The following is a 288,358-nucleotide window of genomic DNA, read 5'->3' on the forward strand; positions in this document are numbered from 1 at the left end:
GGTTTATTTACGTCCGACTTTAAAATAAGAGAAGGATGAAACAAGTGAGGGAAGATGTGTTTAGGGACGGACCAGCACCAAATTTCCGCACAAATACTTTCTAGCTTTTAATCAAACTGATTGAAGAGCCACTCAGAAATGTCCATTTACTTTTGGGGAAGGAATAATTTTAAAGGATTTGCCCTTCATGTAAATAATTTTGATCTGTTTTTTGCCAAATACACATACGACATGATGCAACAGCCATTTTGATCTTATTAGCTATTTTTAGGATATATTTAGACATGAAATTAGAGGAAGGTTTGGAATCATCAGAGGAGTGAAGTTCTGGAATAGTCTTTCAAGGGAAGCAGTGGGGGCAAAAGACCTATCTGGCTTGAAGATTAAACTCGATAAGTTTATGGAGGAGAGGGTATGATGGGATAACATGATTTTGGCAATTAATTGATCTTTAAATATTCATAGTAAGTAGGCCCAATGGCCTTTGATGGGGTGGGATCTGAGTTACTACAGAGAATTCTTTTTTGGGTATGTGGCTGGTGAAACTTGCCCATATGCTCAGGGTTTAGCTGATTGCCATATTTGGGGTCGGGAAGGAATTTTGCTCCAGGGCAGATTGGAAGAAGCCCTGGAGGTTTTTCGCCTTCCTCTGTAGCATGCGGCACGGGTCACTTGCTGGAGGATTCTCTGCACCTTGAAGTCTTTAAACCACGATTTGAGGACTTCAGTAGCTCAGACATAGGTGAGGTTTTTCGCAGGAGTGGGTGCATGAGATTCTGTGAAGCTGTAGCTCACGAAAGCTTATGCTCTAATAAATTTGTTAGTCTCTAAGGTGCCACGGGTACTCCTTTTCTTTTTGTGGTCTGCATTGTGCAGGAGGTCAGACTAGAAGATCATAATGGTCCCTTCTGACCTTAGTATCTATGCATCTAGTTGGAAGATGGAATAAAACTGAAGTACATAGTATGAAATTAGCAATTTTTTTTGGACTAAGGAGCTGAAGCCTGTGTTAATCTGTCATATCAACAGGCTAAAGCCCCAATCCTGTACTGAGAATAACACATATGCAGAGGTCCACCCTTGTGGCTCTCTGCACAAGAGTGGGTCCTCAGATTTTGTGGGCCCTTCCTATACTCATATGGTCCTTACCATAGTAACTGAGGCCCAGACACACAAAGCTATTTAAGCTTCTAACATCCATTGATTTCAATGAACCTTTGGGGATCTGGGCCTGAGCACCTTAGGTTCTTTAATCCATTTCTCCTCATAACATCCCAGTAAGAGTAAAAACTACTGTTTAATCCCCATTTCATAGATGGGGAACCATGGACACTAAGCGACTTGTTTACGGTCACAAGCAACCTGGGTGTGCGCAGAGTCAAATGTGACTGCTATGTTTGGTCACTGAGGCACTCCTCTGGGCAGCTCCTGCCCAACTGGGGCACAGGGAGCCAGTGAGTTCCCAGCCCACCTTCCCAGCGGTCTCCAGCTGAAGAGGCCTGGAGGCAGGGACAGAGCGAGAGGTTTGTATAAGTTGCCACTGGCAAGAGTTGGTGGCCACACTGTGAGGCCACCAAAGAATTTGTTGTGAGAACCCAACTAGACACTATTACCAAACAAATTATTATTATTGCAGTAAAATTATTATGCTGATCTCTGGTTTATAAGAGCAAGCTTCCAGAATTTCGTGTATATTTTACTGTTGAGTATTAAAACACACTTCAAACAAGTCAATTTAGTAGTTTATGATTGCATTTATCTTTATGAATCACACTTTTCTATTACCTCTCATTTAGTGTCAATCGGATTTAGTCATAGTAACATAGAAAGCCAATTCAGCAGTACTATCAATGACTTTTCATTCTTCAAATCGTAGCCCTTAGAAACGTTTATCATATAGCTGTCCCTGATATCAGACCTTTGTAAGGTAACATTAATAATACCCAGAGGTGCATATTTAAAGGAGGCTAACAAGTACTGTAATGTAAGGTGAAATTGTGACAAAGTGGGAAATTTTTGTAAATTTTTTATGAAGTCTGTGTGTGCCTCAGTTTCCCCCATGTGTTGCAGTGTTACCTAGGGAGTGGAAAAGGGCTGTTTGCTCTCTGGGCAGGCAAAGAGACATAGATATGAGTGTTCCTAGCTGTCTGGATCTTGGTCCCCATATCAATGGAGCCTTTGAGAAGACAGTGGTAAATCCCATTGCCTGGCTGATACCTACCCACCGAGGACCCAGAGGAGTATGGATTTTCCTGCCTTTCCTTAGAAAAGCTGAGCAACAATCCCACAGCTCAAGATCAAAGGACGGGAGGTGTGAGGATAAGCCTTGGCTTTTGGAGGCAGTCAGGGCTCTGACCTGTGATTCTGACCAAGGCTGTCAGATGATCAGACAGAGCTTGAACAATGGAGTTCACTACAGCTTGGCTGGGCACTGTGCTACCCAGAATGGACTGTGCTTTAACCTTCATTCCTCTATGCCAGTGGCTCTAACCTTTCCAGACTACTGTATCCCTTTCAGGAGGCTGATTTGTCTTTCATACTCCCAAGTTTCACGTCACTTAAAAACTACTTGCTTACAAAATCAGACATAAAAATACAAAAGTGTCACAGCACATTATTACTGAAAAATTGCTTACTTTCTCATTTTTGCCATATAATTATAAAATAAACCAATTGGAATGTAACTATTGTACTTACATTTCAGTGTATAATATATAGAGCAGTATAAACAAGTTGTATGAAATTATAGTTTGTACTGACTTCCTTAGTGCTTTTTATGTAACTTCTTGTAAAACTAGGCAAATATCTAGATGAGTTGATATACCCGCTGGAAAATCTCTGCGTGCCCCCAGGGATACATGTACCCCTGGTTGAGAACCACTGCTAACCCAGTGACTTCCTAAGATGTGTCCAGATGACTAATAAACCCTGCGGTTTTACAGTGCTCTGTGAATGTCACTGCAAGTCCTGGTGAAGTGCACTAGTCCCTGAAGAGCGTACAAATGTTCAGTAGGGGGTCTTTCTCTGTTGGACTCGCTGAATGGAGCTCACAGTGTGAAGCAGAAGTGGTGCAGCACAGAGGTCTAGTCTAAGGAGGCAGAGACGCCACATGACTTACCCTGGAGAAAGTCAGACACACGGAAGGGATTCCTCCTAGTGACTGTTCTAAAGCTAGGGCCATAGCACTGATTCTATGTATCAGTGACAGAAATATATGCACATTATTTGTGCTTTGCCAACTGCAATCATCAATGATTTGTGTGGAGGTTTGCCATAGTGCAGATACCATAATATAGAATAATGTATTCTGTACCAGCTATCATGGTCTTTGTAAAATAGAGAGCAGTGTATATAGATGTGACAACAAGCTATTCCTGGCAGCAATGTGAAAGCAGATAATAAAGCTTATTAAGCACATTTTTTATGTTTTCAAATTATATAATACTATATCAATAAGCACTGCATCATTTATTGGAAAAATCTTTTTTAAATTATCAGGTTTGCTTTTCTTTGTGTTGTGCTCCACAGTAATTTTCAATGAGCACTTTACATTGCTCTGTACCTTCAGAGACAGAAACATTGCTCATTAACAGCTTTTTTCTTTAAAGTCCTCTTCCTTAATCTGCAGTGGTATTTTTGTTGTGGTTTCTAATGTTAGAGGAGAGTGCTACTGTTGTTTTTCAACCAGAACAGATCATTTATTCTGATTTTAGATCCTGATTATTTTTGTCAGAAACAGTTGCTTTAGATCAAATGAACCTTGTAGTAAAAACTAAATTCAACAGCCCATGTGTGCTTTTCTGTAACTTTTATTTTTTTCAAAGGAAATTGTGCATTTTATTTAATTATAAATAAAATCAGGCAAAATTACAAAACTATTGTGCTATTTTTAAAGTGGAACAAACTTTAAATCTAACAGGTAAAAGTCAGCCATGCCTAGTTTATCTTATAAGTTTCTTTTCATCCCATATCATTCTTTTCTTTCTTTCACCAAGGCTCACTGATTTGTATAGTTTATTTCAAGTGAATAAATGCATGGCACTATCAAAGTCCTTCCCTAGATCGGAAAAATGCAGAATGTCAGAAACTGTTAATTACAACAATGTTAAACTTGATTTTGTCCTAATTGTGTACAAGGACTTTCATGTTTAGGCATGTGTTTGCGGTTGTGGTAACTAGGGGTGGGGGCCAAAGGCCGAGGCTAGACAATTTAGGGCCATATTCTGGCCTGAGATTCCCATTTTTACACCAGGTCAGACAGCCCATCCCCCTCATCATATGGAAAACTTTCAAAAATGTATTTTAACGAACTGGTCAGCTTAACAGCTTTTCTCTTCTTTATTGTGTGTGACTGTGTAGTTATGAAGTGAGAATTTTCTAATGTTGAGAAGACCCATGCACAACAAGGGTAGATGACTTAAATTTCCCCTTACAGATCAGCACATTGGCTCACTTGCTAGTCCATTCCAGAGATTCTTCCTAATGAATATTGGATTGTGACAAAGTGTGTGGGAGTTATATGATATGAACCAGCAGCCACTAGGTACTATGCTGAGACCATTTTTCACTTGTGACTGAAGCAGGCAATTGACTCAGAGAGAACTTGGAGAAGAAGGGAGTTGTTTGCCTGCCCTTCTGATCACAGAGACCAAAACAATTGTAATCAAAATTGAAAGACTATTCCTCTGAACGCCTATTCTGAAGTTACATTTATTGAACAAGTTGCTGCTACATACATCATTTAGTTTCCGTATTTTGTTTATAAAGAATCTATTTTAATTTTAAAATAGATTTGAGAAGCTTCAAGAGGTTAATACCTCAATGAAAATTATGAGAATTATAATGGTATGTAAAGTCTAAGGCCTCAATCCTGCAGCCACTTAGACACATGGTAAATTTTAATCATGCGAGTAATCCCATGAACTTCAATGGGACTACTCAAGTGTGTAAAATTAAGCATATGCTTAAGTGCTTTGCTGGATCAAGGTCTTAAAGAAAATGGATTGTTTTTGAAAGTACTCAGTCCTGTGAGTACAATAGAACTACCAACATAAGCAGTGTAATTATTTACTCATGTAAATATTTACTCAATGTTACCAATATCATTATTTACTCATGTAAATATTTACAAGATGGGGACTTAGAGTAGCAGCCGTGTTAGTCTGTATTCGCAAAAAGAAAAGCAGTACTTGTGGCACCTTAGAGACTAACGAAGGTGCCACAAGTACTGCTTTTCTTTTTAAGATGGGGACTGTTTCTGAAAAAGATTAGCTTTATCCAAACGTACTTGAAATGATGGTTAAGATTTTCAAAGCTAATTAATTAATGACAGTTATGTGTCTAAATCCCCTAATCAGATTTGAATGTATTTTTTTTTTCATTTGAGATCATTTTCCTAGCACCTCAGATGCTGTATATTTTGTCAGGTTTCAGAGTAGCAGCCGTCTTTAGTCTGTATCTGCAAAAAGAACAGGAGTACGTGTGGCACCTTAGAGACTAACAAATTTATTAGAGCATAAGCTTTCGTGGGCTACAGCCCACTTCATCAGATACATAGAGTGGAACATATAGTAAGAAGATATATATATACATACAGATAAGTTGGAAGTTACCATACAAACTATGAGAGTTTTTCTCCCAGCAATAAGTGTGGGCAGGTGCCCTTCAGGAAAGAGACTTTTATCTTAACTAATTAGCCTCTCACAGTTCGTTAAATTGGTTAGTCTCTAAGGTGCCACGAGTACTCCTGTTCTTTTTGTATATTTTGTGTTCATCTTTTCTGTGTAACAAATTTTTTATGACAGTAAGTTACAAAACACATTTTTGTACATTTTTTAGACAATTACTTGCTTAGAGAACATTTATTTCAAATCTTGTAGCATAATTTTTAAAAATCATACTATATTTCAAATACTAATATCCAGCACGTTTTCACAGTTGTGTAAAAAAGCAGACATCCTTTTAAGAATAAAAGGAGCTCAAATTTGTTTGAAATAATTCTAAATGCACAACTGTATTTACAGTAATTTACTTTTATTATAGTGATCACAGCCATATCTCAAACGGTCACTTTATGACCTAATGTCTTTGCAACGTAGCTAAGTACTAAGGGACTGTACTTCCTTGGACTAATGGTTCTAGCTGGTCCAAGTTAACTGGAAGCCTGATGGTAAAGTTGCATATTCAGCATGGAATTTTATGAAGACTTGATGTGATGTAGCAGTAAATGAAGCAATGTTTGTATCCTAAAAAGAAAAAGAATATTAAAAAACCAATTCGCATCTTTAAACATTTCCCTATGACAATATAATTAGGTATAAGCCAAGACAGTCTGATATGTAGGCTGCACGTTTACCCGTTAAAAAAGCCACATGTGGTTTAAAAACTGTGGTCCCAATTTTCAGTTCATTCACTGCTGCACTTGGCACTTAAGCATAGCAGGTGGATTTTGCCCACAGGCCATTACCGGCATCTTTTGGAACGCAAACAAAGCAGATGAGTTCTGAGAAAAAGAAGTCTTGATGCAGCCCAGTAGATGTCACTATAATATCTCCATTTTAAAAGACTATCTTCCTAATAGAATGCAACAGAAGCCCAGTTAATTCAGCTTTTTTTATTGTCCATATATAATTGCTCTCAGAGTTAGGTAAGCAATTTTAAATATCAAATGAGTAATAATTACTTTTAAAGAACTACTACAACAAAATAAAGAATACACACCATCCCACAGTATGGTCCTGTCCGTGGATAGCTAGCATCTGACCCATTGTAAAGTATCAGGTAGTTCCTAGTACAGTCACCTGGGTCATCAATGCTGATGAAAACAAAGTTAACCGTAACAATACGTCCCTTGGGGGCAATAATGATCCATTCACAATCAGTATTGTTCTGGTAAGTTGCGGGATAGTCAGGGCTGGCAAATGAACCAGTGTTTCCATATAAGGTTCCTCCACATCCTGTAAACAGAGGGTATTCATTAGTTCTAAATGTTTATTTCTACAAAATACTGTATAACGCAGTTGCTTTATACCAATATTTTTATGGGTTTTTTTCCATGGGGTTAGCACTCAGGGATGGTGGGAGATAGCATGGTCTGGAAGAATGGCAAGAGACAAGATGTGTGAGGTAGTATTTTTTATTGGAGCAACTTCTATTGGAGACAAGCTTTCAAGCTTACGCAGAGCTCTTCTTCAGTTTGGGAAATGTTTTCAGACTGTCACAGCTAAACAAGGTGGAACAGATTGTTTAGCATAAGTAGTTAACAGATATTTCAAGGGACTATTCAAGGTGAAATGGCCTGTTAACACCTCTCCAATCATAGGGAAGAAAGTGCGGGGAAACAGCTCTAGTAGGGTTGTTAGTGAGTTATAGATTGTTATAATAACCCATAAATCGAGTGTCTCTATTCAATCCATGATTTTCAGTGTCTATCAGAGTTCTACATTTAAGCTCCTAGGCTTATCTTTTGAAAGAGTTGTACAGGTTTCCTTTGAGGATGAGGACTGATAAGTCAGATATAGAGTGATCACTTTGTGAAAAGTGTTCACCCACAGATGATGTGGTATTTTTACCTTTTATCATTTTCCTGTGTGAGTTTATTTGAGAGCAGAATGATTGTCTGGTTTCACTCCCATTGTAACCATACAGCAGTGGTGGGCAACCTGCAGCCAGCCTGTTCCACTTCCCGCAGATCCCATTGGCCAGGAACGGGGAACCGCAGCCACTGGGAGCTGTGGGTGGCCGTGCCCATGGACAGTCAAAGTATACAAACTGTCTCATGGCCTGCCAGCATATTACCCTGATGGGCCATGGGCGGCCCATCGGCCACAGGTTGCCCACCACTGCCATACAGGGTATCATCAAACAACTACAACCCATACTTGGTGGGGGCTCTATCCTGAAAGAAATCTTTCCTGAACCCCCTCCTCTGACCTTCAAACAACCCAGCAACCTCTCCAAGCTCATCATCGGAAGCAAGCTCCCCAAAAACCAGGACGCACTGACTCAAAACAGCACCAGACCCTGCCAGAACAATAGATGCAAAACCTGCAGCCATATCTCCACTGCTACAATGATCAGCACCCCTCCCACACCTTTCAAGATCCATGGGTCCTTCCCATGCCTATCACAACAAGTGGTGTTCCTCATCCAGTGCACTAAATGCCCCAGTAGCAACTATGTGGGTAAAACCAGACAATCACTACACCCTGGAATGAACTCACACAGGAAAACGATGAAAGGTCAGGAATGGAAGGGGCAGACCAGTTACTTCTCATGCCTGGCACTCTGGGTCGCTGCTCTGTGCAGCGAAATGGCCCGCCCTGCCCAGGCCTGTCTGCCAGGTACAGGAGCCAAGAGAGCTGTGCTGAGGGGAGGGGGGCTCTGACTCACTTGGCCCCTGTACCTGGCAGCTGGTCCTGGGCAGGGAGCAAAAGGGGTGGAGCGGGACACTGCCTCCCCAGACAGGCTCTCTCTCAGGTAGCCACCACGCTGCACAGAGGCAGTGACTGGGAGCGGCCAGCTTCAACTGCATGAGAAGTGGCTCCCTCCTGCTGCCAGGGAGAGTGGCCAAACATGCAAAGACAGAGCCCATGCCCCCACCCCCCTGCAGGTAACTCTGGTGGAACAGGGAGAGGGCAGCGGCCCCAGGTTGGGCACAGGGCAGGGAGGTCACTGGGCAGTCATGTGTCCTCCCCCTTAGATTGTGCCCCCCTCCAGTATTGGGAGATGCAAGTTGTCTATGGGCCATAATGTGGTCAATGGGGAGTTTTACTTAAAACTGATGGCATGAAATGACCTATTTATTTGGCTGATTTGACACAGAATAATCTAAAATGAAAAAGATGGTATTCAATTTTCCCATATTTGAAGTAATCTAAGGTTAGTCTAGATAATGTTTATTTTAACCTCTTGTTCACTGAATTAAAAATGCTGTGACTTTCAACCTTCAGATCTATTATTCTGTACAAGTGCTAGATGTGATTACCAAGTTATCACTGCCTTACCAGTTGGTGACGAAGTCCAAGTGATCTCAAATCCATCACGAGCAACTAAAATGTCACTCTTGAAACGCAGGTATACAACATGATTTTTAGGGAAGATTGGACTGGGCACAGTGTTTCCGCAATACCTGCCAAGTAGTGGGGAACCTGCATCACTACCATTTCTGACCTTTAAAGGAATACAAACCCATTGTTAACATTACATTCATTTTCATGGTGTACAAGGAAACAAGCCACAAGCAGGGCGCAAAGGATTTGATTCTTATGTATGGCACAACTGAAGTTTCATTGTGAATATTCACAATATGTATTTTTCTATCTTGCTGCAAGCTGCTGCTCAGAAAGGAGAGAAGGCAGTTAACCAGTCTCTATGGGCTTTCTAAATTATTGCACAGGACAAATATGGCCAAAAATTTTAAGCCAAACTTTATGGTATAGTACATTTTCCTTTTAATTAGAGTTGGTTGCTTAACGCCTAAGCTTTATATTTAAAATATACCCTTATACGTTTTGCTGCTGTTGAGAAATCTTAATATCCCAGATATGTGAATACTGCCTCTTCATCCTGCTAAACTGAAAGCAGAGATGGGGTTATACTACAGAGTTCAAACCCATCTCTAGAGGAGGGTGAAGTAAGGAGTGTAACAGAGGAGAAATGAAGACAATATCCTTCCACAGAATAAACTTCTGATTTCCAGCATCTGAACAATTTGCATTAGAAACTTAAGGATATATATGTAAAATCTTCACCACTCACAAAAAGAATGAGAAAATGGCTTTATGTGGCTGGTAGGAATCTTTCCCCTAAATCCAGAAATCACCTTTTCAGCTACCCTACATCTTTCACTACAGATCATATATCTACTATTTTCATACATTTTTGAAGAGATTTTAGCACTTATGTGTGGCTGATCAGCCTGTGAGTCTGTAGATCTGTTTTTCCACAGATGTTAACATCAAATGTAAATTACATCATCTTGAAGCTTTCTCAATGCCTAGCAGATAGCGACACCTGGATGAGGAGCAGCTAGTTGATGATGAAATTATCTAGCCATCTATTTTAGAATTTTATATTGCCATCCATCACTGTAGTATCTGATCACCTTCAGTGTCAAATTGATAGCAATAGTGAAGACTCTAATGTCCATTTAGATAGGGCTTGAGCCAAGCCCACTGAAGTAAAAGGAAAGACTCCTTCTGATTTCCATGGGCTGTGGATCAGGTGCATAACAGATAATTTCTCAATACCTCTAAGAAATCCAAAGAACATCGGCTGCTGTCCTCCAAATTGAAAGCATGGAAAAAGAGAGAAATAGTGTGATTCGGAGGAGCCTGTAGAATGATGGTACAATCCAAATTATTGGGATGGAGACCAGGCCAGCCAGGGCTCTTCAGATAACCAAATGACTGATTATATTCTCTGCTGCAACCTGTGTGGGACACGGGGGCGGAGGAAAAACAAAACGTTTGTAAACCTTACAAATTTCTGTGTCATTGCTTGTTTACTCTCCATAGTGAACAAAGAATCTGTAGGCATATGCCTCAAAAACTTCTTCAAGGCTTACCTGCAGTCTGATAGGTAAACCTGACTCTGTTATTAATCATGTATTCCTCTGATTTGAAAGTCACAATGGCAGTCCGACCATAAGAATAAAACTCAGGGACTGCAAAAGTTTCAGTGCCACAGAATCTATTGACTTGTCCATGGTTACCCTGGAATTAAATAAATATAAGTAACTTACAAATTGCAGTTAAATGGTAATTCCCTTTATCTACCTACCTTTGGGTGATCTTACTGCAATCTGATATGTTGCCATATTAAAATTTGATTAAAAATCTTGTCTTTCAGATCCACTCTTATGCAAAATAAACTCATCATTATGAACTCCCTGGATGAACAGCTTAAACTTTCACCACACACTTTTTTTGTGTGTATTTTACATTAAAAAAGGGGGAAAAGTCAACTAAACTAAAAAGTCAATTATAATGTAAACCAAGTTTATATTACAGAGTGTTTTGCTTCTGTCTTGCCAGGGCAGCATTTTATAAAGGCATTATGTATCAGAAGGGTAGCCTTGTTAAGTCTGTATCCACAAAAACAACGAGGAGTCTGGTGGCACCTTAAAGACTAAGATTTATTTGCACCTAAGCTTTCATGGGTAAAAAACCCACTTCTTCAGATGCATGGAGTGAAAATTACAGATACAGGCATAAATATATATTGGCACATGAAGAGAAGGGAGTAACCTTACAAATGGAAAACCAATGTTGAAGGCCAATTTAGTCAGAGTGGATGTGGTCCACTCCCAATAACTGATGAAGAGGTGTCCATACCAAGAGAGGGAAAATTGCTTTTGTAGAGAGCCAGCCACTCCCAGTCCCTATTCAAGCCCAAATTGATGGTGTTAAGTTTGCAAATGAATTGTAGTTCTGCAGTTTCTCTTTGAAGTCTGTTTTTGATTTTTTTTTTTTTTTGAAGAATGGCTACTTTTAAATCTGTTATTGAGTTTCCAGGGAGATTGAAGTGTTCTACTGGCTTTTGTATGTTATCATTCCTGATGTCTGATTTGTGTCCATTTATCCTTTTACGTAAAGACTGTCTGGTTTGGCCAATGTACATGGCAGAGGGGCATTGCTGGCACATGATGGCATATATCACGTTAGTAGATGTGCAGGTGAATGAGCCTCTGATGGTATGGCTGGTGTGGTTGGGTCCTATGATGGTGTCGCTAGAGTAGATATGAGGCAGAGAAGGCAAAAGGATTTGTTACAGGGATTGGTTCCTGGATTAGTGTTTCTGTGGTGTAGTGTGTAGTACCTGCTTCAGGTTGGGGGGGGCTGTATGTAAGGTATTTGCTTCAGGTTGGGGGGCTCTATGTAAGGTATTTGCTTCAGGTTGGGGGGGCTGTATGTAAGAGAGGACTGGCCTGCCTCCCAAGGCCTGTGAGAATGGGGGATTTTTTCCAGGATAGGTTATAGATAGTTGATGATGCTCTGGAGAGGTTTTAGCTGGGGACTGTACGTGATGGCCAGTGCTGTTCTGTTATTTTCCTTGTTGGGCCTGTCCTGTAGTAGGTGACTACGCAATAACAGATTTAAAAGTAGCCATTCTTCCAAAAAAAAAAAAAAAAAAACCACTTCAAAAACAGACTTTAAAGAGAAACTGTAGAACTACAATTCATTTGCAAACTTAACACCATCAATTTGGTCTTGAATAGGGACTGGGAGTGGCTGGCTCACTACAAAAACAATTTTCCCTCTCTTGGTATTGACACTTCCTCATCAATTATTGGGAGTGGACCACATCCATTCTGACTAAATTGGCCTTCAACGTTGGTTCTCCACTTGTAAGGTTACTCCCTTCTCTTCATGTGCCAATATATATTTATGCCTGTACCTGTAATTTTCACTCCATGCGTCGAAGAAGTGGGTTTTTTACCCACGAAAGCTTAGCCACAAATAAATCTGTTAATCTTTAAGGTGCCACCAGACTCCTTGTTTTTATAAAGGCATTATCTTTGTCATCAGCAGCTAGTTGCAATAGTCCATGTTCTATGTTCTTATGTATCAAAATTGCATTTAAACATTCAAGAAAAAATCCTTTTTTACAATTAAATGTAATGTATCATTTTGCTACAATATTTTCACAGTGTAAAAATTTGAATTTTAACTGCATTTTGATTACTGATGGTAATAGGTAAACCAACGGAGATTGGGATCAAGGTTAAAGGCTTACTGCTATATCCCTGACATTATTTTATTTGTACTTTTTATACAGATCACACTCTAACATTTCCATAAAAGTAATGTAATATCTAAATATGTTAAAAATGACATTCAGGCACCACTAGAGGGCAACCAAAAGTTAACAGTGATTTTTATGACCAAATTGAAACAACTAGAGAAGGCTTAGTCAAATTTAATACAATGGAAACAAACTGTTTCTTTCTGTGCCTTTTCCACAAACACCAATTTTTGCAAGAACATTTGTTTTTATCGTGATTCTTGAATAATATGATATGAAGTCTGTTTATGAAAGCCTGCTATTGGGCAATATTTAATGAATGTTAAGTTTGGCGGAAATATGGCTTGATGTAATTATGAGAAGTAACATAGTACACAGTGAGTGAAATGTCCCATGTGCACAGGATTTGCATAAAGCCACTTATGAGACTTAAGTGATAGTGCATAATGACTTGTATGGGCCCACTGTATAGGAATGAATTTAATCCAGTATCATTAACACAATGACTTGCAGTACCCCCAAACAGTGATCCTTCTATTCTCTCTGGTCCAAACAAGGTGAGAACTAGATGTTTGTTACTAACATTGTTTGACCAGTGACATAAATTGTGCATGTCTTACCATTGTTGGGTCCTGCAACTCTAGGTAATTCTGAGAGCAGTCCTGTTTGGAGTGGAGATGGAATGCTTCTACCACCAGTTTGACTTGCTGCTGTGGCGGGGCGTCAATGATCCATGTGCAGACAGTAAATGGTGGATAGGCATTAGGAAAATTAGGTGACATTGTGGTTTGTGGGGTAGAAGTTGCATTATATGTTCCGCCACACAATCCTGGTGGAAGCAATAACAACTTAATTAATTGTGTCTCGATACCACAAGGCGTGTGAAAAAGCTGTCCACCTCAGCAAAACTGCTTAATTGTTTATTGGAATTCGTTATGATTTCACATTGATCTTTTGATGATTCTTTAGAGGCAAAGTATAAATAAAAACACTCTGATCATGGTGTCAAGCTACATCTATCAACCTCTGTGCCTGCATATGTTCTACATGCAGATAAATGTTTGTTTTCCATATTCTCATGATTCAAATGAACCCTCTATGGTGAATTGTTCTCATTTTGCTCTTGAGACCGACAACCATCCTGCAATGAAAAGAGACTGGACTGCAGCTGGAGTCCAATGATGCTGCTTTTAATTTGATCATAAGACACTTCGCAGAGTTATGCAAAGTGCACCTACCCAGTACCTACACATTTCTCTTTGGGGTAAATAAATAAACAAACAGATAAAATACTTACGATCCACAATGGTGTAGGTAGCATTGAAACCTGCCCTTTGCACAAAACTGTCTGTGACAAACTTCACCATCAAGAAGTTATTGGTAGAAAGAAATGGAGCTGGCATGGTGGACCCACAAAATGTGCCAGCTAAATTGGCATTTTCATTATCTCCATCATACAGCTAAAAGGGGAGAAAACACTGGATATCTCACTAATATTTTTGGCACTTGTGCTATTTTAATATAAAGATATTCGTAAATAGATTAACACAAGTCTAGTTCTCTGAACTCTTATTTGACTTTACAGTTTTAAGACCCTTTCCTCCCATTAATGAAAGGAAGATGCTCTTGGTCTTTCATAAAAATTGCTGATTATCATAGTTCACACCTTCATATAAGCTAATTATCTTAGAAAGTGTGATCTGATTATTTTAGATCCCCAACTCAAGAAAGCAGCCAAAAATTCAAACATTTTGGTTGGGGTGGGGGAGTTCATTTTTTGACGAAAACTCAAACATTTTCAGTGAAAATGTTTTCACAAAAGTGTCCATTTAATTGAAAAGCAATTTTCCATCAAAAATATTTTGGTGGAAGATTCTTGACTAGATCTACTGTATACCCATCTTGATGCTGGGAGCCAGCATTTCAGAATGTCCTGCTATGTGTCCTGCCTATTGTGTACTCATATACAGCAGAATGGGGTCAAGACGTGAGGATCCATTATTTGGATTTACCTTTTCATAAGTTTTAAAATAAGAAGTGCTTTCAAACAGTTTGGTAAGATAAAGTAATTCTTTAAGTGTTCTTTCAAAGTATTTGACTTTGTGTAAGTTCTATTTTGTTTGTGGCATTTTATATAGTAAGTAGGCCACACATTTATACTTACAATTCAGTTAAATCCTGAAAGTGAAACCTATCTCCATTGAAGTCAATGACAAAACTCCCCTGGACTTCCCAGTGCCTAGGATTTCACCTTGAGTCCCTCAATAATTTATCATACTGAAGAACTTTCATTTTCAAAAACAAGCAATTTAATTTCTCTGTGAAGATCTCCCTCTACTGATTAAATTTTAAATCTCTGATCCAACATATTAAACAAAGTAGTTTATATATGTCATGATTAGATTAGAATACGGATTCTCTTACATTGACATAATCATATCTGCATCTTTGAGAAGATGGTGCTTCAAGAACAAATGAGGTGAAGGTGAGGTTGATCAGCTTGTTTACAGATGCAGCTATGATCCACACACATTCCAAGTTTTTGTCATATGTGCCATCCATGTCAGAGTCTGGAGAGCCAAAGCTGTAACTTGAATTTGTCAAATAACCACCACAGCCATGCTGAGGTCCTGTTAAACAAGCAGAAATAATTAAGTAAGGCCTGATAAGGTTTCAACTGTAAGTAACTATTTTAATTTCACATCCCATATTTTTCCATCATACACAATAAAATTGAATTGCCTTCCAAACAAAGCTATTGTGTGGACTATTTGAATGATTAAAGTGCTTGCTTTGAACACAAAGAACGCTATATAAATGTGAATCATGATCAGGTATAGCAGACTGATTTAAGAAGGGCAAGTGACTACACATACAGTACGTCTGGTTTATTCCATGCATATTTCTCTGATATGCTTTAGTAATAAAGGAGTATCTATAAAAATTCATATGAATGAAAAGAATCTAGGGAAGGTATAGAATAATGATGTCATGGGTCAAGTTGTCAAGAGTTCCTAAGTCATTTAGGTACTTCTGTACATATCACCCAATATGAATATAGTAAATAAAGACATATTTGAAGCCATCTGCTTAGCATGAGAGCATGTTATCTGACTGCTTGATAAGACAGTCTGACCTTCCCAGTCTCCAAAGAAGCTGCTAGAGAAATAAGAACAGGAATGGAGACCATGGTTTTCAAAAGAGACTAGTTATTCTTGGTGCCTCAGGTTTTGAGTTCTTAGTTAGAGACACCATAAAGGAGCTTCATTTTCAGAGGGTGGGTGCTCAGCACTTCCTGATGATCAGGCCCCATTAAGGTGCCTCTCACTGAGCATCCATTACTAATCACTTTTGAAAACGTTGTACTTTAAAAAGCTTTTTGAAAAGGAAGCAGAGGACAGAAAAACGGTATAAAGAAGCATAAAGAACAAGGAGTACTTGTGACACTTTAGAGACTAACACATTTATTTGGGCATAAGCTTTCATGGGCTAAAACCCACTTCATCGGACACATGCAGTGGAAAATACAATAGGAAGATATATATATCTATTGTGATGGGGCAAGGCCAGATGGCTATAGAAAAGTAGTGGGAGATAGATATATTAGCTCCAGGCTAAACAAATCCCTGGTACCAGGATAAGTGAAATGGCAGCTGCTCCAGGTCAATTAAGACACCTGGGATCAATTAAGAACTTTCCAGAAGGCAGGGAGAAGGCTATGTTGATTGGGATAATCAGGGGCCAGCTGAAACTAGTTAAAAGCCTCCCAGCCAGTCAGGTGGGACTGCATGTCAGGAGCTGTGGGAAGAAGTTGTGTGGTTGGAGAGGCTGAGTAGTACACACCATATCAGGCACAAGGAAGGAGGCTCTGAGTTAAGGGTGAAGTGGAGCTTGAGGAAGTGAGGGCTGCTGTGGGAGAAGTAGCCCAGGGAATTGTACACGTCATGTTTCTAAAAGGTCAGCTACCATAGCTGATACTATTAAGGTCCCTGGGCTGGAGCCTGGAGTAGAGGGTGGGCCTGGGCTCCCCCCCCCACCTTTGCCCCCTGATTAATCACTGAGACTGGGAGACAACAGAGACCATGCAAGGAAGGATAACTTTTCCTCACCTCCCTCGCTGGCTTATGATGAAAATGGTTCAGTAGACCATGACCCTTGTCTCTAGAGAAAGAAGGGTTATGTGGAGGGTCACAATGAGCCTCTGAGGCTAGCGAAATCCACCAGGAAATGTGGGACCCACGGAGGCAAGGACAGAGCTTTGTCACAATTCAGAGAACATGAAAAAACCAACTCTAACGAGACTAATCAACTAAGGTGGGCTATTACACTTCAATATAATTCTTAACAGCTGTTCAGTTTCTTACATAAAGCGTGGAAAAAGCAGTAGTTATTTCAAATGGACTTTTTATCCATCGTCTAGAAAGAATTATTTGGACAGTAGGGGGCACTTTGATGTTGAAAATCTAGTTAATGATACCCTTCCCCCATTTATGTGGAGGTAGTGCACTCTTTTCCAGATTTTCAGAGCTGGGTGCCTAAAGCGAATGATGAGATCCGTGCACAGGATTAGACACGGCCTGATTTTCAGAAATGCTGAATTTCAGGAGGACTTGCACCTGCACAGCACCTTTGAAAATCAGGCCACTTTTAATTAGATATTTGTATCTATGTCCTTAACTTTAGTTACCCAAATTTGAAAATTTGTCCCTATAATTCATAAAAAAAAATTGTGCTGAGTCAAGTGGCTTTTAGACATAGATGATTATCCAGTAGATTGGACACTCCTCTATTAACCTCTAATCCATTCCCAACCCACGTAAAAAGTACAGAATATTTGCAGAGACATTTGCTTCCATCTGTTCTATATTCTAGTTTCCTGGTGCTTGATCGGTTCACAAAGCACTTGTTAAAATAGACCAGCTTGTTAAAATCATGCATCTTTCTCTATCTCTTTGGGGATTCTTATTTGATTATCTAACTCACACACTGGAATATAGTAGGCATCGCTAACGCTTTTGCTAGTCTCATAAAGAATGCCTGAAAATTTTGGCAATAACAGTCTATCATCTCCCACAATGAATGCTTTTACAACAGTAAGATAAAGCAAAATAATTTACTTTTTATGGCAAAGCAACAAATGCACTTAGATCCAGAACCTCATTTGCATGTGTAAAATATGACTTTCTTCCGGACAGCAGATGTCTTAACCTTGACACACTGATACATTTCCAATCATATAACTCTAGACACTGCTTGAGCTAGTGTTGCAAAAAGATAGTTCTGGAGTAAAATCAGCCTCCAGTCATCAGTATTGCATCAGTATCCATGTGCTAGGGGCAAGAGTTCTGCAAGACTGTAATAATTAAACCAGTGTGACTAAGGATAAAAGTCATCCCGCTGTTCCAACTGAAGCTGGGAAAACTCCACACAAACAGAAGTTGATTTAAAAAAAAATCCATCCCACTGAAGCACTGTAGACTTCTTTATCACTAATAATGAATAGGGAACACTTATAATAGGAACAGAATGAAAAAGACAAGGATTAGTTGTATCTAATCCAGGTTTGTGTAGTAAAGAATCACACATTTGGATGAGTCCTAAAATAACTGCATTTCTAATGCAGAACTTTAGAACAAAGAGAGGGGAAATGGGACCAATTAATTATGAGCCAAAAAAGATACTTAGGAAGACTAAATCATCAAAGGTGAGAGTGCTTGTGGGATTGGGTGCTGCTTCGCTACATTCTTCTCACTGTTAGTACTTTTTCAGAATAAATATACTCTTTTGAAATAAAGTTTATTAGGGCTTGATCTTGCAAAAGGCTACCAAAGCACTTAAGGACATACTCAATTTTAAGCAAGTAGGTGTCCCACGGTAGCCAATGGGATTGTGTCCTGAGTGATCATAGAAGACAGACTAACTCACACAGCGCTTACAGTTGTCAGATTTGTTAGCACGCTAGTCCTCGGTAATAGAGCCATCTTTTCATATAGTTATTAGCTTCCATTTGTTTGTGCTACACTGGGAGCCAGGAACTTCGGGCCTTATGATGGTGCACTTCATTGAGCATGGTGCTGGTATCAAAAGAAGTCCCATGATAGCAAAATATGAATAATGGAAAAGCAACTAGCCATGGGTATACAGTATGAAATGCACTGACACAAAGGGGAAAACAGACCCTACACTCTTATTACAGTAAATTCATCATGGCTAGAATAGCTGATATGGTACTTGTGAGGGGATAAATTAAGAAAGATGTATTTTGCAGTTAATAAAACAGCTTTTTCATAAATGGTATTTATAATGCTTAGTCTGCTCAAACTGATTTGAGATAAATGGAGAAATGTACAGAATATTATAACAACTTACATGGATACCTAAAATGGAAACCAGCCAAGATGTCAAGTAGCCTGCATCAAGCAAAATGCAGAGCACTATTTGTTGAAAAGCTATTTATCTAAGGTAGGTTTTTCTTCAGTTCAATGGAGCAGTGACAAGTTTTATATCTGCTGAGGATCTGCCCCAGGTGTCTGAATTCTTTCTGTTTTGGGCCTCCCTCTTCTCCTCCCACTCTACCTCATCATTACAAAGTTGCTATTGATGACCAATCACATATGTCCATGAGAGATTTTTCAGCTGCCCATTCTTTCTGAAGAGCCAGTAATCTGTTCTTTAACTGTCTGCTTCTCCCTTTCTCATCTGCCCAGCATGGAACCATTTGTGCATGCTGAACATTTTGGGGTTTGTTTTGCTTTGGGAGAAGAAATGGTATAGATCTTAAATAGCTGGCATTTCTGAGAGGTGCATGTACTGTTGAGCTAAAGTACAACTATGTGTGCTTCAAACACATTTAAAGTATGTATTCTAACTGTGCAATGGAGTGCGCTGCTAAACTTATTCAGCTGTCTCACAAATGCTTGCTTGTGAATAGTTATTTCTTCACACATATCGGAGTAACAAGGGTATATTTATAAACAGAGCAGAAAGAGTTAATACACTGTGAATAGATATTATAAGCATGACATGATTTGTTTGTGTTATAAGCAGCTCAGGAGGTGTTATAAATCAGTGGTTCTCAACCTTTCCAGGTTACCGTACTCCTTTCAGGAGGCTGACTTGTCTTGTTTCACCTCACTTAAACTACTACTCACCCCTAGTTTCACCTCACTTAAACTACTTGCTTAAAAAATCAGACATAAAAATACAAAAGTGTCACAGCACACCATTACTGAAAAATTGCTTGCTTTCTCATTTTTACCATAGAATTATAAAATAAATCAATTGGAATATAACTATTGTACTTACATGTCAGTGTATAGTATATAGAGCAGTATAAACAAGTCATTGTCTGTATGAAATTTTAGTTTGTACTGACTTCACTAGTGCTTTTTATGTAGCCTGTTGTAAAACTTGACAAATATCTAGATGAGAAGATGTACCCCCTAGAAGACCTTTGCGTACCCCTATGGGCACACATACTCCTTTTATAAGCAAGATATTTACCTGCTGGACATTGCAACAATCTAGAACAATTGACTGACTAATTAGTAAAGCTTATATTAATGATGTTAACTCTTTATAAATGATTTGTAAGGGTATCCATAATATAAAGTATGACTGACATTGCAATGAACCATATTGAACATGGCATGGCATATTTCTGTATCCATATGAAGGTGTATTTCAAAACTGTAACTAGGATAATATCTAGACCAGCAGTAACATTGAACAAATAAACACAAAAGCAATGCCTCATTTGCAAGATCAGTTAGTATTAAAAGAGAATTAACAGGACTATAAAAACCAGGGGAGTCCAGATCTGTGTTTGGTTTTTCTATTGCACTTATCACTGTAATATCTAATGGCTCTGATCCTGCAATTGGATCTGTACACAGGCCCATGTGCGGAGTATCAGTGAAGTAGATGGGACTGTATCTTGACCCCAGGTACATGCACAAGAAATCAATGCTAGGATTGTGGCCTCAGTGATGAACAGGTACAGTTGTGGTAGCAGTAGTGGACTTCAGAACGAATCCAGGTCTATGAAGCTTTTTTTTTTTTTTTTTAAATTTAGTAACAAGGTCAGCCATGGTGAGAAATTTAGCAAATAGGTGAGTATTGGGATTACTCCACATTACTTCAGAGTAGCAGCCGTGTTAGTCTGTATCTGCAAAAAAACCCGCAGTACCTGTGGCATCTTAGAGACTAACAAATTTATTGTATTCTTGTGCATGTATGTGTGTGTAAAACTTCCTTTTTCATTTTGGCAAATATATTTGGTACTGAGAGGGGACTTAATGAGGACACTATATTAGAGACCAAGCTCATCCTTACACAAGATAGAAGATTGGATCTTGCTATCTTTGAAATCAATGGGATATTTGCCATTGAATTTGATAGGAACAGCATCAGACCCAAAGCCACCACTGCGTTTCTAAATGCTTCTAAGCTATGAAGTGTTCACACAATTAAACCCCAAACACACACAATGTGCATGATTTCAGGTTTTGTTACATATGCCTTGGAAGTTCTGTGACTCATTTGAGCCTGCCTAGGCAAAAGTATAACATTGTACTGAAGTGTTTGGCATGGTCTCAACACAGAACCTGGTGAAACTCAATGGTTTCATCAGAACTTCAGGTTGGGATTTGTTCAAATCCAACACACAAAATGATATTTGGTGCAAATGCTTGTGGATTCCCCCCACCCCAGAAAATGTTTTGTAAGAACCTCTGTGAAGCAAAACTGCTGTGTGAGTTATGGTTCAGCTTCTCCGCTCAGATCTCTACTCTTTTTTTCCTGAGTCTCTCCTGACAGAATCACACTGTATGTCCACCTTGATCTCTTGTGATAAAAGTCTAACTGAACCAAATGGATTGTGAAATCTGTGCCACGCACTGCAGTTTTATTGGAGCTATGGGAGCTATGAGAAGGTAGGCAAAAGTCAGCAAGAGAATTCACTTGCTATGGTCAAAGACACATGCTTATGAGATTTATTTGTTCAAGAGAGAAAATATTTTCCCTTAATTTTTCACTATAAATCTGAGACTCATTTTTGCTAATCTGTGACTAACAGGATTTAACTGTCACTGCAGATTAGCAATGCCAGTGGCAAGATGTTACTAAAATAATTTTATATAAGTTAGTGCAATAAATTATGATGTTAGTGTCAGAGGTAAGAAATGATTTATACAGAGTATAAATGACACCTAATGGCACAGTCCAGTAGCTATATTTTGCCTTCAGGTGCACATATGGGGCCCAATCTTCAGAGGTGCTGAGCAACCAAAACTCCAAGTGATGTCAACAGGAACTGCAGGTGCTCAGCACCTCTGAAAATCAGAGCCATGGTATTTACACATTGAAGCTAGTGGGAACCTAAGACACACACATCTCAAAGGTAGGGGTGCCAGTTTAGGTTGGACGTATTCCTGGAGGTTTCATCACATGGCATAATCTTCAATGAACGATTAATTTTTAATTCCTGGAGACTCCGGGGCAATCCTGGAGTTTTGGCAACCCTACTCAAAGAGCAGAATTTGGGCTTAAAACTGTATGTACCAAGGTTTTGTGTTGGTAATAAAAAAAAAAAGGGAGTAAAAAGGCTGGCACAAATTCTAGTGGGCCGATTTTCACTATATTGTTAAAATACATTTGCATTCAATTAAGGGAAATACATCCATAACCATATGCCTTTTAGCAAATACCTTGCTTATTTCAAATAAGAAAAAGTGATATAATACATAGTTAACAGAGTAAACATAAGGGAAACAAATAAAAAGGGACACTGAAGGGGAATACTGAGTTATGTTATGAAAGTGGGGCCACAGATTATTTCATCAGGAAGGAAAAGTTATATAGATTATTAGGATGCATAGAGTAAGGGACTGCATTTAGATCAAAGGAAAAGATTTCTTATTCTAACTGTGTTCCTTCTAAAGTCTTACTCCCCATCACTTTGTTTTTCAATGATTATCCATTCCTAAAAATATTTATTAGGATAAAAAAAGCTGTGTGGCCTTGAAGGAAAAAAGTTGAGCAGGGTGGAAGCAGCAGTGAATATAATGGACTCATGACAGAGATTGCTGGCAGAGAGTAAAGTTGTCTCTGGGAACTTGGGCTGGGTGCTAAAGGTGGTGAGGAGGAAAATGCATTCTGTTGTACATTGTGCTGGTCCTTTACAAGGAGGCCGTCTGTACTTCTACCAGCTGCTGTTGAAGATTCCATAAACAATGGGAAGACAGAGGCCTAGCCACGTCCCCAAGCCAAGTAAGACTACAGCCTCTTAGGGGTATAGAGAATGAACAGGAATTTTTGCTGCCTTCCTCCCTTCCCCATCCAAAACAGCACTAAGTTGCAGGGGAAGGAGAAGCTCCCTACATTGTCACATGCGTGTCCCAGCATATTCACACAGCCTTGGGCAGCACTGTGCCTTTAGAATGTTAATGCTGTTGCAAAACCCAGCGCTGAAGAGAATGGCACACCTTCAGAAAGCTGCTAAAATTCTCCTTTTGATCATTTAGAACATTGCATTTACTGTCATAACTAAGAAAGGCAGGGTGTGTAGAGGAGGACAGAGAACAAGAAAGATAAGCTGCTGGGCAGAGACCATTATAAGCTGTTAAACAGGGTTGCTTTTACACCCCATTGGATAGGGGTCAATTATTTTAAAGGAAAATAATACAGTTGACCCCTCGGAGGAATCACAAATAGGTGCCAGGGGGATCATATTCACCCCACTCTTCCAATATTGCTAAATGGGAGGTGCGGGAGAAGGAGGATTTTTTCCCTGCTAGATGGAAAGGAGGTGCCAGAGGAGAGTAGCATCCCGAAATGGAAAGGGGAGCCCCGGTATGGAAAAGATCAAGAACTGCTGCAATGGTGTCTTAAATAAACAACTTCCTTTCTCTACAGAGCAAGGAATGGTTTTCAGCGGTTCATTCCTTGCTATGCAAAAGCTACAGTTATCACTTAGAAAAGGAAATTAAACACAGATAGTCCCCACTGTCCCAGTATGCTACATAGTAAATGTGAAAAGTCCCCTTTACAGCAGGGTTCACCTGAACAGGTCAAGTCTTCCCCTTTTGCAGAAGGTGGATACATAAGGGATCATTGGTGCAATCACGGCTCCAGTGCACACAGTCCTTACTTGTCAATGTAGGAGAAACCCAAACTCTTCCTCCCAGAAACATCTCATCTGACCAAAACCCTTAGCCTCTGATTGACTTATCTCCCCCAACCACTGAAGAGAAAAGCACTCATTCTGTGACATAGGGAAATGTCGCTATCTTCGTTTTAAGGGCCAGAAACTAAGACAGAAAGGTAGAAGAACTTAACTAAGGCAACACAAGGAGCCAAGCTGTCCATTCCTTCCTATAGTTCTGGTACGCTGACAGTCCCTACAGGTTGGGCTCTTCCATTCAGCTCAATTCATACTTTTAACACGACAGCACGTCCAGCCCATCACAGTACAGATGAGCATGAACCACAACATCGAGATCTGAATCCAAATTATGAACCATCCCCAGAGTTAAGGGGCTTTTGATTCTGGGGTTTTGATTTGGTCCACCATAGTGATCAGACCCATCTTTGAAATTCAGATCTGCATCAAAGTTAAAATTCTGAAGACATTCCCCCTCCCCCTCTCCCCAACCCCCCCATCACCAGTACCAGCTATGTTTGGATCTAAGGGGTTTGGTTTGGGACCATCTCTAGTTATGATGAGTAACATAACCACCAAGGCAATCATAATGGTGGATTGCACACCAAATTAGTCATGAGCACACAGGGTTGTAATGACTGCTTTGTATTCTTCTTATCCAAATGTGTGAGATCACAAAAATCTTTTTGACAAAGATTGTAGTTTGTGATGTGGTTGTTTGACAATGTAGCATCAGACATACAGTTGCATATTTCTAAAGAATTACATTTTAAATAATAGACTGAGCATTGTTGTCCTGCCAAATTAATACTAATGAATGAGTTTTGTTGATTTGTTTTTCACAATAGATTGTGCCTGGTGAAAATAATTCAACCCTTGCAGAGGATGCCGCATCAATGATGTGAATTAAATTGCTTTAATTAAAACCGTGCCATTTTTCTCAATTTTCAGGATTTAGATCCTATGATGCCTAGTTTTCCTACATCCTGCAATGTTTTTGTGAGTTACACACTTACTTACTGATCCTCCCTTCATTGCTCTCCCCCCCAGTGAACAAATTGACCACCTTTCTACAAAATTCACAAAAGATGAACTACAAATAACCCTAGTTTTTTGGCACCATCCCTAAAAGAAGCCTAATCAGCAATGAAATTTGAAGAGTTTATGAAGAAAGGAAATAAGCTAAGTTTAGTTTTCTGCAACTGAGTTTATGGTTTCTACTCAACTCTTTCCATGACATAATCAGGGTCACTAACAACATTAAACAGAGCATAATAATTACATTATCCAGTTGTGCTTCTCTAATATAGCCACAGAATAATGTACTCATTGTAGAGTAATAGAGATTTATGTTTGCAGTTGCCCTAAAGATAGCACTCAGTAATTTGCAGTCATAAATTGCCCTCTGATTGCATTTGCTGTTGTAGAGATACTGTTTTTGTATTCCTACAAAACCATATATTTTTTTCCCAGACATGAGGGGGTTACTTTAAAGACTAATTTAAAATAAAAAGCTCTCTTGTGTTTGTGGCTTTACTGTCTCAATTTTTAAGCATAATTGTTTATGCTCAGATTACAAAGATGTGTTACAAAGTTTCCTGGAGTTATGCATCAGCCCAGCCAAGCTGTAATGGTTTATGGGATTGTGACTCTTTAAAATCTTTATATATTAGATTTTCTATTTCTTGGCCCCTTTCCACCAGCATGAGATCTTCAGAATCCTGTGTAAATACCCTATGGCTCATTCTCTGTAGCTTGCTTCCCACAGGTAAGGGGAAAACAAGACAGAGATATAAAATCAAGAGCCATTCTCCACATACACATTACATATTATGACAAAGTTATACCTGACAGATATAAAAGAGTTGTGGAAAGCAGATATAAAAGCCCCAGAATGTTTGAAGGCCTTTTTTCCTATAAACTGAAAAGGTTACCTCAGATTAATTCAAGACACCTGAGTCCAATTAAGGGCTGCCAATGACATTTAAAAAATCCTCTTCTTGTGAGAGAGAAGGAGGGATGAGAAGCCAATTACAGCAGAGAGAAAAGGCTTCCCCTGGGTGGGGTGGGAGGCTATTTCCCCTACTTATAGGGAAAAACCGCCAAGTTAACATATGTTTAGTAAAGGACTGGCCACAGAAGCCAGCCTAGTAAGGCAACACCCTGAAGAAGGGGCAGGGAAAGGTATTCCTTTTTGTGTTGTGCATTTTTATATAGTTGTTTTGCTTTTGAGAACTACTTGGCCCTACCTTAGGCCCAACTTGTAAACATTCAGAAAAATAAACAAGAGTGAAGAATAAAAACCCTACAGAGTAGGACTGATTTATTCCAGGCCCTCGCTGCCTGAGGGAGAAACTCTGAGGCTAACAAGGCAAAAGAGGTGCCTTGCCATAATATATGCACAGATGCGTGCGTCCACACACATATCTGCATGCACACACACACCCCTCCCCACATACATTATATGAAGATCTATTTCACTCCTATATAGCTCTATTCCTTTAGTTTCTGAATTAGTCCTGCAACACCACAACCATCCTCTCCCTGGGAGCTGGGTAGGTCTCCCTCCAGAAATACCTCAAAGATTCTTTTTTAAATTGATATAAGGCTCATCCTCCCCTGGGGAAACAATCAAGGTTTCTGAAGAATCTCTGAAAGTTTGTCCATCTTTCACTGTGTTTTTGAGCAGAATCTCATACAGGTAAATCTAGAGCACCAGTTTCCAACCTATGGTCTGCAGACTACTGGGGGTCCACAGACTATGTTGAAGGGTCCACAAAACTTTATCATTACATAGAACAGTGGTTTTCAACCTATGGTCCACAGATCCCTGGGGGTCTGCAGACTATGTCTAAGATTTCTAAAGGGTCTATACCTCCATTTGGAAATTTTGGGGAGGTCTGCAAATGAAAAAAGGGTTAAAACCACTGATCTACAGTCAATGCCTGAAGAAACTTCTGACCACCTGCTAGTCTGAGGACTGAGACAATCCTCAAAGGCTGACTGCTTTGGGAGTCTCTGCTAATCTCATCTTTGAAGCACAGATCCACAACAGTAGAGACGAATCATGCCTGGTACTTACTAGATTTTCACAGAGAGCACTATGTGAAACAACATTAGCAGAAGCACATTTGATGGAATACATGAGAGAACAGTCCACCAGGCAGATTTTAAAGTTTTCTGTAGCAATTACTAGACTAAAGCTAAAAGGAGTTAATAACAGTAATGGCCAAACCTGGAAATACTATGTTTGGCAAGGATATGGTGCCACTTATACTCCTTATCCCTAAATACTTAGACTGTAACAAATGAAAAACAGCTATTTGGGGGGGCTCAATGGCTCAGCTAAAGGCTATGTTTATCCTACCACAAGACCTTTCATGCTTTATAAACATGGCCATTATGTCTTTTTTTTGTCCAGAGAATGAATTAATTAGGCAACAAAGTATTGGATATTACATTAAAGCAGTTTAAAGATGATAATCATTTATAGATTATCACTACTAACAATTCAGATGTTACAGAAAGATCACCTTTCAGACTAGGCAGGGAGACGGACTTTAAAATTTAAGCATCTGGTCAAAGCAAGAATCAAGAACTACCCTGAGCACTGTCTAGGGTGCCCATAAAAACAGTACTTTGCTCACATAACCAATTTGTTCCATTATGATGATAGAGCTATGTGCTGGGCTGGCTGAAGGATTGGGGGAGGTCAGTGAAATGATTTGTTGGGGCACCTCAAGCTTCACTGACGTATTTTATTTTAAAAAGGTATGGGGGAGGGAGGCAGTGCTGCAAGGGGGGGAGGGGAGGGAGGGAGGGTGTCTATCTTCAGGCTATCACTAGCCTCCTGCTGCAGAATTAGAGCCCAGCTGCTGTGCCAGTGTCCGTCCATAAGGTCCTCCAAAAGAGGGGGATGTGGGTGCTGCTATGCCTTCTGCCGCTCAAGGGACAACTATGCATTTTATGAAATAGACAAGAGTTAAATTAAGGCTATGTCTATCCTTGTGGCAGCATGTGTAGCTACACACACAGTGAAAGGCAAGCTATGTCCACCCTTGTCTACTTGGACTACTAGAGAAACAAGGTGGGTGAGGAAATATCTTTTATGGGATTAACTTCTATTGGTGAGAGAGATAAGCTTTCGAGCTCCACAACGCTCTTCTTCAGGTCACCTCACCAACACTGTCCCTCTCATATCCTGGGACCAACATGTCTACAACACTTGTACTACTGAGAGCCCCATCTTGTTGCCAGAGGCTACAACAGCTGCTCACCAGAGGACATGGCTTGTCATCAGATAACAGGGAGTATTTGCTGGGATAGTATTCTTACCTATTGTCTCTCTGAAAGATGCTTTCCAGCCTCCAGCTACTTCAAAGAAATCAGTCTTAAACACCAGGAGCAAGTCATTGCTGGAGCTCTTAATAGTTGGAGGAGGTTCTGAGCCACAGAATTTGCCAAGGAGTGGAGCGTAGATGTCTGAGCCATCATATACAGCCACATAATCTTTGTAACAAGAGGAGGAAGCTTCAAGGTGAAAGTCATTGAATCTGTAAGATACAATGTAGGAAGTTACCTTATCGCAGTTTTGTTTTTTTTCAGACGCTGAGTTTTTGGTGTTTGTGGAAATAGTAATGGCCGGAGCCAAGCATAGAGTGGGTAGAGCTGGGCAAAATAGATTCAGTCAATGCAAAACTATTAGTGAATTTGACACTAATTGGTTTTACGGGGTATAGAATATGGTGCGGGGGACACACCTCCTCCTGGTTTGTGAATCTAGCCCTGTAAAAATGTTTGGAAACAAAACATTTGGGGCTCAACAAAGCATTTCTTTTGACCCCCAGTGGACTTGTTCGATTCACCAAAGATTCCAAAAAAATTCAGATGTGATTCAAACCCAAACTGATTTTTTTCCATGACTGCTATCAAACTGAAAAATCTGTTTTTCTCCCAGCAATAAGTGTGGGCAGGTGCCCCTCAGGAAAGAGAGTTTTATCTTAACTAATTAGCCTCTCACAGTTTGTATGGCAACTTCCAACTTAACTGTATATATATATAATCTTCTTACTATATGTTCCATTCTATGCATCCGATGAAGTGGGCTCTAGCCCACAAAAGCTTATGGTCTAATAAATTTGTTAGTCTCTAAGGTGCCACAAGTACTCCTGTTCTTTTTGCAGATACAGACTAACACGGCTGCTACTCTGAAACCTTTAGATATTAGTGACCCCATTTCTGTCCAGGCCAGTTATGCTCACAAGACAAGCTTGAAGTGAAACTTGATAACCAACATGCATCAACATGGGTGTCTTCATTTCCAGGAACTATGCAGATCTTGCATATTCTTTGAGAATCAGTATCCTCACGCATTTATTTAAAGAGCCAAACCATCAGCTTCTGTGGGCACTTTGGATGTACATGAAATGCAGAATCAGCCCCCAAGCCAGTATGCTACTTAGCTGGGCAAATGTATTCTATTCATATGCAGCCTTTTCATAATTCCTTCCTCTCCCAATGCTATAAACTAAGCTTTAATATTGTTATAACACAAGAATTATTTTGTTTCAGAATTTTAAAATGCAATATTTTGTGGCTGTTACATCTTTTTTAAATTATGCCATTTCTGTGAAGGGAATATTATCTGGGCTTTAAGAAAAAAAGGTTACTAGTTTCCAAGAGAGGATTTTAATTTAAATTATTCACAAGCTCATACCTACTCCAAAGCAGCCAATTGGTGAAGTTTAGCTCAGTGAGTGAATAGCATTTTATATGATGATTCAGGCCCTTTGCAAGACACAGTGGGAAGCAAAAATTACAGTGATATCTTGCTAATAATAACTAATTGACAGTTTGTAAGACAAAAAGTTTTCAACAAGTTTGGTTTTTATGGGGATAGTAAGGTCTGCTTCAGTGCTTTACATGGACATTTCCTAGTCTACTTCAAGTTCTCCATTGGAAAAGAGAATATATAAATGACTCTCTTTACCAAAATACTCTTTTTAAAAAATCAGAACCAGAGACCTTTCTGTCCCTCTTAATGAGATGCTGAACTTGGATTACATACTTGAGTGCCACGACTTTGTTGTTTCCAACTGTGATGTGGTATAAGCAGTTCATATTGTTGTGATAATCAGTAAATGAATGGGCAGGGCTGCTGACTGTGCCAGAGGAACCATTGAAAAGGCCACCACAAGCTGCAATGAAAGCAAAAAGAGGAAGCAGAGATCAATTAATATCTGAATATAAACCAGATGCCAAATGTGAGAGCATCATGAAGCAAGGGGGATAATTTTACTATCCAGATACAGGCAAGACAAGATTCTTGATAACTAAAAGGAGCATATCTCATTGCCATGCTAAGAGGAGTTGATTGTGGAAGTTTATACCACCTTGAAATGTAAAATGAACTGTTATGATTTTGGCAGTATCCTAGTAACCCAGTTGTTTTCTGCTACATTTCCCCCCACTGATACCATGCTTGTGCAATAACAGACAAGCAAAATCCTGATCCTGTCTTATAAGACATGAAGGAGGGAAGGGATAAGCACCACGAAGCTATATAAACTGGTTGTGAACCAGGTGCATTTTGAGGAGTGGGTCTGAACCTGCTCTACAGTAACTTTTGTGTTGCTACTTGGTGGTTAGAGAACTTGGGAAATGGGTGTATTCTTGGTTCCTTTGAACTCTATGGGAGTTTTACCATTAACTTAAATGGGGCCAGGATTTCACTCCATCTCTTTTCAGATTGCCCTGCCCCCTACTCATACCTTCATTCTCTCCTTCCTGCTGGAGCTGAGGGATTGTGCTGGCCTAGTGAATCCCACTCAGCTCTAGAAGGGTGGGGTTGGGAGAAACCATACCAGTCACTGTGGGGCTCTTTCCTTTCCCTCCTCTCCCCTTGGGATTCTTCAGCTGGTTGGGAGTGGCAGGGAAATCCTTAAACTACACATTTCATACAGTGTCTCCCCAGCTATCAGTCAGCTGGGCGGAATCTGCCCTGTCCCCTCTGCTGAGGCATCTGGAAGGCATTGCATTGACTCAGTACTACCTCTGACACTGGCTCCCTATCTGGCAGTGGGTAGAGTCACAGACTGTGCTGTTGGGGAGGGACTATGACTGCGTGGTTCTGTACATGGAACCAAGCTGCTTCAGAACAGGGTCAATTTAAGCATCTGCAACTGTGGGATGAAGGTGCTCCTGTGAATTTCACACCATAGGTGCTGCTAAGGTCTGGATGTGGCCTGACGTTCGTTCCCAACTTCACTGCTTGAGGGAACAAATCCTATGCAAAACCAGCTGAAACCCACACTGCCTACTCATGCTCTTTATTTCATAATCTTAACATGGCCCTGGCTTCCCTGTGCCCTGCCAACAAATAGCCCAAATCTACACACAGCTTCTCAAGTTCTAAAGACTAGCCATTGCCCCAGGCAGTCACCACCTTCACAAAGCAAAGCCCATGAAGGCTGTTGACTGCACAGCCCCTCATTCCACATTTGCAGCTCAGGTAGGGGGGCTGCTGAACACTGTACACTGGAACTTTGACAAATAAGAGACAAAAGCTAAGTGGATTAAAAAGCAGCATTCATGCTAGGCAAGCAGAGGAAAGCCTTTTCATTTCTCTTTCAGCAAACAATACAACTAAAAGGAAGAGGAATGTTAATTGCTAGAATCTGTGTTGTACAGAACAACAAGCTAATAAGGCCATAGTTATACTTCTCAAATGTCAGAAGTCACAAGTTACACAGCTGCAGCCAACTTGAGTGAGTTAGGAACGTCTTTTCATGAGTAAATGCCCATTGTCATCCTTCAGTGCCATTCTGTCTAGCCTGTGGCTACTGGGGCGATTTATTTTAAACAGAAGTACTTGACTTTATACATTTTGTTGTGGCTGTTGTTCAGAGGAGGAAGGTAATGAGGGAAATTTCACAGCTATTAACAGCACGCTCTTACACTTGCTTTGCTGGTGCAAATGAAATAGTTTTTCAAAAACCAAACGATAGTTCAATTTATCTTGAAAACAGAATCAGTTTGGATTTACTATATTGGTGCAGTAGAAATAACTTCCTATATTAATTTCACTTGCCTAATACCCACTTCCTCTTTAAAAGAAATGGACATCTGATGTGAATCGTGATATGTATTTGTGGAATATGTACATTGAAAGGAAAAACGTGTTTAGAGCTTGATTCTCACTGACACTAAGGCCCCTTTAGGCTGTCTTTAGCAAGTAGGTGTAAACATAACTGAGCCAATGTTAGGACCCCATTACACTGCTAGTGTGGTGTAAAGGGGTCTTGGTATAATTTCAGAATCTGGCTCAGAGTGTTATTTTTTTGCCATCCTCCTGCATGTAATAACAATTTTTCTTCAGGTAAATTAACTAGTGGCACATCTTTGGAGTATCATTTTAAAATAAAACTTCACTCAGACCCTATTGTTTTTGTGGAGCAGATGGCTATATAACATTCATGTGGTCTCTGATTCAGAGTTGGCCCCATTCAGAGGCCTTTAGGTAGATAATTCCTATAAAGGGGGAGAGTAGAGTGCCTGAGAGCTGGGACTGTCAGGTCACAGGCAGTACGTGATAAAATATGCTGCTCACTCCCAGGCCCCACTCCTAAAAACCCTCTTTGCAGAGAATATAGGGAGCGTGAATTCTGCCTATCTGAGGGAAACCCACAGCAGGGCACAATGACTCTTCTCCGGTGTTGCACTTGTTGTCCCCTCTACACATACAGAAGAGGCAGCTGACATTCACTCACTCAAATCTCACTGCTTTTACCCACCAAAGCGGATTGCTGCGGCTACTCACGGACTATTCTGTATGTTGCCAGGAATCCAAGGCCTACTATATGAGAGTCAGTGTAGAAGTTGAGGAGCATAGACCCAAAGGAACTGACAGGCCTTGGGATTTCAGTACCACACATTGTGATGACCGGGTATGGAGTTACCCTGATACCTCTGAAAATTTTCACTCCATCATAAGCACAAGTTCCAGTGGAGAGTGCCTGGGCTGCAAAGGATGTGAAATGCAGAAGTGTTAGCAGCATACATTCAATGGAACTTATTGAGTTTTACATATACATATACCTCACAGAGTAATATAATAAATAATAAATAATAATAATAATAAATGTATACTTTCCACCCAAGGATCTCAAAGCACTTCATACGGTGGCTTACTCATTAACTCCCTGTGAAATAAGTATAATTTTTAACATATGAGGAAACTGAGGCACTGAGAGGATAAGCAACTTCCCAAGGAGGTACAAATCAGTTGCAGCAAATTCAAACATCCCAAGTTTCCAGGGTGTACACAATGGGATTAACTCCTTGTGACACAGTGCTGGGCAAAGGATTGCAGACTCAGCCCTCTGTCACATGCAATCCTTGTTAGGGGAACAAATTAGAGCAGGCTGGAGATAATCTGGCCCTAACTGGGGAGCGGAGACATCTGCTATCTAATTAGCCTGGGGCTGCATAAAAGCCTCAGGGGAAGGAAGCCAGGAGAGAGCAGGAAGAAAAGAAAAAGGCAGCGAATGAAAGCAGGGTGGTAGTTTCCGCCTCCCCTTCCTCCTGCCTGCTGGTGGTGAAGGTAACTTCTTGCTTAACGTTGTAGTTATGTTTCTGAAAAATGCTACTTTAAGCGAAATGATGTTAAGCAAATCCAATTTCCCCATAAGAATTAATGTAAATGGGGGGGGTTAGGTTCCAGGGAAATTGTCTTTGCCAGACAAAAGACTATATATATTACATACACACACAGAATACGTTTTAAACAAACAATTTAATATTGTACATGGCAATGATGATTGTGAAGGTTGGTTGAGGTGGTGAAGTCAGAGGGTGAAAGAGGGTGGGATATTTCCCAGGGAATGCCTTACTGCTAAATGATGAACTAGCACTTGGCTGAGCCCTCAAGGGTTAACAAATTGTTGTTAATCTAGCCTCACACTCTACAAGGCAGCACGAATGGAGGGAGAGGAGACAGCATGGCAGAGAGAGACAGAGACATACACCGTGTGTGTGTGGCACTCATTGCCCCTTTAAGTATACTGACTCTACTCTAAGTACATTGCCTTTTTAAGTAGATCAGCAAGTTGCTACAGCAACTGCTGCAGCAAGCTCCCTCCGTCCTATGCCTTATGTCCCCACACTGCTCTGTGGAGATGGGATAAAGGAGCGGAACGGAGGGGGACACCCTGACATTAGCTCCCCTCTTCTCACCCCCGCCCCGGTACAGCAAGCAGGAGGTTCCCGGGAGCAGCTCCAAGGCAGAGGGCAGGAGCAGCACAAGGCAGTGGGAGGAGGGACAGCTGAACTGCCGGCAATTGATAGCCTGCTGGGCAACTACCACACAGAGAACTTGGGAGAGCGGGGACAGTGTTTTCCCAGGAATTGAAATTAGGGGGAGGTGTTCGAATTTACAGGGAGGGGGGGTTCAGCGCTAATGAGGGGTAAGACCGTGAGGGTGAAGGTGGGCTGTATGGCACCACATTAAAAACTGAAAAGTGTTTCATGACCATTTTATTAGATTTAACTCATGTTTTAAAATCATCACACAAATTAAAGTTGGCTCCTCAAACCTTCTATGAAGCACTATATCTACATCCTTCTTGGTTTCCAGTTATAGTTTTGCACAACTCTGTTAATGAACTTCTTGAATGCAATGCATTCATCTTTGGTGGCTTCTCGTGTGTCCAGTACTTCCATTCCTTCAATTGATATGCTCATTAGTTCATTCACATGATCAAGCAGTGTTAGGATATAGATATTCAGGCCTGTTTGGAAAGGCCTATACTCTAAGAATTTAGGTGTATTCTTATCACTTAGCTAGTTAGAGGTATAAAAGAAAGAATCAAAATCACTGTCTGTGGGTGTAAGGGCCTTCTCTTACTGTGACAGTCTGAGGCCCTGTGCTTAGGCTAAGGTCTTTGGCTAAGCAGAAGAGGCAGCCATAAGCTGGGAAGCGACTGGTCACCTCCTCACATTCCAAACTAGTCACATTGAAATAAGGTGCTATTGGGCTGTTAGGAATACAATCCTGTCCTGGTAGTGCCTATCGCCTCCAGAGAAAGGGAAGTGCCTAAAGATGTAAAAGGAAACTTTGTTTGATAGCATCCTGTCTGGCAAGAACTCACTTATCAATAGCTGGGATGTGAAATCCTCATTTCTGTGTTTGTTCTATGACTGTAGTCCCCATTTCCCCATTGTTTGTCTGTATAATCTCTGTCTGGTTCTGTGATTGTTTCTGTCTGCTGTATAATTAATTTTGCTGGGTGTAAACAAATTAAGGTGGTGGGATATAATTGGTTACATAATCATGTTACAATATGTTAGGATTGGTTAGTTAAATTTCAGGAAAATAATTGGTTAAGGTATAGCTAAGCAGAACTCAAGTTTTATTATAGAGTCTGCAGTCAATTAGGAAGTGGGTGGGTGTGTGGAAAATGGGAACAGGGAATGGGGGTGGGGAAATTGGAATCATGTTTGGCTAAGGGCAGGAATGGAAACAGGGACACAGGGGTAAGGCTCTGTGGTGTCAGAGCTGGGAAGGGGGGACAGTAAGGAAGGAAACTGGAATTATGCTTGCTGGAAGTTCACCCCAATAAACATCGTTTGCACCTTTGGACTTTGGGTATTATTGCTCTCTGTTCATACGAGAAGGACCCGGGAAGTAAGTGGGTGAAGGAATAAGCCCCCTAACAGGCAGAAGGCAACTTCTTTCAGAACACAAAATTCTATTCAATGATGAAAAAGAACGCTCAACCATAGCTGTTGTGACTGGGAGTAGCAAGAGATGAATTCCTACTTCTTTCATCCCAGGAAACATAGCATAAAGATCAGGTCGAGCCACTAGTGATGATAAAAAAGAAGTCAAATCTTCATTCATTCGTTGTATGATATTCCACTCCGTGTTCAAATTCTCTTTTTTGTCCTGAGCACATGGCAGCCCCATTGCTGGTAGTGCCTCACTCCACTCAACTGTCAGTGTTTTATAGGACAGGGATCTGTAAAAGCTATGTAGAGGTTGAGTAGACTCTAGAAGTCACTGTTGTAGATTTTTAAGAATCAAGTCTGTGTACTTTTTCAGTTGTCTTAGTTTCTTGTCCTCTTGACTTAAGGATTCAATATAAATGCCTTCATTAGTCAACTTCTGGACTGAAGTCTTTGCTTCTTCCAGTACTTTTTCAATGGATAGCTCTCTGATTGATCCAAATGTAGCTTCTATTGCTGGACAAAGATCTACTACTGTAGTAGCAGATGTCTGGATGGCATTGTTTAATGACCCAAGTGGTTTCAACAGTAGACTTACAAGAGAGAGAATGGCAATAGTCTTCTCTGAACATAGTAGCAAAAGTAATCCACCAGCCTCACTACTTAGATCCATCTCATCTTAGTAGATACTTTCCAAAGCCAGTGATAACAGAGTAATTTTAAAACAGCCGCCAAGGATCCTCATGAGAAAGCCAGAGGGTTTTGGACTAATTTGAACTTCAGTCCCAGTGTTTCTTCTATATTTTCCAAAATACTCAGTCTTTTTGGACTCTTGCTGAAAAAAGAATATAATGAAGACATTGAATTTATAGCTTTTTGAATGTCTTTTGAAGAGTCTGCAGCTCGTACTAGCGCTACTTGGAGAAGATGGCCTCTGCGGTGTTATAGGAGAGACTAGGGTTACACTTTTCTCTGAGCAAAGCTTGTACTCCACCATGTCTTCCAGAGAAGTTTGCAGCTCCATCAAATGCACAAGCAGCCATCTGTTTGGGATCCACTTGACAAGCATTTAACTCTTCTAAGATGTGGGTTGTCACAGATGCAGCTGATGTGTCTTCTAAAATTGAACATCTAGAAATGCATCTACTGGCCTACCACTGCAATCAAGATAACGTACACAATGACTTAATACTTGATGCCCATTTGCATCAGTGCATTCATCAGCCATGTATGCAAATTTTTGGAATATGGTGAGAGAGTTCTTCACTTTTTCAACTGTTGAGTCTTTTACTGTTGCACCACATGCTTCTAGCCAGTCAGTTGAGTTTCTTGCAGAAAGATAGTGAGCATCTGCTGGTCTTGTTTGGAACCATTGTTCAACTTCAGGATGAACAAGTGACAATGCACTTAACATTGGCCTCCAGTTTGTAGCATGTGGTATCGCTTGCTTAAATAGAAAGTATGATGCCACAGCCATGTTTGTTTGCATGAACTCTGTTGTGTCTCCAGCATTCTTAACAGCCTCATTAACACTCACTGGTGTTGTTCTTGGACTGTGGAGATTCAGAATTCAGAGGTGCTTTCACATGAGTTCACCTCCCAGGTGGGGGGCAAGAAGGCACCTTGCTCGTTCCTCCAGCTGCTCACTGTTCACTCTGGCCACTGTTGTTCGTTGTGCCACCGTTCACTCGATCGCTCTGTTGCCAATGGCCCTGCACTGTCACCTTCTACTGCCACCATGACATCTGCGAGTTGGTCTCTTGAGGTTCCACCAGCTCTCAGTGATTTCAGGTGAGCTCTCAGTGGGGGAACCTCGCTGCTAGTGCGGACTGGGCCATCTCTTCCACAGAAACACTGTTCCACAGCAGGTCTAAGCACTTAGACCAGATTATCAGTGATTTCAGCTGTAGTGATTACTTAACAAAACAAAAGACTATCTATGGAGCCTAATCAGCTCTGTCTTTAAACAGTGGAGAGGGGCAGGTCAAATAGTACTTGTGACTCAGGCAGCCCATCAAGCAAAACACCTATCCCCACCCTCTCTCTTGATACCCTCAATTAGCACAGGCTAAATACAATTCTACTGCCCTTTACTCATACAATAAGAACAACAACATTTCATTCTCCCTTCCCCCCCATTCAAGTGATTTGTAACCCAACCCCAGCCAAAATCTATCACTTGGGCAACACAGCTGTTTGATGGATACCTAGGTAGATTAGGTGTGAATGTAAATACAATCTGGTCCTGAAGCCTTTCCCCCCAGCCCCGAGCTCATCACTAGCTGTCAGGGAGAGCTCATTTAGATTTTGCTTACAAATCATAATTTGAAATTATTAGGTTGGCCAACATCACTGAAATGAATGCACTGATGTCATAAAAAAACAACAGCTGTATAAGGAAGCTAGTCTATGTTTATACTTTTAAAATCTATGATACTTTTTCAGGTACACGTATTTTATCATACACTGTATATGCTTTTAAAGTGTGTATTAATGTTTCAATTTCGATTCAAATTTCCAAACAATCACTAAATTGGCAACATAGCATGTAACTAGTTCACAAAACTGGGGTGGGGTTTGGGATTGTGGAAATTCGGGGCGGAGGTGTAGGGAAATCCCTGAGCGAGGAGCTGATGGGGGGCTGCCGGTCCACCCTGGTTCCAAGCCCCACCAGATGGCTCCAATGGGCTGCTCTTCCTGCAAGCAGTGGACACAGCAGGCAACTGCCAAACAATGTTATAAGGGAGCATTGCACAACTTTAAACGAGCATGTTCCCTAATTAATCAGCAACATAAACAATGAAACGTTAACCAGGATGATTTTAAGTGAGGAGTTACTGTACATGGTAAAATGGTGGTGGGAACAAGCCTGAGAATAAAGTACACCAGTGGTTACTAAACCCAGGGTCTCAGCATGACTTTGTGACCCTAGCAGAGGCAGAAGCGAAAGGGGCTCTGCTACATGTGGGAGCTTGCCCAGGATCTCCTGTGCCAGAAGCAAGTGTTTGGCACCTCAGAGATAGAGGAGACCCTGCAATGGCTGATCAAGCAGCAGGAGGAGGTGCAGAAGATAATGCAAAGATTTCAGCAAGCCTACCAGCTGGAGAGACAGGCCTTGCCTGTCCCGAGCCCCAACTCCCTGGGCTGAAGCCCTCAGGCTTCGGCTTCAGCCCTGGGCCCCAGTGAGTTTTAAGGCTGGCCCTGGCAGCTGAACCCATTGCTCTGAGGATGTCACCCCCCCCCCCCGCATCTGTCCACCAACTCCCTCTTCTCCATTACATCGAACATAAGCTACTTGTCTTCATTTTCACTGCCTATTCCCATCCTGCCCATCATCATTCATTGACTCCTGCCTCTGACTGACCCATGATGCTAGCCGCCATTGTCCGATTATTAAATGTTCAAACAAGCACCTGTAGGCTCTCTCCCATGATGCTCTTCATGCTTGGAAGGAGCTTCTCATAATTATGTGTAAAACTAAATCATTATCCTTTTTAAAACTTTCCTCTGTTGTGAAGCCTACAAAAAACTTGGTTAGACTGCTGGTGTGCTGAGACCCCTGCCTATTGTGCTGACCAGTATTGTTTCCTGGCATTCCCCATTGGTCTGTCTATATCTGTCTCTTGTCTTATACTTAGACAGTAAGTTCTTTGAGGTAGGGACCATCTTTGTGTTCTGTGTTTGTACAGCACCTAGCACAATGGGGTTCTGATCCATAATTGGGGCTCCTAGGCATTGTTGTTACCATTATTATAATAGAGAATTCTACTCCTTCATTACTTATAAACTAGCCAACTCAAACCAAATAGCAGAGGGGCTATTTCAAAAGTGAATAATTACAAAAGTCTTTTAAAGATCTCTTCTTTCAAAATAAGATATTACAACATTTATTTATTTTCTGAAGTGCCTTGTAATAATTGAGAAAGCAGATGTGGAAGATTCCAAAATGGATTAACAACCTTTTTACATATTGAAAAATTATAACCTCAGCATTTAAGATTAAAAAAAAGAAAGAAACAAGCCAATAAATAATTGTTTGGGATGACATGACAACATAGTGTGGTTGCTTTGTCTAGAAAGAGATGCACACAGTCTAACAAAATTAGAATAAATATTGGAGGAACTTTCTCCCACTAATTTTATAGGATTTCAACAAAGTATTCATGGTACTCAGAATTCCCTGGAACACTCCCTAATACCTGGAGAGAATTAAGGTGTTTTAGCACTCTAATACTATGCTATCAAATGCTACCGTTAAGAATATGCTTAAAAGGAGGTTCTATTTGTATAAGGATTGCAAACAAAAGATTGGACCCGAGTAACTACCTTTAGATAATTCCATTGTTTATGGAGAAGGATTCTGATCTATTTTCAATAATTTAAAGTAGCCCAGACCTACAAGCCCAGTTGCAGGAAAAGAGTAGAGAAAATATGCATTTTCTGTAGAATATAGTATCTGTGTGCCACTGGCACCAAGTAGACAAATGCATAAAAAACTTTGTGCTTGACATTAAATAAAGTAGAAAAGGGAAACAAGAATAAAAGAAGCTAACTGTAGACAATGCAATTTCACTAAACAGACTACAGTAAAAACGAGGCTCTGTAACCAGATATGATCTATCACAGAGATAGCGGAGAATAGCTCAGACTCCTAGCTACCACAAAAAAATCCCGGTTAACACTATCATGTTTTGATCATGAAATAGACAAAAATATTTCAATCCAATGCAATCCCATTTGGGTGTCCTTCCCCTTCTCTTTGATTGCTTTATTGCTTACAATGACAGGATGAAGGAATGTGGCATACATTCTTTATAGGAACTTTATTCAGACTCCAAGTCCGAACACTGATGATTGTTTCATTGCTATGGCCTGAATTAGTCATTTGGAAATTATTCTACCAAGGGATCCCTTGTAGTCAGTATTGTCTATTCACCTCCACAAAACACACTACTTCTGCAAAGAAATCTATGATTTTATCAGATGAAAAGATCTTATTTGTTGACAGCACATGTGTGTTATTCCACTCTACCCTATTGCCTCCAACTTTATGGTTCTCAGAAAAAAGATATTTCAACAGGTTAAAGTAAATGAGGTGTGCGCTTGTTTGAAAACTGTCTCCTTAGATTCAGTTCTCCAATAAAATATTTCACTATGTTAAAATCAAGTTTTGTTTCCAATGGTGAAATAGCTAGAAAATTATGATGATTAAAATATATTTAAACTTTAAGTACCCAAACAGGAACATCTGAACTATGTGTGTAAAATGGGTATAATGGGCAAAATTCAGCTATGGTCAAAGCAGGCAATACTCTGTTGACTCCAATATAATTGGGAACGCTTATGTCAGAACTGAATTTAACCTACATCTGTAAAAGAGAACCAAGGACCTGATCCTGCAAACCCTTAGGCACATGATTAACTTTACATGTGAGCAGTCCCATTGTTCAGTGAGAATACTTGTGCATAAATGTAAGCATGTGCTGAAGAGATTACAAAATCAGGGGCTACGATTTTTCTCTTTCATTTTAAATTTAAACACAGGCAATTTCACTCCGCTATTAGAAGGTGACCAAACTTACATTTTATTGTTAAGATCCTTGTGAAAACAACTTTATAAGCAGCTTCTGGTGGTTGACAAACTTCCTCTTTTACCACCAGATGTTCTCTTGCTCATATCCTAATTTCTTGCCTTCAAATTACTAAGGCAAGAAATTCTAGGTTATAAGGATTTTGTATTTGTGTACATTGATAAAGATAACAACAAAGCAAATCAGACCTGCAGTAAAGTGACCCAAATAAATATTTATGACGCATATAGTTTATCACAAGGTCTATATTGCTTATCTCTTTACCTCTATTTTTTAATCAATATCGATTGCAAGTATATTTTCTGAATGCCTTTTTATACAAAAAACTCAAAAAAATTGAATATATATTTTAATTTGATCTAAATGTTTCAATACCCTTAAAGACAAATTATAATTTAAGCCAATGCTGAAGCTGAATATTTCACTGGGGAAAAAAAACTAATATAATCAAAATGTGGAAATGGGCAGCATTTGGTTTTAATCTTTCAATTTTTTTCAGAAGGACCAAGATTTGTTTTTACTACAAGTTTCAGAGTAGCAGCCGTGTTGGTCTGTATTCGCAAAAAGAAAAGGAGTACTTGTGGCACCTTAGAGACTAACAAATTTATTAGAGCATAAGCTTTTGTGAGCTACAGCTCACTTCATCGGATGCATTTGGTGGAAAAAAAAAAACCAAATGCATCCGATGAAGTGAGCTGTAGCTCACGAAAGCTTATGCTCTAATAAATTTGTTAGTCTCTAAGGTGCCACAAGTACTCCTTTTCTTTTTACTACAAGTAATCCTTTAAATGTTTGTTTGCTTCTATTTTGATGAGCTCTTCCCCTAATTCACAAAGTATTAGGTTATATTTGAACTGGAGATGAGCAAACTATTTTAGACAAAGACCACAGCTGAACCAAATCTTTGCCCCAAGCTCAAATTTTAAAAAGAGCACAATTTTTTTTTGAGGTCCAAAATAACTCCAAAACATTTTTTACAAGCAAAATTTGTTCACCTCCTAACTTCACAGTTTCAACCAAAAGTAGAAGTTCAGTAAAAACCATCCTATATAACAGCTTGCTTGCATATCTCCTTGTTCAAATGACTCCCAATGATCCAAATTCCAGGTCATCTTGAAGTATGAGGTTTGAGCATGCCATTTGCACAATCAGGGTTCTACTGTACTGTGACAAGACTTCTGGGCTGAAATCCTGGGAGTCAATGGGAGTTTTGTCATTGAATTCAATAGGGCCAGGTATTTCTCACCTGGCTAAATTCTGAAGAGACAATATTGCTAATAAATAAATAATAGCATCACTTTCAACTTCCATAGCGCCTTTCACCTGAAGATCACAAAACATTTTACAAACATTAATTAGCTGTGACTATATCCTTGCACAATAAGTAAGTATAATTATATCCATTTTACAGATGTGGGAAATTGAGACCCAGAAAAATTAAGTTTCATGACTTGGCCAAGGTCACACAGTCAGTGGCAAAACTAGGAACAAAACCCAAAATTCCTGATTGCCATTTTCATATTCTAACCACTAATTCTTACCAGATTTCCAGCTTCAGATAAGCTTCCACTATTTTGGACATTTTTTCTTAACTGCACCAAACCTCCAAACCAATCAAGTTTGCCAGTAAATTGTTTGAAAAATGAGGTCCTGAATTTAAATAATTATTTTTCAATATGGGAGACTCATTATACCCTTCTCCGAATAGCATGACAGTCTGTATAACATACTGGAGATATTTAAAAAAGCAAGAACTTACATTGCAAATGGAACGTCTCAAACTGTAGGATGACAAATGACTGAGGTCCCCCATCTATGATATAATTGCAATTCAAGTTGTTGTCATACTGGCTGGGGTAGTTAGGGGAGACAACGCGACCTGCAGGGCCAGTGAAATTTACTCCACATCCTGCAAATAAGAATAACCATAGTTAAAATCTATGTAGCAACATAATGTTTAGTTTCTATTTTCTAAGACTGTGCCTTGCCCTAGTATGAATTGGGCAAGGAGCAGGTGTAAGGACTTTTCTCTCCCTCACCCCTTTTTGGTGCTGGTGGGATGGCCAGGTGCTACAGTAGTCCCTGTACAGGAATAATAATACTGTAGTCCCAATGGGAAGCACAGGAACTATTCCTGCCTAGTGCCCCTGGGATTACAAGATACCTGAAGCAGGACAGGAGTGAGACAGGATCATTGTTCTCAACCCATGACCCCCTCAACCTGCACTGAACAGCAAAGCTGATGAGGCATGGAGAGTGGAGCATGATGTACCATCCTGAGTGCCTGGGAGCACCCTAGCTCTTATATAATAGTTTTTATCAGTAGATTCCAAAGCTTTACCAAGGTCAGTATCATTAGCTCTATTTTATAGATGGGGAAACTGAGGCACATAGCAACAAAGTTGCTCAAAGTCATCCAGCAGGCTACAGGTGGAGCCAGTAATAGAATCCAGGTCCTGTGCTAATGGAGTGGGTACCAGTAATTTCTTCCAGCTCCAAAAGCCTTCCTAACCTGTTGCATCTCTTCTGGCTATAGGCATGTGAAAATTAACAGACTTAAAATTAAAGGGCTGTTTGCAGCCTACGGGTCGATGCAAATGAATATTCATATGCTGGTACCAAATTATGAACACTCGTTTACAAGATGGGAAAAGGTGGGCCATTGCCTTCATTCAGAGTTTTGCCACTGACTCTAATGGGAGCAGGATCTGGCCTGAAGTCAATTGTATGGCAATAACTGACACCATAAAATGTACCTGATGCAGATCAGTTCTGATGTTATAAGCACAAAAAATCTATTACAATTGTGGATTCTTTTACATTTTGGCTCAATGTAGTTATAATCGCTTTAACACACATTTTCCTGCTGAATTTAATCTGACTGAAGTGGAGGGAAACTTGTTTATAGAGGAAAGGAGTACTTGTGGCACCTTAGAAAGTAACAAATTTATTTGAGCATAAGCTTTCATGAGCTACAGCTCACTTAATCGGATGCATTCAGTGGAAAATACAGTGGGGAGATTTATATACACAGAGAACATGAAACAATGGGTATTATCATACACACTGTAAGGAGAGTGATCACTTAAGATGAGCTATTACCAGCAAGGGGGAGGGGGGGAGGAAGAAAACCTTTCGTAGTGATAATCAAGGTGGGCCATTTCCAGCAGTTGACAAAAACGTCTGAGGAACAGTGGGGGGTGGGGATAACATGGGGAAATAGTTTTACTTTGTGTAATGACCCATCCACTCCCAGTCTCTATTCAAGCCTAAGTTAATTGTATCCAGTTTGCAAATTAATTCCAATTCAGCAGTCTCTCGTTGGAGTCAGACGCTCTTGTCAACTGCTGGAAATGGCCCATTGTTTCATGTTCTCTGTGTATATAAATCTCCTCACTGTATTTTCCACTGAATGCATCCGATGAAGTGAGCTGTAGCTCATGAAAGCTTATGCTCAAATAAATTTGTTAGTCTCTAAGGTGCCACAAGTACTCCTTTTCTTTTTGCAAATACAGACTAACACGGCTGCTACTCTGAAACCTTGTTCATAGAGGGGTTGCTTTGGCAGCACACCTGAAAAATTAATCTGTTTTTATCAAGACAATACCTCCTACACTTCCAGTTGGTTTTACCCTACTGAAGATTCTGCTTTTCTAAAGAAAAAGGAGAGGATGGATCAATTAATGCCATTTAAGCCAGTGGGAAAAGCAACAGTAAAAACCAAGGAAGGAACTGAAAGAAGTTCCCTCCTGAGAGTAGTTCATATGCAGAGCATGGAATAAATTACTAAGGGTAGCAACATAAGCTGTTTTATACTTAGACAAAGGAGTTAAAAAATCTTGTGAAGAAAAGAAATACAAAGGGGTTCCCTCCCCAAGGATTCTAGAACCCTATCTTCCAAATAGCTTGTTTAAAGCTATGTTGACCCCCTCATTTAGGCCCTCATTCAGCGATTTTCTTAAGCATCTGCCTAACTTCAAGCATATGACTCCATTGACTCCAATAAGACTAATGACTTGCTTAGGCACATGTTTCAGTTCTTTGCTGAGCTAAGGCCTTGAAACAGTGTAGGTAACAATGTCTGCAGCTAATCCAAAGTGGACTCACTTATAGTGGCCTCCTGTCTTTAAATGTCACTTACTGCTTATGAAAGATGCAGAGAAGCCACGTCCAGGGGTATCCTGAGATTGGAACACTGTAGTTATCACATTGCTGGGAGCAACAACAGACCCAGGAGCTGTACTTCCACATCCTGTGGCCAGCAAAGCTACTGCTTCTTCTTCATCATTATTTCCTCTCAGTACCTAACACATCCAGGATGGGGATAGGTTAGTATTTTCAAACTCCATGCAGTTAGTGTGAATGTGTTACTGTGAATTACATTTTACCTGCCCCTCAAGGAAGTTACAAATATATAAGTATCTTCCACATTACCTAAAAAGCATTAGGATGTGATGCAGTGTTCCCTCTAATTTTTTACATCCATGTGTGGAATGAATTTTGTTGCATGCGCCAATATGGAAGTGATGTGTGGTGGGGGTGGGGCTGAGGGGTTTGGACTGTGGGATGGGGCTCAGGGCTGGGGCAGAGGGTTGGGATGTGGGGGTGAGGACTCTGGCTGGGGGTGAAGGCTCTGGGGTGGGGCTGAGGATGAGGGGTTTGGGGTTCAGGAGAGTGCTCAGGGCTGTGGGAGAGGGTTGAGGTGCAGGGGGCTGAAGGCTCTGGCTGGGGGTGCGGGCTTGGGGGTGGGGCCAGGGATGAGGGGCTTGGGGTGCAGGTATCCGAGGGGAGAGAGGACTCCCCCCCACCATAGCAGCTCGGGGCCAGGTGAGAGGTACCTATCCGTGTCCACGGCAGCTCCGGTGTGGCTGGGCTGGGGCCAGGGAGGGGCTCCTGTTCCCACCTGCACAGCCCTTGATAGCCTACTTTGCGGCCATGTAGCCATGCAGCTTAGAGGGAATTTAGGATGTGAGCCAATTTAGCGGAGACCCTGGATACAAAACATTTCACACGCAATAATTCTTACTTTTATTTTATCTTTGCTAATTGAAGTATAAATGTATACACTATTAACACACGTGTTTACAATAAATTACTGAATGCACTCTCTCTGCCAATAAGAGTAGACAAGTATTTAAAGTGAAGATGCTAGAGTAATATATATAGGCTCCAGTTCAGCAGCTTCAGATAATTAATATTCTGACCCTCCAATCCAAAATAAATTTGTTCTCCTATTATTTTGTATTCATTTGTTTAATGACATGTTCAAGTTATACAGGAAGTTAAAGTAATGTAATACATGGCATGCATGATATAAGAAAAAGAAATATTAAGGATTAGTATAGTATCTTCTATGAAATACCAAGTCATACCAGTAAACAATTATAAGTCATTCTTGATGGGGACCACATCCTGAAAGAAATCCTTCTCATACCCCCTCTTCTGGCCTTCACACAACCCCCAACCTCACCAAGTTCATCATCAAAAGCAAGCTCCCCACAGACCAAGACACACCAACTCAAAGTGGCACCAGGCCCTGCCAGAAAAAGAGATACAAAATCTGCAGACATATCTCCACTGCTACGATGATCAATGCCCTTCACCAATACAGCTTTCAAGATACGTGGGTCCTACACATGCCTATCATAAAATGTGGTGTATCTCAGCCTGTACACTAAATGCCTCAACAATAATTATGTGGGTGAAGTGAGACAATCACTACACTCGAATGAACTCGCACAGAAAAATGATAAGACAAAGACACCATATCACCTGTGGGCAAACACTGTTCACAAAACAATCACTCTATATCTGACTTCTTAGTCTTTGTCCTCAAAGGAAACTGCATAATACTTTCTAAGGATGACACTGGGAGCTTAAATTCAAACTTTGCTAGACACTAAAAATCATGAACTCAATAAAGACCCCAGATTTATGGCTCACTATAACAATGTATAACCCACTATCCTTCCTTTGTCCTAAGACTGCAGAGTTAACTGCCCAATTCACTCTGATCTCTTTGCCAAGTGTGTTAACTCCTTACACTTAACAATCTGTTCCACCTTGTAAAAAGAAAAGGAGTACTTGTGGCACCTTAGAGACTAACAAATTTATTAGAGCATAAGCTTTCGTGAGCTACAGCTCACTTCGCTTATGCTCTAATAAATTTGTTAGTCTCTAAGGTGCCACAAGTACTCCTTTTCTTTTTGCGAATACAGACTAACACAGCTGCTACTCTGAAACCTGTTCCACCTTGTGTTAACCTGTGGGAGTACCTTTCCCACACCTGAAGAAGAGCTCTGTGTAAACTCGAAAGCTTATCTCTCACCAACAGAAGTTGGTTCAATAAAAGATATTACCTAATCCACCTTGTCTCTCCAATATCCTGGGCCCAACATGGCTACAAGAACACTGCAAACAAGAATATGAGTAGCAATTTTAAGGCTAGTTAGGGCCTTAATTCAGGAAAATCATATGCATGCTTAATTTTAAGCAGGTAAATCCAACCCTAATCAGATAAGCACTTAAGCAATTACTTAACTTTAAGCACATGCTTAAATCCCATTTAAGTGAATGTGATTTAAGCATATTTGTAAAACCAGACACATGCTTAAAGCTTGAAGTTAAGCAAGTGCTTTAGTTCTTTGCTGAACCATAGAAGTGTAAAACTGGAAGGGACTTCAATAGGTCCTTTAGTCCAGTCCCCTGCACTCAAGGCAGCACTAAGTAAAAACTAGACCATTCCTGACAGGTGTTTGTCTAATCTGCTCTTAAAAACCTCCAGTGACAGAGATTCCACAGGTTTCAGGGTCATAGCCGTGTTAGTCTGTATCAGCAAAATAAACTATTTCTCCATGCTATTTTTCCCCCTATGTTACTCATACCTTCTTGTCAACTGAAATGGGCCATCCTGATTATCACTACAAAAGTTTTTTTTTCTCCTGCTGATAGTAGCCCACCTTAATTGATTGGTCTCATTACAGTTGGTATGGCAACACAATATATATTTTTTCATGTTCTCTGTGTATATGTATCTTCCTACTGTATTTTCCACTGCATGAAGTGGGTTTTAGCCCCCGAAAGCTTATGCCCAAATATATTTGTTAGAGATTTCTCAAGCTCCCTAGGCAATTTGTTCCAGTGCTTAACTACCCTGACTGTTAGGAATTTTTTCCTAATGTCCAATCTAAACCTCCCTTACTGCTATTTAAGCTCACTGCTCCTTGTACCTTCCTCAGAGGTTAAGGAGAACAATTTTTCACATTCCTCCACATAACAATCTTTTGTGTACTTGAAAACTGTTATCATGTTCCCCCTTAGTCTTCTCTTCTCCAGACTAAACAAATCCATTTTTCTCAATCTTTCCTCAAAGGTCATATTTTCTAGACCGTCAGTCATTTTTTGTTGCTATTTTCTGATCTTTCTCCAATTTATTTACATCTTTCCTGAAATGTGGTGCTCAGAACTGGACACAGTACTCTAGTTGAGACCTAACCAGAGCGGAGTAGAGCGGAAGAATTACTTCTCATGTCTTGCTTACAACACTCCTGCTAATACATCCCAGGGGTGAAAGTAAGTCTAGGGACTTACCGGAACGGGGCTGTGCTGGGGCCGGCTCTGGCCCCCGGAAGGGGTGGGGCCTCGGGCGGAAGGGACAGGGTTGGGGAAGGTCAGAGCCAGCCCCGGCCCACCCTGTACGAGCAAGTGCCTCCTTAGCCCTCCCCAGGGTAACAGCGGCAGCTGGAGGCTCTGGCAGCGGTTTAAAGGGCCCTGGGCAGTAGCAGCGTCTGGAGCCCTGGGCCCTTTAAATCATCCCCGGATCCTCACCACCGCTTCCCCAGGGCTCTGGCAGCAGGGCTCCGGCCGCCACTAACGCCCTGAGCCCTTTAAATTGTCCCTGGAGCCTGCCAGAGCCCTGGGGAAGTGGCAGCGGGGCTTCAGGGACAATTTAAAGGGCCCAGGGCTCGGCTGCTGCTACCGCCCCGGGCTCTTTAAATTGCCACCCCAGCCCCGCTGCCGCTACCCCAAGGCTCTGGCAGCGGGGCTCTGGCAGCAATTTAAAAGGCTGGGGGCTCCAGCCACTGCTGGGAGCCACAGGCCCTTTAAATTGCGCTTGGGGAAACTGATCCACCCGGTATCCACCCGGCTCTTGCTGGTACATCGTACCGGAGCGTACCGGCTTACTTTCACCTCTGATACATCCCCAAATGAGGTTTGTTTGTTTTTTTTGAAACAATGTTACACTATTCACTTATATTAAGCTTGTGATCCACTATAACCCCTATATCCTTTCCACAGTTTCCTTCCTAGGCAGTCATTTCCCATTTTGTATATGTGCAATTGATTGTTCCTTGCTAAGTGGAGTACTTTGCATTTGTGGTTACTGAATTTCACTCTATTTACTTCAGTACCTTCCCAAGGATATTAATCAAATGTTGTTTGCTTACACGAGAAAATATTAACTTCCTATTTCAAATGTAAGGTGTTGAAATCCCTTAAGGTTTCTGATTCAATAACATGCCTGATTTTTTTCCTATCAATGTGATTACAGGATTTTTCCTTACCACTCGTCTAGTAAAAAAATAAGGAAAATAAAGAATATGGATTAAGACTTTCATATGTTAGACATCAAGACAGAACAAGAAGAGATCAGTCACATACAACTCTGATGGCTACATAAACAGACATCCCACACAAATGCTTAGGCATATGAATAATGGTATTCATGTGCCTAGGTGTTTGCAACATTGAGCCCTTGAATGCATAGGTGACATGCAGGGTGGCAGGTGGGCTCAAGTGTCCCCCCTGACTGGCCTGCCAAGGGGAGTGAGAGAGGCTCTGTCCTTCTCCCGCTGTGCCTGCCCCTTGCATGCTTGGCCCCTTTCCGGGGCAGGGAGCGGAAGGGGCAGGACAAGCCACTTCTCATACCCGCCGCTTAGGGTTGCTGCTCTGTGCAGTGTGGCGGTTGCCTGAGAGAGAGCCTGGCTGGGAAGGCGATGGCGGGATGTCACCTGCCCAGGCCACCAGGGACAAGGACCGAGCAAGCTGGAGTCCCTTCTTCCCCATGGCATGTTTCCGGGTTGCTTGGCCCCCGTCCCCGACAGTTGGGCCCAGGCAGGGGGGGAGCCCACCACCTTCCCAGCCTGGCTCTTGCTGGCAGTCGCTGTGCTGCACAGAGCAGTGACCCAGAGCAGGCAGCTTCAGCTGTGTGAGAAGCAGATCACTTCGGTTCCCTGCCTGGGCCCAGCTGCCAGGGAGAGCGGCCAAACAGGCTGGGGGGAGGTACAGTGGGAGAAGGACAGAGTTCCCCTTCCCCCAGCAGGTAACATGGGACAGGGAGAGCATGGCGGCCCCGGGCTCCATGCACGGTGCAGAGGTCGCTGGGCAGAGGAGACATGTGGGGCAGTCATGTGTCCTCCTCTTTAGATTGTGCCCCCCCCAACACCCCTGCTATGGGGAGGCATGAATCGTCCATGCTTACATGATTAGTATAAACAGCGCACATTCAGGCCAAGGTTTTGAAAAGTGATTATAATTTGGAGTGCCTTGGTTTTTGGGTGCCCAATTTGGGATACATTGATTGTCAGAGGATGGGTGCTCAGCACTTTCTGATCACCAGGTCACGTGATGGGCTGGGCACCCGAAATCTTTGTTCACTTGGTCTCAGGGGCTAACTTGGCCATTCAAATAGTTTTGTCCATGCCATGAAAGCTTTTCATACAACAATACTCAGGATAGTCATCCAGATCAGATTGGCCATTTTTAATCAACAGACTCCTCCATTGGGCAGCAATAATACTTGCTGTTTATGAAACAAAACTTTATTAGTGGCATATTTACTGCTGTAGTTCAATGGGCCAGAATACAAAATTGAAATTTTGGCTTTAAAAAATTAATGTCTTTTAGGTCTCCTCATCCATTGGCTGTAGAGCTGCTCAAGTCATCCTACATGATGTCAAATTATGCTTGCCCTTTATTACAAGTGGGAGTATTGTGGCTCTGGAGAGAATGAGTACAAAAACATGGAACATCTGCCAAATGCCTGAGAAAAAAATTAAACAGTAAAGAATTCAAAGCATGTCCCACTCTGCTCTAATGCCTTCAAAACAAGTTGCTCTAAGCTGCCATTGAAAGAAATATAAGTGAGAATTAAGAAAACCTTGACATCTTACACAGGAGTTATATTTATAAATAAAGTATCAATTGTGATTCTCTACTAGTATGTTGTTGTGGGAACCATAACTTTGAATTGCCAGGGTTTTGTGCATTTAAAATGTCAATCATACCATTGTATAAATGTAGTTCTTAGTAATTAATACTAAACACTGAAAACTGTCAAACCACAGATCTCCTACCAGTGCTCTCTTACCTTCACATAACTGCTCTGGCACTCTCCGTTACTATCGGGGATCTGGAAGTTGTTATCAAAGGTCATCTCCAAGTGTTTGCTCTTGTGAGTAATGATTGTCCACGTGCATCTGATGTTCATGGGGAAATTTTGAGGCCAATGGGGAGATTTGATTGTATCATTATCTGAATGAATGATTCCACCACATCCTAGAAAAATAGAAATAGATAAGAGAGCTGGTCAAAATGTTTCAGGTGTTGATGGTCCCACAGCATTCAGCTGGGCCTGAAGATGGTGAGTGGCTGCTCCCATAGGTGCTTCCTGTGCCTATGGCTGCAGAAGCAAGAAAGAAAAGACCCATCATTCATTCACCCCCATTGCTATTCCTGCTACCAAAGAAGAAGTACTACTTGCAGGTGGGGATGGATATGCTCAGGAGAGGGCTCTTCTTTCACTGCATTGTTCCTTTCTCCTCCCCTCATGTCCTTTGCTTCCCTATTCATCTAACTCACCTCTGTTCCAGCTATAAGTAGCCGGGAAGTAAAACTGACCACTGCTCACACATGGAACACAGAAGTGAGAAGATCTAACCGGTACCGTAACAAGGCCTCTGCAAGCCTCCTCCAGTCCATCATCCTTTCACAGCCATTCAAACCAGTCCTAGAGGTGAAACCTCATCCCATTACCAGATCCCTCAGCCTTTTACTTTACAAAACTTAAACAGCACAGCTGTCCGTGTGAATCCTACTCAACTGCATCTGTTCACCTGCAGCAAAATTCTGATTTCCCTTCCCATCCACCCCACCCCATCCCTCTGATTTTAGTGGGATTGCAGGAGGAGTTAAATCAGCACAGAATTTTGCCCAGCGTGTTTACAAATAAATGCTAAGTGATTCATTTATAAAGAAGAATAGTCATGGTTCTAGGGAAGCTCACATTCTTATATGTGTTCATATAATTTGAAACATATTTTTTGCTTCCAATAATTTATTAAAGCTATAGGTTCAAAATAATTTCAGAAACTCTGTAGTAAAGAGAAGAGAAAGAGCAATCTAAAACTTTCACTGAATGCATCCGATGAAGTGAGCTGTAGCTCACGAAAGCTTATGCTTAAATAAATGTTAGTCTCTAAGGTGCCACAAGTACTCCTTTTCTTTTTGCGAATACAAACTAACACGGCTGCTACTCTGAAACCTAAAACTTTATAACATTCTATTTTTGTCTCCTTGAGTAGACTGAAGTGCACTAACAAATTGTTAGTGTGCATCAACAGTGTCTTCACAGACTGCACTAGTGGCAGCCTAGTGCAGGGTAAATTCACACCCAAATTTGCCACAACTTTAATGTTCATATAGACAAGCCCTAATTTTCATTGAAAATCAGTGGGGTTTAGGCTCGTATGTCTAGTTTGATCCTGATTTTATTCTGGGGTTCCATGACTGTAACTTTATTGTTTAATATTTAAACCAAAGATTGTGAAATGAATATTGTCACAGAAAGGAAATGTCTTGCAATCTCTGCCATTAGACACTACTACAGTGAGTAAAATGACAAGATCCCCTTTCATACAGGGTGTCAGCAATCAAAAAGTATGAATGAATGAATCCAAATTTGATATCAGTTTATAAGGTCAGAGTTAATGTTTTAACACTTAGCCATTTCAGTGCAGACTCATCTCAGTTAGGTGGCAACATTTTATATACTATTTTTTGTGTTCTCCAGCACAATTTTATTTAAAGAGGTTGAGATAGTAAATGCTTTGTATCTATGGATGAAGAGTGCTATGCAAGTGCTAAGTATTATTATATGTATACAAATGAGACAGTGATTATTTTCCTCTTACCTAAAGATTCTGCGGTCCATGTTGCATAAAATCCGCCTCCTTGCACTGAATGGTCTGAGTTAAAGATCACCACTAGCTTGTTGGAACCTGACTGAATGGTCCCAGGAGATGTAATTCCACAATACTGTCCGATTATAGGAGAACCAGGAGAGCCACCATTCAGAATAGTGATGGAGTCCCAGCGACAGTCTGAGTGCATTTCAACATCAAAGGCTGTAAAAGTAAGCTATAGACAAACAAGAATGACATAAGAACGGCCATACTGGGACAGACCAATAGTCCATCTAGCCCAGTATCCTGTCTTCTGACAGTGGCTAATGCCAGATGCTTCAGAGGGAATGAACAGAAAATAAACACTCAGAACCTGAAACCAGCTGTAGTTGCAAGATGCATCAGAACAGATCTATCCAGGTTCTCTAACAGTTCCAGCACAGTGATTTGACAGAGTGATAACATGCTAAACTGTTTGACAACTTGACTCTAGTACTCTGTTGTTGGTATTAAGCTGGAATTTCTATATCTTAATCATAGTAATCTTAATTAAGAGATAGGAGAAAAAGGACAGATCTGGAATTGAAGTCAATGGGACTTAAGAATGTGCTTAAAACATGCTTAAGTGTTTTCCTGAAAAGGGATGAACTTAAGCACATGCTGAATTGCTTTCCTGAATCAGGGTCTGAGACAATGAAATCTTAGTTTAGATTCAGCTGTGATAAAATATTAACCAGTTATTTAAAAAAATAGGAAAAAAGTCCATGCTCCCCATCTTTTTCTTTTTGGTCACAATAATAAACAATTAGTGAAAATGACTCTTTTCTTTTAAACCTGAGAGAAGCTGCTGCAAGACTATCAAATGAGAACAAACACCTATGAAACTGGATGTGTCACATAGAAAGAATGTGGGCTGTGAGCTGCTGATCCCACTGTGGGGTTCATGGGGTGATATGCACATAGGTGGGATTTTCAGCTCAAAGATTTCAAACAGCTGATCACACAGGCTCGCAGATTTATTAGAGCTGTTCTTCATTATTGATCTGCACTAATGAGTACCTGGCCGTCTTCCAATGTGGTATTATTGCCGGGGATCTGTATGGAAGAGTTTAGCAAAAGGCTATGTAATTATCCCTCTAGTTAATTTCCCCAAAAATTCAGCTTGAGACAAAGAGCAAGCATGGAAAATTTCAGTCCAAACAGTTAGTTTTGGAAAGTATAAGAATTGAAAATAGTGGTTTATAGTGGATAGTGCTGGGAAACCTTCATGACAAGTGTCATTACCAGCTCCTCTTATAATAAAACCTTATTTTCAGCTGATTAGGAATAGTACTAATTTAAATAAATGCATTGATTAAATATGGGTTTGTTGACCTCAGATGCCCACATATCCCCTAAAACACCGTAAATACCTGCACAGTGACAGATAGAATGCAGCTTAGATAGATTGAGTATAGGGTGAGTCTGCTGAGCCTGCAGTTAGAAGACATGTCTTTTTACATAAACTATGAAAGCTGGATCTGGGAATCACTGAATGACAATAAGTGCAGAACGTTGGTTCACAATGCTGTTTTCAGAGCAGCACTTTAAGGCTCAGGGAGGGACTCTGCCCCCTGACTGAACCCTACATGTCACTGGCTGGACCTGTTATCCCAGGGGTCAGGAGAATTCTACAGTGCAAGCACAACATAGGGTTGCAGTCTAAGGGACCCTTAGCTGGTCCCCTCACAAGCCTTGGTGCCGGGGCAAGAGGGTGAGGGTAATAATGTAGAGTACTATAGGGATTCTTGGCTGTTCCAAAGCAGTCCATTGGTAGCTCTTGGGAAGGAAGCTGCTGGAAAATTAGAGCAGAACCTGGCTGTTGTGGCCAGAGCTGGCCACAATCTTAGGGACACAAAAGTGACTGAAAGTCCCACTCTTCTACAGGGTTGCACCTTCAGTCCTGTGCCTCCTGGAGGTGGAGCATGGACTTTCAGCCTCAGACTTCTCCTCCTGAAGGCAGAGGCTTATCACTATACATCTGGTTAAAGCACCTACTCTAGTTGCTTATGTGTACACAGTAGATAATTTATATTATGGGAGGAAGAGTGAGTGATGTGTGATGTCTATCTGACAACAAGAACCATTAGATTATTTTTTAAAAAGTTGAGGAAGTTAGACTATGATCTACAGAAGCAGGTTGTTTCATCTCTATTGCATATATTCCTTAGATATTGTTGATGGTGACATTTTCATTCTTTAATATTTCCCATTTTTCAGACTTTTAAACCATTTAAAAATCTCTTTTCCTACAGACTCATGAAGTACATTAAGTGCATTCACTTTTTTCTATAGCATGCGTTTGGTATTACTCACAGTAATAGTTTGACCTTGCGGGGCTTCCAACAACCAAGAACAATGATTTAAATTGTTGTAAGGATGTGGGTAGTTAGGACTTGAGATAACCCCACTTTCAGCAGTCTGTATACCACCACAAGCTGCAATAAAAAATACAGTTTTAGGATATTTGAGAAACAGCATGCTCTAAATAAACAACTGCAATATCGGTAATATTTCAAGCTGAAAAACTATTTAAATTGAATTCAGATGGGTGATGATAATCAACCTGGTTTAGAAAATTCAAGCTTTAGAAACATTTTGGCAGTGTAGTACATAAGAAGCTTCAGTGAACTTGAAACTTCACATTTATTTCAATATTTAATAAACCCCTATAAAAGCTTTGGAAATTGATACTTAAAACCAGTTAATGTAGTGTGGGTCCAGATAAATATCCAGAGTCAAATTCAGCATTGACACAAAGAGTAGCATGCATTCGTCAGTAAACAGGTATAAGTGGTTGTCATAAACATACAGCTAAAGGTAGTATAAAATCCCTCCTTTACGTGTAAGGGGTTAAGAAGCTCAAATAACCTGGTTGGCACCTGACCAAAAGGACCAATAAGGAAAGAAGATCCTTTCAAATCTGTGGGGGGAAGTTTTTGTTTGTGCTCTCTTTGTTGTTCTCTCTCGCACAGAGAGGGACCAGGGCAGGAAAAAAAAACCATCTCCTAAACCTCTACCTGAAATAAGCATCTAAGATTACAAAAATTGTAAGTAAAAGCAAGGAAATGCATTAGATTACCTTTTGTTTTAGCGTGTGAATTTTCCCTATGCTAAGAGGGAGGTTTATTCCTGCTTTTTTGTAACTTTGAAGTTCAGCCTAGAGGGGAATCCTCTGTGTTTTAAATCTTATTACCCTGTAAAATTACCTTCCATCCTGATTTTACAGAGGTGCTTCTTTTACTTTTTACTTTATAATAAAGTTCTTCTTTTAAGAACCTAATTGGTTTTTAGTGACCTAAACCACCAAGGGTCTGGTCTGTGCTCACTTGGTTAACCTATTGGTTGGTATATTATTCTCAAGCCTCCTCAGGAAAGGGGTGAAGAGGCTTGGGGGGGATATTTGGGGGAAATAGGAACTCCAAGTGGTCCTTTTTCTGAATCTTTGTCTAACTCACTTGGTGGTGGCAGCAATACCGTTCAAGGACAAGAAAAGGATTTGTGCCTTGAGTAAGTTTTTAACCTAAGCTGGTAGAAATAAGCTTAGGGTGTCTTTCATGCGGGTCCCCACATCTGTACCCCAGAGTTCAGAGTGGGGAGGGAACCCCCACCATGTCATGTTGTTTGATGAATCTCCAACTTTGTGGCATTATCAGTTAAATCTCTATTTGCAAGAGTCTCCATGTATTCTGAGCGTTGTCCTGCCCCTCACTAGCATTGCAAAACACTCAAATGCAGTTCAAGGAACAGAGATAAGACAGAGGACAGTGTGTGTGAAAGCTCAGCTGATAATGTGTGTTCAGCTTGAATAGAAACTCAACGAGCACTCTGCTGTGGGCCTGTTCGAGGGCAGACCTCATTCTAATGTGATCAGCATGACTAGCAGCATTTACTGGCCTTGCCACAGTCAGGGAAAATAGTTTGTCATAGAACTTACCTTCAAATCTGTAACTGGCATAGAATCCTCTATCTTCCACATGCTCATCACTTCTAAAGTGCACCCAGATCTGAGGAGCTGCTATGACTAGTGGCACTGAAGGTGGTGCCTGGCCACAGAGTCTGGATATCAGCTCTCCATCAGCATCCCCTGAGTAAAAACACATGCCAATTTGACTATTTTATAGTTAACTCAATCAATTGTAAAATATCTGTAGTACATTAAATTAATTTGTGTGAAACAAATGGGAGAGAAGGGTGGAGAAACAGCATAAAGGGGATTTTTTTGTTTGTTTTGTTTTTGTATTTTAACACACACAAAAAGTATATAGTACACATTAAAGGAAGATTAATTTTTCTATATGTATAACTTTTTGTGGCACTTTAGAGTGGCATTTGGACCACTCAAGCCAGGGAACAATTATAGATGCTGTAGTATTTATTCTTTTGAATTGAATTGAACTGAACGAGCAGATTCTATGGCTTGCTCTGTTAGTCATTTTAGTCTTTTCCTCTACCCTTTTGATGCCTATGTCTAGTCTGACCAATAGAACCTGAGAGTGCTCACTCACAGACTGGTCCATAGCATTGCAAAGTCATATGGCTAGAAGGATGGCAAAGGATGGACTAGCTAACCTATTTACAGTTATGTCCCTTGATTCTTTTATTCATGGAATGCCTGTTAAATTCAATGGGAATTTTCAGTTTAGATGATAAGATCTGTCTAGTTTCAGAAACGTATGAGTGTCCCTCATTTATAAACAATCACTCCTAGATCAACACAAGGTACCACCAAAGATATCTGCAGCACTCCTCTTCAAAACACACACTGTGTAAAATTATGCAGCATTTGCTCTGTTAGCTGAAGACTTCTCCATAGAACAAAGAATGATATTGGTAGACATATTTGTTGTAACTGTTAATCATCTGCATATGTTTCTACAAACTTTTATTCCATCTTTGCTGCTTTGAGTTGTATTTTATTTTTAGTGTTATACAGATAAATGCTCTTAACGAGAAAGAGGGAGAAGAGTGAGGCACTTTATAGTGGTGTTTGTCAAAATATCCAAGCACTATCTTCCTAAATCTGCTTCTCTAACAATATTGGCCTATGGATTTATGGCTTTATTCATAAGCAACTCATGGACTACAAAAGGAGAGGCAGCATGGTCCAGCACTGATGGCACAGGAGTAGAAGTTGAAACATCTGGGTTCTATTCCAGGCCGTACCACTGGTATTTGGTATGACTTGGACCAAGTCACTCAATCTCTCTAAGTAATACAGGGATAATGACACTTAGCCAACTTTGTAAAGAGCCTTGAGATTTGTGGATGAAAAGTGATGTATAATAAACTGACATTTAATGTAAATTACTCAGAAAACCTGTGCAACCTGTCTTTTCCAGTATTATACATTCAAATATATATATGTTAATCTGCATAGCTTTCTTGACACCAGCCATCTATTTGTCTGAATTTGACTCAAACTGAAAAAAGGTATATATCGAATAATAAAGTCCTGGATCTGCCACAGAAAAGCAAAGAATGCCTATTCAAAAAATTGGATGTGAAATGAGACTTGTGAAATATTCTCATGTAGCTGATCATTTAAAACAATATTAAACTTCACCCAGGAAGCTTGAAATGAAATATTTGTTTTACTTATTTGTAGTAAACACATTTTCCTGCGAGTATCAAGTAACATATGCTTAATTTTTTACCTTTAAAAACAAACAAACATAAAAACATATGTACTATGGACAATTCCAGGAAAATAATCCCACACCGTCCTCTTGCGTCAATATCTCCCATCTTTCTGCTACCAAACAAGATCTTTTCCCAAATTCATGCCTGTTCTTGTGACTCTGTTCAAGGAAAATCCACTAGAATGTAGTGACTTTCTGCACCATTAGAATCTCACAGGTCACTAAATGCTAACTGTCAGCATATGCAGCCAAATTACAACAGCCTGTCTTTGTCATGAGGCCTGTCTTGTGTAAACTGAAAATCCATTAGTCTGGCCAAAGTGAGCAATATTGAATAACACCAGGCTGTGTTTGATTCTTTTTCTTTCCAGGGGAAATAGACTTTCTCTACTTAAGCACTTTGGTATCACAGCCTGAGGGCGTGAAGAGTGAGAATGGTGTCCCTAGTCTCTGTTTGTCAGAGGGTGGAGATGGATGGCAGGAGAGAGATCACTAGATCATTACCTGTTAGGTTCACTCACTCTGGGGCACCTGGCATTGGCCACTGTCAGTACACAGGATACTGGGCTGGATGGACCTTTGGTCTGACCCAGTATGGCCATTTTTATGTTCTTATGAGAAGAGGTGGGAGAATAGAGATTTACTTTAATATTTCTGTTTCTTTACTTTCTACTTTAAAGTCTATGTTTTGGACCAGAAATTCTTCGTTAGGATTAAGAAGAGAAGACAAGTTTACACCTACACATCCAGGTGCTTTTCTTTAAAACAATTAAGATGTAACAGATATCGACCCTCAAAGATACCCTCCCTCAAAATCAATTTTCTTGTAAATCAGAGTCCTTCTCTCTGGGGGTCACTGATATGGCCTGTGAAGGCAGAAGACATTTGGTGCTTTCATACTACAGTCAGCATTAGTTGAGCTATTTTTAATATTAAAAGGAAGAGGCACGGTGCTTTCCCAGTGCTTTACAATGCAAGATACCAGAGAATGCATGAAGAGAGAAACTTCCCAATACACAATGTGTTAATATATTAAAGAAATGCATATCAAGCTGTATTCCTCCAGTTTTACACCGGTTTAACTCCATTGATTTTGGTAGAGTTACATGAGCATAACTGAAGTAGGGCAGTGGTGAATCAGGTCCCATGTTTCCAAAGGAAGGCATATGTTCTAGTTCTAAAATATGTTCAAATATACATAGATGTAGCACATTAATCCAGTAAACATTTCTGCCTTTATATTGTCCAGACTATATTTTATCATAGAGTGCCATATCAAACACCTTTTAAATTTTGGACAATTGCCATACAGAGCACTTAACATGACACAGTTGCCACTAAAGCAACTGATGTATTAATATGCTTAATTCACTCTTCTGTTCCAATTGACTTTACGTACCTACTCGTAATTCTAGGTAGTCAAACTGACAGTCTTGGTGGTGTTCCAAGTGGAAGTCCTCAAAGGATATGTAAGTGGATGAAATGTAGTGGTATGGATTCTTGATGATCCATTCACAGTTCAGGTTGTTTGTGTAATTTCTGATACTGTCATAACCTGGAGAAGTGATATTCCCTCCTTCAGCTTCCATGCGGGTCCCACCACAAACTGCAGAACCAAGACACTGCTTACTTGAAAATAATAATAATTTTGGTGCACCAACACAAATCTTGCTTTCATTCACTCCTGCACATTGATATCAACAGTGGTGTTAATGAGAACAGAATTAGGTCCAGCTTCATTTTCTCCTTTATGTAGATGCTACTACTCTGCAACAAGAGAGTGCCTGCCCAACCTCCTGGGTACTCTTGACAACCATTTAAAAACACACATGTAAAGAAACAGACCCAGAAGTTACCCCAAGAGCAAATCAAATATTCCAGCAACAAAATAAATATAACAAAAATTAATTAATCTCCTGACAACATCCCTACGACAGCTCCATTCCACCACTACCCAGTCTTACCTATCACCTAACTCCTTATGGGCAAGGAAGAGAAGATGGGCCTTGCAGCATGCTCTGAAGATCAGTTCATTCATCCTGTTATGGATGTAAGGGGGAAGCATGTTCCAAAAGCCTGAGCCCTAACAGACAATGCTCTGCCAGCTGCCCCATCTGTGTGAAACAGTGGGTGGAACATTAACTCGATCCACACCTCGTTACATTAGCCAATGAAGCTGGCTTGCAAGAGGTGCACTAAATTACCATGCCTCCTGAGCAACAGGGGAGCACAGAAGGCATTCTGACTCTGTGATACAAAGCCTCCTGGGGAGGAGCAGCTGCACTCCCCTTATCCCAGGCTAAGTGCAAAAATCACAGCCTAGCCCATCCTCAGAAGCAAGAGATGTATATGCAGTTCTCATTGCAAAACACTGCGTGCTCCATAGGGAAAGCCTTCCTTTCCATTTTAGGCTTGATTTACATGTGTGCTCACATACCCACAACCCCAAAAATCAAAATAAAATGTTCCTTCTACTTATGTAAAATGGGTGATTGCCAAATTTGACCAAATTTGAGGTTTTTCAGTCCAGCCATTTTCAAGATATCGGACACAGAAAAAGAACATGTATTTGTTACAGGTGTCATATTTGTGCAATACTTTTTTTGCCATGCACTAGCTACAAAATGGCTTGCCAAAGGTACTTCATATGAGGTTAATTTAAAAATCTGCATTACCTGCATCTTCACTAGAAGAATAGGAAACACTGAAGCCTCTCGCTGAAACAGAGATATCAGTGACCAAAATTACTTTCATTGTGTTTCCTGAGGATTTCACTTGAGTGCCTGGATTTACATCACCACACAGTTTGGCTAGTCTAGGAGAATTCTGTCTGAGGCCATTGTAAACCTGTTGGTTAAAAATGCATTCTTAGAAGCTCAAACCAAACATCATCTTCAGAGTTTAAATGCGCTTCACATGCTTAGCACAAGACTCACTGAAATCCCTCCATAAAGGGCTGTTTCAAAATTTAGGGAAGTCTATGAAACAAAATCGCAATGACTCTAGTGGGTCAGGTCCTGAATTAAAATGTAAATATTAGGGTGATAGAATTTTTTGTTTTCTCTTAAACATTTCTATGAATGTTTTTGATGCCTTGCCAAAAAAACCAAAACAAAACAAAAAAACCACCAAGATTTTTTTTTTAAGAAAACTTTGGAAATTTTCAATGAAAGGGACTTTTTTGCGAAAAATATCAATTTTGTCAAGAAGCCACTTGAAGAAATTTTATGGAAAACTTTTGATCAGCTCTAACATTTAATTTTTGATCATACAGCTGGTTTTTTGGTATGGTTTCTTTCATGTAGAGTGCATCCCAAGACACTGGGAGTGAAATAATACAACTGCGGAGTTAATCTCCCTCTCCTTCTACTGTAATTTCAGAGGTACAGGAGAGGGAGAAAAGATGTTTTCAGTTGAGATTTGGAATGAGATGAAGAGTTATTGACACACAGGGATGCAGAAAGGATGTTCCTTTCAGAGTTCATTACTTCATTAGCTGATAAAGGGACAGTGTGTGTGACTTGTCTAAAGCAGGGAAGTAAGGGCATGGAAGATAGCCATGTGATGGATGGAGGCCAGCTGCTACTGGCCTCATCACACAGGTGGGCAGGGAGCAGGTGGGCAGCATCTTGGCTATGTCCCTCCTCAGCACACAGGGCAGTAGATGCTTCGCCAGCTGTAGGTAACTTTTCTTTAGGGACCATGTCTCTCTGTATTGTAAAGTACAAGTGTATTTGTGGGTGCTGTAAAATAATAAATGATAACTGGATTCTATTTCAGACTTAAATACTTTAGTGTGCTTTCTGAATTTACTCAGTCTCATCACATTCTGTTTAATTTAGTAAATAAGTCTCTGATCCTGCAAACACTTAAAAACATAAGTAACTGCATACATGAGTAGTTCCACTGGCTTCAGTGTCACAGGCTTAAAGTTGCACATGACCTTAAGTACCTTCCTGAATCTATACCTTAAAGAGTTAATTTCTTTCTTTCCCTGTTGCCACTCCCATTCTTTTGGGGTGGGTTATAATTTGTTTTAGAAACAGATGTACAAGTATACACACAATTTTAACAGTACCGCTCTGGTAATACCATGAGAGTAAATTAAAGAATGTAAATGTGCTTTCCCTGTATTCATTCACACTTACAGCCACATAATCTAAGCTGCACCACTGGTAGGCTTCTGTTTTCATATAATTAACAGTTAGAGTGATCCGTCTTCCTTCTGAGACTGTGATCCTCCATTCACACACTCGATTGTGTGGGTACATGTTGGGATAGTTGGGGGAAGTAAATGTCCCAACAGGTGCATTAAGATCTCCACCACACTCTGGAACAGAACAAATGTTAGGAAAGCTCTCATAGAAAATCAGTGGGTACAAAATACCTTCTGGAGGTAAAGGATTAAAGCAAAACCATGGAACTGATATAAGAAAAAAAGCAAGAAATTTTGATTTGCTATGCTATACCCTTCCATGTGTTGGTCACAATGGTTAGAGAAGTTTAATATGTCTGGTAGATCCGCCCAAATGAGCCATTAAATATTTGTTAAAATATGAATGATAATTGACCATAGTAACGAATCTGAATCAAGAATTATCATTTGCTTCCCTTAAATGCTCATGCCAGATGACTGCCTTCCTGAATGACCATGGGGCTACAACGTCAAGAGTTCTGAGTAGCTCACTGTGACCGGCTAAAGCAGCAGTCTGGAAAGGGATCACATGGCCAGGCAGGGTGCATGCAGAACAGGAAGCTGGGTCCAGGCAGGTCACACAAGGGAAGGGTGTGTTCTCCTGTCTCCTGGCTGCTTGAGGCAGAGAAAAGCCTCTGGGGATTGTGAGCAGCATTTTTCATTTGAGTTGTTTTATTTTGTGGTGTTTACGCCCTTTTTTATAAACAATAAATTGGGCCCTGAGGAAAGAGCCTTACAGAGGACTTGGGTGGGAAATTTGCTTTCCCGCCTGTGCTGGTGGAAGATAGCACAGGTTGTCTGTTGCTCTAACTTTCACCTGGGCAAGGCAGCCAAGGATCAGAGAGATACAACCATACAGAAGTCAGATTTAAAGGACAAATATACACTGCTGTAAGAACAAATGATTTGAAAACAAAACAAAACAATTCCACTCTGATGGAGATGGAAAATGTGATTAGCTGTGTATGCTCCCTTGCTTATGGTAAATTGCCACTTTACAAATCTAACCTCCAATACTAGCATCAAAGTGCAGTCTGAATCCTGGGGCGTTGATAGATCCATCAGTGATGAACTTGACATAAGCAAAACTGTCAGAAGTATCCACTGCATCAGGGATAGTAGTACCACAGTATCTGCCCAATAAATTCCCTAGGCAAGTCAAAGACAGAAAGATGAGTTTTATTATCAGGATGGTTTTTATTCAAATTTCTATTCAAGTAGCACCACCTAGTTTAGACTATTAGGTAGGTTTAGAGAAATAAAGCAATCTTGGTAAACAATTGGAAGGGTTTTTGTTCTCTTTGCTTTACTTCAGTAACTAATATAACTATGCTGGCAATAAGGAAGGCACCTGTACTGCATGTAGTTCTTTCAACAGCAAGTGCTTTTAGTAGTCTCCTTTGAGGCTTGCTGCTGGGATGAGGGCAGGGAGGAGAATAACTGAAACAGTCTACTGACCTGAAGCATTGTACTCGCGGATCTCCACAAAGTCATTTGCACACTCAGGGGAGTCCTGAACATCTAGTCCTTCTAGGCTAATGGTGAGGTAATGGCCGGTAGGTCCCCGGAGAAACCATTCACACAACAAATTGTCTTGATAGTGCAGCTCAGGAAATCCGACGCTTTCAATGACACCATTTTGTCCTGTCACCGTTCCACCACATGCAGCTGCAAAGAGAACAACATTTCTAGAGATCCTCTTACCCCAGAACAGCACCTTATGGAATTGAGCTGCTCTCCCACAAGACTTTTAACGGCACATTGCCAAGTAGTTCAGCACAACCATAGTGGGAATTGCTCTCCAGAATCAAGTATCCTAATCTCTCCTCATAATTCCACCAGTCCTGGTTTGTTTTCCTTCCACAAATAAACCTACTGTGGATATTGTTCGTCTTCTCTTTGTCTTACCTCTCACTGATCAAATCTCAGCAAAACATAAACTCAAGTTACAGATTTGGGACTTAGTTCTCATTTACATTGAAATCTCATTCCACTCTGGTAGTGTAAATGAGAATCAGGTCCTTTGGATCCAGATTTCAAACATCTCAAAGTCTAGATTTTGTGTTGGATCATTATAAAGATAAATGTCATTTGCTAAACTTGGATCCAGATTTTTAAGGTTTGGGTGATGGTTTGGACTTGGAGCCATGAGTCAGATTCCTCTCTAGATTTAACTAGGTATTAATATTCATAGTCTATTTGTTGGTTTTGTCTTCTGTGTTGCAGCATAAAAGCAGAATTACATGCTTCATGTTTGTTTCCTACTGTTTTTGATTCTCATTTCCATGCTTTTCTCTGTGCTGCTGCTATGCATGGCCCGACTTCCCATTTCACAGAGCCACCACCCTCTTTTCACTCGTGTCTCTTGAAATTTCACTTCTTCTGTTATAACCACAAAATATGAGATCATAATAATAATGTTAAGAACATATAATAAATTATTACCAGTGGAATATATTGTTTTTTCCAGTGCATCCTCTATGTCTGTGTAGTGGGGCGGCTTCCACACTCTGGCAGAATAGGGGTTAAAAGCAGCTCTGGAGAAGACTGCAGCTGGGAAAAGGAGTGAGAGTAGCTGAGGGAATAGCTGACCACAGGTGTGGCCAGCTCAGTCAGGGCCCAGCTGGCCCTGATAAGAGGGCTGGAGGGCCAGAAGCTAAAGGAGTCTCACTCTAGCCCTGGAGTGGGAAGGGCTAGCTGCCTGGGAGCAAGGTACTGAAGAGGAGCAGTGCTGGGGAAGTGCAAAGAGAGCTGGGGAGCTCCAGCCTGGTAAACCCCCAGGCTGCAGGTCTTGTTGAAGGCCTACAAAAGGTACTGGGGCAGCCTGGGGATAGGCAAGGGCAGCAGGTCCTACCCCCTTGCCAATGATGAGTGGCCATTATAGACTGCAGTCTGCCCCAGGGAAAAGGGGCTGGATGATGACTGGCAGTAGCCACTGAGGCAAGGTGGGCTTAGAGGGTTGGGGGTTCCCCTGGGAGGGGAGATCCAGAGCATGGGGGCACTGCAGTGGGGCAGCACCCTGAGGCAAAGGGCACTGGGGTCTGGGAAGGACATGGGGGGCCTGAGGCAGGCAAGGCACTGGCCAGCAGAGGGTGCTCTGAGGCTGGAAAAGAGCTAATTCCCAGACAACCAGCAGGAGGTGCCACACCGGTGAGTCCGTGGCTTGCTACAGTCTGCCAATTAGATAACAGATTTTTTGAGGCAGTTGCTATATTTCTCTTTATGTCCTGTGCAGTGGTGATAATACTGATGGCTCTTAACAAAACATGATTGATAACTACCTGTTAATCATGTTGGAATAAATCATTTGTTAAGAGCCATCAGCATTATCACCACTGCAAAGGACAGAGAAATATAGCAACTGCCTCAAAAAGTCTGTTATCTAATTGGCAGACATACAGGATGCACTGGAAAAACCAATATATTCCACTGGGATTCCATAGGGATTCTTTTTGACCAGATACAAATTCTCTCTTAGTATGTGCTGTCAATATTTTCATACATTGGGCCCAATCTCCACTCCCCTATATATATATATATATATATATATATATATATATATATATATATATATATATATATATATATATATAAAATTTGTTTTTTATATTTGAGATCAAAACATTATCAATAAAATCTTGCTTACAATAAATTCCAGTTCTTTGCTACCAAGAAATATGGAGAAGAAACAGCCCCCAGTCCTAGTTTTGAATGCTCCCAGATGAGACCAATATAATAAGCAAACACTTTTCTCTGCAGGTTAGTGGCATCATTGAAAATGGACATCATTTTACGTTGCTGTTGAATCTGACCCAAGGGCTTTATTTTACTATTAACTCTCTGTTGCTTGTTACTAACTCTGGCTTAGTAGCTAGAAAATAAAAAATGCTTTCTTAATGAATTATTTCATTTTCTGGCTCACAAATATTGACTCCCCATCCCATCCCCATTACACCACTCAACCCCATGCTGAGATTAGCAGCGCTCTGTTGCTTTTGCTACTTCTTTGTTTGCCTCCCGGCACCTTTAATGTAATCAGTTATGACACTGGCATCAGGGCACCCCTACTTTACCTCACAATTACCTGCTGTTAGCTGCTCTTCTTGCAATACATACTGATTCAACCCCCTTGTCATACAAATTACACTCAGAACTATCTGAACGCTGAATACCGAATCAGATTACCTGACTTTACACATCTAACCTCATTTGCAGCCATTTTCTGACCAAGGTGCACCTGGCATGTAATTTATCATACATCACTGTTTATATCATGGGTGCTACAGCCCTTACTGCTTGCTGCTTCTGGCCCTTTTGGTGTTGTCCCTTAGATTACTGCAGTTTGACTGTTAGGCTTATCAAACTGCCCAATCCCCGTTTCCACTGCAGCAATTCTACAAGGACTTTCATATTTTGCTATGATTCCTACCTATCGCTAGGGAAATAATATACTAGCATTAACTGATATGACGATTCGGATTACATGAATCTATGGTATAGAATAATGCAAAGAGACAAAAGCTTCGGTCAATCAATCTATTTTGAATAATTTAGAGCCCAATCCTTATTGAATTTAAAACTACAGGACCTGGGTCCTAAATCTTTTCTGCTCCTTTTATAGCCTCAGATCAGGGAAAATGCAATAAACTGAATAACTGCTAGCATTACCTCTTGAGTACTTGGCATTGAATCCAATATGTGTGGCACGGTTGTCGGATCTAAACCTCATATACATGACAGCTCCTGAAGACCTTTGAATGCCTGGCAAAGAACTTCCACACAGCTTGGCAAGCACTGGTGCACTGGAGTCAGCTCCATCACGTAATTCAAGGTAACTGAAGGCACAACTAAAATAGGAGGAACTTTTCTATTTAATTTGCAGCAACAATCCATTTGTGACATTTCAGCAAGTACCTGAAACTGTCGAGCAATGACATTTTAGATATGTCCAGATGCAGTGTGACTAGGAAAAAGGCACAGTGATAGAGCCAGACAATTCCACAGACAATGATAGGGCTTGAATCATTTATATTCCCAGAAATACTAACTTGGTCACAATACCACACAAAGCTCTGATAGTCGCTGATGTGAATTCTGTGACATGGCTATTAACAGTAATAAAAAGGCTTTAAATAATATTTAAAAAATATTTAACCTTTAAATGATTATTTAAAAACACATTCCCTATTAAACATCTTCAGTGACTACTGAAATAAATAATGGCAGTGGGACTGATCAAAGCTATCTATAGGGGTTCATCAATCCAAATAAGTGTGCACCCCATTATGTGGGTAGCCAACAATTTCTTCAAAATACAAGACAGCTTCACTTATGGGGTGCTATATAATCACCTAGCAGCCTCACACAGCTATCCTGGAAGGGGGGCATAGGTGGGTAGAGGCATTTGTGGAGTCCACCTACCTGTACCAACTTTTCTGAACCTGGCACTATTATGGGCTGGTGTTATGTGACAGATATGGCAGATTCCTGCAATATCCTGGACAAACCCTACTGAATTAAGTTAAGCCTGACTGAATTAAATTGAAGTATTTTAGGAGTTCACTGTATTTAAAATGCATTTTTTGTGGGCTTGTATGTCACATCTCTAGGGAGGAGACCTGACTGATATAAACCCAGGCTGCGAAGTCCAATGAGCTTCAAAGTACTATTTGAAACAAAATGAGCTTTTAAAATGAAGTGGGTTTCCTAGGAAATACCTAAGTGAAGGGAATCCAAATTCCCCACCTCTGGACCCAATCTTTTGAAGCTATTCCTTGAGGAGAAACCCACTGTCTGACTGATTGCCTATTCACAGTCTCTAAGGATCAAAATCCAAACCGTATTAAGAAGATCATATATTCATGGTGTGCTGGTTCTGAGCCCAAGTGCCTATGAACCTGTAACACAGGGAAACCCCTTGATGGGGTTTGAAGGACTGTTCGCCAACCAGAGCCTTGCTGGAGTCAGGATTGATCTCTGGTGAGCTAATTAGCATCAGTGTAAGTTCTTTTATTGTTTTTAATGTTTTTTTCTGTGATGCTTAAGAATAAATCTGCTTGCTTAGAAAGAGCTGTGTGATAACTGTGGACAATTATGCTGTTTATAGCCTCTGAGGAAGGAAGGCAAAGCAAGCCTGCTAAGACAGTCTGCCTGGTTGGGGAATTCATGGTGTAGGCATGGAATTTTGCAGCCTGGAAATACCCCACTGAGGAGGGAGGGATACACGTGTCTCTGCCCAAGAGAGGTGATGGCTGGGGAGTTGGAAGCCTGAGAATGAACCTTGTTGGAGGGAAAATACAGGTTAAATTGCCTGGAACTGTTACGGTGTCAACTGGTGTAACTCCACTGAAGTCCGTGGACTTCAACTGATTAGTAAATGAGGATCTGGCCCTATATGTCTTCTGCCTGCATGGCATGCAGAGAGCACAGACCAAATGAGTGGATATAGTGGTGCAAACCCCCAAGTGTGCTGTGGAAGCGGGGAATGTGGGCATTTTATGGCCATGGCCAATCAGTCTATGCCCATTGGCCACCAATCTGAATAGGAAGGAAGCACAGGGCATAGAATTTAGAGAAGAGATCCTCCTGCCATTTGAGCTTTCTCCATCCCTATTACTTTTTTGCTGTTTATCTTATTTTTGATTTCTGTCAAATCTTAAAAAGGCCAGGGATGTACACTGGCAATGTAGACGGTCCAGGCACCTCTCTCAAAAGTCTTCAGAACATCCTAATTGTAAATTTTGGAGTAAATTCTATTGGGGAATTAGGGAACATACTGATATGGTAATAGAGAAATACAAATTAAAATGGAGTGCCTCAGAAAATATATGCAAAATAAATGTAGCTATATACTTGGGTGAAGGTTCAATGTAAAACTGGTCTTCAAACTGCAGCTCCACTGCCCCTCCATTCGGAGCTGTTATGGTCCAGACACAGTCAGCATGCTGTGGATAGTTGTTAGGATAGTTGGGAGAAGATGCATATCCACTGGGATTGGAATCACTGATATAGATATTCCCTCCACAGGCTGATAAAGAGAAATTTAAGAACAACAGGTTAAAGAAATTGTGTGAGATGTTCAAAACAAACAAGGACCAACTTCTGCTGGTGAGAGAGACAAGCTTTCAAGCTACACAGAGCTCTTCTTCAGGTCTGCGCTGAAGAAGAAGAGCTCTGGGTAGCTCAAAAATTTGTGTCTCTTTCACCAATAGAAGTTGGTCCAATAAAAGGTATCATCACACCCATCTTGTCTCTCTAATATCCTGGGACCAACATGGCTACAGCAACCCTGCATACAAAACAAGTCAGTCATCCATATGCTTAGTCACAGGTTCTTTTCAATGGATTATATTCACCATGCAAACAAACATACTGTCATTTTTGCTGTTGAAAAATATTCTAGCACAGTTAAACCTAGATTTTCTGGCCTGCTTGTTAACCAAGCCCATTTATTCCATGAAAATTAATACAACAGTCCCCTGACAACAGCACTGACTGACACTCTACTCCCTCAGTGACCCTAGACTCAGATAAGCATGAAGAGAAAACCTTATATGCTTTATTTCTGAAGAATTCCTAACATCTGGAAAACTTAAGTTAAGGATTGGATCATTCGATGCTTTTTGTGAAGCATCCTCACTTTCACTTTCCAAAACAATTGAAATATAAAACTCAAGACAATATGAAATCCAGTGAAAAATGATATTCAAAGCAAACTCAAGAATTTGTTCAGGTTCTTTGCCACACTAAGATACTTTTATTTCGGAGCTAACGACTTGATGATTAAAATACATTTTAGTAATGCTAATGAATACAGTGATTCAATCCAGGTCTCTAAAGTGAAGCGCTAGAAATATATATGTATATGCATAGCTCCTACTACATGTAGCATTTCCAATGGAACGAGTAGAAAGAAAACGAGGAGTTACAAACTTGAGAGCGAGTGAGCACGCTAGTAGGTTACCTTAGCTGTGTTTAATCAGCATCATTTAAATGAGGGCTCCAAATGTCCTAAGAGACATGTGTTTGCCTGAAATACTTTGGGAACAGCTGAAGATGCCAGGCCCCTGATTTATACTAGCTGAGGATGTGGCCTGCCACCTCTTCATTCTTTCAAAAATGCCAGTTCCTTCAGGGGATGTTATTTTCTCAGCTGAAGAGGAAACTTTTATGGAATGTTATCATTTCTGCCAATGCATTGGGTCACACTCATTCCTGCTGTAACTCACTGTTTGCAGTGTGTAGGAGGCAGAAACAAGATTCTAATTGACCTTCCTTCCCTGTGTTAACTGTTGAAGTCTCCCGCTAACCTGTCCAACTTCCCCCATTTCCCAGATGCAGGTGAGAGATAGCTTGAACCCAACCGCCAGGGAAACTAGAGATATTACAAATTAAAAGTGTTCTATTAACAAAATGTCAGGATTAGAACCCAGGTCTACTGAGCCTGGGACAGCTGATGTTCCCACAGTGCAACCAGGAGGTCGTGCAGAGCTATAGTCAAGGAGCACTGTGGAGAATAGGGGCTAAAGGAGCCAGAGTGACAGTACTCTGCAGCTAGGGTTACCACCTTTGAAATGCAAAAAAACCCAGCACCCACCATCCCACAAGGCAAGGTCACTGCAACCCCAACCACAAGGCAACTCTGCAACTCTCCCCTCCCCCACTTCAACAGCCACTTATCTAGATCAGTGGTTCCCAAACTTGTTCTGCCGTTTGTGCAGGGAGAGCCCCTGGTGGGCCGGGCCGGTTTGTTTACCAGCAGCGTCCGCAGGTTCGGCCGATCGCGGCTCCCAGTGGCCGCAGTTCACTGCTCCAGGCCAATGGGAGCTGCTGGAAACAGTATGGGCCGGGCGCCACTTCCAGCAGCTCCCATTGGCCTGGAGCAGTGAACCGCGGCCACTGGGAGCCGCGATCGGCCGAACCTGCGGACGCGGTGGGTAAACAAACCGGCCCGGCCCACCAGGGACTTTCCCTGCACAAGCGGCGGAACAAGTTTGGGAACCACTGATCTAGACAGATAGCATATATGGATAAAATTTGAGCAGGGGGTTGGACTAGATTACCTCCCGAGGTCCGTTCCAACCCTGATATTCTATGATTCTATGAAAATTGACAACATCATTTTCATACTTAAACTGCGAAAGTGGTAACACTGCAGCATCTTTAGCTGGACACACAAACTTTTAACATTAGATATCCCAGTGCATTGTGATAACAATGCAAATCTTTAGACCCAGGTAAAAAAACTGGCAGATTAAATTATTTTTCTGGCAACTGGCAAATACATAAAATAACTGGCCAGGTCGATCAAATACTGGGTAGGTGATAACCCTAACTATGGCCCTCTGATTGGCCATCACCCTATTTAACCCTGGAAGGTGCCCCAAGAAGTTGTCTGGGCAACAACGAAGACTTTGGGCCTGTTGTGACTCCAGACCTCACCTTGTCTCCTGATCTCAGGACTCTGATCCCAGCCTGACTCTGACCCTGACTCTTGCTTCCTGACTCTAGCCTGGTTCTACCTCTGATCTCTGGTCTCCAACCCCAGCCTGACTTTGACACTGACTCTTGGTTATTGAATCCAGTTCTAGCGATTCCTCCAACCCCTGCTCACTGACTACTGTCCTTGACATGTGTACTCCAGCCCAGCTGTGATTGCTAGGCCAGACAGCCTACATCCTGGTCCCTTACAAATATGTGGAACACTTATGCAGTGGGCATTTCAAATAATTTACACAGAAGGCATTTTTGCCAACATTTGTTTTTTACTAGATGACAGTCTCTCCATGCTAAGTGCAGATGTTGGTCCCAAGATATTAGAAAGACGAGGTGGGTGAAGTAATATCTTTTATTGAACCAACTTCTGTTGGTGAGAAGACTAGATTTTGAGCCATACAGAACTCTTCTTCAGTTCTGGGAAAGGTGCTCCCAATGTCACAGCAAAATGCAAAGTTGAACAGATTGTATAACATAAGGAGCTTAAATTCATTGCTTGGCTAGATATTAAAAATCATGGACTGAACAGAGACACTGGATTTATGGCTTATTACAGCAATTGGAATTCAATAACCCCCTCTTCTTGTCCTATCACTGCAGAGGTTTTAGTGGGCCACTCTGCCTTAAATGCTCTCTTACACTATGTGCTAACTACTTATGCTAAACAATCTGTTTCACTTTGCATTTGCTGTGACACTGAAAGCACCTTCCCCAGACCTGAAGAGGAGCTGTGTGTGACTCGAAAGCTTGTCTCTCTCACCAACAGAAGTTGGTCCAATAAAAGATATTACGTCACCCACCTTGTCTCTTCACGTTAAGCCACGTATTATAAGAACCATGCTTCTGAAAGAACAAATTCTAAGTTTTTTTTTCTACTAATTTTCAGAACTTGTGTTGGATTTTGACACTCACCCAGACTCCTAGCCTCATACTTCAGTTTGAACCCTTGGCCCACATGACTGCTGTCAGAAATGAAGTGGACAAACAGCTGATTGTCTGTAGTGTACATCGTAGAAAAAGAGCTGCTACCACAAAACCGACCATTCCTTCCAATGGTCCCCAAAGGCGGGGCAGAGTGATCCAGTCCATTTTTAAGCTAGAAGGAAATTGTTACGGTTGTTCAAGCATACAGCTATAAACCTTAAGGAATCTCTAGCAGATATAAGAACAAACCCAAACAACAATCTTGAAAAAAGCATTTCTCCCTTTAATTTACTGTACCAGTAAAGCAGCATCTCTAAATAAAGCTTTGAAAGATAGCAAGACAATTCTAAACGACGTTTTCCCCCCCACTTTCCTGTTATTAATAATACCATAACATACAGGAGTCCTAGTCATGGGCCAGTATATCCTGTTTCTGGAAACCAAGTGACAACATCTACAGCTGATCAGCTCACCTCCACATAGTCCCCCTGGCTGCAAGAAGCATCCTCGCTCTGAACTTCGAAGGGTTGTTCAAAATGGACAACAACAACAAACCCACTGGTAACCAATACATGCCAGGAACAATTGAGATTAGGAGCATAGGCCTGAGGATAGTTGGGGGATGTGATCACTCCCATGTCTGCATGCAAATAGCCACCGCAACCTGAATGAAGGGAAATGAGATAAGGAAGAAAAAGTCATCTTAAATTATTCAAATTATTAAAAAAAAGTCTTCAAAATCAATGTGATTGTTAAGCCAAATGCTGAACAGCTGTGTGGGATGTGCATTAGCGAACATCCTGAATAATCTGCCCACTTTCAGGCCACACGCAAAAGTCTGCTAGTAGACTTTCCAGGTTGTATGGTAACACACAACAAATAAACCTGGCTTTTTAGTATGGCAGAAAAATGAGTAATGCACTGTGCTCGATGCATGTTGGGAAGGGAGGCATAAGTGTCTATGGCACCTTTCCTCATGCGTTCCTCTCACCACCAATCCTGGGGCCTGCTTTACGCTAAACTGGCCCCCCAGCACAGGTTGTAAGTTGGAGCAACCTCAAGGCTGCCCACTCAAGACCCTGACATGCCTCCTCCCTGTACGCTACACCATCTGAGTGTTTGGGAAGTGGGGCAGTCAGAACTGCTCACAAGCATCTGGCTGCAGCAGAGGATTCCCATATGAAAGGAGAATCCTCAACTGCTGCCATGAGGCATCTTTGTCCTTGTGGGGCCTTACAAGGGTCCAAGGATCTGGCCCTCTATCTATTTTGTGTGTGTGTGCTTGGATTCATTTATTTGCATCTCCAAGTTGGCAGTTCCCTTCCCTTTCATTCTCCACTTCCCCATCTCTCAACAATTGAAGTTTGTTTTTAGCTAGCACCAGCCTTCACATTTTCTGAGTATATTTTGCAATTCTTAACCACAACTCTTAACTGTTGTAATATTTCTTCATACACTTGTACCAGGCTACAATATTAGTATTTCAGGACAAGATTGATTTTCAGATCTGAGGAGTGCTTCGTAACAGTAGAACTCTGGACAAGGGACAAAGTTTACCTTAAGAACATGTGTTTTTGGAATATGTGAACAGATGCTTCATGCAATTACTTGGATAGATTGCTGACAGTTGTGGCAGGCAGCTATGCTAAAAATGTAGGCTATAACTACTTCCCTTCCTTATTCAGCTTTCAGCGGCAAGGCAGATGCAAGATAAATTTGAAAAAAAAACCCCACAACTTACGTTTGTGATAAGAAGCATTAAACCCAGCACCAGTGACACTTGCATCTGTAGTGAACTGAATGAACAAGGCCTCTCCAGTAGATCTTATTGGCCCAGGTGGGTCTCGACCACATATGGTGGCCAGCACTGGGGCAAGGCTATTGTCTCCTAAGGTTAAAAGAGGAAATATCAGTATTAAAAATACCAGAAGTCTTAATTTTCTAACAGTATTTCAGTCAAAGTTGTTCACACATTTTTCTGGACCATCACAATCTTGTGTTGCTTGGCTTGATATTAGCCTGTACATAGCTTCAGCACAGAAGAATATTCATTTTGGAACAGATTCCTGTGACTGATAAACTGAAGCAAAATTTGATCTTTTGGATGTATTTATTTATTTTAAGTACACACACAGTAGACAAGGATTTTTTTTTAAACTGGGGCTCTCTGTGTGTTTCACACTATCAGACGGTACCAAGATTTCTCACCATCTCTGATGACAAGTTTGTCGTAGTTGCATGAACTATGAGATTCTATATCTAAGGTCAGGATGTTGAACTCCACAGTGGATTCTGGAGCTCTGATAATCCAGGTACAGTCAGCAAAATTTCTGTAGTTCCTGGGCCAATCTGGTGAGAAGAGGAATGACGGGGTTTCTCTTGTCATGGCAACACCACCACATACACCTGCCGTGCAAAAAGAAATAAACATTAAAAATCTTCTTTTATAAAATTAAAAGCGTTTCTTTTTTATCATCTAATTTGACAGTCCCTCGCTGAACAAAGTATGAAAACTACAATGGTGCTATATGTCAATACTATGTTAAAATACTTCCGCAAGCACTCTCAGGTGTTGGTTTGAAAATAGGAACCGTATCCAGCGCCCAAGTCAATCTTAACTTTGTCCCGTTTCACTTGCTCAGCTACAATAAATAGATTCATGTTCTTATTTCTTACAATGGGTATATATCTCACACAAGAGATATATATATTTAATTGAACTTCTTTTCCTTTGCTTATAGGATATTTTGGATCAAGCATGTCCTGTATGCCCCTGAAGGTCTGTGCAGGGTTGAATCTCAGTGCTACTAAACAGCATCACATGAGCTTGTTAATCATCTTCCTTATGCAAGTGACAAATTCTCCAAGAATGTTATTTGACAGAGGATACTTTTCCATGTAGGCATGTGAAATATTTGTCCCTCCTCAAATGCAGAAAGGGCTTGAGAATCCTTAACCCCTCCAACAAAGACGGAGCTCCACTTTTAAAAAAAAGTAAAACACTGCATTTGAGAGAGGTACAACAATAGAAATCAACAAAAATAATAATGATCAGTAACAATGGCAACACAGGTCTCCCCCACATTACACCAGGCACCCTTTAATGGGAACAGGATTTAGTGCCTCGCCAATGTTATCACTCTTTACAAACTAACAGTATCATTTTCAGAGACAAACCTCTAGCAATGGTGTACATAGTGGCTGGAGAAGCTTCCATTGCATACCAGTCCAAAAGGAAACCCTTTCCATTCACAGAAGAATCAGACTGGAACTGGACTGTTATAGAACTGCCGGAGGAGATGAACGATGAAGGGACAATACCACAGTATGTGGTGATAAGACGGAAATGAGTGCTGGGCCCATCATAGATCTATAAGGAGAAAGAGAGAGCTGAGCAGCAATGGTATTTTTCTGTCCCTACCATGTCCAGCAAAGTAATGGCAAACCACTGTTACTGTTATTATGGTTTTAATTTTAAGTGTTTGGGGCCAGTTAAGGCTGACAGTAGTGAAAATGAAACCAGTGAAGTGTAGGCAATGTCACTGCAAAGTTCTTTGTGCTGCACCATTGTAAACTGGACTCCTGAGGAGGATCTTCCCATCTCCAAATAAATGAGATGGGACTGAAGCCCCCTAATTCCATTCTAGATAATAAAAAATACTGAAAACAGCCCGTCCGTTTCATCCCTACATATGGTACTTCCACACCAGAAGGATCAGTACTGAAGCCATCAAACTGAACTCATTGCCCCCTATAGACAGTTCTTCCAACACATTAGCTGGCTTTTCATCTGAAAAATGCCACTGGTGTATTGTTGTTCTTTGCTGAGGAAGAAATAATAAAATGCATTCTTCAGGAAATTTCTATAGATCCACATAAATATTTTAAGTAGCACTTTGTAAGCCAAAAATGTGTTCAAGATGCTTCTGTGTTACTAGTAGTCAGAACCAACTACGTAACTCCAAAGTAAACACAAGACAGAGAAAACTGAAAAGAAGATTCAAAATATTAAAGTATGGATCAGCTCCTCAGCTGGTGTAAATCATCATAGCTTGAAGCCAATGGAGTTATGCTGATTTATACCTTCTGAACATCTATCTCAGTGATTTGAGCATGAGGAACTTGTTAGGCTCAATGGACAGAAAGGAAAAAAAAATCCAGGTTGTTAAAATATGAGACAAGATTGAAGGAAGAGAAGTAAATATATGTGTTAGTAAACTGCTTGTAAATGTCTGGATATAAAAGGGGATTAAATCAAAGGCCAATCATAGGATCAACAATCGTAGGTAGAAAAACAAATTCTAAAAAAGAGTCATACTAATGTAAGTTGAGAAAGAGAATCAAAGCAGAGAAATGATAAACAGGATGCATGCTAGTATGTTACTGTTGTTACTAGGCTTTAGTTTGCACTGTGTTTCATAATGGTTTTAAATATGAAAGCTAAATGTATACCTCATTGGAATCACACCAGGGTCGCATTTGGCCCTGATAGCCTGAAAAAAGGCTAAAGTCCAGATTGTGACTTGGACCACAAAACCATGCAGAGGAGAAAGGTGGAGTACCAACTGGCCAATTCAGCTGAGCAGTTAGCGGGTGATGTCGTAACTTGCTACGGGTGTAGACCAGCAATAAATTATTAATCCTCCAGAGCAAAGAAGAAGCAGGAGCTTGTTCAAGGCTGTGCCAAAAGGCACAATCTAGCCCTATCATATGACCCTTCCCATTGACTGTGGCCAACATTTTTTTCAAACTGAGGCGAGGCTATTACAAACACTTACACACACGTAAAAATAAATACATGTGTACATGTTTCCAGGATTAGTGCCTTAAATTCAGAAAGTTAGGTATTTAAATCCACATTTAGGCATTTACATAAAGGTGTCTAGATTTTCGGAGGTGTTGAGTAGTGTGACTAAGTTCCTGCTCTACCTTGGTGGGTCTTGCGCTTATTGGCAGATTTGCTCACCTTGGAGTTTCACGGCAGCCCTCAGCTTGGCCGTTTTTCTGAACCCACAGTCCAGGTCAACGACTCCTGTGTCTGACCAGGAGTTGGGACGATTCGGGGGGGAACCCAGGCCTGCCCTCTACTCCGGGTTCCAGCCTAGGGCCCTGTGGAATGCAGCTATCTAGAGTGCCTCCTAGAACAGCTGTGCAACAGCTACAACTCCCTGGGCTACTTCCCCATAGCCTCCTCCCAACACGTTCTTTATCCTCAACACAGGACCTTCCTCCAGTGGCTGATAATGCTTGTACACCTCAGTCCTCCAACAGTCCACGTTCTCACTCTCAGCTCCTAGTGTCTCTTACTCCCAGCTCCTCACATGCACACCACAAACTGAAGTGAGCTCCTTTTTAAAACCCAGGTGCCCTGATTAGCCTGCCTTAATTGATTCTAGCAGCTTCTTGATTTGCTGCAGGTGTTCTAATCAGCCTGTCTTAATTGTCTCCAGAAGGTTCCTGATTGTTCTGGAACCTTCTCTGTTACCTTACTCTGGGAAAAGGGACCTACTTAGCCTGGGGCTAATATATCTGCCTTCTATTACTCTCCTATAGCCATCTGGCCCGACTATGTCACAGTAGATAAATACAACTCCTACTCTCTTCAGTTGGAACTGTAAATACTCAGCATTTGTGAAGCTCCTAAATTTGAAAATTTTAGGTTGTGCCTTTATTAACTTATTTTTGTCAGCCTATAAAATGTTTTAAATGCCCAGCTGGGCAATATCTGATATTTCCTACTAGTGAGCAAACATGTGTGTAACACTATCTAGAGCCAGTAATTATTCAAAGGAATGGGGGAAAGCAAATGGCCTAAACTGGACTTTTGAAAATACTTCCTACTCCTCACTAAGCCTGTTTTATTCATTATTTCTATCACAATTTATAAAAAGAATCTACCAAAGTGACCTCACCTTTAACTTGTCATAGCAATTGTAATAATCTTCAATGTCCATCTCCAGGATCCGACCGTGGATAACATGAGAAGCATTGACACTTATCTTCCACTGGTAATTGGAGTTGTGAGGGTAGTTTCTGGGCCACAGTGGGGAAGCAATTTGCCCACTATTTCCCACAATTTCATTCCCATATACTGAAAAACAACAGGGAGCCTACTAATGATAATGTTTCTCATAACAACTTACGGTATTTTTAAAGAGTAAACTCGGCAACTGGGTCAAGGTTTGAAAAAAGCTTTATTAGGCTGTATAATTGCATTTATTTAGGGCTAGACTGAGCCTTAAGGCACAGTCCTGAGTCACAAGCAACCCCAGAATACACAGCTCTGTCACAATGACTTTCTGGATCTGGAGGGATCATAACCTATAGAAAATTACTACACTCCCTACACCAGTGATTCTCAAACTTTTGTACTGGTGACTCCTTTCACATAGCAAGTCTTTGAGTGCGACCCCCCTTATAAATTACAAATACTTTTTTATATATTTAACACCATTATAAATGCTGGAGGCAAAGCAGGGTTTGGAGTGGACCCCCCCATAATAACCTCACAACCCCCTGAGGGGTCCCAATCCCCAGTTTGAGAACCCCTGCCCTACACCCACACATTAGCTGTGCTGGCGAGCCTGTAGGGGAGATGCAACCAAGGGTCTGTGCACCCCCTACCCCTCTCTGCTCACCTTCTCCTGGGAGGGAGTAAGCAGGAAAGAGTTTTTACTGAGGAAAAGTGCTGTTCTGGTCATAATGGTTTTAATTTAACTGGGCTAGGACCCCTTGGAAATCCCACTTTGCACCTCCACAGACCATTACAAATTATAAGAGCACTAATGCTGCAAAATCAGAAAAAATTGCACTGTGCATAGGTAAAGTGGCAGTGTACTGTAAAATGTAATAAAGGTAGGAAGTGAGGGACTTAGAGTACATACACTGTGCATGGGACATCCTTCTGCATAACAAGTAAAGTGTGTTGGAAATTCAAAAGTTTACCAAGGGATGTGGTAAATACTTCAACATTTAAGAGGTCTTTAAATCAAGATTGGATGTCTTTCTAAAAGACATGCCCTAGCTCAACAAGGTGTTATTGGGCTCAGTGCAGGAAGAGTTGGGTAAAATTCAATGGCTTGTCTTATGTAGCAGGTTAGACCAGATGATCAGAATGGTCCCTTCTGGCCTTTGTATCTATGAAGTGATAGCACCTACTTTTTTTCTGTCATAATTCTGTGGCACTGTTTATGTTGTTTAGCCCCCAAATCAGAGATTCCATGAGTAAAACAGGAGAACGACCACTTCTGTACAATTGTACCCTTTATGATATATTCTAAACCTAATGGAAAGTTGAGAATAAAGGGCTAATTTCCTATTATGGCTATTGACTAATACGAAAAGCTCAGCACTGGGAACACAAACACTACATACGCATTCATTTCTCAAGCTTTAATAGTGACTATGATATTGGGGTTTGATAGTTCTTACTCCAGGAGCTACTAATGCCTTGGATTTCCCTAAATTATTTCTGCATGTAGCCTGTGCCCAGCTCGTGACAGAACAATACTATTGTTTTGACAATCTGAGAACGATTTTATCAAGAGAGAACTGTATTTAGAAAATGGTGAATGAAAAAGAGGACATATTTACAGTTTGTATAATCTGAGGAGATTTCTGCCCACAGAAGGATAATGCAATCAAACTAGACTAGATAATAATCTCTATTCTGACTACTACATTTAAAAAAAAATAGTATAAATAAATAATAATAATAAATTAGCTCTTTTCATCAGTAGATCTCAAAGCACTTTACAAAGGAGATCATTATCCCCATTTTACAGATGGGGAAACTGAGGGCCATGAAAGAAAGATGACTTGGCCAGGGTCAGCCAGCAGACCAGTGGCAGAGCCAGGAATAGGGCCCAGGTATTGTGAGTCCCAGTGCTGTGCTCTATCTATCTACTAGGCAACACTGCCTCTCTATAATTTTATTTCTAATTCTGATATCCAAAATATACTTATGTAAAATGTTGTCAGGCATACAAGAGCTCTGTGCAGTCATGTTACAGATAGGCCAAGTATTCCATAACATTTTGTGTACATTCATTTTAAAATATTTTGGGTGAAATCCTGGCCCCATTAAAGTCAGTCAGAATTTTGCCAGGATATCATCCTTTATTTTTAAATATACCATTTCCCCCTTATTATTGGAAGTGCTCTGAAAAATGGTAATTTATTTTTCAGCCAAATAATATTTACTTACAGTGAGCAAAAGTGGCCCTAAAGCCAACATCACTGTCTGAGCCATCGGAGACAAATTTGATCCACAAGATGTGCTCAATGATGGATGTGTAATTCAAAGGTAAGGAGTCCCCACAGTATCGTCCCACTATCTCGCCTGTGTCATTCCCTTTGCGAATCTCCAGATAATCCTTGGTGCAGTCTTCACTATTTTCCAGCTGGAACATTCTGTTTGAGTTGCAGAAAGCAAAAACATTAAGATTATTGTATATGTATTATAGAAACACACTGCAGAATTTGCCATATTAGATCAGACCATTCATCCAACTATAATCTGATGTCCTTCCCTCCAGCAATGGACAATATTAACACTAAAAAAGAAGTAACCCCTTCGCCCCCCAAAACCAACCAAACAACAAAACCTTCCATAAACCATAATACATCTAGTCAATTTTGCAACATTGCACACAGTGGAAAAATTCCTTCCTCACCCCCATATATCTTTAGTTTGCATAGCTAAGGTTTCATCTCTTAAAGATTTTTTTGGTTCTCAAAAGAAGTGCATGGTATTTGACATGCCCATGTTACATATAATAGATTTTTTTGTATAATGTTGAGGTTATATTTAAAGTCATATTGGATGTATAGAATAGTGAAACATATCAGACTCAAAACTATACTTACATCACTGTGTATCAATTTGTGCCCACCTTCATCTACCTGCCGATTTCCAATGCACTCTCTGAGGATGAAGCAATTTCAAAAGGCCAAATACCTACTTGAAGTTTATCTAACATTATGAAATCTTATCTCCTCTTCTCCTTACCTTTTCTACTTTTTCTACCTTTATGGCTTTAAATATGCCAAACTCACTCCCTACTCCCTCCGTTTTCCGCAATCCATTTAACTTTGAATACTTTTATCACTTTCTGTCTTTTGTCTGCTGAGCATGAGGTCAGTTGAACTCTGAGGCTTTCCCATCATCAGTGTGCAGTGTATGTCAATGATAGGGATTATCTGGAGCAGTGGTTTGCAACCTGTGGTCCACAGATCCCTGGGGGTTGGCAGACAGTGTCTAAGGGGTCCACAAAAGGTTGTCATTACCATAGAAAAGTGGTTTCCAACCTGTGGTCTGCGGATCCCTAGGGGTCCACAGACCACGTCTAAGATTTCCAAAAGGGTCTGCACCTCTATTTGAAATTGTTGAGGGGTCCTCAAAGGAAAAAAAGGTTGAAACCCACTGGTCTGGAGGATGTAAGATTTAGAATCAAGTCACCAAGTACTTGCTCAGCTCTGTATGGAGAGGAAGACTCATTAGCAGAAGATCCATTGCAGTCTGCAAGGTCATGAGAGGCTGTGACCAAAAGCACCCCTGTATTCACACTCTACCACTACTGTAATAATCTTTCTACAAAATGTGCCTTGTGAGGTATAATTTTAAAACTAATAACTCGCTGGTCAATATCATGGTGAAATGGATGTAGCAACATTGTATGTAAAGTTATAAATCCCCCCTGTATGATGTTAGTAACACATGTTCAAAACCAGACAGTCCTGCCTAGGCAAAAGTTGTTAAATAGGCCTATCGTAAAAACAGGAATATGTGTTTACCTCAGTTTACATATAAGTAGTAAACAGTGCCAGCAAAACAGCAGGGGCAGCAGATGGTAGGAAACAGAACAATTTACATTTTAGCAAACAAGTGGGGGAAGGAAGAGCATGGAGCTTCCTTCATTACCAGACTCCATGTTGCCTTCTCACTTCAAAGTTTCACTGGACTACAAAAGAAAGGGGCACAAACCCCCAAGTTCTCTCTTTGTCATCTAAGAAGTCAAAGGCACCACTGGCCTATGGGAGAGATCCTGACCAAGGAAAGGGTCGGTCACCATCTTGCAGGAAGAATGTGGGTGACAAAGCGCAGCTTACACAAAGCCTTGAACCAAAACTTGCTAGATTAAGTTTTAGACTGTGAGATGCATGTTTTTACTTTTATTTGCTGGTAGCCATTTCTAACTTTATCTCTTATACCTGCATTCACTTCAAATCCTCTCTCTGCTTCTGTTAATAAACTTGTTTTCTTTTTAATCTAAACCAATGCAGTGCCGTATTTAAACTGGTAACTCCAGTTAAAGTAACAAACTGTTGAATATTTACCTGTTACAGGGGCAACAAACCTCAATATCTGAGCAGTCCAGGAGAGGGCTGGGCAGTGCAGAAAACACATTTTTTGGAAAATCTGGGACTGAGGTCACCCTGAAAGTAGTAACCAAGGCTCGGGGAAGGCAAAGCAGAGCTGTGGAACGGCAGACAGGCTGCGGGGATCAGAGCTGCTGAACGAGGCTGTCTAGCACACAGACACTCAGGGTGTGCCCTGAATGATGGTAAGATGGTTGTGAACAGCCCAGTTTGGGATCTACAACAGTAAAGCACTGTGAGGTACCCAAGGTTATGCGCAGGCCGTGACACAACCCCTCACTGGTCTGGATTGCTCCTCAGAATGTGACAGCAGCCTACTGGAAATGGCCAGGAGAACAGAGGAAGTCAAGTAGAGGTTGCATGAGCCAGAGGATCTTGGTGGAAGTTGTGAGGAGTTGCTTTTTAGAACTAGAGCTGTGGAACGTGTTTGTCCCCATACCAGGCAAAACTGGAATGAGAACAGGTGAACATTTCCCAAGAAAGCACAGCTAGCTCTCCTAATCAGTGCTTGGGCCTGCTGTGGGAATGGGGCCTATGGCAAGGGATGTGGGGAATCAGGGTGGATTCCTGACTAAGCCTACTGGGCTCATATAATTTTGCTTTCAGTTTCAATTTATGTCCCCAGGTTTGTGGGAATCACAACCTCAAATAAAGCCAAGGGTTGTGCTGCACAGCAGGGGAAAAAAAAAAGACGAGGAGGTTCAATCAAATTTACGTGATTGTTAGTAACTCAGATTAAAACTGAGCCAAACCCTTTGAAAGAGATTTTACATTAGTACAAAAAGGATGAGCAGGTTCAGTCTGTTTTTTTAAATTACTCTGTTCCTGGATCCCTAATTACTGCACCAACTGATCTGGATGCTAGATGGAAGCAAAAATATCACTGCATTTCTTACTGAGTTATGTTGAATCAACCCAATATCCTTTTCAAAAGCCAGTCATGAATATAACAGTAAGGATCCAAGAAGGTGCCTTCTATAGCCAATGCACAAATATCTCTGCTTTCAAATTCAGGTCACACATCCTCCCCTTCCTTCAGGCCTGAATATATCCATATGTTTCCAGTGTACAAACCCACTATGAAATAGTTCCAACTACCCATATGGATACACTTTGGATTAATTTAGAGCAAACCCTCAACTTGCAAGACAGGCAATTTAGTAAGACCAATATAAAGAAGATGAATACCTCCTGGCAAAGAAACTTTATAAAATCCCAGTATTCAACTAACTAAAATAAATATCTCATTGCTACAGACTGCCCAAAAATCTAGCATTTCTTGATTTGGCCTTTTGGTTACATGAAACTAATGAACAGGGTTTACATCCACTGAGGATTACATGTTATAATTGTATGTGTATTGCACTATGTGTATCTGCTTCACACTATACACTTGTGTTGGTTAACAAAGTTGCTATTTGTTATTATTTTTAGCAATTAACTTGAAAAATGTTTCTCAGATTACAGTGCTTTCACCCCATTTCTCAGAGGAAGAATTTATAACAGATGTCCATTTTTGTGTGCTAGCAAAGCGATGTTTCCATGGTAACTACATCATATACAATAAGTATATACAATAAGTGTATTTCTGGGTGTGTGTTACTTGTACACTAATTAACTACAAATACAAATTCTAGTGTTGCTTTTCTTTTCTAACTGACCTGCTCTGTCAAGGATCAGCGTTCTGTTTCTTGGCACTAAACAATGTTTAATGCCATGAAACAGACAAGCATAGAAATCAATATCATGGGCAAAGAGTGGCATAACTGCATCTTGTTAAAGTAATCTGGATTGTTCTCTGTGACATACATACATTTCTGGTCTGATATCTTCTAAGGAAAGTACTTTGACAGGAAGGAAGATATACTCCTAGCAAGACTCACTTTGTTCTTGCTTTATTTCCATCTTTGTGATTTGACATAGCAGCAGAAGTAAATCTGAGGCCTTTAATTCAACATGAAACCAATTATTGCAACCTATTAAGAATATGGACACTTTATACTATTGAGATATACAGTAGTATGAGATACCTGCCAATAACCAAAAAGGAATTGAAAAGGTTTTCATTTGCAAAAGGGTCTATAAAGACAAAAGATGCAGTGATGCTGAATTTCCTTTTGTTCATGACCTGCTGAGAGCTGATCTCTTTAGCACCCCATGATGCTCTCTGACAATACACCATCAAGTTATATAATATTGTATATGTTGCTAATATAAATGATGACTAATAAGGGAAAAAATGACAGTAAGCTCCCTGTGGCCACTGCTGTGTTCTCATTCTACGTTATTTTGGACACACTGCTACAGTTTTACATGCTAGTAATTACATTTCCTACTAAACACAGTGCTTCCTTCCTGCAGCTACATTAAAAGGCTGAACAATAACCCTTGGAATGTATTTACATGAAAGACAGCTGAAGCCGGTTGCCAGGAGAGCTGACAATGTTCCAGATACATTCAGCATTCAAAGGATAAGATTCAGGATAGTTAGGGCTGTTGAAGGCTCCTCTGTCCATGTGGAAGGTACCACCACAGGCTGAAATGAGAGAGACAGAACAGAGACTGAAGACTATATGAAAAAAATACCTTGGGCAGAAGTGGGCTAACTTGGAGGGAAAAAACTTGAAACAACAATGGATATCCCTTTCTCGCTGTTTGTTAACTTCTTGGCATCAGTGGACAGAGCACTGGTTTAAGATCCCCAAAAAGAAATCCCAGCTTCAGGAATCAAATCCTTAAACATGCCAAATCCAGCAAGGCACCGAGCTGGCTACAGACGACTTACAGATAAAAAGAAAGGGCCCAACTAGCAGAGGGAGTGAAAGGACTGGGAAATTTGAGTTTGGTCCAAGGTTTGATCCCTCTCTCCTTGGGATGGCAGGAGCTGGAAGCACATTCAGGCAGCAGCTTTCTCCATCTGTAGGTGGAAAAGGCGCTTTGTGGTTCACACTGGTCAGGTTCTGTAGATAGCTAGGTACCACCCTCTTTGGCCAAAAAAGAGGATCAAGGCAATATGGGATTTTGAGTGTGGTGTTGTTAGGGAACTGAGAACAGAAAGGGGAATCTGGGAGGGCTTCCTCAAAAAAATCTATTGTTTAGGTTACCAATTGCTTTTCTATCAGCTTCAGTACGGGGGCTTGCAAAATCAACTTACATGACAATGATGCAGCACAGGTAGCATGGAAGCCTCTGGCAGTTCTGGCATTATTGGATACAAAATTTACAACAAAAGCATTGCTGAAAGAAGTGACAGGTTGTGGCACAACAGTGCCACAGTAACGGCCTGAAAATCAACAGCAACACAAGGGAAGTGAAATGTTATTCAGGGAGTATAAACACTGGCCTAGTTATTAGTGCAAAACTAACACTCAGATGCTAACACTTATGTCATCTACTATTTAAACAGTCTTTTATTTGTCATTTACAATCCTTGGTGTAGGCTGAAAACTCCCCGATTATGTAACATTATGTCAACCTAATCATGGAGTAAAATAGGAAAATATTTGGAGATACCAGCAACCTAAAGACTCACTTACTCTGAGTGAATATATATGGTGAATACCAGCAACCTAAAGACTCACTTACTCTGAGTGAATATATATATGGTGATTGTGATTTACAGGGCTTCAGTGTGGGATGGGCACATGAACTGTGTTCAAAGAAAAATGGCCTCAGACAGCCAGAGGCTGGCAGTGTCCACAGTGGTCTGGTCTGAGGGAAGGAGCTATGTGAAGGTTAGGGGATAAGAGACAAAGGATCAAATTCTGCTCTCAGTAATGTCTCTGTAAATCAGGAGTAATCCCACTGCAGTCAAGGAAGTTGCATCAAGATAATACCAGTGTACATGGGAGGAGAATCAAGCCCAAAGGGACAAGTCTGTTCTCCGTTACTCTAATGTAAATCTAAGGCAACTTCATGGCTGCCAATGGAGTTACTCCACATTTACACCAATGTAACTGAGAGCAAAGGGCTAGATGTGGCCTTGCACAATAAAATCTTACTGGAGGGGAATCTTCTTGGTTTTACATCACGGATATCCCCCCACATTGTTCCACTGGGGGAGGGGGAAATGTTTGTCCCCTCTCTCTCTCAGTGAAATAGGCCCCAGGACCCTCTTCCAAAGACTGAGACTCACTGGCAATCCTGGAGGGCATTCCATTCACACCGAGGAGTTAGCATCCAGCAGCGACACTGTCAGAGACCATCCCTGCCACAGGGACCCCCTTACACGTAAGATCTCACCATGTAGAAGATCATTTGTATCATTCTATTGTTTGTATTGTATAAATTTCTATATGGCACCCTCATTGCAGGGGTTGTCTACTCTGTGTTTAGACAGCACCTAGCACAATGGGGCCCCATTTTCCAACCCCAATCTTCTATGATTCTATGATAATAAACATTAATCATTAATAATGAAATTATCTAACTATATAAATATTATTCAATCTTGAATCTCACTCAACTCATTGCAGCTTTGAGTTTGAACATAAAAAGTTGTTTTAAAACAATCTAGAGAGACAAGATAAAAGGCTACAGTACCTTGAAGAGGAGCCTCATAGTTATCCCCTTCCAAAATCTCGACAAAATCCATGGTACAGTTAAATCTGTTGCCTTCAATTTCAAAATCAGTGAACGATAGCATAATATGATTGACTGTTAACAGCAAAGAATAAAAACTTAAGGGAAGGTTTTGCATTTCACATATAAATAATTACCTCGGCGTAATTTTTATGTTTTATTTTCATTGGAGACAATGGACAGCAAAAACTTAAGTGTCAGTTTTCTCTCCCTATGTCAATCAGTGATCTAAACTGGTGTCTGTTTATTGATCATGAAGTATAAAATCATAGATATACTCACTCTATGTAACAATAAACAGGCTAATGTAGGTACTTATGCTTGTAAAAATAGTGTTAAATCTTTCAGGATTTCATGACACTATATTGGACAGTACTCTCTAGTGCAATCTGCTTCAGATTTAATTACTAAAGATTTAATATTTTCAAACAGAATTTTTTAACAACCTAACAACTTCGTAATTATATGTTGAATGATACCCAATAGACAATTCTGCAGATATTTTAAAATATCTCATTTGTGCTTTGATAAGCCCATGAAGTCCTGTCCCTTGTGATCTATAGGATAGAATGCTATGAAATTCAAACAGGCTTTGCCCAGCTCCAGGCTCACAATTAGCTGGATCTTGCATCACTTTTCAAAACATTCCATATGTATCAATCTGTCTGGTCAAAGAGTCATTCATTAGCACCATCCACTATGCTCATGTGAAATTGGATTTTCCATACTGTGATGCTTTAGGCTACATGATGAAAAGGAGGATTTGGCCCTCAGGATTTTTTGACTGTCATACTGCTTTTTGTTTGTTCATTATGGCCACTTCCTTCCATAATTGCTGGGGAAGATGAGAATAGCAACTTGCCTCACAGCTACTACCTGATAATAATTGTTCCTAATCTAGGAGTGTTCTCGTGTCTTGAACAGGTCAGAGAGAGAGAGAGAGAGAGAGAGAGAGAGAGGCCTGTGATTTTAATAATGGGAAGATATATGTGGGAGCACTATGAACTGCATTTGGAGTTCTAGTACAAGTGGGGTAACCCCATTAATTACAATGGTTCCACCCACACATACCGAATTTGGCGCACACATTTTTTTTTTCTAACCAGGCTAGGAACAGTAAGCTACAGGAAAGTGAAATCACAGACAGAAGGATTGCATTCAGCAGGGTATGACTGACTGGCACTCAGTGGTATAGTCTCTGCTGTTCTGTTCTCCCCTTTTGTGTACCAGTAGAATCAATCAATTACAGCTATCAATGCTGGTCCTCAGGGTATAAAATTAAAAGTAAATCACAGTGGGTGGTAAAAGTAGGGTGACTTATTGACCCTGTCGGTACAAATAGAACAAGAGGACCTTGCTGTTTCCTGCCAATGGCTAAATCCATTTTTTATGTCCATGTACTGTCAACATGACTGTAACACTATGTGAGCTGCATAATGAAGATATACCTGTAATATATGGAGGTATCTCCATGATACATGGAGAAATCCTCGGATTCTCATTTATACTAGTTATATACCAGTGCAATTTATTGGCTCAGAAGAGTTACTCCTGATGTGCACCAATGTATGTGGAAGAAGAATCAGGCCTACAGTCTCTCCGACTGGACAAATAACATCCTGGAGAAAGATGCCTTTGAAGATTTTGCACATTGTAGATCAGAAACAGTTTTGAATGACTTCTTTTTTCTTGGATTTCCATCAGAGTCTATGTTTTTATACCCTATCTCCTTTTATTTTTCTCTGTCTAATTTGCTAGTGTGTGCTTTGGCAGATAGATTTTCATTTTATAACCTCTCTGTCCAGATGACTCAGAACGTTTTCTAAAATTCTCCTTGTGGGCTGAAATGTTCCATGGTTTGTGATGATATCAGGTGAGCACCAGAGGTATATTAGCCACCATGAAAAATAAATATTTACAATTACTGCACAGTGCTATCTGGGATACCATAATATTTTCCTAGTCTCTATATATTAGGAAATGGCCCATTCTAACAAATAATATTGGGTGATTGTTGGAAAATTTTGTTTTGTTAATCACAACCATTGTAGACCTATGTCTACAATTAGGAAAATCTGAGAACATGCCTATGCGTATATGATTTATGTTCTCCTATTTCTGATTTTTGTTCTCCCATTTCTGCTTTAGTTTAAACTTCTTATTAAAATAGCTCCCTCCCTCTCCATGCCAAAAAAGACAGTGACCAGATACCAGCGCTTCTCATACGAGTCCATAGATTGTCTCACTAACAGCTCTGGCTGCACATCATATTCATCTGCACAGCCTACAATTCTGCCTTCAGGTCTCATAAATCTGCCAAGATAACGAAGTTGTAAATTGTTTTTTTCTTCTGTTTTTTCATTAAACCCTAAATCTTTTTTTTACAGCAAAATGTAGTTTCTGGCAGATTAAGAGATCCTCATTTTCTCCAACCTAGCAGGAGTCAGGATTTCCTAGAGAAGAAAGGGAGGAATTTTGTATTGTTACCACAGCAGAGATGAGGACATTAGTCATCCAGCAAGTTTCCCACAGAAATGTTTTTACTTACATGGCTCCTGGGCCCGAATAATCCAGCTGCAGTTCTGATTGTCTGGGTACTTGGCAGGATACAGAGGAGAGGAAATTGCTGTACCAACTGAATCTGTCTCAATGAGACTTCCGCATGCTTTAGAATAAAACACACATACAGCACATATATAATGCACATCTTTGACAACTCTAGCAAGCTGGGGAGTGATAAAATGGATGCATCAGAACCTAGCATGTTCTTGTCAACTCTTCCAGGGACTGAAAATTAAAATCTTTGAAGCATTTAATAAATAACTTGCCAAAAAAGGTCAATGGACCGGATCCTCAGCAGCAGCCACCCTTGTGCTCCGCTAATCATGGGGCCACGCTAATGTTAGTCAGAGCAACTAGGAGGGCTGCCCTTATCTAACAGTCCCTCAGGGCCATTCTGGGAGCCATGGATTGTCAGGGTTTAGAGGAAGACCCAGTCAGACCCCCATTTCCCTGTCTATATGCCTAGGTTGGCAGCTGGAAGGAAGAATGGTATAGGAACTACTCTAATAGCTCCGTGCTGCACAAGGATCTCCTTGCACTGGCAGGCCCCTCTCGTCTGGATCCTCTTGTGTGGCTGGATCAACTGGGCCTGTGCTGTAGGATTGAATCTTGTGCATGTGCATAAACATATGGACTGAGTTCTTTATGCTGCACCCTGCCCTAAAATGCCTTTCCAGACCTTGCTACTGAGAGCCTGCAGTATCGCCGATCTGTGGGTTTGGAACAGAGGCAGGATTGGGCCTGATAAATTCCATCCCTCGCTCCCTGTGGTGATGTCTATGAGCAGCACCATGCCAGAATGCACATTTTCAGGGGAGTTCCTATGAGCACTGAGAAATACTCCTGAGTTTGGCTCGCTTTCAGCGCTCTGTCTAGTACAGGAGCATTATTTGTTCTAAGGGTGAAAACCTCCCATTGAAGGCAATAGCAAAATTCCCATCGACTGCAGTGCAGCCAGGTTTTCCCCTGGAGTGTTATAAGTCCTAATCTCAAATATTCCTTGGAAGATTACTGAATTATCAGTCAGTGGACATATTTGTGTTTGTATGTCTAGTCCGCATCTTACTGCCAAAAAAGTTCTGTCCTTGTAAAAACAAAAAGTGTATGCATCACAATATGGCATTTTATTACATGTTCACAAAAGAGTGGGAAATGCAATGTTATTTGTCAAATACTTTCTCAGTAATATTGCTTAACAGTACAGAGACCTGGGAATATGGGACAAAATTTGGATGATATTGAAGAGCTGGTATGGTTATCAAGTGATGAACAATTTAATGTGCTAATAAATTGTTATGTTCTGCAAAAAAAAGTAACATCAGTTACAAACTGTATGTTATCACTAGAATGAACTGTATAATAAATCTTTTCTAAATAATTTTAGATGATGCATCTTATTTTTAACAGTATTTTTTTCTCTGCACTGCACGGAACAGTTTCCTCTGGGAGACGGATGCATTGAATGACTTAATAGGTCTTTTCCATCTCTAATTTCTAAGGAAGAAGTATAGATTGCAAAAGTTTATAAAGGTTTTCCTTAATGATAAAAAAGAGAAATGTTATCAATATGCTGAACAAATACAGGATGAGATTCTGTGCTACTCTAAGAGGTATAGCAGAGCACTTGCAGCTCAGGGGACTCTAAATCACCTTTGCCTGTATTGTTCTAGGGGCTGGAGAGGCCCCCCTCTGTATAATTCATACAGCCCTGGGGGCCTGTCTAAATTATGACAGCCTCCTTGCACTGCCCTATGAGCTGCAGCCCTACCCTTGACACATCATCTACACCAGAGCTTGCAATGGGGTCTTTGGAAACCAAACTTGCAGATGTCTCTCCAAATCCTATGCAAGGGAAATCCCCCTCCCTCCACAACCAGGACTTTTAGGGTCTCTTTATGCCGCTCTGGCCCTTGTACCTGGTGTAAAGGTGGCAGAGCAGGTGTGTGGATCTCACCCTAAGTCAAAATATTTTGGTTTGAACCATTCTCAAATGAAAAGTATCTAGTCAATGCCCTCTTAAAACCACATGGCATATGTAGAGACATCGACACTGGATATAAGTTGTCCTAAGAGATTACATCTAATAAAAGAGTAATTTGTGATCAGCAAAAAGGGTGTTTATGTCACTGAGGAACTTGCCTTCAGTAAAGTGAGCGCTGAAACCCCTGTGCTGGTTGCTGCTGTTGGAACATAACTGGATGAACATAACATTCTGGGTGGATGTGATGGGACTGGGATGCTGGGCACCACACAGTTTTTCAAGAAGTGGGGCTTCACTGTCTGGGCCATCAAACACCTGTATAAAGCAGCAGTGTGTGGAAGGAATAATTAGAACTTCAGATCAATACATGTGTCCATTTCCCACCCATTGTACACTGCATTAGCCTTTTTGGCAAATGTTCATTTATACACATACAGTTTTGGTCTTTTGGTATCCAGAACAGGGAAATTCATCTTAGTTTTAAAATCCTTCTATCAGCTACAGTACGGTAGGCTCTGTGCTCATGAAGAGAATCCTCTAGCACATTTACCTCTTAATAGGCTCAGTCAGGAAAAATATTAAGCTGCAAAAAGTGGGAATTTGCAATACCTATCCTAAATATCACTGAATTCTATCATTCAAGATTTGTTATGCAACTGAAGAAATTCACCAGCCTTATGGCATAACTCTCAAACCTATTATCCCCAAAGCAAAACTGTACTCATCAGAGCTAAGGCACCTGGCTTTACAGGCAGCAGAATATAAAAAATCGTCCCAATAGTCTTTAAAATGTTGTCTAACATTTTTATAAAATAGTTATTTTTCTGTACCATATGAATTATCTGCAAAATATATCACACTTACAAGTATGGTGGCCTTCCCCAAGGAGTGTTAATAAAACTTTCATATCATATCACACTATCTATCATGCGTTCCATATATTTCAATCTCTGTACAAAACTCATATTGTTATGGAAGCAACCCAGGAGTGTTGCAAACCCACTGGTGAACCCACTTCTAAGTAATGCAACCATTCCAGACTTCGGCAGAACCCTGGGTCCACAAAACGGTGGCAAATGACCCATATTTTACTGTATATATGTTTAATACCCTCCCACCTCCATTATTCTTTCCTCCTTATGGCTGAAATCCCAAGTAATTTTTACTCAATCAAAACCTAAGTTTTGCCTCAATAAGGACCTCAGGATTTGGTCTTAAATGTACATAACTTCCACTAGCATCAGTGAGAGCAATGAGCATATACGTAAGGATAAGAAATCTCAGCCAGACTTTTCAAACTTAGGTCCCTAAAGTAAGGCAACTAAATCCATGTTTTCATGCTTTATTGTGGATTTTGGTGCCTAGCTTAGACACTCCAGTTTGGAAATGTACTTAGAGAAGGGGAGAGACGAGAGGGACAGGGAATGTTCAAGACCTCAGCACCAATTGTGCAGGAGCTGCAATAACACATATTGAATATACAACAGATTTAGCTGAATCGACTAGGTGGACTATTTCAAAACAATTTGCAAAAGTGTAACTCTGCCCTTGGTGCTCATGCATGCAACACAGCATAAATCATCATTCACAAATAAAAAGGAAGTAAGCAAGCAGGAAGAAAGATGGATTTGCAAGACATCACGTTTAATTTCATCACAAGTTGCTTTTCTTCTTTTTTTAATGCAAGTTGGAAAAAGATTTTTTTTTCTTCCAATTTGCAGTCTGCCAAATCAGGAGGCAAGAGAGAACAGAGGCTTGACTTTAACTCTAGACTAATTGGTTTCTAGCTGACACTGAATCAGTATTTAAAAAATAACAATAAAAAAGACAAACCTCACAGGAAAAAACTGGCTACTGTTACTGTGTGTCCCACCCACAACAGCTCTTAGAGATCAAGCAAGCATGATTCGGAGAGGCAGTCCCACTGTGGCTGCTGGCATTGGCTACATCATTTAGAACCCTGTATGTATGGTGGGGGTGGTGCTGATATTTGAATTTATCAGCATAGTCTCATGACTTGAGGAGGAAGGATGATCTAATGGGTAGGATACTGGCTTGGGACCCAGGGGAGTTGGGTTCAATTCCTGGCTCAATCACAAACTTTCTATCTGGTCAAGTCATTTAATATAGCCTGCGCCTCAGCTCCCCATCTGTAAAATGGAGAAAATACTTCTCTAGCTCACAATTAGTGTTGTTAGGATAAAATCTATTAATGATTGTGAGATGTTCAGCTGTTATGATGATAAAGGCCAGATAAGTATGTAGAAAGAATCAAATGACACCACATGGTTAAAAGAGATTTCCCCATTTCAAATATATGCTATGCAATCTATGTGGTTCTTTAGAAATGCATAGCAACACTGTACTACAATTGAAAAATAAAACCTTTCTCCTGATACTATAGCACACGATTTAATTTTCCAGCCTCCAATGACAGAAGGTACCTTCCTAAAAAAATAACGAAAACCAGTATTTTCAAAAGGGCAACATGCCGAGATGAGCAACAGAGGACAAGCTCCCTATTTAATCCATCTACACACAGTACTTAGCTGATACTGTTTTCATGAATAAAACATTTGCCTCCTGGCTCATCACATTGGCCAGCTCTTTGGGGCTCTGGGAGAGAGTATTAAATGTACTATAATGTCTAGACAAATAAGTAGCTGGTAAAGAGGGCCATGATAACCTTCCATTAAACCTTTTCTTATTTTCTGGCTTCCAGACAGAGTCCGACCCTTAATATACAATATGAAATGTTGAATGATTCTGTCTCCGCACCTGTGTTCTGAACATTTCTCTACTTAAATCAAGCTGCACGGAGTTAAAAACTGTAGAATGTTAATAGAAACAATGACTAACCAAGTGACCTGGAGTAATTAAGTCACCTCCCATCTCTAGACAGTAGCAATTAGATTTTATCGACCACTAGAGTTGAGGCCAGCTATTACATTCCCAGACTGGAGAGAGAGGGCCAAAACTTCAGTTAGCTTAAATCAGCATAGTTTTTGGCTTCACTGGGGTTATACTGATTTATAATAGCTAATGATCTGGCCCCTAAAATGTAGACTATTACTAGGCTGCTGCAATTAAGCTCTCCCACAAGAGAAGATTTTTATAGATGAGTAAAGTAAGAGACTAATATTTTGTACCAGTGGCTCATTAGAATAAAAAGGACTCTCTGCTGATAATATCATGAGAGGAGTAGAGAGTTGTACATGTGCTTCCTAAATCAATTATATTTGCTGCTTGCAGAAGGCTTTCTTGAAGATAGTAATGTCCCCTTCTTCAGAAACCTAGCAATGAATTCTGTTCCTCACACCTTGTTAAAATTCTGATCCAAGTATTAACCCAACATAAATAATACTGAGATATATATTTCTATGAAGTGTGATACAGGAGGGCCAGGGAGCAGTGGGATAGTGCTAGAGGGGAAATATATAAACTCAAGGCTAATTAAGGCGTGGTTCCCTGTAGACTAGGGAAGGTGGCTGCAGGTTAATTGGAGCACCTGCAGCCAAACAAGGCCCTGTTAGGAACCTAATAAAACCCCCTGCTTCAGGCAGACAGAGGGGGAGGGGGCAAGGAGAGGGATGAGGATGTGTTGAGAGATTTGGAAGACTTGAGTACTGAAGTAAGGGAGACCTTGCCCCAGCAGGACAGGGAGACTCCCTTCCCCCCAGCATCTAAGGACCGAGGGTAACCCCACCTAAGGGGGATGAAGGTAAGAAACCCACAGCGGTTGAGAGGGGCTGGGACTCAGAGCGAGGAGCAAACCCAGACCCCTCCCTGGCTTTCCTCCTCTACCACCTTCCTGAGCTAGGAGCGGGGCCCTTGGCACCCAAGAGCAGAGACAGAGGGTGGCATCTTAGCTCCCCACCAAAGAAAAGCACAGGACCCACCAGACTAACATTGGCCATCTTGTCACAGAAGTTACAGGAACTAAAGATTCAGCAGCAGCAAATCTGTATTTTCTGACAACACTGTTATTTATTACCTATAACTGTTTTGTAAGGCACATTTGGATACTGAGGATGGAATGGAACTTAAACCACAGTTTTAAGACACTATGTCATGTAATGCTTGAGTTCCACCATCACTTTTGAAAGTTAACTGGTAAATATATGAGAACTGAGATCCCTAATGCATCTTGCTAGCTGCAGTAGTAAAGGAAGATTATTCATCTGTTCATGGGACTTTTAATCAAATCCAAATCTCCTTTCATGTTGCGCACAGTAGTGCTGTGCTTCTCTCTTCCTCTATACATAATAAGCATGACTAAATGACTCATTTCCTTCTTGTTGCAATTAGAGTGGCCATGACATTTGTAAAAGCACATGAGAGAGAGAGCGTGCATCTTCAGTCTTTGTAGCCACATATTTAACATCTCACTCTGGCTACTTTCCCTGTGAAAGTCCACTTTTCCACCACCTGGAATTGTTTGAAAATACATCACCATTGCATGTCTCTGAAGATGACATTTCTTTATTACTGTTTACTGCTTTTTACACTGGCACAGAAGAAAAAATCTAATTTATTTAATACAAATCTCTGCAGAGAAGAAACTATTTCTCCCTATCCTTTAAAGTTCTCTCATTTCAAGCATAGTTTTCTGAGCTATGCCTTACTATTCTCTTCAGATACTTGCAACAGTTTTTGGCTTATGATCATACTGTAGCTTCACATTTCATGCCTGTTAAACAAGAGGACATAATATGCAGGAATTAACACATCCTTTGTTTTATTTCTGTTTTCCTTTCAAAAAAACAAATAACTGAGTTAATTGCAAAACAGAGTCCCCAGATATAAACATGGGTGCAATGTGAAGAGAACTGAATTGCTTATTAAATATTTGCATTACACTAGCACCTAAAAGCCCTTAACCAAGGTAGGGGCCCCATTGTGCTAGGAGCTGTACATATACATAGTAAAATATAGTCTCCTGCCCCAGGATCTTACTGTCTAAGTTAAACAAGAAGGAGGAAAGGGTGGAGAAAGGAAGTACTATTATCCTCATTCTGCAGATGGGAAACTGAAGCACAAGCAGGGAAAGCAACTGGGCCAAGTACACACATTAAGTTTGTGGGAGACCAGAAAATGGCATGCGGCTCTCCTGAGTCACAGTGAGTCCTTAACAACCAGGCATCCCTCCTCCCTCGCAAAGCAATTGTGCAATTGAAAACCTTGCATGAAAAGATGCCTTGTGATGTGTTTACCATTGAAACATGCCTCTAGAAATCTAAAAGCATTAGGAAGAATCCCCCAAAGAATTGTTCTTGGTGTTACAAATGGTGCTTCAGTTACACATGCTGTCTCAGATCATGTGGCAGGGACTTCCGGTGGGTCTAGATGGGTGGGGATGAAGGAAAGATGTTAGTACGGTAAAGGGTGGAGGAGAGTCCCCAGAGGAATACACAAAGCAAATTAAACGCATAAAGATAAGTTCTAAAGGGTGGAAATCGGTGTATTACTCATACACAGCATTCTTTCCTATGGAAAGGAAAGGAAAAAAACAAAAAACCCAACCCCCCAGTTTCCTTAGCTGCCTATATTTTCCATCTATGCTGCTTTGAAATGTAATTACTAAATGAAATTCACAGTCACATATCCACATAGAGATCTCACAAGCAGCTTCTACTCCCTCTCCTTTGGCTTCCATTACCATACAGCACATGTAACTCCATGGGAGGAGGTGCATGCTAATCACTTCCAGTTGTTAAAGGCAAATGACTCCCAGTTTACTGGCATGGCAGACGGGAAAAGAAATCTAATCCCTTCGTTCCTTGTCTTGCCTACCTCGCCAAATTAGCACTGAAAAGCCATCCCCAAACTTGTCTCCGTCAAAATTCTTTTTCTTTTGGTTTCAAAATAACATCCCCCCTCTTCCATTCTAAAATAACTTTTGGTTTAACTCACAACAGGAAGCTACAGTTCACTAATGCTTCAGGATTTAAATATCTCTTCCTGAACAAAGAAAGGTGGATTTTTCATATTACTGTACAGAAGGCATATTTGTATGGACAGCAAAAATACAAAAACAGAATGGTGGATACTTTTATGGCAATAAAATAAAATAGCTTCCTCTGCAGGGCAAGGTCCTGCTACTCCATGTGAGGTGTCCTACTGAAGTCAGTGCAACCACTCATATAAATAAGAGCTGCTGAATTGGACTCTTGATTATATTTACATAAATAATTAAAGACCCAGTTTTTCCCTTAGACCCAGAGGGGCAAAGGGAGTCATGCTTGCATATCTAAGGGCAACACTGAGCCTTAAGGCCCTGATCCAACAGAGCATTTATGCACAAGTTGCTGCTGACATCAATGGAATTACTCATATGCATAAATCTAAATGTGTGCTTATATAATTTGCAGGATTTGGTCCTAAATTTGAATTATTTTGTTTAATCCATACGTTTTGGTTTTGTATTTTCTGGCAACATTACCATTTCAGATGTCCCATGGGCTGCCGTGTTATCTTACCTTCCACACCTTTGCAATATCACAAAAAAGCCAGATATTTCTCTAATACATTTTCTCCACCAAGACTATCACAGTTACATTGAAATGTCTTAACTAAAAACTATAACCATGTTTCATATTGCCTTGTCCAAGCCTACGCCATAGAGCTGTGAAAAGTGAACATCCATTGGACAAAGATGCTTTGTTAAAAAGAAATCTATGATTAAGTTCAACCGAAATCAGACTTTTCTTTTAACTGGTTTGGCACAAAAAGCCTTAGCAAGTAATGCTGTTAATAGTGATGCCCTGTTTTCAAAAGACCCTCTGTTCCTGCCTGCTTGAATTCACTGTAAATGAAGGTTTATCTAGGAGAGAGAGGCTGAATTTTCATTTAGGTGGTCCACTATGTTTTATCTGTACTGTACAGAGTCACACAGATCACACATTCCTTTCTACTGAGTGAAGTGGAATCTGACATCACAGGTCAGGATTCCATGTCTCTATTCTCATGAGGCTTATAGTACCAGACTTGCAGCGCTCTTCATTTTCACACACTGATTGAGCTGCAGCCTGAATTTCTGGGAGATTAAAAGAGCTCAAAAACCAGTAGCAATGTGAAGCTTTAAGAGGGCAGGCTATCTAATTAAGCAGTTAAACAGCCAGCCAAGGATCATTTGAATGTGGTGGACTGTGATGGGGTGTACCATGAGAAAGCAAATTAGGCCCAATTCACCTATAGGTTGCACTGGAAGGAAAGCCAGGGAGGACTGAAACCTAATTGCTGACAGCTCCCAGCTGAGAAGGAACAGGCAAGGCAAGTATAAAGCCAGGTAGCTGGCAACAGAAGGGGGCTGTAGTGGAGTAGTCTGCAGTCACTCCCTGTGACTTCCAGCTTTGGCTGGAAAACCCAGAGAGATGTGGGGAGCCAGGAGGTAGAACTGCCAAGTCGGAAGTAGTCCAGGGGAAGAGCAACATGGTCTGGGAGTGAGCAGGCCACTGTTGCTAGAGATAGGGTCCCTGAACTGGAACCTGGAGTAGAGAGCAGGCTTGGATTCCCCTCCCAGCCGTTGGAGGAGTGGTACGGTTAGAGCAGTGAAGGGAAGACTGCCATTTTGTACAATGGGACTTTGATACCCTGGAAGAGGGAATCGTGTATAGTGACCTGGCTGGAGGGCCAAGTCACGAAGAGGGAACATCCTGAATTGCAGATGGTGTGAGAGAACAACAGGAGAGATGCTGCCAGAGGAGGGTGCAATAGCTGGACAGAGCTAATCCCTAGAGTTCCCAGGAGGAGGTGTCCATTAGTGGTGAGTGAATCCCATGACATGGACACATAAAAATAATAATCAAGCCAGAATTATTTTTGCCCATGGAGACATCTCTCTACAACTCTGTAACAAATTCTATCTGGTCGTGCCATTATATGGGTGACCAAGGTGTCTCAGAGTATGCAATGAGCTTATGTCATAGCCTACCCCATGAAAGGGCAAATCATAGTCACATTCCTGTCTATGCAGGGAATGCTCATGCCATGCACTTGTGGGGCACACACAGCCCCTAAGGATGTGCGGGAGGATGCAGCACCATGATACAGGTGCATCATGTCTCTCTAAAGGTGCTTTGGATGCCAGGGAAGCATGTTCCATGTGTAATTAGTAGCTTATAGGAGAATGCCATCACTGGTGGAGCAAAGAGAGCTGTGTCACAGATTTAATATAGTTTTAAATTTGAGGGTTAGCTCTTAAATGAATAAATGCATAACATAATTACATGGCAAATATCCTGAAACCACCTGCAGCCTAGATTGTATAGTAAATTTCTTCTTTTGCAAACGTTTCCCCAAGACTTGTTAAGGAAACTTTTGAAACATCCATTGTTACTTACAGCGACATTGTTGTAGTCACATGATTGGCGAAGTCCAATGTCAAAATCCGTGAAGTTCAGTAAAACACGGTGGCCGTGGTCAACTTGGATAACCCAAGCACAATCAGGGTTGTCATTGTAAGGTTGAGGGTAGTTTGGAGAATGGATTTCACCACTGGAAGCTTGAAAAACTCCTCCACAACCTGGAAAGGGAGTAATCAACATTTATCAAAAAAACCCTCATTTATCCTTAGCTGGAATTTAGCTGACTTTTCACCTTAACAGTTAAATTCCTTGAATTTCTTATTTTTCTGTTAAGGATTCAGGAATCACTAAATTGCATCTGACCAATACTTCATCTGGCCCAGTATCCTGTCTCAGCCATCTGGCACTGGTCTGGTCAAAGTGGAAAGTGTAAAACTTTCATAATGGACAACTATACAACACCTGTACCTATGAGGGAAATTTCTTCCTACCCCAGGCAGCTAGTGTTGACTTATATGCCGAAGCTGAGGGTTGATGTTCCTTATGCCTTTTATTCTAGCTATTGTAAATGCAATTGTAAATAATTTTCCACACCAGTATCAGAATGGTTGGATTTGGATCAAAGATTAGAAGTAATTTAAGTAGGGGGTGAGAAAAGCATTTCTGAAAACATAAGAACAACCTTGAGTCTCATCTCCTCCATAGATAGGGTGACCAGATGTCCCGATTTTATAAGGACAGTCCCGATATTTGGGACATGTAAGGGGAGGTGGTGGTCTCGGGGAGAATAGGGGGTAGGTTGGAGGGTGAGGTGAGAAGAGAGGTTGGGGGAAATTTTGAACGTGCAGGGCTGCGGCAGCCAGAGAAAGAGGCGACTTCCCCAGCTCCAGGGCTACGGCTGCCGGGGAGAGACGGCCCTCTTTCCCAGCCCCAGCTCGGGGGCTACTGTGGTGGGGGAGAGAGGGCACATCCATCAATTTAGAAAAGTAAGACTACTGATATTAAAATATGAGTTCTGTGCTACGTGCATCCGACAAAGTGGGTATTCACCCACGAAAGCTTATGCTCCACTACGTCTGTTAGTCTACAAGGTGCCACTTTTACAGATCCAGACTAACACGGCTACCCCTCTGATGCTTATCTGTAGAACAAAAAAGTTAATTTTTTTTTATATTGTGCTTTTATCTAAAGTGCTTTCACTAGTTAGCTAATGGTACAAACAACATTAGGAAAGATTATTAAGTGGTCTGTTGAGACCCTCAGCAATTTTCGAGTGGTCACAAAAAAAAGGTTTAAGAACCACTGGTCTATACTATGGCGGCACAGCTCCGGTGGCTGTACTGCAGAAATGGCCTTAGACAGGATGAAAGTGGGACACAGGCCTTGCATTGACTCTCTGCATAGACGCAAATTTCGCCCAAACATTTTGATGACGTCTAAATAAACTTTCACTTTGATGGTATTTGTGCCCTCATGGGCAGACTTAGATGCAGTTTTCTTCATGTCAGCATTCATGGAAAGCAAATCTCAGACCCTTATCTCCCAAGCCAAGATTAATTTAAGGAAATTTGTTTTGGGTGGAGGCAGCAGTACTGTAGTTCATTCCAGTCTGGTTATCCAATCTAGTAACAGAAACAATCCTATATAACTTTGTGGGCAGTCACAGAGCTTGAACTGTGAATACAGAGTACTTGCAGGGAGTATTTGCCGGATGATCCATCTGCTGAAGTTTGTTTACCTAAATTATATTTACACAATACTGAAGAACTAATACATTTGTAAAAATGGTTCTCTAAATCTGAGAAGGAAAACAATCTAATAGAATCAAGTCAGCTCAGCTCCTGGGTCCCAATCCACAGAAAAGAACTGGAGGGTGCCATGCACATCCTTGAGGCAGTAGCCCCCTTGCAGTTATGTGGGTGCTCATGAATGCATTTTGATTTCTTCCTCTTCCAATAATTCACCGAGAGCGGGACACCACACAGAACCAGGGATATGCCAAGTCTAACAATGTGAATCTATGTAGGTGGATAGGGAAGGGAAATTTATATTTCACAGAAGAATGCAGATATATCTGAATAACAACTACAGGGCCCATTCTATGATGGACACATGGGAGATATATGAACTGAAACCTAAAACTTGGGTGTCTAAAGTTGGGTACTTAAATACCCATTTCAGCATCTAAATACTGCAAGCAAGCTGACTTTCAAAAGCCCTGTGCACCCACATGGACTTCACACTATTGGGGAAGCATCTCTGGATTTAGGTACCTAATTTTAGGCATCCAAGTTTGAAAATTTTGGTCTTCACTTTTATTACCGAGGCCAAGCACATTAGCCAGGGATTTTTCATTTCAAAAGGTACAGAATGTAGCTAAGCTTGTCATGACAGTGTGAGGGGAAGGGGCTCTGGAGCCCATACAATGGGTTGCGGAGGTTGGCATAGCAGGCCAAAAGTCATCAGTTTATTACTGAATAGTCAAGTAATTAGGTGCACAATAACCCCATGACTTATTGGATTGCCAGTCACTTCCATAACCTCCTTTCTGAAAGTAACTGTCAGTTGCAGCAAAGCCATATACAGAAATCATGTACTTTGTGAAAGGAAATACGCAAAAAGGAGAGATTTCTTTTTTTATGGTTTGGATTCTTTTTTTAGGGCTCTAGTCCCTTTCCAGTTTCCTTCATTTGTATGTTGCAGTCTAAAGGGCAATACACAGAGGAAAAACAAATGGAGAGGGACAAGCAGAGCTGCCAGTGACTTTTGCAAAATATAGGATTTAAGTTCAACAACAAAGACATTTTGAAACTGTTGTTGGTTTTTTATTTCCTGCAATTCAGCTGCAATTCAGTGTTCCCAAATACTTTCTGGTGAATCAGACGGTCCAACAATTTTTTGGAAAATTGGTGCTGGCAACCAGCATCTAAATATATGCCTGTAAATAATCATCCAACATGCTTTTCCAACATTCTGAATGTAGGACCTTTAAAAAAGATTTTCTTTACTGTTTGCAAAAGCTTTGTCGTGTATTTCAGTGTCCCCTATGCCATTTGCCTGCTGTCATTTGAAAACCTCTTGTTCCACTGATTACTGGTGAGGCTTTGAACAAATAATTGTATGACGGATGGGTGAACCCTACAGAGTTAAGGTTTTACTAATCACTTCAAATATTTTTGAAGTTTGCAAGGTTCTCAAAACTAGTTTGAGTTCTCAGATCTTTCTTCACTTTGTAATTTAAAACCAAAAGAGCCACTGAATTTAAAAATGACCCCAAATCATTTTTTCTAGCTCTATGGGAGCCTTTGAGATTAGTTATGGATAGAAGAATCCCACACAAGACCATGCTGCAGCAAGTGCTTATACTATATACAGCTTATTTACTGCATTTATTTTCCCATTAGAATTTGTTTTACTTCCCCTATCCACTTTTCACAGTTTCTCCTAAATGAAATGCAAATCCAGTAACATTTTGGTTCAAGTCAAACTTTCAAACCTGCAATATATGAAATGGTTAAAAATGAATGCAAAACAAGTTTTTTCTTTCATCCCCACTTCTTACTGGATTTCGTCAGTTTTCATCAGCAATGGTCCCCACAAACTCACCTCCTGGGGTTTCTTGCCAAGTGGCATTGAACCCCCTCCCATTCCTATTTCTATCTGTCTTGAATCGGATTGCCATGGCATTGCCAGTGCTAGAGACTCTGAGGGGGTTCTGTGCTGGTCTTGAAACACACAGTTGGGCCAACCTAGGAGACAGAAAATCAGGCCCACCATAGATCTGGAAACAGAAGAAAAATTGGAGGTAAAAGCCTTTTAAAGAGACAGTTCACCATAACTAAGTAAATCAACGGTGTAGATGGCTTTCCTTACTATGTGCAGTATTTGGGAAATATTATATTATGAATGTTCAAAATTAACTCAAAAAACCCAAGGCCCTAAAATTATTGACCATGATTTCAAATGTTAAAAAACACACTCACTGCTGCAGTATGCTCAAACCGATCAGCCATGAAAAAGATAACATTTCAGAACTACCCATATTCAGTGTGTTTATAATGTGAACAGAAGTTCTTCAAAGGACAGAAGGGCTACTAGGATGATCCGAGGAATGGAAAACTTGTCTTATGAAAGGAGACTTAAGGAGCTTGGCTTGTTTAGCCTAACTAAAAGAAGGTTATGGGGAGATATGATTGCTCTCTATAAATATATCAGAGGGATAAATACAGGAGAGGGAGAGGAATTATTTCAGCTCAGCACCAATGTGGACACAAGAACAAATGAGTATAAACTGGCCACCAGGAAGTTTAGACTTGTAATTAGATGAAGGTTTCTAACCATCAGAGGAGTGAAGTTTTGGAATAGCCTTCCAAGGGAAGCAGTGGGGGCAAAAGATCTATCTGGTTTTAAGATTCTACTTGATAAGTTTATGGAGGAGATGGTATGATGGGATAATGTGATTTTGGTAATTAATTGATCTTTAAATATTCATGGTAAATAGGCCTAATCCCCTGAGATGGGATATTAGATGGATGGGATTTGAGTTACCCAGGAAAGAATTTTCTGTAGTATCTGGCTGGTGAATCTTGCCCATATGCTCAGGGTTTAGCTGATCGCCATAATTGGGGTCGAGAAGGAATTTTCCTCCAGGGCAGATTGGAAGAGGCCCTGGAGGTTTTTCGCCTTCCTCTGTAGCATGGGGCACGGGTCACTTGAGGGAGGATTCTCTACTCCTTGAAGTCTTTAAACCACGATTTGAGGACTTCAATAGCTCAGATACAGGTGAGGTTTTTCGTAGGAGTGGGTGGGTGAGATTCTGTCGCCTGCGTTGTGCAGGAGGTCGGACTAAATGATCAGAATGGTCCCTTCTGACCTTAGTATCTATGATATTAAGGAGTGATAGCCAAAACCAACAAGGCTATTCACACATTGACCTCACAACTGGATTCTCTTCTCCTGCATGGTCAATGTACCATCCTCTGAAAGTGCATCCTCTGATGTCTGTCAGAAGCACTAAAACCTTGAGCCACCGTCTGTGAGTGAGTTCAAGATTTTAGATGAACTTTCACATGGTCCATGCATTAAGTAAGAGTCTTCTTCTGGAACTTAAGCCCTCTTTCCCCTCCACACCATCCCCTCCAAACTTTATCTATATACAATTAGAACATTGTTTTTGTGAGGACATAAACATGTGCTTTTCTTGTTCCTGTGGGCACAGCCTGTATCTCTTCCCTGAAGCATATGCTGATTAGTTGTCCTCATTCAGGGTGTTTGGACTGACTTCTTAGTTTTAGGCCAGATTCTGCCATCTTTGCTCAGGTTGATGGTAGCTCACTCTGTAATTCCATTGATTTAATTGGCTGAATCAAAGCTACTGGGCCTTAATCAAGGAAGTAAGATGAAGTCTTTCTAAAACTCTTTAGAGACAAAGGTATTCCTGGTACTGTTAAAAATTCTCATCTCCACAGAATGCAAAAAAACAGGCATTTGGGTGTTATTGCTTCTTATTTAACAGAGTTAATCTCACCAAAATCATCTGTCATGATTCTCAGATAGTATCGTACTGGAAGGCCATCAAGCCTACCACCATCACCATTCCACACTTTAACAAGTGATTCTTGAATTGTGTAGTCAGAACAGAGTGGAACTATCTAATTCTTCTTCGAATTCTCCAAAGTTTGGATCTGGGGTTTGGTTTGGGCCTATTTATAATTGGTGGGCCAGACTCGCCCTCCCTTTATTAGCATGGCCTCTTGCAGCTGCAGGAAGGGCAGATGCTGGGTAAAATTTTCTAAGTCTCACTGAACCAATGCCTCCACCCCCTAAACGCCAAGGCTAAATGCAAGGTTGCTCTACATATTTTGCTTCATTGTGCCCTGTCACAATGGGATGCCCCACCCAACCCTGCTCTTAGGGACATGGGGGGGGGGAGACAACTTGGCCTTTTGCCAATGAAAACATTCAGTAGAAAGGACAAAGCAGCACCTCCTACTCTGCACCTTCAGTCCTTTTAGGGAGTAACAAATAGGTTTTTAACTATTACAGACTCTACAGAACATCAAGAGGTTTCTGTCTTTGTTTTTAGTGGCTGATTTCACAAGCCTAATTGCTTGAATGTTTGCTTTCATTTTGGATGGGAGCACATTTTTGGCTTCTGGAGAGAAGCAGCATGACTTGAATCTATAATGGCTCCTCTGTCACCAATTATCTAAAGACATTCTTGAGAAATCAGAATGAATGAAATTGCTGTTCAAATGCGGGCTTCATAGTGAAGCAGCCACAGTCCTGGGAAGAAGCATGTGTCTGTGCGCTTGAAGCTCCTTTTCAACAGTGAAACCTCACTATGCGGAGGTCTGAGGGGGCTAACAACTCCTGCAACTGTCAGAACAAAGTCTGCTCACAATGTGATCCGTTTTTCTCTTGCTTGTGGTCCCGCCCCGGACTCAGAGCTCTAGCACAGCATGTAGCCACAAACGTATTCTAAATCAGTGGTTCTCAACCAGCGGTCTGGGGTTCCCTGGGGGTGCTGCAAGCAGGTTTCAGGGGGTCCGTCAAGCAGGGGCAACATCAGACTCACTGGGGCCCATGACAGAAAGCTGAAGCCGCATTGCATGGGTCTGAAGTCCGAGGCCCTGAGCTCCACCACCTGGGACTGAAGCCAAAGCCTGAGCAGCTTAGCTTCATGGGGCTCCCTGTAGCATGAGGCCCCAAGCAACTGCCCTGTTTGCTACCCTCTAATGCTAACCCTGGCTTGTATATGCAGAAAATCAGTTGTTGTGGCACAGGTGGACTGTGGATGTCTTATAACATGCAAGGGGTGGTGGTGGGGGCTCAGAAAGAAAAATGATTGAGAATCCCTGTTCTAAATCATCTAAACCTGTCTGATAACAATATTTGGCCAAAAAAAACCCCAACCCCTAAATCATTGAAATCTAATGAAAATAATGCATATGTCTCTAAGATATTCTCAGGGAGGTCTACACTACAGCCTAAGTCGATCTAACTTGCATTGCTCAGAGGTGTGAAAAAGCCCTCCCCCGAAAAGTGATGCAAGTTTCGCACTGTACACACTGGTGCTATGTCAGTGGGAGACGCTCTCCCCCCCACCAACACAGTTTACACTACTAACCAAGGTGGAGTAATTATGTGGACGGGAGAGCGCTCTCCCGTTGGCATAGTGCGTCTTCACCAGACATGCTACAGTGGCGCAGCTGCACAGATGTAAGGCTGTAATGTAGACTTGCCTCAATGTATTCCCACTTTCCTGAGGACACCTTCATGCAGTGGACCAAATTCAACCCTGACATAAAATCCCCTGATTTCTGTGGTGTTACACCCAGGTTGAAATGAATTTGGCCCATCTTGAAGAGTTATACTTATTGCTGAGACCATCAAATCAAAAAGGCAGAGGGAAGAAAAAGTTAGTGGAAATTGAATTTCTGTTGGTTTCTTTTATATTATTCGCCTGTTTTGCATTTGTCTTCTGTACAGTTTCAAAATCAAAAGGACTAGTCAAAGCCAAGCAATTGTTGCTTTATTACAGTTAGGAGTGGATTTTCTTTTCTCCTTTGTGCCAGTTCAACTAATCAGATACTTTCAAAAGGGCTGCAGCAAAAACAAGCCAGGGTGTTTCCATGACAAAAAGCAATAAAATGTTACTTTTGGCTACAGAGGAGAAAACCAATAGTTACCACATGAATGTCTAAAACAAAAGAGGGGAGAAAGGATGGAAAGAATTCTAGGGTGTGGTTCATGCAGAACTACAGTATGTCTGAGCTGCAAAAACATAAATACAAAATAAAGTAATCTGAATAGAGCACTTGATTTAGAGATAACGTGATTTTTTTAATTGGGGTGCTGGGCATCTCAATAAAGCCGGTGGTTTTAGTCTGTTTTTATCTTTTGCTTCTGCCCTGTTAGCTCCATTTATTGTTACAATCATGTCAGCATTCCCGAGTTATGAGCAACAGAAAGGCTGTTTTTATGTGGCCAGCTATCATCACGACACAGATTTCTGAGAATAAAACTGGTCCCTGTTTAGACTCTCTGCTTGGAAAGAGGGGAATAGGCTTTGATGGAGAGACAAAGTTATTTGTGACATTAAGATCTAATCAACCTGTCTCTTTATTTTTAAGTAAAAGGAAAGGATACATTGGCAAAGTCCTTTTATTTCCAATCCACAGTCCTATCTTGTTATGGCAGCACAAAATTCCCCTCTGAAGTTTACAAAATGCTAATGGGTGATAAATAGGACATTAAATAACTAACAATCGAAACATAACTTTTCTATGTATGTATTTTCAATAGAAACTGTTTTCAAGGTTAATTTTAAACTCTTCCATTATTGCCCCACAGGGATTTCTTCAATTATTTTAAAAAGTAAAAACACCCCCATCAAAAGCCAAGAAAATGCCCTGGCCAAGTGTCATTTTTGTTTTACTGTAGCACATGCCAAGGAAATGACTTCCTTTCAAGATATGGTACATGCAGCATTTTAAAAGGCAACTGGACTCTGTTTCTTGGACAGAAGCCCTCACATCATGAGAAGTCTGAAGAACGATCACAGTGGCCAGTGTTGACATGATGTGGGACCATTTCTGAAGCACTGGAAAGTGCAGTTTATTTTTTTCTAGAATGCATGTGTTGGAAATGCCTGATTTCAAAGGGGATTTCTAATAGCAAACACAATGTCATCTACAGTTTCTTGAACTCCGGAGAAGTGGCTTTTAAATGGCAGTGGGGAGCTTTACTCTGAGGCTTGGAGCTTTATATGCTGTCAAGGTTCCTTCCCCACGCTGAACTCTAGGGTACAGATGTGGGGACCTGCATGAAAGACCCCCTAAGCTTATTCTTACCAGCTTAGGTTAAAAACTTCCCCCAAGTACAAACTTTGCCTTGGCCTTGAACAGTATGCTGCCACCACCAAGCGTTTTAAACAAAAAAACAGGGAAAGAGACCACTTGGAGATGTCTTTCCCCAAAATATCCCCCAAGCCCTACACCCCCTTTCCTGGGGAAGGCTTGATAAGAATCCTCACCAATTGGTACAAGTGAATACAGACCCAAACCCTTGGATCTTAAGAACAATGAAAAATCAATCACATTCTTAAAAGAAGAATTTTAATTAAAGAAAAGGTAAAAGAATCACCTCTGTAAAATCAGGATGGTAAATACCTTACAGGGTAATCAGATTCAAAACATAGAGAATCCCTCTAGGGAAAACATTAAGTTACAAAAAGACACAAACAGGAATATACATTCCCTCCAGCACAGCTTATTTTACAAGCCATTAAATAAAAGAAAATCTAACGCATTTTCTAGCTAGATTACTTACTAACTTAACAGGAGTTGGAAAGCTTGCATTTCTGATCTGTTCCCGGCAAAAGCATCACATAGACAGACAGAACCCTTTATTCCACCCCCTCCTCCAGATTTGAAAGTATCTTGTCTCCTTATTGGTCATTTTGGGTCAGGTACCAGTGAGGTTACCTTAGCTTCTTAACCCTTTACAGGTGAAAGAGTTTTGCCTCTGGCCAGGAGGGATTTTATAGCACTGTATACAGAAAGGTGGTTACCCTTCCCTTTATATTTGTGACATATGCTTTGGCTAATATTTTGAAACTTGGGTGAACTACATTTAGGCTGTCTACACCATGAACTATGGGTGTGATTCCCCTGCTCGTGTACACATACTTGTGCTAGGTCTCATTGTGTTAGTGCAACTATAAATAGCAAATTCGTCGGCGACCCCGCGAGGTCGAGGATGATCTCTTTCACAAGTGTTTGTTTTTATGGGTCTTTTGGTGATGAGGCTTGTTGGCAAACATTGCAGGTGGTGTTGGAAGTCAAGTTGGGCCGTGATCACTACATGACAGTTGTCTGTCTTTTCTTTTCGGGCATTTTTCTAAAAAATGGATGTTCTCTTCTTTGACAAGTCTTTGCCAGTTATCCCTGTCCTGGGCTACATTCTCCCAGTGAGTGGTGTTGAGTGTGGTGCTCAGATACAGCAGGACCATTGTACCAGACCACAGCAGAGAATCCTGTCTTGTCAATTTACAACAGGCCCTGATCATAGTTAACCATTATCTTCTATTTCCACTGAACCATGGTAATAATTTGGTTTGAACATGTTTTCTAATCCGCAGCGAACTGCATGGGGCCATGCCTGTGGATGTTCAACGTGAACAACAGGTCTCGCGGCTCGCCAGCAGATTACCCTGATGGGCTGTGTGCCGAAGGTTGCCAACCCCTGATGTAAATGCTGCGTTCCTTACATATGCTGTCTTGTCAGTTTCACAGTGGAAGCCCTCACTGTCCTGGAGAGCTGTATGGCTGGACTCCACTCCCAGCCAGGATCTGGTCTGAGAAGCCCAGGGGTGCTTCCCCCTACTCTCATCTGGAAGCCAGGGTGAGAAGCCATAGTGGCCATCTGCCTGCTCCCTGAGGGGGACGAGAAGCTGGAGCAGCTGGACTCCATTCCCTGGGGGCAAGAAGCTTCCCGTTGGAGGGGGAGGAAAGGCAGCCCACCGTGAGCCCGTGAGGCAGCCAGGCTCCTGGCAAGGAACTACCAGCAGTCCTTACAGACTGGGCTATTAGCTTCCCACACGGTCCCTCTTAGGTAGGTGGAAGCACTCCTGGTGAGGACACCACCAACCCAAGGAGGGTAGTGCGGACATGCACTGCCAAAGTAATTACTGTGGTAACTGTAAGTCAACCTGATATAGGTCTACTGAGGTTTGTAGAGGAAACATACCCTTAGTGTAATCCACAAAACTCCACCCACTGTACACAATGTAAGTGATGAAGCTGTACGATGCTAAAGCTAATCTTTGGGTGTACAACAATCACGAGGGCATAAATCCTCCCCCCCACCAGTAACTTGACAAACACAGAGCTATGCTATGTTCATCTAATAACCATGAGTATGGCTTTTCTAGGCATTGTGATGAACTGATGTGTGCACCTGTGTGAATGTACCAGGGATCAGTGCCAGAATATGACACATCAGCTATAACACAGAAGAGCACTTGCCTTTGCTACTGAAGCTGAGTTAATGGAGCTACTCCCTTAAGCCCCAGTCCTGCAAAGACACTGAAGTCAATAGGACTAGTACCCACAATGCATCCGATGAAGTGAGCTGTAGCTCACAAAAGCTTATGCTCAAATAAATTTGTTAGTCTCTAAGGTGCCACAAGTACTCCTTTTCTTTTTGCGAATACAAACTAACACGGCTGCTACTCTGATACCCACAGTGCATAAAGTTAAGCATGTGCACAAATCTTTGCAGGATTGGGACCTTAGTTTTCTCTCCAAGCAGGGATGCATTGTTTTAGAATCAAGAATCCTGAGTTCAATTGTGTTACATCTCTGTGTATATGAATGTTAAACGACCTGGGTATTTGGCTATATGTAGCCAAGAGATGTTTCTTACTAGAGATTAACACACTCATTTGTTCCAGAACAGCGGTTCCCCTTCACTGCTGATTAGATGATCTATGAGAGTCATCATCTTACTGTAGGGCTCTACAAGGGGCCTTCACCTTAATTAGCTGCTTCCTTCCTATTACTCCATTATGTGGATTATCCTCTGGAATGAGGAATCTGTATACTTATGGTATAGTACTGCCCAGTTACATGCTTTATTTAAAGACTAAGAGGTCCTCAGGGCAGTGCTGCCTTTTACTATGTGCATGTACAGTGCTTTGCACAATAGGATCCTGTTCTTGACTGGGGCTTCTAGATCGACAGCCAAAGAAATAAACACCTTCTCTAGGATTTTTTTGCCCTCCTCTAAAAACTGACATTGGCATAATCAAAGACAGCATATTGGAGGATATGGTAGTGCAGGTCTTGTTTCTGTGCTCCAGACAGAAACATGCATAACCAGCACACTATAGAGTGCTGCAACCAAAGCTCTTACCTCCAAAACATCATAGTTGCAGTCTGAGTGATATTCCACGTCGAGTTCCTGAATGGTGAGTTGAATGCTGCTCCCAGGTGATGTATCAATGTACCAGACACATTCCTTATTGCTTGGGTACCTATTTGGGTAGCCAGGGCTATTGAAAGATCCTGATGCACCAGAGAGTTCTCCACCACAACCTGTTGGAGTAGCAAAGCATGCCATTCAATTAAGTACTATAGAAACAAAACCATCTGACAACTATGATTGGACTTAAAGATAGATATCAGCACATTTTTAACATGCAAATACCGTACAATCATTTGGGCTGTGATCTCATAATGGCAAAAGTTTGGGGAGAAATCACTGACTGACAATGACTAAAATGAAAATCCATTGGCAAGGACACCATTTGGTTGTGTAGTCACTGCCGTTTTGTCTTGGCTTTGTCTCTCTTATTTGAGAAAATGTGTGTGTTGTATGAGACCAACATGTTGGGGTCCGACTAACATGCTACCCCCACACAGCAATCCCCCTTCTTACTTACATACACATTTGAAAAAAGGTAGGTTTAGAGATCTTTAACCAGATACACACTTACAGAGAAGTTGAAGAGAATCAAAGTAGCAGCTACACGGTTGCTAGTCAGTAGAAATGGGGGCATTCTCACAATTACCTTAGCTGCACTGGGGAAACTTGGGGAAAAGATTTCCACCAGAATCAGTGGGAGCCTTAGTATTCTTGTGGTCAGGCCCAATTTTATCACAATTTTTGTTTTTCTTTAGAGATGTGCTGAAACAATTGACAGAATATTGAATCTGGGATGCTTCAAAATCTGGGACCAGGTTGCCAACCTCTGTCTAGCTGCTTGGTGCTGCTCAGGAAGTACATCAGCCAGAGAGCGATCTTAAGTAGAAAGCTGGGATTTACAGGTGGGTAGGGGAATTGCCACGTAGTGTAAAGCTAGTTCTATGCCACTCACTCTGGAAACTCTGGTGTAGGGGGCATTTCAAGATAGGACAGGGAAGGACATGGGCAAATCATGGTATATGCCAATGATCCTGGGTCCGCAAAATGGCCCTATGAAGGCTGTTCCAGCTAGTGCAATTTAGAGCAGCCCTTTGGTTAGAAAAGTGTAAAAGCAGCTTCGCACTGTACTCCTCAGCTGGTCCTGAGGTTCTAGCCCCTCAAGTTATCATTAAATGAATGGGAAATGTCCTCCTCCCAGCTAGTGTCAACCATGTAACGTATCCCAGCAACAGAACTTCTCTAGTTTAAAATAACATTCTCTTTAATGCACGTAAACTGATCGCACTGCGGTACTTTTCTTTTTCACAAAGCTGATTTCTCCCCAGGTTTCTAGCTGGTGTGATTTGGGTCCCAGTTTTAAGTGAGTCATTTCCACCCATCCTCAAGCATGAGCGGCTCACATGTTGGGCAACACTGCAGAGAGGCGGTGGAGCATGGGATAGAGGGGCAGAGTTACAGAAGACATGAGTGGGGATAAGAGGAGGGGAGTGGCAGGAAGTGGGGAAGGTGCCAACTCCCCCATCCTAAACTACTTCTGCTACAGAAGCCTTCCTTGCTGCATTCATGCTAGGGATGGAGAAAGGAGTAGGGGGCTTTTTGAAAATAAGGGCCAAATTTTTAAACAGTGGCTTCTGTTTTCGCAGGTGTGATTTTGCACCTGCAACTATATGTAGGAACAAATTAGGTGATTCAGATCTTTTAAAATACCTTATCTGTGGGTACGAGCAGAGGCAGACATTTAAATAGCTGTACAGTGCCTGCAATGATTTGTGCTCACAAATTTGTAGGTGTAAAAATAGATTCCCAAGTCAGGCCAGGCTGACAATCTCACCCTCAGTATTTCAGTCTAGCTCTTTATAATTTCACCCATTCCCACATTATTAAAGATACAGCCTCCCTCCACTCCCTGCATGTATTAAGAAAGGATACAAGTTTGATGATAGAAAATCCTAAAGGATTAAAGCTAGGATTTCTTAGATGCTATATCTAAACATTATCCCAGAAAGATGATAAAGCAAATAATCAAGCAATCAATTTGCAAACACCTCAAAGACAATAAGATAAGTATCTATCAACACAGATTTGTCAAAAACACATCATGTCAGAGCAACCTAGTAGCTTTCTTTGACAAGGTAACAAGCCTTGTAGATGGGTGGAAGCCGTAGATGCGGTATATATTCACTTCAGTAAGGCTTTTGATACTGTCTCGCAAGACCTTCTCATAAACAAACTAGGGAAATATAGTCTAGATGGAGCTGCTATAAGGTGGGTGCATAACTGGGTGGCAAACCATTCCCAGAGAATAGTTTTCAGTGGTTCACAGTCAATCTAGAAGGGCATATTGAGTAAGGTCCCGCAAGGACTGGTCCTAAATCCAGTTCTGTTCAATATCTTCTTCAATGATTTAGATAATGGCATACAGAGTACACTTATAAAGTTTGTAGACCATAACAAGCTGGGAGGGCTTCCAAGTGCTTTGGAAGACCGAATTAAAATTCAAAATGATCTGGGCCAACTGGAGAAATCATCTGAAGTAAACAGCATGAACTTCAATAAGAACAAATGCAAAGTATTCCAGTTAGCTATGAATAATCAATTGCACACATACAAAATGGGAAATGACTGCCTAGGAAAGAGTACTGCGGAAGAGGATCTGGGGGTCATAGTGGATCACAAGCTAAATATGAGTCAACAGTGTAACACTGTTTCTAAAAAAGCAAACATCATTCTGGGATGTATTACCAGGAGTGTTGTAAGCAAGACTCGAAGTACTTCTTCCCCTTTACTCTGCACTGATTAGACCTCAACTGGAGTACTGTGTTCAGTTCTGGGTGCCACCTTTCAGGAAAGATGTGGACAAATTGGAGAGAGTCCAGAGAAGAGCAACAAAAATGATTAAAGGTCTAGAAAATATGATCTATACGGGAAGATTTTTTTTAAAAAATGGGGTTGTTTGTCTGGAGAAAAGAAGACTGAAGGGGACATAACAGTTTTCAAGTCCATAAAAAATTGTTACAAGGAAGAGGGTGAAAATTTTTTCTCCTTAATCTCTGAGGCTAGGACAAGAAGCAATGGGCTTAAATTGCAGGCAGGGTGGTTTAGGTTGGAAATTAGGAAAAACTTCCTGTCAGAATCATTAAGCACTGGAATAAATTGCCTAGGGAGGTTGTGAAATCTCTGTCATTGAATGTTTTTAAGAACAGGTTAGACAAACACCTGTCAGGATGGTCTAGTTTTACTTAGTCCTGCCTTTAAATGCAGGGGACTGGACTAGATGACTTACTGAGGTCCCTTCCAGGCCTACACTTCTATGATTCGATGAAATATGTCATAATAGCATTACCATTTTAGCCACAGTAGCACTATTTTCTTTTCCATTTCAATCTCTGCTTTTGCTATCATTACCGGCCATACAAAGTGGAATTGGTCATACTCCATAGTATCTGTTATAACAACAATAATAATGCTTAGCAATTAAATTTTCATCTGAGGAGCTCAAAACGGTTTACAAAGGTGCGTAAGCATCACTAGCTTTAATTTTGACTTTCTTCTCGCTGTGCCTCAGTTTTTCCATTTTTACAGGTGCAGAAACTGAGGCAAAAAGAAAGGGTCAAAATGTTCACCAGGGCCTTGAATTTTGTTTGGCTAATTCTAGAAACCTACAGTCCAATTTTCAGAGGTGTAGTGCTCCCACTGCTCCCAATGACTTCAACTGACTCAGACACATTTTTGTTATGGGGCTTCCTATTGTTGTAATCATATTATTTCCCATGACTTTTGAAATCACAAAATACAAGACAATGCAATTCCCAACAGCTTAATAAGCATGACTGCAAGCTGCCAAGCCACAACAGATGAATTAACTTCTTGGCATTTGGTAGTTTCATATTAATCTTTCTTTATTCAATTGCAAGTGTGCAATTGTAAAACACTCCACATTAGAAACATACAATGCATTTCCCCTGCATATAAGAAATTGTCCCTCTCCCATGGTTCTTAAATTGATCAGTTATAATGGGGATAAAAAAACCCAACACCACAGTGGACCAGATGCAGACCCCCTTATCTGATGGCACAAAGCAACTAAAAAGCCAGTAGATCTGCTCCTTAGATTTCCCTCTGTCTGGGTAAATCTTATGTGGCTTATAGCTGTTGTAGCAGCTGCTAAACCACTCCCATTCCCAGCCTCCTGCTCAGGGGAACACACTTTGGAGAAAGGAGAGAGGCATAGCCAGGGTATCCCTATATCCAGACCTGACAAGACAGGGGGGAAAGTGGGACAATTGCACCAAGACCTGGAGGTATCTAATGTATAAATAAAGTGAAATAGAAGGGGGTGGGGCCCCAGCAATCACATTATACCAAGGCTCCAAATTTCCCTTTATGTCCTGCCTATATCCCATATCCCAGCAATCACTGACTACCAGAAAGGCCTTTGCACAGAGGGGGTAAGTTAGAGGAGCCCCAGGACTGCTCTTATATATGTCAGGAGCCAGACCAGCTACTGGTCAAACCTAGGATCTGGGGCCAACAAAAGTAGCTTAAAGCCCCGGGCCTCTCCACCTCCATTACTGCAGTTTGGCAGGACACGAGAATCTAGCCTTGTGTCTTGTGACATGAAATCCCTGTATTAAAATATCTAGTTCACATCCAGAAAGGCAGATATTAACAGTGCAGGCAAAAATCATCAGTGGCCCAAAATTTGAGAATTTCCAGAATTCAGCCCTCCCTGCAATGTCATTTGGTTTGCCCCCCGCCCCACTCTGCATTTACATGGAGTCATTAGGAGGACAGAGATCATTTACAGATATTGCTCACTACTATTGCAGCTGTGACTATCTCCCCTTTAAGCCCCCAAAGAACAAATCATTTCCTTTATTACACTATTATTCTTCTGTGTTTATCTCCGCTGGGGCATTTTGGAAGTCAAGGTCTGAAAGGTGTGCGCTGTTCTACTACTGCCATTTCCTCATCTTTGCAAAATTTAGTACTTGAACTTTGGTTTTGAGCCACACTCCAAGGAAGAAGAGCACCACGGCGATTCACTGTAAAAACTATGAAACTGTGCCTACAGCTGGGGAAAAGCTGGAGAAGCCAGTGACAGATTCAACTAGGAGGATGTAGCCTCTCCTCTAACCATAACTGGCAGCAGGTGAGGAGACCAAGAGCTTGCTTGATCCCCAAGCCTTTATTTCTCTGCTTCTGTCACCTGTATGCAACAGCACATTGGTTCTGCAAGTGTTAATTTAGGAGTCCATAAATTTTTAATTCAGCCTCCATTAATCTTCTACCAACACAGCTTTTGTGGGGTCATTTGAGTCATCATTAAAAATAAGGTCCAAACCCGATTCTGTCTTTTTTGGCTTTGACACCTAAGGGGGACACAGTGATGCAGCATCTACCTTCTAGGTTAGCAAAAGACACAAGTGACAATTGCCTCAGGGAAGCTTGAGAGGCATAAGAGCTGTTGCTCTTCTTGTATTCTCTCAGTTCACCAAGGTCATCTGTCTCTTCTAGCAGAATTACAAAATATCTTGGTAATTGTTCCACACCACAGGAGAGCAAAGAGGACTGATTTTGCAATCATGAGGCAAGAGTTGAGCCTGCTCTTCTTCAGCTGTAGCTTTTGCAGCCCCTCTTTGTTTTTCAATACCTTATGTTCTCTTTGCTATAGACACTCTGACCAATACCGTTTGCTCAGATTAGCCCAGTATTAAGTCTGCTTCATGTCATGCATGCAGGGTCTGTCTGAATGCTGGCCCAGAGTTTGCAATCATGGAATGCATCACTAGCTACACTCAATGTCCCTGTGTCATTCAATTTCACAGTGAAGTGTTTGCAAAATGTAGGAGAGTTTCTAAAACTTGATTTTCCTCTCAATTCCTATTGGTCGGGGAAACGACAGTCATTCCCTCATCAACAGGAAACACACTGATTCACTGAACATGCTTACAGAGATAATGGCTGTTTATTAACCTTGCCCTTCTCATAAAAATAATTGCAAAAGCTTTTATAAACTGCATTCTACAAATATGTTTTGTCATATTTGGAAAAAAAATTAAACAAAGCCACCAATCGAACCCAGAATAGCAAAATTCCAGAGCCAAAGTGCTGTAATGTGCCCAAAATGCTATCTTATCTTAAGCTGAATCCTTAGTTCAAGGAAATATCTTTGTAAAATAATAACAACAAATTCCCAATATCATTCCCTCTTACTTAACTGCCATAGAAAAGTTAGATGTTCTAATACATATTAAAGCTACGCACAATACATACCCTGAACTCTGTATCTTTGTCTAGATGCCATACCGTCTGTTAAATTTAATTCCTTCCTCATGCATTTTTAAATCAATGGTTTGAGAAAGATAATTATTAAATGCAACTGCTTTCCTCAGCATCTTGGCTGAAAGGGTTGGCTACTAAATGAAAGCAGCTACGAAGCCAGGGCAGTGTAACTTGCAATCTATACAATCAACATATAAGTATGTTTGCTAATAGAAGGCAGGCAGCTTGTAAATGAAAATATATGGTCAGCTCCTCCATAGTCAGCTCAATTTGATGATTTGTATCAGAGGAAATAGCAGCAGTTCTGAATGGGAACAAGACAAGAAGTAAGCTTTAAACTGGAAAAGAGAACAATGAAGCTAGGGTATTGGGAAGTAGGTGACCATCTGATGAAACCACAGTATAATACTTTATGCAGGAATGTTGTTGAGGCTCCACCACTATGTATTTAAGAGAAAACCGCATTTGATAAGCAAGGCAGAGAAATCCCTACATTTGTAGGGTGGTGGGAAATATAAGATGGAAATGACACAGGAAGGCCTTTTCAGACCTGAGATCTATGAATTAATGTTGGCTTTGAGTCTGTTCTCTGTCTTCCTTGGGATTAAGTATACTTTGCTCTATATGCTGTCAAGGATAACATAGTAGTAGGTTGTATGAGCCAATCATGCAGCTACTTTCACATAAACCTTTGCATCAAAGATATACTCTGTTAGCCTACAGATATCTTGATTTAAGGTTAAAAGTAATCTTTAAAAGTGTGTGAAATCTCTCCTCTCTCTCATGTCGAAACAGCTGCTTTCAAAAGACTTATGCAGTATAAGAGTGTTGCATTTGATTGACACATTACCACAGCAGGAGTGGATCCCTGGCAATTTACTATAATATTCAGAAATCAAAACCAGAGGCACAAGAGGGGAGAAAGGCTCCTTGTGTCCTCTCTTCCTTTCCCTTTTGCACCTCTGGAAAAGCAAGGCACAATCTGGCCAAAGCTACTTAAAAAAGAAACTAGCCCATTTGGAGAAAATAAACAGTGTGTCAAATCACTCAGCATAAAGCTGACTCTGTGTATGTGTGTGTGTGTGTGTGTGTGTGTGTGTGTGTGTGTGTCTGTCTGTCTGTCTTACTCTCTTTCTCTCTCATGTGGAGAAAGTACATGGGCACTTTAGAGAAAAAATTCATTATGGAAAAACCAGTTGAATTGACTTTGGAAACTGATAACGATTTCTCAACAAACCTACTTGCACAACCAGAGTCCTAGGGGACCCTGCAACAGAGTACAGATGCAACTTGCTACCTATCTGAGCCTAGAGAAACTGGGAACATTTCAAATTAAACAGGCAACTATGACTAAGCTCGGTTTCCTGCAGTCACAAAGACATGTCTTTATTTAAACCCAAAATGGGTCAGACGAATGGAAAACTTACACTGAGCAGTAGACCTTTCCCTTTCTGCAACTCCTACATCTAGCATTCAGATTCACACTCAGATTACTCACTAACATTCTTTCAAGAATGGGTGATATTTTCTGTGACTTCAATCACGAATCCTTGGATGAGCTATCCAAACCACACATTGAACATCAAACTCTTATGTGCCATTAATTTTCTTCCATTGCACATTGCTCCCAAAGCAGCATTTGAAGAATTTTTTCTTGACATGCTATGGCAAAAAGCTGGTCAATATTAGACCTGGCTGAATAATTTATAATATATAATTTATTTGATTGATTTTGCCACTCTTTGTTAGTTGCCTGCAAACAGACCATGATTTTTTTTACATATATTCATTTTTGAAGGTATTTGCTGAATAATCTCAGCAAATAACATTTGAATACTTTTTTACAAGAAGCTCTTTGCACCTATTTGCTATGTGATATTTCAACTGGGAAATTGACACAAAGGCTGCCTATTGTGGTTCTATTCCCCAAATGGAGGAGTTTAGAAATAGTTTCTGGGGTGAATAATTGATATTATAAATTACAAATTCTCTTCCTGTAAATATGTTGCTTGAAGTCAGCTGTTTTGGCAAACATTCCTGCCAATAAACTTATTTTTTAGAATATTTGTGGAAAGTAACCACAAAAGGGGCTCGATATAGTTGCAGCAAATTCATAATAAAATGTGAACACATATTTGGGAATGTTTATTTAAAGTATTTGCCCAGCTCTAGGCTCTACAGCTGAGAGGAGAAAAACGTTACAGGCACATCAAATTCAAAAGCAAATTTTGATTCAGCCATGTTCACAACACATTCCTATTTCACTTACTGGAACAATAGAGCATTTATCTGTACTAACCTTTACAATAATTTTTATCTTGACTATTTACTGAAAAATAATTTTGAATTGTATGTTTGATCAGTTCACAATTTACACTGTGTTGATTAGCTACATAAATCACATAGCATTGTTCTGTTCCCTGATCGTAAACTACAAATATTATTTGTATTTATTTGTATTGTAAATCCCACTGTACTAGGCCCCCACTGTACTAAGTGTTATAATAATACATACAAAAACAGAGTCCCTGGCCCAAGGAGCCTTCAATCAATTATAGGATTTGAAATTCAGGCAGCGTCAGCTAATTAGGATTGTTACAGGACACATAACATGCATTATATTTGGAATTCAAATGATCTACAGACCAGAATAATTGGAAAATTGGAATGAACTGGAATTATGAATAATTTTGGAAGAATTCCATGACCCATTTTTTGGAATCTAGTAATAACTTCAGTCAGAAATTAAGAAAGCCAGCTACAAATAATGGAATATCCTAGCCTCTTCCCCCTTCCTCCATGCAGAATTAGAAACTTATTTTTAATTTAACCCAGAATGTAATTTCTCTCCTAAATAGAAAGACGTATTGCCTGTTTTATTGAGACAATGGAAGAGAATAAGCTGTAAGTGATGCTGCATCTATCTCTGCTAATCAAATATTTTCCAGTCTCTGGCTGGTGCAAAACTTTCCCATTAAATCAGCACAAAACATTCAACAGTGCTTACATCTATCTACAAACATAGGGTCGATTCTGCTTTAATTGAACTAAATGGGAATTTTGCCATTTACTGCATTAGAAGGAGGATCCAGTCTTTAGAGGGCAAACAAAAATTCAGAGACAGACCCTGTAATGTGTTGAGCACCCCAGTGCTTAATTTGTGCTAGTGCTTGCCAGGGCTAAGCCCTGGCACCTCTGGTCTTGTAGTGTCAGTTATGAAAGTAAAAAAAAAAATTGTTTGAGCCCCAGCACTTCTTTTATTACCAATTAAACACTGGAGCATCCTGAACTCCTTCTTAAGTTCAAGTGAATTTGAGAGGATTCAGTACCTAGCAAAAATGCTTAAAACCTTTTCTACAGCACAGAACTATTTGGGCATGCAGTACTTGGGCAGCTGCACAAACAGGCAGCTGCACAATGGAAAAATGTCCAGAGGCTGAATTGTGTACACTATGTACTCAGTTTGGGCAAAGCGCCCCAGAGTCATTTTTGGAAATTTCTCCTATGTATTTTAAAACCATGGAAAAAAAAGAGGGATTTCTTTTAGTAGCATAAAGGTCTCAGGGTTCCTTGGAAAATACATACAACAGCTACCTACCCTATCCAAAACCACTATTACACTAAGGATCATTTGGATTTGATCCTGAAACTTTTACTCACACAAGCATATTTTAATCACAGAAGTTCCACTGAAGAAAACTGGACAACTCATGTGAGTAGAGGCCACTTTTATTTAGGTACCAAATGAGATTTTAGTTATCTAATGTTAATGTTTAGTTATCTTATGTGAGAAAATGTTGGCCTTCACTTGCATATATCACTTTATGCTGTATTTTCAAAGTGCTGTATGGACATCAAACATGCCTCTCTATGCCCCAGCCAGTCATCAGGGCTTCCCTGTGAAATCCAGCAGAGGGAAGAGGATACAGAGGCACAATCCTTTCTAACTCTATTACTCTGTTCTCAACAGTATGTGGTGCCTATATTTAAAGGAGAAAGGAATACAAATGTCAGGCAGAATTAAAAGGCAGAACAGATGAAGTCTGGCTATGCTGTAGGGGCCAAATCAATTTCACTTGTCAGGTTTGTTCAAAACCCTGCAGTCTAATTACTAATTCTTTTAAGAAAATGCAATAATGCACATTGCAAAGCAGCTGACTGTTTTACGAATATTGCTTAATAACGTAGCTGGAGTGCATAGGGAACGTGTGTCTTCTCACAAAGACAGTTGCCCTTGGTGTAATTTAGCACTGACAGACCTTTGGCCTCCCAACTCTTTTTTCTTTGTAGAGAAGTAATTCAATCAGCGTACCCTCCCAACAACACCCACGGAGTTACCAAGTGTTGTCTCTTTCTTCAAGAGCGCACTGCAGGAGCAAAAATGAACTTTGCATGTGTCGAGCTTTCTAGAAAACAGCAGAATTGGAATCAACGGTTTGCAGCATCAAACCTTCTCGTTGGGAATAAGCCCCTCTAAGATTCTAAGTGCTTGTTTACAGGAGTAAACTGTACCAATGTAACTAAATTTACATTACATCAATTAAATCCATTGGGTGGACACTTATTTTAGTTTAAGATTGGTATATCAATTTTGCTGCAGTTGAATCCTTTGTACTAAAGCTTACTGCTTAAGCTAAATTGTTATAAGGCACTTTTAAGATGAAATAATAAACCACACGCAAGGGAGCTGCACTGATTTAACCAAATCAGTTTCTAAAACAATGTAATTAAATTGGTACACATTTCTGGTATGGAGGAGGCGTTAAGACTGCTCAGTTTCCATTTGGCAATTTATATTCTGCTCTGAAGAGGGAAGACGCAAAAAATGAGTATAAATTTTTTGTGCCCCTCGGTTGTAGAAGTGTGCTCATTGAGTCAGTCAGCAACAGGGAAAGTGTCTGGCTATTTGCGGCCATTGCACAGCTTCAAACAAAGATGCTGGGAAGGGAGGGTTGAGAGGAGTGTCAGTGTGAAGTTGTACAAACACCTGGCTGCAAATCTAAGTACATCCCTCTCAGCAACATGGTACATGAGTCTCAGAGATATATAGCATGCACACACCATAGCCACCAGTTAAGATGGTTGGGGAACAGAACACAGGACTTTGCACTCCAAAACACAGGTCTCTACCACAAAAAGAGACACATAGGCCCAGTCTCTCTCCTACACTGAGATCTACTCAGCATAGTGTGGGCTTAGGTTACTGATACCTGACTCAAAATCCACCAGTCCCACCCCTGGAATAGATTAGGCTATGCTCCTTCCCATCCTTGAAATACCCTTACACTGGGGTGGAGGGTAAGGGAGCAGTTGACACAGGAGCCATCTATATTGGCTACATGTTGGCTGACAGCTCCCTGGTCCCTTTGCCACACCCAAAGGGTCTGGAACAGGGAGAGAACTAGCCCATAATCTCAGACCCTAAAGCAGGTTTGAGTCTATACAGCAGAGGGCAGCGGTACATGCACATGTTACTAACCACTGCTAATACATTTATATTACAATATATGATGGAGCGATGGCTAAATGGGGAACCTTTATTGTGTCTATATGATAATTGTGGCAAGCAAGAATAGGGGCCAGGGGTTACAAAAGACAGGAGAAAAGGGGTTGAAAATCAGTGCAAGAGGCATTTGCTCCAGTATCAGCAAGTTGGCATCAACTCCACATTGTGAAGTCAAGCTCCTGATGTGAATTTCCCCAGGGTTCGAGGACATTCAGATTCAGTGTTCTGGTTCAGCTGATTCTTACCCAGCTGCACTCAGGCCAGGAAGTTCAGCTCCAAACCTCCCCAAAGTTTGTGGGGCTTCAGGCCCAGGACTAGAGATCCTCAAAGAATCAATCCTGAAGCACTTAGAGGAGAGGAAAGTGATCAGGAACAGTCAGCATGGATTCACCAAGGGAAGGTCATGCCTGACTAATCTAATCGCCTTTTATGATGAGATTACTGGTTCTGTGGATGAAGGGAAAGCAGTGGATGTATTGTTTCTTGACTTTAGCAAAGCTTTTGACACGGTCTCCCACAGCATTCTTGTCAGCAAGTTAAGGAAGTATGGGCTGGATGAATGCACTATAAGGTGGGTAGAAAGCTGGCTAGATTGTCGGGCTCAACGGGTAGTGATCAATGGCTCCATGTCTAGTTGGCAGCCGGTGTCAAGTGGAGTGCCCCAGGGGTCGGTCCTGGGGCCCGTTTTGTTCAATATCTTCATAAATGATCTGGAGGATGGTGTGGATTGCACTCTCAGCAAATTTGCGGATGATACTAAACTGGGAGGAGTGGTAGATACGCTGGAGGGGAGGGATAGGATACAGAAGGACCTAGACAAATTGGAGGATTGGGCCAAAAGAAATCTAATGAGGTTCAATAAGGATAAGTGCAGGGTCCTGCACTTAGGATGGAAGAATCCAATGCACCGCTACAGACTAGGGACCGAATGGCTCGGCAGCAGTTCTGCGGAAAAGGACCTAGGGGTGACAGTGGACGAGAAGCTGGATATGAGTCAGCAGTGTGCCCTTGTTGCCAAGAAGGCCAATGGCATTTTGGGATGTATAAGTAGGGGCATAGCGAGCAGATCGAGGGACGTGATCGTTCCCCTCTATTCGACACTGGTGAGGCCTCATCTGGAGTACTGTGTCCAGTTTTGGGCCCCACACTACAGGAAGGATGTGGATAAATTGGAAAGAGTACAACGAAGGGCAACGAAAATGATTAGGGGTCTAGAGCACATGACTTATGAGGAGAGGCTGAGGGAGCTGGGATTGTTTAGTCTGCAGAAGAGAAGAATGAGGGGGGATTTGATAGCTGCTTTCAACTACCTGAAAGGGGGTTTCAAAGAGGATGGCTCTAGACTGTTCTCAATGGTAGCAGATGACAGAACGAGGAGTAATGGTCTCAAGTTGCAATGGGGGAGGTTTAGATTGGATATTAGGAAAAACTTTTTCACTAAGAGGGTGGTGAAACACTGGAATGCGTTACCTAGGGAGGTGGTAGAATCTCCTTCCTTAGAGGTTTTTAAGGTCAGGCTTGACAAAGCCCTGGCTGGGATGATTTAACTGGGACTTGGTCCTGCTTTGAGCAGGGGGTTGGACTAGATGACCTTCTGGGGTCCCTTCCAACCCTGATATTCTATGATTCTATGACTAATGCAGAGGAGTTGCTGCTGACACAGAAATTAATGTACAATAGAGGAGGAATGTGGAGGCGGTGGGGGAGAGCTAGTTCTGAGTTTGGAGAGTTCAGGGATGCGGGGAGGGAGAAAGAGGAAACTATGCACCAGGCAGGTTTTTCAGAGTTTTAGCAAAGAAAGTTAAACAAAAACCATGGCTACTGTATGGGAGCTGATGTCATCTCTCTTTGCACACAAAAGGCTCCACTTTTTCTTCCTTTGTGTAGCTCCAGGATGACCTCACCTCCCAATCATAAGAACATACCCTTGTGCTGTAGCAATTCCCCTGCTGTGTCCAGCCGAAGGTCTCACTCCTTTCGCATATGTCACCCTTTTCCCAAAAACACTCCTTGACCTCCTTTGAATTCTTAACTCGACTGTCTAGTCAAAGAGAGCCCTCTGGGAGCCAACAAATGACAGCAGTCTGTGGCTGTGCTGGGGCCTCCGCAGCCGATTTCAGCTGCTTTACAATGCTGTCAAAGCTGAATAGTGTGAACTGATTAGGCAGACAGGGCAACTGTGGCTATTTAATTCTTTCCAAGGTCGGATCCTCTTTGATGGGATGTACAAAGGCGTAAGATTCAATCTGGTTATAGTGAATATTGCTGTTAAATGGGCACAATGATAAAGTTGCAGTTGTAGCCTCACTTCCTAAGAAAATGCAAACATAGCTTGCGTGAACATAGTGATTAACAGATTGGTTTATTAACGGGTATGCATGTTTGGCGAGTTAACAAGCGTTTGGCAGCCTCTGCTGCATGTGGGTACACGGCAAAAGCACCCTGAGCACAGCCCAGCCAATGCCATTTTGTAGCGAGAAAGGGGTTGGGGGAGGACTGAAGTGAATTTACTACTCATAGAAGGAACTAAATGTCAGCAAAGGAAACTAGAGAGCTGCTGGAATTGAACTCCCAAGTGCATACACCCCAAACTTGGGGGTTTGAAATCCAGGCCAGATCCAGGCCTGAAAGTTGTAGCACTGGGCTCATCTCTAATGAAATATTAAGTCCTCCCTTCACAGAAGATTTTCAGCACAGGGGAAGCCATGCATACTTTTCCACACTGCCCTGCAAATGCAGCTCACCTTTGTTCCAAAGGAATTACCTCTAGCTCAGACAGGCCAGTTCACTTACCGTGTACACTCAATCCATGGCCCCTATAATTAATTAGTTTGCCAGTAAGGCAGATCCCTTCATATGTGTGTGCTTCTGCGTGTGCATGAAAACATTAAGTATTAAATCCATTATAAAGTTGGAGGGAAAAGTGTTGTTTTCATACCTATATCTGGTTTATTTCTAGTAACATGCAATTAGCTGAAGTAACCTTGGAGCATATTATACTGTAGAGAAGAAGGAATTATTCATTATAAAGTGACAGAGAAATTCTGGATAGCTTACCATTTACATGCCACAGCATCTGGAACCCCTGTTTAGAGGCTATTCCATCAGAGTAAAACACCACATGAAGGCTGGTGCCTGTGGTATTCCCTCCAATGGGAACAGTACTTCCACAGAAAGTGTTTATCAGGTTGGATTGGGCATTGGGTCCATCATAGAGCTGAAATGAAACAAGAAGAATCCCCGTGTAGTAAAAGCAGCTTCCTGATTCCGAGGAATTATAATAGACTTCTAAAGAAAGAACAATGAGACACAGTGTACATGCTACTTTACGCTATCACAACGTCCCAGGAGGAGCACAGCTAGAGTCGGATGAAATGCTAACCCGTATTTAGCTCTGCTAAACTCAAATGGTGGTCATGTATTGTAGGAACCTTTTTCCTTTTCAATGTGTGTTGGGGGAATGGCTCTTTATATTCTTCACCTCCAACAATTCCTTCCCCTCCCCCCCCAGGAAATGCACCCACACACATTTTTAAATCATTCCCTCTCCAAACTCCCCCCCCCTCAAAAAAAAAATACTCCTAGGTTGAGATTTTTAAAATTGGGAGCCTAAAATTAGGCTTCTAAATCCATATTTAAACAAAAACCTAAATAAATGACTCTATTGAGAGCTACTGGGTGCTCAGCACTTTTGAAAACTCAGCCATTTATTTAGGTCCCTCAGTTTGTGACAACATAGATTGCCAATTATTGTCATGTTATGTTTGTTTGTTTCTCAGGCCTACAGTTGTTACTATCACTCTCAAAGTTTGGAGCAACAATCTTGTACTTTATCACTTTGCCCTGGTTTAGTAATCATCTGATTTTCTGACTCATAGGACATATCTTTTAAGACAGTTCAGTAAATAGTTGGCATAGAAATCTTATTTGGACATCCTCATCACTGAGTCTCTGGCATGTTCCTTTTTAGAATTTCAACATAAATCTCTCTCTGTTTTGAGCTGACTACTGTAATATTCTCTTTCCGCAGACTGCAAAGATCCAAAGGGACGATCTCTAGGGAGCCAGCGAAAATTGATCTTTGTTCTAATTTCAGAAGCTCTTCTCTGAACACCCGAAAGTCCATTGGGTGGAGCTGTGCTACACTGTACACTCACATGGTAAAATGAAAGGCGCTAATAAACCGTGCTGGTTGTAAGCTTTTGCAGAGTCCCATATGATAAAATATTTCAATTAAGTCCTCTGCTCATGCTGTGCAAACACTAGGCTTTTCAGAAAACCCTATAGTGATTTAACACATTTACAGGCTTGAGGGCAAGTAGTCCACTCAGATACACTCTCAAACCCTTAAGGAATGAATCAAGAGCAGCTCTCTTCTCTAAAAGATATGCTGTACTTCAATCAGAAGCTATGGGCCTGTTGCAAGAACTACTGTGTGTAATTCTATGGCCTGTATTACACAAGACGTCACGCTAGATGATCACAGTGATCATTCCTGGCCTTAAAGTCTGTGAACCTATGAATCCCCAAAACATTACAAGTGAATTAAACAGGAGGCCCAACTGTCCTGATTGTCCTTTTCTCCAAAACTTCCAAGGTGAGGACAGACAAGGCGGAGAACTTCTTACTTCCAAACAGAAAAACCTCTCCTAGTTCTTGCAAAAAACTTTATTTGTGTTTGGTGCCAAGACACAGAAGTTTGGTTAACGTCATCTTCCTTGGATGTTGACAAGTTTAACATCTGTCGATATTTTCTGCAACAACTGTGTAACTGACCTACAGGTAGATGAAATGAAGATGAGATGCACTGTGCACCAAATCACCTTCGACACATTCCTTGCCTCTAGTTCAGCAAAGTCAAATGAAGTCAGTTAGAAGTCAATTAGATTTCTCATATGAATTAGACTGGTTGTTTTTTTTTTTTTTTTAAAAAAAACATTACTTCCTAGAACAACCTCTTAGAATACACATCACCCTACCCCATCCCACCTAGGTTCCTGGGTCTGAAAACTCTGAACAGAAAAATCTGAATAGGGAAATGTGGATCAGTGCAGAAACTTAAGTATTCTGTACCTTTAAATGGACAGCAAAAATGCACTAAAAATGCATATTAAATGATTAAACACTAGGCACAATGTTTAAAAATAAAAGCCTATAAAAGTTATTGACTGAATCATTCAATAGCAACACTCAAATTGAAATGAAAAACAAGTCTCATGGATCTTTTCTAAGTTTGATTTCATCAAGTGGGTGTTAGTTTTACCCAAAAAGACAGCTAACATCACATACCTATGTAATTCCCCTGAAAACAAACAGTCAGTTTTTCAGTACACAAATAAAAGTTACTATGGAGACCATCAGTGCTGTCTCTTGATCCTGTTTTCAGAGCAGAATATTATTCACAGGAAATTCAAATGACCAGCCAGCTGTAACTCATTGAGAGTGAGGCAGGCACACTACAGCTAGAATTACAGACTTTTTTTTAGGCTCTCTTACCCTTACAATGAAGGGAACAGCTGTGTATTTTTCAAGAAGCATTTTGAACATCTAAGAGCAAATTTTGCCCTTTGATATACACAAGCAATTGCCACTAAAGTTGTGTGTAAATACCCCAGGCCACGATTTGTCTCTATGTCTTAAATCTGCTTTTTGTTTACGAAGCCTCTGTTTTATCATATGAGCTACTCTCTGAACTGTTGAAAGAGGAGAGACAATTCTTGCCTAAGCCATATCAGGCAGGGTATTTCCATTGTCTGGACAGGACAACTGAAGTTTGGGGTAACTTGTTAGAGACTCCTCCATCATAATGGCACTAGGAACTGATGACTGGACTCCTTCCCAAGTATTCATACAAGAACATGCATACTCCCTTTCTGAGAAGGTATTTGTTTTCTGTTTTATTTGCTCAGAATTTTTTAGCGCTCATCCCAAATTCTGGATGCTTCACAACAATTAAAGCAGATAATACAACATGCAAAAAATGGGACCCTCTAATGACACTGAGTTCTAATAACCAAAAAGCCAGTCTCCTAATAACAATAATTTACTAAAAGATTCTCCATGTTCCAGCTCATCACCATGTCTCCCACCCTAGTGCGCCAGGGGAAAAAGATGATGAGGTTTGCAGAGTGCCCAGACAATTAACAGATCTAGGCTCTAGAAAACTGATTGGGGAACAAGTTCGAAAACCAAGGCCCCTCATGGAAAATGCCTTTTTAGCATCCCTAGAAATGGATGTATATGCCCCACTGTTAACTCTCTAAGAAAGGAACCAGGCAGAGGACCTGTGCTTCCCTGAAGTTGCTAAACCTGCCTGCTGGAAAGAGAGACTCAATGTGGCATGGATATAAAGGGGAAGGTGTGATATACTGGAGACAGACTCCTGAGAGAAAGCCAAAGTGCTCTTTCTCTCCTCATAGCCTGGGGAAGACACTGGCTCAGGGTACTCCTTGACCAAATCCATTCCAGGAAGATGTGACAGCATGGTCCAGTGAATAAGGCACTGAATGAGGACACAGGAGGTTTATTCGAGCTCTGCCACTGACCTGCTAGGTGACCTTGGGCAAGTCTTTGTGCCTGTTTCTTGTCTATTTAGATTGTAAGCTCTTTCAGGAAGGAACTATTTCAGCCTATGTGTCTATACAATACCTAGTAGAATGGGGCCTTGAACTTGCTCGGGGCCTCTAGATGCTACAACTTGCTACTACTAATATTAATAATAAGCAAGGAGAAGCTGGTAAACTGACTGCCTTGTTTATGCAGAAGAGCAAGATGATTCCCCAGAAGCTTTACATTAAAGACTGTGTTTTTTTCCTCTTTTCCTTCTTCCCCAGCTTTAGGGAACCCTGGCTGAAGCAAACCTTCCTTGGTTTGACTCTTGTTTGATCAGGCTGAGGAAGATCTCAGTCCCGACTCTGCATAGATTGGCCACGACAGAGAAATGCTCCATCTGGAGAGGTCCATGCCTTAAAAGGGCAGGAGACTTATTTTGTTTCTCTTTATTTTCCTTGTTTTTCTTTTTTGCCAGTACCCAAGGCTATGGTTTCATGTAACATGCATCTTCTGTATCAGGAGGGCTCCCTCTGAAGTTACCTCAACTGCCTATAACTGTGCAGAGCAGAACCAATCTCTCAGAGACCAAGATCAAAAATTTCAGAGTAGCAGCCGTGTTAGTCTGTATTCGCAAAAAGAAAAGGAGTACTTGTGGCACCTTAGAGACTAACAAATTTATTAGAGCATAAGCTTTCGTGAGCTACAGCTCACTTCATCGGATGCATTTGCAAATGCATCCGATGAAGTGAGCTGTAGCTCACGAAAGCTTATGCTCTAATAAATTTGTTAGTCTCTAAGGTGCCACAAGTACTCCTTTTCTTTTTTCAAGATCAAAAAAACATTTAAGGCTTTACCAGTCAAAAGCAAGTACTTGAATTCCACCTGGAGGGTTATTAGCGCCCAATGAGGACTCTGACTGGAGTTCTGGTTCAGCCTGCTTCTTGTGTGAACCTCTAATGCTATGGCCACCAATATTAGCTTTGCACTTTTTATACTTTTCATCTTCGCAGCACCTCACAAGAATTAATGAATTCCCATAATGCACCTTTGAGATAAGGGAAGTAGTAGTACCCCTCTTTCAGGTAGGGTGAAACATAAGGAGAGAAGTTATGTGATATGGCTAAGGTCTCAAAGGGAGTCAGGACTGACATTAAATTTGGGAGTCTCTTCCTGTCACATCTGCAGTCAAAGATTTGTTAAACAGAAGAAGCAGTCTGACAGGTAACACCTTGCTTGGGCATTCTGGGATCTTGTCATGGAAACCCTTTAGGATCCATTAGAAGGTTACTCGATCCAATGAAGGGGAAAACCAAACACTCCATAAATACAATTTTGATTGTTGATATGAATTTGGTTGAACCCTCAGAGAATCTTTAGAGATTCTTCAGAGATTCAGAGATCTTCCACAACAGCTTGGAGCTGAACTTACAAAATGAGATGCTTCATGGCAGAACAGTAAAGACCTGTTGTGTTCCACTCATCTTCTGAGGGCTCCAGAGCAACCCTAAAGCAATAGATGTAGCATGCACAGCCGTGATGCTCCCAGAAGTGATATTTTCCATGGTGATATTTTCATTTGACAAAGATAAGTATGAGGAGCAATGATTAAAGGCCATGTGGCAACCCTTCCAACTTGGATAGTTCTCTGAAAAGAAAAAACGGATAGCCCCACAAACAAAGCCCGTTAGCAGAAAACAAAAGGTAAGCCAAAGAAGACAAAATAAACAACTGAACAGTAAAGAACTCCTAAGAGGACACAAGAAATGTAAAATTGCCCTTTAAAAACTTTTTACTGATACGATCAGGAATTAAACAGGGAAAATACATTTCCAAGAGACAAATTTTCCTACAGAAGAAATAGCTCATAAGGTGTAGGTTCAGGAACCCTCACATCTGTCAGACAAAAAAAAAAGGAAACTTAACTAATGGTTCAGGATGTGGGTCACTACAATAGCTCACTGCTACACAGACATTCATCATCTAGTGCTGGGGCAGTTGAAGGGTTTCAGTGATTTACCCTGTGTGGACCACTCTGATCTCTGCCACATATAGGAGCACAAAATTAAGACTAAAGGTGTGTGTTTATGATGGGAAGGGATTACAATTACCTGTAGAGAAAAATCTCTGAGAGCTATTAATTCTATATAGTTGTAGACTGCAGATTTTGCCTGCATTTACCAACTGCTGCAGCTAGAAATATTTTTGTTTTAAATCTAGGTGTCTGTTATTTATCTTACAATTTCTTGGAAAGTATTTTAATGTGATTTATTTAATGGTTTGACACCAGAGATGAAACCACCCCAAAACCCTTGCTCCACCAGATTTTCCAGATGAGGAGAAGGGATTTCAGAAGCTGAATTTTGGAACTGAACAAAACCCCCAGCTCTGAACACAACCAGAGATTGAGGTATTTGAAATCTGATTTAAAATTTAGTAGCTTAAGCCCAAATATCAAATGTACCTACATTACTTAGCATCTCCCACTTACCTCTTTGCAGCCATCTTCTCCTATTCCCCTCCGCTTCCTCTTCCCTCCCTCCAGGATGTTAAGTTAGTCCTCCTCTCCACTTCATCTCCATCTCCATCCTTTCTTCCATGCTAAATGCTCCTGTTCCTGGATTCTCTTACCTGCACCTCCACACTCTCCTCCTTCAAACTTCTCCCCAAAGCTCTTTTCTTATGGGATTTATAAAACATATAGTATCTGTGCATGTTCATGGATTCTTCTATGCAGAGGTATTATCAGCTGGGGAGTGACTGGCAGTCTCCATTCACTTTGTGCTACTTGAGCACCAAAAAGAGAGCAGAGCAGGCCAGAGAATATGGTCCAAAATGGGGACAGGATTTGGGTATATGGCTCACCTTCTTTCTGTGTGCTTTGCATGCCACAACTGTGGGAAGCCTTCCTCTATGTCTCTGTACCTTCATTGCATCTGTTTTATTAGTTAGCCATGTTCTTCTGTAGTACAGAACAATGTGAACTCATGCAACACAAGACATGTGCAAAGATAATCTCTTTGGGATTTACATAACCTACGGAATGTGCAAATGTTTAGTTTTTAATAACAGAAGTGGTATCTGATAAAGAGAGTCTATGTTTTGTCTCGTTATCTGAGCCTGCAATACTTAACCTTGTTAAAAGTGTCAAGTTGGATTAAATTCCACGTTTTACTGTAGTAAGAATTAAAAAAAAAAAAAAAAGGAAAAGGAGGAAGAAGAGGAAAAGAAAAAAGAGGAGGAGCAGGAATTTTCATTTCTTATCCTGCCAGCATTATCATCAATTCAAAGCAAATAAGGGTGAAAAACTGGCTACACAAGAGTTCGGTGAAACCTCATTTCTTCGGTATTCCTCCAGCTTTACACTTGATGCGAGAAATTAACTGGTTCCGTTTGCAAGGTTGTATTCTTTACAGTACATTAAAAAAGTATAAAGAAATGTAAGCTGTATCTATGAATGAACCAATGGAGAAGCTGTTTAACAAAACACTGAGTATGAAGAGAGCATATCTACACAAGAGTATGCCAAGCTTGCAGTTCCAAGCTAGATAGGGAAATGTTTGCATTGTTAGATCATCTGTTTTCCTGGTACAAGGCACTAGGGATTTCAGAGTGACCTGCTTCCCCTCTCTGGTAAAATGAAGAGCACCTTAGGCTATTAGGGCTCTTACAATCACACAGCAAATTCCTGAGAAGATGGGGTTTAGGTGAAGAAACCTCCCTTGTCTTTCTGCTTGAAAAGGAAAAGAAACAGAGTGCTTGTGATGAAGCAGAAAAACTGCTCACCAGCATGGAAAGGGTTAAAAAGAGCCTTTGGGCTCAGCCAGCCCTGCTTCATTATAGCTGCAGCCAAACCCAGGCCTGGAGGGGAGAAAAAAGGAAAGAATTTGGCTCAGTACGGGACTGACTGGTGAAGAAGCAGGAGCTAACTGCCTCCTACCTGAGGGAAGGATCATTAGCCTGCCAGCCAAGGCAATCACCAGGGAACAAGCACCGTCCCTCTGGCCAGAGACTGAGAATAAGACCTAGGAGCACCCAGCCTGAGACAGAACTGGGTGACCAAATCATGGAGACATTGTGGGGTTCTGACACCACCAAACGTACGGCTGCCCTGCCTGGAGGAACCTCGGGCTGCAACTGGATGCTACTCAGGATCCACAAGGGGACTCTACTAGAGACAAGCTGCCACTACAACTTGGATTATAGGGGCCATGCCCCAAACTGATGGGACAGCAGTAGGAAGTAGTCCAGGACAGTGGATGTAGGCTCCCTTACTCAGGATCTGTGATAAATGAGAGGGGGGATAGCTCCCTTTTGTGGACACCCAGCCAGCCAGTTGGCTATGGAATCCCTCTTGGTGATTGTTCTCTTTTTGCTTTACCTGTAAAGGGTTAATAAGCCCACAGGTAAAAGGAAAGGAGTGGACACCTGACCAAAAGAGCCAATGGGAGGGCTAGAACTTTTTTAAATTGAGAAAAAACTTCCCCTCTTTCCCGGAGAACACACAGACAGAGGGAACAGGGAGCAGTTATGCTGTGAGAAGCTTAAGTCAGATATGAAAAACTATCAGATCATACCTAGAGATTGCTTATCTGAACCCCCCAGATATGTAAATAAATTAGGAAATGTCTAGAAAGACACAATCAGGTTTATTTCTTATTGGCTTGTGGACTCCTCTGTGCTAAACCCAAATGATTTTTTTTTTTTTGCTTGGAACCTTTAAGCTGGACCTCAAGAAGGTTATTCTTGATGTTTAAATTTTATAAGTGGGTTTTTTAAATCTAGCAAAAGCCTAAGTTCCAGATGTATTTTCTTTCTTTTTGTTTTTAACAAAATTTACCTTTTTTAAGAACAGGATTGGATTTTTGGTGCCCTAAGATGTTTGTGCATATGTTGTTAAATTAGCTGGTGGCAACAGTTGATTTCCTGTGTTTTCTTTCTCAGCTCTTCCCTAGAGGGGGTGTGTGAAAGGGCTTGAGGGTACCCCACAGGAAGGAATTCCCAAATGCGCCTTTCTGGTTTCAAAGGGGTTTTTGCATTTGGGTGGTGGCAGCTTCTACCCATCCAAGGTCAGAGAGAAACTGTAACCTTGGGAGTTTAATAAAAGCCTGGAGTGGCCAGTATTAATTTTTAGAATCCTTGCGGGCCCCTACCTTCTGCACTCCAAGTGCCAGAGTGGGGAATCAGCCTTGACAGGGTCCTAGGTTGGGACTTGGTGGAGTGGAAGGGCCCAGGTCCCTTTACCTCTCTCCCCCAGCCTTAAAGACTGAGGCAACTTGACCAAGCAAGGAGGCCGAAAATCAAATGCTCCAACCACTTGGCCGCCCAGCCCTCCAAGCCCCCTATAATAGTGCTCTTGTGAAGAGAACAAAATTTATGAGCCTAAGGCGGAACTTCTTGCCTTTTGCAGTACCTTGGGAATCAGAAAGACAAAGGAGTTCTGTCTCACTTTGAAGTAGTAAAGCGTTGATGGACAAGGAAGCAGGATCCCTTCTACACCTGTGAGAATTATATCCCTGAAATTATCCTCTGGCAAGAAAATCATACTCTGGAAGAATCCAGGGCTGACCTTGAGAAACCCACTATGAAGACATGGGAATCCTCTTGTGGATGATGCAACCAAATGAATGAAAGAGGGAAAAGCCCAAATTAACTGTGTAGAGTTTGGAGCCAGTTGTCCTAGTACAGACAATGACAGACCACAGATTAACTTGACTACAAGATGAGTTAATTCCTAATACTCTCTGACTGAGGTTAGACTCTGAACTGAAAAGAGCCCTGTGGTATCAAAATATTTCTGGCAGGATGGATCACTTTGGGATATCCCTAAAGACGGAGTGCCAAATCAGTTTTGATGAAGGTAGAGGGAAAATTTTGCCTCAGGAACCAGTTAACTTACTGAGGTGTCCAGTAAGACAAAATCCTCCAGCAATGGGAACAGAATCCTAAAGCCATCTGAGAGGGAGGTTGCCCTATGAATCCTACTCAAAGGAATGACAGAACTTACAGAAGTGGGCTGTGAGGAGGGATTTTGCCATTTTAGATTCCTTCCTCTGATAAGGGAATTTTAGTGGACCCACTTGAAACTTTAAAAACATCATCTGGGCTTTCTAATGTCACTGAGTCCCTCCATTCAATGGTGGTAAAATCACAAAAAGAACAAGACAAGCTCCATCATTCCTTGGAAGGTCTCACTTGTGTATCAAAGCAGGCCAGGCTCTACATTGCCATTTCCCAAGTGAATTTGGGAGGACAGAGGCGGGACATTAGAGGAGAGAAAAATTACAAACAAAGATGGATCAGTGCTGAATTTCCTCTCACTGCCAGGAGGCTTACACATTATCATGCATTAGACATGCTCACACTTCACAGTTGCCCCATTGTATTTAGTTGCTTTCCTGGAGGCAGAGGAAAAGTCACATTACTCTGAGCTGGCAGGGTGCAGCAGCTGAAGAAAATGTGCAACTAAAAATAAAGCTTTCAGAGTAGCAGCCGTGTTAGTCTGTATTCTCAAAAAGAAAAGGAGTACCGGTGGCACCTTAGAGACTAACAAATTTATTAGAGCATAAGCTTTCGTGAGCTACAGCTCACTTCATCTGATGCATTTGGTGGAAAAAACAGAGGAGAGATATATATACACACACACAGAGAACAAGAAACAATGGGTTTATCATACACACTGTAAGGAGAGTGATCACTTAAGATAAGCCATCACCAGCAGCAGGGGGGGGAAAGGAGGAAAACCTTTCATGGTGACAAGCAAGGTAGGCTAATTCCAGCAGTTAACAAGAATATCAGAGGAACAGTGGGGGGTGGGGTGGGAGGGAGAAATACCAGGGGGAAATAAGAAAAGGAGTACCGGTGGCACCTTAGAGACTAACAAATTTATTAGAGCATAAGCTTTCGTGAGCTACAGCTCACTTCATCGGATGCATCCGATGAAGTGAGCTGTAGCTCACGAAAGCTTATGCTCTAATAAATTTGTTAGTCTCTAAGGTGCCACCGGTACTCCTTTTCTTTTTGCGAATACAGACTAACACGGCTGCTACTCTGAAACAGGGGGAAATAGTTTTACTTTGTGTAATGACTCATCCATTCCCAGTCTCTATTCAAGCCTAAGTTAATTGTATCCAGTTTGCAAATTAATTACAATTCAGCAGTCTCTCGTTGGAGTCTGTTTTTGAAGGTTTTTTGTTGAAGTATAGCCACTCTAAGGTCTGTAATCGAGTGACCAGAGAGATTGAAGTGTTCTCCAACTGGTTTTTGAATGTTATAATTCTTGACGTCTGATTTATGTCCATTCATTCTTTTACGTAGAGACTGTCCAGTTTGGCCAATGTACATGGCAGAGGGGCATTGCTGGCACATGATGGCATATATCACATTGGTAGATGCGCAGGTGAACGAGCCTCTGATAGTGTGGCTGATGTGATTAGGCCCTATGATGGTATCCCCTGAATAGATATGTGGACAGAGTTGGCAACGGGCTTTGTTGCAAGGATAGGTTCCTGGGTTAGTGGTTCTGTTGTGTGGTGTGTGGTTGCTGGTGAGTATTTGCTTCAGATTGGGGGGCTGTCTGTAAGCAAGGACTGGTCTGTCTCCCAAGATCTGTGAGAGTGATAAAGCATTACTCATTCATGCTGGGCTTTGCATGTCTTCAAGTAAACCGCCATTTGGTTGGTTGCATCCTGAGTCACTTGGTGTCATTTACCATCTGAGGTTTATTTCAATTAGAGATAAGGTAGCCCCTTAACCATTAAAAACTTACCACAGTACTGAGTTTTCTCCTCACTAGTGTGGTTTCTGTTCTGCTTTCCAACAGTGGTTCTAAATATACCCAACCATCTGAGGAGCTGAAGATTAAGGCTATTTGGAAAAACTATTTGAGCACAAATCTCCTCTTGGATCGTCAAAGCAGATCTTAACTGATATTCTGCTCTCTCTAATTGTTCAGCTCTGCCACTGAAAACCTGTTCATGCAGTGAAAGCAGGATACCACCGGTAAGAACTGCCATGGAGAGCTGAGAAGAGAATTTGCCTTTATCCTTAGAATGCCATACGGAGGAACTTCTACTGATGAATTGTAAATCCCTGTAGGTATATTATATGTAGATAAGTTTGATTACTGCCAGCTTGTGTGCTAATGGCTTTCCAGATGCCACTGCAGTCCAGCCAGAAAGCTGTAATTTAATGCCTGACTAAAGAACCCGGATGAATATATTTCATCTATCATCTGTTTCCACAGGGTGATGTGCTGCTGGTGATACTTTGCAATCTGTGTGACCACAAACTGAGCCACCTTCTGGGTTTGGAGAATTCCTGGTGCCTTTTAAAAAGACAGATATATCACATGATAACTCATATGTCTTGGGCAACTCCCCCCAGCTCCAATATGGTGTTAGCTTATTTACTGGTTCAAATTAGGGAAGCAAGTAAAACTAGGGCCAGGGGAAAAAAAGTGTTACCTCTTTTCTTCTGTGTGTACCTTCATTAGAAAAAGAGGATTACTAGTTTAGTTCAGGCAACCATTATCAAATCATTATTCCCACATGGAGAGAGAGGATATTATGGTGTATTCCTGGAATGTTGCTGTGGTAAAAACATCCTGTTACCAAAAAAGGAAATGAAAGAGTACTCAAGAACAGCTTTCCTGTGAATGAATGTACTCATTTGCTGGAGCCTACATATTCAGGTCCAACAACTGGTTGTGAGCAAGGTACCTCTACAGGATTTGTTGATGTGGTGAGGAATTCTGCACACACACCCCCACCTGGTTCTGGAGCAGCAGGAGGACTACTCTGTGCTTGCTACTGCAGACTCATGTCTTCAATAGCCTTCATGGCATGGGGGAGGGCGCGCCAACTGTCGACTGGGGAGGCTAGCCTCCAGCCCCACCCCTTCCGTGCCCCCCCCACCGGAGCCCAGAGCCCCATCCCCTGTGGCCCCCCCCAGGCTAGTGCCACCAGCACTGGAGCACCGGGAGGGTGTCCGGCTTGGCCCCAGCCCGAGCTGTGGCCACAGCACAGGGGGAGCCACAGAGCAGGAAGCGGGCAGTCTGAGGGTAGTGTGAAAGCGGAGCCACACCTGGCTGTTTGGGGAGGCACAGCCTCTCCGAGCCTATGATACCTGTTGCCCATGCTCCATGGAACATATGCATCACCACTACACATGCAGGTTAGCCAATGGATATGCAGAGATATAGATCTACTATCCTTTCCCATTGTGCTATTGCAGACATCAACTAGTGCTCTACAGTGCACAGAGACTTGCCTTCATATATGAACAGCCTGAATCCTGTCCCCTGCACATCATAACTACACTGGTTCTGGTGCTCATCAAGTATTTTTGTGCCTTTGGGAAGAGGTGGGCAGGCTTTTCCCCCAGGATCATTACAAGCATATGCTAAACATGTTGGACTTTAAAGCGAGGGGTAAGTGCTGTGAGTACAAGAAAATAGAGGTAGTTTGCCTCTGAAGGACAGGAAGACTAGAGGTTTTCAAATCATATTTTTCTTGGATAAGAAGGAAGTGAATTTCATTCCTATTGCTAGACTCAAATCTCTAATGCAGTAAAATTAAATTCTCTTTATTTATAAAAGAGTTTTGCCACTTTTGAGCCTATAATCTGTCACACTAAATAAAGTGTAAGTCAATAAGTAAAGATAGAAGAGTAAACTATTTCTTTCCTAGGTTAATGTCCCTAACCTCACTGGTACAGCATTCTGGCTATTTTTCCCCTTGAAAAGATTAATGCTAGGTTTTAAATCCAAGTCACAGCAGGAAATATAATTACAATCTAATTCAACTAGTATTAGTGTCACATCAGAAAAAATAAAGCAGGTCTGCTACAAGGTACATGCTTATAGGTGCTGGAACTAGGGGTGCTGGGCACCCCCTGGCTTGAAGTGGTTTCCAACATATACAGGGTGTATAGTTTGGTTCAATGGCTCTCAGCACCCCCATTATACAAATTGTTCCAGCACCCCGTATATGCTGTATCCACACTGTCACCACTTTGGTACATATAGCTGCTCTGATTTCTCAACAACTAAGCTGTAAACCCTCTGAAAAATGTCAGGCAACCTCTGAGAGTTACTAAGAGAGAGCCAATTTCCACTGCCAGACCATGAAACAGAACATGCTGCTCATTTGTTCAGGAAGTGCTCACCCAACATTAATGTTAGAAAATGCCTGGATAAAGTCCATCAGTCTGATTCTCTCCTGCTTTGTACGCACTTACACTATGCAGAGTACTTACAGTGCTTAATTTGTGCCAGGGCTGAGCCCCAGGACGACCTCTAGGCTTGACAGTTCATAGCCCCAGCACCTCTGGGGGTCAGTTATGAAGGTAAAAAAATTGTGAGAGCCCCAGTACCTAATTGCTTGAGCCCCAGCACATCTTTCATTACAAATTAAGCTCTGACTAGGTCTAAAATGCCACAAAATCAGAAGGGTGGCATTTTACCCCCACTTAGTACAGATGTGAATGCCTATGCAAGGTGCAAAGCTGTGGAGAATCAGGCCCCATGCAATCCAAACTCTGAGTCATGCTCCTTCACAGAGCTCTGTTGGGGATGAGGTGGGTTGGCTCGACCCCAACGCTGGCCAGTGCCTTCAAGGCACAACCTGACTCAAAAAACATTAGCATCCAGTGATCAAAGGAGAGAAAGAAAAGGGAAAAGCAATGCACTAATGATTTCTCATTATCTCCATGTGATTTCATTTCAGCTTGGCTCAGTCATGCATTTAATTTGCACTGGTTGATCCCTGATCACCTGGGCACTGTGTTAGTGCATTCTCAGCTATACACTTAGGGTTTTGTTTTTTTCATCTAGTTGATGACAGTACTCTAAGGAACCCACAGCCACTAGAAAGCAAGTGCAAGAGTTTTCTTTCTTTGCAGGCCAAGAAGCAACTAGTGAAGCTGAAAGTCCTCATTATATCTAGTTACCAAACAAAATACAGCTCCTATCCCAAGTCTTTGAATCATGATTTAAATATTTTAGCCACATTCAAATGTGGAATTGAAAAACAGGCTCTTCTATAGTTTGGGATCTGACCTGGGTCCAAAAGTACAAAGGTGTGATAGGATTCAGAGATCTGTATCTATACACATCCCCCACCTCCCCAATACCTCCCACATCTCCTCACACACATATACTCTTCCTCCCCAGAATTCAAAGGTCTGGTTTTGGTCCATTTATACATATTATGAATAAATTCCTAATCTAAAACACATATTGTAAGTCACTCTTTCCTTACACTGACTCTTTAGAGTGACTCTATTCTTTTATTTCCTTCTGCAGTTACATGGTTTCTGGAGTGCATTCTCTATACAGATGAGTAAGGTTTTTGCTAGTGTACACCTATATATGTTAACACAAAGCCTATTTCAAATAATAATAATAATAATAATAATAATAAATAATGAAATATCTCTGCTTCTTCAATCATCTGGAATATACACCTGCTTTTTAACCAGTGTTATTCCTGGTTGGTCCCTCTGGAGCTTTCCTTTTTAAATGTAATAATAACATTAGCATTTTGCAAAACTGCAACATCTGTTCCACCCTAATAATTATGAGGCTTTATTCTGATTTAATTCTTTCTCCCCTGACAAAAAGAAGTCAGATTCAGCATGGATTTCAGCACAGGAATACCATATATACACAGTCTGCTCAGAAAATCAGTGACACACACATTCCAAAGCATTCTCCCCTTTCCCCTGTATCTCATAGATCTCTGTAATAATGTCAAAATATTCCCCTTTTCACAATTCAAAGGGTGACACAAACATTACTTGATTTCCTAACTCATTCATCCTTGTTCTCATTTTACATATTGGCACATATTTGTATGCCGCACAGCAGAATGAAGACATCTTTTCCATATCCAGGAATCGTAATTTTAAATGACATTTAAAGACAGACATATTTGTATTATGACAAAAAATAATTCTTTTGATTTCCCTCAAAATGATCCTTTCCTCTAAAGTGTCTAACTGAACTTTGAATTTTTATGTTTCTGTTTTTTGCCTCTGCAACTTGGCCACCTCTTTTGTAAATTAAAGTCTCTTTAATACAGTTCTATGACTATTTTCTCCTTTATTTTACCCTTTTTAGTAAATTCATTCAATTTTTCTTTCATCAGAAACAAACTAGAAATTATTAAAACAAAGGACACAGTTCCCCACATCCACACCACCCCCTCTTCCTCCCACCAACGTGTTCTATTTCTATTTCTTAAAATAGAACATGTTGGTGCCCATCAAGCCCTCTCAAGTCTGGCACTATCAAGCCATGGCTCCTGGAATACTGTCTTCTAGCAGCCACCTTTCTCCTTGAGGGCTTTCTACTGTGCTCATGGCCCCTGCCCTTCACTGATCAATGGCTTAGACATCTTGGGATTTGGCAGTGTGATTTCTCAGCTTGGCTCTGATGTTTCCTTTTTGACTTGGCCACAAAACTTTTCAGGTCTTAACTGACTCCTGATAGTTCTCAGTATCTTTTGTGGTCAGCAACACTTCCTTGCTTACCTTCTTTCTGCTCCTGTCTCCTACAGGAAGACGTTGGAATCAGAGTTTTCACCAGTTTATTACCAGTTTTTCAACTATGAAAACTGGCACACCAAATTGACAAGGATGTAGGATATTAAGATGGAATGGACCAACATGCCTAGCAGAGCTGTCACCTGACTTTCAGGAAGACCAGCCTCCAAATCACTAGGTATGCCCAAAAGAATACTATGAACCTTTAGATATCCACCACTCCATTGTCAGCTTCCTGGCTCCAAATAGCTATAATACCATTAGAAACTTTGGGATATAGTCCCTTAGAGTGAAATTCTTCCCTATGCAAAGCATAAGTGGTGAATAAGTGCTTTGTGTTAGCTCCCTGTAAAGGGCTGAATTGCACTTTTAGAAAGGCAAAAAGCCTTAACACATGCTGAATTTGAGTTTAAGACAACCCCTACGCAGCAAAACACTTTAGCATGTGTTTAATGTCAAGTCAACAATACTTAAGCATGTGCTTACAGCCTTTGCTGAATAGGGATACACAAACATGTACATAAATGCTTTGTTGAATTGGTACCATATGTTATATTGCCCATGTTAAAATAATGTTAAGATGTACAACTAATTTTTGCAGTGAGTATATCTCTAGCTCATACAGTATCTTGACCAGGCAGAAAAAAGCCATGTCATTCCAATAGCATTCAAATACCATAAGGACACGTTCCCTTTGGAAACTGATAAACCGCCAGGTTCACTTAAAGGTTCAGATTCCATCTTCTGATGTTGGATGTTCACTAGAGTTCAAAGTACTACAAGACTAAAACTGATAGACATACAGGTAACAATTACAGTTTCTTCACGTGTTCTTCTAACAAAATATTTCTAATTTGAAAAAAATGAGGGCATACTGTATTTCCAGTGACTATTCTCCATGAAAGGAACTGATTTACATGTGGTCTGGAATTTGGATTCATACCTTCAAATAGTCCAGATCACAGTTTGGTCCTTCTTCTACATCAAAGGATGTAAAGCTGTAGTTAAGTGTATTGCCAGTTGTAGTTTGGATGGTCCAGCTGCAGTGTTCATTTAGAGGGTAATTGTTTGGATAATTTAAACTTTCCAAGATGCCATGGCTACGGTTGGCAATCACTATTCCTTGGCAAACTGGAAAAAAAATACAGTAATAAATTATACTTTGTATACTGCTTTCCATCCCAGGATCTCAAATTATCTACAAATACTACCGAATAAAGCCTAATAATACTGGCACGAAGTAGGTATTATTATGCCTGTTTTACAGAGAAGGAAATTGAGAGAGAGAAGTGATTTTCCCAAGGACAAGTAGGCACCAGGAACAAAATCCAGATATCCCGACTACAAGTCATTCTTTACAAGCATATCCTTCCTCCGAAAGGTTTCAGAGTAGCAGCCATGTTAGTCTGTATTCGCAAAAAGAAAAGGAGTACTTGTGGCACCTTAGAGACTAACAAATTTATTAGAGCATAAGCTTTCGTGAACTACAGCTCAATGCATCCGATGAAGTGAGCTGTAGCTCACGAAAGCTTATGCTCTAATAAATTTGTTAGTCTCTAAGGTGCCACAAGTACTCCTTTTCTTCTTTCATGGGGAAATAGTTTTACTTTGTGTAATGACTCATCCATTCCCAGTCTCTATTCAAGCCTAAGTTAATTGTATCCAGTTTGCAAATTAATTACAATTCAGCAGTCTCTCGTTGGAGTCTGTTTTTGAAGCTTTTTTGTTGAAGGATAGCCACTCTTAGGTCTGTGATCGAGTGACCAGAGAGATTGAAGTGTTCTCCAACTGGTTTTTGAATGTTATAATTCTTGACGTCTGATTTGTGTCCATTCATTCTTTTACGTAGAGACTGTCCAGTTTGGCCAATGTACATGGCAGAGGGGCATTGCTGGCACATGATGGCATATATCACATTGGTAGATGCGCAGGTGAAGGAGCCTCTGATAGTGTGGCTGATGTGATTAGGCCCTATGATGGTATCCCCTGAATAGATATGTGGACAGAGTTGGCAACGGGCTTTGTTGCAGGGATAGGTTCCTGGGTTAGTGGTTCTCTTGTGTGGTTGCTGGTGAGTATTTGCTTCAGATTGGGGGGCTGTCTGTAAGCAAGGACTGGCCTGTCTCCCAAGATCTGTGAGAGTGATGGGTCGTCCTTCAGGATAGGTTGTAGATACTTGATGATGCGTTGGAGAGGTTTTAGTTGGGGGCTGAAGGTGATGGCTAGTGGTGTTCTGTTATTTTCTTTGTTGGGCCTGTCCTGTAGTAGGTGACTTCTGGGTACTCTTCTGGCTCTGTCAATCTGTTTCTTCACTTCAGCAGGTGGGTATTGTAGTTGTAGGAATGCATGATAGAGATCTTGTAGGTGTTTGTCTCTAACTACAGTCCATTGGTGATCTTCCTAAAAACACCATCCTAGTCACTATGGATGTAGAAGCCCTCTACACCAACATTCCACACAAAGATGGACTACAAGCCGTCAGGAACAGTATCCCCGATACTGTCACGGCTAACCTGGTGGCTGAACTTTGTGACTTTGTCCTCACCCATAACTATTTCACATTTGGTGACAATGTGTACCTTCAAATCAGCGGCACTGCGATGGGTACCCGCATGGCCCCACAGTATGCCAACATTTTTATGGCTGACTTAGAACAACGCTTCCTCAGCTCTCGTCCCCTAATGCCCCTACTCTACTTGCGCTACACTGATGACATCTTCATCATCTGGACCCATGGAAAAGAAGCTCTTGAGGAATTCCACCATGATTTCAACAATTTCCATCCCACCATCAACCTCAGCCTGGACCAGTCCACAAAAGAGATCCACTTCCTGGACACTACGGTGCTAATAAGTGATGGTCACATAAACACCACCCTATATCGGAAACCTACTGACCGCTATTCCTACCTACATGCCTCTAGCTTTCATCCAGATCATACCACTCGATCCATTGTCTACAGCCAAGCGCTACGATATAACCGCATTTGCTCCAACCCCTCAGACAGAGACAAACACCTACAAGATCTCTATCATGCATTCCTACAACTACAATACCCACCTGCTGAAGTGAAGAAACAGATTGACAGAGCCAGAAGAGTACCCAGAAGTCACCTACTACAGGACAGGCCCAACAAAGAAAACAACAGAACGCCACTAGCCATCACCTTCAGCCCCCAACAAAAACCTCTCCAACGCATCATCAAGGATCTACAACCTATCTTGAAGGACGACCCATCACTCTCACAGATCTTGGGAGACGGACCAGTCCTTGCTTACAGACAGCCCCCCAATCTGAAGCAAATACTCACCAGCAACCACACACCACACAACAGAACCACTAACCCAGGAACCTATCCTTGCAACAAAGCCCGTTGCCAACTCTGTCCACATATCTATTCAGGGGATACCATCATAGGGCCTAATCACATCAGCCACACTATCAGAGGCTCCTTCACCTGCGCATCTACCAATGTGATATATGCCATCATGTGCCAGCGATGCCCCTCTGCCATGTACATTGGCCAAACTGGACAGTCTCTACGTAAAAGAATGAATGGACACAAATCAGACGTCAAGAATTATAACATTCAAAAACCAGTTGGAGAACACTTCAATCTCTCTGGTCACTCCATCACAGACCTAAGAGTGGCTATACTTCAACAAAAAAGCTTCAAAAACAGACTCCAACGAGAGACTGCAGAATTGGAATTAATTTGCAAACTGGATACAATTAACTTAGGCTTGAATAGAGACTGGGAATGGATGAGTCATTACACAAAGTAAAACTATTTCCCCATGAAGAAAAGGAGTACTTGTGGCACCTTAGAGACTAACAAATTTGTTAGTCTCTAAGGTGCCACAAGTACTCCTTTTCTTTTGAACAAAATTTGTTAGTCTCTAAGGTGCCACAAGTACCCCTTTTCTTTTGAACAAAATTTGTTAGTCTCTAAGGTGCCACAAGTACTCCTTTTCTTTTTGCGAATACAGACTAACACGGCTGCTACTCTGAAACCTGTCATTATTTCCCCATGGTATTTCTCCCTCCCACCCCACCCCCCACTGTTCCTCTGATATTCTTGTTAACTGCTGGAATTAGCCTACCTTGCTTATCACCATGAAAGGTTTTCCTCCTTCCCCCCCTTCCCCCCCCCCCCGCTGCTGGTGATGGCTTATCTTAAGTGATCACTCTCCTTACAGTGTGTATGATAAATCCATTGTTTCATGTTCTCTGTGTGTGTGTATATAAATCTCTCCTCTGTTTTTTCCACCAAATGCATCCGATGAAGTGAGCTGTAGCTCACGAAAGCTTATGCTCTAATAAATTTGTTAGTCTCTAAGGTGCCACAAGTACTCCTTTTCTTCCTCCGAAAGTAAGACTAGAATCATGAGCTGATCTCCCCCATTATCCTACATAGTCGTTTGGCCTATTTTTATTTTTTTCAAATGCAAAATTATTCTCTAAAACATCTGTTTATATTATTTTAAAAAACTCAAAATAAAAATGCAATGTACCATCAGCTAAACAAGTCACTTTGAACCAATTTACAGTAGCTGGGGATGTTTTTAGACACAATACTGCAAACTCACATACCATTTCAGGGAACTAGGAAAAAAAAAAAGATCACACATGGCTAGAAAGATGAATGAAACATGATTGGCTTGTGTTGGACATCCTAACTGGTTTAACATGCTGGAAGTCAGCGGGAAGTTCTTAATAATACTTTCCCTGGTTAGTCATCAAGCCGAGATCTAGTAGAGGATTTGGATATTGACTGGGATAAAGAGAGTTTTCCCTTTCCCGGGGTGGGGTGGGGTGGGGTGGGGGGAGAAATGATTGAAAGAGAAAAGAAAGTAGAGAAAGGGTATAGAACAGCCATGCTGTTGGATCAGTGATTCTCATTTTCCTGAGTCTAGATTCCACTGGACTCAAAGACTATCGATATGAGTAAATGCTGTGCTGCAGAACATATTGTATTTGGTTACCCCATATAAATGTGTACATGGGAGCAGAATAAGATGAGGGGGGTGGTAGAGGACAGGGAGTTAACAGGGGAGTCTCTAGTCTGATCACTCTGACACTAAGTAGTTCCCCAAGAGGGCTGACCAAGGAATGAAATGTGATTAGCTACTCAGGGTAGCAGGCTGGGTGAGCTAAAGGATTAATTGACCCATCAGCTGAGGACTGATAAAAAGGCACAGGAAGGATGTGCAAGGGAAACAGGGCTGGCTGAGTCCAGTCTCACAGAGCTCTCAGTTCAAGGAGACATCTGCTCTTCTTGGGCCCTAGGGAAAGGGCTGAAGATACAAGGAACATTGTACATAGTATTGCCGTTTAAAACTGTAAAGGCATTGGAGAGATCTGAAATAAACAGCACGGTGTGGATATCCATCTAGTGCAGTCTGAGCAGGTGTCTGTGGTGCAAGAAGGCAGGAGTGGACCACGGCCTGCTACAGGGGGGAAATAGAAAAGTAGGAAGTTCTTCTTTCTGGAACAGGAAATATACAGAGAGTTTGAAGAACACGTTAGCAAAGCAATTCTATTCCATAGAGGTTTTTAGACTGTGTTCATCACAGTAGTGTCTGAGGTCCTTCCAGTAATGCTTTAAGAACATGATACTCATCTGTCACGTGTAGTTTGTTCTCTCATCCTCTCCCCAGAGGGAGATACACATGCAGTGTGGTGTTGTGTTTGGTTGGGATGTGTGGTTTTTTTTAATACAAATATACTTGTTGCCATGCATTTATGGAAGAAAAGGCCAGGCCAACAAAATGTACCTTGCCCTTAAAACAAAAAGTGGTGAGATTTGTGACAGTCCTCAGCTCCTGGGGAAGTTCAGTCCACAGTCTCAGACTGCCCCCAGAGGAAGTTCTGTCTCCCGCACAGCCAAGCTTTTACTCGGATTGTTGAGAGTTCCATTTTGCCAGAGAAGCATAGCTGTCAGCCACCATCTTTGTCCTGGAGCTTTAGATGATTTTTCAGATACCCTTGGCCCAGGCCATGGAGTGCTTTGAAAATAAGTAGTGAGACCTAGAACTTGATTCAAAATTCTATGGGAAGTCAGTGTAGAGAGCAGAGGACAGGTCTAATAGATTCGCAGGAGCCTTTGTTCCTGAGGAGGTGTGCTGCAGCATTCTTAAGTAGTTGAAGTCTCTTAAGTGCTGAAGGCTTCATGCCCAGACATATTGCACTGCTGTACTCTTGCTTAAAATTGACAAAGGCATGAATAACTAAGGCCAGGTCTTCATCCTCCAGGATGGGATGGAGTTTCCAAGCCATGCAGAGAGGGTAGAACGCATTACTAACAGATGCTATGTGAGAACTCAGCATTAGCAAGGAATCCAAGGGTACACCTGGACTGATGACTGAATTGACCAACTATGGGTATCTGAAAGTCACTTGAACAACTCTTCCATTATCAGTTATCAGAAATAATGCACATACCTCCTTTCCAGGTCTTGGAGTTTTTTCAGAATGATTTACAGAACAGTGAGCTCAGGTACTTACGTGTTCTAAAGTACCCAGAGTGCAACTGAGGCTCAGGGTCAGGTGAATTGGGACATGTCTGCAGATTCACACTCAAGCACCATTGGGAAAGACTACATGAAAACTCCAAAATGGATTTAGAAGAATATGAGTTAGACTAAGCAGCTGCCTTCTGGTCCTATTTTTGTATCAGAGATACATCTGGCACGTAAGTGCCTCTGTATGTTAGTCTTACATCAATAAGCACATTTTCCTTTAGAATGCATCTTGTTTCACTGTACACTATCATTCAAACTAGAAGACATGCATGTATTTGGTAATTAACTACATTATTTCAAACTGATACCTGCTGTACATTTTCAGAGTCTAAGCAAGCCACCAAAAGTTTTGTTTATTGAATGTATTGTGCACTGTTAGTAATGAAATAGTAATGTAAATGGCAAAATACACATGCCTTTAGCTGATATCTCAGATACTTTACATTTGTAAACATGCTGTTGGTCCTTGTGATGAGGGGATCACCCCATAGAAAGGGTTAATGTGGCTCAGAAGGGGTTAAGTAATCTGCTAGAGTGCATCTGAAAGAAAGTTGGCTTGATAGGCAAGCAGGGATTGAGGGTGGAGCCCAGCTGCACAGGAGCAGGCAGGGCTGGTATTAGGCCATGAAGTGAGGGCAGGAGGCGGCTGCAGTGTGGAAGCCTGTAGTCACTCTCTGGGCTTAGAGAGGGAAAGAAGGAAACCCAGGGAGAGAGTAGAAGCTCTGGGCTCCAGGCCCTGAAGGAAGGGTTTACCCAGAAGGGTGGTGGAGCAGAAGCCTGATAGAAGTGGAGTAGAAAAAAGTTCAGAGAAATGGCAGCAAGATTTGAGATGGTGCAGGCCTTGGCCACTGATTCAAAGGTCCTTGAGTTGGAACCCGGAGTAGAGGGTGAGCCCAGATTCCCCTTCCAGTCACTGGGAAAGTGGCATAGCCTTGAATTGGAAGATTGCCAGGGACAATACCCGGTCAATCGGTCCAGTGAGGCTTTGATATCCTGGAAGGAGAAAATTACAGTCACTTGGCTATAGGGCCAAGCCACGAAGAGGAAGAACACTCAGTCATGAAGAGGAAGCACTATTACTGCTAGAGTATGAGAAGGGCCACAGAGCAAATGAGAGACTGAAGGGGGCATCAGACCAGGCAGAGTTTTTCCACAGATGCAGTCACAAGTGGATTCCTCAGCAGTGATTAGAGAATCCCGTGACCGTCCTCTTTAAAAGGACATAGCTACAAGGCTTTTTCTAATCAAGAGTCTTACTTTGTGGGATTCCTTTAAGGGATGAGTGAGCCAGTCAAAGGTTAAAAAAAAAAAAAAGTACCTCACAAGTACAAACCGAACTTGAATATCCTTGGCTTTTCAAACATTCTGATTAGAAACAGTAGGGTATAATCATTTACTGTAATTCAAACCCAGAGGAATTCCCAGCTACAACCCTCTCTATAAACCTACAAGTCCTCTCAAGATGACATGTCATCTTCAGGATATTCAGAGATTAACTGTAATGCAGTTTATACTTAGTGACGTATCAAAGGTTTACCTAGTCCATATGGCATATAATGTATTGTGCAAGAAGAAAATTAAATATTGGGACAATATTCAAGATTATGGAGAAAATCCAGAATTCTGCATGATTTACAATTTAAAAGATAAGTACCAGCCATGAAAGTGTTATATAGAATATGACACAAAAAGAAAAATATTTTAAATCGAAAAACTTACATACCTTTCATATTCTCTTTCAGACTCCTAAAAAAAACCCCTAGATTTAGTGAAAGCTTTGTTTAAAAATACATCGATTCATTTTTTAATACCAGTAAAAATAAGTATAAAAAGTACTGATTTGTTTTTGTTGTGCATATATTGTAACAAGCTGAGCACATTGATTCATGGAAATGACACCTCCAAATGTTCGTATTCTGCTCTCTGTAGAACTTCAATATTTTCAGGTACTTCCAGGAGAAGAATTGTTTTGCAAAGAAATTCAAAAATGTGTCTTTTGCAACAAATGCTTTGAGAAATTAAGCTCTCAGAAATGTTCCAGATTGGCTTTACAAGAATCAATAGACCAGATTCTCCATTACATTTGAAGGGGGCCAAAAGGATCTGGTTGTGGCTCCTTGATCTTCATCACCTAGCCCCAGCAGAAATTACAGCAGCAAAGGGGCTAATTTATCTTCCACCATTGGCAAAATGTCTGAACCTTACACCAACGGAAGTTCAGGAGCAGCTACGCACTGTTCCACCGTGCCCCCTCCAATTCATGCACCAACCCTGGAATGGCCCTGATACATACCCTCACACACATTCGGTCCTTAATGAAAGAATAGAAGGGGCAGCAGACATAGGTGGCAGCAGAACCAACTCCACCTGCTTTCCATCAGGAGACATTTCTCTTACGTTGGGATTCGCAACTAGCTATCTCTGTCCATTTTAAGTGCACTATGTGCTGTGGCCCTAGCAGACTAGAGAATCTAGCCAAATAATACAATACATGCACAATCTTTCCTGGAAGAGAATTCTGTTCACAAATGAAACCAGAGGATACAATAAGAAGATTGTAGAACCAATGCTGGCATTCTAGCAACTTGCCACTCTCACTCTTCTTGTTCATACTTACTCTGCTTGTACTCAGCAAGGAAACCTCCACCTTCAAAATGACCATCTGTCCTTAGTTTCACATATAAAGCATCCCTGGTGGAGCGGATTGACTCTGGTATCTGATTCCCACAAAATTTACCCAGCATCTTAGCACTGCTACTATTGCCATCATATACCTTTGAATAAAGAGAGACATAAAAATCTTGAGGGATGATGATAGTAGTGAAAACTATTAAACTGTTAACACATTTAACTGATCTCTCATACGTAAAGTAAAGGAGAACAAAGCTATCACATTTTATGGGGAAAGTCATATATGGAAAAACAGTATAAAGGGACAAACTTTCTGAAGTGACCTTTAATTTGCTCTTAAATCTCTCTCTCTCTCTCACACCCATACCCCCCCCCCACACACACACACACATCCTGTACCCTCCTTTGTCCCAAGATAATCCTCTCCATAACTTTAAAGGTGGCATTCAGGATGGACTTTTCCTACTTTAGAACTGTTCACTTGGTATGAATATCTCTCTCTCTCTCTCCCTCTCTGTACATGGGCACTCACACTGAGCTCCCTCCCCTAGTGGGGGTGCTGAGAGCCACTGAACCAACTGTAAACTTTGTACATAATGGAAACCACTTCAAGTCAGGGGGTGCTGCAGCATACCCCACTCCCCTAGTTCTAGCACCTATACCCCTAGTATCTGAGGTAGGGTGACCAGATGTCCCGATTTTATGGGGACAGTCCCGATTTTGGGATCTTTTACTTATAGTGAGCTGTAGCTCACGAAAGCTTATGCTCTAATAAATTTGTTAGTCTCTAAGGTGCCATAAGTACTCCTTTTCTTTTTGCGAATACAGACTAACACGGCTGCTACTCTGAAACTTTTCTTATATAGGCTCCTATTACCCCCCACCCCGTCCCGATTTTTCACACTTGCTTTCTGGTCACCCTAATCTGAGGAAGAGAGAGAGGCTGTACATACAGCAAGGTAATCAGAGCTGCATTTTGGATGAAACTCCAAGTGGAACTGTTGAAACTGGATTTCAAAAAGACTGCCTCGGCTTGACTTCAACAACCAATAGCATTCTGAATTGTGGTAATAAGGCATGGGATAGTTGGGAGACATGAACATGCCTGATGAAGTTGTGAGGGTCCCACCACAGCCTGAAAAGAACAAAGAGAACCATAATTAACTGCATTAAACCTCCCCAGTCTCTCTCTCATAAAGAGATTTTATGCTTAGTTCTCTACTCTTCTACTGTTACTCTCCTTTACCCAATGAAATGCTTCACAGCAGGGGGCTACCTCATAGGATTATACACACTTTAGAGCCCCTTGGGAAAATTCTAACCTCAGGCAAGAGATGTGTCCTGCTGGAATTACACTTCAGGAAAAGTACAAATCATCTACTAATGAATGTATTACATCCATTAGCATAAGTCTTTCCATGGTTACTGATGCCATGGTAATGAGTTTATAGCTCTTTTCAAGGGACTTTAGGTTTATCCTCAGACTTTCCTTTCTTTCTTGCCATAATTATATAACAGAAAACAGCAAATATACAATAATAACTGCACTTTGATAGCACCTTTCCCCTGGGGATCTTAAAGCATTTTACGCATATTAGCTAATTAATCCTAACAGCATTCCTTTGAGATAGCTATTACTATACAAATAGTAACCAGAAGAAATGAAAGGATAAATGATTCACCAAATGTCTCATAGGAAGTCAGGGACGGAGACAGCAACAGAATCCAGGAGTCCTATCTCATACTCTGCTGTTCTAATACTAAATCCTGCTCCACTGCCCTCCCATGCTGTATCTCTCAGCCCCACTTCTGTTAGCACCATTCATTTCCTAACAAGCACAGAAACAAAGGATAGAGTGGAAGTTAAAATATAAACTAGAATATGGTGCTATCATAAATCACTTGGAGAGAAACCCTTATTTACCCAAGAACAGGAAATGTAGATCCCTGTTCTAAACTGCTTGAACTTGTGTTGCCACCAATCAGTTAGGTTTGGGGGAAAGTGTTCAAAGGGGATTGAGGATGCAGTTAGGTGCAGAGGAGATGGAAAATGGTACAGAGAAAAAAATAAAAGATCTAACAAGGAGATTGATCAAATAGTTCCACCCTTGGCATTCTCATTTTCATGCATCCGATGAAGTGAGCTGTAGCTCACGAAAGCTTACGCTCTAATAAATTTGTTAGTCTCTAAGGTGCCACAAGTCCTCCTTTTCTTTTTTATGGATAGAGACTAACACGGCTGCTACTCTGAAACCTGTCATTTTACCTGTTGTGGTACCATCCCAGTAAGCTGAAAATCCAGTTCTTGTGCCATATACATCACTTACAAATTTTATCCATAGCCTGTTACTATGGGAGATGATTACAGGAGGCAGAGCTGAACCACAGTACTTCCCAAGGACTGGTGATGTTTCATAGCCTCCATCTCTAGAATGAAACAGAAGAAAAATCTTGGGCCAAACAGGTAAAGAATGAGAAAAGTAAATGAAATGTCTCCTGGGATTCCTTCAGCTTTGTCTTTAGCAGGAATACATTATTAACTACTGAAGGGGTTCTGCTATGTGCAAGACACCTTAATCAACTACTCACAACCACTTGCAAGCAATTTGGCCCAGCTTGTGAAGGTATTTAGGCATTGCTGCGCTCAGCATTGCAAGGCCGAAATGATTTAGTAACCTCTCTCTCATTTCAAAAGCCAAAATTCCACCGACAGCTGATGAGATTTAGGTTCCTAAATCCCTTTTGGAAATGAGATTTAGGGCTCAAAATCTTAAGTTAAATTAAGCGGTGCAACATTGATAGCAGCAATGCCTAAATACCTTCAAAAGCTGAGCATAAATCTCAACAATTTCATTCCAGTACAGGTTCAAAACATCACAACATCCTAACAGAGCCAAAGAAGCATCTCTGGGATCTTCGAAGCTGCATGGGGGAGCAATGAAGGCAAAGCATCAGTGTCATAATGTCTGTCCTCTATAAAGCAACAGACAAATAGGTAGGCCTACATTAGCCTACCTATATTTCAGAACAGATGGGTTGAATTTTAGTTTTAGACGATTTTCTCTGGCCTCCACAGATGATTCCACAGCTGACACTTCTGATCCTGCCCTTAGCTGGTGGTGGCACCCCCTAATGTTGCAATGAGGGTGCACATGCAAAGCTTTGTTGTGCCTCCTGAACATGTTGGTTTTCAGGGTAGTCATATTTCTGCACGCACACACATGCACACACACCCACGCACACACACGCTCACACACCCCTCACTGAAAGTATGATAGTGATGATACTGTCATTGACTTCTCTGTAATGTTAGTATCATGCAATTTCACATACAAAAAAGTGCAGGTCCTACAGCAGGATTTAAAAAACAACCCTAGGTGCTATTTGAATATGCTGCCGCCAAAGTAGAGCCATATTTTCAAGAGAGAAATCCTGTTTCTAGTTGTTTTTATTAAAACATTTGGTTTAGCCTTGTTATGATAGAAGGTCTGTTCTCTCCTCTTTACTGGGGTAGGTGGTAAAGCAGCGCTCTGGGGGGTGGAGCTGCACCCTCCAGCGGATCTGCGCATCAGCTTGTCTGGCTCCCATACGGGTGCCAGGCCAGGGCCGAGGGGTTGGATAATGGGGCCATGGGGGGAAGGGGAACAGGGGTGATTCAGACGTGCAGGGGTAGCGCGGCAGGGATGTGGAGGGGCTCAGCAAGGCTGCGATGATCCGAGGGATGGCTCATGGCTGGAAGTTCATGCTCCAGCCCGGGTGCCTGCGGCTGGCGGGAATGCATCCATGCTGCAGCCCTGGCCCTGGCTCCGTGCCTCCCTCGCCGCAGCCAGGGGGTGCTGCGTGCTCCGCCAGGCTGGGCGGTTTTTCTGCCGCCGCCACTTCACTCAGCTCCTGCCTCCCTCCCGCCCGAGACCTTCTGTCCCTACTAACCAAAATGATTTAGTTCGCAAGTTTACAAACATTTTTATCCTAAAGGAATAAAAATATCTTTCCTAGTAAAATTTCAAAGCACATTATTTCTTTGTACACTCTAATCCCTCCACCCCGATATAACGCAGTTTCACCTATAACGTGGTAAGATTTTTTGGCTCCCGAGGACTGCGTTATATCAGGGTAGAGGTGTAGGTGTTCCATTAGCTACTTTCCAGTCACCTGCTACAGAGTCTGATTCAAATATAGGTTACATACCACAGTTAATAGTTCTGCAATTTCCTCTCTGAGTTCCTGGTGATTTATTACTCTTTAATTTATCAATTTGTTCCAAAACATCCTCTATCAACACCTCAATCTGGGATAGTCTGTCACCTAAAAGGAATAGCTTGGGCATAGGGATCTCCCCCACATCCTTTGTAGTGAAGACTGATGCAAAGATATCATTTAGCTTCTCTGCAATAGCCTCATTTTCCTTGTGCCCCCCTTTAGCATCTCAGTCATCCAGTTGCCCCACACATTGTTTGGCAGGCTTGCTGCTTCTGATCTATTTACAAAGTTGCTGTTAGTTTTTGTGTCCTTCACTTGTTGTTCTTCTAATTTTTTCTTGGACTGCCTTATTATAATTTTACACTCCTTTCTATTTTCCTCATTAGGTTTTGACTTCCAATTTTTAAAAGAGGCCTTTTTGCCTCTCGCCACCTCTTCTATTCTGCTGTTTAGCATTGCTGGAATTTTTTTGGTCCTCTGACTGTTTTTTTTATTTGGGGGTATATGTTTAGTTTGTGCCTCTATTACAGCGTTTTAAAAATAGTCTCCATGCAGATTGCAGGTATTTAACCTTTGTGACTGTCCCTTTTGATTTCTGTTTAACTAGCTTCCTCATTTTTGTGTAGTCCCTCTTTTTGAAGTTAAATGCTACTGTGGTGGGTTTGTTAAGCATTTTCCCCCCCTACATAGATGTTAAATTTAATTACAGCATGGTCGCTATTACCAAGCATATATATATATGCAGCTATATATCCAGCTATATATATATCCAGCTCCTGGACCAGATCCTATGCTCCACTTAGGACAAAATCAAGAATTGCCTCTCCCCTTGTGGGTTCCAGGACTAGCTGTTCCATGAAGCAGTCATTTGTGGTGTGAAGAAATTTTATCTCTGCATCCTGTCCCAAGGTGACATATACACAATATGAGGATAGTTGAAATCCCTCCATTATTATTGCACGTTCTGCCTATGAAGCCACTCTAACCTCCCTGAGCATTTCACAGTCACTGTCACTGTCCTGGTCAGGTGGTCAGCAGTAGATTCTTATTGCTATATCTTATTGTTCAAGCATCCAATTTCTATCCATAGAGATTCTATGATTCAGTTTGATTCATTTAAGATTTTTTACTTTATCTGACTCTATGCTTTCCTTTCACTTATAGTGCCTCTCCCCAACCAGTACAAGAAGAGATGGTCCTTCTGCTGAGGAATTTACAAGCTCCATAAGAATCCATTCACTTACCCTGACGGAGCTGGAATTTATCCAGGACCATCACAGGTGGGAAATATAAGAATGAAATAGGAAGGAGGGAGCAACAAGGTTTTATTTCTAGTTCACTAACAAACCCTTTCCGTGCCAGCCCCAGGTACATTTCAGGCTACAGTTTCTTGTTCAGCCTAAATGGATTCTACTTCCTACCCTTGGTTACAATCAGTAATGAGGATAATAGAACTAAATGGGCTTGCCTGATTTCCACATAATCCATTGAACAAAGCTTATTCCCTTCCAAGGTGAAGTTGGTGAAGTGCAGCACAATCTGTTTGTTGGTTTCCACTCTGATCCTGTATATGCATTGTGTCTTGACAGGGTAGTTTCTGGGGTAGTTTGGAGATGTCAGCACACCAGTGGCATCAGTGTATTGATGGGAACATACTTTTAAAAGAAAGAAGCAGAGCACACAGTGACTTGAAGATACATCAACCACAACACCCCATTCCAAAGATGTCTGTTGGTTATGAAACAGTTTAAAGCACATATTTAATTAAAAATAAATATCTATTTCTGACAGATAGGAGACCAAACATCCTGATCTACTCTGTATTGTAACTTATCTTGGAAAAATCTTATTGATGGAGCTCCCAATTTAAAGTAATCCATCAAACCAAAAACAGAATCCAGGATGTGTAAGGGATTTATTGTACTTGATTTGACACGTTGATTGTTTAAGTAAAACTTTCTTTAATCAACGTGCATAGAAAAGGCAGAGGTGGTGGTGATGGTGGTGGTATGTATGGTGTGGTGGAGGGTTAAGTATTTCTAGTTGCTAAACAGGCTTTAATCTTACACTGGTAGACAGGAAAAAGGACACTGTAATGGCTAGCTTGATGATCTACAGTCAGCACAATGTGCTGCCATTGAGCCCTGAACATCTGAGCAACAGAGGCTTAGAAACCTTCCCTGCATTCACTCCCTGTGTGAAGAGAACATCTCACATTGCTCTCAGGCGGTCTCCTTTGGACTAAACTAGAAGCAATGTTGATTTTCCTTTCTAATGTCCTTTTTCTGTTTACCTAAGTCATGAAGGGGCACCTGACTGGTCACATTCTACCTGCAGGAAAGCATAAAATCCCTGACTGCCAGGACCCAGCAGTTCTCTCCAAGGTACAGTTCTAGAATGAGTTGCATCCATCCCTCCTGGACCAACAAGAGGGCAACCATGACACTGAGCCTTGGTGTGAGGTGGAAAACGGGATGAAGAAATGAGGGGATTTGAGAGAACCTCTGCAAAAAGAGAGAGCAAAGGCTCCACAAAAGTTTGCACTCTTGCTATAGGACAGAATATAAGAATAATGGCATGCATGATAGAATTCATGCAATGTTTCAGATGTAGTGATCATGGTTACAATAATTACAACGTACAGTCTAAGCAGATAGTAGAACGCAATGACTAACTTTAACCATTTCACCAGGCCTTAACAGATCTCTGAAACCTAGTTTGTAACAAACTACTGCTACAGTTTAATGCCCAATACTTTACATAGTAGTGTAAGAACTGATGCAAGCCACAGGCCCTTCATATCTCAAATAGCAGGATCACCATTCTGCTCTTACGAATTTAATAATTATAACATTTAATTTCATAAAATCTTTTGAAATTTGCACATTTAACTTTCTGAAATATTACTTATGTCATAAGAGAGCACAAATCATATGACCAATCTGAGGGATAAAAAGTGAAAAATTCCCTCTGTGTTTTAATTATCTAGAAAGATTAAATATGCCAAATGTGATCTAACTAATATGCTTTCTAAACTGACAGTACAATACTGAACTCTTGCTTCAATCCAATACTGTGTTAGCCCTCTTTACTCTTTCTTTTGCTATGATTTACTCTGCCAACCTCTCATCAAATGAAAAGCTAAGATATGTGATCAGAAATATGACATACACATCTTTTTACATGGCTCACACTCAGTACAAATAACTACTTGAAGAGAAGTACTATGAACACTTTGTTCTACTCAGTAGGTGAGACAGACAATGCTGCCTTGATGGCATTATTGTACACATGTCATTTCTTTCATTTCACTTATGTGTAATTTAGAAAAACTGTCACATCCATAAACATGCTCAAATGCATGCATGTAATTTTAAGGTCAAGTTTGGTCACCTTTAATGAAATCTCTGGTACTTAATCAGTCCAACATGCAATACCTTCACAAGTGTTGCCAACTTTCATTATTTTATCATGAATCTCATGATATTTGGCATTTTTCTTCAAGCCTCCAATCTTAAAGTCAGATGATTTTGTGATTTTATAAAGTATGTTTCTAGCCCTCATGGTTGTAGATAGAAGCGCAAAAATGTGTATCAAGTGCACCCTAAAGGCTCAAGACCTAAAAGGGAAAAAACACCCAAACCCTCAAAATGTTTAGGTCAATGTCATGATTATTTTGGGGCCTGGCTCATCATTTCTGAATGCTTGGGACTGGCAATATTACGGATGTGCCTTCATTCAAGGGCTGAGACCATGAAAGCCAGGTTCTAGAATAGAGAGTATTAAAATGGTTATGTTATGATGTAATTTGCATTGTGAACATTAACCACTACTTTTAAGAGCAACCACTGCAGTCCCTCGAGGGAGATGATGTTCCGGTTTCCCTGCGTCACTAATGTTTGCTTCCCTGAAAGTAATCTATTTTCAAACCTGGTTGGCGATCCAAACCGGAAGTTATTTTTTGTTCCACATTTTGCACCAGAACTCAAAGATTGAAGGAGAAACAAGACAGGTCTTATAATAACTGACTCTCCCATGTCAGTCCCCCAGCTACAACTACATAGAGCCAAGAACACATTTAGGATACAATGCTGTAAAGATTATAAAAAGAGTAAATGTGCCAAATGGCCTTACTTACTTACATATGCATTATCCAGCACAACTACTATTGTTCACATTATTCTGGTTTCAGCTAAAGAATGGGTACTCATCTTTTGCATTTACCTCACTAACACAGCATCAAAAAGTCAATTTTCTTTGAAATGTGCTAGCTTCAGTTTGCAATACTAATGCTATCAATGCAAATTATTAGGTAAGCAAGCAAGAAAGAGGAACTCTGGACCCTTTGCCAAGTTTCAGAATGCCTGATGCCATGATGAGATTAATAAAAGACTGGAAAAATATGTATTCCCATTCATTTTAAATATATCACTCAAGTTCACTAAAGAAAGAAGAAAAGGGTATTTGTCCAGAATGATCACACATCTTTCTTTGCCAGTGCATGAGGTTTTCGAAACCCATTGAATCTGGTTCTGATTTCAGTACAACATTAATGTTTGCTCTCCTAGAAAAGGCTGTAAACTACTGCAACCTAGTATAACATTGCCAATACTAATACTAATAAAAAAGTCAGGTTTCATGTTTCTTTCTCATGCAGCCATGCACAGCACAGAAAATTATGTTAGCATCTGTTCCAATAAAAGGATATTCATTGGTTGCCATGATGCCTATTAATCCAAAGCAAAACTCAGAGTATTAAATCATCGGTAAAGTTGTGATTTTTCTTTTAGTTTGATCTTACACTGCCAAAAAAGTACACAGATTCTCTAACACTTAGCTCTTTATGTCACGTTAGGCATATTTACAAAAAAGAAAAAGAAGCCACTCGCCACATGAAGTGTATTCCTCTCCATAGGCAGTAGATAAAGCACATCTATGCTCGAGAGCCTTCTGCTGGCAGGCATTAACTGACTTAAATTTTTACCAACCACAGCTGAGGGATGAGAAGGAGAACAAAGGTCCTTTGTAGAGTGTTTCAACCGCATTATTCAGAAACACTAGTCACAGCAATTTAAACCGAATCCCCATTCCTCCTTGACTTCTCTGTGTATATCTGCCAAATACAACATTCAATTCCCATCTTTTCCCACTCGTCAGGGGAGAAGGTACATCCCTCTCATCCCCCGATGGGAATTACTGATAATGTCCATTGAAATGTTATCTTAGAGTTGAATTTACACTATTCTATCAACAAGAAAGTTAGACCTACATGTCTACATTTTCTCTTTGGTTATACTTGTGCAGCCCTTCTGAAGCCCATGGGGTTTCACAAGTCTAGCTGAAAGCAGTATTTGGCCCAGAAAGTACAGAAAATAAAAGAATTGGTGCTCGGATTGTTCATGATCATAATCTATAAATACCTTCCAGGTAACAGGGAAAATTTAAGGAAAGGAATGATTCCCAATCTCAGATAATAGTAGGAAAGGAAGCAATAAAATGAAACTAAGAAAGGAAATGTTAATGCTAGAGATGAGGGAGCTGATAGGAGTCTGAAGCCATATTTGCTTTTGATACAGATTCATTTCAGTTTGAATAGCCCACATTTGATGGCAGATACAAATTAATCTGACAAAAAGTGATGCCCCGCATCAGGCTGGCTTGTCAGTAAGCGGATGATTTTCATAAAAATGTTTACCAGCACCGCAGTTAAACCAAAGTTAGACTGTCCACCGACCAAAGTTATAATGTCCAGCTACCTCCTCCTTTAACTCTGGCCACTCTGATCAGTCAGTGCTGTCTTCTCTTAGTCCTACAGAAGCTGAGAAATCTCGAACCATAGCCATAGTCACTCCCATCATAGCCCAGATGGGAGGGATGTGAAATATGTATGTCAAATATGGAATTTGTGAACAAAATTTCCATCCAGAAAGCAAATGGCACAAAAACATGATAAAAGCTCTTGCTAAGAGTGACTAGCTAAAGCTCCACAAAGGAAAGAATAAAATGTAACCTTCTTTGACTAAAAACAGAACAGGTATTAGTGAATAAACAAAGAATAATTAAATACGTATATGGGGCGCAATCCTGTTCCCACTGAAGACTACGGCTGGATCCTGCAAGGTGCCAAGCCCTCTGTCCCCACTCAGGATTGAGCCCTTTGAGAGTTTGGCCATTATTTTCATTTGAGAACATGTCCAGGCTCACTGCATGTTGTCTAAATGTGGTTTAGCCAGCAGAGATGGAAAAAGAGTTAAATTCAGGTCTATCTGTCAGTCTAACTCTGCTGATATTTATATAGCCTTCACCACATTCAGAGGTCCTTTTCATTTGGGCCCTGGACTCTAAACTTCTATCCAATATCAGCTTGTTTCCTATGAGACCGTTTCCCTGAAAGTCAAATAGATGACTCATGTAATATGATAGAGGGAAAGCCCCACTTCCATTGCTAGGGTAAGACAGTTCTAGTGAATAAGGTACATAGATTCATAGATATTAAGGTCAGAAGGGACCATTATGATCATCTAGTCCGACCTCCTGCACAACGCAGGCCCCAGAATCTCACCCACCCACTCCTGCAAAAAACCTCTCACCTATGTCTGAGCTATTGAAGTCCTCAAATCATGGTTTAAAGACTTCAAGGAGCAGAGAATCCTCCAACAAGTAACCCATGCCCCATGCTACAGAGGAACACAAAAAACCTCCAGGGCCTCTTCCAATCTGCCGTTGAGGAAAATTCCTTCCCGACTCCAAATATGACGATCAGCTAAACCCTGAGCATATGGGCAAGATTCACCAGCCAGATACCCAGGAAAGAATTCTCTGTAGTAACTCAGATCCCACCCCATCCAACACCCCATCACAGGCCATTGGGTCTATTTACCATGTTAAACAGCTGACTATTACTCAGATGGTATTTGGCTAGCCAAATAGCACTCATGTTCATATTATTTGGTATGCTTATCCCCACTAGCTCACAGATTTCAAGAACTTTCCAGATAGTGTTCCATGCCCCAGGCTACATATTCCAGTGTTCTGTTTGCTTTTTTGACGAGAACTATAACTTATACTGATGGTATCAAGGTTCTGTCTGCTGTTATTCTTGGGCCGTGTTATCAGAACTAATAATAAATATATCACAAATAATACATGCCAACAAAAACACTCTTTCCTACACTATAAAGATGCAAAAGGAAGGGTTTTTTTACATGAAAGTGCCCTTTCACTCATATTTGTTCCCTTTTATACGATAACATTGTTCATCTTTTCAATAGCTCAGTCTCTGTAGAACAATTTAAGGCCACTACTCTTCTATTCTTCCCATTGGAACATCTAATATAAACCAGAACTACTTTGACCTGTTCTGATATTCGTTACAATGCAGTTGGCTCACAAATTGTAGCTGAAAATATATGGAAGATACTTGTTGCACAAGAAACATGATTAGAACCATATTTTCTTAGCAGGAAAAAAAAATGTGTGTTAGACTTCAAAAACATCCACAGCATTGGTATATATTCTCTTCTTTCTCAAATATAAGTACATACTGCCCACACATAATTGGATAGGTATGAAATGAATATCAATCTTAAAGATAGAAGACTTAACATTTGATATAATTTGATAGGAGTGGGTACTTGCATCTGTTAGCTAAGTCCCCTTAATTCAGTGTGTGTGTGTATTTCTTTTACACCAAGGCAGCTTCAGAGCTCTTTGTTCTAAGCTTAAAAATGAACGTCAGCAGCTCAGCATTCATGAGCAAATTTACAGTAATATTTTGTGTGTGCAAAGAACAAAAAAGTATCTTTATAGGGAAAAAGATTTTAGTTTCAGCTTTCTTAGGGGTTATTATTAGCAGACAACCAATGCTAGGAGGTTTAGAGAATTGGTTTCGTTCAGATAAACAGCCAAAAATTTTGATAGTTATCTGATGCTTTTCCATACTTATCCAAACTGTAGTAGTTGAACTGAAAAAACCAAATTGTTCTGGAAATTATACTTCCAAGTTTAGGTCAGATTAAACAGAGATTTAGCTCTTTTGTGATATTTCTGCATGAAGCCCCAGCTTAAACCAAGACATGTACATGTAAACAAGACATTAAGTGTAATATAAATTGTGGGGGAGACGGGGGAGAAGTAGCAGCCATACATGTTCAGACCTCCAAAGTGGTTCAGGTATGGTTTCAATTTTCGGTGAAGATTCTAGTTAGTTCTTATTTCATCCAACCATGGTCTCCCATCTCTAGTCATTGTAGATATTAAATAGAAAAGGGCTTCCCAGAATGCTGCAACTTCCCTTAGAACTGCCCATCTACCTCTGAATCAGCTTGCTTTTCTTGGTCAAGCCAAACCCTTGCTACTACAGCACTATCAGATGAATATTGGTGCAGACCCACTATGCCTGTTTATAGGAATTTACAGCATGCTGCAGCACTCACTAACTCCTGGATGCCCTCTGGGGAAGGAAGAATTCCTGCCTTTTGCAAAAGGACATTTTAAATCTTCCTTTTTGTTTGTTAAAGCTTCTTTGAAACTTGTAGGAGGCTATCATTTATCATCTAGTAGTTCAAACCATAAGAGTCCATTCCTATTCTCCTCTGTCAACTTCAGTGTAAGCTTACATTACATTAGGGGTTCTCAAACTCCATTGCACTGCGACCCCTTTCTTATAATGAAAATTACTACACAACCCCAGGAGGGAGGACCGAAGCCTGAGCCCACCCGAGCCCCACTGCGACCCCCTTCTTATAATGAAAATTACTACACAACCCCAGGAGGGAGGACCGAAGCCTGAGCCCACCCGAGCCCCACTGACCGGGCAGGGGTGGGGGAAAGCTGAAGCCCAAGGGCTTCAGCCCCAGGCGGGGGGGCCTGTAACCTGAGTCCCAATACACAGGGCTGAAATCCTCAGGCTTTGGTCTTGGGTGGTGGGGCTTGGGCTTCAGTCCTGGGTGCCAGCAAGTTCAAGCCAGTCCTGATGACCCCATTAAAATGGGGCCACAACCCACTTTGGGGTCCCGACCCACAGTTTGAAAACCCCTGCATTAGATTATTCTGATTTATATGTAGTCAAATTTTCATCAGACGACAAATAATTCTCTCTCTCAATTTTGGGGTGCCCACTTTGAGACACCTAGAGTTTTGTTTTCAGAGGTGCTGTGGACCCACAATCAGAGATGGCAGACCCTCAGTCTGAAAATTGGGGCCTAGGGATCTCGAGTTGGGAACACCAAACCAAGACATACCAAATGAGTATGAACACTTCTGAAAATGTTGATCTCATTAAGCGTCGTCAGTTTGTTTGGCAGTGTATATGATGTAAACAATGAGATGGTCCCTGCCCCCAAGGATTTATAATCTAAATCAGACATGGAAAGTCCGTTCAGACAGTTCAGATCGTGTTAATAGTGACACATATGGCAGAGTTTGGGATGAAAGAGAAGAAATCCAAATTCCATCTTGTGGAATTTAAGATGATGGGGGGACAAGGAGGTGAAGATGGCAGGCAGATAGTTGAATATGTGAAACTGGATCGAAGGGCCGAGGTAATTAGGAGACGTTACGGAAGCCACAAGCTCACCAGTAAGGTTGTCCAGGGAGAGAACATAGGAAGACATGAAAAGAGCTAAGAACAGAAACTGTCTGAGCACTGACAAATAGCAGGAGCAGCTGCTAAAGAAGCAGTCGGAAAGGGATGAGAAAAACTATGAGAGTACAGAGAGTCATGACAAGTAGCTGTTCTTTTCAGAAAATGTTAATGTTATTGCAAAAGGCCATCGGTTAAATGCAACAGCCTGTGATAAAGGGTTGGGGGAGAAAGTGTGATATTAACCACCAATAGAGTCACTTACACAAAAGCATGGTTGGACCCTTCAAACGTATGCCAATAGACAGTTTTCTTTTAATATGCTCATGCTGATAGTGCAGCAGCTGTAGCAGCAGCCGAACAAAATGGAGGGACAGTTTACAATAACAACTTATTGTTTCAAAATAAGAGGAAAGGTTTCATGATTTCTGTGTCAGTAAAAACCCAGAAAGTTTTCATACTCTAAGGTTTTTCTTCGAGAGAGAAAAGCTGTATGAATCTGTTCCTACATTAGTTTCAGGCTGATAGTAGGTTCCTAGCTGGGATGTTTCCCATTAAATCTTAATTGCTAATGATTTTTCCTCTCTTCATGCCAGATAACTAACATGAATGAAGGCAGCTGAGAAAACTGATCATTTGGAAGTAGACACTAACGGGTGGTGAAGCAAAAGCAATAGCAGGAAGCAAAATCTCTACCAGACCCCCACACACATTCCCAAGAGATGAAGTAACAGTCAAACTGCCTGAGCTGTAGCTGGGAGAGCAGATATTTTGCTCAAAATCTAAAACAAAGGAGAATGGGCAGCTATGTCAAATACAGCAGCACATATAGCTACAGAGATGACTGCTACAGACTTTTGATATTTATCTCATTAAGAATACAACACACATACAACAAACCCCAACTGAAAACCATCTAGCTGTGCACACAGATAACCCATGTGCATACAAGTTCTAATTACTATTCCCCTCATTCCTTCACCCCTGCCTCTTCCACTGTTCACTACATGCACTCCTGGGTCTTTTCTCTTGCCTGTGAGCTCTACAGGGCCCTCTCTGTGTTGCATAGAACTTAGCACAATGAAGCCCCAACCCTAACTGGGGCCTCCAAACACAACACTAACAGAAATAATAAAATCATTATAATGGGATTGTGCACATGAATCCGCTCCACTGAAAGTGAGCAAAGGTGTTAGAACTGGGCCTTTAACGAGACCTCTGCTTATACCAAACTACTTACTGAAAACAAACACAGAACTAAAACTTGGCAAGAAGAGTTATCGCACTTTTCCTTTTTCAATGCTTTTTGATTAAAATATTTCACTCAAACTAAAACTTTGCACACAGGGGGCAGCTGTAGACACAGTCAGACCATTTCCTTCCTTGCATATGGGGACCACACATGGTTGCACAGCACAGTCTGTATCTCACATATTGTCTGGGATCTGCTTCTCCACTGGCTGTAATTGCCCCAGTCTGTTTGAAGGTCTCTAAGCAACTGAACCTCACTACATCAGGCAAGTCATTTTCCTGCTACTCTTGTGCCAGCTGCTCCAAACCAGCCCAGCCAAAGGCAGAGCTTTTTGCCAGAGTCTTACTTCAGTGCTAGCAGTTAGAAGGTCGGTTAGCAAGCAAGATCCCCACCTAAATGAGGAGGAACTTTTAAAGAATATTGAGTGACTGATTTCAGGATCCTACGCTTAGTAATAGACAGGCTCTATCACCAGTGCACACTGAGTCAGCAGGGATATTTAATTTCTAAGACCGAACTGCATTGCCATGGGGCAGGGATTAGCAGTGAGAGGATTAGTAACGAGTGTAGTGTTAGCATATAACATTTCACCTTGAGGTTGCTGGTCTGGTTCAAATACAGCTCAGGTCAATGATAACAAAGTTGTTACCTTCTGAATACTTCTAGATGACCTCTGAAATGGGCATGGTGGTTTTAGCACTGTCCAAAGGGTCAGGCAGACGTACACAATACAGAAACTCTGCACACTACCCAGGGCTTTTGGTAATGCTCAAAGGTTAGGAGCAGTCGAGGAATGAAGGGCTTGGAAATTGACTTTGCTCCCCAGAAGGTGGCTACTCTGGAACAGACTTCTCTGGCAGGGCAGTGAGAGGAGGCTTGAACTTCCACTGCCCTGCTGCATCTGTTCTATGATTAAATAGAGGACTTCATTCTCCAGGATGTCACTCTGGCACCTGGTGCCCTTATACTTTGACAAGCACTCCTGTTCCTGGTGTGTTTGCTTGGGACAAAAAAAAACAAAACCAACCCCCGCACAGTCAGTTGAATGTCAATGAGACTTCCACTCCTATGTCACTTCAGAAAATAATATTCCTAACTACCCTATGCAATCCTGCCATGTCGGTGATTACAGAAACCACTGGTGTTGCCTGGAGACATTGCTTTCTGCCTGGCTCATCCTCCCCAGCTAGAAAAAAGGCCAGTGAACCAAGCTGTAAATAAAGATGGGTGGAGGAGACAGCAGGGATTCTGGTAATTAAAAAAACGAAATGTGTCTTGTTTTTGTAGTGTGTGTTTACAATTAAGGCTTGACAGGATTAATCTGCATAATGCACACACTGCTGTATTACCTGTGGAAGCATTCATTGAGATATAATTAGCTGAGAACCGCTCAGAGGCAGTGTTGTGATTTGTCACAAAGTATAACATCATTATGTTGCCATAGCTGGTGAGTGATGGAGGAATTGATCTTCCACAATACCTAGAAAAAGTCAAAAGAGATACCATGTATTGAGTATATATATCAATATTATATAGTATCTAGATTAATAGAAAAGTATTCAATATTCCCCAGAAGCCTGTAGCTGGGTCATTTTCTGTTGACTTTAGAGGGAGATAGATTGGTCCTCATCAGATTAGTCTTCCAAAAAGACTGGCTAATATGGTGAAATAAACTCCATTATAACCCCATATTCACTTACTACTAATTTTCCAGCTACTGGAAGGATAACATTTTTCATCTTTTGGCCTCAGCCCAAATTTCTATTTGTATTTGAAATTTTGAACCAAACCAGTTTAGTTGTTCTTGAGTTATGGGAGTATAAAAATATGTTACCTTCTGTAAGAAAATAAAAATCTGTAGTGCAATCATTTATTCATTGATATAAACACACATGAGGAGGCATTGTAAATGGATCAATAAATAATATAAAACTATAAAGTCCAAGATTTAGCCCGTGTTATAGCCTTTTTGTTTCTTCAGGTATCCAATTTTCACCTATTCTGCTTCTGCTACTTGGTATTAAAAATTATTTCCTTCCCTGCATCCCAAAGGAAGAAACAATATTAAGGGTGGATTTAAACCTGTTGCCATGACCTTAAAAAAAATACATGAAATTCTATTGCTAGGCAATGGTAAATGTGAAAATCTGGCTGCCACTTCCCAGACGTACTGGCCGCCACTTCCCGCAGCCCCCATTGGCTGGGCACAGTGAGCCGCAGCCAGTGGGAGCCGCGATTGGCTGAACCTGTGGACGCGGCAGGTAAACAAACTGGCCGGGTCCGCCAGGGGCTTTCCCTGAACAAGCGGCAGCCCAAGTTTGGGAACCACTGCCTTACAGAAAAGTTAATTTCTCATTCAATAGTATCAAATTCAGTTCACATCCCTTGGCCCAATAAAAGACTGACAGGAAAAATACTACCTTTCCTAAACCTTGCCTTTACTATGTTAAATGGAATAATAGTTGCTGTTGGCCTGAATAATACAAATCTTTAGCTGCTTTCAGTAAAATGAGCCTATGTTGAACACCTTGATACCAAAGGAACAGATCCACTGAGGAGCAAAAAGAAGAGACAGTGATAGGAGCTGTGTAGGTAGGTAGGTAGATTAAATAGATTAGATAGGCATATTCACCTTCCAAGCCTTGTCATAGTACCATTATCATATACTTCAAGATAGTCTCTGGTGCAATTGTAATCAAACTCCAAGTTAAATGATGTGAATGTCAGGCGGATAAGGTGCCCAGGCTGTACTGAGATAGTCCATGCACATTTAACACCATGTGGGTAGATGATTAGATGACCAGGACTTATAATGGTCCCTTCTGGTCCAGTGAGAGTCTCCCCGCATGCTAGAAAGTTTTAAAACAACAACGTGTTAACTAAAATAATGTTTCCAGAAGAAGATACTTATAAAATTAGTTAATAGTTTCTGAAAAAATAATGATTTTTTTCTTTCATCATCTCTTTCGGAATTTTTGAAAAGATTCTACATTGTTTCTTTCACAAATGAGGTCTCCTGCTTTGTTGTCATACAACTTGACGTCCCACTGATTTCAATATGTGGTTTTCCTTTGCTCATCCATTTGAACTGGTGGCACACAAGGACATAGAAGACCAAGAGCCAGAGCGTTAAAGATCTCAACTCTTACCTCTATCTAATGGCCGGTATTCAGCCATGAATCCAAGATTTGTAGCAGAGGAAGCTCTGAATTTGACATAGAGATAATTCCATGTGGACTGCACTGCTGAAGGTATATCTGTGCCACAGTATTTCGCCAAAAGAGGAGACTCTGTGCTGCTGCCATCCCTGACCTGAAAGACAGTGTATTCAAAACAGCCCATGAAAACTTGTTTCTATTACTGCCAAGTAGCTATAAAATGTAGATGAATTAACTCAACGCATACAAACAGTACAAAATAGTCTTGGAAACAAGTAGGAAGAGCTAAAAGGTTAAAAGCTACCATGGAGAAGACAGTGGCTCATCCACCTCATTAAACTATTCAGCAGGTCAGATTCTATCCAACATTAATATAAATGTGTGGCACCAGCACAGTGGCCTTGAAGCTGCTGTGGAGCAGCAGCTGAGAATTCTTCTGGCCTAAAGGAACCCAACGGCGTGACGCTTGCATTCCAGCTGCCTGGAGCTGTTTGCCAGTAGGTAGCACATGGGATACAAGGAGTGGAGAATCAGGCCTTATCTATCCAGATATAGTTATGCATCAAATGATAGCTCCTATTATAGAAAATATAGAGGGAGAAAGGTCATCTTATTAAAGGAGCATTCAAAAGAAGAAGGTTGGCTCACCTAGTGAGTCAGGACAAGATTTCATTTGAGCAATGAAATAGATGTTTATGTACCTATTCACCCACACTTTTCCTTTTTGACAGACATAGGTACATGACAGAGGCATGCATATGATATTTGTTCGTAATTCACAATAAGTATGTACTAATATTCTTTACCTCCACATAATCTGAGTCGCATGTAGTGATATTTCGAATGCCAAAATCGATAAAATTAAGAATCACTGCATTGCCTTCTGGCTGGAAGATGATCCATTCACAGGTCTTCTGATGAGGGAAAGCCCTGGGATAGTATGGGGAACGAATAGCACCCTCTCCAGACAATATGCCCCCACAGGCTGCAATGAAAAATTAAGAGTTAGCAGCTGGAATGAATGTTTACAAGGAATGTACAATGGGATGTAGATTAAATGTCATTTTGGGGGGAGGAAGAAAATAACCATTGAAAACACACATCTCCATCTGCTATGGATAATTCAGATAGGCTTAGGAGAGGACTGTTTGTTTAAAAAGTTGCTATTATGTTACTAAACCTAAACCTGCATAACTGAATGTGGAAAAGCAGTGATATTATGTCCATGAAAACTCCAAGTGAAAATACACATTTGTCTCCTTCCCCAAATTTGACTGTATTTGGTTTTACAGACTTGTGCAGAAGGGATGAGGGAAGGGGATGGCACACAACAGGAGAGGAGAGGTGGGGTCTCATCTGTTGGAGGTGAGTCTGGGAAAAGGAGTGTTGAAAGTGGACAAATTTACAGGGCAAAAATAAGGTTATTCATTATCTGCTGTATTTGGTGCTTGTGCTAGTGATGAGGGTCTACCTTTGCAGAGAAAAACTGAGGCTATATAGCATGTATTTTAAGTTACGTTAAGGGTGCCCAGGGTATATGAATAGCCATCCTTTTAAGCATTTCTAGAAATCTAAATAAATACATGTACTTATAGATGTCTCAACTTTTCATTTCCGGCATAGTGTTTTTGTGTCAAAGATGCAGAACAGGTGAAGATCAGGGGGTAGAGATCTCAGAATAGTGTGATGTGATATCATATGTAAAAAATATGCAGCAAAACCTAAGTACAATGTGGGGACTTAAGATGAGAATTAAGTCATATACAAATGCTAGAAGGTCCCCAATCTAGAGGTCAGATCAGTTTTCAAGCCACCAGTTTCTCTTACCAACTTCATAAATTGCTCTGAAGCTAGCCCTTTGCACAGAAGCATCTGACTTAAATTTGATCCACAGGCTGTTGCTAGTGGAAGTGATTGGAGAAGGAAATGTGCTATCACAGAATTTGTTGATGATAGAAGACATTTCAGAGTCGCCATCTCGAACCTAATCAGCAAAAATAAAATAAACCAAAATAAGTCAGTAATAAAACTGTAACTCAATATTTTATTTTATGCGTCCATAAAACCATCATCAATTGTAAACCCCTGAATAGCAAGCATGTCATTTGCTTTGTCATTAAGCTTCAGTAATAAAAAAGAGCTGCTAAGTGTTGTTACAATAACATAAACAAAAGGGAAGCTCTCACAGCCATATGGTCATGTAAGGTCTCCCAAAATAAGGAGTGCCAGATCAGTATTTGCTTAGGAGACTTCCAAAGCAAACAAAAATAGTGTTGATCCAGTGGATGGGATGCTTGTCTGTGAACCAAAGCCTCAACATGAGGCTAATGCTGTATGCTGCCCAAAGGGCCATCTTTGGAGAGGTAAAAGCAATGTCCTGACTGTTTAAGATATTCAATATTTACATGGCATGAAATTCCTGCCTAAAATAGAGGATTTTTTTTATTTTCTTCTAAGTGCAATGTCTCCCCTATTTAAAATTACAAATACATTCCCTGCTCTGTACATGGAGTTTCTATTGACTTCAGTGGGAGTTTTCCACAAGGATTGCCATAAGACCACCCAGGCAGACGCATAACTAATGAGGGGCGCAGTTCTAAGTTCCAGTGTCAGTAATAACAGTTACACTGGTTCCATCTCATTATTTTATCTGAAAAGTTCAAGGTGTTAGAATTAAAGTGATGGTACGCCAGGGTGCACCAGGAAATCAACGTCTGGTTTTAAACCCTGCATTGTCACTAGGCTTGAATCACATTAATCAACTCATTAATAAAGGGAGAAATTTACTCTATTGATTGCCTCATGAATTGGCATCAGATTTGAAGACAAAGATTCTGGAGAAAACAAAAGACCATTTTCTCAGCAGCACCAGTGCTTTGCATGGAGCAGCTGGGGCTGCTCTAAGATGCACCTAGTTGCAACAGCCAAGAAGCCATTGCAACCACTGGGGGTGAGGAGGTGTGGAAAAGGGATTATGTTACTTGAAATTGTTTGAAATGAAAAGATGTTATAGAAAAATGTTAAGTGAAATTGTATGAGGAGGTATGCGTGGGATCAAGACCAAAAATAATATGTGCTGCTTGGTGCGTAGAGATTGGACTTGTGGATGGAAGCTCAATCCAGACTGCTCGTTTGGAATTTTGGGGAAATTTGAAGGGTTGTCCATTTTCTACTGAGGAAAGAGGGAACAGGATCACAGAGGGAGTCAGGGAGTTAGACTGTGATCAGGAAGGGAAGTGCTGTTGGGCTGTTATAAGATCAGGCTGTCCCCAGTGGAGTAAGAAGTAGACAGGTTACTGAAAGCAATTGTTTGGTTTACGTTATATTTAATCTGGCTCAATAAAAGTGTAGTGGATTTTCAAACCCAGAAGTTGTAGACATAGTCAGTTGGTGAGTTTGAAGAGATCTGCAGAGCCCTCTAATAGTTAAGAAAAGCTGCCAAGATCACGCAGTATTCATAGGCAAGTGTCCTGGGAGGAAGATTAGAGTGGTAAAAGGGCTGTAGTAGTGACTTAGAGACAGCAGTGTTGAACAGGACATGATACCAGGGCACAGCAGTACTCCAAGCACCCTCAATTTCCCCCCTTCACGTACATACACCATGGGCTGGGAGGAGAATGGGGGATGGCACAGAGCCCTATGCTGGATCTATATATGGTAAGGTAAAAGCAGATGGCTCCAGTGCTGCTGAGCTTTGGTGATCTCCAGCTGCCTGAATGGCTTTCTGCTCCCTGGCAGTCATGGTGAGCCTTCCTGAGAGTTCAGTTTAAGACAGTGGAGTTACTCTGAATTTACACTGGTGACACTGAGATCAGAATTTGGGCCAGAATGTTTAGAAGGTGAGTTGAGAACATTTTCAGAACCATAATTCAGGTAAATTGATACTTCTCCATTACCGTTTTTTCCCCAACAGCACTGAAAGTATTGATTTGTATATAAAGACAGATGAGAATTCAGTCAAGCAGCAACAAAGATAACAGGGCACCGAAACCAATTGATTTGATCTCACAAGGAGCTGGCATTGCTAACAAGTTATCTCTGACTTTGCTGTGCTACAACACATTCTTCCTTAACTGAGAAACATATTGTGTCTCGTTTCTCTCTAGAATACTGGAGTTCCAGGGATTCAGGCTCCTGCTTCCTCAATCAGAGACTAAACATCCCCCCTAGCAGAAATGATGAGCTGTGTCTGTGTCTACGTCTATAGCAATTGCACAGATTTCCTGTTACCATCAGAGCACATGAGCCTCTGGGTCTTTTCAAAATGAGAAAAGAGTTGTCAAAAAACTGATTTTAAAGTAAGAATTTAAAAGTCTAAAGCCAGTTCTCTAGTTTAAACTTTACTACAAATACCTATGAGAGAATATTTTAGAGCCCACAAAACTATTTTTTGGGGGGATGGGGGACCAGAACTTGACAAAATCACACAGCTTTGAACAGCCTGGTTATTCCAGAGTCATAAAACTCCATCCCTGTTCCTCTGTTCTGGACTGAATGGATCTGAGTGGGGGCGTGGAAGGAGATGAGGTGAAAAGGACAGAAAAAGTATGATAAAGCTAGACTGCCTGAGATTGATCAGCAAACAACAAGGTAAATGCCTTGATAAATCACAATCTGATTGTGCCCAACAAAAATTGTTTGGTTTCTCTGTCTTCTGTGAGTTTAGCTGCTGTTCTGCCAGCAATTAGACAAGAGAAGTAGCAGGCCAGACAAACAAAAGCTGTCTGTTTTCATTATGCAGACTTCCCTCTAATTTTAGAAATTAATTATACTTCATTCCAACCAAAGCCTCCCAATTAAAGCAGAAAGAAAGGAAACAATGTTAATAAGCAATCTTTTATGGCTAACACTGTAGAAATAGATCCACTATGCTGAGCTCACTGGAACCTGTTCCCAGTTTGCTCGAAAGTATATCAAGCAAGAGATGAGTCCACTGAATTCTAAACCGTGCCTGCTTGGCCTTGGTATTATTTATGCTTATCTTGAATTTGGTACACATTAACCCAAGGCTCAAACCCCATCCTGATTATGTGGAGTGACTGAAAGTCAACCTAATCCTAGCTGGGTTCTCATATTCACTCACCTTTGGCTCATGCTGATTGCATATCTCCTGCTTCTTAGCCTTTGTGGCTTTTGAACCCTAATAAAAAGAGATATCTACTCTCTTGTATCTTAGGAAGAAATTTTGCTTTACAGTTTTATGCACACAGATAATCAACATTTCAAAACCACAAAATAATAAAAGTCACCTCAATATAATTCCAAGAACAGCCGCTGTGACTTTCCAGCTCCATGTGAGTGAAGTTGAGGTAGATTTTTTCATTTGGTGGTTGTCGGATAATGTAGATACACTGCCTGTTGTTAATATATGGGTTAGGCCAGTAAGGGGACATGATAACCCCCCCACTGTTTGTGTAGTTTCCTCCACAATTGGGATCCGCTGTGTTAGATAAAAATAAATTGATCATTTGAGACCTCAGATGGATCATATATCTAAATGCTGGCTGCAAGTCAAACAGCAGATAATTGGGATAGAGTCCGCCATGACCCTGCCTGTTTCTATTTCCAGGCTATTTCTAGACACAGTAATTTTGGAAATGCCATATTCATAAGTTAAATGTACAGTTGTACTTACAAGGCGAAGTAGTGTAGACAATGTGGAAGCCTCTGTCGGTGACTGAGCCATCAGAATGAAAGTGAATCCATGCATATGGGCCAGAGGTTTGAAGTGGGGGAGGAGAATTGGTGCTACAATATTTACCAAGGATGGAGTCTTGTGGAAGGAGGCCGTCTCGAATCTAAACAAAAGTATTAATCCTCAGCATAAGGTTGTCAGATATAAGACAACTGTAGGCAATTTCAATATTCCTGAAGTTATCTTAGCATAGGAACTCATAGGAGGTCTCGTTAGTGATTGAAGGTTACTGGATGGAAGGAAAGCTGGTAAATCACAGCATGGCCTTGCTGTTTTCACACATTCAAAACTCCCATTTAAGTCACCAATCCTGCATTTCCACTGGATGTTGAAGGACTATGGGACCCAGACCCTAATTCCTTGCAAAGTTTTCCTGGAATCATCCTCTATGGTGGCAATGGTTTGGGGAGTCACAAAAAATTTTGGACGCCACGCTCTCTCCCAACGCTACAGATCTTAAGTTTACAAAAGGAAGTGAACCTCCTTTTATGAGGAGACAGGCATTTGCAGCTGCTTACAGGTTGCCATTCCTCCTCCAACTTTCCCGGATACCCAGCTCCAGGAGAGGTTGTGCTAGATCTCCCTGCAGTCACTCAATAGCAGAGAGGATCCAGCAGCAAATAATACAGATCTTAGTTGCATTACTTCCTGTCCTGCTCCTGGGGACATGCAGGTAACATGATGCCCCTCACTCAGCCTATACTGTAAGATGATAGTCCAGCCCTTTGGTTATTGTTGTGAATACATTTAAATATAGCTAAAGAAGACAATCAGAATAAGAAAAATGTGTTTGATTATTATCGTTATGGAAAAGACACACACACAGAAGTCGGTTCCAAACAGTGCAGTGTTGGTAAGTAACCACGATCATGTGACTGGTTTAATCAATCAGAATTAAGGATTTTAAGATCTATGTTATCATTCAGAAGAACTACTTCTATTGGATACTTAATCTGTAAAAATACCCTCTTTTACTAATGTAAGATAGAGCTTTTATACCATCACACATTTTCTAGATAGCCTCAATAAAACACTGTAACAGGGGCAGTTAAATCTGTTTCTTTATTCCTTCACTGAATGACTGATGCCATTTGCGATTATAATTGATTCCAGTAATATACAACAGTATGCACACACTATGGCTAATTTCACAGAAAGGAAGCTTTCCAGACACAACAGGAAGGAATCCTTCTTGGTGTAGTGATTTAGATACTTATACTACTTGAAGGTTTCAAAAAGCCATATTTACTGGCCTTTTAAGATGTGTCCCAATATTTCAGAAATGACTCTGCATTTTTTTCTAATTGTAAATAGAGATGGGTGGAAAAAAAATTGGCAAATAGTTTATTTGCTGAAAAATGCAGTTTCCAATCAACCTAAACTGTTTGCCAATTCAGGCTGAATTCAGGGAATAGTTTCAGCTGAAAACAAGTTTGGAAAAATTTCTGAAAAAAATTGAATTTTTTTGACATTTTCAACACTAATGTTTCAACTTTTCCTTGAAAACAACATTCTGTTTAGAATTTTAGCTAGATTTAAGAATAAAAAACACAAAAGGATAAAAAATCCTGAAAATTAAACAAAAAAATTTCATTCCACTCTGAATAATTTGTTTTGTTTTTAGTTTCAGCAAGGAAAAAAACAACCCAAAATTGTCATTCTGGGTGAACACAAAAAAAAACCATGTTTTGATTTTTCAGTTTGGCCACTGAACTGAAAAAGCAATGATTTGCCCAACACAAGTGGTAAATGCTCTTTGAAACGCTTCCCTTTTCACATTTCTGTAACTGTGATACAGTAGAAAACTTTGCATCTGAGACGTGGCCTAAATCTCACATGTCAAGCCATGTACTGTGGTACAATATTTATTTCTCTCACACTTTTTGTTGATGCAATTAATTCCCTGTGGGTGTATGTTTGACCAGAATTCTAGAGACTGGGTTTTTTGAAGCTAAGTAAGTTTCCTACCAGCGATTCATGGCGAAATCCTGCCTCCACTGAAGTCAGTAACAAAACTTTTACTGCCTTTCTCTACTGATTTTAATGGGTCAGGATTTCACTCTTGTTGTGTACATGTCTGTGTGGTTGATGAGTAGTGAGTGACTATTTCAGCTTGTGACTTATCTTGCCAGCATTACTTTTCGTCTGAAACTAAAAGGTTGTAATATTTTGCTTTGCAATAATATTGCCATAATGATGAAATTTTACCTCCAGATAGTCATAGCTGCAATTATCATGATGCTCTAGACTCAGTGTGCCAAAGGCAAATGTGATGAGAAGGCCTGGATTGGTTGAGATGGTCCAGTAACAATCTCTGTCAGGAGGATAGTTACCAGGGTATCCCGGCGAGTTTATTGAGCCATAAGTATTTGTTAGTTCATTACCACATTCTAAACAGGGGGGAAAAACCCACAGAATTACTTCACTCTTTTATCCAACTTAGTTAGAATATATGTAACGGCCATATCTAAATCATCTCTTAATGATGGAGTTTATGGACTGTTTTAGGCTATCAGATATATCAAATCAACCCATTTGTTTTCCTTCTCAAGATTTACATTTAAGGAAATCCATGAACAATAAAAACAGAACCCGAAATATTTTCTAAAGGTGTGGGTCTACACTGAAAACATTACAGTGGTGCAGCTGTAGCTCTGCTGCTGTAGCACTTCATTGTAGAAACTACATATGCCAATGGGAGGAGTTCTCCTTTTGGTATAGGTAATTCACCTCCCTGAGAAGCAGTAGCTAGGTCAGTGGAATCATTCTTCATCAACCTAGCACTATCTACACCAGGATTTAGGTTGACATAGCAACGTGTCTGGGGGTGTGTGTGGATTTTTCACACCCATAAGTGACATAGCTATGCTGATGTATGTCATCAGTGTAGACCAGTCTGCAGATGCACAGCTCTAATTTTTTAAAAAAATGGGTAACTCAGTAACGTAGTGAAAATATTGTTAGAGATGGAACAAGCAAACACAGACCTCTTTTGGGGTTCACAGAACTAGGCTGACTGTATGAGCTTTTTTAAAAAACCTAATCTCCCACTTTTTATGCTACTGCAAAGCTGTTACAATTTGTTTAAAAGTTTTTCCAATTCAAGTGTTATGTACTCAGGGTAGAGGAATAATCCTTCCCACAGCAAAGGCTGGGTAGCACTAGTGGGTGATTTGTATGTTGTACACATACTGTATCTAGTATATTCAATAAACATTTTTGCTCTCCCTCTGGCTCTTTTTTCATTCTCTTATTGATGCCCTTTCTCTGATGCATTTTACTCACTGGACTTTTTCCCTCTCTTTTCTCTATCCCTTTTTCTTCCTGTGATCCCTCCTAGGCAGTACTTGGACACAATAATTTTAAAGTTCTAATCAAGCTTTTAGACCCAGAGTGTTTGGGGGTTTAAATTAGGTAACATGAATTTTCCCTTCCCTAGCTGTCCTGAAAGAGGCCCAAGTTAATGATCTACTTTGGGAAAGGAATTCCCCAGTCCATCAAAAGATCATGTAAATGCTGTTTTCAGGAATTCAGACATAAGAGATAACTGCACAGAGAAAGTCAAGTTGTTTGAAATTTTGATAGAAAACTGTTATGTTTTTTATTCTCATTATTTTAGCCTTCTGCAAACTGACAGTGACAGAGACAAAAAAAAACTTACTTGCCCAGGGGATAAATGATAATAAAAAATCCCAAAGTGCCCAGGAACATATAACCTAGGATCCTAATAAACTTTTGAGAATCCCTCATAGGAAGAGCAAAACAACCTTAAAAACAAAAGCAAAATCCTAGCAAACATTGTTCAGCCAGTAGTTGTTAGTTAGAATTTGATTCAGAGCATCTACAGATAGCTCATCGGCCATCTTTTCTACATTACTCTTAGTCAAACTTTGTCCTTCAGCTCTTGACCTTTACTAACCAAGTAGGACATAATGACCTTTTCCCACTTTTTTGGTACATTACCTGACATCTTTTAAAACTTACCTGGTTCTCGAGACTCCCATTTAACTGTAAATCCTCCTGCATTAATTGTGTGGTCAGAACGGAACCAGAAATACAAGGAATTATGGGTACTGAAAAGCTCAGGAGGGTGAGATGAGCCACAGTATTTTCCCAGCATGTATGCTGATGCTGAGGACCCATCATGAATTTGAAGGAAGTCAAAATTACAGCTGCTGTGTGCTTCCAGTTGGAAGAATGGGAAAGTAATACGCAGAATCTAACAGGAAATAGCAGAAATTAGATCATTTTATTTGTCCATCTGTGGTCTAAAGTTTCAATTGAAAGAGTGATTAGACATTGTTTACACATAGTAACCCTATACGGAGCAGATACACCTGTCCACACAATTGTGCACATCAGTGACAAGCTTCAGAGCAATTATGAAATTTCCTGAAGAAAACAAAACAAACAAAAAACCCAAGACGAAGGAAGGTATTAAGTAATAATAAAGGTCAAAAGAAAGGAAAGGAGATAAAGAAAGATCCAGACAGACAGAAAAGTTGTCTAGGAGGACTTAATTCCTAATATTACTATTCCTATAAACTAATAGATACTCAGGATACTCATTTTAGGATCCTCAGAGCTAAATTTGATGGTATAATGTTAAGAGTTTGAAATACAGGATAACCTAGCAATATTTGATTAGAGTTTCACTATGTTATTTTCTTTATGGTATGTAATTAATTAACAAGCATATTCCCATTCTTTATATTGTTTTAAGAATCTTCCTTTCAGCTACTAAACTAAAGGCTCTTTTGTGCATATAAATTCTTCCTTTTATGAACCTACTGTAGCCAAATAATGGCATACAACAGTTTAGTTAGATCCAGATCATCAGCTGGTGTACTTTAGTGTAGCTTTACTGACGTCAATGACACTTAATGGATTTAAAGATGAGGATCTAGCACGTAGCCTTTTTCATAAACTTCCAGTAATCAACAGAGTTTGGTTAATTAGTATTCCTGAAGTATAAAGATTAAAAAACAAGAAAAATTAATCCTCGGTCAAAAAATCTTATTCTTAATCAGGAATTGAAATGCTTTACAATTTTTTAAAATAAAATTAGAAAATTTGATCCCAAATTAGTATCAGAATATATGCGTAGGCATAAAATATATTTGTGTGACACAGAGGCCCATTGGTGCCAATGGGTGAAGAGTTCACTGTTCTGTAACAGTAACTCCTAACAGGCTTAACAAACTCACTACACTTTGCATATTGCTTTCATAGTATTTATCCAAATAGAGTCAAGTGAGGTATCTAGAAAAAGCTTATGTCATCATTAACATAATTATTGTGAGATGTATGTACAGATGTGTATATACACTGGAAAATACATTTTAAAGTCTGAATCAAAGCGGGGTTGACAAGCAGGTTTTGACCAGATAAAGAATTTACCTGTCTGCTTTGGTTCACATGTAAAATAAGCATTGTAAGCCCACACAGTGGGAGCCCATTTGCATAGGATATGAACATGAGGGTGTGATGGCAATAGGAAATAAACCCTGTGGTCACCCTGACACTGGGGACAAAACAATGTCTTTGGGGAATATAACGAGTATGTAAAAAGACACCCCTTCATCCTTCACTTCGGAAGCAAAAAGGACAGCACTTTTCACATTCATGAAAGGGAGAGTCCAGCCACATTGATGGTTTAGGTGAGACAAACTACTTTTAGCTAAACAATGAGGAGTCCTTGTGGCATCTTAGAGACTAATAAATTTATTTGGGCATAAGCTTTTGTGGGCTATAACCCCTTCATCAGATGCTTTTAGCCTGTTAAGAGTTAAGTTTAGACTCTAGGAAGCATGTTATACTTTTTGTTTTATATGCACCCACTTCTATTTCCACCATTATTCTTATTCACTGTATCTTAGATCTTAGCCTTTGATGATAAACTTATGATGGTTTTTACTATATCTGTATCCCAGTGCTGTGATGTTATATTGGAGCTAATCCTCAGATGAACCAAACAGCTGTTGTGTGCACTGTTCCTTTGGGACCAGTTTACCTGGTAATTTCTGAGAGTGTCCAGTGGTTAAGGGCTAGATACTCCAGGGGAACACTTCAAGGGGGCTCTGGGACTGGTCTGCACCTATCGTTAATCTGCAAGGCAAAGTAAGGGCTGGCAGAGCCCCAAGGATAGTCTCTGTGTGGCTACCAGATTGGTGGTGTCAGGGAGCTGATATCCAGTTAAGCACAAGCAAATCTTCCTATGGTTGGAGGCAGTGGGATAACAAGGTCACTCACAATCTGGACACCCTGAGAAAGTGCCACAATTTGTAGATCAGCTTTTCTTATGCTCAACCACTGAAGATGTGAATTCAGGATTCTTCATTTCACAGACTCATAGAGATTAGACATGGATAATGCTGTGGGATCATCTAGATTAGACTACCAACCTACCATCTAACCCATCACAGTGCAGGACTGATCCCTATGGATATTCGTTAATATTTCTAATGCAGCTGTAAATGGATCCCATCCCAAACCTAAAGCAGTGTAAGAAATATGGTTTCTGTATTATTTAAGGTGTTCGTTTGTGTTGTTTGGTGTTGCCAACTCTTGCAAGTCTATCATGAATCTTCCAATATTTGCTGTTTGTTCTTAAAGTCCTTGCTCCTGAAGACAAGTGATTATATGGGAATCTCAGCTGTTGTTTTTAAAGTAAATTTCTAAACCTCGTGAAGAAAAGCATAAAAATGTGACTCAAGTGCACCATCAAGGTTCAGAAACTTGAAGTCTGATAAAAAGAAATAAAATTAATTCTTTTTAAAAGATCTTATGATTTTTGGTGGCCAGGCTCATGATTTTTGAACGTTTGGGGTTAGAAGTGCTGGGTAATTGATGGCTGCAAGAGAAAGAAGAAACTTGAATTTGGCCCTCGATGCATAAAAAGTATTTCAGTTCACCTTTGAATACCTTTAGCATTTATTACCTGTTTGACAGTTTGTATTTACACTCCTTCCCTCAGACTGATATTCACCCCTGAAGTATTTTTCCTGACTCCAGTAACACTTCCTGGTCATAGTTATGATTGTGCTGATCAACTGACAGTTACTCATTCCAGTAGGGTGATTTATTTTTAGGTGCACTCTAGTTTACCTTATTGTTGTTAGTTCGGATAACCCAAGCACAGCTGACCCGGTGATCATACTGCTCACTGTCTGGATTGTTAGAGTAGCTGAATGACCCATTGGAGCCTGAAAGAAACCCTCCACAAACTGCAGGAAAAAACAAAACAAAATAGATTCATTACAGTTATTCCTGCATTGAAGTAAATAGAGTGAAATCCTTTACCATAACTTTTGATTTGGTAAACATTTAGGAAAAAAAAGGTGAGAATCATTTGTATAAGAGGAATGGCTGGGATTTACTGAGAGCAGAGTGACCTCAGGTGAGTAATAAGCAAAAGAAGCCTAAGAATTAGCGATAGTTTGGAATTTTCCATCAATATGACTTTTTGATAGAAAATGCTGTTTCTGCAAAAACAAATTTTTTTCCACAGGAAAATTCAGATTTTGATAAAATTTTTTATTTTCTGTGAGGAAAAATGAAATATTTTGTTTCTGCTGGTTCAACTTGAACTGAAACATTTTGTTTCAGGTTTGTTCAACAGTATACTGCATATGCCTATGCTGATGTAATGCCTCTTAGGAGTTGTAATACAGGTGCTTTATGTCCTCATTCTCCTATGTGGGCCTTACTCCCTGACCAGATTACATCTCTCATGATGCACGGTGGTCACCTCTCTAACCAAGCTGTGTGGTGCATCATGGGAGATGTAGTCTGGCAAGAGAACCCATCCCACTAGGGAGAATGAGGTCATGCATCATCTGAACTACAACTCTCAGGAAGCCCGATGGCACCATATGCAGATGCAGTTTAACGTCCAACTGAATCCAGACAAAATATTTCAATTCAGTTCAACAAACTGAAATGAAACATTTTTATTTGGGGAATGTCTAAATGATTTGTTTTGATTGGAAATGTTCAAGTAAAATATTTCACCATTTTCTAACCAAAATATTTCAAAACTTTTCATTCCACAAAAAAACCTGATATTTTGACATTTTGTCCAGATTCAGGACTAAAACAAATGTTGAAAGATCAGAATTTCCTGTTGGACAGATATTCCAATTTTTAACTGTCTCTACTTTGAATAATTCAGGAACAAAAATCCAATTTTCATACAAGTGTGCTTAGTAATGAAAAGAATCAAGAGAAGAAAAAAAACAGGAGAAAATAGGATATAGTCAGATATATCTTCAAATATAAACAGTTCTCACAATGGCTATTTAAAAGAGTTTTACTCCCCATGCCATACAAAGTTAGGATTACATGCACAAAAGAAAATAAAACAGAAAAAAGAAACAAAGCCAAAAATAAATAAAAACTACATTTAAAAAACATTAAGGTTGCAAAATGAGGCACTCAAAAGTTAGGAAACAGCAGAATTAAGATTGCTTGTGCTCGTGCATTATGATACACCCCTTAATTACAGGATAACATACTATTTTTCCACAGGAGCCCTGACTCATTCAGTGCACAGGATGAACAGTGCTCAGTTAATTAGTAGTCAGTCAATATTTTGTTTTCTTCTCATTGTTGGGCACCATGCCTTATTTACTTCACACTATTCAAAAACTGTTATGAAGGCAGAATTACTTATTTACTCATGGTGTTCATCACAATAGTATCTAAATGCATTGCAAACATTAATTAGTTTATTTTCACAACAGCCTGTGAGACGAATGGGTATTATCACCATGTTACAAATGGCAAACTGAGGCACAGAAAGATTAAAATCAAAAGTATCCACCACTTTTGGGTGCCCAATTTGAGACAACTAGAACCTGAGTTTTCAAAGTACTTAGCAAAATGTAGCAATGACTATGTTCAAAACACAGCTTCCATTGACTTCAGTTGTAGCTGTGAGTGCTCAGCACTTCTGCAAATCAGACCCTAGGGTTTCAGGTTGGCACACAGAAAATAAGCAACACACAATTAGTGACCTCCTGTGCATGGGCACCAAGTTTGTATAATTTTTGGTGGTGCACAGAACAGATCCAAGCAGAGCCATCCCATCCATAGGACAGACCAGGGGAGTCCGCACTTTGGGGAGCCCCGTGCTTCAGTGGGACACGGGGTCCAGGGTGGCCTGGGGAGTAACGGGTGGCCTGGCACCGGCAGCAGCAAGCGAGTCAGCCTCAGCCCGCCCTACTCTGCCCCACCCCACTGGCTCCCAGTGTTGCTTCGGGGAGGGTGCGGATGGAAAGAGGCGGGGCGGAGGTGGGGGCTTGGGGAAAGGGGTGGAATCAGGAGAGTGAGGGGGCGGAGCAGAGGCGGGAAGGGGCAGAGCAGGGGCAGGAAGAGGCAGGGTGGGGGTTTGGGGGAAGGGGTGGGTGGGGGCGGAACAGGGGCAAGAAGAGGCAAGGCAAGGCAGGGCAGGGCGGGGTGGGCTGGGGCTGGGTCACTTGCTGCTGCAGCTCCAGGCTCCCCGCTAACTCCCCAGGCTGCCTTGGCCCCCATGTCCCCCTGAAGCACGGGGCCCCCCCAAAGCACAGGGCTGTTGCCCCGATCCGTCCTATGGATAGGACGGCTCTGAAAATATAAGCCCAAACATAAGCCCACCAAACATTGGTGGAGCCGGGCCCACGTTCCTGAATATTGGTGGAGCACAAGCACCACGGGCCCATATAACTCGCCGCCTATGCTCATGTGAAAAGTGTGGTTTAAGTGTCTTGCCTAGCATAAGATAGGAACTCTGCAGCACTGGCAGCTATAAAATACAGTTCTCCAGGCCAGTAGTCAACTGCCTTAACCATGAGCTCATCCTTCCCCTTCCTGCAATCCCCTGCCTCATTTCCTGTACACATTTCAACTTCTGCAACAAATGAGGCAAGGGTCCTACAGACAGCAGCTTCTTTCATTGCACAGCCCTGATCATCCCCAGAACAGGTCTATCCTATACACTGAATAAGGCAGGGGTCCTGTGGAAAAAATAGTGAGTGATCATGTAATTAAATACTGTATCATAATGCACAGGCATTAGGGGAGAAAATTAACATTTCATAGACCTGGCATTTCCTAACTTTGAGTGCTTGATTTTGGAACCTTAATAATGTTCTTTTACATAATCTTTTATGTGTAATTTCAGATTAAAAAAAACCTAATCATACAGAAATTGCATTATGTGTTATCATATAGATACCCATATGTTCATCAACAAGGTTTTGGAATCTTTAGTTCCACCACACAGACCTCTGCCATTTAAGCTAATACAGTAACTGATAGTAATAGTGTGATGTTATCCTTTATTTGGACCAGCACTAGAGGGAGGATGAGATAATTTTCCAGCAAGTTTCACAGATATTTACCCAGCTATTTATAGTCCTCATCCCCAATCTCCTTGCCCAGCCAGGCCAGTTCCCTTCCCAACATCTCTCTCTCTCTGGCCTCAAGCTACCCTTTCCCCTCATGTTTCCCATCTCCACTGCCTCCCATTACTCCCCCGCCAAGCCAATCCCTCTTTCCTGGCCAAGTTAAGTCTCCTTGCCTCCACTGGCTTCTTGACCCAGTCTCTTTACCCAGCCAATCCCAATTCTACCCCTGCACCCTGGCTTCATATCAGATCTCTCTCCTCTCCTCACCTCCCACTAGTTCTTAGTCGCACTCTTCTTGCCCTGCCAGTCCGTCTCTCCCCCAGCTCCTCATCCAATATCAGTTTCCTCCCACCCATTGGCTACCCATCATGTCCTTCCCTCTTTCACAGACCTTACCCCAACCACTTCCAGGCTCCACCCCCCACCCAGGTTTCTTGTTCCAATATACTTCTCCATTTTTCTCCCCTGAAAAGCTCCAGGTCCAGTTCATGTCCTCTCTACATTTGAATCAGACAGCTTCCTCCTCCATTCTGCCTGAATGCCTGCAAGAGGGTCATTGAGAGCAGGGGACACATCAGCTCTCTGCTCTCAATTCCAGTGGCTGGCCCTACCATAGCCTGCAGCAGCCGGGACCAGCCATTATAGAGAAAGTATTGTTTCAAGCTTTGGACAGGAGCATGCTCAGTTGATCTGAGGGGATGGTGCACATGCAGTCTTCTCAGTATTAGGAGTCATGAGAAGCTTGAGCATGCTCACCAAGTGTGGAATCTTCAGAGATTTTAGCTGTTAAGCTCTACCAAATCTCTGCTAAGCATGTCTAAACTGCAATTTTTTAGAAGCTTATAAACTTGGCCAAATGTAGGTAGATTTTCACAGAAAGGCACAGCTCTGACACAAAGGCCATCTCTCTGACAAATTTCAAGTGCCTCCTCCAAAGCATAGGTGTGCTAGAGCTTTTTCAAAGAAAAGGTCACCAGGATTTTTTTTTAACGTTGAAAAACAATGTATTTTTCCCTAGCCTTTTTCTTAGAAATGGCAGAACCATTTTGGCAAAAATTTCAACTAAGGGTTTATTTAGTTTAGTTTATTTATTTAAATAAAATTAATACTTGAGGCAGATACCAGTATGGAAAATTTCAGCCTGAACAGTTAAAGTCTGGCAAAGTTCTAAGCAACTAAAAACAGGGTCTTATAATGGGAAGTGTCAGCCAACTGTAATGTTAGATGATGCTACCTGCCCACACAACTGTCTACAATACATAAGAAGTTGTAGAGCCACACTGTGACAGATTGATGCTGGGGGGTGGGGTGTGTCAGTGGAACAGCACCTTGATATTAAATTAATTTTCATAAAGTATTTGTAAAACATGCCACTGAAAAACAATGTCAAAGACAGGGCATGTAATTTCCCTACAAATGTAACATCCCCTGGCTCTGTGGGTTATATTTCCTTTAAATAATGTTTTCAGTGTGTGGACTTCCTTCATGTTTTTATTGTTAACCAAAAACTTCAGGGCCTCATTTAGCTCTCCCTCTCCAATCTCCATGAACAGCAATGATGTTACGTTTTTGGCTGAGGACACATTTGGTCAGCTGCTGTTTCAAAATGAACTTTTTCAAAGTTTTTAGCACTCCCCCCACCCTCCCCGGTTTCTAAGCCACTGGGATCCACACAGTTTGGATATCTTTCTCAATTCCCTGATTGTAGATTCAGGCTGGTTCAGTGTCAGAAAGCCATAAAATTAAGTCCCGGTGTAGGCTCCTATTCTATGATGGTTCTGCAATGTAGCACTCACACTGAGGGTGATGAGGTGCACTGTGACTTACAGGTATTATATTTCAGATAAAACATTTAAACTGAAGTCTATTTCTTGTCACTGGCTGCTGTACTGGGTAAAAATTAAAGATTCTGTGACTCTCCTTGAAAAGAAATAGTGATCATCCTGGTTTCATTGACAACATTTTCTTTGTCATGTAAGTTCTAATATCCCAGACTGCATAGTGACTACTATAGAAAGCCTAATAGTTGCCACATTTGCTTGAAGCATATAGTCATTGCATTACCACAGTCTAACTCTTTTTTGTGAAGCCCTTTGAGGCAAACCAAGTATGAAATACATTATATAAATCAAAAGCAAACTTTATTCTGTTCAATTGTGATTCTATTATCCCTAACACAAATCCTCCTTCCCATCTGAATTAGTACACATATGGTCAGGATTCGGAAGATCTCTATTTAACTACAGAAATCTAATTTTAGGATTTAAAGGGACTAGTCAAAGCTAGTAGGCCTAAAATTCAACCTGTCTGTTATGCTATTGTTGGTAAGCATGTGGAGTTAGAAGCTTTAAGCATTATAGGCTTAATACAAGAGTTCACTGAAGGAGTGGGAAAGACTCGCATGGACTTTGGATAAGGATCTATTTTCCACTGCCTCTCATATTTTAAACCCAAGGGTAAGACTTTTCCCTTATAAACCTCATCTCTAAACTAAATGCCTTTTATGAATATCAGATTGATAGGCTGGTGCTTCAGTTCTCAGTCACTATGCTTTTCATAGGTTTCAGAGTAGCAGCCGTGTTAGTCTGTATTCGCAAAAAGAAAAGGAGTACTTGTGGCACCTTAGAGACTAACCAATTTATTAGAGCATAAGCTTTCGTGAGCTACAGCTCACTTCATCGGATGCATTTGGTGGAAAAAACAGAGGAGAGATTTATATACACACACACAGAGAACATGAAACAATGGGTTTATCATACACACTGTGTCACATACACTGTGTGTATGATAAACCCATTGTTTCATGTTCTCTGTGTGTGTGTATATAAATCTCTCCTCTGTTTTTTCCACCAAATGCATCCGATGAAGTGAGCTGTAGCTCACGAAAGCTTATGCTCTAATAAATTTGTTAGTCTCTAAGGTGCCACAAGTACTCCTTTTCTTTATGCTTTTCATGTTACCTTGCTGGGGAGTCTGACACTGAGATCCAGTCCAGGTATTTGTACATTCACAGAAGTAGCCATTAATTCCATCAGTACAGCTTCCACCATTCTGACAAGGGTTGCTAGAACACTCATTGATGTTTTCTGTACAATTCATGCCAGTCCAGCCTGAATCACACACACAGAAGTATCCAGAGAGCGTAGCCTGCAAGAATAAACCGAATGAAAAGATGCAGCAAATGTGAGTCAACTTAAGTCATTAATATAGTTAATAAAATCATTGATATTTATTATTGTTTTTAGTTGGCAGTGCTGGTGCAGAGAAACAAAGGAAGCACTCAGTAGTCAACTGTCTTGACATTAACCGTTAGATACTAAAAAAAGCTCAAGGTCTAATTGGATTAGCTCCTTGTTTTGTCTATTATTGCTTTACAGAGGCCTTTCAAATTACCTGAAAAAGTCAAATCTGTCTTACTTTAGCCATCCAGAAAACTGTTTGCTTGGCACTGAAATTATTACCCTAGAAACAAGTAAATCAAGTTACCTTGCAGCGCTGTAATACAAGCCAGGACAACAGCTGTTTTATAAATCATTTGTCTCAGGCCTGGTCTCTAAAGCCTGAATAGTCTAAAGGGGCCATGAGTGGGATTTAACTACTCCAGACAGAGTTAATGAAGAATGGAGCAAACCCAAAGGACCACAGGATCAGGCCAGTGGTCCATCTTGTAAGATCCAGGGGGTCTCAAACCCAGAAGCTGTTACCAGTTCATACTCCACTACCTATGACCCACTGTGGACACAGACCATGGGAAGTCCCGTGTCAAGGGGTCTGACAGATAGCAGCCACATGGCTCCTGAATGGCTCCCCACCTTATATAAACCCAAGAGATGTTCTGGGAAGAGTCCAAGCAACGGTATGGATCTCCTGTAGCTGCCATGACCATTCCTGATCCCTGGTCTTGAACTCCTGCCTTTGACCTCAGCTTGATTTGGACCTCACCTCCTGACTCTGACCCTGTAACCTGACTTGGACTCTGATCCTTGGTATTGACCCCAGCCTGGAACTCAACCACAAATTCCTCTGCTACTCTCAGTCTCAGGTGTGACCCTGCTCTGACGTTTGGTCCCAGTTGCCCTGGTCAGAATCCTGACAGTTTGCCTGCACCACTCTTGCCTGTGGTGAAGGTCTACCCTGGAGGACCATGGAGGCACTGGGCCCCTCCCTGTCTAACATGCCCTACAGGGTAGTGGAGATGCTTGAATGAGTTTGACCCTCTCAGGCGGAACTCCCCAAGCTTCAAGCCCAATTATCCCAGCTCACAGCACAGAACCAAGCTCTACAGAGGCAACCCACCCTGCTCCATGATGAAAATGTGATACTGAGGGCCCAACTGGCACAGAACAGTGCAGATAACCAGTTGCTATGAGAACAGACAGCTTGGCTACAGGACAAAAATACCCAGACCTAGTGCCCCACTCAGAACATTTTAATGGGAACCCCCATAATTCAGGTGGTTTATTACCAATGTTGCCTGCTGTTTCTGCTGCAACCCTGTCCTGCCCCACCAACCTAGCAAAAGTATTACTCGTTATTAGCCACCTGTTGGGAGATGCATTGTATTGGCCCTCGCCCCCACGTGAATGAGTGAGCCCGACGCTATCTGACTGGGATGCCTTCCTCCAGGTGTTTTCTACTATATTTGATGATACCCACCATGCCCACTCAGTGGAGGTGGCCATGTGCAAACTCCAGCAGGGGTAGAGACCAGACTTCTTGTACACTGCCCACTATCGGCGACTAGTCTCCAACACTGAGTGAAACAAAGCGGCGCAGCTCTACCAGTTCTTTTGGAGACTATAGCAGGAAATTAAGGATGATCTAGTTTGTGTGGCGGCCCCAACCAATTTAGATACATTGGTTCATCTCATCATAGACATCAGCAATAGGCTCCACAAACAACAAAAGGAAAGGAAGGGGTCCTGGTCATCACTTGACTGGTACCTCGTGGTACCCCTCTCCAAACCAGACCCATGCAGCTGGATAACACCCACTGCCATGTGACCACTGAGGAAAAAGAGCACTGCTGCTGTCACGGACTGTGTTTCTACAATGGAGGATCCAGCCATATTCTTACCAATTACCCATCCCTAGCTTTAGCATGACCGATTTCAGGAAACAACCACACGCAGGCCCAGGAGAAGGAGTTGGCGTGGGCGAGCCCCCAGATAATGCCCCCCTCCTCCTCACTGAGGCATGCCCCAGGCACAGCGAGTGCTCCTTAAAGTCTGGGTCTTCTTGTGTTCCAGGAAAGCCTTACCAAATTCCCCCACAGTGGGCACTGGTGGATTCTGGGGCAGTGGACAACTTCTTAGATGCCCATGCCCTGGGTATTCAGGCACAACCAAAGACTGTCCACAACCTAGTGGAAACTTTAGATGGCTCACTCCTCTTGTCAGGGCCAGTGACACAGGAGATGGTGCCTCTGGAAGTTGCCATTTGCAACCATCTGAAATCCTTCCATTTGGAACAATCTGCTCATCACATTTCCCCATAATCTTCAGCATTTCATGGCTGGTTTGGCAGCTCATGGTTTCCACATTCTTTGGCATGAGCACCAGAGTAGCTTCTGTTCCAAGTTCTGCCAGGAAGTCTGCCTACGTGGGCCCAGCAACACCTCCACCCTTGCATCTACTATTCATAGAAGCTCAGTCCAGCTGAGTTATGAAATTTGAGAGAAGGAGATTCTAGATCCCAAAGTGGCCTTTGAAGAGTGGCACCACTATCTGGAGGATGCTCGGTTCTCAGTACAGGTATATTTGAATCACAGAAACTTAGTAGCTCTGCCCAGCCAAAGCACTGAAACAGAGGCAGCTTCGCTGGACCCTGTTCTTCACACACTTCAATTTCACCATCATGTACCACCCAGAGGCCCAGAACAAGACTGCTTAGGCCTTGTCCTGAAAGGAGAAGATCTCACCAGCCAAGATCCCCCTATGCTGAGTCTCAAGCCCCAGAATTTCCTGAATGCATTGATTCCTCAAGATCTTCCATTTGGCCAGCTGCTCCTTCTGATGGCCCTGAATGTGCGTGACAATCCACTCACATGTCGATTCCTGTGAGACATGTGCCTGCACCAAGACACTACACTCAACCCCCCCGTGGCACCCTAATGCCTTCCAAGACCCCATTCAGATCCCGGGTAGCCATTACCCTGGAATTCTTGGGTACCAAGAGCTACCTGTGTCTAACAGTTACACTGTAGTCAACCACTGACAAAAATGGCCCACTTCGTCCCCATTGCACATACGCTGGAAGCAGAAGAAATAGCCCAGCTCCTGGTAGCTCATGTCATCCATCTACAAGGATTCCAGGAGTGAGTCCCAACTGATTGTGGTCTCCAGTTTCCATTGTAGTTTTGGCATGAAACCTTGATTGCTCAGGACCTGCGCTTAAACATCCACTGCCTATCACCCACAAACTGACGGTCAGTCTGAATGAACAACTCAAGTGTTAGAACAATATTTGTGCTGCTTCACAAATTTCCACCAGGACAACTAGTTGATCCTCCTACCCAAAGCAGAGTTTGCTTACAACAACGCTGATTTTGTCTCCACCGGGCAGACTCCATTCTATGCAAACTGTGACTTCCACCCCCCTTCTCCTGGCAACTCCACCAATCCCATAGCTGCCACCTAAGTATGCCAGATCCATGATGTCCAAGAAGAACTCAAGGCACATCTGGACAAGACCAAGGAAGATTATAAGCAGTACGTTGACCACCAGTGCAGGGAATACCCAGAATTCACTGTTGGGTAAAAAGTGTGGCTCTCAGCCCAAAAACTCCACTCCAACTGGCCATGTTGTAAATTGTGTTATCCATACCTTGGGCCATATTTCATCAGCCAGGTAATTAACCCAGTGACCGTGGGGCTTTAGTTACCCAGATCCCTCAATGCACACCCAGTGTTCCATGTATCCTTGCTAAAAACATCAACAACCCCTTCACGCACCAGGCTCAACAACCACCACCCCCTCTGGTGCAGATCCAGGGACACAACAAATACAAGATCCATGAGATACTGGACTTCAAAAATCAAATATGGTTTTCTCTGGGAGATCTGGTTCAGAAGAGTGATTCTGGGAGCTAGAATCTCAAATCCATGACCTCGTGACAGCCTTCCATGAGGCCCATCCAGACAAACCCAGGCCAGTGGAGATGCCCCTTAGGAGGTGTAATGTAAGGCCCCTGGGGTGTCAAACACAGCCCTGAAAAGCTGCAGGTGGCAGATATCTCCATGCTGCCACCCAACAGAAGCTATAACCAGCTTGTGCTCCATTATCCATGACCTGTTGTAGACTCAGACCACAGGAAGTCCTGCCTCAAGAGATCTGACAGGCAGCAGTAATGGAAGCACTTACTTTCTCTCTACCATTCTTTATTTTGTGTTTCTCTCTTTTGCCCCTTCTTTTCATCTCCTCTCTAAACAGTCCTAATCTTTCCTATTTCTCCTCCCCTATGAGGGTCTTTCCATATCTCCCATTGTTTCTGTTGCCCATCATTTGAGCCCCTTGTGCTTCTTCTACGACTTTCTTGAATGAATACAGTATTCCAGGTGAGAGAAATCTCACCATCGATTTATATAATGGCTCTATAATATTTCCACTATTATTTTCTATCCCTTTCTCTGCATGTGTAACTTTTTTGGTCCCGCAGCGCATATTGAGCAGAGGCTTTTATTGAGGTGTTCACAGTGATGCTAAAGTCTTTTCACTGAGTGTTTACTTTTAATTGAGGGCTCAATAATGTGCATTAATAGTTGCAATTACTCCTTCTGGAATGTATTACCTCATGCTTATTAACCATGAAATTTCATCTGCATTTATGCCACTTAGTGATAGCTCTGTTGGGTTCCTCTGAAGTTCATCTGTCAATTTTAGGTATTTACATGTGTCCCGTTAATACATTATCTGAGCAACTCACAGTTTTTAATCTGTTGATCCCCACAACACCCGTGGGAGGTAGGGAAGTACTTTCAGACCATTTTACAGATCGGGAACTGAGGCACAGAGAGGCTAAGTGGGACACAAAGGAAGTCTGTGACAGAGCAGGGGATTGAACCTGGATTGCCAATGCTTAGTACCCTGAACTAGTCTCCTATAGTCTTGACTCACCTACATTTTGTTAAAACAACAAGGAGTCCTTGTGGCACCTTAGAGACTAACAAATGTATAAGCTTTGGTGAGCTAGCAAATAAATTTATTAGTCTCTAAGGTGCTACAAGGACTCCTTGTTGTTTTTGCTGATACAGACTAATACAGCTACCACTCTGAAACCTACATTTTGTTAGCTGCAAACATTTCCCCTCATTCTTCACCTATTTACTAGATCAGTAATAAACATATTAAACAACGGTCTTAATACAGATTCCTGGGGAAATTCCCCTGCTAACTATTTCCATGTTGAAAATTGACCCACCCTCAGATCCCACCCTCGTCATCACTGGATATGAGTCAACAGTGTGCCGATGTTGCCAAGAAGGCCAATGGCATTTTGGGATGTATAAGTAGGGGCATTGCCAGCAGATCGAGGGACGTGATCATTCCCCTCTATTCGACATTGGTGAGGCCTCATCTGGAGTACTGTGTCCAGTTTTGGGCCCCATGCTACAAGAAGGATGTGGAAAAACTGGAAAACGTCCAGCGGAGGGCAACAAAAATTATTAGGGGACTGGAACACATGACTTATGAGGAGCGGCTGAGGGAACTGGGATTGTTTAGTCTGCGGAAGAGAAGAATGAGGGGGGATTTGATAGCTGTTTTCAACTAGCTGAAAGGGGGTTCCAAAGAAGATGGGTCTAGACTGTTCTCAGTTGTAGCAGATGACAGAACGGGGAGTAATGGTCTCAAGTTGTAGTGGGGAAGTTTTAGGTTGGACAGTAGGAAAAACTTTTTCACTAGGAGGGTGGTGAAACACTGGAATGCGTTACCTAGGGAGGTGGTGGAATCTCCTTCCTTAGAAGTTTTTAAGGTCAGGCTTGACAAAGCCCTGGCTGGGATGATTTAGTTGGGGATTGGTCCTGCTTTGAGCAGGGGGTTGGACTAGATGACCTCCTGAGGTCCCTTCCAACCCTGATATTCAATGATTCTATGATTCTTTGACCATTTGTTTGTAGTGTTTGTTTTCTGTCTGTTAGTCAGTTTCCGACCCATCAGTGAATTCTGGCTGTTGCCCTGAATGGAACACTCCCAAATGTTTTCTATTGATGGTATCTGCTGTGTACTATGTTTTACTCTCCATTCAACTATTTTTTAATATTCCTGCTATCTCTTATTCTGAGGCTTTTAGCTTAAAGCGAAGGTTAAGGGGTGATTACACTGTTTAAGTATCTACAAGGAGAACAAATATTTAATAATAGGCTCTTTGGTCTAGCAAAGAAAAGTATAACACAACCCACTGGCTGGAAGTTGAATCTAGATAAAGTCAGACTGGAAATAAAGCATAACATTTTAACGGTGAGAGTAATTAACCCTGGGAACACTTTACCAAGGGTCATGGTGAAGTCTCCATCACTGCCAATTTTTAAATCAAGATTGGATGTTTTTCTAAAAGATCTGCTCTAGGAATTATTCTTGGGGAGTTCTATGGCCTGTGTTATACAGGAGGTCAGACCAGGTGATCACAGTGGTCCCTTCTGGCCTATGAATCCATTCACAAGCAACAAAAATTGATATAGGATTCATAGCGCCACAGCCATGGTGGTTTTGTGCATTTAAGGAAAAGTACCATGTAAAAATGAACACTATTATTATATTTTATCATTATTGTCATGTCTGAGTACATCAAACTAGGGTCAAATCCTGCATTGACTTACACCTCCCCCCTCCTCCCGTGCAAACCTACTATATTCTAGGACAATAGGTAAAGTATGGCGAAGAACACTTCAGAAATGCGTGTAGAAATCTCCACCAATGGAGTTGCATAGGGGTAAACCCATGCTGATTTTTATCCTCACTGGTATACTGTGTCTTAATGGTCACATCTAAACAAAATTGTCTCTTTAACTCTGAGGAGACATGTACTTACTAAGCACTGTCCATTTCTACAAGGGTTTTGATGCTGACAGGTATCACTGACTGGGACACACCCATTTGGCCCATAACCACTTCCAGTGTACTCAGCTGGGCAGACACAGGTAGGTATAGGACCTGTGGAAGATGAGACAAAACATACATGATAACTAGCCTGGTCCTGATTACAGTAACAATATCAGCTTTGTCATTAACAGTACATGAAACAGAGTCTCAATTTGAAACAGGGCTTTGCAAAATGCTTTAGTCTATTAACAGGTGATCTCTTTTGGGATGTTCTTCCCTGCTCTGTGTCCACTGTAGTCATTAAGACTACTGGTTATTGGGAAGTCTTAAGAGAGCTGTGGAGGCCCACGTGTCTTTGCAGAGAGGTGCAGAATGGAATCTATAGCTGGAATGAGGCAGAGGGGTTCCAGGAGGGAACTGTGGAGGCTGGCAACATCCGCACAATGAAACCTGCAAATGTCTGGTGGTGGAATCTGGATCCATTCTGACGATACTGTAGCACTGCCAGTAGGCTTTACCTACATTCGCTGCAAATGCCAGGTCACTGCCTTTTGCACCCTTGTGCATCCTAGGTCTCCCAGTGCTAGAGACAATGCCAGTTCACTAAAGTGTACATATCTGTTAGCTTGTGGTCTGAAGGCTAAAGTGAAAGTTCTAAGGTCAGAGGACTTCATTTTAAATGTGTTGTTACAAAACTGCACTCTTTTTTGAAGACTGATATTGAACTATCTAACAGTACTTAAAATGGCATATTACCTGGAGAGGGTACACATGAGGCCAATGGATGGCAACCTCCATTATTTAAGGAGCAGATACCAACTTGGGTGCATACTCTTCCATCCCCCTCATAACCTGGTCAGAATAAGATCATTGTTATTATACAAACAAACCAGGTTGGTGAAAATCTGTGAGAATCAAATGGGAACTATGCTTACTCGTACTGCCACCCAGGTGAAAGACTTGAGTGGGGACCAAGTACGATGCTTTTCTAGCACTTAAACAGAAAAAGCTGAAGTTGACACTGGACCAGAGGTTTTCAAACTTCGTTGACTACCTCAGGTACCAAACTTCAGGGCCCTGACTCTGATCTTACTGATTCTGTTGTTAATCATAAGTAAATCCAACGGACAAAACAGAGATACATCCGCATAAACCAAGTATGTGTGAGATCAGAACCTTAAGACCTGGGCTGTAGCAGTCATTGCATTCTGTCTTCCATTCATTTCTGCACACAATAAACCACAGTGGTGCATGGGTTTCTATAACTTTGGTTTCATGATTGCGAGACTGAAGTTTGGAATATGCCCATGATGCACTGAGATTTAGAACACAAACACTGAATGGAGAGTGGGAAATCACTGCTGGTGCTGCTATGAGGCTCATTAAGATAAGAAGAAAGAGGTGCCTGGAGTATCATTCATCAACAGCCTATGAATTACTTATGATCCAGTGCATTAGATCAAACATGTACTCAAAATGCCTTCCCAGTATAGAGTAACATATGTGTGGTAAACAGTGTTGGTGAACAGTCCCTAACAGGGATTTGTTTCCATTACATTTATTTCAGGTAGTTAAAAACATTTTTTCTGTTAATGATGTTGTACTTCTCATAAAGGGCTTTAAAAATAGTAAAACTCAAAATGTTGACTTATCACCACTCCAACTGCTCTGTTTGTGGCTGGAAACACTATAGATTTTGGAAGCACTTTTAAAGCAATGATAAATTAGTAAGTCTTTTAAGAAGGACAATCCAGGTGGTTTTTGACATATAGCATATACTTTTAATTAATGTGGACAACATAATAATGATCTTAGTTATTCACATATTGTCTGCCAAAGGAAGCACGCTGATTAGTCATTTAAAATGTCTTGCTAGTATGACAGGAATCAATTTAAAGGAGATGTAATTAGATATGTACACTATAAAATGCTCATCACTAAGTCTTCCTAAGGCAGTTTGAATGTGCTTTGTCTCCAGACACTATATTAAACCACATTAACATCACGTTGGTTAGTATAACACCTGTTTATTTAAACAAAATTAACAGTGCTAGAAGGTGTAGTATCTTCATGTTTTAAGTGTATATCCTGCTTGTCATTATATCAACATAAAGTCAATTCATTGTTTTACCTGGTGGACAAAGACTGCAGTGGAAGGATCCCATAGTGTTGATGCACTGAACCACTGGTGCTATTGAACAGCCTCCATTATCCATCTCACATTCATTAATATCTTGGCAACTGTAGCCATTTCCTTGCCAGCCTATGAAAAGACACAGCAGAGAGGCAAAAACTGGCAAATCTTTACAACAACCTTTTACTTTTCTTCCTTTTACCTGAACTTTCCTGCCTGTCCCAAGTACAGGAAAATATTACTTTTGCATGCCATTTAGGAAAGGCAGGTGAATGGGAAATCTTCCTCCTTTGATGTATTAGAACTAAACTGAAATGTACTGTAGAATTTAAAATAATGTAGTCTGCTAAATGTGAGTGGGGACCTTTTATTTGAATATGTCCTGTGCATTTTCGGTAATGGATCACACTTTTATATAAGGATTAGGCCTGTCAGACCTTACCATAAAATTTTTTCCTACAAAGGCTTGTTCTAATCCTGATCTTCATTATTTAGAGTCCCCGTAATCATGTTCTCTACAAAATGCCTAAATAACTCAAATAAGTGCACTGCAAAAAGAGAATTCATAGATTTTCAGGGCAGAGGGGACCATTAGATTAGCTAATTGGATCTAAATGTATAAAAAAGTCCAAAGAATTTCATCCAGTTACTCCTGTATTGACCCCAATTCTGTGCTTGTGAAGTATTGGCAGTCAGTACACATCATTGCCTCTTGTTCCTGAATGAGAATAAAGTACCTGTGGGACAAGGCCCGCAGTAGTAAGAGCCTGGAGTGTTGTAGCACCTTACGAGAGGATTCTGAGAACACGGCGGACTAGAGAGGCTGCACTCATCTATGTCAGCACTGCAGTCGGGGCTACCAGGCGGGGACATCCAACCAGCATCGCAGATACAGCTGTACTTTGGCTGCCACATTAAACAGCATGTTATGAATTAGGGCAATTGTGAAAACTACTGAGAAGCCTATACAAGGAACAATTTTAAAAAATCTTCTAAACTACAGCCAATTACAAGAGAGGTTTATAGAATATCAGGGTTGGAAGGGACCTCAGGAGGTCATCTAGTCCAACCCCCTGCTCAAAGCAGGACCAATCACCAATTTTTGCCCCAGATCCCTAACTGGCCCACTCAAGGATTGAACTCACAACCCTGGGTTTAGCAGGCCAATGCTCAAACCACTGAGCTATCCCGTCCCCCCACCCCAAAAAACAAAAACAAAAATGTTGGCACGTGATTTGCTTTTGCATGGTCGTGGGTAGATTTTTCCAATCTTTTTTCCTCTGAAATTGAATATTTAGCAAATGCCAATAACAGGCTGCATCATTATTTCACTAAGCAAAAGGAACCTGTATTTTACTGAAACTATACCAGAGAGAATGAACAGCAATCATGAACTGTACCTAAACATAATTAAAAGCAAGCAACTCAGCTTGCTTTGCATTTAGGGTAAAGAGACCAATATAAATATAACAACCTGAAATCAGTTTGGCAAACTGTGCAGTAATCTGTGTGATGTACACAGTGTAAATAGCCAATTAATTCACAAATCCATACTTTCTTTAAGGGCAATGATTATATTTACTGTAAACTTTACTAACACTCAGATCTTAACATCTGTAATGAATTGCAGTGTTCAGTGGAGTCAGCATGACTTATTTGGATTGAAGTTATGTTCCAGAACCTCTTGTTAAAGTGTGATTTTTATTTATTTATTTATTTTTAAGAACAATCCTTATTTGGTCCCTACAATGTCCCAGAGAACTGGAGTATGAAGAGTTTTGAAGTTAACATTAAATAACATTAGAGTGGTATTTTCACAAGCGCTCAGCATTAACCGTGATCTCGCTGAAGCCAAGGGGAGTTTTATCATTGACTTTAATGGGAGAAGAGTCAAGCCAACCCTGAAACTTTTGAAAATCCCACCAATAATCTACAAAATAAAGGGAAAATAGCCTAGCAGAAACTGAATAGTGAACCTTAACCAAATCTTCAATCCAGACCTACGGTTAATAAACTGGACTATTTTCATGAAAGACGGGCAATAATCATACAGCAGGTAAAAAGTGCATGTGACATTGCCAGCCCCAGAAACCACTAGGGATAGTATTGCAAAGTCATTGCTTTCCCTTCCATGGGGGTCTTGCAGTGACGACAAAGTTGGTTATTCTTAACTATGTTTCAGATAATGTTAGGATTGAAATAATACCCACTACTAGAACTGGAGATTCAAGTAATGTTTTTAAATATTCAAAAACGTTTCTTCTTCCCCAGCTGCTTAAAGGAGGATAATGATGGACCCGATACAGGAGCCTCTTGGGAGTTGCTAATTACCCTTAGTTCCCTCTATGGTCACTGGGATGCTCAGCACCATTCAGCAACCAATGTTTGGTCATTGTGTACAGGATTAGTTGCCCAGTGCCACTATTTCACCTCTAGAGCACAGTTGGTTGGTACTTATTGGTACAATTGGTATTTATTCGTTCTTCAGAGTTTTTAAATACTGACTGAAACTGCGTTGCATAAAGAGACTCATACTTCATTTCTTACCTCATTGGGCTGCTCCCTGTCGGAATCTATGCAGATGCCATGCTCACAGAGAGCCTGAGAGCCTCCTTGGCAATCATCAAATGTTGAGGTACAATGGGGCCCATAGGTTTCTGGAGTACAGGTACAGCTAGTGATGAAAACACAGAGAAATATCATAATGTTGTCTGTCTTATTACCACAGCATCTGAACACCTCACAGACTTGAATGTATTTAGCCTTACAACCTCCCTGTGAGATAGAGCAGGATACCCCCATTTTACATATGGGGCAACTGGAGCACAGAGACACTAAGTGACCTGCCCAAGGTCACATATGAAGTTTGGGTTCAAGCCCTGCTCTGCCGCAGATCTCCCAACACTTTCAGATCTGAAGAAGTGGGTATTCACCCACGAAAGCTTGTGTTCCAATACGTCCGTTAGTCTATAAGGTGCCACAGGACTCTTTGCCGCTTTCATAGTTAGACTAGGGACTGAGGGATAGGTTTTTAAAAGTATTTAGACAGCTAGTGTGATTTTTCACAGTTAGGTGCTTAACTCCCACTGATTTCAATGAGATTTAGGCACCAAATCTCGGACACATTTGAAAATCACACTTGATAACTAGCTCCATATTTAGGCACTTAAATACTTTTAAGAATCTGGCCTTGAGGGACGAGTCATTCAGGCCCAGATTCAGCAAAACACCTACACTTACCGCTTTGCTAACTAGGGAGTGACTTGAGTGTGTGCTTAACTTTAAACACCTGCTCAAGTGCTTTGCTGAAACAGAGGATGTGTTGCTGGAGCTTCCTGGTACTCAGAGGAAAGACACAAGCTTAAGTTGTAGCCTGTCTATTTGCTTTCCTAGTTATGTAAAAGCCAGTTTGTTCAGTTTGGTACGAAGGGCAGTTTTTAGCTGGCAAGAATAAAGCCTTGAAGAGAAATAATAATGGTGGCTGGCTGGCTCTTTTGTTGTTGCTGGACCAGCTGACTCACTTCAACAACTTACACAGCCCTGCACTCATTGTGGAGATGAGGAAACTGAGGCATGGATAAATTAAGCAGTTTATGCATGTACAAACAGCAAGTTTTAGTGGAAGAGGTGGTAACAGAACCCAGGAATCCTGCCTTCCAGTCCTCTCAAGCTGCAATGATGAACTGAATGTGGGTATTATATCTATTGCAACAAGTTATTACTTCCTGAAGCAAGAGGAGACAAGGGGGTAGGGGATAGGAGGAATTTGCCCTAGAGGAGAGTCTCTGAATCACAGTGAATCTCAGGGCTATTCTGGAGGTGGTGCAATTTATGCACTACCCCTTGCTCAGCACTATGCCTAATGGTACAATCTAGGCTGCTGAAATGCAGCCCCTACTGAGGTGTTTCAGAGTAGCAGTCGTGTTAGTCTGTATTCGCAAAAAGAAAAGAGAGTACTTGTGGGCCTTAGGACTAACAAATTTATTTGAGCATAAGACTTTCGTGATAGAAGTTCTCATTCATCAGATGCATTGGTGGAAAATACAGTGTGAGTTGGAGATTTATACTACGCACAGAGAACAATGAAAACGACAATGGGTTATCATACACACTGTGAGGAGAGTGATCACTTAAGATGAGCCATCACAGCAGGGGGGGTGGGGGGAGGAAAACCTTTCATGGTGACAAGCAAGGTAGGCCATTTCCAGCAGTTAACAAGAACATCTGAGGAACAGTGGGGGGTGGGGTGGGGGGGAGAAATACCATGGGGGGAAATTACTTTGTGTAATGACTCATCCATTCCCAGTCTCTATTCAAGCCTAAGTTAATTGTATCCAGTTTGCAAATTAATTCGGAACATGACAGAACAAACAATACAAGACAGGAAGTGAAGAGAAATACTGTATCAAAATGACAGCATATGGGGGGTGCCGGTGGTTCCAAGGCATGGGCACTATAGTTCAGTGACTCTCCCATTTTGTAGCAGATTGTGTTGCACACTTGGGTCTGTCACCTACCCTCTTTTTTTTAACTGGCATTCAGACACCAGTTGCTCAGTTCCTTCGAGAACACCATGCTTATAGGGGGCTACCTGTCTGAAAGTTCTGTTTCTTATTTTCTGTAATGGTAATCAAGCTGGTAAATACACGACTTCCAGACACAATACAAAGCTCTCCGTTAGAAGGGAACAAGCAGGCTGAATGGCATGCCAGAGTTCCCTGCAAAGCAGTTTGTTCTCAGCTTCAGCATAAAAATCTTAGTCCCCACAAATATTTACTTGGTCTGCCAAAAGCTTTATAATACTTTGCCATTGCTTGCAAGAAGATTTTAGAAGGAATATCTATGTGCAGTAGTTATAATGTGGCCCAATGATACTTTTCTCAGGGTGTGCTATTCCCCAGCAGCGTTAATTTGATTTTAGACAAATTTCCAGCATTCCTGCAGGTCTCTCTGCCACATCAGGCAGTCTGTAAAACAGGCTATGCACAAAGTGGCTTATACTTGCTATCTTCCTCCTGTGTTCAGAAGCACAGCATGGTAGTGCACTACAAAATTAAGATGTCCACCACTATCCATCTGAAAGAGAGAACTCTGCTTCCCATCTCTCACTTACAGTGACTGTTTTAAAGTAGGCATTTCCTGGCAGTCTGCTTCCAGGAGAGCACTTCATTGCTTCTCTGTCCCCTTACATATGTTAAGTCAGTACTGGACATAATGAAATGTGCCTGTTTACCACCTGATGAGAAGACCCATATCTCAATATTCTTGTCAAACAAAGTTCTTCCGCTCCATGCCTTGAGGCTTTCTATCCATCCATGCTCCCTTCCCCAACAAGGTTCCCAATCCTTTCCCCTACTCACAGTAAGACCACACACACACACACACACACACACACACACACACCAGTGACGTGTCTGTAAATCAGAAAGATGGTATTTTGCAGATGTCACTGACTACACAAGGTGTGGGGCAACAGTGAATGAGGCACACAGCCCCTCCCTCAAAGAGGTGACTACACTGGACGTTTTCACAGTACTTTTGCTGTTCAAACTCTTGACTTACGTGTCCTTTTTAAAACACTGATTCAGGAAAGCATGAGCTTAGAGATAATAGGAATGCTTTCCAGAATCAGGGCCTTAATGCTCGAAGCTGCATACTTGTGATTTTGGTGAAATGGTGAAGGAGTCCTGATGCCTATCAAAGTATTGTTTCATATTCAAAACAAGCAGGAATTCAGTGAGAAGTACCTTAAAGAAGGGAAAAGATCAGTATTTAAAGGCAATAAAACACAACGTTTTATTACTCAGCAGAAGCTGCCAGAGCATGGCCACCAGCTTTAGGAAGTCCTGCTCAGACAGCTTCATGGGTAATAACTTTAATCTCTTACTAGAATAGAGTGGTGACCTCTTCCTCTTTGGAATGTCCTCTGCATCTTTGAATGCCTTGATTTTGATCAGTCCTTTGGGGCAGGACTTGAATTTCTGAAATGCACCTCATTAGCTGATTTAGAGTCTTGTGAATCTTTTTATCTGTCATTTGATTTGCCCATATTTAGTTGGGGGTAGATGTATGGAAGATGGAACATGTTTATATATCTGAAGATCCTTAACTGATGAAACATAGTCAAGCATTAAATTATTCCATCCTGTCAACCCTAAGTTAATCAGTGTCAGTTCACTAAAGATAGTGTTCAGTAACCTGCAACGATCTTTTCAAGCAAACTTGCCAGTTGAACATGTGACATTTATCCAGGGCTGTTAATAGTTCATCAGTGAGCACTACAGAGCTAAATCAAATGTATCCCGGCCATTCCTGTTAAGATTCTGCAACTGTGTAATTCTAATAACAGTGTAAGGCAAAAAAAGTCCCCTCATATAATGTAGTATTTTTCATTAAGCTATATAACGATTGCCACCGAACAAGCAGAATATCAATTGCTTACTTTAAATGGATATCTAAAATATTTGAGAAGTTCTAAGACTTTATTAGCTTTGGGATAAGTGTTTAATTTTCATAGATTCATAGATACTAAGGTCAGAAGGGACCATTCTGATCATCTAGTCCAACCTCCTGCACAGCGCAGGCCACAGAATCTCACCCACCCACTCCTACGAAAAACCTCACCTATGTCTGAGCTATTGAAGTCCTCAAATCATGGTTTAAAGACTTCAAGGAGCAGAGAATCCTCCAACAAGTAACCCATGCCCCATGCTACAGAGGAACACAAAAAACCTCCAGGGCCTCTTCCAATCTGCCCTGGAGGAAAATTCCTTCCCGACTCCAAATATGACGATCAGCTAAACCCTGAGCATATGGGCAAGATTCACCAGCCAGATACCCAGGAAAGAATTTTCTGTAGTAACTCAGATCCCATCCATCTCAGGGGATTAGTCCTATTTACCCTGAATATTTAAAGATCAATTACTTACCAAAATCACATTATCCCATCATACCATCTCCTCCATAAACTTATCGAGTAGAATCTTAAAACCAGATAGATCTTTTGCCTCCACTGCTTCCCTTGGAAGGCTAATTTTTCATTTTAGTGCAAAGATACTTCCGTGCGTGTAATGGCAGGGAAGGGGTCATTGAATATTCCCCCACTTAGTTTAATTGAAAAACTTGCTTCAATCTGCGATATGGCCCTAATGGGGAAGATAAACCTGGGGAATGGGGAAATGTTATTTAATAATTCAGAAACTTCCAAATAATTGAATTTGGTGTGGGTTGTCTGTACATGCTTGTTTTCTATCTGGTTGCACCTCAGTAATTACTGTGGTGGCTGATGTCCACACTACTGTCCTGTTAGTGGCATGTGTCCTCACTGGGAACGCTTTCACGATTGAAGAGGGGCAGTGGGTGGGGGGGAGCTGAGAGCCAGCTCCAGCATGGAACTGTGATATTGGCAAGACATCCAACAGCCGAAGTAAGTAAAACACAGTGTCCATACAGAAACTGTGTCACCCTAACTACACCGACATAAGCCCGATATCTCTTGTGGAGGTAGAATTATTTTGTTGGTGTAAGTGCCCTAGTACATCGGCAGGAGTAAGGCTGCAGTGCGTATGTGTACACTGATGCAATTAAGTTGACGTAAGCTGCCTTACCTTGACCCAACTATGTAGTGTAGACCAGGCTGGAACAGGGAAGTCTGGTGAGTGGAGTCCAGCCTCCACCCATTATTGTAGCATGCAGCACCAAGTTATGCCTCCTCATCTGGACTAGGTAGCCAGGACCAGAATGAAAGACAGTCTTACGAAATCTTTATATGGGCCTTATCCTCTTGCCTCAAAACAGACAAAGGTCCCAGTGGCTCCAGTGAGTTTTGCATGCATCAGGATTGGACACATAATTTATGAAGTGTTTTATGCTCCAAGTGAAAGCTGCTGCAGTACCTAAATATAAGATTGTTATTTCCAGGAGTGGCACTGTAGTGGCAATAAGTGACATAAAAATGTTAGAGGATCCTAATAGTGAACTTCTGTGTAAGAGCATGAAAAGTTACCTGTAACTTCCTGGTGCGTTAACACATGTTGCTCCATTCTGGCAGCCGAGTGCTGTTCCGGCATAAATCTGGCATTCATTAACATCAACTGAACAGAACGGGCCCTGAGATGACATAGAAATCCATGTTATTTTCCAAATTACAGAGAATCAAAGTGGTTCATGGAGCCAAAATTTAACAGAAGTGTTTCAGAGGATATACAAAGCATAGGCTGCTATCACCAGAGCTTTCCTTATAAAACACTGAAACAAACTGCTATTGTTCTGTCTTGTTTCCATTACCCTACTTATCAGACACACCAGGGTATAAAACCTTTTAGAAATGTATAGAAAGCATATGGATAACATAAACTGGAGTTCACCATCGTCCTTTAGGTTACTAATGGAGCCGGTTGGAAACTTTTCAACAAAATATTTTTTCATTGAAAATACTGTTTTCTGAAACATCTTGCAAAAAAAGCATCCATTTTGATAAAAGTATCAATGGGATGGTTTTTCAAGTCCAGGGTGGATCCTCCTTCTCTCAAGTGCAAATTTCCACAGCTCCATTTACACCAATTTATACTAGCAAAGAATTTGTCCCATGGTTCTTTTATTGGCACTGTTGTATGAGACACAAATGCGTGAGAGCCTTATATAAACATACCAACTGATGAGTTGGATATTAAAGGAGCTGCATTGCTTTGGGCAACTGATAGATCACCCTCAATCTTCAAAAGATGTGCTTTAGTACAGACTAACATTGACACAAGAATATACAATAGCTAGGTTCATAGAAGGACCATAGAGTGTCTGTGGAGTTACAGCAGAGTTACTTAAGATCTAGTTTCTCCCATCCTTCTTCATACAGAGAGTTACCTTAACTCTATGAATAGTCACATTATTTTTATGGGTGCTATTCAGTGAGAGTGAAGGAAGCAGAATTGGACCCTATTGATGACAATAATGACAATCCTATGTATTGGATGTGTTCAAATAGCCTGAAAGACTCACCTGCCAGTTACTGGGACAGAGACAAAAGAAGGCATCCAGCAGGCTTAGGCAGGTTCCAGAATTCTGACAGGGGTTGCTACTACAAGCTTTCCTCAGGACAATCTGAAACAATGAACGAGAAATCAGTTTACTTGCTAGCATGGTCTTTAAAAGAGTCTGCTTTTTTGTCAGATTTGTCTGCAAAAGGCTTAGCACACAATTGGCACTACAAAAATGTAACAACTAATAATGTAATTGTCTGTCTGTGATTGTGTTTCCCTGTAGAGGTTGGCTGCCGCCCACTGAGAGGCTAACAGCTTGACAACAAGTGACAGTTAATAGAGAGTCTTCATTAGTTCTACTAGCAGAGGACCCATGTTTCTAGAGCTAAAGGCCTCACTTTCATTCTTGATGCCATATGCATGGTTTATATGGCAACTGCATTACTCGTGCTGCAATTAATAACTAAAATTCATTTCTTTAATACAAGCAAACACCAAGATCGAGTTCCCAAATCATGGCTTAGTCTTGGCAGATCATAAAAGGAGGAGATGTTTTTTCCCCCTAGTATCTAGTTGCCATTTTCTAACTCTACAAACATATTTTAATTAAATAATGGGGAATCTGACAGAGTTTATTTTGAAAAGAAGGTATTTCATCTCATCTCTAAATTGTGACTTCATGTCTGTGTGCTCTTAATGAGAAAAGCAGCCCTGAGTGATGCATGGGAGGACAGAATCCATCTAGTTATTTTTATTCTTGCAGTCATACTTCATTTTCTGCTTTTAATAAAAGCTGCTAGGTTTTTTCCATAATTACTCACCTGTTCTACATGTTGAAATCTGCCCTCAAGACTCACAATCTGCAACAGATATACAAAGACAAATGTGTTTGGGATTAAAGTGGTGCTGATATGTGTGTGTCCTGGGACTGACTGGTTGCATCTTTCAGTCAGGTACACACTGGTAGACTAAGGAAACATGGAGGGATTTTCACATATGGAAAAACAAAAAGGGAATTTTCAGAGAGGCATAAGGTGCTCAATATTCATTTAATAGGATTTCATTATCTAAACCACTTATGTTCTTTTGAAAATCACAACCTAAATATGTATAAATTTGACTAAACAATTAAGGCCCCAGTCCTGCAAAGACTTATGCATGTGTTTAACTTTAAGCATTTGAGTAGTTCAATAGGATTTTGCTGTTTAGAAATCTTTGCAGGATTAGGGGCCTCAAAGAGGATACAGCTGTCTACAGCTATTTGAAGGGTATGAACACAAAGGAGGAAAAGGAATTATTGGCTATCAGCCAAGGGGATATGACTAGAAGCAACAGACTGAAACTGAACACATTCAAATGAAGCATACATATCAGGATAATTTCCCTAAAATGAGGTCTTTTAGACTCCAGAATATTTTCCCCAAGGTAAATTGTGGAAACTCCATAACTGGAGTGATTTACAACTGAACGGAATAAAGGATTCCAGAATGCACTGTAGGGAAAACATCTGCATTAGCAGGAGGTGGGAAAAATGACCTACAAGGCCTTTTCCATCTCTAGTTTCACTAGATACATGATTCTACATATGGAACGCTTACTCTGTGCAACACTTGTTGTATTAGATATATATGGCCCATTCCTACAGTCTGAGTTCACTGGGGTCTCTGCCTGAGTAGGACCTTCAGGATTAGGTACTCACAGATGCTGATAAGCCAAAAAGAAGAGCCATAGTTTCAGGATTTTATCCACAACTCACTGAAATCTGTGGGAGTTCTCGGTTCGCGGGCGCTGGATCAGGCCCATACAAATTATTCTAATTTTTTTCCTAAGCCCATGCAATTCTCAGTGGAGGATTTGGGCCTATAACTGGTAACAGTCAGAGAAATCATGAAGATGTGATAATATGAGGAACTGAAGATCAGAAATAAAATGTGACATGAGGTGAGACTTACCTTGGAATTAATCAGAGTGATCTGGTTTGAAAAATTCTGAAGGACACGAGTGCTTCTTTTCACTTCTAGAATCTCATCTTTATTTTTCCTGATCTAAATTTTAAAAAAAGGTTAGTTCTAGTGTATGTGAAACAATCATTGTCTTTTCAGTTGCTGAAGAAAGTTGGTTCTTCACAGTATTTTATGATAAAGTTGAGTGAGATAACAGAGTTACATAGTGTACACAACTGCCTCAATTTTTTATATAGCTACATAATTTCTTTATGGGTCTGTAATAATTCATGATCATCTCATAATGATGACAGCAATGCTAACAGTAATAAAACCATTGCCATACCTGAAACAATTCCTGTGGTAAATTTTGCGAGCATGTAAATTTAAATTAAACTATAATTGTGCAAGCAAAAAGGTAAACATTTAATAAAAATAAGTAAGTATACCACCTGACTAAAAAGCTCTGCGAGGTCATCTTCATTAATTTTTATTTTTCCCTGTGATCCGGTTCTAAACTCAATATTTTTGGCGGAGCCTGTATGAAATACTAAATTCCCCCTTTCTGAGGTCATGCGAGGCCTGTTGTATCAAAGAAGAGAAGATGGCATTTAGCTACATATCTGTCAAAGACTTTGTAAAGAAATTTGAGCCATTCTATTCCCATTCCTGGTATTTAAAACCCCACCATGTGAACAGATCTATTTGTAAGTGACACCAACAATGGTACTTACTGTTCATCAGAAATGCTTCTTTTCTGCCTCTTTTTTTCATAATATTTGGATTCACAGCTTAATCCAGACAGTATTAATAAGGCAGCCAGAAGCCAAGGGACAGAAGCTGACCAAAGCATTGCTTGCTGCCAACCTTCCTGGGACGTGGGGCAAGTTAGACTGAAACCTCCAGTGCTGAATGTTAGTTTTGAGAGCTTAACAGGTGCACTTTGCTCTTGCAAGATCCTCAGTACGCTCGCAGTAGTGCCCACTCTGCTTATTTGCCCCAGAGTGGGTGAGCCATAACTGAATTAATACACCTAAGTATTGAAAATATATAAATGACCTAAAAATGAAATGGATTTTTTCCCTTTTTTAAAAACTTTGACATTTTCCTATTTTTTTTTTAAAAAAAAAGAAAAACTCAAGTGATAAAAACAATCTCCCTTGATTTAATCATTATCTCTTTGACCTTTGCAACAATGAAACACTACTGAAGTCTCTTGAAATATGTAGCTGACTAGGCAAAAGAAACATCACAGCACTACTGCATGTTTCACTGCAAGTTTCAGGATCTTGGCATCAATAAAAATCCCAGGTGATTGCCGGTATGGAATGTCAAAGTCACATTGGTCACCAAATGACTGTTTGCATAAAACGAGAAGTTTCCAGCCCTTCCTAAAATAATTAATTGGACAAATGACAGGAGTGATCTGATAGCAATATACAGAATCAAACTGAACACCAACAACAAAATATGTATTTTACCCAAATATGGTGGTTTTAAATTGTCATGTGACTGAATCAACAGATACTAACTAGATGGTTGCACTTTTTTTTTTTTTGCACACAGCAGAGGCTCCTTGCTTTCTTCCAATCTCTCTCCTCCCCACCCCTAGCCACCTTCCTATGCCCCTCTGCTTCAGAGCTTCCCAGCAACCTTCCCCTTCATGCCAGGGGCTCTGTGAGTCCCCCATTCCTTCCTCTTCCCCCAGATAAGGATCCCACATTCTCACCCCCATGCCAGAAGCTCTGTGTGCTCCTCCTCATCTCTCTCTGACATGCCAAGGGCTTTGGGTTCCCTTGCCCCTTTCCCCATATTATTTCCCCCATTTCCCCCCATCAAGGGGCCCTGTGTGCCCCTCATTGTCCTCTATTCCTCCTATACCCCCTGACCCCCATACCACAGTTGCCCATTCTCCCACTGCCAGGGGTTCTGTAGGCACTCCCATTTTGCCACCCCCCCCCCCCGTCCTGCATGACAGGGTCTCTGTGTGAGTCCCCTCCCCACACAACTCTTATTTCTTTTCTGTTGCTTGCAGAATCAGATATAAGAGGCTCCCTCTGCTCTCCATTTTCTCCCTATCAGTTTTTACCAAAAGCAAAAGGGTTCTGCTCATCGATGACTGGAACATTCCTTGAAATTTTGGAACTGATCATATGTGGTGTTCTAATTTTATTGCATTAGAGACAGACAGGTAAATGCTACTGCATTAAGTGAAGCACTTCACTTTGCTCAGCCAACTAATGTTTATGATGCCACATTAAATAGACCCTCAGAATGAATATATATAGTGCCTAACACTTTTCAAGAATATTTTCTCTGGTTTTCCTCCTCACCTTTTCTCGTGGTTGAATATGTAACTATTAATTTTGCTTCTGTGCCTACAAACATTAAAAAATAGTTTTTAAGAACCCATAGTATAAAATCCATAGGGTGCAAACAACAACAAATCTAAAAACATTTGGGTTGCTTCTGTAGTTTTAACCAAGGATGACACTGCATCAAAATCAACTAAAGAATTCAAAGGGAGGCTCTACTCACACAAGTGACTCTGTAAAAAATGGCATGGAGGCGGCACCAGGGTCGTCGTCTCTTGCAGAACAAATGGGCCTAGTGTATAGGTATAAATGCCACGGATGGCGCTCCAGCTGGTGTCACTTGTCATTCACCTCAAAGGAGTTATGACAGCTAACATCAGCTGAAGATCTGCCCCCATTAATATTTATTTTTTTTCCTCCCTTTTGAATCTGAAACCACATCCTGGAATAGAAGAGTCAAAATGTGTTTCTGCTGCTTCTGTATATTCACCAGTAATAAAGATTCTGCAGGCCAAATTCTTCATTCAGTTATCCCTGAACAGCCCCTTTGGAAACAACAGGGCAGGAAGAGTTATCATGTGTCTCTGAAACTAGGGGAGGTCCCCATTTTCATACCTGTCCTGGTGTCTGTCTCAATTCTGCTAACAAAGGTGTTTTGTCCCTGGTGTTTTAGCCCTGTAGACTGGGAGGTACTGGTCATCTGAGCCAGTAAAATTCATAGCAGGCTGGTTCAATGCATGTGTGCTGCAAGGGCTTTCCTTCACCAGGTCTGTCATATGCGGACACCCTACTTATAATCCAGACCTTCCGCATAGCTCCACAAAATCCTAAATCCTCCATTCAATCCTTTAGAATACTGAATGCACATTATCTATTTCCACTGGTTTAAGAATACAGGTCATTGAACCAACCCTCTCTCACTAACATAGTGAAATGCAGAGGGTGGCAGAGAAGGTGTTGCTTGTCTAAAGAGGGAGAAGTGAGCCCTCTTTTCTTTCTCACCCTGTCATGCACATGTCCCAGGACTTAGAAGGCGGCCGGATAGAAGGAAGAGTGAATTTGACTATATAGTGACAACATACTGGAAAGGGCCTCCTGGTCATCTAGTCCAAACCTCGGCTGCATGGAGCAGGATTTTCCTCTTCATTAGACCTTCAGGATTTTATCTAGACTCCTCAAGTACCTCTAACGAACGTGCCTCTTGCCTGCCAAATTTGGAAAACGACAAACAGGGACATTTGGGAAAGGAAAAATAGGCCCCACACCTCTTAATTTTATTGAATTACATTGGACAGGGAGATACTTTTTGGAGTGGAAAAACAGTATATCTCTGGCTAAAGAATAAGGACTGTTCATTATAAATAGAGACAAGCTGGCATCTGTACTTCCTCCCTAGGCAGATCATTCCATTACCTCATTGACATCATAGTTGAGAAGATTGTTCCAGGACTTGGCAATAGGACATGGAGCATTTTGTCTCTAGGATTCTGTTGAAATTCTGAAAGCTACCACCATTTTATGATTCTTCCGTGGCTTACATGAGATGAAATGGTGGGCTCCATTTACTTATGGATACGTGCCCCCAGGACAGACCTGCCATCATAGCTGGCACTTGTTTGGACTCAGAAAGGTGCCAAGGATTCAATCTACATTAAGATTGAATTAGCAAATCATCTTGAAAGACGGCCCATCCAGGTCAGAATGGAGTGAGTAGCACTGCTGTATTCAGTGAGTAAATGGCGGATTTCTCTTGACAAACCTGTTAGTCTCGGGCCTTTCCCCAACACTATGTTCAGTTAATTTTTAATGAAAAGATATATATACCCTGAGTGTTTCACCTATATTTTTCCTTTTTTCAAGCCATTATTTGTTGTTTTGCAGTTTAACATCTGGGGAAAAATCCTTTAGTCTCCTTGATGTTGCTTCCCAAATATTTGCAAACAGTTACAGCTCCGCTCTGTTGACTTTTCTCTAAGTAGTATGGATTCATTTCCTTTAACCTCTCAACAAGGGTCATGCCTTCTAACCCTTTTATCTTCTCTGCCCTAGATTCTCTCTACTAATCTCCTTTTTATAACACGGTGCTCAAACTATATTCCAATATTCAAAAAATGGCCACACCAAGGTCATATGGAGAGGTATTACTATTAATATGGTAGAATTATACAAATCACTCCTGTCAATGGTTTATACACCCCTTGAGATACCTAGACCTTTTGCTCTCAACTTTTTCATACTGTGGCCTCATGTTACAAAAGTTTACAGACCCCTCTCCTGATATAGCCATAAAGAAAGGGAGGGTGGTCATGACCCCAAGATTGAGAACACATGACTCAGAAGTTAGTCTGGAAGCCAAAAACTACCAGCAAACCTGTAATGCACCTGTAATATAGAATTTTTTGTTTGTGGAACAGGTAAGTTTTGCCTTCTACTGGTTCCCCTGCCCCTCTGTCACCCAGAAGAGATCCATGATCGTCTCCTTCCTTACCTTTAGATGTCTCTTTGGAAGGCATTGTGGCCAGCAGGGTGGCGGGCTGGCTCCACTCCTCTAACTACCCTTTATGAACCTCTCTTGTTTCTCAGGATGTTGGGCTCCCGCAACTGCTTAAAAACGGATTCTGTTGAGAAACTAAAGTAACTGGTCAGGAATTCCAGGCTGTTACTTTTGACAGATTAATAATACATTTGTTTTTATGTAATTAGTTAACACCTTAGATGGGCTTCAGGGATTTTCATTTACTGAAACACTTACATTACCTCCACTCATTCCTGTAGGATGGAATTCCCTGGATGCACACCATGTATTCCTGCTGATTTAACTATTTAGAATCAAATGCTGACCTTGGATTTTTCAGGCTCTCTTTTATCTTCATTTTAGAGCTCACTTGTTCATGTTCACCCAAGTAATCCATTCTATTCAGTTTCCTGTTTCTCATTTTCCATTTTATCACCAGTTGAGGGAGGCTGAGTAATAATTTAGCCATCTTAGAGTCCATTACTATGTAATCTCACTCCTAATTTAGCTGTAGTACTGTATCATCTCTAGCTTTTCTCTTTCCTTGGATACATTTATGAAACTCATTATCTTTTCTGTCTTTAATTTAAAGAGTTACATTTTGTTTTTTCCTCTTCCTGATATTTCTTTCTGGATTTACTGGTATCCGCCATTTTGTTGATTCCTATTTCCACTTCCTTTTTAATTCCTTTCTTCAAAATCAGGTTTATGATTTGTCTTCTTTTCAGTCATACAGGCCTTCCGCCATCTGCCCTACTGTACTTAATCCCTATTTCTAACACATTGGAATTATTTTCTCATAGGCCTCCGTTGGTCTTACAAACTTCTATTTTTCATATTCAATCTTCTGTGATAACACCCCTGGAGTTCCAAATGGACGCATCCTCCCATCTCTTTCTTAATTTCCCAGTTTGTTTATTGAAAGGATTCAGTCTGATCAGTAGACTGTAAGATCTTTGAGACACAGGCCATCTTTTTATTATGTGTTTGTAAAATGACTAACATGTCTCAGATTCCTAGGTGCTATCACAACTAATAAATAGTAGTGTGTGCTGAAATGTGTAAGCAATATGAGTACATAGAATAAATGCCCCACATGGTTTACTATAGGTATATTCATATTTCTTTACTGAAGTTTATTATAAATTAAATAGGATTTAATATATTTTAAATGTATACAGTACAAATACTTGAAATACTCAAATATAATGAGCACACTCAGATTTTTGAGATTCTTATGCACTAATCATGTATGTGTTTTACTTCCAAACTCCATATTGTATCTTAGGTTAAGAATATCTTGCAATTGCATCAATCCCATGCATAGACCAAAACACGAAACACAGAAAATATTTTCACTTTCTTTTGGTGAACAGGCTCTGACTCAAGAATGTGATTTAAGGTGCATTTTTCTGTTTAAAAATGGACCAGGTCCTAAGTGTGAGAAAACATTAGGGATGTGTTTACTATAAGCCTTGTGAAATTGACGCATTGGTTCAGTACTGCTAAAGTTGCCCTGTTGCACTGTGGGTGTGATAGCACCATGAAAGTTCACGGAAAGATTTTCCTTGTCTTAAATGGGGTTGGATCAGGCCCTTTATGAGCAACTAACCTATAACTACTGTGACAAAGCTCTGTCCTTGCCTCTGTGGGTCCCGCGTTTCCTGGCGGATTTCACTAGCCTCAGAGGCTCACTGTAACCCTTCTCTCTCTAGAGACAAGCGTCACAGTCTACTGAGCCATTTTCATCATAAGCCAGCGAGGGAGATGAGGAGAAGTTATCCTTCCTTGCACAGTCTTGGTTGTCTCCCAGTCTCAGTGATTAAACAGGAGGCAAAGGTGGGGGGGAGCCTGGGCTCACCCTCTACTCCAGGCTCCAGCCCAGGGACCCTAATAATATCAGCTATGGTAGCTGACCTTTTAGAGACATGACATGTACAATTCCCTGGGCTACTTGCCCCACAGCAGCCCTCACTTCCTCAAGCTCCACTTCACCCTTACCTCAGGGCCTCCTTCCTTGTGCCTGATATGGTGTGTACTACTCAGCCTCTCCAACCGCGCAACTTCTTCCCACAGCTCCTGACATGCACTCCCACCTGACTAACTGGGAGGCTTTTAACTAGTTTCAGCCAGCCCGATTGGCTTCAGGTGTCCCAATCAACATAGCCTTCTTCCTGCCTTCTGGAAAGTTCTTAATTGGCCCCAGGTGATAACCTGGTACCAGGGATTTGTTTAGCCTGGAGCTAATATATCTATCTCCCATTACTTTTCTATAGCCATCTGGCCTTGCCCTGTCACGTTTCCTCCCCCTCTGCTCAACACCATAGAGTTGGGCAACTTGGGATGCCAGGCAGTATGCTCAGGACAGACCATCAGCGTTGCCATGGTAGCATCCAGCCCTGTGCCGTATGCGGAACTGGAATGGTTGGAGGGATAAGAACCACCTGGTGACCCTTGCATTCTTTTCCTTATTCTGCTGCATCCACTGGAGGGGTGCATGGTCCGTCACACGAGTAAATCACCGGCCTAAGAGGTAATAACGCAGTGTCTCCATAGGCCATTTGACAGCAAGGCATTCTCTCTTGACTACTGCATATTTCTGTTCTCTTGGGAGAAGCTTTCTGCTTAGGTAGAGGATCGGGTGTTCCTCTTCTCCCACCATTTGCGACAGAACTTCCGCCAACACCACCTTGGAAGCATCTGTTTGTAAAATAAACTCCCTGTTAAAGTCTGGGGCTATGAGTACGGGGTCATTACAGAGGACTGTCTGAAGGTCTGTAAATGCCCCCTCTGCTGTGTCGGTTCACTTTACCATGTCTGGACCTTGGGCCTTCACCAGGTCTGTTAGGGGACTTGCCCTAGTGGCGAAGTGGGGAATAAACCATCGGTAGTAGCCTCGGAATGCACGGACCTGCTTCTTTTGGGTCAGCTAGGGCCAGTTTTGAATTGCCTCTAGCTTATTCATTTGGGGCTTCACTATGCCCCTTCCCACAGTATATCCCAGGTACCTAGCCTCTGCTAGCCCTATGGCGCATTTAACGGGATTAGCAGTGAGGCCAGCTCGCCTTAAGGTGCGCAGTACTGCCTCAACTTTCTCCAAGTGGATTCCCCAGTCTGGATATATGGATGATGACATCATCTAGGTATGCAGCTGCATAACTAGTATGGGGGCGCAGCAGCTTATCCATGAGGTGCTGGAATGTGGCTGGGGCCCCATATAGCCCAAAAGGGAGGACTGGAATAGCCCATCCGGGGTGGAGAATGCTGTCTTTTCTTTAGCTTCTTTGATCAGAGGAATCTGCCAGTACCCTTTTGTCAGATCCAGTGTATTCAAGAATCAGGCACTACCCAGTCGGTCAACCAGTTCATCGATGCGTGGTATGGGGTATGCATCAAACTGGGATATTTCATTCAGTCGGCGAAAATCATTACAGAATCTCATGGTACCGTCAGGTTTAGGCACTAAAACAATTGGACTGGACCACTGACTAAGATTCTTCAATAACCCCTAATTCTAACATTTTCTTTACTTCGGCCTTGATTTCCTCTTTTGGCTGCTGGGATTCGTTAGGGTCTCAATGTTACCTTGGCTCTGGGGATCATGTGGATATGGTGATAGGTCTCAGTCATCTGCCCTGGTTTTGTAGAGAACACATCTCTGTTGCGATTAATCATGTCGGCTGCCTCGATCTTTTGGATCGGCGTCAAGTCGGATGATATCCTCACTTGCTCGTGTAAGTTATCTTCCTGGGGAAGGATCTCCTGCATGACTAAGCATGCCTCTCGATCGTGCCAAGGTTTTAGAAGATTGATGTGGTAAATTTGCTCCGATTTCCGGCGGCCTGGCTGCCGCACCTTATAGTTCATCTCTCCCACGGCTTCAGTTATTTCGTAGGGTCCCTGCCACTGGGCCAACAGTTTATTTTCTGCTGTGGACACCAGTACCATCACCTGATCCCCTGGTTGAAACCGCTGAAGCTTCGCTTGGTGATTATAATGAGTTCGTTGGGTCTCCTGTGCTCTCTCCAAGTGTTCCCGTACAATGGGCGTAATTCAGGCTATCTGATCTCTCATCTGCAGTACATGCTCAACTATGTTACTTCCAGGCTTCTCTGACTATATCCAATATGCCCCGAGGGTGGCACCCATATAGTAGTTTCAATGGAGAGAAACCCGTGGAGGCTTACGAAACCTCCCGGATGGCCAACATGAGGTAAGACAATAAGGTATCCCAATCTTTCCCATCCCGGCTCACCACTTTCCTGATCATGGCCTTGAGGGTCCTATTGAACCTTTCCACAAGGCCGTCTGTTTGCGGGTGGTATACAGAGATCTGTAGTGCTTTTACATGGAGCAATGAAATCATGGAGAAATGAGATCTTTCATCAACTTGGACATGAAAGGTGTCCCTTGATCAGTCAATATCTCCTTGGGTAGCCCAACCCAGGCAAAGATCTGTACTAGCTCCTTAGCTATTGTCTTGGAAGCTATGTTGCACAGGGGAACAGCTTCCGGGTACCGGGTTGCATAGTCCAGTACAACAAGCATATATTGGTGGCCCCAAGCTGTCTTCTCTAGGGGTCCTGACGGATCCATGGCTATCCGTTCAAAAGGAACCTCTATTATTGGAAGAGGTATCAAAGGAGCTCGCAAGTGCGGGCGAGGGCTATGTAACTGACACTCTGGACAAGAGGTGCAGTATCGCCGGACATCTTCATGTACTCCTGGCCAGAAGAACCTCCGCAGGATCCGTGCCTTGGTTTTCTCTACCCCTAGGTGTCCTCCAAACAGGTGACTATGGGCGAGATTCAATATGGCTTTGTTTTCATGGCACCAGAAGTTGTTGTATCTCTTGCTCCTGCATTTGCACCCGTGGTACAGGAGATCTTTCTTCACTATAAAGTAAGGTCCAGAACCCCGGACCTTCCCATCCACGGGTATCCCATCGATCTCGGCCACCTCTTTCCTGACGTTATCATATCTGGGGTCCTCTGCCTGGTCCCGCCCAAAAGTCTCTCTCCCAGGACTAGCGTGCCCAAGCTCCCAGGGGCCGGCTTCTGCTTCTTCCAATGGCTCGCCACCATCATGGCTGGGGGCAGCTTCTGGCTCACCTTCTGTGGTGGAAATTTCTCTGTTGGCTGCTTGCATCCATCTGCCTACTAGGGAGGTCTTCTGGCCCTGGGTCAGGATCCGGGTTCCCAAGGTCTTCGCAGCCTTCCTCTCTTTTTTTTGTCTTCCGGGTCTTTCGGGGGGCTGAGAACAGATTCTGAGAAATCTCAGCGAACATCGGGGGTTGACATTCCCCCGGTGACGAGTCGCTGTCCTCAGGGTCCCCACCTCCCTCCAGCCTCTCCGGGGGAGTAAATTATCAAACCCTGGATAGTCCCTCCCAATGACTACAGGATATGGGAGTTTAGGAACTACGCCTACGGTCACCTCAATGGGGTTTCCCTGAACCTCTGTCTCCACTGGGATGGTGGAGTAATGGCTCACGGCCCCATGTACGCACGTCACTGCTACTCGTTTGGCTTGTAGCAGCTGACTATTTTTTACCAGCTTACCTGATATGAGGGTGATAGCACTCCCAGAGTCCACAAGCGCTGTAGCCTCTGCTTCATTTATCCTCACTGGCCTGGTGTAATTATGGAAGGCTAATGCGATCCCCGCGAGGTGGATAAGGGAGCATGGGACCTCCCAATCCCCCAAGTTACATTGCATAGGCTCCTCGGTCCTGGGACACTGTGCTGCTATGTGTCCCCACTCCCCACATGCATAACATCTATAATTGCTTTTAATCACTCCCCTATCCTGGGGGTTAGGAGGTTTAGTCCCGGGGTTCCCCCCACTCAGGCCAATCCCTTCCTTCTGGGTCCCTGCTGGTTTTCGGGCCCCCCCTTCCACCTAGGACCCCCCAGGGGTTTGGCTGCACAACCTTCCAGGATTGGGGGCGGGTGCTTGCTTCAAAAGGGGCCTTCCTTGGGTAGTCGGGTCAGTTCCCTGGCTGTCATCCGTCTTTCTACCAGTGTGATCATCTCATCGTACATGGACAGATTGTTCTGGCCTACTCATTTGCGGAGATCTGGCAGCAGTTCCCGCATGTAATGGTCTATGACCAGGGTCTCCAAAATCTCCTCTGGCCTGCACACCTTGGGCTGTAACCACTTCCATGCGAGATGTATGAGGTCGAATAGCTGGGACCTCAAGAGTTTGTTCTCTTGGTATTTCCACTCACAGAACCTCTGGGCCCTTTCCGCTGCCGTTACCCCTGATCGTGCTAGGATCTCTGCCTTCAGACGGGTATAGTCAGTGGCATCCATGGCAGGCAAGTCAAAGCAGGCCTTTTGGGCCTCTCCACACAAAAAAGGGGCGAGAATGCTGGCCCACTGCTCCTGTGGCCATGCCTCATGCTGAGAAGTCCTTTCGAATGAGAGGAGATATGCCTCTACGTTATCTCCTGACGTCATCTTTGGCAGACAACCAGTGGCCCTCAGGGTTCAAGTCCCATTGGACCCCCGGGCCTGGGTGGTGAGGATCTTCAGCTGGTCCACCACCTCTCTCAAGAGGGCATGACCTTGGGTCACCTGGCTCATCAATAATTGATTCGTTTCCTGCTGTAGCCGCATAGACTCCTGTTGTGCCATTGCCTGAACCCGAGTGGCCTCCTGCTGGGCTGCCGTGGCTTGTACCAGAGCTCTTACCACCTCCTCCATTGTGGTATAAAGCAAACAAACAAAACCCAAAACAAAACAAAAAATCCAAAACCCCAGTGCACTTTTTTTTTTTTAAAAAAAAAACCCTCTTTCTTCCACCTCCATGCTGTGAACAAAATCCCACTTATCACACCAGTTGTGACAAAGCTCTGTCCTTGCCTCCGTGGGTCCCGCGTTTCCTGGCAGATTTCGCTAGCCTCGGAGGCTCACTGTGACCCTCCATGTAACCCTTCTTTCTCTAGAAACAAGCGTCACACTCTACTGAGCCATTTTCATCATAAGCCAGCGAGGGAGATGAGGAGAAGTTATCCTTCCTTGCACAGTCTCTGTTGTCTCCCAGTCTCAGTGATTAAACAAGGGGCAAAGGTGGGGGAGAGAGCCCGGGCCCACCCTCTACTGTGGGCTCCAGCCCAGGGACCCTAATAGTATCAGCTATGGTAGCTGACCTTTTAGAAACATGACGTGTACAATTCCCTGGGCTACTTCCCCCACAGCAGCCCTCACTTCCTCAAGCTCCACTTCACCCTTACCTCAGGGCCTCCTTCCTTGTGCCTGATATGGTGTGTACTACTCAGCCTCTCCAACCGCACAACTTCTTCCCACAGCTCCTGACATGCACTCCCACCTGACTGGCTGGGAGGCTTTTAACTAAGTTTAGCCAGCCCCCGATTGACTGCAGGTGTCCCAATCAACCTAGCCTTCTCCCTGCCTTCTGGAAAGTTCTTAATTGGCCCCAGGTGTCTTAATTGACCTGGAGCAGCTTCCATTTCACTTAACCTGGTACCAGGGATTTGTTTAGCCTGAAGCTAATATATCTATCTCCCACTACTTTTCTATAGCCAGCTGGCCTTGCCCTGTCACACTACACACAAACACCTCTCTCTTCTGCATTATTATTATTCTGTAAGGAACTATATTCTTCCCTCTACACATTTTGCGTGTATTACAAGGAGCTATTGATGTATTACTGGAGAAAGATGAGTCACTGCTCAAGATGCAGTGAATAGTATGCTCATTCATATTATTTCTGTTATTTACATATTTCATCAAAATAATTGTTATGGTTCAAGGTTAGCTGTCCCTTTGACCCCTCACTCAGTCTCTGTGGGCATCCTTCCAAGTGAGGCCTTGTGCTCTCACTTCTCTCAGGGTGGAACCCTGCCATTGACACCTGTTTTACACAGTCTCCAGCTGTTACTACAGCACCTCAACTGCCGTCACTCAATAGGCTTTGCTGCCTTCAGCCACCTGCACAGATTCCCTTTGGCGCTATGACTGCTAGGTAATACAAAGAATCAGAACAGCTTCTTCCAACAAAGTATTTATTAATCCACAGGGGCATAACAGAAAAAAGGGTTAAAACAACAGAAGACCTACATGCATAGCCATCTTACCCAAGACCTAGCAGACACCCCAATTCTCAGTCTGGGGTGGGGTGGAGAGACAATCAGCACCTCTCCAACCTCTGTGTCTCTGCCTCCCTTAATCTTCAGGGACAATCTTTTTTAAACCGAGCAGGTTCTTGGTGTCCATATACTGCCCCCTCCTTCCACTCTTTGCCAAATTCAGCTGGTGGGCACGCCAGGGGGCGGAGGTAGACTATCAAAGAGAACAGTCCAGTCATTGTCTCCTAAGTGTTGATAGATGGCTGGCTATCTGAAGTCTCTGTATTTCTTTTCTTGAGACATGCAAATAAGTCCATTACACCATGACAGACCCTCCCCCATGACAATCAAATAAACAGGGGTACATATAATATTTATCAAAGAATGCAAGTATTTTAGACTGCTTAAGTTTCACAATTCGCTATTTAGTTACTTCATGTACTCTGGGTATATCAGTTACCTATTCAAACTAGATATTAACTAGGGAAACAGAGTTTGTCCCCCTCCCCCACCCTTTTTTTTAAGTGAAAATTTTAACACTGCTAAATCCGTGTTTGCAAGGGTGGAAATGATGGCAGAATTTGGTGCAGGAACTGCAATTCATTTTAAGCTTCATTCCTACCCCTTTGTACTCCACTATTATTTCCCCTAATTTCCTTGCCTGTGCGGTTTTACTTGATAGATGGTTTGTCTGAGACTGCCCAATAATGCAGGATGCACCTTCACAAACACAGAAAATGGAATCTTTATTGATTTAAGCATATTCTTTCAAGACTGTGCACAAAACCCACAAAGCACTTAAGTGGTTTCAAGTATCTATGAAGCAAGATATATTAGACTTGTAATGGGTTTTGACTTTAAACAAATTTAGAATGGAAATGGAATTGAATCTAATATTTATAAAGGTGGCCAATTTACCCAAATATTTAACTGCAGTTTGCACATCTAACAATATTGTGAACTATAAAGAAATCAGAGGATGAATACGGGATGAATAGCTCACAATTGAGATACTGTAACAATTTATGATGTGTTTATTTGTTTTAGTCATTTGTTGCTGTCACTGAAACTACAGGACTTGATATGATCCTGAACCAACACTAGATCCAAATATCTCCAAGTTTTGGAAAAGTCCGCAGCGGGATTCAAAATTCTCTTCTGAGAACACAATGGTTACATTCATTAGTAACTTTTAAATATGTGCTAGATAAATAGTTTATCTGCAGTATTACCTTTCTTTATAATGAGTAGAGAGAATTCCTTGACTACTACAAATTACATAAAGTTGTTTAGATAACTAACATATTATCTAAGGCAATTGGCAAGTTTTTCAAGTGTAGTTTCAGTTCTACACTGAAAAGTGACACAGTAAAGATTACACAACCTTCCTCAGTGTATCTGCTCCCTGTGTATATTCAGTCATACCTTCTGACTTAAGTTATGTGAACTGTGTTCATAGGTGCTGGAACTAAGGGAGTGGAGGGTGCTGCAGCAACCCCTGGCTTGAAGTGGTTTCCATTATAGACAGGATTTACAGTTTGGTTCAATGGCTCTCAGCACCCCCACTATAAAAACTGTGCCAGCACCACTGACTGAGTTTTACTCATTTTATCACTGCAGAGCAAAAATGCTGAGACAGTGAGAACTGGAGACCCTTCTTCTTGTGCATTATTCATAGAAATAGTCTTCCAAGTTCTAATCACTTACCCTTATACCATCCCTTGGGAAGCAATGGAATTTTACAGGTATCTGAGGACATCATGCGGAGATAACAGGGCTGCAAATTAGTGGGCAAGCTGTGGGCCTAATCTGGCCTATACACCATTTATTACTGGGGATGCTGGAAAAAAAAAAAAGGAAATAGCACTACTATCAATGGGATTATACAGGTGCAGCTCAATGCAGCTCAGTAATAATGCACTAAATGGAACAGAAAATCCAGTTCACTCAATCTAGCGGCATTGATTCTACAGGTCTAAGAGGAACAGTAAAAATGTGTTTTTGACACTGAAATCTATGTAGTCAAAGTAATATCTGCTATTTTTACATAACCACTTTTCAGAGTAAAACTGCATTTTAAAGATGACTTTTACTAGGCACAGATTGTGTGGGCATGTAACAATTTTGAGTGCATTAAGACAACTTAAAATAGAGTTTCATTATGTATACAAATGTATGAATAGCTGCTGTGTATGCACAGTTTATCTTAGACATTAAAACAATTTTTTAAAAGTCTTTAATAACTGAAATTCTCTTTCTGAACTGCTTACTCAAATTTCACTTTAACTCCACGCTGCTTTTGAGCTATACATTCTCCATTTGATCCACACCTATAACTCTCATAGATAAGATAGTACCATTTATTCCTAAATATCAGTCTCGGAGTGCTCAAATTTTGCAGCATGAATGGCCACTTTGGCAGCTTACCATAACCCATTCCACTTTGTATTATTAAATTACGCCATTTAAAAAAATAAATTAAAAATACATCTATATTTGCTTGTACTCATATAGACCGCTTGAAAGCGGAACAAAGGTTCCCTTGACTTTGAGTCCACTAGCAGTAAAAACCTATTGCTGATTAACTTCGTCTTCACTGTACAATTTCAGGGCAGTTACTGATCCTGTTGACAAATACATTTCTAATGCACCCCATCAACACAGTTTGTAGGGCTGATGATAAAACTATGGGTCAAAATAAATTCTGCTCAAAATAGGACTTAAACTCCTTGCCCTATCCTTGGTTTATAATAGATTATCCAGGAGAACATTGTAGGGTCCTTCTGCTACTCCAGGGGTGTCCAAACTGTGGCTCTTTTACCATTAAAATGTGGCATGCGGAGCCCCCCACGTCCCCCCTATTCGCCACCTACCAGACTGGGATCTCTGCCTTGGTGGTGTGGTAGAGACTTCTGCCCAGTGGGAAGTGGGGTCTCGGGGCTTCTGCCCTGCATGGAGGAATGTCTTGGGGCTTCTGCCCAGTTGGGATGGGGGTCTTGGGGCTTCAGCAAAAGCAGGGCTGAAGCCATCCAACCTCCGGCTCCTGGCAGGTGTGCCCCAGCTCTTGAACTTCTGAAGATTGTTGTATGTGGCTCAGAGGTCCAGTAAGTTTGGCAACTCCTATGCTACTCAATTAGTGCAAGAGACCAAGTAAAGAAATGGATCTAGGTTTCATCCTCATCTAAGAGGAGAGTTCAGCAGCCAGGGCTTTTCACAAGAATGTCCTGCTCCTGCCCTCAGATAGTATGTCTACAATGCAACATAAGCCCAGGGTTAGTGAAACTCGAGGCAGCTGACCAATGTTGGAGAACCTGGGGCACTGATGGTTAACCCTACATTAAGAATTTTCTAACCCAGACTCAAACCTATGGTTCTGTCATCCACATCACAACAGCATGCAGACCCAAGCCAAACCAAAAACATCTCGAACACCCTAGCCCCCACCTGAAATGTGGCTGCTGTAGCCGTTTGACTGTGGTGCACCGTGAGAAAACTTTACTGCCTGTAACAGGTTGGGTCACAGAAACCCCCTTGGGACTGCCACCTGATGTGCTGAGACTACCTCTGAGCCAGTTTTCCCTGCCAGCTTCAGACTTCAGTACCTTGCCAGACACACTAGCCTGCTGCAAACAGACCCAGATATGAATCACATCCCACAAAAGCTGCAGACTTAACTGAAAACAGCTTGAGAAGTGTTCCTGTCTCCAGCACTCAGATACCCAGTTCCCAAAGGGATCCAAACCCCAAATACATCCGTTTTCCTCTGTATAAGGTTTATACAGGATAAACTCAAATTGTCTACCCTCTATAACACTGATAGAGAGATATGCACAGCTGTTTGCTCCCCCAGGAATTACTTACTTACTCTTGGTCAATTAATAAGTAAAAAGTGATTTTATTACATATAAAAAATAGGATTTAAGTGCTTTCAAGTAATAACAGACAGAACCAAGTAAATTACCAAGCAAAATAAAACAAAAAACACACAAGTCTAAGCCTAATACAGTAGGAGACTAAATGCAGGTAAATCTCACCCTCAAAAATGTTCCAATAAGCTTCTTTGAAAGACTAGACACCTTCCTAGTCTGGGTCCAGCAACCACTCAGACCCCCGTAGTTACTGTCCTTTGTTCCAGTTTCTTTCAGGCATCTCTTTGGGGTGGAGAGGCTATCTTTTGAGCCAGCTGAAGACCAAATGGAGGGGTTTCCAGGGCCTCTTATAATCTCTCTCTTGTTGGCGGAAACCTCTTTGTTCTCCTGTGCAAAATCACAACAACAAGATGGAGTCTGTAGCCACCTGAGCAAGTCACGTGTCTATGGATGATTCAGCTTTTTGCAGGCCGATGCCATTGTTTACATGTTAGTTTGAACGTTCCCAGGAAAGCTCAGATGTGGACTGGCGTATCCCAAAGTCCATTATCAGTTAAGTGTTTCTTGATTGGGCACTTACCAAGAATAGTCCTTTCTCAAGAAGCTGACCAAATGCTTTACTGAGGCTACTTAGAATCAAACAAGTACATAGCCAATATTCATAACTTCAAATACAAAAATGATACACACATATAGACAGCATAATCATAACCAGCAAACTACAACCTTTCCATAGACACCCCACTTGGCCTCCACTGTACAAGACCTGGTGCAACCGTAGGACCCAGGTTGCCACAATGATCTATACGGTTACAGTTCCTGTCAACAACATCACACTGCCCACTTTGCACATGACAGGAAGTTTGAACAGCCTGCCGAGCAACATGGTGAAGGCACCTTTTCAAGGATTTCTCTTGCTTGCGCTTTCACTCCTGTGTCAGGAAACGGGCAGAGCTTCCATGGAGTGTTGGGGGACATTTCAGCAGCCTTTTCTGGCCCACCACACACACAGAGCTTATGATGGAACAAGAGGATTACCACTACCACCACCACTCAGGCATGGCAGACTCACACTGGCTGATGAAATCATTACACCAGTATAGCTGCTGATGCTCCTTATGTAGACTGGTGCTTCTGGTGCAGGGTCACAAGCACAGATTGGTGGGATCTTATGGCCATGCAGACCAGGGATGATCAGCAGTGGGTCCAGAACTTAAGCATGAAGAAAGCTACATCTCTGGAGCTTTATGAGCAGCTTGCCCTGACCCTCCAGAATAAAGACATACGCATGAGGCCACCTTTGCTGGTCTAGAAGCGGGTTGCTATAGCTGTCTGGAAGTTAGCTACCCTAGACTGCTACAGATCCACTGCCACCAGTTTGCTGTAGGAAAGTCAACTGTGGGTAAAGTGGTTGCAGAGATTTCTGAGGCAGGTGTTTACCCCAAGCTTGCAGACATAAAAGAGTTAATTACTGGAGAATGGGGTTTGCTAACTGCGCCGCAGCCACCGATGGGACTGATGTGCCCATAGTTTGTCCTCCTCAAGGAGCACATAAGTACCTAAACTGCAAAAGGTACTATTCCATTATTATGCAGGCCCCCCGAGACCAGAGGTGAGTTTATGAATGTTGATGTGGGCTGCACGGGGAGAGTTCCTCATGGTAGGGATTTTCACTGATTGGGAGTCTGCATTAATGGACAGGCTGGGACACTATTCCCATCAAATGACAATGTCACAAATGGAATTACTGTCAACACAATTATTCAGGGGACCCTGCACACTCCCTTTTGTCTTGGCTTATAAAACCATTCCCTGATGTCAGAGGCCCTGGCAAAAGGTTTAATTACACACTCAGCAGGTGGAAAATAGTTGTTGAATGTGCTATTTCCCAGCGACCCCCTCTGCTGCTAATTTCCTGTTTTTGCTTGTTGCTCCTCAGCTGGGCTCCCTCCCTCACTCAGTGGGTTACTTAACCACCTGATTCCCCTCAGCTGTGATCTGTCAGGTTAATTAGCCTCCTTCTCAGACTGCATTAACCCTTTCAGGGCAAGTGCAGTATGAATGCCCGATCACCAGGGGGCTTGATTGTCATATTCACCAAGTACATTGCATGGTAACTTATGAAATAGGGGAGAGGGGGAAGATTAACAGTATGGATTCCAACAAGGAAGTGATGAAGTGTGGATTGCTGTACCTAAGTGTACAGAGGAATAGAGTTTGCTTACTAATACCTAATTGGTCTTGCTCATGTGTTTACCTTTATTATTTTAAATACTGATTGTAAGATGAGATGCAGTGATAGCAATAAACTTTCCTGATGACATAAAAAGCTTTATTTATAGCTTGTATTAAAACAATACAACATTCACTCATTGCCAGGCAGGCCTGCTGCCATTACCACACCAAAGCACCAGTCACGACAGAACCTTTCCAAAACCAAAAGTGCCTGAAAAAGTGCAAACAATGAAATCAAGCTAACGACAGAAACTCCCTACCTGCAACGGCATGTCCCCTGCCCCCCACTCACTTTCCCTTCTTTACCCTTTTTCCATGCAGTTGCTGCTGGGGGTGGATGCATCCGCAGGGGAGGAGGTCAAGACGGAGGACTGCATGCGGCTAAACTGCCCTGCCCAACCACTTATGGAGCGTGACTGCATGGGCCACGCCGCCATGGAGTTTTCCAAGCTGTTTCTGGACTGAGGATATGTTGCAGGGGGCTCAGGCCAAGGTATGGTAGAGACAGCAGGGAGAAAAGGTAGCACATGATCAGTGAGGGCAGTGTCAGGATTGTAATTTTTCTTAGGTTACCATTAAACAAGTCACACCAGGCTCAGCCATGATTGTGAGCTGGAGTCATAAGTACCTAGAAAGATTAGATGGATACTTATGTTAGATTTGGCATCATGTTTCTTTAAAAACTATTATATATAAAAATACTGAACTTAGTTTTACAAAAGTTACATTTGTTGTAAAAACAAAATTATAATAAATTGTCAGAAGATATTCACAATAGCTTTTTCTTTTAAGAATAGAACAAGCTAATATTTACAGCTAAAGATATTCAACACGTAGAACGCATTATCTGAACTTTATTAAAATAACTGCCCGTCACATATTTTTTTATTCTAAACGACAGCTTCTAGACAAACTTGTTTTAAGATGAAGTGACAGTTTTACCTGTTTTCATTGGCAAATGCTGCAGTTCGTATTTAACAAGCTAGAAATAAAATTTAAATAGTACAAGTATTGGCAACTTTCATTTTAATAGCGTAAGTGTTTGCTCCAACAGTTCAGATCCTCCATAAACAAAAGGTATTCAAGATATACTAGTTGTTCAGCAGAATAAATCTATTCCAGATAGATACTTTGCATGGACATTTAAATGTTAGTGATGATTTTTGTGAAACTACTACAGTTTTTTACTAAGTTTCTCAAAGAAGGAAAGTATATTCTAAGTTAGCAGGACCTATACCAGAGAGTACTCATCAAGTTTGGATTCAAAATCATCCAGTCAGAAGTGAGATCAGTTTAGCCACTACATGTACATTGAGACTATTTCCCAGGAGACGGTAGCGTTGCTTCATTGTTATCTTGTCAGGAAAGCCTAAAACAAAAACGATGTACAATACAAAGTTAGTCTGATCTGTTCCTGATCTTCCAATCTATTGGAACTTGCACAAACATTTCCTGATGCAGTTACTGAGAGCTGCAATACACGTGTCCCCTACACTGTATTTGAGCCACACCCCACTGGAATAACTCCCACTGAGCTCAATGGATTTTGGATCAAGCCTACGAGAGCAACACACACATTGTTAAGATTTTACTAACGGCCATGAAGCCCAGCTTTCCCTGCAATCTATGCTAATTCAGCTTCACTGGCATAGCCACAGATATGGGGGCAGGAGGACTAGCAGTCGAGCCCCCAAAGATGGCAATTCTGGCTGGAAGGGGGATGTGATCATAGCAGCCAGAATGTGCTGATTCAGCAAGTTTCCTTGCTGGGGAGAGGCTGAGCCAAGGGAGGGATGCCCAGGAGGAAGTGGTTGGGAGGCGTTGTTCCAGCTTTCTCTGCCAGCTATTAAGTCCCTGAATGCAAACTATTGTAGTAAAAAGCATCTCCTGCCAGCTCCAGCCATTCTGCCCAGCTCCCTAGCACCCAGACTTGGGCAGTCACTCTCCTCCAAAGGCTCATTTGTGCCTGAATTCCTCCCCTGGGATCCCCAGCCACATTCCCCAAGCAATCCACTATGTTAGGCTCAGGATTTACACAGGTTTAAAAAGTGTATATATATTAGACACACACATATACATATATACACACCTATAAGCCAGTTAGAACAATAATGGCTTTTGGGCTTCCTTTATCTTGGACTGGACAGACCACACTGGACACGTTTTCTCAGACCCTGCTCCCTCACCTGCCTGGATGAATTATCTCTGACTTTGTATTTCCTTGGCCTAAGTCTAGCCAACAACACCAAAGAGAGAGAGAGTTAGTGCCTAATACAGTTGGGGGGGGAGGGGGTTTGCTGCACAATTTTGGACCTTGTCTCACATAATTTAGGTCACATTTGCTTTTTAAGGATGCTGCTCTGCTGGTGGACACCCGCTGGCAAAGAATGCAGACTCTTACTTGCTTTCAGTTTGTTTTTCCACAAAATATTAAGGGCCTGATTTTCATTACACCATGGCCCCTTTACGGTGCACTGGCAAAGCTGTAACATCGTAGATGAAAATTATGCCCCAAGTATTGGCTTGTTTTGGGTCATTCTCCTACCTCTCTCTCTCTCTCATTCTGTATCAACAACAGGAAAGAACAGGAAAGAGAAAAGCATGATGTCATCCTCCTGAAAGCAAGTCACAGGTGCCAGAAAGAAGGGGGCAGTTTTGATAATGTTGCTGTGTTAACCTTATGGGACCTATAACATTGACTGCAATAAAACAATTAGTCTTTTATGGTTCCACATTGTAATTACTTTTGCCAACAGTTGAATGCTAAAAGCACCAATAAATCTATTTTTAAAGTCAAAGGAGAACATGAATTATGATAATGGACAGTTTTCTGCATTTCAATTGTTGGAAACAACAAAACAAAACCCCTAAATTAGAAGAAACAAAAATTCAGTCAAACGAGTGCCTCTCATCACTGCCTTTTCATAATACAGAAACTTTTCATTCCAAAACTCATTGTTTTTCCCAGTTTACATTCATGAGCCTATTTGGCTATACAACACATAGGTTTGATCTTATAAACTGGGAAAAACTGATAAAAGTTTAGAGAAATGGTCCAAATAATAATAATCCATCATTAAAATAAAGTCATACTGTAGTAACTAACACACACAAAAAGCGAAGCATTCTTCTTCAAAATGCCAGCTTGGCAATTCTGGATGTAGTTCTGAAGACTAGATGAGCAACAGGGGAAATTCACAAAAAGAAAAGGAGTACTTGTGGCACCTTAGAGACTAACAAATTTATTAGAGCATAAGCTTTCGTGAGCTACAGTTCATTTCATCGGATGCATTTGGTGGAGGCACGTACCAAATTCTGGAGGAAATCCATGGAGATTTTCTATTTCTCTAGGAGTAAAATATCTTAGTTTTAGTGTTGACAATTTCATAAGCTTCTCTTCTTCTGATAGTATCTCAATGGATTTAAACACTGATTCTAGCTGTGGGGAAAGTACAAAACAACAGATATGGATGATGGACAACGACTACATAAAATTACAGCATAACGTATCTTCATGAAATATTTAAGGTGATTGCATTGCTGAAGACAACAGTACGGCTGTGCATTCTGTTTAAAAGTATAGTTTGTGCTATACTTTTCCACTCAACAATGTCTCAACAATTGCAGTTTACAAGAAAAACCATCATGCTGTCAAGAACGAGTAATCATTTTTTCTGAAGTCAGAGGCTATACAAATATTCAAATATGCAACCATAGGATAATAAACTGCTGTCGAACACTGGAGAATAAAGATGACTCAATAAGCAGGAACTAACATCCTGTACTAAAATTATGCTATGTATACTTTGTTAAACCTGACAGCTTTGATATTCCTCTATGTTCCAACACTGCATTCCTTGTACACACAAAAATGCTATTTAAATCCTGGCCAAGGATTAAAAAGTGGAGTCTTTCCATATATGTATGATGGGGTCTGTAAAACAGTAAACAAATTTCTGTGATGTTTCATCAAAAAAAGCCTGCCATTTCATTGTTTTACTTTTCCTGTGCTAAAATATCACTTCTTGATGAATTTCACATTAAAAGTGGACAATTTCAAAATGTTATGTTTCAATGCAAAAGATAATACTTTTGAAATTTAAAAAAATTGAGTTTTGTTTGACATTTTTGCTGTAAAATAGGGTCATGTGTGTGCAAAAACTGGCCCACAAATGGCACTACAGCAAAAATCTGTTGTACTGTAAATATCCACCGACCCAGCTCATATCAAGGTTTTCAGGTTTCATTGTGAATATTATGCATAGCAATAGGAATGATAAAATAGTCGCATACCCACATTCTTCCCACACAACCATGACTTTAATATACTCCATCTGGGTACTCATAGTAAATTAATTGGAAATACTGGAAGATCTGGAGAGATAGTTGGTCTGTGCTGTAAGATTTAGTCCTGAAGACATTTTTGCTTATAATAAATCCAGAATAGTTAAGCCAAAGTAGTAAGACAAAAAATAATAAATCATTCTGATATGAATTACAATGCATCCTGTACCTGCACATCCTCTGCTGTCTTCAGCACTGAGCCTGTTCCTTCTACATAGTGACCATACCTTAAAAAAAAAAAAAAAAAAACATACATGAAAAGTTCTATTAGGCTTTACAATATTGATGAGTGTAGAAAAGCATGGAGGTTAATTTGCTGGCACTAACAAATAGTCTTCTGGAAAGGTTACACAAAGGCCTTCTTATTAACACAACTAACCCTGGGACTACAAAACCAGCCTCTGAAAATAATCTTTGGGGATTATTCTCCCATCAGTGCTCAGGAGATTTATCCATGGTAACAATCTATAGAGCAACCAGTCAAGGATTTCAGGCATAATGTCTTCAGAAATGGCCACCTAAGTTTCATGCATTTGTTCATGCAAATTATGCATTTGTAAGTGCAAATGGGCTTTTGGGTACACAACTCGGGAACTTCTCCAATTTAGCATCTATTTAGATTTGCATGCAAAATGAAGATGGCCACTTTTGAAAATTTGGTTCTTTGTACTCAAAAGGAAGAGAGGACCATTAGCGAGAGCCTAAAATTTTAATTTTCACTCATGAAGAGCAGAGAAATTCAGTCACATTTTTGCATTAGTTGAACATATTTTTACTTGCTTTTTTGTTTACAGCAGTCAAAAAATATCCAGCATATAATAGTAAGAGTTGACATTATAAGCTATATTTTGGCTCTTTTGGAGGGTTTGTGGTTTATACTGTAAATACATGTTTACTCAACAGTCTCTCACAGAGTATCATTTAAATATAATTATAGGGGTGCCAGAGACATACACTGCTTGCATGATAACTATTGTGCAAGCAAGTCCTGAATAGACAGGGATTTAGAAAGCAAAATAAATAGGCTTTGCACAGTGAACATCTAAGGAACAGCCACCCATCTGCATCACGCCTCTGGATGCACTTATTCCACACAACCACTAGCCATGCCCTCACCTTATGCTACTTGCTACATTGCTCCTCACCATTGTCTAGACCGCTTTTATGGAGTCCTCTGCACAGCTTCTTGGGAGCTTAACTCATCCCTTCCAGATGCACTGATAAACTGTTGTGGCTGCCTTTTGTTTTGGGCTTTACATACCCCACAAAGGGAAAAAGCAGTGGGAAAAGTCCTTCCCCGCCCCCCACAGGTGCAATAGTCTTGTTAGGGCTCAATCCTGCATGAAGCTGAGCACTCCTGCACTGATCCAGGAAAGAACTTCAGTAGCCATAGTGAAGTCAACAGGACTACTCATGTGATTAAAATTAAGCTTGTATGTAAATGCTGTGCTGGATCAGGGCCCCAAAACACAGTTATGGATTATGATGTAAGCAATTAAAGCCATCTTCTAAATACATGGTCTTCAATTGATTCATTTTTTAAACATACATTTTTAACAAATATTTGTTTTCACAAGGTAACCCATATGAGAGGAATTCTAATGTATTATATATACACAAAGTACCTGCATTTATAAATAATAATAAAAAATTTCTGAGGCAAAACTACTAAAAGAATTGCAAGTAGTTCCTAAACTGGTACTTCAAATCTGCCTTATTCTGGCAGGTGATCTTTTTCATACATCCATATTATTATAAAAAAGATGCTAAATGATTCTAAACGATTTATGCTGAAGGAATTGTGGAAAATATGGTAGTATGATATATACTATGTATGGTGGAACTGCCCAAAAATTACAATATTTTGGTTTCTGTAGAGAGATAATGTAATATAATTCTAAGCGAATACTCTGAAAGATCACCTGCTCTTTACAACTGAATAATAATTTTTATAAATTCGGGCAGAATTACATCTTTTCTTATTAGCTGTTCATATTTCTTTTTATTGTTGCTGACTAGAGATAACTCAACAACCCTAACCTAGACTGAATACTTAATGAAATTTGGGAAATTTTGGCATAGGAAAAAAAGAATATTAGTAATTGGGCAGTTGGTTACTTTTCAGTACTTATATGGAAAGCAGACGCTGGATTAGAAAACCATGCTCTACCTTTTTACTTTACCGAAGTTTTATTATTTTGTTGTTGTTCTCTTTATGTACAGGTTTCAGAGTAGCAGCCGTGTTAGTCTGTATTCGCAAAAAGAAAAGGAGTACTTCTGGCACCTTAGAGAGTAACAAATTATTTGAGCATAAGCTTTCGTGAGTTACAGCTCACTTCATGCATCCGATGAAGTGAGCTGTAGCTCATGAAAGCTTATGCTCAAATAAATTTGTTAGTCTCTAAGGTGCCACAAGTACTCCTTTTCTCTTTATGTACGTAAGTTACTTAAAATGTCTTAGTTTGACTCAGGCAACCTAGTCTTTGTCTGGGTATAGTGTATTCCCTTGTGACTCTAATAAAAAGTCAGTTTCCTCTACACTATGTAGAGCTTTCAGTAACTTGCTTTACATGAGTTTCCAGGTGATTGATTCCTTTGGCAATAGCATATCCTTGTCAAGGCTACATGGATTTATAAAGGGATCCATCAGAGCAGTCTCTGAAAGAGGGTTTAACTTGCTCTGTCATTCAAAATGTTCCACATCTCCCTCTCATTGCCTGCACCACAGCCTACACTGCTGTGAAATGCTTTGCACTTGTACACTCAGTCAACAAGATAAACAAGTTCTTCCCCCATCCTCAATCCAGTTCAACAGCGAGGGGTGATAGAGTGCTCTGGTTATTCCCAAAACCAGCTGTCCCACAACTACATTAAAGCACTTCAGCGAGCCAGACACTTTTCCTATTTTGGGCCGTTCTGTAAATAAAAGTATATTTTAAAACCAAAACATAATGAGCCAAATTTATCCTTGCTACTGCAGTGAAATGTCTGGAGTTACACCAGGAATTAGTTTGGCCCAGGGTTTTTAACTAAGTGTGCTAGTTACGGGCCCAGTCTGGTGAGATGCTGAGTGTCTCCAGTATTCCCCCCAACTTGTATTGGTGCTGATGTCAGTCAGAGCTGAAAGAAAAATGATCTTTCCATCCTGTAAAAATTTTCAAGGTTTCAAAAAAGTTTCCTGCTCTGAACAAAAAAAGAGTCAACCTTAAAAAATGTTCATAAACTGAAAGTCTGGGGAAAAAAAGTGGTTTGGGTGAACTGAAACATTTTATTTTGATAAAATGAAATATTTTTAAATTGATTGACCCATTTTTTATTTGTAAAATGTTTTTGCTCTATAAATTAGCTTATGGAAACATTGTGTTGAACTAGAGAACCAGACATATTTATTTTAGAAGTCAAAGTATTTTTGACAATTTCAAAACTTAAAAATATCTGAGTTACTAAATTACTTAAAACTGACCCCTTTCCTGTGAAAAGTTTTGGTTTCAATGAATCAAGTGTTTTCTGACCAAAAAACAAAACAAAACAAAAAACTTTTCATCAAAAAATTCCCAACTAGCTCTAATGTCAATGTGAATTGAGAACACTCAGCACTGATTGTGCCTTAGAAATGCAGAGTACAAATTAGGAAGCTACTAGACCAGTGAGCAACAGATATTTAACTGAATAAGCTGTCATTTGTGCATTTCTTCATTAAAAATGTAACTAATTGTTGTAAATAAGGAATGTATGGCCAGATCCCTACATGATGTGAATGGACATAACTCCATTGCCTTCAGTGGAGCTACAGCTGAGGATTTCGCCCCACTGTTTACATCATCAATTAAATATACATTAGTGACAGTTTTAATGAGGAAAGGAGCTGTTACTGAAATTACAAAGCATTATGTGTTAAGTAATATAAAGAAATTAATTGGTACATTAGGTTTCCACCAATCTATTGGAACAATGTTTCCACCAGGGGTAATTAAGCTTCTCTGAAGGTCACCAAACAAATGGCATTGTCTTTGTGAGTGCTTTTGTGTGTAGGGCACATGATGTTCTGCCAGAGCGATTCTCATGCTCATATTCTGTTGAATCAGGAAGCATGCAATAACGAGAAATGTGTTACAGTAATGTCTTGCTTTTTGATGGAACGCTGCTTTTGGTTTTTAAGATGACTGCAAAGAAATGTTTGCATTTAACATGTCTGGATAAGGTCCCCCAGAGGACTCTCCTGGACACTTACCCTTTTGTGAAGCAAGTGGATCTCCTGCAGCTGGGTGTTACAATGTCTAACAGGAAAGCATAGCGCAGTAAGGCCTTTGGTGGCAAGAAGTACTGACTCATTTCTTCTCCATCCTCTTCAAGGAAGTCTTTTAGCATTTGAATAGAGATCACTGTCCTGGTTCCGCTTTCTTTCCATTTCTTTTGCTGTTTCAAGTTTAAAAATGAATGCTTCCTTCTGCGAACACTGTCCGCTGCCACCATCAGAACCAGAGTTTGGCTCAATGTGCTCCTCTTCGGGTGATGTGAAGGAGCTCTCTTTTTCCAAGCCTGCAGCGACTCTGTGCTTCACTAAAGCTTTTGGCTCCTGATCTGGGAAATTTTCCAATATCTAGCATGGAACAAAATATGCAAATGATTAAAATACTGTACTTAGTACTGTAATAGGTAACTGCTGAGAGAAGTCCATGTAGCAATGTCTGGGAAGTCATACAGAGCTGTCCAGAATAAAATAAGACTTGATTCTCTGTCTATCAAGATTTTGAAAGGATTCTGCATTATGAAGCGCTATCTTGTACATGCTTTGTAGATGTATGCAGCCAGTTTAAGGAATATGGATCTTGACATTTCACTTCCATAAACAGGAAGAAAGGATTGTGCGAAACTATCATAAAGAAAGCTAGGACCAGGTGAAAGTTGCTTGGTTAGAGGCTTGGCTAGTAAGCTGAGACTCAGACCAGATTTGCTGAAATGTTTGTGAACCTCTGGTGAGTTTTACACCCCCTCCCACACATGCCTATGTCTGTCTCAATAGGCTTGGAATTCACCATTACCTTTCTAAGTCGTCTGGTCGTCTTTACTCTTTTCTGGGAATTCTGGTGCTTTGTGGGCCACTCCTTCCTCTATGGAGATCTTCAAGGGGCACAGGCTGGTCACCCATTTTCTATCTCTTAGGGTCCTAGAGGACATTGCTGCATTCTGCACCCTTCCAAGAAAAGGTTCCAGAGTGCCCAGTACCTTGGTCTCTTCTGAGTCAGCAAAATTGTTCCTAGGAACTACTTTAAGCTATCTAAGCCAGTGGGAGCCATTTCAGTTCCCAACAAGGCCAGAATCAGGAAAAAAGGAAAGGTGGCTTACAACCATTTTACTTATGCACACACTCTGCAGCTGAGCATAAGCTTTGCACAGATGAAGATCTAGCCCTCAGTCTCCTTGAAACAAAGAGTAGTCAAGAAATAGCAATGAATCTCACCTGACCAGGAGCTTGAAAGGAAAGTAACTCTGACTGAAGCTTTGCAATCAGAAAATATCGCAGTCTAGAATTGGGAATGCCAAGCTGTAAGCAAAACCCCATAAAACAATCAGTCCACATGGTACAGAGAATCAAAGCAATCTGCACTGTCACAAAAAAAGCAAGTTACCACTTCTTGTATTAATACAATATTAGGCACTGAAAATGTTTACCACTTCAAAGCTGTTAACATTAACCAACATTACCCTAGACTAATGTGATTTTCAACTGGCCTAAAATTGTGTCTTAAAATGTGCTCATGAAGAAATCTCTACATCGTTAGTTTGTAGTTAAGGATCTGCAGTACAGGCAATTTTCATACACTGTACAACTCAGATCTTTCCATCCATTTGCAGCATGGTGTGTGCCCTCACTTCCCACAGATTTATTCTGCCTCTGATCACACCTTCCCTACCTAATCTTTCTCAAGCAAGAGAAATACTTGATTTTTCTCAGGTTTTTGACTGTTGTCTGCAAATCAATAGAAAAGTTAAACTTTGTATGTAAGGTGGGAAGTCAGAGAGACTGAAATGTCTAACTACAATTTTTAGGGCAAACATAGTGCCCATTATCTGTCACAATGAAGAAGCAAGAGGAGATGATCAATCACATGAACAAGAAAATTAGATAAGATGTCACAATGAAGCATGGCCCTGTATCTCAAAGATACAGAGATTTACATGTAACACAGTAATGGCCTGATTCTATCTTGGACAAGCAAAACTAATTTAATTACTGATTTAAACAGTAAAAAGAAAAGGAGTACCTGTGGCACCTTAGAGACTAACAAATTTTAGAGCATAAGCTTTCGTGAGCTACAGCTCACTTCATCGGATGCATCCGATGAAGTGAGCTGTAGCTCACGAAAGCTTATGCTCTAATAAATTTGTTAGTCTCTAAGGTGCCACAGGTACTCCTTTTCTTTTTGCGAATACAGACTAACACGGCTGCTACTCTGAAACCTGATTTAAACAGTATCCATTGGACGTTCAAGCAGTGATAAGCCGAACAAATATGTAAATATCCTGACCTAACCCAAAGCTAAGTCAGATGGCACCACCAGTCCAGAGAAATGTCCACAAAATTGGACATCACCCTTTCTTCCAGCATGTGAAATTCTTTCCAAATATCCCATTTATTCTTTGGCACAGTTGGATGAGTTATAATAATCTTATTACTCACGTATGTTGGAGACAAGAGAAATTCTTGGTATTTAAATCCACACTTCTTTAGTGTTTCTACAAGTTTGTCTCTGATAATGAAAAAAAATAAATAAAGCCAATTACTGCTCATATGCAATTAGACACAGAGTGCAATATACTCTCTGTTCACATCTTTTCTTTTCTTAAATAAAGATCCATTAAATGCAATACTGTAGGCACTAGGACAGTCAGCAGACACACTAGAATACTCAAACACAGCTTTGTAGACATCCAATATGGACATTTATGTTTCAAGAAAGAACGCAAAGTATAGCGTTGCACTAGCCGAGCAAGGAGCAATTACAAAAGACTTTCATGGAAACACCACAACTACTTTGTAGCAAACATCCTCCAAAGAAAGTATCCAGTCTTTCAAAAGTACTTACATACAACATGTTGTCCAGTCAGTAGGAGACAGTCTCATTAGATGTGGTTTGCAAAATTATTTACAAGCACTGGATTAGAAGTAGGATATTAAAACTCCTACTTAACGATTCTTGAGTTGACACCTCAGTACCTCCCTATGTTTACGTCTGAGCTTGTTTATTTAAGTACTACCCCAGTACAATAAAGGAAAGACTGTTTGAAGTAAGAGATTCGCAACAATTGGTTGCTTAGCACAGGGGATTTCTAATAAAAGTCTACTCCATATATTTTGAGGAGACTATTAAAATGGAAGGTTGCTTACTAAGGATAGTGTCTGATATAGGGTATACTATACTCTGCAGCCTAACAGCCGGCTGGATCCACATTGAAAGTAAGGACTATGATCTAAATCCTGGCCTGGCAGGGACCACAAGGAAAAAGAGGAATGTTCTCTGGTGTGTTTTATGACATACAGATCATTGCATTTATAGGACAAGATCGGCCAGGGATACGCATGGGCCCAGTTTACAGCTCTTGCAAGCAGAAGCACACTTAGTAGCCAACAGGGAGCTGGAAATGCCCCCTAATTGGCAAACAGTGTTCATGAAGGCATATGGTGATGTGCAGGCTAGCATATAAGGCAGTTTCCTCTCTCTCCTACTGCTTTTATCTATGCAAAGATCCTGACCTATTGTTTGCATGGGGGGAGGAGGGATTAGGCAAAAGAGGATCCCTACAGCCTCTCTCCAGCTGGCACAGCAGCAGGTAGGATTTAGTTTTCCATTTTTGGGTTAAGCCCCAGTCTCTACCTCTCAATTACTAAGGCTATGGCTACACTAGAAAGCTTATAGCGGTGCAGCTGTCAGCTCTCTGGGTAGTCACTCTATGATGACAGGAGAGAGCTCTCCCATGGGCTTAATTACTGCAGCCCCCATGAGCGGTGGTAGCTATGTCGGCAAGAGAACCTCTCCCGCTGACATAGTGCTGTCCACACCAGCACTTAAATTGGCATAAATTATGTTGCTCAGGGGGTAGCTAATTCACACCCCGAGTGACATAACTTATGTTGACTTAAACTGTAGTGTAGCCGTAGCCTAGATTTCAAAATGAAAGTCGAATTACGATTTCCAAAACTTCTCCAGGTTAGAAGCCTACTATTTGCCTGCACAGTTTGCTGATGAGGTCACACCGAATTCTCAGAGCCAGCAGTCAGTCAAGCAGGGTACGAATACAAGGCTTTCAGCTAACCCTTGCCCCTCTACTATGACCACTAGAAAGGAAACACAGTAAAAGCTGTGAGAGCTATGCCCACACCCTGTGTTGTACGATAATATTATTCTTTGAAAATATAGATCTCTCCTGAATGAAGCAAGATGACAAAACAGGCAAAGAAGATGCACGTCAACTTCTACCAGCTAGCAACATATTTTAAATTATTTTATCGGTTTGGAGAAATCAATAACTTTTCAATAAAGTCCCCCACGCCCTAAAAATTTAATTGTAAAATTAAAATAGTATTTTTAACCTGAAACTGATAATGCACTATTTCACTCCGCTCCTCTTTTAATCTAACTTCCAAAAAAATAAATTACCTGCCCCTCCCCTTTATCTAATACCGTTCCTAATTAAAAATGATCATACCAGACCTGGCAGAAGACGTTTCAAATCCTTTCACATTTTCTAAAAGTATATATTTTGGCAGCCTCTGGAGCCTAAAAGAAAAGTCGATGTAGTTTAGTAAGATGTAAACCATATTACATCAACAGCACAGACTTGTTTAGCAATAAGAAAGATTTAGGTGAAAGTTGCCAAATTTAGGTGGCTAACTTTAGTCAGCTAAACAAAAATGATCTGATTTTCATAGATGCTGAGCACACGTAATCCTCAATTAAGTTAATAAGAATTGCAGAGCCTCTGCGCTTCTGAAAATCAGGCCACATTTGCTTAGGTGCTAGATAAGGATTTAGGAGCCTACCATTGAAAACACTGACCTTTATTCATTTACCAAAGCATCATTCTCATTCATAAGGCTATAAGTTAGCGGTCTGGATGGTACATGATGAGAAAAAAAAAAAAAGAAAGAAAAAAATACCCACTCATCCAGTGTGTGGAAAACTTGTAACAAAATGGGCCTGATCATGCTCCCACCTCAAGTGAGTGTCAGAACTCCCGTTAATTTTAGTGAAAGCAGGATTAGACCCAGTGTTTCGTTTTAGTAGACACTGTGTTTTCAGAGAGTTTGCCGTTCAGATATTTTCTGTTGTGTCTAATTAGCTTTTGTGGAAATTTACTTTAAATATGGTTTCAGTGGGGCTAGTCTGAAGACCTGTGGCATCAATGCCAGGCAGGAGCTCAGAGTCTGGAACCAAGATCATTGCATAGGCAGCAGGCTTAGTCTCTGGAGGAGGGAGCTCCTCATTTTGTTCTGGAGCATTCTTCTTTGGCTGATTCATGAGTCACACAGATGAGCTCCACAGAGCTTCCGCCAGTAAAATGGACTGTTCCAAACATGATCGGGAAGGTTAAAAACGGAGCCCCAACACACAAAACAACTGCATTATGATATACTCCTAAACTCTGATAGCAAATACAATAATGATAAAGGAGGTGTGACACTTTCTTCAGGTGCCCAGGACTCGAGTCACCTTGTTACGCTGCTGCCTCAGCAAGAGAGCAACTTGCCGATGCTTAACTGGATGTCAGCGCCCTGAAACCACCAGTCTAGTGGCGACCTAAGCAACCTCCTCCCAGCCCTTACTTTGCCTTGCAGGTTAACAAAAGGTGCACCCCAGCCCACAAGCCCTTCTGAAAGCATCCCCCTGTAATATTCATCACTGGCCACTCACAGAAATGATCAGGTTTGTGAACCCCAAGGGAACAGAATGCTTGAATATACGCTAGAATATACCAGCTTGACTGGTATAACTCAGGATCAGGTCTTTTATAACACCCAAGCACTGAGATACAGTTATAGTAAAAATACTCATAAGTTTTTCATCAGAGATAAAGATTTAAGATATACAGAGTCAGGATAATGGAAACAGAAATGGTTACATATAAAACAAAAAGTATAACCCCTTTCTTAGAGTCTAAACTTTAAACAGGCTAAAACCCTTGTCTCAAGTTGCTTCAGGTGAGAAACTATCTCCCAGCATCTCCACCCTTCATGAATGTAAAAGGAGCCAGAACATCTACACTGCAATTTTATAGCCCCTCAGCCTGAGCCAGCTAACTCGGGCTAACTTGCTATGGGTCTTTTATTGTAGTGTAGATGTGCCCTCTGTGTCCAGACTCCACCTCCACTGGCTGAAGACTCCAGGGCCTCCTCAGATCCAGAATATCTCCAAGTTCTCCCTTTCCATGCCTTCATGTGTTAACCACCCCAGAGTCCCCTCCAGCCCCACTTCACCAGTATTCCTCTATAAAAGATTGGAAAAAAGGTAAGAACAGGAAAGGAAGTTGCAATTACTTTATAATACTGTGCATGAAATTTGTGCAGGATATTACAATTAAGGATACAAAACAGTAACTCCTACAGTTTACTCACTCCAGACTTTACTGAACATTTTCCCATTTGGGATAGAATTTTTCATGTCTGGTCTCTGGCAAAGATGTCATTTCCAAAAACCACATGCACACTATCTCAGCAAAACACACTCCCCTGGAGCTGGAGAACTCTGTAGCAATGGCTACCCAGCCTTTTTGTGATCTCTCTGCAGCAATTCCAGCTTCACTTTGACAATCTGCCCAAGAGAGATTAGCAGTATCTTCTGGGACACAGAGATAAATTCTCCCAGCCAAGCCCGACTCCTTTACCCTGTCATGATAAGGGTCACATGTACCACAGCCTTGTGTCTTTTATCTGAGAAAAGAAAGTTTCTATCTTCTCAGTCTAACCACGCAACAATCAAAATGCACCATTTCCACTTTGAAAGCAAAAAACTGTCTCCAAAGAAGAGCTGCCCCCTTTCAGTTTCCTCAACTGTAAAATAGAGATAATGGTACTGACACTCCTTTCTGACATGTGTTGCGATCTATGGATGAGCTTAACAGTAGTCTAATAAACAATTAACTCACAGACCTATTTTTTAAAACAAATTCAACACAAAGGAAGGATGCAATTAATTGCAATTAAGGCACAGGACTGGGTGAGATGTGGGTTAGGATCATAGAATATCAGGGTTGGAAGGGACCTCAGGAGGTCATCTAGTCCAACCCCCTGCTCAAAGCAGGACCAATCCCCAACTAAATCATCCTGGCTCAGCCACTCATTTCCTTTGTGACTTTGGGCAAGTCACTTAAGCTTCCAGGTCTTCAGTTCCTTATTCATAAAATGGGGAAAATAATCAAACTTCCTTTTACTTGTCATTTGTCTGTCTTAGCTATTTTGTTCATAAGCTCTTTGGGGCAGGAACTCTTTTACTATGTCTCTACTGTACTTACCCCACTCTCATGAGGGGCCTTTAATTTCTACTGTAATGCAACAGTAATAAATCTATTTTTAGCATACATAGCACACGAGACTTGTGAAGATGAGACTCAGAAGACCATCAATTTATTTGAGAATTACATTAAAGTTCCGTTCTTGGGCTCCAAGAACATTTAGTATTTTGGTGCTGATCCTCCCACTATAATTCAAATAGCTAGTGAACCAAAGTGCTCAGAAATCCAGTGGGTGTGAGTTTCATGCTAGATTTGTGTCTTCACTGAAAGGGAAAAGGTGAGGGTTGGGAGCCTACACTTGTTGCTTGTTACCCAGAATGATGAAAATACATCTTCTACCATCCTTCTTATAGAGAAGAAGGATGATCCAGTGACTAAGGTTCTAGTCTAGGCCTTGGGCAACCTAGGTTCTATTTCCTGCTGACACTGACTTCCTGTATGACCCTGGGCAAGTCACATAGCCGCTGTGCCTGGAGTTCCCGCATCTGCAAAAGGACAATAGCACACTGCACTGCCTCACAAGTTTGAGGGAAAAATACACTAAAGATTGTGAGGTGCCCGGAAAATAAAATTATGGAGTCCATAAAAGTTTAAACTGACCATAGCACGTTGTGCTACATTCCATCAGAAGCCGATGCAGCACTGCATATGCATGACAGGACACATGAATCTCAGCCCTAGGCAAAGTGACACAATGTCACCATGTGAGAAAACAAAAATAAAACAACTGACACTACTGCTGTCATGCACGCAGTTACATGTGCAGATAACCCGCAGAGATAGTTTGGCTGGAATCAGGATCCTTGGGACCACCTCCTTCCCCTTGCCAGCTATATCTAAGGAAGAAAAGATCTTCCAAAGACAAGAAGATATTTTAGATGGCCCAATTCCCTCTTCGTGTAGCAAAAATTTGAAGAAAAGCAGAAGGTGGCCAGATCCCCTCTGCTCCTCTGAGGGAAAGGACTGAAAAGCAGGAAGCTGGTAGCCTGATCCCAACCTCCGATATAAGTAGGATCTCCGAGGAATGACTGATGGTTAGCTGATCCCTCACAGCAGCAAAACCCAAATACTCAGATTGATGCCAACTGGTGCCCAATCCAGCAGCAGGGATTTCTCCAGTGGCAATATCTAGACCAGCTCTCTTCTATCACTGCATGAGAAGGCTCTCACAGAAATATTCATCTTTGACCAAACAGACTATGAGAAATATTTTGAATTGATTTGCACTTTATGTGAGCAGGGAACATTTTTGTTAATATGTGACACCTATGACTAGTAGTAGAGTATAATTGTTGCTATCATTAATTGGTTTTGAACCAATACTGTGTAGAGATTATAGAGGAACACTAACAGAGAAGCAGGGCCCAAGTAACTCCACACTATTATGATTTATTATGTTACAAACCACAATAAACTGGTTGCATTCCAAACAGGGCAGAAATTGTGCCTTCTCCTAAGATATACAACAGTGGTGCTAATAATATCAGAAATTGTGTTTAAACCAGAGGCGGGCAAACTTTTTGGCCCGAGGGCCACGTCGGGTTTCCAAAATTGTATCGAGGGCCAGTTAGGGGAGGCTGTGCCTCCCCAAACAGCCAGGCATGGCCTGACCCCCAACCCTTATGCAAACCCCCCCACTTCTCGCCCCCATAACGGCCCCCCGGGACTCCTACCCATCCAACCCTCCTGTTCCCTGATGCCCCCCTCCCCCACAGGACTCCTGCCCCATCCAACCACCCTTCTCCCTGTCCCCTGACCGCCCACGGAACCCCTGCCTCTGACTGCCCCCCACCGCCCCCATCCAATCCCCTCTCTCCTTCCTGACTGCCCTCCCAGGACCCCTGCCCCCATTCACCCCGTTTCCCGCCCTCTGACAGCCCCGCCCTATCCACATTCCCCCGCCCCCGCCCTGACGCCCCCGCCCCCAACTGCCCTGCCCTCTATCCAACCCCCCTCCCCTGGCTCCCTGCCTGGAGCACCCGTGGATGGCAATGCTACAACCGCGCCATGCAGCACAGAGCACCAGGTCAGGCCGGGCTCTGCAGCTCCGCTGCCCCAGGAGCTCGCAGCCCCTCCGCCCAGAGCATTGCGCCGGCGGTGCAGTGAGCTGAAGCTGCGCGGGGGGGAACAATGGGGGAGGGACCAGGGCTAGCCTCCCGGGCCAGGAGCTCAGAGGCCGGGCAGGAGGGTCCCGCGGGCCGTAGTTTGCCCACCTCTGGTTTAAACCATAATCAGTTCAAAAGGTGGAACCAGAAATCTTTTTCACCTGGAGATTTCAGGTGTACTGGTCTTGATATTTATACAAATACCCACCAACTAGGACCATAGGACCCAACCCTGCTCCTAAGTAAAGTCAATTTTGCCATTGAATTCAAAAGAATATTCTGCCTCTACTCTTTGATGCGTCTAGAGTTTTTAACGGACTTGTGAAAGGCATGAAAACCAAACTGGAAATCAAAACAATAAGCTGTAAATTGTTATTAGTGTTAGCAAGAAACTAGAATTTACAAGCAACAAAAGATTCTATGAAAACAAGTGGATGAGCACAGTGCAATTATACTACCATCATTTAAAACCAATATGGATGGCTTCCCATGGTACAATACCATACCTGCCTAGTAACGTCAAAAGTTTAAATGGCTAAGCTAGAAGATCAGTTTATACCTTGGGAGAATATCAAGGATGTAAAGAAAACTGTTTGTCCTTGGATCAGATACATCACCTTGCAGGCCAATTCTAAGGGAGGACAAAGAAAAAAAACACATGTATAGAACACAATTATCAGTTTGTCATCTTAGATATTTGCTTTTAAAACAAAACATTTGCAACTCCTCACTTAGGTCCTGCTTACACAAGGGATTCTGCGCAGGCACCAGTGTCTGCACACATGGATACACTTGAAGGATCAGGACCTTTTTCAGTGCACTAAGGAATGAATATTGACTCCCAGACTCAGTCACAAAGAGGTTAGGGATTAAGAACCACATAGGACCCAATCCTGTAAATATCTAACCTTGGGCTGGACGCTGTAAAGTGCTAAGCTCTCTGGCCCAATCTATCAAAGCACTTAATTGTGCTTAACTTTAAGCACATGAAAAGCCCTGCTGAACTCAATGGGACTACTCACATGCTTAATGTTAATCACAGGCTGAAGTGCTCTGCTGGATTGGGCCCAGAGTACTCAGCAATTCCAGGTTCCAGCCCCACGTGCATAATTGTATTTATGTGAGTAAATCCATAGATTTAAATAGGCCTACTTGGCAATTTTGCAACAGAAACGCTTCAAAAACAGACTCCAAGGAGGAACTGCTGAGCCTGAATTAATATGCAAACTAGATACCATTAACTTGGGTTTGAATAGAGACTGGCAGTGGCTGGGTCATTGCACATATTGCATCTCTTTCCTTAAGTTAAGTATCCTCACACCTTCTTGTCAACTGTCTAAATGGGCCGTCTTGATTATCACTACAAAAGTTTTTTTCTCCTGTTGATAATAGCTCATCTTAACTAATTAGCCTCTCACAGTTTGTATGGTAACTTCCAACTTATCTGTGTGTGTATATATAATCTTCTTACTATATGTTCCATTCTATGCATCCAACGAAGTGGGCTGTAGCCCACAAAAGCTTATGCTCTAATAAATATGTTAGTCTCTGAGGTGCCAGAAGTACTCCTGTTCTTTTACTTGGCTAAAATTCCAGGCCTAGAGCTTGTATTTTATTGGCTTATTTTAAAAAGAAAACAACAACATTTAGGAGCAAGCATTTTGGTATTTTTCTTTTCCAAATTAATCTTACATAGCATTGTCTTATCAGTACGTAATGAAAACAGTAAATTTGGGAGGACACAAACAACACCACCCACTCCACACATTGTTTTGAATCAAAAACACATTCTTAAAGATCATCTTTTTGGAAATTAAAGTCATTGGGGTGATCAGAGGGCCAGATTCTGATACCCTTAATCATGTTGAGTGGCACCTTACTTCACGAGTAGTTCCAGCAACATCAATGGGACTGTTCATGGGGTGAGGGACTACTCACCAAGAGTAAGATTATTAGAACCTGGCCATGTGATCTGTTCGAGTTAAAGTAATTATTAAGGCTGTCAAACGATTAAAAAAATTAACTGTGATTTGCACTGTTAAACAATAATTAAATACCAAGTTATTAAATATTTTGGGATTGTTTTCTAATTTCAAATATATTTGATTCAATTAGAACACAGAATACAAAGTGCTCACTTGATAGTTATGTTTATTACAAATATGTTGTGCTGTACAAAAAACAAAAGAAATTGTATTTTCAATTCACCCTCATAGAAATAGTGTAGTGCAATCTCTATCATGAAAGTTGAACTTACAAATGTAGAATTATGTACAAAAAACACCTGCATTCAAAAACAAAACAAGTAAAACTGTACAGCCTACAGGCATTTGGGTCCTACTTCTTGTTCAGAGCCAATCGCGACAAACAAACAAGTTTGTTTACATTGCAGGAGATAATGCTTGCCGATCTTTGTTTACAATGTCACCTGAAAGTGAGAACTGACGTTTGCTGGCACCATTGTAGCCGGCATTGTAAGATATTTTAAGTGCCAGATGCGCTAGAGATGCGTATGTCCTTTTACAGATTATCTCCAATATCCACACAGGTTTCAAATAGGGTTCAAAATCCTTGTGACTTTATATAAACTCTATCTAGACCCTGATTCTGATCCCCTTTTCTCGTAAAAATCATAGTATTTATTGCCGAATAAGCCACTACAGTTAAAGTACAGTATAGTGTCCAAAGTCAGTGCATATACAAGGAAGATTGTACTCTTGGCCAGCCTGGTGTAACTGAGTAATTCCAGTAGTCTGTCTGAAGTTAATCTGATTGAGAGAGATCAGATTCTAACCATTAACAAGCAACGGGAGGTACTTAAAGGCCAAAAAAAAAATCCACAAACTTTCACTTTCACAGGTCATGTACAGGATGCAAAATAAGTGGCACATCAAGCTTCAGTAATTTTGACTGAACTATGAAAGTATGACTAGACCCATCACCATTTTTACTGTAGTAGTAGGGACTACTCAACAGCGTAAAAATTATTAGAACCTGGCTAGTAGTCATTTGTTACAGAGGTGAAAGTAATTATTGTTCAGCTAGTGAACCTGATGGTTACTTGGAATTAATCAAATAAACATACATCCTAGCAGACCTACTTCTTTCCATAAAGATCTGTCATTTCCAGTACCCATCAGGGAACAGGTATAGCGAAGATACATAGGAAAATATAGACAGATATGAACACACAGTGTATGAATCTTGAGAATTTTTTAACTTAACAACATTCATAGTTATGCATTGTTCTCCAGAACTGGAATATTTGATATACACACAACCTTGTAAATGGCGGACATGGAGGACTCATCAAAAAATCATATCAAAAGATAATCTGGTTAACTCCGCCAGTGTTATGCCCTGAATAAGGAAGAACATAAACAAGCTTTTGGGATTGAGAGTTTTTCTTTACTGTCAATTACTGCTTTATAGATACCAAACTTTCTGTTACTTCCACTGTTAGCAGTCCCCGAGCAAAACCTTTCTTACCTGGCTCTTTGGGCGATAACTGCGTCCTTCTCCAATACTTGGCAAACACCGTAAAGTGCAGATTGGTATTTACTTCGACAGTGCACTAGCAGCACTTGTGAGGTCAGAGCACTTTCTTGGATCCTGGGTTTGCCAATCACACTTTTAGAGCGGCAGGAGATAGCTCACGTTTCTTTCAGTAGTCACAGCAAAAAATGCTAGCTAAATTTTCTCCCCCAACAAACAAAGCACCTTTATTCAAGTATTTAACCATTTATTGGTCAGGAAAAAATATTTTAAAAAAGCATCAAAACGCAACAGGAGAACAGAATTAGATTGTGAAAAAGCATTTCCTCTCTGTAGTCAACTGTCCATAACAACGTCTCAAATATTATGTCTTTCTGGAAGATAGCGAATTCCTTATGCAGAATCAAATGCCCAGAGGCTTTGCAGAGAATCTTCATGAAACTTGGGGAAACTGTTTTTTCCACCTAGGCAACAAAGCATTAGTAGAGCACTACATAATAACGGTTCAGAGGAGCAGCCATGTTTAGTCTGTATTCGCAAAAAGAAAAGGAGTGCATTCAGTGGACTGCAGCCGATGAAGTGAGCTGTAGCTCACGAAAGCTTATGCTCAAATAAATTTGTTAGTCTCTAAGGTGCCACAAGTACTTGCCTTTTCTCATAGCACTTAGGAACCCTAATCATGGACCAGGCCCCCAGTGCTAGGCGGTGTACAATACCGAACAAAAAGTGCAGATGTTCTGCAGCCATTATTGCAATGCATGGGCTACAACAGCAGGTGTTGCCCTGGCACTCTCCCGACAGGGATAGCATGGTACTTACCAGAGCTGTTTTTTACCACATAAAATCCTGGTTTTTACCAACCTGGGAAAAACTAGCTAGCGTTTCTATTTTAAAAATGGTTTTATTAATACATACCACATTACACTTAGTTTTATTTACATATTCAAACTGTGGTACATGAGGCAGTAGATCCAGAGATTAATATAGGGTTGTACAAATAAAAGTAAAACTGCTGTGGATGTATTTCTAATATAGGTAATTATAATACTAAACATCAGAATGTCTGTACAGTGGAGTCACATCTTACGCGGGAGTTAGGTTCTAAAGTCAGCGCATAAGGCGAAAATCGCTTATAGTCAAAAAGACAGAGAGAAGACGGAAGAATGAAAGAATAAAAAGGGAGAAAGACGACTTCAACATTTTGTGCGCAAACCAGAGTGTCTCAGGATGGCCAGAGCATTGTCTACGATCAGCAACACTTTAAAGTCAAGTCCTTTCTCTTTGAGGTACTGCTTGACCTCCGAATGAAACGCTTGTGGAACAATCCAGAAATAATGCTGCCATCACCCAAGCCTTTTTATTTGATTGTCAGAATACGAGCAGGAGATTTTTGTTCTTGCCTTTTAGGGCATGGGGATTTGCAGCCCTTCAGAGCAAGCCCGGCTTTATTAATGCCCAGCCGCATTGCCACAAAACAACACAGACATACGGTCTTTAGCTGCTTTGAAGCCAGGGTTTCTCTTTCTGCTTTCCAAGTGTAGTGCAGTTGGGCATTTTTTCCAGAAGAGCCCAGTCTCGTCAGCATTAAAACTTGTTCAGGAAGATAGCCCGTATCTTCTATGATTTTCTTTAATTGTTCAGGGTAGGCTTTTGCTGCCTCTTCATTGGCTGATGCAGCTTCACCCAGTAGTCTGCACGTTTTTGAGGTTGAAGCGGTTCCTAAAACTGTTAAGCCAACCTTGGCTGTCTTTGAATTCCTTCTCTTCAGAAGGCTGTCCCTCTTCATGGGAAGTTTGAACAGCGTGGAGAGGCTAAGAGCCTTTTCTCGCAACGTGTTGCCATTGATGGGCACACATTTATGGTTCATGTCTTCCAGCCATATTAAATGCCTTTTCAGTCTTCACTAAGTCTTATCATGCACCTGGCTCATCACCTTAGCAGTTATTGGAGCACTCGATGCCATGGGCTTGACAAATTTCTCTCTCTCAAATCTTGATGGCACAGATGCTAAATTCGTTGCAGCCATATTTACGCGCCATGTTGGAGACCGACATACCGTCTCTCAATAAGTCCAACACAGCCACTTTTTCCTCCAGCGTTGGAACAGATTGCTGTTCTTCAGTTGAGCACCAGATGAAGTAGTTGGCTTGCATTTAGGGGGCATGTTGTATGAAAAATACGCATCTTTAAACACCAGAATCACACTCAGCCCTGCAAGATGCTTACCGGATGGGTGGGCAGCAATCAATCCAGCGGGGTTGATTTAGTCGCATCTAGTCTAGACACGATAAATCGACCCCCGAGCGCTCTCCCGGCAACTCCTGTACAGTACTCCACCACTGCGAGTTATTATTATTTTTCTTTTTTTGCCGAGTGCGTATAGTTGAATTCCGCGTAAGTTAAATGCACGTATGATGCGACTCCGCTGTATACATTTTGGTTAAGTATTTCTTGAGGAAGGTTATACATGTTGACTTATTTCAGTTTTCAACATTACATAAACAAAAATTGAAATTATTTGATTACATTAAACAATAGTAATGCGAGTTGTAGACTTGAAACGTTAAGCAACGTAATCAGAAGCACACAGAGCTGCAGACAATTGGTCCAGGTCCATTTGACCCATGCAACATTTTATAGCAAAGAGCAACTCTGAGGTAGTGGAGAGACTGAGCCTATTCCTCAGTCTGCACGTGCATATCCAAAGTTTGAAAGATTCAGTCTGTGCTTGCTGGACACTGCAATTGCACCACCATTTCCATTCAGTCAGATGAATACCAGCATTCTTCAGATTTTTCCTACCATGTTTCAGGGGAAACATTTTTCCTTGAAAGCATATGAAAAAACGCTGATTTTTGGATACAGGGCTTCTACTACTTTAAATGTAAGAAAATATGGCAGAAAGTTGAGATTTTGCTAAGTATCCAGTGCCCTGCAATTTCTTCTTGTTCAGCTGACAATTTCTTTCCTGCATATTCTGGATGAAGGCCGTTGGCAAAATGTGTACTGGAGTAAGTGTCTCACAGAATCTTTTGTGCTTCTGATTTGTGTGGTACAAATATCTTCATTTATCATTAGCTCCAACCACACTTTGCATGCAACAGCAATTGTTGATGTGTCCCTTTGAATGACAACCTGGATCGGGCTTTGTTGAGATGTACTTGGCAATGACAATGCACGTTTTACCATACCCATCCGATGCAAATCTTCAGCACACGTTTGCCAAAGTCAGTTATTCCAGTGTCCTCTGTCCTTTCCACTGCATTTTGCAAAATGTTTCCTCAAAGGGTCTGGCCTTCCCACTCCATTTTGCTTCACAATTTCTGCATCAAAAGACTCTTTGCCATCCTAATGAACCTTCTTAACATAACCATGAATCGGGCCAAGTGGTCTTCCCCTTTGCGCATGTTGAAATATTTTTACTTAAGTCACTGTACTCAGAGTTCAGTACAGCAGTTGCTCTCCAGCCAGCCAGAGCAAGAGGCAAAGTACTGGCCTGGACAGTTAGTTCAGCAGCTTATCTCAAATATTGAAACTTCTGAATCTGGGGATTCCTCCTCTTTGCTAAAAAAACATCTAATTTTCATTGCTAAACAAAGAAGGGGAATGCCCAGATTCAGTAGTTTCTGTTTTAAAATAGCCAAGGCAATAGCATACAGCACTATACTGAGGCTATATTTGTGTTATTTGCTTTATTCAAAATTAAACAGACCATATTACTGAAAAACTATCACCAATTCCTAAATATTTTCAGTAATATTCATTAGTCTATTCTCAAAGTAATGTTATTGTTCCCAGTTTAAACTAGCATTTACCAACGCCCCATTCTAAACTAGTTTTTCCTGGAAACTCCCCAACTCTGTCTCCCTATGCTTTGCGTTTGGTCAGCAAATGGACCAAATAACCAGAATCATATACTCAACGTGGCATCCTACCAAAGCTCCTCTCATACTGACAAGGACGACAGGGCTATTGCTTGGCGCAGGCAAAGAGTGCACCATTCCACGTGCTGTTTTCCATGCCTCCTGCCTTCTGCTGTTACTTTTAAGCTTTGGTGCCAGGACTTGCTGCACCATACTGTGCTAAATAATGTGGACAAATTCTTACATAGAATGATACTGCCAATTAAATGCGTGGGGTTTTTTGGTTTATTTTAGTTAGGACAAAGATTTTTTTAAACTAGTAGACAGTACATTTAACTGGCATGTCTAAGGTTCCAGAAGCGTTAGACTGTAAAGACTCACATTTCATCCAGAAATACCATTATAAACAGAATATTTCATACCACGTCATTTACTGTTGCTTAACATGTCACGTGTTATAGCTTAACTGTTGGGTAACCCTAACAGAAATGGTTTTAACTTAGATCTTATTAGTGGTGAAGATGTTTTTTCTTTACAGGTACACTGTGAAAAGTTTATTCTGGTCCTTTCTGTGTAAAATCCCACAAAGCTAGTTTTATGGCTTACCGGTCATACAATACAAAAGACTTTTGTTTAAAGGAGAAAGAATTAGATCTGTGTTGCAGAATTACTACTAGAGCTACAAAAAGTTCATTAACTGCGCCAGAGGTTTAGGCTAATTGTACGTGTGGCTTGTTTTTTTTTTAAATAACTTAATAATCAGCCAACCTGTACATCCCACCTAGAGAAAACAAAAGCAAGAAAGTAGGTCTGATTATGGTCATGTAAAAATAATTGGTACTTTATTTATTTATTTCAGGGGTCAGCTTTATAAAAGAAAAGTTACTAAAATTCCATATAAAAACAGCACGCAAGAGAGATTTACTGTGTTTTCCACAAAGCTTAAGGAGATTTTACTGACTTGAATCTACTCTTAAAATCCATCAAGGACATAAAATGTAATTCCAACTTCTTTCTTTCCCCCATTTAAGAAACTCAGATCTGACACTAGTCAGCAAGTACCAAGTGCTGAATAAGCAAGCAACCTTTAGCCACTAAAAACTCTGGTTTACTTAAACTGGTGTGTTAAAACAAGCTCAAACTTCTACGATCAGGCTGAAAACTGTGATGGAGATTAAAAGGTGTTCGGTAATTTCTAACCACTCTGAAATGGACAGATATTATACAAATCCATGTGGCTAATGTATAATTCCCCTGCCATATTAAACATACCAGAACAAAAATGTGTAATTAAAATTTGCAGCATAAATCAACAAAAGCATCAAGTCTTTTTATAAACACTGAAGTTAATCTACAAAAAACTCTTTTTCAAGGAAATTAGAGAGGGAAGAGACTTACTAGGTCACCTGGTCAATCCAGCCCTCTAACAATGTAATGTTCCCTACAGTGTATTTTAAATTGCTTTTTTCAATCCAGTTTTAAAGGTTGAAGAAATGAATGTCTCTTACTAATTTGACAAATTCTTTTACACTTCTTTTTATTTTGGGGGTTGATGCACCCTGTTTGGCTATGTAGCCTTTACTGGCACAATAATCAAGTGTCCTTATAGGAGCAGGTTTTCAGGAAAAACCAAATCCTTCTCAGCTAATCAAGGGTTTGTCTACACTGCGATGTTGTCAACAAAACTTTTGTCTTTCGTGGATACTTAAAAAAGCCTCCCCGCGAAAAAACAAAAAAGTTTTGCCAACGCAAGTGGCAGTGTGAATGCGGCTTTGCCGCTCGCAGGGCCGGAAGTATTTCGTTGGCAGAAGTGCCGACAAAATACCGATAGAGAGCGTTCATATGCGCTGAATTTTAGCGACAAGGTTGTGTCAACCTTAGTGTAGTGTAGTGTACTGTAGACAAGCCCCTAGAAGGCATCAGTCTGTACTCTATGCATATGTGTATCTCCCTCAAGCAGTAGTTACACCCTCCAGGAATCTACCAAAGTCATTACTACACATAATCCAACAAAGCAATTCTTTTACATTACTGCCTCCCAGTTTCAAGTGTTTTGATTTCACATTCCCCACTAATACTCAACTGAGATGGCTAGAGCAAAAAGAGACACGTGTCCATTACTCACCTCAATTGTCTTTGCCCACAATGGCGTGCTGGGAAAGTTGTGTTTGTACACTTCATTAGCAACAGTGTTCACATCAACAGCAGCAACAACTTCTGCGGATATACAGCTTTCTGGAATTAAGAAAGGAATTTGCAAAACCATACCTGTACTTTAAAATACACTACATTTTCTCATTATGTTACCAGAGCTAATGCACAAATAGTTTTACAGGTAAAGGAAAAGAGAAATAATGTGCTCAGAACTGCTGTGCCGACTCAAACTTTACACAAAATGTACCGCAATCACTTCATTTTATAGCCAAAGATGCCTTTCTCCACCCATTGCATTCCAAAAAATTCTTTGTAATCACTGTAACAACACACACACACACAACTCCATCCACCCTCTTCTTGGTCATTATTCTAGCTACATTTTTTCTAGGTAAGAACACAGGGGACATAGGGCCTTGCAGATCAACAAGCCGCACCATGCAACAATTGACAGAAATACTCTAGGTACTAATCACAGAACTTGCCACTCTTGAAGCATATTGTTTGTCAGTTTGGGAAACTAGGTTAGTAAAGTTGTCCTTGAACTTGGGTCATCTATGTTGCTACACTGCAACATCCAGAAGGGGGATTTTTAAGGCCATTGAATCACATTATTGCTTGCATTCCACCTTGGGCCCTGACCCTACAAATGTTTTGTACGAGTGCAAAGGTCCCTTGGCATGGAGCAGCTTGAAGGACAAAGACATTAGGCAGCTCTTAGTGTAACACCATAGTTTCTTAGATGAAAAGAGAAATGACTGACTTCTTTAAATATATTAATGAGAAAGCAGGAGACTGCAGTATAAATTTAATAATAATTATCCAAAGCAAAAATGCAGAAAACAGACACAAAGTAAACAATGAGTTATAGAGCAACAGAATAAGCCAATTCTACAAAACTCAGATCACAAAAGATGCTGTTCAGTCTATTACTGATCATAGCACATGGCTTCCTGGTAGTAATCACATCCTCTAGAGCAGGGGAGGGCAAACTACAGCCTGCGGGCTGCATCTGGTCTGTCAGGGCTTTCAATCCGGCCCACAGGATTGCAAGCCCCGTGGCATAGCGGTGCTAAGGCAGGCTTCCCACCTCCCTTGGCCCCGCACCGCTCCCGGAAGCGGCCGGCACCACATCCCTGCGGCCCCGGCCCGGGGGAGAGGGATAGAAGGCTCGGTGCGCTGCCTTTGCCTGCAGGTACCGTCACCCGCAGCTCCCACTGGCCACAAATGGGGCACTGCAGCCAATGGAGCTTCAGGGCTGGTATCCGCAGGTGAGGGCAGTGCCCAGCAGAGCTGCCTGCCCCACCCCATCCCCCCAGAAGCCACTGCTGGACATGCTGGCCACTTCTGGGAGCGACACGGGAGCCAGGGCAGGCAGAGAGTATGCCTTAGCCCCACTGTGCACCACTGCCACCCTGGAGCTACTCAAGGTAAGCAGTGCTGGGCCGGTGCCCACACCCCAACCCTCTGCCCTGAGCCCCCGCCACACCCCTCCTGCATCCCATCCCCCTGCCTTGAGCCCTCTCCCACACTCCACACCCCCTCCTGCACCTCCAACCCCCTGCCCTGAGCCTCTTGCCACACCCCTTACCTCTCCTCTATCCCACACCCCTGCCCCCCTCTACACCCCTCCTGCACCCCAACTCCCTGCCCTAAGCCCTCTGCCACACCCTACACCCCCATCCACCCAAACCCCTTGCACCCATGCCCTGAGCCCCCGCCACACACATCCTGCACCCCAACCCCCTACTCTGAGCCCCTTCCTGCACACCACACTCCCTCCTGCACCCCACCCCCCAGCCCCCAGCCCTACATTCATGGCCCTGCATACAATTTCCCCACCCAAATGTTCCCCTCAGGCCAAGAAGTTTGGCCATCCCGATCTACATTGAGCCATTTTACATAAAGAAATCTTTATGTTCATCAGTAGATGCACAGGAGGCAATCATGCATGCACTTTCTACTGTAAACTATATCAATTCCAACAATACCAACTCCACAGTCTGCTTGCCATGTTATTCCAACTTCAGCATTAATAATTTTAATCTGTTTTTGTACAAAAAGACAAGATAGACTTCTTTATTTTAATAACATCACTTTTCAAAATGACATGCTGTCAACCTGAGTGCATCATATGAATGATTGCTAATTATCTGTTGAGTACAGTAAATGTTCATGGTTACAAAACAGAGTTATACACTTTCCATGCCCAGCAATTTCGGAGCAGGAAAGCCAAGTACAGAACTCCAATAGTGACAACTAGAGCACTGAAAATTAAAGCCTCATCTACTATATCTGATTGGTAGAGCTTTCAAGCCTCTTCCATCTTACTCACATTTCTCTGCTGTTCAGAAATATTTGAAAGGTCACAGTATGAAACAATATACAGGAATTTTCATTCAGGCAACACTAGCATTTTCTGGTTTGCTCCCTTAATTTAACCAATGACAATCTGAGCCTCATGGGAAAAAGATGAATAGGTGAACTATGTGAACATCTATTAAAGGCCCATTTTATAGCGTTTCTTATTTTCCTTCTTAGACACTGTGAACACACACTGTTACAGATGTATTACACACAGATATGCTCATAGCAGAGCAACTGTGATGACTACACCTGGGACTATGGATCTGGTATGGTAACGCTGACATCCAGTGTGGAAAAAAAAAAGCCAGTTAGCAAATCAACTATCTAAATTTAGAAGCGTATTTAAAATCCAATATCATGGACTTCCTACAGCACAAAAGTAAAGCCTAGGTAATGGATACAGATTTCCAGTACAGCAAAGGATATTCCTTTTGAAGATATACTGCCCCTAATTAACAGGTGCCTGCCCTGTGGGTGCCCTGTCAGAAATGAAAATTAACCATCTCAAATCATTATCCCATCAAACAAACAAAAAAAGTGGCAGAAGCTGGAGGCTCTGACAGCCATTCTTAGGTCAGTTGTTCACCCTTTCCACCCCCACTATTTCCATCCCCTTAATAAAAAATTAAAAAAAAAAAAAACAGTAAGGGACTTCAATCAAGGGCTTTGTAGGCCCTAAAGGCTGGCCCATGGTGGTCACTTTTAACCCAAATCATAAAGGCTAATTCTGGAGGGAAAGGTATAGAAACTTTGTTCTAATTCTCCTTATCCAATACCTATTTTTCCAACTCCACAATGCTGGGATCTTATAGGATCTCATTTTCGTGCAAAGGATGGACTTCACTTTCCTCCTATTGAGCTGAAATAGCATTAAACTCAAAAAAATTTACTAATAAGACTTTTCTTCTGTGTTCAGATCCCAACATTCAGAAGTGAGTAATGTAAAGGAAAGAACGGCCATTTCTTTTTTTAGATTAGCTTTTTCAAGAGACGCGGGAAAAAACAATGCACCTGATATGACTACAATAATTCTCCTGTGAGCACAGCATAGGCAGCGTGATGCCATTGCCCAGCAGAATCAAATTTGTTAGCATAATTAGTTACGTTAGCCTACTTCCCACTATATCTATATAGTCAAGTATAGAATTTTGTCTTTACAAAAAACACTATAACCAAGGACAGGTTTTCCTCTGGGTTTGGAGAAACAGCAAGTGTGTCTTATCTATCAGTCTTAGGTTCTTCTACAGAGATACTTCAGCATAGTTCTAAGCATCTTACGAACAACGTAAAGTACTAATAGTTTTTCTTCTCTGTTACACTAAGTAAAAGAATATACAAGTGTTTCAGTTCACAAAACCTCTTGGCAAACTAAGAGCACTGCTGCTTTATATGAATTGCAGACTCTGCATTACAAGAACAGGTTTCAGAGTAGCAGCCGTGTTAGTCTGTATTCGCAAAAAGAAAAGGAGTACTTGTGGCACCTTAGAGACTAACAAATTTATTAGAGCATAAGCTTTTGTGAGCTACAGCTCACTTCATCGGATGCATCCGAAAGTTTATGCTCTAATAAATTTGTTAGTCTCTAAGGTGCCACAAGTACTCCTTTTCTTATTACAAGAACAGTAATTAATCAATATATACTGGGCAAGAAACTTCCTGGTGCAACCAAACTGAGGTCATCACATGAACAATAGGAAGGGTAGGGTCACCTTTACAGTCACATTTCCTGGGGCCCCATTCAATCCCTGGTGTAAATCAGAGGAGTCTCTGGGCTGCTTTGACTTACTTACAGCTATTCACGGCCCCAAGGAACTGTTCTGGCAGCTCAGAATTGCAAGGACACAGGGTAACCCCAGCCACTATCCCTCTCTATCAAGGCTATCCCACAATGGGGTACTGGGACAGAGCATTGCACAAAGCCGCTATCCCAGTTCTGCGTTCCTTGAGACACAAGTGGATTCGTCAGAAGGTGGCTTTCTGGTTGCTTTACACCACCGGAACTGAACAAAGCAGCTGGAATAGACAAATTAATCTGGACCACTGTATCTAGCAAAGGAAAATCTGCATATTCAAGATCTCACAATAAAAAAAATTAAAATAATCTTTTGTGAGATTTTATTAAAATCATTTAAATATTTAATCTGGATGCTAAATTTTGATGTGAATAACTCAATGGCCACCACATTTCTGTATAATTGTCTTTTTCCATCATTCAGGGCTTTTTTCTGAAACCAAAAGAACAAACTTGTATAATTAAAAATAAAGCGCATTTTATTTAATTATCCAGCAATAGGCAAAAAAAAAAAATCTATTTACCTGTCTAGAAACATGTAATGTTTAGGCATTTCTGACTAGACTACAGCCAGTTAACCGAACTCCCAAGAAAAAAACAGCACAAACAAAGAAACATGCATTGCCCTCGAGATGTCTCTTAAAAGAATAAGTGCCAGTTTTCAAGGGCTGGCAAAGTAATTAAACTGTAGCTGTGTAGAAAACAACTTAATGTTAGGAAGACTAGGAACAAGGCATACATTTTTAACAGTGAGGGTAATTAACCACTGAACAACATGCTTAGGGACATGGTGGATTCTCCATCACCTGAAGTCTTCAAATTCAGACTAGATAGCATATCTTTTGGAACGCTGTAAATTCAAACTGCAGTTATGGTCTTATGCAGAAATTACTGTGTGAGGCAATATAGTCTGTGCTACCATAACATCATAGAAGACTTGGGATTGAAGAGACCTCAGGTGGTCATCTAGTCCAACCCTCTGCTCAAAGCAGGACCAACCCCAACTAAATCATCCCAGCCAGGGCTTTGTCAAGCTGGTCCTTAAAAACCTCTAAGGATGGAGGTTCCACCACCTCCCTAGGTAACCCATTCCAGTGCTTCACCACCCTCCTAGTGAAATAGTTTTTTCTAATATCCAACCTAAATCTCCCCCACTGCAACTTGAGGCCATTGCTCCTTGTTTTGTCATCTGCCACCACTGAGAACAGCCTATCTCCATCCTCTTTGGAACCCACCTTCAGGTAGTTGAAGACTGCTATCAAATCCCCCCTCACTCTTCTTTTCTGCAAACTAAATAAGCCCAGTTCCCTCAGTCTCTCCTCATAAGTCATGTGACCCAGCCCCCTAATCATTTTCGTTGCCCACTGCTGGACTCTCTCCAATTTGTCCACATCCTTTCTGTAGTGGGGAGCCCAAAACTGGACGCAATACTCTAGATGTGGCCTCACCTGTGCCGAATAGAGGGGAATAATCACTTCCCTCGATCTGCTGGCAATGCTCCTACTAATGCAGCCCAATATGCCTTTAGCCTTCTTGGCAACAAGGGCACACTGTTGACTCATATCCAGCTTCTTGTCCGCTATAATCCCTAGTTCCTTTTCTGCAAAACTGCCGCTTAGCCAGTTGGCCCCCAGCCTGTAGCAGTGCATGGAATTCTTCCATCCTTGGACTCTGCACTTGTCCTTGTTGAACCTCATCAGATTTCTTTTGGCCCAATCCTCCAATTTGTCTAGGTCACTCTGGAACCTATCCCTACCCTCCAGCATATCTACCTCTCCCCACAACTTAGTGTCATCTGTGAACTTGCTGATGGAGCAATCCATCCCATCATCCAGATCATTAATGAAGATGTTGAACAAAACCCGCCCCAGGACTGATCCCTGGGGCATTCTGCTTGATACCAGCTCCCACTTATGCAGGAGGTAAGAGTTGATCCTAAATCTGGCCTTAAAATCCAAATTTTAGAGCACTCATGTCCACTTACTGCTATGGCAGGAGGGGGAGCTAGTGACCTAAAGATGCAGAAATTCAAACAGATGGAAGTAAAGTGGTTACCTCTGTTAGTTTTAAATTTGGAAGGGGCAATCCACAGTTTATAGATCTTCGTAAAAGCTTGAAAATAAAATTTCAGCTGCTACCAAATATATCCTTTTACACTTGACAAACCGATTCTCCTGCCATGTGTTTCTAACTGACCTTAAAATTAGCATAGATCTGTTTATTGCTGCACTCCTGCACCAGAATCATCAATGTGAGCACAGCACATGGAATATATAGCATACTCCCAAGGGCAGGGTCTGGCAGATCTGAAAACAAAGGGAATTCAGAACCAAAATAACTATCTACTGTAGAAGATTATGAAAACAGATGTAAAAAGAGAGAACGGTCACATTTTATGCCAGTTCAGTTTCCCTTTAGAATAAACAAAAAGATTTCATTTTTGGTCTATTATTGACTTTTAGGTATAGATATTAGCCTGGACCATCAGTCAACATGAAGCTTGATTCCTGAAAGATAATCAATTTCTTCCTTCCCATCACCACACACTCAGTATCTATGCCTGCAGAGTAGAACAACCAAATGTTGATTTTTATAATTTTTAACCAACACTATTCTTCTGTCAAAGAAGTTATCTTTTAGAAATGAATGAGAAAGAGACTGCCCAGATTGACAATATGGTTTCATTGGGGTTTTACTGACTATATTCTGCCTGTCAATTTTCTTTATTTAAATGTAACTGTTCTCAGTGATATAACACAGATTATGGGAAAAAATATATAACTGAACTTGTAACCTAGAAGTGGTACCTTTTAAGTTCTTCTCTCATATTCATGCACAAAACAAATTTTAAACATGGGTGATCCAGATACTAGAAGTTTGCATGGAACAGACTTGGAGTTAATTGTGCATGGGAAAGCTGCCTAAATTAATAAGCCATGAAAAGTTTGTTTTATTTTGTTGGGTACTTTTTTTTGGTTTTGATTTTTGCTTGTTTGTTTGGAGGAGGGTTGCTATGGAAGAGGACTAGGTAGAAAGATGACTTTTCTAAAAACAAAACATAATTTTCATTGCAGATGTTCTGTGGTTAAATAAATATATATGGCAGTTTTCGATGTCTGACATTTAACTGTGAAATGTCTCCTATTTCTTAACAGAGGAGAGTCTGGCCTGGAGCATCAATCACATTACCTTCTAATGGAAAAAACCAGGATTAAATTCTGCTTTCAGACACCCCGAGGTAAGGGCCCAATCCTGAAAGCCTCAACCATGTGTGCAATCCTGTTAACTGTAATAGAACTATTCACACACAGAACAGGGCCTCAATGAGGGACTACTCCATTGGCTTCAACAGACTAACTGGACATGTCTAAGAGCACAGACTACTGCATTCTAATCCTAGATCTGTCACTGACTCCCTTTGTGACCTTAGTTAAAGCACTTATCAAAATTATACTGTTTGCATTTCTTATGTTACTAAACATTAAAAATCTCCTTACAAAATTGTAAAGCTCTAAAACAATATACTACAAACTTCACTGTGTATACTGAAGTATCTATATGTAAAGTATAAGCAAAGAGCTGCAGATTTTTCACCAGGAGTTTCAGGACTGATGGCTAAGTTTAGTAATAAAGGATTGAACCAACTCTCATGTCTCCATTGACAACAATATACTAATGCTCTCTGTGTGCTACTGATGTGAAAATATTGGGGAACAAGCCTGGTCTGTATAAATAAGTCACCACCAAGCCACATATATCTCCTACTATGGGATAAAAACTGTGGTTATCTCACAAACTGCTATATTGAAGTACTGTTGCCAAATGTTGATTTTTTTTAGGGCTTTATTTGGTATGTTGGTTGCCATTATCTTGCAAACTCTTACACATGTACTTTAAAATGAGTGAGTAATCATACTGAAATTAAATACATGTAAGATGTTTGCCAGATTAGAGACTAAAAAGATGCCAGGAAGCATGGGGAAAAGTATCCTTAAGCTTGATTATGGAAAATATCTATTCACCAATTACAAACACTAATAATTTTACAGAAAAACACAAGTTAATCTACCTCTAAGTTAGATGTTAATGTGGTAGGAAACCAACACTGATACTCATCTTGGCAGCATTGTAGAAATCCTTTTGCAGAACTAGTTTCTCTTGCTGCAGACTGTCACTAAGGTTTTATATACAATCTTTTCTTTTTAAAATAACAAACAGCTTCTTTTCCTCTCATTTTTCTTGGACATGCACATTTACTGGAATCATTACTAAAAGAAGCCAATGAGCAATTTACTCTTGATTTCTCGTGAATCCTGTTGACTATACCACACACCACTGGTGAATGCAGGATCTCTTTTCTTCCCAAACATTTGGAGGAAACTCCCATAATGCCCCACTACCAGATGATGCTGAGAATTCTATTGTCTCCTGTCACATGACAGCAGAAGAATTCCATTAGAGAAATGTATGCCATGGTACCACTCTGTTTATAACTGTATATACGTAAGTTTGAAACACACATGAATTCTTGCTATTATACATGAAAAAGTAATTGCAAGGAATGTTTACTTTCTTCATCTGTTCTCCACTGGAAAACAAACATTTGAGTCCCAGTTTGCCTTTACTTTGTGCCTTTATAAGGATAAACATCATGATAAACTAATCCAAATGGCTACAAGACACATTAAAAATGTGGATAAAGTAATGGAATAGAAATCCTTTTATTCATGCTTCACAGTTATTAGTCTTAACAGGACTCAAAACAAGACTCGTCTGCAAGTGCAAAATTTGCAGATTTTAAAGGGACATGAAAATAGGGAACCAACGGGCAGTTTGTACTTCTCACCACACACTTCCAATAAAGAAAAATAGCCGAATCTGAAAAAAGTAATGTCCGCTGTGATGCAAATGGTATTGTATCCATTTGATACGCAAATTTCAATTGGTACTTAACCTTCAACAATATCCAGGGTCATTCAAACAAATAAGAATTCAAGCCTTCCCCAAAGACATGGGTCGCTTCATCTGCTCTGGCGGTACCTCTACAAAAGAATCTCAGCCATACTATTTGTATTTATTGTAATTTCTTCATTTGAAAGTAACTCCAAAAGAACGGAAATGTAAATTACTATTGACACTGACACTGCTGCAATTGTTCAGAAACTCCATCTGTGATTCTAAGCTGCAGCTGAAAGTTCTGGAAATAAATGGAACCTTTCTGGGACCAACAGCAGTGATTTAGTTCCCTCCCTCCCCTCACAAAATAAACATATCCTAGATGCAAGGGTGATGATTTGGTCACACTCCCAACATTCTCAAGCACAAGCAGTATGCAATGTGGTGTTATACAATTATCATACTTTTTGCACACCTATTTGCAATACTCTCATATTTCTCTGAGGCTACATCTCAGAAAGGCTCATCTCTCAAAGCAAATTTGTTGCTTTTATGCTGTGGTATTACATTTTAATTGGACCACTGGCATCTGTAGGACCTCCTGAGATTCCCACCAACTTTTAACACATTGGTATCAGTATTTGTTAATCATTGGAGGATGTTACTGGGTGTTCACAGAGTGTCTATTATGTTGTTAACAACAGAACCAGAAAACATCTGGGGATGATTTTTCCCATACATATAAATACCAACATGTGACAAGTGAATAATGGTGTGAATTCAGTCTGTTTTTCATGGAATCTCATGGAAAGCAAGATAAAACGTTCAGCTTTCCTTTTAGAATTAAGACTATGTTAGACAGGAATACAAGAAACAAAGTGTCCATCTCTTTTGCTTTCAGTTCAGATTCCAGAATCTCTAGAACTCTCAACAAAAATACCTGTGGCCCATATTCTCTTCCAAAGACATCTTTAGGGAATGAGAGAGGTGTTTGGTCCCTAAGACAGTTATTAAGGCTTAGTTGTATCTGTAACTATTCCTACTTTTTTGCATGTTCACATATTTTATTGTCTTGCCTTTTAGTTACTGTAACACAATTACACACAAAAATATTAACACAATAACCTTCTTTTTGTGTGTGTTGGGCAAGACATTTTAAATAGCTTGTTTTTCTCTTGCATTTTATTCTGCTGGCAAGCTCCTCCAGTTGCATTCTAAAATCCTTATTGAAAGCTTTCAATTTGCACTACAGTTAACTGTATTTATAAACCACAAACAATGTCTAAAAAGCTCTTCTTTAAAACTATGTTCCTTCATTTTCCACCTCCTACTGTTCCGGGAACTTTAATAGGCAGGTACCTGGCAAAAGAAGAGATGAAGCTGCCTAACTTTCCAAATAACTTAAAGAAATGAAGAAAACAGATGTTACTGGCATAGAAAAAAAAATGAATCCCTTTATGCCCAAGATAAGCAGAGTTATTCACAACAACCAAAGAAAATGGAACTGAAGGTAAGGTGGGTTCACTCAAAAGGAAGATCTCTTAGTCTGGCATAGGAGAGTGAAGTGACAGCAAGTCTAAGGGCAGTCTACACTACCATGCTACATCAGCGCAGCTGCGCCACTTAATGCGTCTGGTGAAAATGCGCTAAGCCAATGGCAGAATGCTCTCCCATCAGCATAATTCCCATCAGCATAACCCCACCTCCGTGAGAGGCAGAAGCTATGTCGGTGGGAGAGCGTCTCCCGCTGACATAGCACAGTATGAACGAACAGCACTTAAGCGGATTAAATTGCATTGCTCAAGGGGATGTCTTTTTCACACCCTGAGCAACCTAAGTTACATCGACTTAAGCAGTAGTGTAGACCAGCCCTAAGACTATCACCTTAATAGTCTGCAGAGAACCTGCGTTGGTGTGCCTAATACAGGTTTTAAATGTTTTTATAAACCACTTGAAGAGATCTTGGTAATACCTGGCCAGAGTATTTAAGTTGGTCCCCCTTATTAGACCCTTATTAGTTAAAATGCTGCTTGGGAGAAAAAGAGGTGTGTCTAGGATATGCATTTAATTACAGTACTTTCCTTCAAGCCACTAGTGTTCTCCCTGAAAATCTTGTTCATAAATTCAGGTTTCAGCATAATCCAATTTAATTTATGATTTGGCAGGAATCGTTCTAATATTAACTAAAATCATTACAAATACTTCAGCCCTAATAAAGGTTAAAAATTAGGGCTGTCAATTTATCACAGTTAACTCAAACAATTAATTCAAAAAAATTAATCGTGATAAAAAAATTAATTGTGATTAATCACAGATTTAATTGCACTGTTAAACAATAGAATACTAATTGAAATTTATTAAATATTTTGGATGTTTTTCTACACTTTCATATATATTGTATTCTGTGTTGAAATCAAAGTGCATATTGTTTTTGAAAATATTTGCACTGTAAACATGATAAACAAAAGAAATAGTATTTTTCAATCCACCTCATACAAGTACCATAATGCAATCTCTTTATTGTGAAAGTGCAACTTACAAATGTAGATTTTTTTTGTTACATAACTGCATTCAAAAACAAAACAATGTAAAATTTTAGAACCTTCAAATCCACTCAGTCCTACTTCTTGTTCAGCCAATCGCTCAGACAAACAAGTTTGTTTACATTTACAGGAGATAATGCTGCACTCTTCTTATTTACAACATCACCAGAACGTGAGAACAGGCATTTGCATAGCACTTTTGTAGCGGGCATTGCAAGGTATTTACCTGCCAGATATGCTAAACATTCGTATGCCCCTTCATGCTTTGGGCACCATTCCAGAGGACATGCTTCCATGCTGATAACGCTCATTTAAAAAATAATGTGTTAATTGAATTGTGACTGAACTCCATGGGGGAGAACTCTATGTCCCCTGCTGTTTTACCCGCATTCTGCCATACATTTCATGTTATAGCAGTCTCGGATGATGACCCAGGACATGTTGCTCATTTTAAGAACACTTTCACTGCAGATTTGACAAACACAAAGAAGGTACCAAAATGAGATTTCTAAAGATAGCTACAGCACTTGACCCAAGGTTTAAGAATCTGAAGTGCCTTCTAAACTCTTAGAGGGATGAGGTGTGGAGCATGCTTTCAGAAGCTTTGTGCAGGGGGTTGGACTAAATGACCTCCTGAGGTCCCTTCCAACCCTGATAGTCTATGAAGTCTTAAAAGAGCAACTCTCCAGGCTCTGTAGTTTACACATCGAACCATCAAAATAGAAAATCACCTTCTACTGGTGGCATCTGACTCAGATAATGAAAATGAACACACGCTGGTCCGCACTGCTTTGGATTGTTATCAAGCAGAACCCGACATCAGCATGGACACATGTCCTCTGGCATGGTGGTGGAAGCATGAAGGGGCACATGAATCTTTCGCACGTCTGGCACGTAAATACCTTGCAATGCCGACTACAAAAGTGTCATGCAAATGCCTGTTCTCACTTTCTGGTGACATTGTAAACAAGAAGAGTGCAGCATTATCTCCTGTAAATGTAAACAAACTTGTTTGTCTGAGCGATTGGCTGAACAAAAAGTAGGACTGAGTGGACTTTAGGCTCTAAAATTTTACATTGCTTTGTTTTTGAATGCAGTTTTTTTGTATATAAGTCTACATTTGTAAGTTCAACTTTCATGATAAAGAGACTGCACTACAGTACTTGTATTAGGTGAACTGAAAAATACTATTTCTTTTGTTTGCAGTACAAACATTTGTAATCAAAAAATAAATATAAAGCGAGCACTGTACACTTTGTATTCTGTGTTGTAATTGAAATAAATATATTTGAAAATGTAGAAAACATCCAAAAATATTTAAATAAATGGTTTTCAATTATGGTTTAATCGCACAATTAATCACGATTAATTTTTTTAATCGCTTGACGGCCCTACTAAAAATACTTCTTTTATAACTATACATCCCAAGACACAGGCCATCCTAAACCAAAATCCAGTGTTGTTGTTGTTTTCAATTAAGTGAAAGCAAATATGCACACCGGTAAAAACCCAACAGGTCTCACTCATGCATGTTAAATGCACTCTTTAAATTTGGGATCGGTTTTAAGGCACCCTTACAGAAGTCTACTTGTCTGCAGCCCTGGAGTACGAATTTTTGCTCCGGTTGTTTGTTTGACCAGACACGTAATATCTATCCATATATTAACAGTAAAGAACCTAACAACCACTGTGGCAGCAGGCAACCGAGCAGACCTAGGCTTGGGCAGGACAGTCTGCAGAGCAATTTTGCCACCCTGTTCCCCCCGAGCTTGCAGAGCAGTTTTCGCCAAGCACAGCTCTGCAGCCGAGCAGCTCAGACGCTCCCGGCTGCTGCTATCGGCCCCCCACGCTACCAGAGCCGGTCCCTTGCGCTCCTCTGTCAGCGCACCGCGCCCAGCCCCACCTACACAGGTGCCTGCGCAAGCCCAGGGCGGGCAGCGCCAGCCCAGGCCCGCCAGCGCTCTGCTTGGGGCGGCACGGGCCGGGCCGGGCCGGGGGTGAGAATCCCAGCGGCGGGGGGGGGGGGAGAACCACGGGCGGCGAGCGGGACCGGTACCTGTCAGCGCCTGGTGCATCCCCCCGATGCCGCTGTACAGCTCCAGCACGCGCACCGGCCCCATCCTCCCGCCCCACGCGCAGCACCCGGCTCTCACTGAGCATGCGCGGGCGCTCTGCGCATCCTCAGTAATGTCTGCTGAAGTCATTGCCCGGCTCCGCTCTCACTTGCCCCCAGACTCTGCTCGCAGGGTGACAGGGAAGCGGGGGAAGGGCAGAGTCGGAGCCGGGTCACTCCGCTCCCAGGGTGACCGGGTGGAAGCGGGGGCAGGGGCATGAGCTGCGAGCTGACAGGAGGAGAGGCGCTGCCAGAGCGGGGAAGCTGGGGGTGGGTGGCAGCCTGGCTGCAGGTGTTCCTGGCTGGCTGGTCCATGCCAGCCCCCTCTCCCCTCCCCCCCCCCCCCCAGCTGCCGTGCTAAAGGCCCAGTGCTGCCCAGTTCCTGGGCTCCAGACCCTCACTAACTTCTGAGGCTCTGGGCTCTAGGAGACTGGATGCCATGTAATGTGTGTGTGACTTACAAACCCCCCACCCACCAGCAGTTCAAAATGTTCAGACCTGTTTTTTACTATTTGACTTGCATCCATGTTTTTAACCTTTCAAAGAATCCCTTTCCAGTTTTCCCAGCTGTAGCGTGTCTGGATGCAGCTTTATAGCATTGCACAAAATTGTCTTCTCATCCAGCTGCCTGAACTGGACTTCCGTTTCCTTGATCGGCTGTAACTGTAGCTTCCTTCCTTTCAGTTATTTATTTTTATTTTGTTAAATGTTATTTTTATCTTGCATTGTTTTTAGCACTCTGTCATTCATCTCAGTTAATATTGTGCATATTCATGTCATTGTGCTATTTATGTTTTTAATAGCAAGCAATCATTTAAAATACTAATTGAGGCTAGCAGTTTAAGCAATCACATCTCAGTGTTTTGAAGTAATAGCACTTTGTTGTTATTGTAATTCATAATTTTTATTTCTACACTTTTAATTTTTTCCTCTTGTACCACAAGTTTACTCGTTTTTAAGTTTCCTTTGATCCTCCAGGACAGATTGCCTTTCTGATATTTTGGCCTATGTTTTTTCATGTAATCACTTGTGCATAGAACTTACTTCCCAAATATGCGCAAAGGGCACTGAACTATCTTATATGAAATTCCTCCAAAGGCAAAACTTCTACTGTAATTTTCACTGATCATAGATATAAATTATTCACAATGCCAAGAATTAAAAATAATCACATCATGCGCCAGAAAGTTATGATATGATTCACTTCAGTGTTGGTTTTCATTCTGACAAGTTTACTGTTTATTCTGCCAAAATCACTAAAGATTTTTTAACATAAAATATTTAGTTATTTCTTTGATCTGGTCTCACAAACTCTTTTATTACTGTATGATGGTATTTAAAACTATGTGTCTCACATTCCAGTGTGCAATTCAGACCAGGGAGGGTTTGGGTCACTGCCTGTCTCATAACCCTGGGTGCCTTGCAATACTTTTCTGTTGTAGCTCCCAATCTGGGCCATTCACAAACAGCCTACCAGCATGCAGGTCACACCCTGAGTGTCTGTGTATAGATATAGCCCTGGCCCAGTAGCCTGTCAGCAACACACCAGTCACACTCTGGTTTCCATCAGCCTTGGTTACTACTTGCAGGGTGACCCTAACATACTCCCAGTCCCAAATCTTCCCCAAAATGTGTGTTCTGCACTGTCCAGCCCACTCCTGGACAGTTCAGATATTTGAAGTCGGTTGCTTACGTAAGGGGTCAATATTCAATAGTTTGCTACTTTAACGGGAGTTACCAAACAGTTCAGTTTAAACACAGTACTGGATTAGTTTTGGTTAAAACATAAAATAAGTTTGTTTAATTACAAAGAGATTTTAAGTAAGTACAAGTAGAAGGCATTACAGTCAGAAATTGTTACAAGAGAAATAAAGATAAAACACTTCCTAATACCAAGAATTTAACAAGCTAGACTTGTTAAGGTAAAATCCTTACCACGGGTTTTCAACAACATTGCTGACCAAATTTTCAGGTCAGGATCTCCCCTCACAGTCAAAGGACTAGTTCCTTTGTCTTCTTAGATGAAAGAGAGAGGTAGAGAGATACCTTGGGGTGTTTTTGCCCTTTGCTTTTATAGTCCAGTCACCCTTTGAAGTGGATTCTTCTGAGGATTACTCCTCAAAGTAAAGTTTATTCAAAAAGTAAAGAAGCTGTCATAGAATGTAGTGGTGTTGGTGGCTCCATGCTCTTTCTTCTCCCCTGGATATGCTGAAATGCAGATTTGCCTTGTTTCCTGCCATTTCCCTCTCATGCTGTTTCAAGGACGCTGTTTACTATTTATATGTAAATTGAGGTGAATACACATTCCTTTGTTTAGAATAGGCCTGCTAAACAACTTTGGCTGAGGCAGGGCTATGTGGGTTTGAACACATACTAACAACTGCATACAGGGGGAATTCATAAGTTTACAGATAATGTTGCTATGTACATTTCACCAGGATATTGACCAGAAACTTACTAGTTTTCAGATAATACCTCACAAGGCTTATTTTCTACAAAGATTACTACAATAGTGTATATACAGGGGTGCTTTCAGCCATAATGTGTATATATTAATTTTAATAAATCAATTAGGTGTACTTTATCACGTTTACTATATGGAACATTCTTGTCTCAGGCTGACTGCCCCCTTCAAAGGGAGATGGGCCCAGCATCTGCTGTGACTAATCAGCTGCCTCTATGCTGAGTTCTTTTATTAAAACTCTTCATACGCTTTACATCATCACAGCATCAGGCAATACCACACATATTAAGTCATTTAGAACAGGGCCAAACCATCTTCCAGTATCCATAGTCACTTTCGCTACCTCCTGGGCTTCCATTTCCTTTGCCCAGCTAAGTGGAGAAACCTATTGCTCAAAGTTAGATGAGAAGAAGGAGCATAAGGAAGGACAGAGGCTACAAGGGAAGGAAGGTCTATCTGAGCCAGGTCAAAGTCCTGAGAGACAGATGCCATCTCACCCACTGTCCTACTATCAGCAGGCATGAGACATGGAGAGAGCGCCATTCCTCTCCCCTCACCCCCCACCTCTCCTATGAAAGGATATGAGTCTTTAAGAACCCTTGCCCTCAAATGCCACAGCCACCTCAAAGGCTGCCAACCTTTTTCCCTCCCCTCTTATCCTTTGCCCGCTGTGGTATCCCCTGAGACCTCTCCACTCCTATTCCAAAGTCACCCTTATGCCCTAGCTTCCTCACTCTGCTGTTGTGGATACTGCAGTTGTGATGTTTTCTGCATCTTCCTTCACCTAACCTCTAACACCTTTGTCCATGTGCTACTATTGCCCATCTCTGGAAGGGGAGCATCTTGCACGTTCTTTCCCAATTCCTCTAACAGCAACAGGGGATTGTGGTATCATTGTTCCCCTGTTCCTCATTCTCAAATACCACATTGCGCCATCCCCATCTCTCTATTACCCCTCTACCAGCACCCTCCCCACCTAAATGTGCTCTCTTGGCATATGCCTCCTCCCTGTACCACCAATTTCCACACTGTGTATTTCTGGTGTAATGTAGACACAGGCCTGCTAAGTGACCAAACTGCCCACAGGGGCAGCATTGTACCAGAAGGCAGTACACAGAAGCCCCACACATGATAGGTGTAAGGCTGTCCAACATAACTAACTTCCGCTATCATGAAACAGCTGGGCAACTGCAAAATCTGATGGTTGTACAAGGATCTTGACAAGAGCACCATGAGCATGCATTCCTACATCCAAATCTCCAGTCAACTCAGGATTTTCTCACCTTAGCCAACACAGTTGCCTGTCTGCTTAGCCAATCCACAATCAGCTCATTGGGTACTAGATTACTGAGGAACACGATAATAACCTTCTTAATACCCGATCTCATTGGGGGAACTACCACCAATCACTTCCAATACCCCTTACCTTGCATCCTTGCATATGCCTTCCAGAAGGTTTCCATTAACTCATTTGACCAAAACCACAAATCAATTTCCTTGGACCAGGTAGCTGGTACAAGATCCACTGGAAAGAACTGCATGCCCCTCAGTATCTGTGCTCAACTCTCTAGAGTTGAATGACCCATAGCTATGTACCATAACCACATCACATGTTTCTCTTTTCCATTTTACTTCCCCCATTTGCCCTTAACCCCTGTAACCCTAAGAGCCCCTTTATGCCAACTGGCAAAGGGTGCTCCCAACACACTGTTGTCAGAATATTTAGCCAAACAGTGCAAGATATCATAAAAACTGGTAACATGCTGATCATTAATATAATAGCGAGATGTTTGTACAGTTAGTACTCCCTACCCACAGTTGTTTGTGAAACCCTAATGGGAGGTACATGAGAAAAGATGAAACAGCCTCTGTGGGGCCAGGAAGAGGGGATGTGGAGATGGGATCATCGAAGCAGGTGACACACTGGGTTGGACAGGGGGAGCAATCCAGGCCAGTGACACTGGGGCATCATTGATCCTTAGGATTTCATGTCTGCAGAAGTGAATTTATTGCGCAGTGATGTTTCTAAAAAGGTCACTTTAGATCATAGACCACTGGCAGAGCAGGAAGGAAGGAAGTCACTGACAAAACTGTTCTAATTTTTATCTAGTACAACTAAACTACCTTTGCCAAACACTTGAAATGAAGAGATGATTCAAAGATATTCAGTACCACTCAGAAGAGCAAGTTTTCAGCACAGACTTTCAAACTATACTGTGCATACACTGAAGTTCATGATCCTGCAAACACATATGCACAATAGTTCAAGGGGACTACTCAAGTTGTGTGAGTACAGTCACTCAAAGGCATATGTGCTTGCAAGACTGGGCCCCAAATAGTTTCAGGGGAAAAAGATAAATAAATAAATAAATAAATAAATGTTATTTTCAAACAAATCTCTCTAATATTTCCATATATCAGTCATGAGTTCTTGGAGCAAATTCATCTTTGCTGCATTTCTGTTGATGTTGGTGAAATTGTATTAGAGATCAGTTAGCCCATTATGTTTATATTCTAGCAGTACTGCACAGAGCTGGACATAGTGCACAGCGCTGGCTGTCAAGAGCCAGTTGTGGCTCACTCATCCAAAGCCACTCAGCCATCAAGCAGGTTAAGGCTGCATGGACATAACAGAGATACACTCTGCTCTCTCCCCTCCTTTTCTGCCCACCCCGACTCCAGATAGGGTGACCAGATGTCCCGATTTTATAGGGACAGTCCCAATATTTGGGGCTTTGTCTTATATAGGTGCCTATTGCCCCCCATCCTGTCCCGATTTTTCACCCTTCCTATCTGATCACCCTTAACCCTAGAAGATCCTCTCCTTCCCCTCACACCGGGTAGAGTCTGGCATAGGAAATGGCAGATCTACCACTGCCAAATTGTATGTCTATGGAGAATTCTCCACTGCTCTTTTCTTGCCACTTCAAGGCCACTCTACACTAAGTGGACTGGAGAATCTAGCCCCTAATATTTATATGTTATAGCAATAAAAAACAAGAAGCAGGAACTCATGAGCCAGAGAGGGACATTACTGGTCTCCTGTGGAAATGAATGGAAAACACCAAAAGTTCCCCAAGCACTCATGTCTCAGTAACTTCTTAGTAATCACTGGAACTAGACTTAGAGGTTTTAGCTACTTATAGTAGAAAAAAAGAGCAAATGCAAGTGAGGACTCTGGAAGCAATTCTTCTTTATGGGCCCTTTATGGCCTTGATGTCAATGGAAGTCTTTGCATTGATTTCCACAGGCTTTGGATCAGGCCCTGTGTGGCAGTATTTCTGGTGGACTGTTTACTTAACAGGCCAGAACCATGGTCAAGAAATGTCATTCTACCTTCACTTCCAAATTTCTTCCACTCCTTCCAAGAAGGATGTCATTCCATGTATGGAATGTCCTCAGGGAAAGTGATCATCCACCTGTAACCTTTAACAATTGACAAAGGAGGGAGAGTCTCCCATCCTATCAGAATCTATAGCAATCAATTTTAATTCTCTGCTCCATCCCTAGACTGGGGGTTTCAAAAGTCACAACTAAAGTTCTGTATAAAAGGTAACACTGATTAGACTAATAACTGTAAATTTTAGGCCCAAACTGCACCTGATGTGTTCTATGCTACTGCCAGTGAAGATGCTGCTTGAGCTCTCATTGATTTAAAGGGAAGAAGTACTGGGATAATGGAAGGTGAGGGTGCTCAGCACCTTGCAAGACTGAACACATAACATTTCGGGTGGGGGATTGTAAATCAGCTATGCCTTAACAGTATTTAAGGCTTTCAATATAAATTGATAGAGTTCCTATAAAAATGTTAGTTTATTCCAAATCAGTGCATCTGCAAAATACTATGGTTTATTCATGAACTGTCTGCTATTTTTCCGCATCCCCTTCTACATATATATATGTATAGCACAATAAAGAATTGTTGGCATAAACACATTAGACCAGCATTGCTATTCAAATAACCTTTTAAAACTCCTTCCTCCTAGCAACAGAGGAGTATTTCCTCAATTCAGCTACTGTTTCAGAAGTTTGCCCAACTTTGATAATCAGTCTGATAATACAGTTAATCACAGTGAATCTGACAGATGTTTCCCTGATCACATCCAGTGAAACAGATGTATGTGCTGAAAGGAAACATGCAAACAAAATCACTACACCATTTCCACTTTTTACAATACTTTAAAATTGCTATGAATGTTACAGATACCAGGGCAGGAAAATTTTGTCACTATAGCAATAAGCAAAAATGATGACAGGAGGACACTGCATTTCATTGTGAAAGGAAGGATTACAGACTGTGACTACATGAAATACCTCCTTTCACTACAAGCTATTGTGTATATACAACAGCCACCACCACACACGCGTTACATTTTTACCGGGGCCTCATGTCTTTTGGGGTTACATTAACTCTGCCTCACTCCATGCCATCCCTGCATTTCCTACCACATGAATCCAGACTATCTCCACTGGGCCAGTAGTCTCCTCTGTTTGCACCTGTTCTGATTCCCATCATGTTTATGAGCATGAAATGTTAACATTCTACAGGTCACATAAGTTCCAATATGTAACAGAGGTTTTACTGGAATCATACTTCTGCACTGACAGATCTAGCTTCAGGCTTCATTGCCAGGCTTTATTCTGGAGTAAAAGCATACAACTGAATTACTCACAAACTCAGAAAATAAGGGTTTATAATGGAAGCCCTCGTAGACCATTAACTATGAAGTGCCTGGGGCTGATATACAGAAAGTCAGAGAAAATGAAAGATTCAGATACTATATATCAGGCCATAAGACACATAGAATGGTATAAAATGGTAGATAGATTCAATGATCATCTGAAACTTGGAGATATGTAAATGTTAGTATAGGAGACTGAAAAGAAGGATCTGCTCTAAAATAGCTGTATTCCAAAATGTAGATCTGCAAAAGCATGCAGACCTCTCAGCAGGCTGGAAATGAATCATATATTCTGGGTCAGAAATCACTCTAGCTAGGAAAGAATTTTAGGTATCTACATGTCATATCCTTGCTATGTAATCATTTGAGTTAAAAAAATTACTAACATCCACTATGGACAGAATTGAGCATAAAATATTGTTTTCACAAATCTTGCCCAAATATTTTAATTTTTAAAAATGAAAACTTTCTTCAGCTTATCAGAATTGAACTTTGTTTAATTTAATATTTCAGGAGAGAATATTTTACACTTGACTTCTGACAAAAAGTATAAAGTAAGTTAAGCTTTCCAGCCACTAATGTGGTATTTCTGGGAAAGCAACTGTGCCACCGTTTTATAGCTGCTGAATTCAAGGTGGTTCAAATACTGTACCTTGAATCTATCACACCAAAAATGAAACCAGCATCAGTCTTCGTTTTTTAGTTTCACCCACTCCTTTTCTAAGAAATCTACAAAGGGGAAGTTTTGTGATTGAAGTTACAAATGATTGATGAGACAAAATAGAGTGTATTCGGAGGAAGTGTCAAATACATTTTTTAGAGGTTCCTTTTTTCATACTTTTAAGATGTTTTTAACTTCCCAGTACAGTACTAAATTTCACCTTTTGGTGCTTGGACCATGGATATATTCTCTAGACAATAAGAATTCATGTCAAAATGATGTTGCTTCTTTAATTGTCTTTGAACTTCTGTTGCTCTTTAAGCAATTCCAGCCCATTGGTTACATTTGGCCTGCAGTGGCAGCCCAGGCCAGATCCAGATCATATGTTTACACTACGTTATTGACTTTTTTGTTGTAGCTGCACATTCCAGATCAAAAAGAAAGGGATTTTAAAAAAACCCTATTGAACAGTAAAATAAATAAATAAATTCAAATCCTCCAAAGGACAATATAGACTCTGAGTTTGAGGGCCTGGCTGCAGAGCCCACTCAAGTCAATCAAAAGATTCCCATTGACTTCAGTGGGTTTTCAATCAAGCCCCAGTTGCATTTGGTTCACAAGCAGACAAGCAACAGGCTGAGAAAGGCTTTGCAATTATATTTAAGTACTGACCATGTCTCTTGCTAACATGCCCACATTGTATTGCTCAAAGAGGTGATTTACCTCTTTCACTGTGTGGACTAGCCCTTTAAGGGATTTTGGCTTTCCCCCACCTTTGGCTTTTCATCCCAGGTGATGGGTTTGGGCTTGGACCTCCCCTGCCCTGCCCACTCTGTGGTTGGATCAGGTGACCAGGCATCACATAGCATGATGGTAGCATGGAAATGGAGCTTCCAATAGAAAATTAGGGGCTACGGAAGGCCTAAGGGAGCATTTGCTAAAGAAGCCTGGAGGGGGAGAAATTGTGAGGGATGAAATTGTGAGACAAGATTGCATAAGAGTAAATAGAAGTAATCCAAGGTAGCTTGTGAAAGATCCAGGTGAAATAAAATTAGTCCAAGCTGTCCCTTCTGGCTGCCATTATTTTTCCATATTAAGTTTGCATCCAATGAGAATAAAAACCTTGGGATTTTTCCAGAGGTTTTTTTTAAAAGGCTATCAATTTTAATGCTGTTTTGCTGAGATAGACAGGAAGGAGTGAATCCACATGTAGCCCCAATTAGTATAATTTAATTGGAGAGAGGAGAGAACTAAATACCTCTTCTTAAAGAGGAGAAATCTTCTTGCAGAAGAAGAGAAAGAGTGAATATGTATTAGCAGTGCCAACATCCAGCCGCACAAGAGCTGGGTTGAATGAAGTCTTGTAGATGTTGAATAATGAATGATATATTTTGCAAAAGAGGCGTTTTCTAATACCAGATGCATAGGCCCTAGCTGAAATACAAAAGTGAAATGCTGGATTTGTCAATTGTGGATCCTGTGTGACAGCTTAAAAGTCAGTGGGGGGTTACTTCATTGCAGACTGCCACTGAGCTGAGCAAGACCACTGTGCCAAAGAATTTCTCTGTTCCTGAGCTGAGAAGTATCTGCTGTCTCCATTCCCCAGCAGATATACACCACCTGGAGAAGGGACATTTTTGTCTTTAAACAAAGGAGAAGAAGGTTAGTCCGCATTGCCAGTCCCCCGCCCTCTGTCCTCACCCCCTCCACCCCCATTACAGATGCCTAGGATTTACTCTCACTCTGCATCTGGATCATCTCCTTTCAGTCCCACCAGTGTGGGAGAGTTGGTCAGGATATTCATAGATTTGGAGGGTAGGCAAGGAGTTGAACAACATGAGTTGCGCATCCTCTGGGTGGTTCCAGGTTTTTCAGCTCTGGGGCATGTGTAGGTCTCCTCCTTCTCCTTGTCTATACCAGGCCAACAAGCTTCAGAATCCTAGCATGTCCCATTGGAAGCAAGGATTTGGCATTTGGCCCTCAGTTAATGCTGCTCTGCCTGTCCTGGGAATCTCAAAGGAAGAGGCAGTTGTTGCAGATAATTAATAATTCCACAGGTGTGTCCGGCCTCACCCTCAGAAACAACATCAGCATTTCCTGGTGCATCATCGAAAGAAAAATTGTACAATTATGTTCAGCATAGGTGATGGAACTGATGGAGCAAGGGGGGTGGGCTAAATCACCTCCGCCAAATCTGTTTGCTGGTTAGATGACCCCTTTACATAATTCGCTTTTGCAGGAGCTTGTCCAATGTGAACTAATAAGAGTTCGGCTGCTAGTGCTCACCAATGGTGCATACCCTACTAAAATCACTATATTTGGCTTTTTCAGAAAGTTTCGCCTACAGAAAATAAGGGATGTATCATAAATATAAAGGAAAGGGTAACCACCTTTCTGTATACTGTGCTATAAAATCCCTCCTGGCCAGACGCAACATCCTGTTACCTGTAAAGGGGTAAGAAGGGTTAAGCTAACCTGGGTTAAGGGTTAAGCTAACTTGGCTGGCACTTGACCCAAAGGACCATAAGGGAATAAGATACTTTCAAATTTGGGGGGGCAGGGAAGGCTTTTGTCTGTGCTCTTTGTTTACGTGTTTGTTCTCTCTTGGGACTGAGAGAGGCCAGACAGAAATCCATCTTCTCCAACCCATCCTAATCCAAGTTTCCAATATTGCAACCAGTATAGGTAAACCAGGCAAGGTGGATTAGTTTATCTTTAGTTTTATGTGAATTTTCCCTGGGTTAAGAGGGAGATTTATTCCTGTTTTCTGTAACTTTAAGGTTTTGCCCAGAGGGGGATCCTGTGTGTTTTGAATTTGAATACCCTGTAAAGTATTTTCCATCCTGATTTTACAGAGGTGATTCTTTTACCTTTTCTTTAATTAAAATTCTTCTTTTAAGAATGTGATTGATTTTTCATTATTCTTAAGATCCAAGGGTTTGGGTCTGTGTTCACCTGTATCAATTGGTGATGATTCTTATCAAGCCTTCCCCAGGAAAGGGGGTGTATGGCTTGGGGGGATATTTTGGGGAAAGACATCCCCAAGTGGTCTCTTTCCCTGTTCTTTGTTTAAAACGCTTGGTGGAGGCAGCATACTGTTCAAGGCCAAGGCAAAGTTTGTACCTTGGGGAAGTTTTTTAACCTAAGCTGGTAAGAATAAGCTTAGGGGGTCTTTCATGAGGGTCCCCACATCTGTACCCTAAAGTTCCAGAGTGGGGAAGAAACCCTAACAGGATGAATAGCATGACCTATCTTTGTAAGGGCTTGTCAACCTCAAATTTTAAAACAGGAAAGGGCCAGATCAGGAAAATGGAGAGAAACAATCACAATTCAGGAAATGAAGCTTATAGCTTGGCGATGTAAAATGACAAATGCATGTGCACCCAACTACTAAATGGCTTTTATGCCCTAGCAGCATAATACAGGGGTATCAACTGAAGGCTGTTACTGATATGCTGAAGATTGGGGTGCCCAATAACAGGTAGACCAGTTATGTCACCTATCATCATAAATCTTTGGGAACACTTAAAAAAACAGGTCTGAAAATATGTTTCAAGAATCATTATGATGGATTAAATGTAAACAGTTCTAAAAAATTCTCTCCCCACTTCCCACTCCTTACTTAACTCCTCCATCAGGAAAAGCCAGAGTAAAGAGGCCAGTGACAGAGTGGTCCAACAGTTGAACAATACTTTCCGTCTGAGAGGTCTGAAACTTCAGTGGTTCCATCAATCTCCAAGAATGAATCAATAAATAAGAGTAGCAGTCATCTCCTGTTTTCCCAATATTTTCTCCTGGACATCTTGCTGATTCCTCACGTTACACATGGGTAAAACCAAGCTCATTTTTCCTCCCTAAACCTTTCATGTTTTTTCTTCTCCTCTGCTTACCTTGGGTCATATTTGACTCTGACCTCAACTTTTACCCATGCATCCAAGCTATCATCAAATCCTGCTATTTATTTCTTTACAGCATATCAAAAACCCATCCCTTCCTCAATGTCCCTACAGATAAAACCCTTGTTTATGCCTTGGTTATCTCCTACTATGACTCTGGCAAGCTCTTCCTCTATGTCCTCCCTTTTCCCCATATCATTGCTCTCCAACCCATCCAGATTGTAGGGGCTAAAATCATCCTCCTAATTCCTCAACTCAGACCATATGACTATTATTCAGATCTCTCCATTAGCTCCCCATCCTCTATTGAATCAAGTTTATGGTTCTTGTTCTCATCCTCAAGACTCAGCATAACATTGCCCCAACCTACATCTCAGCTCATCTCCTCCTCACTCTTCTAGGCTCTACCAACAATGCCAACTTTCCATTCCCTTCTGCTTGTCGTCTCTCTCCCGGGAATAACCTGCCTATCTAAACGTGCAGCTTCTCACCCACTTTCCATTTAAATCTCTCCTGCTTCTTCTGCAAGCCCTACAAATCCTAGGCCACATCAATGGAATACCATCACCACTTCCATTTCCATTTCAAAATGTCCTAGATCTTTACTGTTCTCTGACTTTCCACATGAGATTTTTAACTGAACTTTGTCATGCTTGTAGAATGTAAGCTTCATGGAGCAGAGTCCATAGTCAGGATTTGAAATGCCTCAATCTATATATGCTCAACTTGAGACATAGGTGCTTGGCACTCTGTGGAAATAAGCCCCTCTTAAGATACTTCAAGTTGAACATCTAAAAATAGAGCACCCCTCCCCACCAAAATCATTAGTCACACTGGAAAATTTTGGCCTGTGTCCTTAACTGTGTCTTGTCCAGCACTGAGCATATTGTCGGCACGTAATGTCTAGTGATATGTTAATTATAAATTCAGTGAATCATAGAGGAGCATACAATATTTTTATAAAGGGGTTGAATACTAGTCCCACTATAGTTACAGTGCAGGCTGAGGAACTTTTCCTTCCCTCTTTCCCAACCCCGGAACCTCTTCATATTCTTTGAGGCAATCACAGACCTCTTACACAATGTCCCACTTGGCTTTTAAAATGGTTACCTCAATTGGCCAAAAGGGGGTCAGGAAGAGAGGAAATCAGCTAGACATGGAGGGTCTATGCCCTCCTATTCTGACAACCAGTAAAGCCAAAAGCATAGAGTAACTGAATGCAAGACTCTCAACTGCATTAATTTTGGAAATATAAGTCATATGGTCCGGTGGCATGCGTCATGTTCAGAGCACTTCCTTAGCAATAAAACACCCTTAGTTTCATATACTTCATACTACAGTAAAATATAATGTTACAGACACAGTGGGTTGATTTTGGAAAGCTGCTAGTCATTTCCTTGACTAGATAACCAGCTATTCATCCAAGTTGTGTATATTTCATTTGGTAACATAGCAACTAGCATAGACTTATATATTTCTGATACATGTTATAGAATAAATCAGGGGTTCTCAAACTTCATTGCACCGCAACCCCCTTCTGACAACAAAAATTACTGTGTGACCCCAGGAGGGGAAACTGAAGCCTGAGCCCACCTGAGTCCCACTGCCCCAGGGTGGAGGGGCCAAAGCCTGAGCCTCACTGCCCTGGGCAGGGGGCGCAAAGCTGAAGCCCGAGGGCTTCAGCCGCAGGCAGAGGGCCTGTAACCTGAGCCCTGTCACCCTGAGCTGAAGCCCTCAGGCTTGGGCCTCAGGTGGTGGGGCTCAGGCTTTGACTCTGGGCCCCAGCAAGTCTAAGCCAGCCCTGGTGACCCCATTAAAACAGGGTCGCGACCCACTTTGGGGTCTCAACCCAGTTTGACAACTGCTGGAATAAATTATTAATTTGGAGCTCAGTCCTGGGTCCTTCCTTAGGCTAAACACCAAAGAGCTAAGTAAAAGCTGGGTAAGAACTTCAGGATTTGAACCATTGGCTTCAATGGAAGTTGGGTCTGCAATTTCAGGTTTTGGGGCCCAGACTTGTTCCCTTTGAAGTCAATGAGAAAATCTCAATTTACTTGGAGCAGACCATTTGACCTTAGTTCTTACAATGGACATGTAATTATAACAGTGAATGTGACTTTAAGAGGATAATTTTCATATGACAAAATTAGTATGGGAAAAATCAATTAAAAATCTCAATAAGGTAGAACGAGAGTATAGAGGCCTGGATTGCTTCATGGCTTTGATTTATTTAAAAAAAATATGCATTTTCATTTCCACAGTATCATAAATTAGGATTTTTTTCTGGATATTTAATATTGGTAAGTGAATATGTACTGAATTTGAAAACAGAAAATGCCCCAGTCATGCTAATCTGTCCAGTAAATTAAGATACTCAATGGAAAGCTTGTTTAATATTTGGCTTGAACTACTCTAGTCGCTAGCTCACTGAAATGAAGTTACAAATCAAGAAACGTGAGTAACATTATGTATACAGATGTTTTTAGATATATAGATACAGGGCCTGATCCTACAAACTTTTTTCTTGTGCAAGTAGTCTTTATACAAGTATACAATATACAATTTTTTAATATAAGATGCTAGGTAAAAATAGCACACCTAACATTGAGTAATATCAATAAAAGTTATGTGTAAATTGAGAGAATATCACGGGAAACAGAATGTGGATATTTTGTTGCACTTGCAGAGCCTGATTCTTCATTCCATTCAGGGCTCTTTTTGCTGCATGCTGGAGCAAAGGGGCCATAAGTTTATGTACAACTGACCCCTGGGGAAAATTCAGGAATCACTGATATTTTATACATAATTACTAGTTCATAGCTAATAACTCACATTAAAAATGCAATTAAAAAATCATGCCATTAACTTAGCTTTTCTCTGTACCAACTCAAGCTAGAGCCATGAGTCTAATGTGCTAAGGAAGGCTTGGCCAGCTCAGTATTAGGATGAGAAGCCAGGGCATTGTAATAAACAGAGCTGGAGATTCTTTAATGGAATTTTACTTCTGGGCATTACTGAATATATCCTAGTATGGTGTTAGTGTCAGCTGACCAGGTCATAGGCAGTCAGGCTGTGATGGAGAGGGAATTTTCCTGTAATATTTTGTATGAATAGTGTGTGTGCCTCAGTTTCTCCTATATGCTGCATTGTTAACTAGGTGGTAGGAAAAGGTTGTTTACTCTCTGCAGAGGCCCATAGAAACAGGTTTGACTGACACTAACTGCCTGGGGTCTGGGCCTCATGCCCATGGAGAGTCCGAGAAAACACTGGCCACTCCAGTTGTCTGGGCATTTGGTACTTATCCACTAACGACCATGGATGGGCCACCTCTCCACAGGAAGCCAGCCGTGTTTGACCAGCTCAAGAACAAAGGGCTGAGGAGGAGTACCAGGTGGCAATGTTTGCCCAAGAACAAAGGGCTAAGGATGGGCCAACTGTTGTTAAGTGTGGGCTGCTAGAAGGGGGAGCTGCTTGTTAAATGGAAAAGAAGAGGTGTCAGAGGGCTCTGGGCTGACCAAGATGGACTATGCTGTAACTTTCCATTCTCCACACTAACCAAGGACTTTCTACGCTGTGTTCCAGACACCTAATAAACCCAACTGTTTCTACAATGCTGGCTGAGAGTCACTGCAGATGCTGAGGGTGGAGGTGCACTGGGAGCTTTGGGTGTACAAGTCTATCTTAAGTCTCCAACTCAGGTGGACTCCCTGAAGGGAGCTCACGGTGTGAAGCAGGAGTGCTGAAGGCTCCGAGCTTCAGTCTAAGGAACGGTGAAGCCGAGTGGCTTATCCTAGTGAAAGAATGTGACCCTAAGTAGCTCTGACACACTAAAGGGACTCTTAGGGACTGTTCCAGAACTCCAAAACTGTGGATTCATGACACAGGTGGTCAGAGTCCAAATGCCAGAGCCAAGGTTCAAGACAGTGCTGGGACCAAGGCCAAAGGTCAGAACTGCAGTCACAGTCTGAACACTAGAGCCAATGGTCAGGAATCAGAGCTGAAGGCCAGAACTGGATTATCAGGAGTCAGAGAAAGATGGAGCAGGGCTGGTTCTGAGGCAGGAGCAAGGCTGGGACACAGGACTGAAGTAAGGCTGGGTGCAGGACAGGATCTGAGCTGGGGCCATGGAGAAGCAAGCCAGGAATAGGGCTTGGAGAGAGACAGATATAGGGAGGCAAAGAGTTCATAGGCATGTGTATTGAGTACTGCTGGGTTTAAGAACCAGCCTCCTAGATTTCTCAGCCAATCAGACAGGGTAGACCATCAGGCAGTCTACCTGACCCGTTAAGGTGTCAGGAGTAGTGAACAGGTGCAAGTACAGGACCTTACTCATGACAGTTAGTGGCCACAGTGCTCCTAGAAATGCCATCTTTCTGATGGGTCAGGAAATGAAGGTCCTGACCAGTTATGGCCATTAAGGACTCCATAGCACTTACCCAAAAGTAAGGGTGTTAGCCATGATGTTATGTCCAAATTCCAATTCTGGGTCTGCCTAAAATCCCCTGTGAAGTTTTAACTGGATACAATATTTCCCCACTGCCATTGGATTTTCTTTCATCTTAGGAGGTGCATGGAGAGGTCAGTCCACGCACGCCTTTGACAGCACAGACTGTACATGGCAGACTGTATGGACCCGGCAATAGGGGAGACACTCATTGCACCTTCCCCCACTTATGACCTGTGTAAGGGCCACCCAACAAATGACGTTAAAGGTTTAATGCCACTCTGATTATCACACTCTGGTTAACAACTTCTTAACACTTCTAGGAAATTTCATGGCAAAAAGCAACAGTAAGGCTACTGGCCAAGAAATGCATAGGTCAGAAGGGAACAAACATATGGCAAATCATATTTCAATATTAGGGTTTTCAAATTTATTTGCCAAAGCAAACACCCCTGAATTTGGGGGAAAGTAAATGCTGAAAACCTAGGGAGGTAGTGGAATCTCCTTCCTTAGAGGTTTTGAAGGTCAGGCTTGACAAAGCCCTGGCTGGGATGATTTAGTTGGGGATTAGTCCTGCTTTGAGCAGAGGGTTGAACTGGATGACCTCCTGAGGTCCCTTCCAACCCTGATCTTCTATGATTCTATGAAAACATGACACTCATTATCAGCATATGAAGCATAAACAATTAGTGTTCTATTAGTAATAATACAGTGCTGACTGGGTGTGGTGCATCTTTTTTTAAAAAGTACTGCTAAACTATCAGTACTTACCAAGTAATACATTTTTAATCTATGAGGCTGCTTGTTATGGGCTGCCTTACTTTTGCTTTCTCATGGAGGGAGGGTATATTCTTGTGCCAGGACTTTAAGAAGACTCACAAAGATTTATAGCTGAAACTTGATGGTTGAAATAAAGAGCTCTCACAGAGCTGGGATGTCACATCTCAGGACAGTCCAGGATGCCAGTAGAGTTAGCCCCAGGAATGCTATGTACGTGTGTGACCCCTGCCACCTATTGAATGAGAGAATGAAGTGAGCTATTGTGCAGGACTTGTGTTGCAAACACTTCTGTAGCTCAACCATGTCAGCTTCACTTGCTTGACTAAGTTGCAATGAAAACAACAAAGTAAGGCCTGAAGGAGGGCAGC

The 288,358-nt window shown here is 41.3% G+C and overlaps 2 protein-coding genes and 1 long non-coding RNA gene across 3 annotated transcripts; 1 reads left to right on the forward strand and 2 right to left on the reverse strand.

The window, feature by feature from the left end:
- Positions 1–6,016: 6,016 nt before the first annotated feature.
- CUBN (cubilin) lies at positions 6,017–211,763 on the reverse strand. The gene is made up of 67 exons (XM_043509392.1): positions 211,586–211,763; positions 211,304–211,433; positions 210,861–210,953; positions 209,730–209,768; positions 208,928–209,029; positions 207,936–208,039; positions 202,478–202,604; positions 200,668–200,836; positions 199,928–200,059; positions 198,553–198,648; positions 197,786–197,907; positions 190,719–190,905; positions 184,478–184,596; positions 181,355–181,589; positions 179,579–179,760; positions 177,311–177,473; positions 176,925–177,115; positions 173,503–173,659; positions 172,482–172,660; positions 171,667–171,829; positions 171,150–171,366; positions 169,867–169,997; positions 159,151–159,337; positions 155,749–155,909; positions 154,436–154,617; positions 153,469–153,625; positions 145,271–145,458; positions 128,290–128,449; positions 113,430–113,611; positions 105,117–105,291; positions 101,547–101,728; positions 93,363–93,519; positions 91,210–91,326; positions 88,623–88,736; positions 87,235–87,363; positions 86,484–86,616; positions 81,907–82,112; positions 79,613–79,791; positions 76,878–77,070; positions 75,909–76,106; positions 75,442–75,588; positions 74,174–74,364; positions 73,689–73,872; positions 70,134–70,308; positions 67,950–68,128; positions 64,740–64,949; positions 64,290–64,430; positions 63,235–63,416; positions 61,762–61,933; positions 60,486–60,692; positions 57,382–57,531; positions 55,761–55,882; positions 53,415–53,640; positions 51,593–51,780; positions 45,365–45,527; positions 42,983–43,132; positions 32,727–32,927; positions 29,976–30,105; positions 28,244–28,461; positions 15,172–15,377; positions 14,045–14,207; positions 13,368–13,576; positions 10,568–10,715; positions 10,251–10,432; positions 9,006–9,171; positions 6,721–6,956; positions 6,017–6,245 (listed from the first exon to the last, which is right to left on the reverse strand). The coding sequence occupies exons 1-67, from the start codon at positions 211,702–211,704 to the stop codon at positions 6,138–6,140; spliced, it is 10,911 nt and encodes a 3,636-aa protein (XP_043365327.1). The 5' UTR covers positions 211,705–211,763; the 3' UTR covers positions 6,017–6,137.
- On the forward strand, positions 157,409–177,473 carry LOC122459016. Its single transcript, XR_006279427.1, has 3 exons — positions 157,409–157,607; positions 167,075–167,086; positions 177,462–177,473. It is a non-coding gene; the product is annotated as an uncharacterized LOC122459016 (long non-coding RNA).
- Positions 211,764–229,960: 18,197 nt separating the features above from the next.
- Positions 229,961–271,169, reverse strand: TRDMT1 (tRNA aspartic acid methyltransferase 1). Its single transcript, XM_038390275.2, is given in 13 exon segments — positions 229,961–231,249; positions 233,190–233,319; positions 234,394–234,451; positions 238,456–238,602; positions 238,604–238,824; positions 239,686–239,769; positions 240,907–240,976; positions 242,939–243,004; positions 248,400–248,471; positions 251,122–251,153; positions 251,156–251,200; positions 257,324–257,433; positions 271,007–271,169. Coding segments are annotated over 13 exon segments (1,284 nt in total). The 5' UTR covers positions 271,155–271,169; the 3' UTR covers positions 229,961–231,148.
- Positions 271,170–288,358: the final 17,189 nt, after the last annotated feature.

This window comes from Dermochelys coriacea, chromosome 2 (assembly GCF_009764565.3).
Source record: "Dermochelys coriacea isolate rDerCor1 chromosome 2, rDerCor1.pri.v4, whole genome shotgun sequence".
NCBI lineage: Eukaryota > Metazoa > Chordata > Testudines > Dermochelyidae > Dermochelys > Dermochelys coriacea.

Coding starts and splice junctions, on each gene's coding strand:
- CUBN (XM_043509392.1), bottom strand. CDS start 211,704: ATGCTTTGGTCAGCTTCTGTCCCTTGGCTTCTGGCTGCCTTATTAATA. Junction 179,761..181,354: donor ATGGGAGTCTCGAGAACCAG/GTAAGTTTTAAA, acceptor CCCCCTGTTTAG/AATGTGGTAATGAACTAACA. Junction 177,116..177,310: donor TGTCTACACTACTTCGCCTT/GTAAGTACAACT, acceptor TATCTAACACAG/CGGATCCCAATTGTGGAGGA.